We start from the raw sequence: 280,967 nt of genomic DNA on the forward strand, positions 1-280,967 counted from the left end.
GGTGCGAAGCACTGGGCATCTGGCTGGGCTGCATATGGCGGAGGGCTGGGCTGCGTATGGTAGAGCGTTGGACTCCAAGGCTTGAGTTTAAGAGGTAGACACCGGCTGGGCGTGGTGGCTCACGCCTGTAATCCCAACACTTTGGGAGGCCTAGATGACAGCCCAGAAGCTCGAGGCTGCAGTAAGCCGCGATCGCGCCACTGCACTCCAGCCTGGGTGACAGAGCGAAACCCTGTGTCAAAAAAAAAAAAAAAAAGGTAGATGCTGAGCCGCGAGAGACCTTGCGGGCACAGTTGCTAGTTGGGGAGCTGAGGAAGAAGTTGGTTTCCTATCGGGGAGGGCGGGGGGTGGGGGGTGGGGGGTGGGGGTCGAGGCTTTGGTCTGTGGGCGTGGCTTATCGCTGGCGTGGCTTCTAAAGATGACAGGCCCCGCCCCCTGGAGGAGACAGCTACCGACACCGCTTAGGGCTTGGGGGAGGTGTGGGCAGGATCCCCACTTCAAAACTGGAGGGAAGTTTAAGAGATTAACCCCTGGCTGTGTTCACAGTCGAGTATAGAAAAGCCTGAAGTCCCACACTTTTGAGGCCTGGCAGAAAAAAAACAGAACTCCTGGTGTGTGGGAAGAGGGTTGCAAGGTGGGGCTCTGGGTCTGGGCGACTGGAGACATGGTTTCTAATCTTTGCTGCCTCTGTTAGCTCCAAGTCGACTTTGGTCCCCTCACGTCACTGCTCTAGGCCTCAATTTCCTCATCTGTAAAATGTGGATCATAATAATACCTACTTCACTGGGCTGGTGTGAGGATTAAATCAATGTGAAAACACGTGGTAAATTGTGACTCCCTATGCTATAGAAATAATCACTTTCATTTAGTGAATGCTTACTCTTACCTGGGGCTGGCAGAATATTTTCCAAGTGTTATCTTTACATTAGCCTCCTGGAGTAGCTAAGAGCACCCCCAGCTGGGCACAGTGGCTCACACCTGTAATCACAGCTGAGGTGGGAGGATCGCTTGAGCCTTGGAGGTCCAGGCTGCAGTGAGCTGTGATTGCACCATCACACTCCAGCCTTGGTGACAGAGCAAGAAAAAAGAGCACCCCTATTATACAGAAGGGAAAACTTGGATTTAGTCTAATTGGCCTAGGTCACACATTTATGAGTGAGGAAGAGCTGCGATTCAAACCCAGGCCTGTTTGACACCAGTGCCTGGGCACTGAACCACTCTGCTAGACAGCTGACAAATACAGAGGTAAAGCATGATTGTAATCTGACAAATACAGAGGTAAAGCATGATTGTAATCTGAAAAATCCACCACATCACACAGCTCAACTGGCCTTCATACCTGCTCCTTGTCTCTATCCTCCATTCCTAGCTGGGATATGTTGAGCAATAAATAAGTAGGACTACACCAGTGTTTAGCCTCCCTGAACTTTTGGGTAAAATCCTCCACATAAGATACCATCAAGAAAAAAAAGAGGGGGCCAGGTATGGTGGCTCATGCCTGTAATCCCAGCACTTTAGGAGGCCAAGGCAGGTGGATCACGAGGTCAGGAGTTTGAGACTCAGCCTGGCCAACATGGTGAAACCCCATCTCTACTAAAAATATAAAAAAATTAGCCAGGCGTGGTGGCAGACACCTATAATCCCAGCTACTCAGGAGGCTGAGGCAGGAGAATCACTTGAACCCGGGAGGCGGAGATTGCAGCAAGCAGAGATTGCACCACTGCACTCCAGCCTGGGTGATAGGGTGAGACTCCGTCTCAAAAAAAAAAAAAAAAAAAAAAAACGAACAACAAAAAAAAGAAGGAATTGTTTTAAGTTAGAGTGGTAGGTGTCAAAACAGGAGAGACACAGGTTTTAAAAAAAGAACCCAGGGTCTTTTATACATATATATATGGGATGCCAAGGAGGAATGATCACTTGAGGCTAGGAGTTTGAGACCACTTGGGCAATTTCACAAGACTCCATCTCTACAAAATAAAGAAATTAGCCAAGCGTGGTAATGTGCACCTGTACTCCCAGCTACTTAGGAAGCTGCAGCAGGAGGCCTGTTTGAGGCTGCTGCTGTGAGCCACAATCATGCCACTGCACTCCAGCCTGGGTGACAGAGCAAGACCCTGTCTCAAAAATAAATAAAAGAAAGTGAGAGGAAGGAAGGAGAGAAGGGAGGCAGGGAAGGAATATCGCATTGTATATAAGCATTGATATCTTAAATGTATGACTGTGCTTAAAGATTGTAGGACAGCCTGAGGAATTTGGGGTAAGCACTTGTGATAAATAACTACAGCCTACTTGGCTTGTGGAAGCTTCACTCCAATGGTAGAGAAGGGAGGGGAGGACAGACCCGGCAGGAGGCAAGAGACCAGCAGGGAATTGAAGCTCCTTTCCCAAGACCAAAGCCTGGAACCAGATCCTTAAAAGTCCCCCCACGTACTGCCCTGCTTAAAAAAGACTTAATGAGGCTCAGACAAACTTGCTGAGAAAGAGCCCTAAGAGAGGGCTTCTCCTCTGGGGGACAGTTTCCTGTGGATATAACAGGAAGGAAGGAAGTAGGGAAAGGAGTGATGTGTGCAAAGGGGCTAACACAGAAAGAAGATGTAGAGCCAAGGAAACAGTGACGTGTGTATGCATATGTGTACATCTGTATGTGAGTATGGGTGTGTGTGTTTGTGATCACACTTGATAGGCAGTGCCAATCACCTGTAGCTACCCCCAAGAACCCTGTAGCTGCAGGAATGCTCTATCCCTACACTGTGGTCAGCCGATGCCTCTCTGCTGTGGCTCAGAAATTGGCCTCCCAGATAGATACACATAGGCCCGGCTCCCTGCCAAGCCCCAGGCAGAGCTCCCAGAGGAAACCAGTTCACTCCCAAGGGATAGGAGAGGGGGAAGGGGAAAAAAAGGGAGAGAGGGGAGCTGCCCAGCCTACTAAAGTCTCTGCAAGCTCTGGCCAGGCGCGGTGGCTCACACCTGTAATCCCAGCACTTTAGGAGGCCTAGGTGGCTAGATCACCTGAGGTCAGGAGTTCAACAGCAGCCTGGCCAACATGGTAAAACCCCATTCTCTACAAAAATACGAAAATTAGCTGGGCACGGTGGCTCAAGCCTGTAATCCCAGCACTTTGGGAGGCCGAGGTGGGCAGATCACGAGGTCAAGCTATCGAGACCATCCTGACCAACATGGTGAAACCCCGTCTCTACTAAAATACAAAAACTTGGCTGGGCGCGGTGGCTCATGCCTGTAATCCCAGCACTTTGGGAGGCCGAGGCGGGCGGATCACGAGGTCAGGAGATCGAGACCATTCTGGCTAACACAGTGAAACCCCATCTCTACTAAAAATACAAAAAGAAATTAGCAGGGCATGGTGGCAGGCGCCTGTAGTCCCAGCTCCTCAGGAGGCTGAGGCAGGAGAATGGCGTGAACCTGGGAGGCGGAGCAGCTGGGATTACAGGCGCCCACCATCACACCCAGCTAATTTCTGTATTTTTAGTAAAAACAGGGTTTCTGCAGTGAAACCCCATCTCTACTAAAAATACAAAAAATTGGCCAGGCATGTTGGTACGCGCCTGTAGTCCCAGCTTCTTGGAAGGCTGAGGCAGGAGAATCTCTTGAACCCAGGAGGCAGATGTTGCAGTGAGCTGAGATCACACCACTGCACTCCAGCCTGGGTGACAGAGTGAGACTCTGTCTCAAAAAAAAAAAAAAAGGGGGCGTTTCACCACGTTGGCCAGGATGGTCTTGAACTCCTGACCTCAGATGATCCGCCCACCTCGGCCTCCCAAAGTGCTGGAATTACAGGTGTGAGCCATCGCACCCAGCCTCTTTTTATTTAGTTTTTTATTTTATTTTATTTTATTTTGAGACTGAGTCTCACTCTGTCACCCAGGCTGGAGTGCAATGGCACTATCTTAGCTCACTGCAACCTCTGCCTCCCAGGTTCAAGCGATTCTTCCAACTCAGCCTCTAGAGTAGCTGGGATTACAGGCACATGCCACCACGCCCAGCTAATTTTTGTATTTTTGTAGAGACGGAATTTCACCATGTTGGCCAGGCTGGTTTCAAACTCCTGACCTCAGGCGACCTGCCCGCCTCAGCCTCCCAAAGTGCTGGGATTACAGGCATGAGCCACTGCACCCAGCCTGAAGGTGGCAGGCAAAGCTTTCTATCAAAGAAGGCCAAATGCCTCTTGCCCAATCTTTAATTATCTCTTAAATTAGAATATCTTACTCAAATCTCCATGTCTCTTAACTTTCTTTCATATCTTCTCTTTACTTTTTTCCATACTGCATTCTGAGTAATTTCTTCAGTGATATCTTCCAGTTTACTAATTCTTTCTTTAACTAGAACTAATCTACTGTTTATCTTATTCTTTGAATTTAAAATATCGATTGTTACTTTTTTATTTCTAGAAATTCTACTTTTTTTTTTTTTTTTTTTTTTGAGACAGAGTCTCACTCTGTCACCCAGGCTGGAGTGCAGTGGCACAATCTCAGCTCACTGCAACCTCCACCTCCTGGATTCAAGCAATTCTCCTGCCTCAGCCTCCTGAGTAGCTGGGGTTAAAGGCGCATGCCACCACATCCAGCTAGTTTTGGGGTTTTTGTTTGTTTGTTTGTTTGTTTGAGATGGAATCTCACACTGTTGCCCAAGCTGGAGTGCAGTGTCACGATCTCAGCTCACTGCAACCTCTGCCTCCCAGCTTCAAGGGATTCTCCTGCCTCAGCCTCTCAAATAGCTGGGATTACAGGCACCTGCCACCACGCCCAGCTAATTTTTTGTATTTTTAGTAGAGACAGCGTTTCACTATGTTGGCCAGGCTGGTCTCAAACTCCTGATCTCGTGATCCACCCACCTCGGCCTCCCAAAGTGCTGGGATTACAGGTGTGAGCCACCACGCCCTGCCATAATTTTTGTATTTTTAGTAGAGACAGGGTTTCACCATGTTGATCAGGCTAGTCTTGAACTCCTGACCTCATGATCCGTCCGCCTCAGCCTCCCAAAGTGCTGGGATTACAGGCATAAGCCACCATGCCCGGCCCTACTTTTTTTTCATATCTGTCTGATTATGTTTATAGTATCTTTTTTTTTTTTTGAGACAGAGTCTTGCTCTGTCCCCCAGGCTGGAGTGCAATGGCGTGATCTTGGCTCACTGCAACCTCCACCTCCCGGGTTCAAGTGATTCTCCTGCCTCAGCCTCCCAAGTTATCTGGGATTACAAGTGCCCACAACCACCCCCGGCTAATTTTTTGTATTTTTAGTAGAGACGGGGGTTTTGCCATCTTGGCCAGGCTGGTCTCGAACTCCTGACCTCAGGTGATCCACCCGCCTCAGCCTCCCAAAGTGCTGGGATTACAGGCGTGAGCCACCATAACTGGCATAGTCTCTCTATTCTTTACCCATGCTTTTGATACCCTTTTGAAATGTATTTAAACCTATGAATTGTACTTATTTTATATTATCTATATAGTAGTTCTTTTTTGTTTTTATTTTATTTATTTATTTATTTTTGAGGCAGGGTCTCACTCTGACACCCAGGCTGGAGTGCAATGGCGTGATCTCAGCTCACTGCAACCTCCACCTCCCAGGTTGAAGCGATTCTTCTGCCCCAGGCTCCCGAGTAGCTGGGATTACAGACATGTGCCACCACTCGCAACTAATTTTTTGAATTTTTAGTGGAGACGGGGTTTCACCATGTTGGCCAGGCTGGTCTCGAACTCCTGACCTCAAATGATCCACCCGCCTCGGCCTCCCAAAGTGTTGGGATTAAAGGTGTGAGCCACCGCGCCCAGCCTCTTTTTGTTTTTAAAGAGACGGGGCTTGCTTTGTGATGCAGACTGGAGTACAGTGGCATGATCCTAGCTTCCTGCAGCCTCTAACTCCTGGGCTCAAGACAGGCAAGCCCCAAATTGGGCCTTAGCCTGGGAAAGTTCTTGGCTTCTCCCAGGAAATAATTCAAAGGTGAGCCAGTGGTATCAGACAGCAACTTTTATTGAAGCAGCAGCGTACAGCAGCAGCAGAGGGACTGCTCCTTGCAGAGGAGGGTTAACACACAGGCAGTGTGCCCAGAAGAGTTTCATATGGGCTGGGGGCAGCTGTATTTATACCCACTTTTTTTTTTTTTTTTGAGACGGAGTCTGGCCCTGTTGCCCAGGTTGGAGTACAGTGGCATGATCTTGGCTCACTGCAGCCTCCACCCCACTGATTCCAGAGATTCTCCTGCCTCAGCCTCCCAAGTAGCTGGGATTACAGGTGTGTGCCACCACACCTGGTTCATTTTTTTGTATTTTTAGTAGAGATGGAGTTTCACTATGTTGGCCATGAACTCCTGACTTCAGGCGATCTGCCCGCCTCAGCCTCCCAAAGTGCTAGGATTACAGACGTGAGCCACCCCGCCCGGCCTATATCCACTTTTAATTATACACAAATTAAGAGGCAAGTTATTCAGAACGTTCTGGAAAATGGACAGTTTCTGGAACCATATAAGGTAACTTCTGGGCCATTGCCATGGCCATTGCCAGAGCCTTTCTAAACTATCATGGCACCAGTGGGAGTGTCTTTATGCAAATGAGCAGTGAGGGCAACTAGCGGTCACTTTAGTCACCATCTGCTGATTTTGGCTGGCGTCTTCACTGCACCCTGGATTGACCAGTTTCTGCTCTGATCAGCAGGATGGTAACCAGTCATGACCAGTGCTTGGAAAACAAATCTTGCTGATCTACCTCAAAATTCCTGGGTTCAAGCTATCCTCCTGCCTCGGCCTCCCAAAGCACTGGGATTACAGGCATGAGCCTATATAGTAATTCTGATTCTGAAGTGTTGGTGGCTCTTTTTTCTTTTTATTTTTTAAAATTTGTTTTAATTGGCCGGGCGCGGTGGCTCATGCCTGTAATCCCAGCACTTTGGGAGGCCGAGGCAGGCGGATCACAAGGTCAGGAAATCGAAACCATCCTGGCTAACACAGTGAAACCCCATCTCTACTAAAAATACAAAAAATTAGCCAGGCGTGGTGGCAGGCGCCTGTGGTCCCCGCTACTCTGGAGGCTGAGGCAGGAGAATGGTGTGAACCCGGGAGGCAGAGGTTGCAGTGAGCCGAGATTGTACCACTGCACTCCAGCCTGGGCGAAAGAGCGAGACTCCATCTAAAAAAAAAAAAATTTTGTTTTAATTTAATTTAAATAGAAACGGGTTCCCACTATGTTGCCCAGGCTGGTCTGGAACTCCTGGACTCAAGCCATCCTCCCACCTTGGCCTCCCAAAGTCCCAAGATTACAGGCATGAGCCACTGAGCCCAGCCTTTTTCTTAAAGCAATAAAAGAATGGCTACTCCATAGACAGCAGCTGGTGGATCTTTTTTCTTCATTACACATGTGTAATCTTGTCAACTACACAGTTTATATGCATTCTTTGAGGTCTGGTATGAAGTACGTTCTATTCCTTCAGAGAGGATTTGTGGGTACTTCTGTGAGATGCCTGATGGGACAGCCAACCTAAGAGTGCTTTCAGGGCCAGGCGTGGTCGCTCACACCTGTAATCCCAGCACTTTGGGAGGCCAAGGCAGGTGGATCACGAGGTCAGGAGTTTGAGACCAGCCTGACCAACATGGTGAAACACAGTCTTTACTAAAAATATAAAACTTAGCCGGGCATGATGGTGCGTGCCTGTCATCCCAGCTACTCAGGAGGCTGAGACAGGAGAATCACTTGAACCCGGAAGGCGGAGCTTGCACTGACCTGAGATAGCGACACTGCACTCCAGCCTGGGTGACAGAACAAGACTCTGTCTCAAAAAAAGAGTGCTTTCAGTACTTAGCATGAGGCCAGTCACGGTGGCTCACACCTGTAATCTCAGCACTTTAGGAGGCCAAGGCAGGCACATCACCTGAGGTCAGGAGTTTGAGACCAGCCTGGCCAACATGATGAAACCCTGTCTCTACCAAAAATAAAAAATTAGCCGGGCGTGGTGGTGAATGCCTGTAATCCCAGCTACTTGGGAGGTTGAGGCAAAAGAATCGCTCGGACCTGGGAGGCGGAGGTTGCAATGAGCAGAGATCATGCCACTATACTCCAGCCAGGTCATCAAGAGCAAAATGCCATCTCAAAAAATAAAATAAAATAAAATATTTTAGCATGGGATCTTTTTTTTTTTTTTTTTTTTTTTTAATTGATCATTCTTGGGTGTTTCTCACAGGGGGGGATTTGGCAGGGTCACAGGACAATAGTGGAGGGAAGGTCAGCAGATAAACAAGTGAACAAAGTTCTCTGGTTTTCCTAGGCAGAGGACCCTGCGGCCTTCCGCAGTGTTTGTGTCCCTGGGTACTTGAGATTAGGGAGTGGTGATGACTCTTAACGAACATGCTGCCTTCAAGCATCTGTTTAACAAAGCACATCTTGCACCGCCCTTAATCCATTCAACCCTGAGTGGATACAGCACATGTTTCAGAGAGCACAGGGTTGGGGGTAAGGTCACAGATCAACAGGATCCCAAGGCAGAAGAATTTTTCTTAGTACAGAACAAAATGAAAAGTCTCCCATGTCTACCTCTTTCTACACAGACACAGCAACCATCCGATTTCTCAATCTTTTCCCCACCTTTCCCCCCTTTCTATTCCACAAAACCGCCGTTGTCTTCATGGCCCATTCTCAATGAGCTGTTGAGTACACCTCCCAGATGGGGTGGTGGCCGGGCAGAGGAGCTCCTCACTTCCCAGTAGGGGCGGCCGGGCAGAAGCGCCCCTCACCTCCCGGACAGGGCGGCTGGCCGGGCGGGGGGCTGACCCCCCCCACCTCCCTCCCGGACAGGGCGGCTGGCCGGGCAGAGGGGCTCCTCACTTCCCAGTAGGGGCGGCCAGGCAGAGGCGCCCCTCACCTCCCGGACAGGGCGGCTGGCCAGGTGGGGGGCTGACCCCCCCACCTCCCTCCCAGACGGGGCGGCTGGCCGGGCAGAGGGGCTCCTCACTTCCCGGTAGGGGCGGCCGGGCAGAGGCGCCCCTCACCTCCCGGACAGGGCGGCTGGCCGGGCGGGGGTCTGATCCCCCCACCTCCCTCCCGGACGGGGCGGCTGGCCGGGCGGGGGGCTGACCCCCCTACCTCCCTCCCGGATGGGGTGGCTGGCCGGGCGGGGGGCTGACCCCCCCACCTCCCTCCCGGACAGGGCGGCTGGCCGGGCAGAGGGGCTCCTCACTTCCCAGTAGGGGCGGCCGGGCAGAGGCACCCCTCACCTCCCGGACAGGGCGGCTGGCCAGGCGGGGGGCTGACCCCCCCCACCTCCCTCCCGGACGGGGCGGCTGGCCGGGCAGAGGGGCTCCTCACTTCCCGGTAGGGGCAGCCGGGCAGAGGCGCCCCTCACCTCCCGGACGGGGCGGCTGGCCGGGCGGGGGGCTGACCCCCCCCACCTCCCTCCCGGACGGAGCGGCTGGCCGGGCAGAGGGGCTCCTCACTTCCCGGTAGGGGTGGCCGGGCAGAGGCGCCACATGGGATATTTTGATTCACACAAAGAGTAGAAATACAGGTTGCAATCCCATGTGAGGTTACGAATTCTCAGAGATGCTTTCCCCCTCTGCCCACCATGTTCATCATGGAGAAATTTCTTTGCTGGTGCCCTCTGCAAGATTTTTGCAGTCCGCTCTTTCTTTCTTTTTTTTTTTTTTGAGATGAAATCTTGCTCTGTTGCCCAGGCTGGAGTGCAATGGCGTGATCTCGGCTCACTGCAACCTCTGCCTCCTGGGTTCAACTGATTCTCCTGCCTCAGCTTCCTGAGTAGCTGGGATTATAGGCACCCACCACCACGCCCGAGTAATTTTTTACTTTTGGTAGAGGTGGGGTGTCACCATGCTGGCCAGGCTGGTCTCAAACTCCCGACCTCAGGCGATCTGCCTGCCTTGGCCTTCCAAAGTGCTAGGATTACAGGTGTAAGCCACCACACCCGGCCCAGTCCACTCTTTCAATGAGGATGCAGGCTTTCCAGACCCTGGCTTCATGTGGGGGTCACCTAACAGCTTTTTCACCCTGAGTGGGCCCTGGGTTTCTCTCTTGCCCCATAATTCCAAATGTGCATCAAAACTGAAGCTTTGTGGCCGGGCGGAGTGGCTCACACCTATAATCCCAGCACTTTGGGAGGCTGAGGTGGGTGGATCACGAGCTCAGGTAATCAAGACCATCCTGGTCAACATGGTGAAACCCAGTCTCTACTAAAAATACAAAAATTAGCTCGGTATAGTGGTGCCTGCCTGTAATCCCAGCTACTTGGGAGGCTGAGGCATGAGAATCACTTGAACCCAACAGGCAGAGGTTGCAGTGAATCGGGATCACGCCGCTGCACTCCAGCCTGCGTGACAGAACGAGACTCTGTCTCAAAAAAAAAAAGGCCGGGCTCAGTGGCTCACACCTGTAATCCCAGCACTTCGGGAGGCCGAGGCGGGCAGATCATGAGGTCAGGAGATCGAGACCATCCTGGCTAACAAGGTGAAATCCTGTCTCTACTAAAAAATACAAAAAATTAGCCGGGCGTGGTGGCAGGCGCCTGTAGTCCCAGCTACTTGGGAGGCTGAGGCAGGAGAATGGCCTGAAACCAGGAGGCGGAGCTTGCAGTGAGCAGAGATCGTGCCACTGCACTCCAGCCTGGGTGACAGAGCGAGACTCTGTCTCAAAAAAAAAAAAACTGAAGCTTCTTGGCTGGGCACAGTGGCTCGTGCCTGCAATCCCAACACTTTGGGAGACTGAGGCTGGTGGATCACCTGAGGTCAGGAATTCAAGACCCACCTGGCTGATATGGTGAAACCATGTCTCTACTAAAAATAAAAAATTAGCCAGGCATGGGGGCACGCAGCTGTAATTCCAGCTACTCAAGAGGCTGAGGCAGGAGAATCACCTGAACTTAGGAGGCAGTGGTTGCAGTGAGCCAAGATCGAGCCACCACCACACTCCAGCCTGGGCGGCAGAGCAAGACTCTGTCTCAAAAATAAATAAATAAATAATTTTTTTAAATGATAAAACTGTAAAGAAATTGTTTTTAAGAAAAACAAAAAGTTAGCCAGTCATGGTGCTGTGCACCTTGTAGCCCTAGCTATCCAAGAGGCTGAGGCCAATTGATTGAGCTTGAGAATAAAAGAGTTTGAGGCTGCAATGAGCTATGATCACACCGCTGCAGTCTAGACTGGGTGACAGAGTGAGACTGTGTCTCTTAAAAAAAAAAAAAAATTAGGGCTGGGCACGGTGGCTCACGCCTGTAATCCCAGCACTTTGGGAGGCCGAGGCAGGCGGATCACGAGGTCAGGAGATCAAGATCAGCCTGGCTAACACGGCAAAACCCCATCTCTACTAAAAATACAAAAAATTAGCCGGGCGTGGTGGCAGGCGCCTGTAGTCCCAGCTACTCGGGAGGCTGAGGCAGGAGAATGGCATGAACCTGGGAGGCGGAGCTTGCAGTGAGTCAAGATCTCACCACTGTACTCCAGCCTGGGCGACAGAGCGAGACTCCATCTCAAAAAAAAAAAAAAATTAGGCCGGGCACGGTGACTCACGCCTGTAATCCCAGCACTTTGGGAGGCTGAGGCAGGCAGATCACTGAGATCAGGAGTTCGAGACCAGCCTGGCCAACATGCTGAAACCTCATCTCTACTAAAAATACAAAAAGTTAGCTGGGCGTGGTGGCATGCCTATAGTCCCAGCTACTCAGGAGGCTGAGGTAGCAGGATCACTTGAACCCAGGAGGCAGAAGTTGCAGTGAGCCAAGATTGCACCACTGCACTCCAGCCTGGCAACAGAGCAAGACTGTCTCAAAAAAAAAAATGAAGTTGTTCACAGGGCAGGTGGTGGTAACCTGAACTAGAAAGGTGACTGCAGTGGGGATGGAAAGGGCTAAATATAATTAAGAGGTATTAAGGAGGTAAGATTGCTAAGCCTTGCTGATGGCTTGCGTGAAGGAGATTAAGGAGAGTCAATGACATATGGAAGATATTTAAAGTGTGTGACCGTCTAAGATAACCTATAGGAAGAGAGCATAGAGAAAGAAGAAAAATGGGCCATGTGCTGAGCCCTGGAGTAGATACAAAGCTGAAGAGGAGAGAGCAAGCATAGACAAACCAGCTCTGGAAGCAGCACACTCGCTGTAGTGAGGGGTGTATAGGATGGTGATTAACAAGTTTTCCACTTAAACCAGACATGAATCCTGGGCCTGCAATTCTGGCCCCACAGCAAGAAAATCAACCTTGTTGGGTGATAGTGATGCTTCAACCTGGGCTCTGATGATGCTCAATTAGGGAGGAGTAAGACACTTCCAGAGATTAGAAGCACAGGGGCCCGTACGCCATGGCTCACGCCTGTAATCCCAGCACTTTGGGAGGCCAAAGCGGGTGGATCACCTGAGGTTAGGAGTTCGAGACCAGCCTGACCAAAATGGTGAAACCCTGTCTTTACTAAAAATACAAAAATTAGCTGGGCATGGTTGCGGGCAGCTGTAATCCCAGCTACTCAGGAGGCTGAGGCAGGAGAATCGCTTGAACCCAGGAGGTGGAGGTTGCAGTGAGCCCAGATCTTCCCATTGCACTCCACTCCAGCCTGGGCAACAGAGAGACTCCTTCTCAAATAAAAAAGAAGAAGAAGAAGAAGAGGAAACACAGGTGATAGAAACCAGGGCAAAGGGTTTGGCTTTTTCTTTTTTTTTTCACCCCCGAGACAGAGTCTTGCTCTGTCGCCCAGGCTGTAGTGCAGTGGCCCGATCTTGGCTCACTGTAACCTCTGCCTCCTGGGTTCAAGCGATTCTCCTGCTTCAGCCACCCGAGTAGCTGGGATTACAGGTGCGTCCCAGCACGCCAGCTAATTTTTGTATTTTTAGTTAAGACAGGGTTTCACCATGTTGGCCAGGCTGGTCTCAAACTCCTGACCTCATGATCCGCCCACCTTGGCCTCCCAAACTGTTGGGATTATAGGCATGAGCCACCCGGCCGGCTTTTTTTTTTTTTTTTGAGACAGGGTCTCACTCTGTTTCTTTTTTGTTTATTTCTTTGTTTTTGGAGAAGGGGGTCTCAATCCATCACCCAGGCTGGAGTGCAGTGGTGCAATCATGGCTCACTGCAACCTCCACCTCCCAGACTCAAGTGATCCTCCCACCTCAGCCTCCTGACTAGCTGTGATTACCAGTGTGCACCAATTTTTTTTTTCCCGTAGAGACAGGGTTTCACCATGTTGCCCAGGCTAGTTTGGAACTCCTGAGTTCATTTGATCCACCTACCTCAGCCTCCCAAAGTGCTGGGATTACAGGTGTGAGCCACCACACCCTGCAGGGTTTGGCTTTTTGGCTGGAGATGGTGAAAGGCCAGGAAGATGTTATCCTTGGCAGAGAAAGATTCAGAGTCATGGTCTAGGAACTTTTAGTCCCAATCCAGAATTTCATGAGGGAGGAACCAGAAGCCCAAGAGGAGGTATCCCCAGCCATGTCCTTCCCACCCTTGTATTGGTCACTCACAAAAGACACTTGCTGCGCTGAAGACAGGCTGAAGATTTCGCATCCAGTTGCCACCTCTGACAGATGCCAGGAGGGGGCAGCAGAGAGCCAGAGTCGCAAGGTCCTAGCAGGTGCCATGAGCCCTGCAAGTGGGAAGGTGGGAATAGGATGGGAAGCTGGGCTCCTTGAGGTTGTCACTTTTTGTTTGTCGGTTTGGTTTTGGTTTCTGAGGCAGAGTCTCACTCTGTCACCCAGGCTGAAGCATAGTAGCACAGCCACAGCTCACATGCAGCTTCGAACTCCTGGGTTCAAGCGATCCTCCCATCTCAGCCTCCCAGGTAGCCCACCACCAGGCCTGGCTATTTTTCTTTTTTTTTTTTTTTTAAGACGGAGTCTCACTCTTTCACCCAGGCTGGAGTGCAGTGGTGCTATCTTGGCTCACTGCAACCTCCACCTTCCGGGTTCAAACGATTCTCCTGCCTCAGCCTCCCGAGCAACTGGGATTACAGGTGCCTGCCACTAGGCCCAGCTAATTTTTGTATTTTTAGTAGAGACAGGGTTTCACCATGTTGGTCAGGCTGGTCTCCAACTCCTGACCTTAGGATCCGCCCACCTTGGCCTCCCAAAGTGCTGGAATTACAGGCTTGAGCCACCGCACCCAGCCCAGGCCTGGCTATTTTTCTTTAATTTTCCATAGAGATGGAGTCTCGCTGTGTTGCCCAGGCTGAGATTGTCACTTTCAAAGCATGTTTTTCCCTTCTCCATGTGAGGATTACACAACCATTTCACACATAATACAGATAATAATAATTATTATCACCATTATTATATCAGTCACCATTTAATGGGCCCCTCCCATCTCTGCATCCCCACCCTCCAGAGTCACAGACTGAACCAATGGAAAGAGAACCAGTGTGAGGGTGGGCACAGTGGCTCATGCCTGTAATCCCAGCACTTTGGGAGGTCAAGAAGGGTGGATCATTTGAGGTCAGGAGTTCGAGACCAACCTGGCCAACATGATGAAAACATGTCTCGGCTGGGCGCAGTGGCTCAGGCCTATAGTCCCAGCACACTGGGAGCCTGAGGCAGGTGGATCACAAGGTCAAGAGATCGAGACCATCCTGGCCAACGTGGTGAAACCCTGTCTCTGCTAAAAATACAAAAATTAGGCCAGTCGCGGTGGCTCACGCCTGTAATCCCAGAACTTTGGGAGGCCGAGGTGGGCGGATCACGAGGTCAGGAGATCAAGACCATCCTGGCTAACATGGTGAAACCCCATCTCTACTTAAAAAAAATACAAAAAATTAGCCGGGCGTGGTGGCGGGCACCTGCAGTCCCAGCTACTCGGGAGGCTGAGGCAGGAGAATGGCTTGAACCCAGGAGGCAGAGCTTGCAGTGAGCCGAGATCGCGCCACTGCACTCCAGCCTGGGCGACAGAGTGAGACTCCGTCTCAAAAAAAAAAAAAAAAACAAAAATTAGCTGGGCATGGTGGCATGTGACTGTAGTCCCAGCTACTCAGGAGGCTGAGGCAGGAGAATCGCTAGAACCCGGGAGGCGGAGGTTGCAGTAAGCAGAGATCGTGCCACTGCACTCCAGCCTGGCGACAGAGCGAGACTCGTCTCTTTTTTTTTGAGACTGAATGTCGCTGTTTTTGCCAAGGCAGGAGTATAATGGCTCGATCTCGGGTCACTGCAACCTCCGCCTCCCAGGTTCAAGCAATTCTCCTGCCTCAGCCTCCTGAGTAGCTAGGATTACAGGTGCATGCCACCATGCCCGGCTCATTTTTTGTATTTTTAGTAGAGATGGGGTTTCATCATGTTGGCCAGGCTGGTCTCGAACTCCTGACCTCAGGGGATCCACCTGCCTTGGCCTCCCAAAGTGCTGGGATTACAGGCATGAGCCACTGTGCCCGGCTGAGACTTTGTAAAAAAAAAAAAAAAAACAGGGTGTGGGGGTCAGACCAAGGGTATCAAACCCTGATTTTCCCACGGCCTCATCATGTGACCTCAAACAGGTAACAGGTCACTTCCTCGCTGTCTCACTTTTCTCATCTGTAAAATGAGGATAATAAAACAAAAGACTGGAGGGTTCTGGAAGCACTAAATTGGCCTTGTGTAAGCAAAGTACCTGGCACATGAGAGGCTCCATGAACTTCAGTTCCTTCCCCTGGCTTTATTTTAGTTATTTGTTTGTTTGTTTGCTTTTCTACTCCACAATAGAGGTAATGGACTGTTTTTATTTAAACAAATGTTAAAATGTCATTTAACAGATATTCACTGTCACTGTGTCCCTGGTCCTGTCCTTGGTACCGGTAACATAGAGTGGCATCCCAGGTGAGCAGGAAGCAGGGAGGCACCCCCTGTGCAAGGGCGATCCCCACCGAGACTAGGGTCTGCCTATCTGGATTAAGAGCCACGATTCCAAATTCCTGCTGCCTTGCCACTCACTATGTGATAGATAATAATGTTTTGTGATCCTAAACATGTCAAAATGGAGTCACTTATGACAAGTGACTCAGCCTACAGTGAAACTGCTGACCTCTCAAAGTGTACGGTGGACAGAGGGGATAACACCTGCTGTGGTCAGGCACCCCCAAGACCTAACAAGAAAGAGAAGCCACAGGGCAGCTGAGATAATGGCTATGGAGACTCTTGCAGAGGGCCATGAACACCGCAATAAACTGACCATCACGGGGCGTCATGGCTCATGCCTGTAACCCCAACATTTTGGAAGGATGAAGTAAGGAGATTGCTTGAACCCAGCAGTTCAAGATCAGCCTGGCAACATAGGGAGACCTCATCTCTACAAAAACTTTAAAAAGTTGGCCACGCACGGTGGCTCACGCCTGTAATACCAGCACTTTGGGAGGCCAAGGCAGGCGGTCACTTGAGGTCAGGAGTTCGAGACTATCCTGGCCAACATGGTGAAACCCCGTCTCTGCTAAAAATACCAAAAAAAATTAGCCGGGCATGGTGGCACATGCCTGTAGTCCCAGCTACTCGGGAGGGTGAGGCAGGAAAATTGCTTGAACCCAGGAAGCAGAGGTTGCAGTGAGCCAAGATCGTGCCACTGCACTCCAGCCTGGGTGATAGAGCAAGACTCAGTCTCTGAAAAAAAAAAAAAAAAAAAAGCCAGGTGGTGTACGCCGGTAGTCCCAGCTACCCCTGAGGCTGAGGTGGGAGGATCACGTGAGCTAGGGAGGATGAGGCTGCAGTAAGCCGTGATGACGCCTCTGCACTCCAGCCTGGGTAACACAGCGAGACCCTGTCTCAAAAAAGAAAGAAAAGAAAAAGAAACTGGCCATGGCAGAGATGCCTGTGGGAGCTCTACCAGTGAGAACTCTGAGGCCTCCTTTCCATCAGGCAACCCTCCGAAGCTCTGCTGGGAGAAGAGCCTCGGCCCCCCACCCCTTCAGCCCCCCAACCCTTGTTGGCATTCCGAGGGAAAACAGTCAGCACAGTCATCCCAGAGCTACTGGAGCTACTCCCTGTGGCTTGTTCCTCCTCTCTCATTACTGCCTATGTGTTGGTGTGAAAGCCTCTCAATAAACCATGAATTTGTAAACATTTAATTGGCCACTGAGTCATCGCAAAACTTCCCTCCCACCCCCACCTCCCAATCAGAGTTAGCATAACTAGGCTGATTCGCACCTGACACAAACACAAAGACTATGTGATTGCTGGGCGTGGTGGCTCACATTTGTGAGTGAGAAACCATCTCTACAAAAGATCAGAAATTAGCCAAGCGTGGTGGCGTGCACCTGTAGTCCCAGATATTCAGGGGGCCAAGGTGAGAGGATCGCTTGAGCCCGGGAGATCAAGGGTGCAGTGAGCCTTGATGCAGCCCCTGCACTACTCCAGCCTAGGTAACAGAGTGAGACCCTGTGTCCAAAAAAAAAGACTATGTGATCTTGGGCAGACAACTCTCTCTCTCTGAGCCTCAATTAGATTATTTGGAAGATGGAATCATTATAGTACCTAGAGGATCAGTGTGACACTTAAATGTGACAGTAGGCCAGGCCCAGTGGCTCACACCTGTAATCCCAGCACTTTGGGAGGCCTAGGTGGGCAGATCACCTGAGGTCAGGAGTTCAAGACAGCCTGGCCAACATGGCGAAACCCTGTCTCTATTAAAAATACAAAATTAGGGCCGGGCACGGTGGCTCACACCTGTAATCCCAGCACTTTGGGAGGCCGGGACGGGCAGATCACGAGGTCAGGAGATCGAGATCATCCTGGCTAACATGGTGAAACCCCATCTCTACTTAAAAAAAATACAAAAAATTAGCCGGGCGTGGTGGCGGACACCTGCAGTCCCAGCTACTCGGGAGGCTGAGGCAGGAAAATGGCGTGAACCCTGGAGGCGGAGCTTGCCGTGAGCCAAGATCGTGCCACTGCACTCCAGCCTGGGTGACCGAGCGAGACTCCGTCTCCAAAAAAAAAAAAAACAAAACAAAATTAGGCAGGGCGAGGTGGCTCACGCCTATAATCCCAGCACGTTGGGAGGCCGAGGCAGACGGATCACGAGGTCAGGAGTTCAAGACCAGCCTCGCCAACATGGTGAAACCCCCTCTCTACTAAAAATACAAAAACTAGCTGGACATGGTGGCAGGCGCCTGTAATCCCAGCTACTCGGGAGGCTAAGGCAGGAAAATTGCTTGAAGCTGGCAGGCGGAGGTTACAGTGAGCCGAGATCATGCCATTGCACTCCAGCCTGGGTGACAGAGTGAGACTCCATCTCAAAAAATAATAATAATAAATAAATAAATGTGACAGTGCACTAGCAAATGCTTTGCATCATGCCTAGCACATAGTAAGTGTAGTAAGTGCTCAGTAAATTCAAAAACAAAACAGTGTTAGCTTCCCTGGAAGTTACTTCTCCTCTGGCAGCCCTTACTGCTCACTCAGGTCACCAATAACCCTCTTCAGATTACCAAAGCAGCCTGGTATTAGAGAGGAGGCAAAAACCCAGCATCTGAAGACTGAAATTGCATCCCAGCTCCACCAACTACCAGCTGTGTGGCCTTGGGCAGTCAGCCTCTCTGTACTTTAGTTTCCTATGTGAAAAATTGGGATCAGAATAGTAGCTGCCTCTTAGGCTTGTTGTGAGGATTAAATAAGAGCACAGAACGTGCACAATACATATTCAAGTCATTATTACTGTTATTATTATTACTACAACTACTACTGCTGTACTTTCTTCCACACCCACCCTGGTACCAATTCCTACAGATTCAACCTCCTAAAAGCCTCTCAAAGCAGTCTCTGGCCTCCATTTCCCAGGCCTGGCCCTTCCTATCATTTCATGCCTCTATTAGGGGCTCCTTAAAACAGATTGTCAGGTTTGGTGTGGTGGCCTGAGCCTGTAATCCCAGCTGCTCAGGAGGCTGAGACAGGAGAATGGCTTGAACCTGGGAGGTGGAGGTTGAAGTGAGCCGAGATCACGCCACTGCACTCCAGCCTGGGCAATGCAGCGAGGCTCCATCTCAAAAACAACAATGACAACAGGTCACCAGTCCCCACCCCAGAGTTACTGATTCAGTGGCTCTGCAGCAGCCTGAGAATGTGTATTTTTAGCAAGTTCCCAGGAGATGACCATGCTGTCAGTCCAAGAGTCACACTTTGACAACCTCTGCTTCTGAGCTCTGCCCAATTTCTCTCATGAGGAGAGCTCTTTACTCATCTAACCCTTCTCCAGGCTGGTGGCCTCAGGGCTGGGGGGATTCTGTGGGAAGAGATCAGTCAAGGATAGTCAGAGGCTGGGATTGTGAAAAGGGGTTGGCCTCTGGCTCCAGGGTTTGTTCTTCACCCTGGAATCTGCTGCTTTGTACCAGCCAAAGTCAGGGTGCTCCTAGGGCCTGAAAATCCTACACCCTGGTTACACACATACACACACACACACGCAAACACACACACACTCCTCCCCTATTCTTTACTCCAAAAGTCCCATGCACATGCATGACCCTGGGGTGGTCCCCTCCAAGCCCCCCTACCTGCCCCATGCAGGCCAGAGCTCACCCCCCCTCAGGATTCATCGCTGACGGCCCTGCATCCCTTTCCTCACAGATGTTTCACTTACCCTATTCTCTGCTCTGAAATTCCCTCAAAAGCATTCACTAGTAATTTTTCTAAATCACAGTAATTACCTCATTACTTTGATATTAATAGACTTCGCTTGGCAGCAAGGAGCCAATTGAAAGGTGCCCAGGCTCTGCATGTGGGGAGGGATTCCTGGAGGCAGCCCCACGTGAGTGCTGGCCGGGCTGCAGCCCTGTGTCTCACCCTGGCCTGCTTGCCTCCCCAGCCTGCCTGGGCTCTCATGTGCTCTTCCCCAAGTCAGGGAAAATCTTTGAACCACCCACTTCTGAGAAATGGTGAAAGAGAGAAGGAAGGAAGAAACGAAAGACACAGGAAAGGGGCCAGGAGCAGTGGCTCACCCCTGTTAATCCCAGCACTTTGGCAGGCCAAGGTGGGAGGATTGCTTGAGCTCAGGACTTCGAGACCAACCTGGGTAACACAGTGAAACCCTGTCTCTACAAAAAAAATCAAAAATTAGCTGGGCCTGGTGGTGCACACCTGTAGTCTTAGCTACTCAGGAGGCTGAGGTGGGAGGATCTCTTGACCCCAGGAGGCAGAGGCTGCAGTGAGCCGAGATTGCATCACTACACTCCAGAGTGGGTGACAGTAAGAGACCCTGTCTCTTTTTTTTTTTTTTTTTTTGAGAGAGAGTCTCACTCTGTCACCCAGGCTAAAGTGCAGTGGCACCATCTCAGCTCACTGTAAATTCCACCTCCCAGATTCAAGTGATTCTTGAGCCTCAGCCTCCTGAGTAGCTGGGATTACAGGTGCATGCCACTACACCTGGCTAATTATTGTATTTTGAGTAGAGGCACAGTTTCACCATGTTGGCCAGGCTGGTCTTAAACTTCTGACCTCGGGTGATCCACCCACCTCGGCCTCCTAAAATGCTTGGATTACAGGCGTGAGCCACCGCGCCCAGCCCAAGAGACCCTGTCTCAAAAAAAAAAAAAAAAAAAAAAAAGGCTGGGCATGGTTGCTCATACCCGCATACCTGTAATCCCTGCACTTTGGGAGACTGAGGCAGGCAGATCACTTGTGGTCAGGAGTTCAAAACCAGCCTGACCAACATGGCAAAACCCCGTCTCTACCAAAAATACAAAAGTTATCTGGGCATGGTGGCAGGCGTCTGTAATCCCAGTACATGAGAGGCTGAGGCAGGAGAATCACTTGAACCCAGGAGGCGGAGGTTGCAGTGAGCCAAGATCATGCCACTGCACTCCAGCCTGGGCAACAGAGAGACTTCATCTTGAAAGAAAGACGGAAGGAAAGCTGGGCACTATGGCTCATGCCTGTAATCCCAGCACTTTGGGAGGCCGAAGCAGGCAGATCATGAGGTCAGGAGATCGAGACCATCCCGGCTAACACGGTGAAACCCCGTTTCTACTAAAAATACAAAAAATTAGCCAGGTGTGGTGGCAAGTACCTGTAGTCCCAGCTACTTGGGAGGCTGAGGTAGGAGAATCACTTGAACCCGGGAGGCGGAGGTTACAGTGACCTGAGATCGTGCCACTGCACTCCAGCCTCAGCGACAGAGAGTGAGAGAGAGAGAGAGACAGAGAGAAAGAAAGGAAGGAAAGAAAGAGAGAGAGAGGGAGAGAGAGAGAGAGGAAGGAAGGAAGGAAGGAAGGAAGGAAGGAAGGAAGGAAGGAAGGAAGGAAGGAAGGAAGGAAAGAAAGAAAGAAAGAAGGAAGGAGAAAATCAAGGATGATGAGGTTTAGGATGCATGTACTGAGTCCTTACTATCTGCCAGATGCCTTCCTTGCATTATCTTTCCTCATCCTCAGGACTGTTCTCTATGATGAGGCCTCAGGGGGCTGCATTTCAGCTGGGGAAATTGAGAGCTTAGGTGATCTGCCCAAGGACTCACTCTCAGTAGCAGATCTGGATTAACGCAGGTAGGCCTGACTCCCAAGCCTAACCTCCTAACCATGAGGCTCTTCTGCAAGCATCCTCCACTCTAGGCCTCAGTTTCCCCATTCATAGCAGTCAGAGACTCTGTTGATGAGGGCTCACTGAGAGCCAGACACCAGTTTGCCACCTGGCCCATTGCACTTAATCCTATTACTGCATTTGAATCTATGACATGTTATAACCACGGGGCCATGCTGCCTTGGTTTTACCTGCTCACTCTCAAGTTGATGATAAGTGAGTTTCCAAGTCCAAGAGTCTTCAGGAACGTTGCAGACTTCCTCTACAAACAGGATCGGGAAGAGAAGATCTCAGCAGAAAGGCACCCCGGGGTGGGACAGGCCAGGGCTGAGAGTGATTGGGCAGCCACAGACTAGACTAGCCAAGCTGGTCAGGGTCAGGGTGGGGGTGCAGTATAGAGGATCCTTTGTCAGGGCAGAAGCTGCAAGCCGCCCCATCCCCACCATCTGGCTCCAGCTCCAGCCCAGTGATGCATGATGAGGAGAATGTTGGGGGGGTGTTGCTGAGGGCTGCCCACCTGCTCTGCCTCCTGGGATAAGCCAACCCGAGACCTCCCAGGCCCATCTGGCTAACACATCCCTAGGCCCTGACCACCCCTGGGACTCCTTTTGACAGACTGAAATTGGCCGGGAGTGTGGCCAGCCTGTCAGGGTCACAGGTCACCATTAATCTGCCAGAACAAGGGAGGGCAGGCGGGTGGGCAAGCAGCCGGTGTGGGCAAAGCCCTGGCAGTTCCTGCCGTCTGCTGTGGTGGCCGTGGAGAGAGGCTTTCCTCTTCTGGGAGGCAGGGAGATGGATTAGAAAGAATCTAGGACCCTAGGAAAATTGAAGATACTCACGTCTCACTACCCAGCAATTCCACTTCTAGGTGGGGCCCCAGTGAAACTCACCCCTGTGCACAAGGTGTCATTGAAGCATAGCATGTGATAGTGAAATACCAGAAAAAAAGTAAGCGCCCATCAATAGGGAACAGGATAAATATAAAAACTGAGACAATCATATTCAATGATTAAGGCTGAGAACTGAGGTCCTCTATGTCAACAAGATTTGACTGTTTCAAGAAATTCTTACCTGGAAAGATAAGACTGTAAACCAATAAATAGCCTCACTGTTTGTCTCAGGAAACTCTTGCAAACCAATTTTTTTTTTTTTTTGCAAGAAGTTGGTTCACCTTGGCAAATACTTCCCTTTTTCAGACAACACTTTACTCTTCAATGTATCAAGAGCTTCTCCTCAAATGGTGAGCACTCCTAAGCTCTTTTTTTTTTTTTTTTTTTTTTTCAGACAGAGTCTCACTGTCACCCAGGCTGAAATGCAGTGGTGCAATCTCAGCTCACTGCAACCTCCGCCTCTTGGGTTCAAGCCATTCTCCCGGGTTCAAGCCATTCTCCCGTCTCAGCCTCCCAAGTAGCTGGGATTACAGGCGCCCACCACCACGCCTGGCTAATTTTTGTATTTTTAGTAGAGATGGGGTTTCCCCATGTTGGTCAGGCTGGCCTCAAACTCCTGGCCCCAGGTGATCCACCCACCTCGGCCTCCCAAAGTGCTGGGATTACAGGTGTGAGCCACCACACCCGGCCATTTTTTTTTTTTAAGGGACAGCATCTTCCTTTGATGCCCAGGCTGGAGTGCAGTGGCATGGTCATAGCTCCCTGCAGCCTTGAACCCTTGGTCTCAAGCATTCCTCCCACCTCAGCCTCTCAAGTAGCTGGGACTTACAGGTGTGTGCCACCACACCTGGCTAATGTTTAAACTTTTTGTAGAGATGGGGTCTCACTATGTTGACCAGGCTCATGGGCTGTTTTTGTTTTTGTTTTTGTTTTACTCTTGTTGCCCAGGCGGGAGTACAATGGAACGATCTCGGTTCACTGTAAACTCCACCTCCTGGGTTCAAGCGATTCTCCTGCCACAGCCTCCAGAGTAGCTGAGGTTACAGGCATGCGCCACCACCCCCAGCAAATTTTTTAGTAGAGGCAGGGTTTCTCCATGTTGGTCAGGCTGGTCTTGAACTCCCGGCCTCAGGTGATCCGCTCGCCTCAGCCCCCCAAAGTGCTGGGAATCCAGATATGAGCCACTGGCCCCAGCCACAAACAAATGGCATAATTTCTTTTTTTTTCTTTTTATTTTTTGACATGGAGTTTCGCTTTTTTGCCCAGGCTGGAGTGCAGTGCTGCGATCTCGGCTCACTGCAACCTCAGCCTCCTGGGTTCAAGCTATTCTCCCGCCTCAGCCGCCCCCCGAGGAGCTGGGATTACAGGCATGTGCCACCACACCTGGCTAATTTTTGTATTTTTAGTAGAGAGGGGGGTTTCACCGTGTTGGCCAGGCTGGTCTCGAACTCCTGACCTCAGATAATCCACCCATCTTGGCCTCCCAAAGTGCTGGAATTACAGGTGTGAGGCACCGCGCCCGGCCATGGGCTGTTTTTATAATAGCCATCCGATGGCTGTTTAAAGTGGGACTTAAAAAAAATACGGGCCAGATGTGGCTCACACCTTTAATCCCAGCACTTTAGGAGGCTGAGGCAGATGGATTACTTGAGCTCAGGAGTTCGAGACCAGCCTGGCCAACATGGCGAAACCCCATCTCTACTAAAAATACAAAAATTAGCCAGGCGTGGGGCAGGTGCCTGTAATCGCAGCTACTGGAGAGGCTGAGGCAAGAGAATTCCTTGAACCTGGGAGGCGGAGGTTGCAGTGAGCCAAGACTTCGTCTCAAAAAAAAAAAAAATACAGATGGGATGGGCCAGTGCAGTGGCTCACGCCTGTAATCCCAACACTTTGGGAGGCTGAGGTGGGCAGATCACTTGAGGTTAGGAGTTCGAGACCAGCCTGGCCAACATGGTGAAACCCCGTCTCTACTAAAAATACAAAATTAGCTGGGCATGGTAGCGTGCACCTGTAATCTCAGCTACTTGGGAGGTTGAGGTAGGAGAATCGCTTGAACTTGGGAGGCACAGGTTGGAGTGAGCCTAGATCACACCATTGCACTCCAGTCTGGGTGACAGAGCAAGACCATGTCTCAAAAAATAAAAAAATACAGATGGACCATGGCTTACTCCTGTAATCCCAACACTTTAGGAGTCCGAAGCAGGAGGATGACCTGAGATCAGGAATTTGAGACCAGCCTGGGCAACATGGTGAAACCCCGTCTCTACTAAAAAGACAAAAAAGTAGCCTGGCCTAGTGGCGCATGCCTATAATCCCAGCTACTCGGAGGGCTGAGACAGGAGAATTGCTTGAACCCCGGAGGCGGAGGTTGCAGTGAACTGAGATGGTGCATCCCTACATATATATATAGGGATGGATGCGGTGGCTCAACCCTATAATTCCAGCACTTTGGGAGACCGAGGCGGGCGGATCACTTGAGGCCAGGAGTTCAAGACCAACCTGGCCAACATGGGGAAACCCTGTCTCTACTAAAAATATAAAACAGCCGGGCGTGGTGGCAGGCTCCTGTAATCCCCACTACTTGGAAAGCTGAGGCAGGAGAATCACTTGAACCTGGGAGGCAGAGGTTGCAATGAGCCAAGATCACACCATTGCACTTCAACCTGGGCAACAGAGTGAGACTCTGTCTCAAAAAAAAAAAAAAAAAAAAAGGCCAGGCGCAGTGGCTCACGCCTGTAATCCCAGCACTCTGGGAGGCTGAGGCAGGGGGAACACCTGAGGTCACGAGATCAAGACCAGCCTGGCCATGGTGAAACCTCGTCTCCAATAAAAATACAAAAAAGTAGCTGGGCGTGGTGGTGTGCACCTGTAATCCCAGCTACTCGGGAGGCTGAGGCAGGAGAATCGCTTGAACCTGGGAGGCGGAGGCTGCAGTGAGCTGACATAGTGCCATTGCACTTCAGCCTCGGCAACAAGAGCGAAACTCCGTGTCAAATAAAAAAATATATATATATGTGTATATATATATGTATACATCCCCATTGTGCAGAAGAGGAAGAGGAGGAGGCTCAGAGGGTCCAGGGAGCCACCCACAGCCACATATGGCAGAAGTAGGATCTGACCTTAGCACTGAAATTCTTACCCTCTATAATTTGGTGCCTTCCACGGAACCTTATCCTGATCCCAAGAGTTCAGTAGAGGGTCCTACACATCAGGAAGTTTAAGTAACTCAGTGATAGTAATAACTTATATTTAATGAGCACTTGCCAAGCACCAGGCCCCTTGCTAAGCTCTGAATCCTCACAACCCTAGTGAGCAGGTTTTTGTTTTTGTTTTTTTGAGACAGTCTTGCTGTCATCCAGGCTGGGGTGCAGTGCCATAGTCACAGCTCCTCATCCTACCTCAGCCTCCCAGGTAGCTGGGACTACAGTTGTGCACCACCACACCCAGCTAATTTTTGTATTTTTGGTACAGATGGGGTTTCACCATGTTGCCCAGGCTGGTCTCGAACTTCTGGGCTCAAGCAATCCACCTGCCTCGGCCTCCCAAAGTGCTGACATTACAGGCATGAGGCACTGAGCCTGGCCTGAGCCCACATCATTCAGCTCTCTGATGTGGAAATAGAATCTCAAATGGGTCAAGAGATTTGCTGAAAGTCACACAGTAATAGCATCAATCTGTTTGGTTGCAGAACCATAACTGTCCTATTCTTGGGTGCCTCATGGGGGATCCTCAGGGCCATGACTTCCAGACCATTTCTGAGTTTCATCAGTGGTACCTTCCCAGTCTGCAGATGCTATGTGACCTTCACCTTGGTTTCTTGGGCCCCCAAAGCCTCCTCCCAGTACCAGCAAGCTCCAAACCAAATAGGGTCTTATTGAGGCACCAGGAGCCTGGCTGGGACCCAGAAAGAGCCAAGTGTCCCCTGCCACACACAACACCAGGAGGCAGCAAGGGCGATCCCCAGCCCCCAGACTCCCAGCATCTGTGATGCTATAACATTCCAAACAGTAGAATTCTCTGGCTGTGAAATTCTAAGTAATAGAACTCAGAAGGCTTGAAGTTCTAATCAATCAGGAAAACTTCCAGATGAAGGGAAGCTGCTGGGGTGCAAAAATCTCAGAGAGCAGCGGGGCATGGTGGTGCCTGCCTGCAGTCCCAGCTACTTGGAAGGCTGTGGCAGGAGAATCACTAGGAGTTGGAGGCTGCTGTGAGCTGTAATTGTGCCTGTCTCCTGCCCCAGTTCATTACTCCTTTCAGTAATCAGCTCAGACTCCAGGTCCTCAGAGAGGAGAATGGGGGACTGTTTGGGTCTTAAAATCAGGCCTCAGGGCACAGTTTTTTAAGGCAAGGTAAAGAGCCCTGGGCTGGAATATGTATGAATAATTAGGATTATACTGTAGTTAAATAATAATAATCAGAGAACAATCATAATAGCTGGCCTTGAGAGCTTATCAGTGTGCTTAGTACACATTGCCTCAGTTAATCACTTCTCTCGAGAATGCTGGGAGGTAAGAGTCATCTTTTTCCATTTCCAGGAAGTGAAAATCAAGCTCAGAGAGGTTAGTGAACTTGCCCAAGGTCACACAGGTGCCAGATAACTGGCGGAGCCTGAAGAGTGGAGACCTTATCCAGCGGATGCTTCTTGGGGGACTTTGGGAAGTCCCCAAAAGATTTCCCAAAGATTTATCCCCCAAGAGGATAAATCCTCTTGGAGCCTCAGTTTGCCCAGATGTACAAAGTACATCTGGAAAAGGCAGAGGGAAAAAAGCAGGAGCAAAGGCAGAGGGAAAAAAACAGGAGCAAAGAAGCCAGGCGTAATTACAGCTTATGCCTGTAATTCCAGCACTTTGGCAGGCTGAGGATTGCTCCAGCTTGGGAGTTCAAGACTAGCCTGGGCAACACAGCAAGACTCCATCTCTACAAAAAATGTTTTGAAAAATTGGTTGGGCCTGCCGGCATACACCTGCAGTCCCAACTAATTGGAAGGTTGAGATGGGAGGGTCACTGGAGCCCAGGAGGCTGAGAATGCAGTGAGCTGTGATCCTGTCACTGCACTCAAGCCTGGGCAACAGAGTGAGATTCTTTCTCAAAAAAAAAAAAGAAAAGAAAGAAAATGAACAGGAGCAAAGAAGCATGGACCACCACAGTTTGATGGGGACGTGTAATTAGAAAGGATAACCTGGGGGGAGGAAGCTGAAAGTCCCAAGAACTTTGTAAGTGGCGTCTAATTAAGCCCATGAGGCAGGAAAATAGCCTTAGGACTAACACTATCCATGAGCCAATCCTTAAGTAAGCAGAATGTAGAAGGCTTGATTTCATGGCTGACACAGAGCAGAGTCAGTGGCAGCTTTTACTATTATTATTTTTTTTTTTCTTTTTATTTATTTATTTATTTATTTATTTTTGAGACGGAGTCTCGCTCTGTCGCCCAGGCTGGAGTGCAGTGGCGCGATCTCGGTTCACTGCAACCTCCACCTCCCAGGTTCAAGCGATTTTCCTGCCTCAGCCCCTGAGTAACTGGGATTAAAGGCACGCGCCTCCACGTCTGGCTAATTTTTGTATTCTTAGTAGAGACGGGGTTTCACCATATTGGCCGGGCTGGTCTCGAACTCTTGACCTTGTGATCCGCCCCCCCTCAGCCTCCCAAAGTGCTGGGATTACAGGCATAAACCACCGCGCTCAACCCTAATTTTGTTTTTTATTTTCATGGTTTTTTTTTTTTTTGAGACGGAGTCTTGCTCTGTTACCCAGGCCAGGCTGGAGTGCAGTGGTGCGATCTCTGCTCACTGCAACCTCCGCCTCCTGAGTTCAAGCAATTCTCCTGCCTCAGCCTCCCAAGTAGCTGGGACTATAGGCGCCCACCACCACATCTGCCTGATTTTTATATTTTTAGTAGAGACGGGGTTTCACCATGTTAGCCAGGATGGTCTCGATCTCCTGACCTCGTGATCCACCCGCCTCGGCCTCCCAAAGTGGGGATTACAGGCGTGAGCCAATATGCCCGGCTCACACCTCTAATCCCAGCACTTTGGGAGGCCGAGGCGGGTGGATCACCTGAGGTCAAGAGTTCGAGACCAGGCTGGCCAACATGGCAAAACCCCAATCTCTACTAAAAATACAAAAATTAGCCAGGTATGGTGGCGGGCGCCTGTAATTCTAGCTACATGGGAGGCTGAAGCATGAGAATTGCTTGAACCTGGGAGTCAGAGGTTGCAGTGAGCCGAAATTGCACCACTGCACTTCATCCTGGTCAACAGAGCAAGACTTAGTCTCCATTTCAGAGTCATTATAGGCATGAGCCACCATGCCCAGCTCACTAATTTTTTTTTTTAAGAGACTGGGTCTGGGGCAGCCGCGGTGGCTCATGCCTGTAATCCCGGCACTTTGGGAGGCCGAGGTGGGTGGATCACCTGAGGTCAGGAGTTCGTGACCAGCTTGACCAATATGGTGAAATCCTGTCTCTACTAAAAATACAAAAATTAGCCAGGCGTGGTGACATGTGCCTATAGTCCCATCTACCCAGGAGGCTGAGACAGGAGAACTGCTTGAACCTAGGAGGCAGAGGTTGCAGTAAGCTGAGATTGTGCTACTGCCCTCTAGCCTGGGCAACAGAGCAAAATTCCTTCTCAAAAACAAACGGAAAAGAGACTGGGTCTCACTCTGTCACCCAGGCTGGAGTGCAGCAGCTACTCATAGGCACAGTTATAGCTCATTGCAGCCTCAAACTCCTAGTGATCATCCTGCCTCAGCCTCCGTAGTAGCTGGGATTGCAGGCGTGCACCACCGCGCCCCACTGATCACTGAGACTTTTGCACCCCAGAAGCTTTCCTTCATCTAGAAGTTTCCTGATAGATTAGAATTTCAAGGCTTCTGAGTTCTATTAGTTAGAATTTCACAACCAGAGAATTCTATTGATTAGAATTTTATGGCACCACAGAAATATTGATTAGCATTTCATGGCCATAGAATCCTATTACTCAGAATTTCATGACTTGAGAGTGCTATTGATTTGAATTTCATGGCATCTTGATGTTCCAGCAATGCAGGCTTCCCCAGATACCCACATAAATTGCTCAGATCTCTGCTCAAACTGTCGTTTTCCCAGGGAGGCCTTCCCTGACCTCCTTATTGCAAATTGTCTGTCTGCCACCTGCTTTGTTTTTTTCCATGCTGTTTATCACCACTTAACAATATGTCACATACATTACTTACTCCTCCTCGGCTAGAATGTAAGAAGCTCTAACAAGACAGAGATTTTTACATTTTTCTTTTTTTTTTTTGAGACAGGGTCTCACCCTGTCACCCAGGCTAGAGTGCAGTGGCACAACCATAGCTCACTGCAGCCTCCATCTCCTGGGCTCAGGTGATCCTCCCACCTCATCCTCCTGAGTAGCTGGGACTACAGGCATGCAGTCACTATTTTAAAAATAATTATATAAACCAGGCCTGGCACTGTGGCTCACACCGCTACTCCCAGCACTTTGGGAGGCCGAGGCAGGTGGATTACCTGAGGTCAAGAGTTCAAGACCAGCCTGGCCAACATGGCAAAACCCCAATCTCTACTAAAAATACAAAAATTAGCCAGGTGTGGTGGCAGGCACCTGTAATTCTAGCTATGTGGGAGGCTGAGGCATGAGAATTGCTTGAACCTGGGAGTCGGAGGTTGAGGTGAGCTGAGATTGCACCACTGCACTTCATCCTGGTCAACAGAGCAAGACTCAGTCTCAAACAAACAAACAAACAAAAAACAGTAGTGACTGTTAAGTTGTCTACCTGCCTTCTCTAGCATGCTCCACCCCCACTCAATGTTTCAATTCATGGGTGGAGAGGGGAGTCACTGTGCCCGTCTCCCTAAAAAATAGGTCTCACCTGAGATGAGATCTACACTCCTAGGACAGGGAAAGGAATTGAAATGATGCAGACGGATGAGTCCAGAAAGGGATGTCCTAGCACCTGGAACCTACTCATTTTTCAGATCTCAAATGTTACCATCACCTGCTCCAGGAAGCTCTCCCTGACAGCCAGGTTAACTTTGCTTCCCTGTCAACTGCTCTTCAAGCTCCCCACACTCTGTTCACAGGACTCTGTACTGTTTGCATTTAATTATGTATTTATTTGAGGCAAGATTTCTCTCTGTCACCCAGGCTGGAGTGAAGTGGTGCAATCTCATTTCACCACAGCCTCCACCTCCCAGGCCCAAGTGATCCTCCCACTTCAGTCTCTTGAGTAGCTGGGACCACAGGCATTCACCACCATGCCCAGCTATTTTTCTTACCTTTTGTAGAGACAGGGTGCCACCATGTTGCCCAGGCTGGTCTCAAACTCTTGGGCTCAAGCAATTCTCCCACCTCAGCCTCTCAAACTGCAGGAACTACAAGCGTGAGGCACCACACGTGCCCTTTTACTGTTTGTATTTAGAGATGTGCTGGATGACTGATTGATGTCTGCAGACAAGGACCATATCTAGTTTGTAACTCCTACCTAGACCAGTGCCTGGCACACAGTGCATACGTGTAGAATGAATGCATGAATACCACATCACATTCTTGCAAGCAGGATGCAAAAAGACCTGCTGGGCATAAGAGCTGCCAAGGATCAGGGGATGCCAGAGGGAGGAGGACCTTCGGGGAACTGAGAGTTTGGATTCCAGCTGCCCCTCCAGAGCCAGCTCCTGGGTAAGAGGCCAACTAGAGAAGGGGTAGGCAGACCGTGTGCGGTGGTTCAAGCCTGTAATCCCAGCACTTTGGGAGGCTGACATGGGCAGATCACCTGAGGTCAGGAGCTCAAGACCAGCCTGGCCAACATAGTGAAACCCCATCTGTATCAAAAATTTAAAAATGGGGCCAAGCATGGTGATGTGCACCTGTAATCCCAGCTACTCGAGAGGCTGAAGTGGAGAATCGCTTGAAACTGGGAGGCGGAGGTTGTGGTGAGCTGAGATCGTGCCACTGCACTCCAGCCTGGGTGACAGGGCGAGACCGTATCTCAAAAAAAAAAAAAAAGAGAGAAACAGACTAAACCATATACCATACTGGCGCTGAGACCTGTGGCTCCTGATGCTGTCACAGCAATCAGCCATGCACAATTTGAGCAAACAGACAATACATAACGACACGACACGGGTGGCTGTGTTTCAACAAAACTCTCCTAATTACACTAAAGTTTGAATTTCACGTATCTTTATCGGTTGGGGAAAAGTCTCCCAATCCCAGAGATTAAGTGTTCAGTTTAAAGTAAGGGTGAGAGCCTCAGGTGGAAGAGAGACCCTTTTTTTCCCATCCCTGAGATGTTAGACAAGTCCCTTAACTGCTCTGAGCCTGGAGTGCCTGGTTTGGTAAAGGGTCTAATAAAAGTCCTTGGCTCCCATGGCGGTCGTGAGGATTAACTGAGATAACACCTTGAGCTCCAGCCAGGCGGGCTCAGCATGAGCTACCGGATTGCTATTGTTGGTAATAATTATTATTACTATTACCAGGGGGACTTTGAGAGGAGCAAACGGAAGGACACATGCAAATCCTCTTGTGCAATGTCTGGCACCAAGGAGACCTTCCTAACCTCCCCTGTTCTGCAAACCCGTTCCCACCCTAGATCATTCCAGACGGTCCACCCCTTCACTCTCCCCTCAACCCCCTCAATGCTCTCCTCCTCCCCACGATCCCTGGCTCAGACCAGAGAAGGTGGTCATGGCAGCTGGCCAGGGTGCAGAGAGGGCCAGGCACAGAGGGAGGAGGGTTCCAACCAGGCCCCCCCGCCCATTGTCTGAGCCTGCCAGCCCGCCAGCCAGCTGATGTCCTGGGTCTCCGACACCAGCTGGCCAGCCCCACCCCCACCCCAATACCCCCTCCTCCCAGGTCCCTCCCTGTCACTCAGCCTCTGCCCCCATCCGCCCACAGCCCAGAAAGACTCAGGGTGTGACCAGAGGGTCTGAGCTTTTGTCCCCCAAATCGGAGGCAGATTTGCATCTTTTAGCAATTTGCACACCCCATTCATTTGTATAGAGCTAGACTGCCACAAAGCCAACCTGGTCCTTGGGGCTTATTTGAGTGGGGTTATAAAATGTGATTTTGGGTGTTCCCTTTCAGCCTTCAGCACTTCCTCATTCTGGGACTTTGCTTAGTGGCTTCACCACTGTTCCTTATCTGTAAAACGGAGGCAACACTTTCCTATACAGTGGTTGCGAGGAGTGAGATGTGTGTGATGTGCCTGGAATAAAGTGGGTGTTCAACAAACAAGGGCTGTTATTATCTAAACATCCTCCAGAGTTAACTGTTAAAACCTGTGCTGGCCCGGCGCAGTGGCTCATGCTTGTAATCCTAGCACTTTGGGAAGCCGAAGCGGGCGGATCATGGGGTAAGGAGTTCGAGATCAGCCTGGCCAACATAGTGAAATCCCGTCTCTACTAAAAATACAAAAATTTGGCCGGTCACAGTGGCTCACACCTATAATCCCAGCACTTTGGGAGGCTGAGGCAGGCAGATCACGAGGTCAGGAGTTCGAGACCAGCCTGGCTAACATGGTGAAACCCCGTCTCTACTAAAAACACAAAAAATTAGCCGGACGTGGTGGCGGGCGCCTGTAATTCCAGCTACTTGGGAGGTTGAGGCAGGAGAATCGCTTGAACCTGGGAGGCAGAGGTTGCAGTGAGCTGAGATCGTGCCATTGCACTCCAACCTGGGCAACAAGAGTGAAACTCCGTCTCAAAAAAAAAAAAAAGAAAATCAAACAAACAAAGAAAAATTAGCCGGGCATGGTAGCGCGAGCCTGTAGTCCCAGCTACTAGGGAGGCTGAGGCAGAAGAATCGCTTGAACCCGGGAGGTGGAGATTGTGGTGAGCCGAAATCAAGCCACTACACTCCTGCTTGGGCAACAGAGCGAAATAAATAAAATAAAATAAAAGGAAAGGAAACATGTGCTGTCCATTGGGTGGCCACTAGGCTATTTAAATTTCAATTAATTAAAATTAAATAAAATTGGTACTTTAGTTCCTCAGTTGCACCAGCCAAATTTGAAGTGCTCGACAGCCATGTGCGGTGGCTATCATACTGAGCTGCACAGATCACTGCAGAATGTTCTCTGGGATGGTGCTGATTCAAACCCTCTAATTCTCCAGTTTTTCTCCCTTTTCAGAATAGGGCTCTCTTCTCTGCAGCCTTTCTTCCCCTCACCCCCAACAAGGCCCATCAAGGCACAGTAATCTGCCCCACCCCACCCCCACTGTATCCTCTGGGCATAGATTCCAAAACCCCCAGTGGGTGGCTGAAACTGCAAATAGTTCCTAACCCTCCATAGTTTGTACTTGCAATGACCTTGGTGCGAAGGTGTTCTTTTGTTCTCTGCAGGGCCTGCACCTGGGATGGAGGGTGGAGAACAGGTGTGGAGCTGTGCCCTGGGGCACCGAGGGGATAGGCTCAATTGTTGGTGTTGTAAAGCAAACAACTGCACCCAACTCTGTCCCAGGCGCCAGCAGAAGCCTCCACCTGCGGAGGTGGACGAGGGAGGGAAGCCCTGGGGAATTGTGGGCCCTGTCCCCACTATCTCCCAGAGGCAGTTTAAGATCACATAATAAGTCTGGGCCTGGAATGAACAGTTTCCAGCACAGCTGACACCTGGGGCAGGTGCTCCAGATGGGAGGCCCAGAGTGCAGGGGGAGGAAAGGCTTGGCAACCTCACAAAGGCCAAGGCTCATCTGCACTGGAGGCTGTGGAAGGTGCGAACAAGTCACATTCAGATTATTTCAACCTATACACATTCCACATCCACTGTGGCCCCAACACCACCAGCAGAGAAAAGCAGGAGTGGAGAAACCCCAATCCTATCTACACCCTCATGCAGACATCCCAAAGTTAACATCCCCAGACCTGAACTCCTGCTTTCGCCCTTGGCATGTGTTTGTTCATCCCACAGCTGTCACCACCTCAGCCTGTGGCTGCTCCATCCTTTCAGCTGCTCAGCCCAGAACCTTGGAGTCACCCTTCATCCTGCTCTTTTCCATACCCCACAAACAAGCCATCAGCAAACTCCACCATCTCCACCTTCAAACAGAACACACATCCAACCCCTACTCACCATCTCTACTGCCACTACCTTGTTCCAAGCCATCACGGTCTCCCTCCAGAATCACTCAGTGGTTTTCCACTGTTGCCTCCCCTGGCATACCCTTCTCTCTAGAGGGATGATCATGTCGCTCCTTTGCTCAAAACTATCTAGAGGCTCTGAAATTTGTGGAGAACAAATTCAAATTCCTGGCAGAGCACAGTGGCTCAAGCCTATAAACCCAGCACTTTGGGAAGCCAAGATAGAAGGATTGCTTGAGCCCAGGAGCTCTAGACCAGCCTGGGCAACATAAAGAGACCTTGTCCCTACAAAAAATTTTAGCTGGGTGCAGTGGCTCACGCCTGTAATCCCAGCACTTTGAGAAGCCGAGGCGGGCAGATCACAAGGACAGGAGTTCAAGACCAGCCTGGCCAACATAGTGAAACCCCGTCTCTACTAAAAATACAAAAATTAGCTGGACATGGGAGCATGCGCCTGTAGTCCCAGCTACTCGGGAGGCTGAGACAGGAGAATCGCTTGAACCCAGGAGGTGGAGGTTGTGGTGAGCGGAGATCACGCCACTGCACTCCAGCCTGGGCAACAGAGTGAGACTCTGTCTCAAAAAAAAAAAAAAAGAAAAAAAAATTTAAATTAGCCAGGTGTGTCTGTGGTCTCAGCTACTCAGGAGGTTGTGATGGGAGGGTCACTTGAGCCCAGGAGGTCAAAGCTGCAGTGAGCCATGATCGTGCCACTGCATTCCAGCCTGAGTGACAGAGTGAGACCCAGTCTCAAATAAATACATTAAATTAAATTAGAAATAAAAAATAAAGTCAGATTTCTTACTATGGCCTACCAGGCCCCACGTTATCTGGCCACAGTCCCCTTTCTCAGTCTCTGCTGTATCCTGATGTCCTTTCTGTGCAGCCATCTTTCTGCCTCCGGGCCTTCGTTCCTGCTACCCTTACTCAGCCTGGCAGCTCTCTTACCTTCTCCAGGTTTTAGAGTTTAATTAACACCTCCTTAGAGAACACTCTCTCTGCTTCCTTATATAAAGTAGCACTTGGCCGGGTGCGGTGGCTCACACCTGTAATCCCAGCACTTTGGGAGGCCAAGGCGGGCGGATCACTTGAGGTCAGGAATTCGAGACCAGCCTGGCCAACATGGCAAAACCCTGTCTCTACTAAAAATACAAAGTTAGCCGGACGTGGTGGCGCATGCCTGTAATCCCAGCTACTCGGGAGGCTGAGGCAGGAGAATCGCTTGAACCCAGGAGGCCAAGGTTGCAGTCAGTCGAAATCACACCACTGCACTCCAGCGTGGGCGACAGAGCAAGACTCTGTCTCAAAAAAAAAAAAAAAAAAGTTGGGTTGCACCTCTTGCCTTTCTCCTGCCTTGTTTTTCCTTGGAGTACCTAGCATAGTGTATACTGACTATGCTCATTGCCAGTTCATGGTCACTGTCCCCTCACAGAATGCCTCCCCCGTGGGGTGGGAATTTGGTCTGTCTTGTGCACAGTTGTAGCCCTGATGCTCAGGACAGTGCTTGGCACATGGTATGTGTTTGGTGATGGAGGGAAGGATGCACAAGCTCTGTGCTTGGTGCCATGCACAGCACCTAATATGGTTTTCTCACCCACTACCCACAGCCCCTAAGGCAGGTGCTGTTCTCACAGATGGGGAAATGCCACATAGAGACTATGATTTACCCCAGCCTAGTAACAGACCTATTCAAAGTGTGTCTTTTGTACCACTCCCCCATAGACAATCAGACTTGATAGCCAGGTTGCTGTTTGAGACCAAATTCTGAGGGCCCCTAGGGATTCACATGCATCAGCATGAGATCTGGGACCTTCTGCTCTAAGGGTGGGCAGCTCTGAACAGGTAAGTCTTTAACATTCTCAAAGAAGGCTTCAAATCTCTGGATTTCTCCTCTCTTTTAGCCTGTCTAGGGCCATTTGTTTAGAGGAAAAATTTAAAAAGCAAATCACAGTCCTCCAGGGCATTCATGAAACCATGTATATGCCTTCCTTGGCCTCAGGCTTAAACATCCCTTCCCTGGTCTCCAAGATTGCAGCGTGCAGCCCCGCCCACTCTGCCTAGAGGTCTCTCTGTCCCTCCAGCCTGAACAACTGGGACAAGGAGTGGGACGGAGGGAACGAAAAGCTCTGCGGGTGTGGAAGGTAAAGAAGAGGTGATGGGGCCAGGCTCAGTAGCTCATGCTTGTAATCCCAGTACTTTGGGAGGCCGAGGCGGGTGGGTCACCTGAGGCTAGGAGTTTGAGACCAGCCTGGCCAACATGGTGAAACTTTGCCTCTACTAAAAATACAAAACTTAGCTGGGCATGGTGGCGGGCGTCTGTAATCCCAGCTACTCGGGAGGCTGAGGAAGGAGAATCATTTGAACCCAGGAGGTGGAGGTTGCAGCGAGTTGAGATGGTGCCCCATTGCACTCCAGCCTGGGTGACAAGAGTGGAACTCTGTCTCAAAAAAAAAAAAAAGAAGAGGTGAGGGAAGTGATAGGCTGGGTCCAAACAATGTAGAACTTTGTAGATCATGGTGGGCAGTTTGAATTTTATTTTAAGGACATTAGAGTCTTGGAGGTGTCATTTGTTTAACTTTTATTTATTTATTTATTTATTTGAGATGGAGTCTCGCTGTGTTGCCAGGCTGGAGTGCAGTGGCCCAATCTCGGCTCACTGCAACCTCGGCCTCCTGAGTTCAAGCAATCCTCCCGCCTCAGCCTCCCAAGTAGCCGGGATAACAAGCGTGTGCCACCACACTTGGCTAATTTTGTATTTTGAGTGGAGACAGGGTGTCACTGCATTGGCCAGGCTAGTCTCGAGCTCCTGACCCCAAGTGATCTGCCTGCCTCGGCCTCCTAAAGTGCCAGGATTACAGGTGTGAGCCACCGTGGCCAGCCTTTTTTTTGTTTTGTTTTTTTTGTTTTTTGAGACAGAGTCCACTCTGTCACCCAGGCTGGAGTGCAGTGGCACAAACTTGGCTCACTGCAACATCCACCTCCCGGGTTGAAGCGACTCTCCTGCCTCAGTCTCCTGAGTAGCTGAGACTACAGGTGCGTGCCAGCACGCCCGGCTAATTTTTGTATTTTTAGTAGAGATGAGGTTTCACCATGTTGGCCAGTCTGGTCTGAACTCCTGATCTCAAGTGATCTGCCCACCTTGGCCTCCCAAAGTGCCGGGATTACAGGTGCGAGCCACAGCACCAGGCCTAGAATAGTTTTTCAAAAGGCAGGATGCAGGCTGGGCAAAGTGGCTCGCGGCTGTAATCCCAACACTCTGGGAGGCCGAGGCAGGTAGATCACTTGAGGTCAGGAGTTCGAGACCAGCCAGGTCAATATGGTGAAACCCCCATCTCCACTAAAAATATGAAAATTAGCTGGGCGTGCTGGCACGTGCCTGTAATCCCAGGCTGCTCAGGAGGCTGAGGCAGAAAAATCACTTGAACCTGGGAGGCGGAGGTTGCAGTGAGCCGAGATCATGCCGTTGCTTTCCAGCCTGGGCAACAGAGTAAGAGTCTGTCTCAAAATAAATAAATAAATAAATAAATAAATAAATAAATAAAATATTAAAAAAAATAAAAGGCAGGATGCAGAAATGTGCTAATAGTATGATCTCAATTATGTAAATAGGTCCATGAACAGAAAAACGTTGGGAATACTATACAGTAAAATGGTGACAATTTCTTTCTTTTTTCATTTTTTGAGACAGAGTCTTGCTCTATTGTCCAGGCTGAAGTGTAGTGGCATAATCACTGCTCACTGCAGCTGGCCAATGGGGTTTTGCTATGTTGCCCAGGCTGGTCTTAAACTCCTGGCCTCATGGAATCCTCCCACCTTGGCCTCACAAAGTGCTGAGATTCAGGCATGAGCCACCACCTCCCTGGCCTATTCCTCAATGTTAAGAATTAAGATAATCTGTCATGAGATTAGAGTTAAGGAAAAAAAGAATTCACTGTTATTTTTGTCACAATCTTCTTATGTAGTGTACAAATTCTTCACCATGACTATGCTCACATTCCTCTCATAAGCATAAACAATAATAAATTTTAATCATATAACCAGTAGCCAAAGAACTCATTCATCTCTCCCTCTGGGAGTTTTGGGCTCTTCAGCCTTTCTGGGAGAAAAAGCCTTGCTTATTAGAAAAGCCCCAGTTGCTGGGCCTAGTGGCTCACACCTGTAATCCCAGCACTTTGGGAGGCCAAGGCGGGTAGATCACCTGAGGTCCAGAGTTCAAGACCAGCCTGGCCAACATGAAGAAACCCCGTCTCTACTAAAAATACAAAATTAGCTAGGTGTGGTGGCTCATGCCTGTAATCCCAGCTACTCGGGACGGTGAGGCAGGGAAATCGTTTGAACCCGGGAGGCAGAGATGCCATGCATTGCACTCCAGCCTGGGCAACAAGAGTGAAACTGTGTCTCAAAAAAAAAAAAAGAAAAGAAAAGCCCCAGCCCTGTCAAATATTTTTCTGGCACACAAAGAGATTTTTTAAAAGTGCCATGGGTATTTCAGACTCCTGTTTACCCAAGAAGGACCAACACCTCTAAGTCGCTTCCCCTCGCTGACTGTCATCTGGCCTGGCCTTGTGTTTATCCTTCATTAGCGGAACGGGCATGGCCAGGGCAGATGGCAGGCAGCACACACTTCTCCCTAACGCCCATCTTTATCCTTCTCGTCACTAGTTAAAGAAAAACAGTCACTGGACTTGGACAAGAAAGAGCCAGGGCCTCAAGCAATTTCCTTAGGTCTATCTAAGTCTACAAGGCTTCCAGAAGGCTGTGAAAAGAATGTCAGAATTAAGTTCTATCACCTGAGTAACCTTCAGACTCAGGCTGACCTTATAATATCTCTTAACTTCCCTGGCGCTGGAAAATTTAGTTATCGCAAGGTTGAAGTCAAATTCAGTTTATAAGGCACCTAGCCCTGTCCCTTGACTTGTAAATGTTAATGGTTTATGGCTCTGATGTGCTCCCCAAAGGCCTATCCCCCACCCCAAAACATAAACACATTCCACCATGAACTATGCAAGAATAACAAATAAATAGAAAAGGTTGGTGACTTGTGTCAACTAACTTACTGTCTCTATATTTGAAACCACACAGAACTTGAGAAATCTCTATCTTTGAAACCAGGCCTTGTCCAGGCCCTTAGCAACAAAGTTTTATCTTCAGAAACAGTAGAATGAGACCGAGTGTGGTGGCTCACGCCTATAATCTCAGCACTTTGGGAAGCCGAGGCGGGTGGATCACTTGAGTTCGAGACCAGCCTGGCCAACATGGTGAAACTCTGTCTCTACTAAAAATACAAAAAATTAGCCGTGCGTGGTGGCATGTGCCTGTAGTCCCAGGTATTCAGGAGGACAAGGCAGAGGCAGGAGAATTGCTTGAACCAAGGAGGGGAGGTTGCAGTGAAGCAAGATTGTGCCACTGCACTCCAACCTGGGCGACAGAGGGACTCCATCCCCCCCTAAAAAAGTGGCCAGGCATGGTGGCTTATGCCTGTAATCCCAGCACTTTGGGAGGCCATGGTGGGCAGATCACTTGAGGTCGGGAGTTTGAGACCAGCCTGGCCAACATGATGAAACACTGTCTCTACTAAAAAAAAAAAAAAAAGCTGGACATCATGGTGCACACCTGTAATCCCAGCTACTTGGAGGCTGAGGTATGAGAATTGCTTGAACCTGGGAGGCAGAGGTTGCAGTGGGCCAATATCACACCACTGTACTCCACACTCCAGCCTGGTCGACAAAGCGAGACTCCATCTCAAAAAAAAAACAACAAGTTTTTGAATCAGCCTTGTGTTCCCTGGGTAATCCTAATTTGTTCATAATGTATTATCCTTTTTATATATTGTTAGATTCCATTTCCTAATATTTTCTTTCTTTCTTTCTTTCTTTTTTTTTTTTTTTTGAGATGGAGTTTAACTCTTGTTGCCCAGGCTGGAGTGCAATGGCTCGATCTTGGCTCACCACAACCTCCACCTCCCGGGTTCAAGGGATTCTCCTGCCTCAGCCTCCTGAGTAGCTGGGACTATAGGCTCGCGCTACCACGCCCAGCTAATTTTTTTTTTTTTTTTTTTGAGACAAAGTCTCACTCTTGTCTCCCAGGCTGGAGTGCAATGGAACGATCTTGGCTCACTGCAACCTCTGCCTCTGGGTTCAAGTGATTCTCCTGCCTCAGCCTCCCGAGTAACTGGGATTACAGGCGCCTGCCACCATGTCCCCCTAATTTTTTTTGTATCTTTAGTAGAGACGGGGTTTCACCATGTTGGCCAGGCTGGTCTCCAGCTCCTGACCTCAGGTGATCTGCCTGTCTCGACCTCCCAAAGTGCTGGGATTACAGGTGTAAGCCACCATGCCCGGCCAATTTTTGTATTTTTAGTAGAGACGGGGTTTCACCATGTTGGCCAGGATGGTCTCAATCTCCTGACTTCGTGATCCTACCACCTCAGCCTCCCAAGTAGCTAGGACTACAGAGATGCAGCACTATGAATGGCAAATGTTTGTATTTTTTGTAGAGCTGGAGTTTTGCCATGTTACCCAGCCTGGTCTTGAACTCCTGGGCTCAAGCAATCCACCTGCCTAGGCCTCCCAAAATGCTGGGATTACAGGTATGAGCTGCCATGCTTGGCCTAACCATAAATGTAATTTTTTTTTTGAGACAGAGTCTTGCTCTGTTGCCCAGGCTGGAGTGCAGTGATGTGATCTCGGCTCACTGCAGCCTTGACTTCTCAGGTTCAAGTGATCTTTCTACCTCAACCTACTAAGTAGCTAGGACCATGGTCTTGTGCCAGCATGCCAACATTTTAATTTTGGCATTTAAATTTAAATTTAAACATTTAAATTTAAAATTTAGTTTTTGTAGAAACAGGGTCTCATTATTTTGCCCAGTCTGATCTTGAATTCCTAGGTTTAAGGAATCCTCCCACCTTGGCCTCCCAAAGTGCTGGGATTACAGGTGTGAACCACCACACCTGGCCTAATATTCTTAATATATATAGGATATTCATATGATCACCTTATTCAGTAAGCTTTAGTAGTTGGCATCTTTCTTTTTTTTTCTTTTTTTTTTTTTGAGATGGAGTCTCGCTCTGTTGTCCAGGCTGGAGTGCAGTGGCACGATCTTGGCTTACTGCAAGCTCTGCCTCCCAGGTTCACGCCATTCTCCTGCCTCAGCCTCCCGAGTAGCTGGGACTACAGACGCCCGACACCACGCCTGGCTAATTTTTTTTGTATTTTTAGTAGAGACGGGGTTTCACTGTGTTAGCCAGGATGGTCTCGATCTCCTGACCTCGTGATCTGCCCGCCTCGGCCTCCCAAAGTGCTGGGATTACAGGCGTGAGCCACTGTGCCCGGCCAGTAGTTTGTATCTTTCAAGGAAATTATTGATTTTATCTAAAATGTCAAACTTGAGGGCATAAAATTGTTCATAATAGTTCTTTTTTTTTTTTTTGAAATGGAGTCTCACTCTGTCACCCAGGCTGGAGTGCACAATCTCAGCTCACTGCAACCTCCGCCTCCCGGGTTCAAGCGATTCTTGTTCTTTTTTTTTTTTTTTTTTGAGATGGAATTTTGCTGTTGTTGCCCAGGCTGGAGTGCAGTGGCGCGATCTCGGCTCACCGCAACCTCCAACTCCCAGGTTCAAGCGATTCTTCTGCCTCAGCCTCCTGAGTAGCTGGAATTACAGGCATGAGTCACCACGTCCGGCTAATTTTGTATTTTTAGTAGAGACGGGGTTTCTCCATGTTGGTCAGGCTGGTCTCAAACTCCTGAACTCAGGTAATCCACCCACCTCAGCCTCCCAAAGTGCTGGGATTATAGGCGTGAGCCACCATGCCCGGCACGATTCTCATTTTTCAGCCTCCTGAGTAGCTGGGATTACAGGTGCATGCCACCACGCCTGGCTAATTTTTGTATTTTTAGTAGAGACGAGGTTTCATCATGCTGGCCAGGCTGGTCTCAAACTCCTGACCTCACCATCAGCCCGCCTCAGCCTCCCAAAGTGCTGGGATTACAGGCGTGAGCCACTGGGCCTGGTCTCTCTTACTTGAATCTGAAAAAGTTTGAAGGTTGGGTGTGGTAGCGCATGCTTACAATTCTAGCACTTTGAGAGGCCCAGGCTGGAGGATTGCTTGAGCTCTAGGAGTTTAAGACCAGCCTGGGCAACACAAAGAGACACCACCTCTACTACTACTACTACTACTAACAATAATAATTAGCTGGTCGGGGTGGGTGCCATGGTTCACGACTGTAATCCCAGCACTTTGTTTTTGTTGTTGTTGTTGTTGTTGTTGTTTTCTGAGATGGAGTCTCGCTCTGTCGCCCAGGATGGAGTGCGGTGGCGCGATCTCAGCTCACTGCAAGCTCCACCTCCCAGGTTCACGCCATTCTCCTGCCTCAGCCTTCCAAGTAGCTGGGACTACAGGCGCCCGCCACCACACCCAGCTAATTTTTTTTTTTTTTTATTTTTAGTAGAGATGGGGTTTCACCGTGTTAGCCAGGATGGTCTCAATCTCCTGACCTCGTGATCCGCCCGCCTCAGCCTCTCAAAGTGCTGGGATTACAGACGTGAGCCACCACGCCAGGCCTAATCCCAGCACTTTGGGAGGCCAAGGCAGGTGGATCACCTGAGGTCAGGGGTTTGAAACCACCCAGGCCAATGTGGCAAAACCCCGTCTCTACTAAAAATATAAAATTAGGCCAGGTGCAGTGGCTCACACCTGTAATCCCAGCACTTTGGGAGGCCGAAGTGGGCAGATCACTTGAGGTCAGGAGTTCGACACCTGCCTGGCACACCATGGTGAAACCCCATCTCTACTAAAAATATGAAAATTAGCCGGGCATGGTGGCAGTGCCGCCTGTAATCCCAGCTACTCAGGAGGCTGAGGCAGGAGAATCGCTTGAACCCAGGAGGCAAAGGTTGCAGCAAGCCAAGATCATGCCACTGCACTTTAGCCTGGACAACAAGAGTGAAACTACGTCTCAAAAAAAAAAGAAAAAAAAATAGCTGGTGGGGTGCAGTGGCTCACGCCTATAATCCCAGCACTTTGGTAGCCTGAGGGGGGAGGATCACCTGAGGTCAGGAGTTTGAGACCAGCCTGGCCAACGTAGTGAAACCCATCTCTACTAAAAATACAACAATTAGCTGGTGTGGTGGCAGGCGTCTGTAATCCCAGCTACTCGGGAGGCTGAGTCAGGAGAATTTACTGAACCCAGGAGTTCAAGTTTCAAGGAAGCGGAGGTTGCAGTGAGCCGAGATCACTCCATTGTACTCCAGCCTAGCCGACACAGCGAGACTCCGTCTCAAAAAAAAAAAAAAAAAATTAGCAACCGTGGTGGCACTTGCCTGTAGTCCCAGCTATTCAGGAGGCTAAGGTTGGGAGGATTGCTTGAGGCCAGGAATTTGAGGCTGCATTGAGCTGTGATCACTGCACTGCACTCCATTTTTTTTTTTTTTTTTGAGGCAAGGTCTCACTCTGTTGCCCAGTCTGGAGTCCAGTGGCATGATCTCAGCTCACTGTAATCTCTGCCTCCTGGGTTCATGTAATTTTCCCTGCCTCAGCTTCCTGAGTAGCTGGGAGTATAGGCACTTGCCACCATGCCTGGCTAATTTTTGTGTTTTTTAGTACAGACAGGGTTTTGTCACGTTTGCCAGGCTGGTCTTGAACTCCCGACCTCAGATGATCCACCTGCCTTGGCCTCCCAAAGTGCTGGGATTATAGGCACACACCACCATGCCTGGCTAACTTTTTTGTATTTTTTTGTAGAGACAGGATGTCGCCATGTTGTCCAGGCTGGTCTCGAACTCCTGACCTCAGGTGATCCACCCACCTCGGCCTCCTAAAGTGCTGGGATTACAGGCATGAGCACTAGGCCTGGCCAAAAAAAAAGTATTTAACAGATATTTATGGGGTACCAACTCTGTTGCAGACACTGGAGATACAATAATCAACAAACAACAACAACAACAAATTTTACGAAATTTGAGGTTTGTAGAAGCAGATAGACAGCAATCCAAGAATGAGGGAAGTAAATGCAAAATGGCAAATGGGATATATACTATTAAAAGAAAGTACATGATTTTACAGACTGATTATGTAAATCCCCTTCCTCAAATTCTCCTTTGAACCTGTCTTTTCATCTCACTGGTTCCCTTCTTAACTAATAAGGTAAGTAAAATCATTGATATGTGTTTATTCTACTTTGTATAAGAACCTCGTGTTTTTTTAAACTGTTTGAAAAATAATAATAACAATAATAATAACTTTTATTTTTTTTTGAGACGGAGTCTCGCTGTCTCCCAGGCTGGAGTGCAGTGGCGCGACCTCGGCTCACTGCAAGCTCTGCCTCCTGGGTTCATGCCATTCTCCTGCCTCAGCCTCCCGAGTAGCTGGGACTACAGGCGCCCGCCACCACGCCCGGCTAATTTTTTGTATTTTTAGTAGAGACAGGGTTTCACTGTGTTAGCCAGGATGGTCTCGATCTCCTGACTGCATGATCCGCCAGCCTCGGCCTCCCAAAGTGCTGGGATTACAGGCGTGAGCCACCGCACCCGGTCAATAGTAATTATTTTTGAGACAGAGTCTCACTCTATCGCTAGACTGGAGTGCAGTGGCATGATCTCGACTTACCACAACCTCAGTCTCCCGGTTCAAGCGATTCTCCTGCCTCAGCCTCCCGAGTAGCTGGGATTACAGGTGCCCGCCACAATGCGAGCTAATTTTTGTATTTTTAGTAGAGATGGGGTTTCACCATGTTGGCCAGGCTGGTCTCAAACTCCTGACCTCAGGTGATCCACCCGCCTCAGCCTTCCAAAGTGCTGAGATTGCAGGCATGAGCCACCGCATCGGGCCAAATTATTATCACTCTTTTTTTGAGGCACGGTCTTGCTCTGTCACCCATGCTGGAGTGCAGTGGTCGGATCACAGCTCACTGCAGCCTTGACCTCCTGTGCTCAAGCCAATCCTCCTGCCTCAGCCTCCTGAGTAGCTGGGACTACAGGCGTGCACCACCATGCCTTGCTAATTTTTTTATTTTTTGTGGAAAGGAGGTCTCACTTTATTGCCCAGTCTTGAAAATTATTTTTTGATAGGAGCATTGGAGAGATTTTCACAAAGGAAGTGAAATTTCAGCTGGGCTGTTAACCCCATCTGAATTCCTCATAGCCTTTTAGTTGTGGTTTAGAGACCCTTCCTGGGACTCTCTGAGTACATTGGTACCTTTTATTGTGTTTTCCAAAAACGTTCTAGGGAGGGCTTTCTTCATCAGTGCTCATGGCACTTTAAAGAGTATATATATACATGCATGTTCTTTTCTTTTTTTTGAGATGAAGTTTCGCTCTTGTTGCCCAGGCTGGAGTGCAATGGCGCAATCTCAGCTCACTGCAACCTCTGCCTCCCGGGTTTAAGTGATTCTCCTGCCTCAGCCTCCTGAGTAGCTGGTGTTACAGGCATGTGCCCAGCAAATTGTGTATTTTTACTAGAGACAGGGTTCCTCCATGTTGGTCAGGCTGGTCTCGAACTCCCAACCTCAGGTGATCTGTCTGCCTCAGTCTCCCAAAGTGCTGGGATTACAGGCATGAGCCACCATGCCTGGCCACATGTGTTATTTTCTTTTCTTCTCTCTCTTTTTTTTTTTTTTGTTTTGTTTTGAGACAGAGTCTTGCTTTGTGGCCCAGGCTGGAGTGCAGTGGCATGATCTTGGCTCACTGCAACTGCCACCTCTCAAGTTCAAGCCATCCTCCTGCCTCAGCCTCCTGAGTAGCTGAGACTACAGGCACACGCCACCACTCCTGGCTAACTTTTGTATTTTTAGTAGAGACAGGTTTTCACCATGTTGGCCAGGCTGGTCTCAAACTCCTGACCTTTTGTGATCTGCCCGCTTCAGCCTCCCAAAGTGCTAGGATTACAGGTGTGAACCACTATACCCAGCTGGTATATGCACATATGTTCTTATTTCTACATTTTTTTTTTTTTTTTTGAGACAGGGTCTCACTCTGTTACTCACGCCTGATCTGTTAGATCAGGCCAGAGTACATTGGTCTGATCTGGGGTAACTGAAACCTCTGACTCCCTGGCTCATATGATCCTCCCACCTCAGCCTTCTGTGTAGCTGAGACTACAAGCGTGTGTGCACCACCATGTCTGGCTAATTTTTTTATTTTTTGTACAGGCGTGGTTTCCCCGTGTTACCCAGGCTAGTCTTGAACTCCTGGACTCAAGCGATCCACCTGCCCTGGCCTCCCAAAGTGCCGGGATTAGAGGCATAAACCACTGTACCCGGCCGGCCTACATTCTGTCTTTTAAAATTTGTTTTCAATACACAAGTAAAATACAAATGCATTCTATATTCTTGGTGTGAGATATCTGAAATAATACTGAGAAACAAGAGTCTTTATTCTTTTCTTTTCTTTTCAGACGGAGCTTCCCTCTGTTGCCCAGGCTAGAGTGTAGTGGCGCGATTTCGGTTCACTGCAACCTCTGCCTCCCAGGTTCAAGCGATTCTCCTGCCTCAGCCTCCCGAGTAGCTGGGATTATGGACACCCGCCACCGCGCCCAGCTAATTTTTTTGTTTTGTTTTGTTTTGTTTTTTGAGAGGGAGTCTCGCTCTGTCACCCAGGTGGGAGTGCAGTGTCGTGATCTTGGCTCGGTGCAACCTCCGCCTCCGGGGTTCAAGCAATTCTCCTGTCTCAGCCTCCTGATTAGCTGGGATTACAGGCTTGTGAAACCACGTCCGGCTAATTTTCGTATTTTTAGTACAGACGGGGTTTCACCACGTTGGTCAGGCTGGTCTCCAAATCCTGAGCTGTGATCTGCCAGCTTCGGCGTCCCAAAGTGCTGGGATTACAGGGGTGAGCCACAGCTCCTGGCCTTGTTTTGTTTTTTTGATACGGAGTTTTGCTCTTGTTGCTCAGGCTGGAATGCAATGGCTCCGATCTCGGCTCACTGCAACCTCCCCCTCCCGGATTCAAGTGATTCTCCTGCCCCAGCCTCCCGAGTAGCTGGGACTAAAGGCACGCGCCACCGCACCAGGCTAATTTTTGTATTTTTATTTATTTATTTTTTTAGTAGAGATAGGGTTTCACCTTATCGGCCAGACTGGTCTTCAAACTCCTGACCTCGTGATCCTCCCGCCTCGGCCTCCCAAAGTGCTAGGATTACAGGCTTGAGCCACTGCGCCCGGCCCTAAGTTTTGTATTTTTAGTAGAGACAGTGTTTCGCCACATTGGCCAGACTAGTCTCGAAGTTCTGACCTCAGGTAATCCACCCTCCTCGGCCTCCCAAAGTGTTAGGATTATAGGCCTGAGCCACCGTGCCTGGTCTATTTTTTATTTTTATTTATTTATTTTTTAAATAGAGACGCTAGTCTCAAACTCCTGAGCTCAAGTGACTCTCCTTTGGCCTCCCAAAGTACTAGGATTACAGGCGTGGGCCACCACGCCCGGCCAACAGTTATTAAAATTACGATGATGAAATTTTAGGCATTTAGAATACTTCAGGCCAAAAACACTTTGAGCGAGGGGGCTCGCTCAAAGGCATGCGCAAAAGCCATCAGGCCTGTACCTGGAGAACTCAGGTGAGACGTTGCCACTCATTGTAATCCCTCCCCCTAGCACTCGGCCCCCGAGCCTGGGCCACTGCCCTGGCTACACCGGGAAGCCTGGAGCTAGAAAGTGGGCCGTGCGCGTGACGGGCGCGCGTGACGCCGAGGGGGCAGGTCTGAGAAGCAGGCTGCGCCGGGATTCGGCGGTCGGTTCCCGCGGAAGGGGCGGGTCAGGTTAGGGGGCGGTGCTTAATGGGAGCTGGTCTTGGGGCCGGGCTTCCGCGTGCGTTGGCCTGGCGGCGAGAGCGCGCGGCGGGGGCGTGCCCGGCGGGCGGGGCGGGGCCAGCCGGGGGCGGGGCGGCGCGCGGCCTAACGGCGGCGGCGGCGGCGGCGGCGGCGACGGCGGCGGCGACGGCGACAGCAGCGGTGGTGGTGTCTGGTTAGTTCGGCGGCTGCAGATCTCGCGGCGACGCCTGCGAGGGACCCGGGCCGCGGGTCGAGGCGGGCGGCGCCTGCGAGGGACCCGTGTCGCGGGTAGAGGCGGGCGGCGCGCGGCGGCGGCGCTCGGCGATGGTAGGCGTCCCTGGAGCGGCCGCCTTCCAGCGTAAGTGGGGCGTGAATGCGGGCGGCCGAGGGGGGCGTGTGAGGGCCTGCGGCTCCGCAGGCGCGGTGATTCCGAGTGCCCCAGGCGCGAGGCCGGGAGTGGAAACTGAGGCCCGAAGCGGGGCGGCGGATCCAAGGTCACGCAGCGGGGCGGGCCTTCCCGGGCTCCTGAGGCCACCCCGTCGCTTCCTGCGCCGCCCGAAGAGCTCGGGGCTCACGGTGTGAGGGAAATTGTGGGGCCCGCGGCCTCGGATCTTAGGCGGGGCCGGCGTCCATGGGACTTGCCGGCGGGCAAGAATCATTTTGTTCTCCCAGCGCTGGGGCCACGAAGTCCGGCTCCTGGGGAAATACTACAACCGCCCGATGTTGAGGGTTGGAGGAGATGAGAATGGCCCCTCGGAGGGCCTGTTTGAGCGCAGGCTCAGTAGTTGGCTACCTGGGTTCACATCCAGGCTTCCCCATTTAGGTAGTGACCTTGGCTCTCCCGGTGCCTCAGTTCCCCCATCTGCAAAATGGGGATGTGGAGCGGGTTCCCTCCCTCCCCCAGGGTTCTTGGGTTTTGTGAGGCCAGTAAAACGCTTGACACCGACCGTGGCACACACACAATTGTGAAAACTGTCATTATTGTAATCGTCCTTTATTAATCTGATCCAGTGTGCACCGCACTCGGAAAAGTCCGAAATTAGGCTCTAGCCGTGTTAAGATTTTGTTTTGTTGTCTGTTAGTCCTGCTCCATGATCTAATTGTTATTCTTACTTCCATGTAGCCATTCCAGTATTTATCTAGTGTTCCTCCTTGATGTGTGAGATCCTTGGGGGAAGGGTGGCTTCTCTGAATAAGAACAATAAAATTTTAATTGTTTTTCATTATTGTAATTATAATAGCCAACATTTTTTTGAGCACCAGACATTTTGCATTCTATTCACTTAATATTTATTAAATCATATAGTAAGTTTAAAAATACCATTCCAGGCCCTGGGAATACAACAATAAACAAGATAGACAGAACTGGGGTTTTGAGTTTAGTTAGGAGAGGGAGAGACATAGTAAATGAGGAAACAGATAAACATGTTTTGCATGTTTTTTTAATTGTTTAATCTTGATGACATCCTAAGTAAGACATTATTTGAGGATGCCCATTTTGCAGAGGATGAAACTGAGTAACAGAAGGTACTCTGAGTACTAGTCTCAGAGCTGATGTCCTTAAACACGTGAAAGGGAGGCTTTACGCTTCTTTTTTTTTGCACCCATTAAATGTTGGATTGAAGATAGAAAAAGTAGATACACCCAGCTTGCAGTTACTGCTTTTGATGGTTTGATCCATTCCTCATGAAATTTCCAACTGAAGAGGCAGATAGTGATTACTCTTTTAGGCTTGCAAAGGTACAGCATCTCTGTAAAATGAAAGGCTTTTTTTTTTTTTTGAGACGGAATCTTGCTCTGTCGCCCAGACTGGAGTGCAGGGGTGTGATCTTGGCTCACTGCAACCTCCGCCTCCTGGGTTCAAGCTATTCTCCTGTCTCAGCCTCCGGAGTAGCTGGGACTACAGGCATATGCCACCACGCTCGGCCAATTTTTTTATTTTATTTTATTTTATTATTTTTTTTGAGACGGAGTTTTGTTCTTGTTGCCCAGGCTGGAGTGCAGTAGTACAATATCGGCTCACTGCACCCTCCCCCCGCCCCAGGTTCAAGCGATTCTCCTGCCTCAGCCTCCAGAGTAGCTGCGATTACAGGCGCCTGCCACCACACCTGACTAATTTTTTGCATTTTTAGTAGAGACGGTTTTACCATGTTGGCCAGGCTGGTCGTGAACTCCTGACCTCAGGTGATCCATCTGCCTCAGCCTCTCAAAGTGCTGGGATTAGAGGCATGAGCCACTGCGCCCAGCCTTAATTTTTATATTTTTAGTAGAGACAGGGTTTCACCATATTGGTCAGGCTGGTCTCGAACCCCTGACCTCAGGTAATTCACCCACCTCAGCCTCCCAAAGTGCTGGGATTACGAGCGTGAGTCACCGAGCCTGGCCAGAAAGGACTTTTTATTTGAAAAAATTGGGGGGCTCTTCTGCCTATGAAGTAGTCTTCCTTTGTTTCTTTACTTCCATAAATAAACTTGCTTTCACTTAAAAAAAAAAGATTGTGTCCAAATTTCTTTTGTGTAGTATTTAGTTTAAAATATGCCCAAAAGCACAACTTTTGCTTCTGTTATGTAACTACATTTTTGTTTTTTTTCCTTTTTTTGAGACGGTCTCTCTCTGTCACCCAGACTGGAGTGCAGTGGCGTCATCATGGCCCACAGCAGCCTCAACCTCCTGGGTTCAAGTGATTCTCCTGCCTCAGCCACTTGAGTAGCTGGGACTCCAGGCGCCACCACACCCAGCTAATTTTTTTATTTTTTGTAGAGATGGGGTCTTGCTTTGTTGCCCATGCTAGTCTGGAAGTCCTGGGCTTGAGTAATCCTCCTTCCTCAGCCATCCAAATTGCTGGGATTAAAGTCATGAGCCACTTTGCCTGGCCTTTTTTAGTGTTTCTAAGAGAATTCTGTATTACATTCCTAGACAGTACACTTGGTGTAGTACTCAGCCTCCTGAGGAGCTGGGATTACAGGTGCTCACCACCACGCCTGGCTAATTTTTTTTTTTGTATTTTTTGTAGAGACGGGGTTTAACCATGTTTTGGCTGGGCTCCTGACCTCAAGTGATCTGCCCGCCTCAGCCTCCCAAAGTTCTGGGATTACAAGTGTGAGCCTCTGCACCCGCCCTTGATTGAAGTTTTGGGTTTTTTTTGTTTGTTTTTTTTTTTTGAGACGGAGTTTCACTCTTGTTGCTCAGGCTGGCGTGCAATGGCATGATCTTGGCTCACTGCAACCGCCGCCTCCTGGGTTCAAGCAGTTCTCCTGCCTCAGCTTCCCAAGTAGCTGGTATTACAGGTGCGTGCCACCACGTCCGGCTAATTTTTGTATTTATAGTAGAGATGGGGTTTCACTACATTGGCCAGGCTGGTCTCGAACGCCTGACCGCAGGTGATCTGCCCGCCTCGGCTTCCCAAAATGCTGGGATTACAGGCATGAGTAACCGCACCCGGCCTTGATTGAAGTTTTTAACTGGCATGCTGGGAAAGAGAATATAGGAGTTCAGTCTTAAAATCGGTGCTTCAACCCCTGAGCCAGAGTCCTTGGGGAAGTAGTCTAGAACTGTGGCCTCCCATGTTTGTTTTTTCTTTTTTTAAAACTGAGGTGGGGTCTTGCTCTGTTGCCCAGGTTCTGCTGCCCAGTGAGCATAGCTTCTGCAGCCTCTTATCTCTGGGGCTCAAGTCAGCCTCCCACCTCAGCCTCCCTAGTAGCTGTGACTACAGGCATGTATTGCCATGCCTGGCTAATTGTTTAAAAAGTTTTGTAGACATGGGGTTTCACTGTGTTTCTCAGGCTGGTCTTGAACTGCTGGGCTGCAGCGATCCTTCTGCCTCAGCTTCCCGGTGTTGGGAGTAGAGGCATGAGCCACCATACCTGGCCACCTAAAATGTTTTTAGTGTTCATTCCATCAGTAAATAGGGTTGAGTATGCACACACATTCTATGAATGTTTTATTTTTTTGTTTTTTTATGTTTTTTTTTGAGACGAAGTTTTGCTCTTGTTGCCCCAGCTGGAGTGCAGTGGTGCGATCTCGGCTCACTGCATCGTCCATCTCCTGAATTCAAGTGATTGTCCTGCCTCAGCCTCCCAAGTACTGGGATTTCAGGTGTATGGCACCACCCCTGGTAATTTTGTGTTTTCAGCAGTGATAGGGTTTCACCATGTTGGTCAGGCTGGTCTCGAACTCCTGACCTAAAGTGATCCACCCGCCTTGGCATCCCAAAATGTTAGGATTACAGGCGTGAGCTACCGCGCCTGGCCTGAATGTTTGTTTTAAATGGTGATTATAGTGTGACTGTACTCTGTATTAGGCATATATATATATATATATATATTTTTTTTTTTTTTTTTTTTTTTTGAGACAGAGTCTCGCTCTGTTGCCCAGGCTGGAGTGCAGTGGCACGATCTCGGCTCACTGCAAGCTCCACCTCCTGGGTTCACGCCATTCTCCTGCCTCAGCCTCCCAAGTAGCTGGGACTACAGGCGCCCGCCGCCACGCCCAGCTAATTTTTTGTATTTTTAGTAGAGGTGGGGTTTCACCCTGTTAGCCAGGATGGTCTTGATCTGCTGACCTCGTGATCCGCCCGCCTTGGCCTCCCAAAGTGCTGGGATTACAGGCATGAGCCACCGCGCCCGGCCACTGTATTAGGTGTATTGTTTTGTTTTGTTTTGTTTTGAGATGGAGTTTTGCTCTTGTTGCCCAGGCTGGAGTGCAATGGTGATCTTGGCTCACCACAACCTCCGCCTCCCAGGTTCAAGCGATTCTCCTGCCTCAGCCTTCCAAATAGCTGGGATTACAGGCATGCACCACCACACCCAGCTAATTTTGTATTTTTAGTGGAGATGGGGTTTCACCATGTTGGTCAGGCTGGTCTCAAACTCCTGACCTCAGGTGATCTGCCCGTCTCAGCCTCCCAAAGTGTTGGGATTACAGGCGTGAGCCACCACGCCCGTCCTAGGTATGTTTTATAACATACAAAAATAGACATTTTACAGAAGGATAAGGTAAAATAAATGGAAGTAGCAGTTCCAACGTTGTCTTTCCACACCCAGTGGTGAATTTTAACAATACCTCCTGGGGTGGAGATCATTGATCTTGTAGTAGTACCTTCTCAATCCATTAGGTCTATTGCTCTGATGAAATCTAGTTTATTCGGTAGAAGTAAAATGTAATGGCTGAATATGGTGGCTCGCGCCTGTAATCCCACCATTTGGAAGGTCGAGGTGGGCGGATCATCTGAGGTCAGGAGTTTTGAGACCAGCCTGGCCAACATGGTGAAACCCCATCTCTACTAAAAATACAAAAAGAAGCTGGCTGTGGTGGCGGGGGCCTGTAGTACCAGCTGAGGCAGGAGAATTGCTTGAAGCCAGGAGGCAGAGGTGGCCGTGAGCTGAGATCCCACCATTGCACTCCAGCCTGGGCAACAAGAAGGAAACTCTATCTCAAAAAAAAAAAAAAAAAAAAAGGTCGGGCACGATGGTTCATCCCTGTAATCCCAGCACTTTGGGAGGCTGAGGTGGGCGGATCACGAGGTCAGGAGTTCAAGACCAGCCTGGCCAACATTGTGAAACCCCGTCCCTACCAAAAAACGTACAAAAAAATCAGCTGGGCGTGGTGGCGGGTTCCTGTAGTCCCAGCTACTTGGGAGGCTGAGGCAGGAGAATTGCTTGAAAGAAACTGCGGAGGTTGCAGTGTGCTGAGATCGTGCCACTGCACTCCAGCCTGGGCAACACAGCAAGACTCTGTCTCAAAAAAAGAAAAAAATGTAATGGTTAAGATTTAAATTCTAAAGTTTTGAAATTTAATTCTGGAGTTGTGCTGAGGTTAAAGTCCTGGGAACCAGTCCTAACAAGTTTTGAGACTTCAGGCTCATTACTTAACCTTCTTGTGCAGTTCATTTTCCTCATCTGAAAAATGGAGATAAAATTTCTACCCCATTTGCAGGTTTATTATGATGGTTAATATATGTTAATATATGTAAAGTACTTAAAACCGTGCTTGACACATTCTGTTCTGGTGGTTGTTAGTGGCTGAGGGTATACCATCTGACTTAGGGTCTCAGTCTAGGAGGGGCCATGCACAAGTCAACAGGTAATGATAAAGTGTTTTAAGTGCTTTAAGCGTAAGGCTTTTGGGAAGGCAGGGGAGACATAACTAATTATTCCATGAGATTCCAGGTAAGGTCCAGCTAAAGGGGTGACATTAAACCAGGCTTTAAAGGAGAAGGGAGACTTTTCCCAGGAGAAGGAAGGGTGAAGTCTACTGGCTGAAGGTAGTTGAGGGCTTGGTGAGTAGTTTGTCAGATCTGGACCTACAGGGAACCTGATTGAAGCTTATATACCTTGTTAATAGTGAATTCTGGCTGGAGTTGTTCCTGGCAGGGGCCAGATGGCAAAGAAGCCTGTTACAGAACTTTTCACACCACCACAGCCCTTTCCTTCTCTCTCTGGCACATACCTCATTCTGCCTTCTTAGTTATCTAAGAATATAAGCTTCTAAATTATAAACTCCTTGAGGGTTTTGACAATGTTTGCATTTTTGTAATTTTATTTTGCCTAGCAAGGTAAGTAGGAAGTTCATTAGTGTCGAGAAAGGTATATAATCATTGGACCTTCAAGGAAGTCTAAACAGTTAAAAGTGGAATGGTAAATGACCATATTTACTAGTGAAAAACTTGGTTACAAATGTTTTGTAGTAGATAGGACCTGTGCATTACTATTTAAAAGGGGTAAGAATGATCATCTTCAGTATCCCTTTCCTTATCTGGCACTTATCCATTGGGATTACAGAAGAGATCGGAAAGTGCATCAGAAAGGCTTGTCTGACGTTGAATAGGTACCTTTCGTTTGCTCTTCTAGGTCTGCTTTCCATCCTTTTTCACCCTATCCTGTGCCCTGGGAAGCTGACTTACCTATATGGACTACATCAATGAGCTTCCTTCCCCTTTGAGGTTATGAAATTTATTTTCCTACTCCCGTCTCATGGGTTGTGCCCTTAGCTGACTCTGTCCCTTGATTGAAGGTCACTGCTTCTCTAAATGTGGTCCTCTCGGCCGGGTGTGGTGGCTCATGCCTGTAATCCCAGTACTTTGGGAGGCTGAGGCCGGCAGATCACCTGAGGTTGGGAGTTTGAGACCAGCCTGACCAAAATGGAGAAACCATGTCTCTACTAAAAATACAAAATTAGCTGGGCATGGTGGTGCATGCCTGTAGTTCCAGCTACTCAGGAGGCTGAGGCAGGAGAATTGCTTGAACCCGGGAGGCGAAGGTTATGGTGAGCAGAGATCACGCCATTGCACTCCAGCCTGGGTGACAAGAGTGAAACCCTGTCTCCAAAAAAAAAAAAGAATGTGGTCCTTTCTGTATGACACCCTCCATGTAGGTTTGGAAAGTTTTTGTTCCCTTTGGTTGTTGGGCCTAGAGATCTAGAGATGCTCTCATTAGTCCCAGGGTATTACAGCTATCCCTTGTGCCTATCTTGTACCCTGCTCACATATTTCTTTCTAGTTCCATTATTAAACCCTCCTTGAATTAACCTTACTGGAGTATGCCATGTTTCCTGCTGGGACCATGACTGTGTTTGAAGCTTGTATACTTTTTTTTTTTTTTTTTTTTTTTGAGAAGGGGTCTCACTCTGTCGCTAGGCTACAGTGCGGTAGTGTGATCTGGGCTCACTACAGTCTCTGCCTCCCGGGTTCCAGCGATTCTCCTGCCTCAGCCTCCCGAGTAGCAGGGACTACAGGCACACGCCACCACGCCCAGCTAATTTTTGTATTTTTAGTAGAGATGGGGTTTCACCATGTTGGCCAGGCTAGTCTCGATCACTTGACCTCGTGATCTGCCCGCCTTGGCCTCCCAAAGTGCTGGGATTACAGGCGTGAGCCACCACACCCAGCTTATTTTTATTTTTTTTATAGAGACAGGATGTTTCTATGTTTCCCATGCTGGTCTCTAATTACTGGGTTCCAATGATTCTCCTGCCTTGGACTCCCAAAATGCTAGGATTGCAGATGTGAGCCATTGAGTCCAGCCCTTCTTTGACTTTTGAGTAAGTTTATCCTAGTTTGGAACCAGTTAGTTTTCTTTTTATCTTACTGTATTTTTAAAATTTTTGTTTGTTAATTTTGAAACCAGGTTATGAGACCAACTTTTGTATTTTTGGTAGAGACAGGGTTTCTTCATGTTGCCCAGGCTGGTCTAGAACTCCTAGGCTCAAGTGATCCACCTGCCTTGGCCTCCCAACGTGCTGGCATTACAGGCATGAACCACCGTGCCTGGCCCAGTTAATTTTCTTTCTTTTTTTTTTTTTTGAGATGGAGTTTCCCTTTTGTTGCCCAGGCTGGAGTGCAGTGGCACAGTCTCGGCTCACTGCAACCTCCGCCTCCCAGGGTCAAGCCATTGTCCTGCCTCAGCTTCCCAAGTCGCTGGGTTTACAGGCATGCGCCACCACACCTGGCTAATTTTTGTATTTTTAGTGGAGATGGGGGTTTCATCATGTTGGCCAGGCTGGTCTCGAACTCCTGACCTCAGGTCATCTGCCCGCCTCGGCCTCCCAAAGTGCTGGGATTATAGGCGTGAGCCACTGCGCCCAACCCGACCTAGTTTTCTTACATACAGAATCAAAAAATCAGCAGAGAGGTTGGGCGTGATGGTGGTGCCACTCAGCTGTAGTCCCAGTTACTCGGAAGGCTGAGGTAGGAGGATCGCTTGAGCCCAGGTGTTGGAAGCTGCAGTGATAGTGCCACTGCACTCCAGCCTGGGTGACAGAGAGACCCTGTCTCAAAATAATAAAAAATAATAATGGCCAGGCACAGTGGCTCACACCTGTAACCCCAGCACTTTGGGAGGCCGAGGCGGGTGGATCACCTGAGGTCAGGAGTTCGAGACCAGCCTGGCCAACATGGCAAAATCCCGTCTCTTCTAAAAATACAAAAATTAGCCAGGTGTGGTGGTGGGTGCCTATCATCTCAGCTACTCAGGAGGCTGAGGCAGGAGAATTGCTTGAACCCAGGGGGCGGAAGGTTGCAGTGAGCTGAGATCACGCTGCTTCATTCCAGCCTGGGTGAAAGAGTGAAACTCCGTCTAAAAAGAAAAAAAAAAATAAGCAGAGAGATTGAGTTTAAGCTTGTTCTCAAGTGTTAAATGTTGTATAGATTATGTGAATCCAGAGTTTTAGGCAGGAAGAATGGTTTAAATAATAGTGCTTAATGAATGAGTGCAGCCCTGGGATCAAGATGAGTTAATTCACTAAGTTCAGGGTAATGAAAATAGGAGGAAGAGGTGGGGAAGTAAGATTTCTCACCTGCCAATTTTGTTCTCATTTCTTAGTTTTAGAGTATTGTTTTGAATCTCATAGAAAGTGACCATTCTTTTGTAAAGATTTACTTCAAATCCCTGAAAGCTTGGAGGCTAATGAAGAAGAATCACTCTGGTTATTGTTTAGGCTTTGGTAAGATTACCAAGGAAGGGATCTCATAATGCTGTAGTAATAGTTTACATGTGCGACATGAGCTAGTGTTTGTACATGTGACAGACCTTGTTTCTGGATTTTATTAAGGCTGGTTAAGTAGCTTTTTGCCTCTGTCTCTGGTTTCTGTCTCTGGCCCCTTGAGGCTATCTGAAATTTTAGGAGTTGGGGTACCATAACTTGAACTTTTGAAATGAGTCAATAAGCAGATACGTCAGCCGAGTATGACTTTAAGTCTAGTTGAATTCTTTTAAGAAAAAGTCTTGGCTAGATTTTCTGCTGGGCATTTTTTATGTACATCAATCATCTCATTTAATTATAGATCAAACTTGAGAGAGAGTGTCTCTGTTTTACTGATAAAGAAATCCTGGGCGACAGAGTGAGACTCCATCTCAGAAAAAAGAAAAAAAGAAATGAGTTAGAGAATTTAATTGTCCAAGGTCACACAGTTAATAAGTAGTAGATTAACTCTTCCTAACTAGTTTAATCTTGGTGTCAAGTTCATTCATTATACATGGAGTGTCCAAACACCCAGTTTTTTATTTTTTATTTTTTTTAAAGACAGTCTCTGTCGCCCAGGCTGAGTGCAGTGGTGTGATCTTGGCTCACTGCAACCTCCACCACCGAGGTTCAAGCAGTTCTGTGCCTCAGCCTCCTGAGCAACTGGGACTACAGGCGCCCGTCACCACACCCAGCTAATTTTTGTATTTTTAGTAAAGACGGGGTTTCACCATCTTGGCCAGGCTGGTCTTGAACTCCTGACTTGTGATCTACCCGCCTCTGCCTCCCAAAGTGCTGGGATTATAGGCGTGAGCCACTGCGCCCAGCCAAAAACCCACTTTTTTTTAACCCTCTATCGCATGGCTTCTTTTTGCTAGACTAGGGGTTTTTAGACATGTGTTCTACAGGAGCCCAGAGCTTCCTGAAGATAATTGATTTCCCATAATCTTTCTTCAACTTTCTTTCCCTAACAACTCTTCTTATTTAAAAAAAAAAAGTCCAGGCCAGGCGCGGTGGCTCACGTCTGTAATTCAAGCACTTTGGGGAGGCTGAGGCTGGTGGATCAGCTGAGGTTGGGAGCTCAAGACCAGCCTGACCAACATGGAGAAACCCCGTCTCTAATAAAAATACAAAATTATTCAGCCATGGTGGCGCATGCCTGTAATCACAGCTACTTGGGAGGCTGAGGTGGGAGAATCACTTGAACCTGGGAGGCAGAGGTTGTAGTGAGCCAAGATCCTGCCACTACACTCCAGCCTGGGCGACAGAGCAAGACTCTGTCTCAAAAAAATAAATAAAAATTAAAAAATTTTAAAAAGTCCAAATAATTGGGGTATGATTTAAAGATAGCTATATGAGACCTTGTTCAGGGGTAACCTAAGTTGGCCTTAGAGATGAATTAAAAAAATAAAAAGGCAACAGAAACTGTCAGCAGTCTTTAACAATTCATCCCATATGTTTCCTGATCTTAGCAGTGAAGCAGATGATGGCAGTGAACATCAAAAGCCCAAGAAATGTCCATGCTAATTTTGCATGGCTCTATGAGGAGCTGTCAAATATGGATCATCAAATATAGTATATAGACTATGCAATGAAGCTTTACTTTGCAATGTGGCTCTTTAAGATTTGATTTTACCCTTCTATTTTGTGTTGTAATTAAATGCAGAAATCAAAGTATAAATTCAGAATAACCCAGAGCTTGGTATCCTTCTGTCTGAATTTATAGCTTTGGAGTTGGCTAGACCTTTCAGTCAAATTAGCTGATGGTGACAAATATGTAATGTGACCTCTGTAGCAGCTCCAGTGAAATGTTAATATCAGGCATAGCACAGCTCCCTTGATACACTATTTTGGCCTTTTCCTCTCTTACAAATGTTTCCCTTATTTCTTTGTTAATTTAGCCATCTCCATGCAGAGGTCGTGCCTGCTTTTAATTTTTCGAAGCCACATGAGAACAGACATTTGAACAACACAGATTTATTCATTTTGGCCTTATATCCCTAGAGCTACACTAACTTTATGTCTGGGACTAAAGGTAGAAGTAGCTGAGATTAGGGAAATGCAGAATGGTGAGGGAGAAGTGCCGGGAGAGGTGATGGTTTTAGTTCCTGCATTCCCCAGCCAATTGCTTAAATTCAGCTCCCCATTAATTTTCCCTTGATAAGTTGGTCTGGCTAAGTAGTTGAAACTATATTCTTAGCCTTCCTTTTTTTTTTTTTTTTTGAGAGGGAGTCTCACTTTGTTGCCAGGCTGGAGTGCAGTGGTGCGATCTCGGCTCACTGCAACCTCCGACTCCCTGGTTCAAGTGATTCTCCTGCTGCAGCCTCCTGAGTACCTGGGATTACAGGCACATGCCACCACACCCAGCTAGTTTTTGTATTTTTAGTAGAGACGGGGTTTCACCATGTTGGCCTGGATGGTCTGGATCTCCTGACCTCAGGTGATTCGCCTGAGTCAGCGTCACAAAGTGCTGGGATTACAGGCATGAGCCACTGCGCCTGGCCTAATTATAAATTTTTATTTAATTTTTTATTTTGTAGAGATGAGGTCTCACTTTGTTGCCCAGGCTGATCTCAAACTCCTGGGCTCAAGTTATTCTCCCACCTCAAGCTCCGAAAGTACTGGGATCACAGGCGCAAGCCACCTTATGTGGCACTAGCCGGGATTATAGACAAGCGTCAGCTAATTTTTGTTGTTGTTTCTGTCAGTCCTTCCTTGCTTATTAGTTAATATTCTTCTGCAGAGCATTTTCTTATCTTTGTGTATATATATTAATATGGATTTATGGATTCTTATTTTAATAATCTGTTACTGTCATTATTTGTTGTGTTCACATTGTTCCAGATTTGGCCAGGGAGATCCCCTTCAAGCTGGCTTTTGTATCATTTTGACACATTCCCACATTTTTTAACTGCTTTTTTTGACACACCAAAAAGGTGTTGTAGGCTTAGTTTCTGCTCTTCATTTTTTTTTTTCTTTTTGTGTGTGTGTGTGACGGAGTCTCACTCTGTCGCCCAGGCTGGAGTGCAGTGGCCCGATCTCGGCTCACTGCAAGCTCCGTCTCCCGGGTTCACGCCATTCTGCCTCAGCCTTCCGAGTAGCTGGGACCACAGGTGCCCGCCAACACACCCGGCTAATTTTTTGTATTTTTAGTAGAGACAGGGTTTCACCGTGTTAGCCAGGATGGTCTGGATCTCCTGACCTTGTGATCTGCCTGCCTCGACCTCCCAAAGTGCTGGGATTACAGGCGTGAGCCACCGCGCCCGGCCTAGTTTCTGCTATTCTTACCCTCTTCTTGGAATCGGCCATTTCTCCAAACTGTTTCTCTCCTAATTCCTTTCAGTGGAGAAAATTATTTAGAAATCAAGATTTGGAGGCCGGGCGCGGTGGCTCACGCCTGTAATCCCAGCACTTTGGGAGGCCAAGGGGGGCGGATCACGAGGTCAGGAGATCGAGACCATCCTGGCTAACACGGCGAAACCCCATCTCTACTAAAAAATACAAAAAATTAGCCGGGCTTGGTGGTGGGCGTCTGTAGTCCCAGCTACTCGGGAGGCTGAGGCAGGAGAATGGCGTGAACCTGGGAGGCGGAGCTTGCAGTGAGCTGAGATCGCGCCACTGCGCTCCAGCTTGGGTGACAGAGCGAGACTCCGTCTCAAAAAAAAAAAAAAAAAAAGATTTGGATGCTGTGTGTGCTCATTCCTATTGGAATATTGTTTTTTAGAACCTCTTAATGGACAGAGCTAGGAAATATATACACACACATACATATACACATATCAAAAAATATGTATCTAAATTTCTTTCTTTCTTTCTTTCTTTTTTTTTTTTTTTTTTGAGATGGAGTCTCGCCCTGTCGCCCAGGCTGGAATGCAGTGGCGCAATCTCAGCTCACTGCAACCTCTGCCTCCCGGGTTCAAGCGATTCTCCTGCCTCAGCCTCCCGACTAGCTGGGATTACAGGCCCCCGCCATCAGGCCCAGCTAATTTTTGTATTTTTAGTAGAGACGTGGTTTCACCATGTTGACCAGGCTGGTCTCAAACTCCTGACCTCGTGATCCGCCCTCCTCGGCCTCCCAAAGTGCTGGGATTGCAGGCGTGAGCCACTGCACCTGGCCATTTTGTGTGTATTTTTAGGAAAAAATTTATTGTATAAAACTAGATAGCAGTGAAATATATTCATTTTGTATGGTTTATTTATTTATCTTTTTTTCTTGGTGCTTCTGTCTTGGCAGAGTCTCAGAATAACTTGAAATTCTTTTTAAATTTTTTGTTTGTGACAGGGTCTTACTATGTTGCCCAGGCTGGCCTCAAACTCCTGGCCCAAGCGAATCTCCTGCCTCGATCTCGCAAAGTACTGGGATTCAGGCATATGCCACTGTGCGTGGCCAAGATGTAATTTATATACAATCAAATTTACTTTTTTTTTTTGTCAGTGGGTAGAGAAAAAAACTTGCTCTTTTTCATGGCATAGTTCTATTAGTTTTGTATTATTAGTATGCAGTTGTAATCATCAAACCAGATAGAGATAATTTTCATTCTTCCTGTAAGTTTTCTCACACCCCTTTCTTTTCACCTAGCTCTTGAAAGCTACTAGTTTATACTGGTTTTTGTCACTCATAGTTTTATGGGGGTTTTTGTTTGCTTGTTTCTCTACTTTTTCTTTCTATAATGTCATATACATGGAATCATACAGTATGTAACCTTTGTGTCTGATGTGTTTCACTTACCATAATGCTTTTGAGATTCATCCACGTTGTGTCATGTATCTATAGGTTGTTCCTTTTTATTGTTGAGTAACATGTTATGTTCACCAGCTGATGGACATTTGAACTGTTTCCCATTTTGATGATTATGAATAAAGCTTTAAATATTCATATACGGTTCTGCATGTGGACATATGTTTTTCTCTTTCTTGGATAAATACCTAGGCATGGGATTGCTGGGTTCTATGGTAATTTCATATTTAACTTTTTTTTTTTTTTTTTTTTTTTTAAGATGGAGTCTTGCTCTGTCACTTAGGCTGGAATGCAGTGGCATGGCTCACGGCAGCCTCCGCCTCCTGAGTTTAAGCAAATTCTCCTGCCTCAGTCTGCCGAGTAGCTGGGATTACAGGTGTGCACCGCCACGCTTGGCTAATTTTTGTATTTTTAGTAGAGATGGGGTTTCACCATGTTGGCCAGACTGTCTCGAAATCCTGACCTCAGGTGATCCACCCACCTTGGCCTCCAAAAGTGCTGGGATTAAAGGTGTGAGCCACCACGCCCGGCCTATACTTAACTTTTTTGGAAACTGCCAAAATGTTTTCCAAAATGGCTATACCATACCATTTTGCATTTCCACTAGTAATGTATGACAGTTTCACTTGCTTGTTGGTATTTTTGTTTTGTTTTGTTTTAGAATTAATTGTTAAGGAAGCACTATATCTGGGTGAAATCAATTTTGGTCATCTCATTTCTACAATGAAAGGAATACTCTCTGTTACTTGTTTTAGAATGTAGGGTCCCTTGCTATTTATATTCTTTTGGGGTTAGTGCAGTTCTTATTTACACATCATTCGCAGAAATAATGGTAACTACCATTTGTGTATCAGAACAATTTTCACATATCTAATTTTTATAGCAATTAAGGTAGGTAGAAGTGTCTTCATCCTCTTAACTTGTATAAGGAGATTGGTTCGGGTAATCAGGTGATTTACTCACTGTCACACGGCTAGAATGTGAGAGTGTGGCTTTTTGGATTTGGAGCTGTGAGGGGACATTCTGTCTCTCTTTTAAGTAGAGGTGTAATAGAGGAAGATATGGGTGTCATCCCAGTCCTTTCTTTTACCTCAAATTCATAAGCAGTGCAGTCTTGAACAATTCATATTTGAATTTTGAGTTAATTTCATCTTTTCACCTGTCTACCTGAAAAGGTGAGAATCAGTTGAGGGACTGTTAAAGGATGTTTTGAACACTGTATGTTACCTCATGATTAATTTTATAGTACTCTCCATTTGTAGTGGTTTCCATAGTTGTTTATGGGAACAAGTTTGCAGAAAAAAAATGGTTGAATAGAAATAGAAGGGGTCGGCCGGGTGCAGTGGCTCACGCCTGTAATCCTAGCACTTAGGGAGGCCGAGGCGGGTGAATCACTGGAGGTCAGGAGTTCGAGACCAGCCTCAACATGGAGAAACCCCCATCTCTGCTAAAAATACAAAATTAGCCAGGCGTGGTGGTGCACGCCTGTAATCCCAGCTACTCAGGAGGCTGAGGCAGGAGAATTACTTGAACCTGGGAGGCGGAGGTTGCAGTGAGCCGAGATCGCGCCATTGCACTCCAGCCTGGGCAACAAGAGCGAAACTCTTGTTTCAAAAAAAAAAAAGAAAGAAATGGAAGGGGTCAGGTGTGGTGGCTTAGGCTTGTAATCCTAACACTTTGGGAGGCTGAGGCACATGGATCACTTGATATCAGGAGTTCAAGACCAGCCTGGCCAGCATGGGGAAACCCTGTCTCTACTGTAAGTATGAAAATTAGCCAGACTGGTGGCGCACGCCTGTAATCCTAGCTATTAGGGAGGCTGAGGCAGGAGAATTGCTTGAACCCAGAAGGTGGAAGTTGCAGTGAGCTGAAATCGTGCCACTGCACTCCAACCTAGGGGACAGAGTAAGACTGTCTCAAAAAAAATAAAAATAAAAATAAAAATAAAAAAAGAAAAGAAATAGAAGGGGCTGGGGTGTGGTGGCTCAAGCCTATAATCCCAGCATTTTGAGAGGCCACGGTGGGAAAATTGCTTGAGTCCAGGAGTTTGAGACCACACTGGGCCAACACAGACCCTGTCTCTACAAGATAATAATAATAGTCATAATAACATAAATTAATACAAAAAAGAAGAGAAGCAATTTAATACAGGAGCTGAATAGCAAAATGGCCAGTACTACTACAATACACACAGAGACACAGGTCCCCTCTTTTTTCATATTTACTTTGTTTTATGTAATACATAAATACATTGAAAAAAATTAATACAGATAAAATAAAAATCCACTTCCTACACTAAGTGAAACCATTAGCAACTGTATTATGGAGCTGTTAGATGCAGGGATTGCGCTAAGTGCCATAGGGCTGCCAAGGTAGGTAAGATTCAGTCCCGGTCCTCAGTGATTTTCTAGTTTTCCTTGTGTGCCCTAACAGTTTTTGGATAGCTCTTGTAATAAAAACTTTTAAACAGATGTTTTAAGTTTAGATAGTGATTAACCATCTTTTCCTCTTGTAATTGATGCCATCGAGTGAGAGTTCTGTTGGGAAATAGTGAAACAAGGATTCTGGTTCAATCAGTGGAGGCAGGGAATTTCTGAGGAAGGAGATGGGATGCCATCCATGCCCCAGAGCCACTGAGCACTTAGCTGCAGCTGTGGACAGCAACACTTGGCTAGCTATGAGTTTTCTGTAGGTCTCTAAATAGTTCATGCTAATTTTGTGGATGTTGGACTCTGAGGAATGGTGTGTTCAATGGGGAGAATGTCCAAAAAAACTGTAACTAGTAAGTAGCCATTTGGAGTACTGAAATCAATTTCTGATTATGTGAATGTCCCTTTTTTGTAAATTATTTTAGCTTACTTGCCAGTTCAGTTTCTTGGTGTTACCCTGTTAGTTAAATTCAATATGTCATTTATTTAAGGGCCTGATATTTGTATTCTATTAGAAGGACAAACAGCTAATTATACTAGAAGGTGGACTATAATGAATTCTCATTACAGTGACTAAAAGTTATTGATTTTCTAGGATATTCTTGATTTCAGATATTTACTTTGACAAACGTTTATTGAATTCCTTGTATCAGATCCTGGGGGATATAAAGAGTTCTGAGGTCCTGGAGGACTATGTAGTCCAGTAAGGGAGATTGATAGCTTCAGTACCAAATGCTAAGCAGTGTCAATGGCAAGTAACATCCTACCAAGGATGGGCATCTGACCTAATGTGTAAGTATGCATGTGTGGGTGTGTTTCAAAAAAGGCTTCTTAGAGAAAATGATATCTGTTTTGAGCCAATCTGTTTTTCCTTACAACATAAAAAAATAATTTTTGGACTGGCTATGTATTTAGCTAATTTAACATTTGAAACGAACAAAGAATATTTATTGAAGTTTCTCTCACCTCTGCACCAGCCAGTCTTTTCCCCTTCCTGGAAGCAGCTAGCATTACCATTTTTTTCTGGACCCTTTCGATACATTCCTGTAGGCCATATAATGTCAGTAGGTAAAGAACTTCCTCATTTTGCATTGTATTTCATTGTATGACTGCACCATACTTTTTCCCCCCTACTGCTGATGGACATTTACCTTTCAATCCTTTGCTGTTGCAAACAATGCTGCATAACCTTGTAGCAATTGTCTTTTCATAGATCTGTAGAGTAAATTCCTAGAAGTAGAACTGCTGGGGTTAAGGGGTTTGCCTGTTTGTGTAATTTTGATAGATGTTGCCAGAATACCCTCTGGAGAGGTATATCAGCTTTTATACTCCTACCAGCAAAGCATGACCCAAGTGAAGAATGGGTAGGAGATGGGTGAAGTTGAGGCTGGGTCAGGTTTATGAGTGTGAGGGGGACTGAAAGTAGTTATGTATTATTGAAGTGTGAAGTGCTGGGTAAAGAATAGCAGGAGATGAGAGTAGGAAGCAGACAGGGGTCAGGTCCCTTTGCCTTTGTGCTGTTTTTGTTTGTTTGATAGCCTCTCACTCTGGCCCAGGCTAGAGTGCAGTGGCGCAATCTCAGCCCACTGCAACCTCCGCCTCCCGGGTTCAAGTGATTCTCCTGCCTCAGCCTCCCAAGTAGCTGGTATTACAGGTGTGCGCCACCACACCTGGCTAATTTTTGTGTTTTTGGTAGAGATGGAGTTTTGCCATGTTGCTCAGGCTGGTGTCGAACTCCTGGGCTCAAGTGATCTGCCTACCCCGGCCTGCCAAAGTGCTGGGAGAACAGGTGTGAGCTACTGCACCCCGCCTGCCTTTGTTTTTATGCTTGTATTTTTTTGTTTCTTTTTTTAGCTTTTAAGTTGAGGGCTACATGTGCAGATTTGTTACATAGGTAAACTTGTGTCATGGGCGTTTGTTGTACAGATTACTTCCTCACCCAGGTATTAGCCTAGTACCTGTTATTTTTCCTGATCCTCTCCCTCCTCCCACCCTCCACTTTCCCATAGGCTCCAGTGTGTTTTGTTCCCCTCTTATATGTCTATGTGTTCTCATCATTTAGCTCCCACTTGTAAGTGAAAACATGCGGTATTTACTTTTCTTTTCCCATGTTAGTTTGCTAAGGATAATGGCCTCCAGTTCCATCCATGTCCCTGCTGCAAAGGACATGATCTTCTTTTTTATGGCTGCATTTATAAGACAAGAGGGGTTTATTTAACTTCTGCTATCAGAAGTAGGAAATTGGGATCCCATTAGGGCTTAACTTAATTGGTTTGATTTCAGCTTTTTAGCTTGGAGGCTGCTGAAGAGTTAATTTATTGTATGAGAGTTTGGCCGTGTGTGGAGCACAAACTTACTTGTTTTAAAGAAAGGATTTCTTTGTACATTTATTCATTTGCCAGATAGTTGTTTACATGTGAACCCTCTTCACAGTTAGTTATAGGGAAAACAAGCAGATAATTCATGCCAGTTAAATATTACAATATGTCAGACTTGGCTAGGTGTGGTGGCTCACACCTGTAATCCCAGCACTTTGGAAGGCCGAGGTGGGCAGATCATCTGATGTCAGGAGTTTGAGACCAGCCTGGCCAACATGGTGAAATCCCTTATTTACTAAAATTACAAAAATTATCTGGGTGTGGTGGCGCACACCTGTAGTCCTAGCTACTTGGGAGGCTGAGGTAGGAGAATCACTTGAACTCTGGAGGTGGAGGTTGCAATGAGTCAAGATTGCACCACTGCACTCCAGCCTAGGCGACACAGCGAGACTCCCTCTCAAAAAATAAAAAATAAAACATGACAGACTGATTCAGATCCCAAGATTAAGGGGGAAAACAAGGCTTCAGATTTTATTAAACTTATCCTAAATAATGATGTTTTTAAAAGGAAACCTTTGGGGAAATAATCTGTCGGTAACAGATGTCTAAATTTTTCCTTATTTGAAAAGGTCCTGGCTGGGCACGGTGGCTCACACCTGTAATCCCAGCAATTTGGGAGGCCAAGGTGGGTGGATCATTTGAGGTCAGGAGTTTGAGACCAGCCTGGCCCAATGTGATGAAACCTCGTCTCTACCAAAAATACAAAAATTAGCTGAGCATGGTGGTGGGCTCCTGTAATCCCAGCTACTTGGGAGGCTAGGGCAAGAGAATCTCTTGAACGTGGGAGGCGGAGCTTGCAGTGAACTGAGATCACACCACTGCAGTCCAGCCTGGGAGATAGAGTAAAACTCTTTTTTTTTTTTTTTAAATACAAGTTCTAGGGTACATGTGCACAATGTGCAGTTTTGTTACATAGGTATACATGTGCCATGTTGGTTTGCTGCACCCATTAACTCGTCATTTACATTAGGTATTTCTCCGAACGCTATCCTGCCCCCTGCCCCCCACCCCACCACAGGCCTCGGGGTGTGATGTTGCCTGCCCTGTGTCCAAGTGTTCTCATTGTTCAATTCCCACCTGTGAGTGAGAACATGCGGTGTTTGGTTTTCTGTCCTTGTGATAGTTTGCTCAGAATGATGGTTTCCAGCTGCGTCCATGTCCCTGCAAAGGACATGAACTCATTGTTTTTTATGGCTGCATAGTATTCCATGGTGTATATGTGCCACTTTTTCTTTTTTTCTTGTTTTTTTTTTTTGGAGACAGAGTCTCGCTCTGTCGCCCAGACTGGAGTGCAGTGGCGCTATCTTGGCTCACTGCAAGCTCCACCTCCCGGATTCATGCCATTCTCCTGCCTCAGCCTCCCGAGTAGCTGGGACTACAGGTGCCCTCCACCACACGCGGCTAATTTTTTTTGTATTTTTAGTAGAGACGGGGTTTCACTTGTTAACCAGGATGGTCTCAATCTGCTGACCTCGTGATCCGCCCGCCTCGGCCTCTGGAAGTGCTGGGATTACAGGCGTGAGCCACCACACCCGGCCACATTTTCTTAATCTAGTCTATCATTGATGGACATTTGGGTTGGTTCCGAGTCTTTGCTATTGTGAATAGTGCCGCAATAAACATACTTGTGCATATGTCTTTATAGTAGCATGATTTATGATCCTTTGGGTATATGCCCAGTAATGGGATGGCTGGGTCAAATGGTATTTCTAGTTCTAGATCCTTGAGGAATCACCACACTGTCTTCCACAATGGTTGAACTAGTTTACAGTCCCACCCACAGTGTAAAAGCATTCCTATTTCTCCACATCCTCTCCAGCATCTGTTGTTTCCTGACTTTTTAATGATCGCTATTCTAACTGGTGTGAGATGGTATCTCATTGTGGTTTTGATTTGCATTTCTCTGATGACCAGTGTTGATGAGCATTTTTTATGTGTCTGTTGGCTGCATAAATGTCTTCTTTTGAGAAGTGTCTGTTCATATCCTTCACCCACGTTTTGATGGTGTTGTTTGTTTTTTTCTTGTAAATTTGTTTAAGTTCTTTGTAGATTCTGGATATTAGCCCTTTGTCAGATGGATAGATTGCAAAAATTTTCTCCCATTCTGTAGGTTGCCTGTTCACTCTGATGGTAGTTTCTTTTGCTGTGCAGAAGCTCTTTAGTTTAATTAGATCCCATTTGTCAATTTTGGCTTTTGTTGCCATTGCTTTTGGTGTTTTAGTCATGAAGTCCTTGCCTATACCTGTGTCCTGAATGGTATTGCCTAGGTTTTCTTCTAGGGTTTTTATGGTTTTACGTCTAATATTTAAGTAGTTAGTCCATCTTGAATTAATTTTTGTATAAGGTGTAAGAAAGGGATCCGGTATCAGTTTTCTTCATATGGCTAGGCGGTTTTCCCAGCACCATTTATTAAATAGGGAATCCTTTCCGCATTTCTTGTTTTTGTCGGGTTTGTCAAAGATCAGATGGTTGTAGATGTGTGGTGTTATTTCTGAGGCCTCTGTTCTGTTCCATTAGTTTATATATCTGTTTTGGTACCAGTACCATGCTATTTGAGCAAAACTCTTAAAAAAAATGGTTTATGTAAAGAGAAAAGTAACAGAAAAAAGGCTGTCTTCCAAAAGGATTACAGGTGTGAGCCATCATGCCCGGCCATAAACTTTTTATTAAATAGACAAAATGCATAAATCATAAATGTACAGCTCAGTGAATTTTCGCAAAGTGATCATATCTGTGTAGCTACTATGTAGATCAAGAAATAAAGCATTAGGGCATGGTGGTGCATGCCTGTAGTCCCAGCTACTCAGGAGGCTGAGGCAGGAAGATCACTTGAGCCCAGGAGTTCTGAGGATGCAGTGAGCCATGATCATGCCACTGCACTCCAGCTTGGGCTACAGAGCAAGACCCTGTCTCAAGAAGAAGAAGGCTGGGCACAGTGGCTTACACCTGTAATCCCAGCACTTTGGAAGGCCAAGGCAGGCAGATCACTTGAGGTCAGGAGTTTGAGACCAGCCAGGCCAACATGTGAAACCCTGCCTCTACTAAAAATACAAAGATTAGCTGGGCATGGTGGCATGCGCCTGTAGGCCCAGCTACGTGGGAGGCTGAGGCAGGAGAATCGCTTGAACCCGGGAGGGGGAGGTTGCAGTGAGCTGAGATCTACGCCACTGCACTCCAGCCCAGCGACAGAGCGAGACTCTGTCTTCAAAAAACAAAAATTAGCCGGGCATGGCGGTGTGCACCTGTTAATCCCAGCCTCTCGGGAGGCTGAGGCAGGCGAACCACTTGAACCTGGGAGGCAAATGTTGCAGTGAACCAAGATGGGGCTACTGCACTCCAGCCTGGGCGACAGAGCGAGACTCCCTCTCAACAAAAAAAAAGTAAAAGAAAACATTAACAGCAACCACTTCAGAAGCCTACCTCCTTACTTGCCAGTCACCGTCCCTCCTTCTCCAAGGGGTAACCACTATCCTGACCTCTATCACCATTCATTAGTTTTGCTTTATTCTTTTTGAACTTTATATAAAGAGTCATATAATGTGCATTCTTCCATATCTGGCTTCTTTTGCTCAACAGTAATGATACATGATCTTGTGTTAGTAATAATAGTCCATTCTCACATTTCTGTCTAGGGTTTTGCCACAGTAATATACCACAGTCGGTCCATTCTGCTGTTGAGGTATATTCTGATTGTTTCTAGTTTTGGACTATTAGGAATAACGCTGCAGGGAACATTCTTCTGTGTATGTGGGTGCACGTATGTATGTCTTTTTTTTTTTTTTTTGGGAGACGGAGTCTCAACTGTGTTGCCCAGGCTGGAGTGCAGTGGCGCGATCTTGGGCTGACTGCAAGCTCCGCCTCCCGGGTTCAAGCCTTTTTCCTGCCTCAGCCTCCCAAGTAGTTGGGACTACAGGCTCCTGCCACCAAGCCCAGCTAATTTTTTGTATTTTTAGTAGAGACAGGGTTTCACTGCATTAGCCAGGATGGTCTCGATCTCCTGACCTTGTGATCCACCCACCTTGGCCTCCCAAAGTGCTGGGATTACAGGCGTGAGCCACTGCACCCGGCCACATATGTATGTCTTTTTGTTGGGTGTATGCCTAGGAATGGGATTGGAGGGACATACAGTGTGCATATGTTCAGCTTTAGTAGATGCTGCTGCTGTCAAAGTTTTCCAGAGTTGTTCTATCAGCCAATGCTTGCATCAGCAGTCTGTGAGAGTTCCATTTATTACACATCCTCTCCAGATTAACAACTTGCTGTTGTTAGTATTTAACCTTTTTGAAGAGCCTCTGCTTTGTGAGATAGGTAGAGGGCATACAGTCGTGAAGAAAACAGTGCTGCTTTCATAAACCGTAATGGTTTTTTTTTTTTTTTTGGTTTTTTTTTTTTTGAGATAGAGTCTCACTCTGTCTCCCAGGCTGGAGTGCAGTGGCACAGTCTCAGCTCACTGCAACCTTCACCTCTCAGGTTCAAGCGATTCTCCTGCCTCAGCCTCCCAATTACAGCTGGGATTACAGGTGCCCACCATCACGCCCAGCTAATTTTTGTATTTTTCAGTAGAGACGGGGTTTCGCCATGTTGGCCAGGCAGGTCTCGAACTGTTGACCTTGTGATCCGCCTGCCTTGGCCTCCCAACGTGCTGGGATTACAGGCGTGAGCCACCGCACCTGGCCAGATTAGCTGGGGCATGGTGGCGGGTGCCTGTAATCCCAGCTACTTGGGAGGCTGAGGCAGGAGAATCGCTTGAACCCGGGAGGAAGAGATTGCAGTGAGCCAAGATTGCGCCACTGCGCTACTGGCCAGGTGACAGAGCAAGACTCTGTCCCAGGAAAAAAAAAAAAAAAGAATGTTGTACCTGTTTAATATATTTAGGTGTTGATAAGTACTTGCTGTTTTTTGTTTTGTGTTTGTTGTTGTTGTTGTTGTTGTTTTGAGAGGGGGTCTTTTGCCCAGGCTGGAGTGCAGTGGTGCGATCTTGGCTCACTGCAGCCTCTGCCTCCTGGGTTCCAGCAATTCTCCTACCTCAGCCTCCCAAGTAGCTGGGATTGCAGGCACCGGCCACCATGCCTGGCTACTTTTTTTGTATTTTTAGTAAAGACAGGATTTTACCATGTCGGTCAGGCGGGTCTCGAACTCCTGACCTCAGGTGATCCACCTGCTTTGGCCTCCCAAAGTGCTAAGATTACAGGCGTGAGCCACCGTGCCCTGCCTTTGTTTTTTTTTTTTTTTTTTTTTTTGAGACAGAGTCTTACTCTGTCACCCAGGCTGGAGTGCAGTGGTGCGATCTCGGCTCGCTACAACCTCCACCTCTCGGGTTCAAACGATTCTCCTGCCTTTGCCTCCCCAGTAACTGGGATGACAGGTTTGTGCTACCACACCGAGCTAATTTTTGTATTTTTAGTAGAGATGGGGTTTCACCATGTCTGGAGAGGAGCAGTCCAGGCAAAGGTAATAGCGGGTGTTGAGGCCCTGAGGTAGGAACATGCTTGATATGTTTAAAGAGCACCAAGGAGGCTAGCATGGCTGGAGCAGGGGATGGAGCGAAAAGCTGATGTCAGGGAGGTAGATGAGGGCCAGAGCACACAGCGCATTTGGGGTCATGGTAAGGATTTTGGATTTTCTGAATGAAATCAGTTTTGAGCAGGAGGGTGACATTATCCCCTTTACCTTTTAAAGAGATTGCTTTTATTTATTTATTTTTATTTTATTATTTTTTTTTAAAGACAAAGTCTTGCTCTGTCCTACAGGCTGGAGTGCAATGGCGGGATCTTGCTCACTGCAACGTCCGCCTCCTAGGTTCAAGTGATTCTCCTGCCTCGGCCTCCCGAGTAGCTGGGACTACTGGTGCCTGCCATCACACCTGGCTGATTTTTTAATTTTTATTAGAGATGGGGTTTCACTGTGTTGGCCAGGCTGGTCTTGAACTCCTAACCTTGTGATCCGCCTGCCTTGGCCTCCCAAAGTGCTGGGATTACAGGCGTGAGCCACTGCACCGGGTCTAAGAGATTGCTTTTAGAGAAAACACCTAGTGCATCAAGGGAGGAGGTAGGAATGTGAATTAAGAAGTTACTGTTGGCCGGGCTTGGTGACTCACTCCTGTAATCACAGCACTTTGGGAGGCCGAGGCGGGTGGATCACCTGAGGTCAGGAGTTTGAGACTAGCCTAGCAAAAACATGGTGAAATCCTGTCTCTACTAAAAATAGAAAAATTCACTGGGTGTGGTGGCAGGCGCCTGTAGTCCCAGCTACTTGGGAGGCTGAGGCAGGAGAATTGCTTGAAACCTGGAGGTGGAGGTTGCAGTGAGCCAAGATTGTGTCACTGCACTCCAGCCTGGGTGACAAAGCAAGACTCCATCTCAAAAAAAAAAAAAAAAAAAAAAAAGCGTGGCACTGCACACCAGCCTGGGTGACGGAAAACGTGTCCTTGGCCAAATAGTGGTATCCTGCTCAATGAGGGATAATGTTATTTATGCTATAATATCTACCTATTATTTATTCTGTAGTGTTCTGCATTGACACTATAGTTTTTTATTTTTATTTTTTTATTGAGATGGAGTCTCACTCTCATCCAGCGAGGCTGAGGCGGGTGGGTCAGAGACCTCAAGTTTGAGACCAGCCTGACAAACATGGCGAAACCCTGTCTCTACTAAAAATACAAAATTAGTCGGGCATGGTGGCGTATACCTGTAATCCCAGCTAATTGGGAGGCTGAGACAAGAGAATCACTTGAACTCGGGAGGCAGAGGTTGCAGTGAGCCGAGATTGTGCCATTACACTCCATCCTGGGCCACAAGAGGGAGACTCCATCTCAAAAAAAAAAAAGGGGGGGTGGGGCGGGGGGAATATCTTATAATTACTTTCCTAAAAATAGCTTTCCAAAATTACAGTGTCGAGAAGGCTCATACCTGTAATCCCAGCCCTTTGGGAGGACAACACAGAAGAATAGTTTGAGACCATCCTGAGCAAAATAGCAAGAATGCATCTCTACAAAACATAAGAAAAATTAGCCAGTAGCACACCTGTAATCCCAGTTACTCAGGAGGCTGAGGCAGGAGGAGGCTAAGCCCAGGAGGTTGAGGCTGGAGTGACCTGTGATCATGTCACTGCACTGTGCCTGAGAGACAGAGCAAGACCCGGCCTCAAAAATGTAAAAATAAATTCAAAAAATGAACAATAATTTAAAAACTACAGCGTCAGACGGGCATGGTGGCTCACACTTGTAGTCCCAGCACTTTGGGAGTCCGAGGCGGGCAGATCACCTGAGATCAGGAGTTCGAGACCAGTCTGGCCAACATAGTGAAACCCCATCTCTACTAAAAATATAAAAATTAGCTGGGTGTGGTGGTGCATGCCTGTAATTCCAGCTACTCAGGAGGCTGAGGCAGGAGAATCCCTTGAACCTAGCAGGCAGAGGTTGCAGTGAGCTGAGAGCGTGCCACTGCACTCCAGCCTGAGCAACAGAGTGAGACTCCATCTTAAGATATAAAAATAAAAAACTATAGCCAGGTGCAGTGACTCACGCCTATAATCCCAGACTTCGGGAGGCTGAGGTGGGCAGATCACAAGGTCCAGAGTTCGAGACCAGCCTGACCAACATGGTGAAACCCTGTGCTGGGATTACAGGTGTGAACCACCATGCCCAGCCAAGACATTCTTTAAAAATGCCTAGCAAATATAGTAAAAAGTAAAAATTCTCTTTCACCTCATCACTGAAAGTTTCTGTATATTTTCAGGCTTTTTGGTATACCTTTATACACATCTGTAATACTCACGCAGTGTTTTTTCTAAATGGAATGATACTGTACATAATACTTTGCAGTTTTTATAATTTCCAGTCAGATGGGAAGGACACAAAACTATTCTAGAAGACCTTTGCTTTAAACAGTAGTGAAGACATTTATCTCTTCTGTTGTTTTAAGTGCCTTGGAACAGATTTTATGAACAACAGCAACATTCGATATTGATTTGCTCAGTGTTAGTAGTGAGATGCCTTTAGTAGTGAGATCACACCTTTCAGAGAACTTTCTAAATGCTCTGTAAAAAAAAGCAGGTATGTGATGGACTGCTTCATGATGTTGCCAAGCACCATTCACATCCTTTTCCCTTTCTCAGAAAGTGCAGAGTCATCCATTTTGGAGCAGTTAGTTCTTGCAGATCTACCAGTTACCTGTGGTTATAGGAGATGATGTTTCTCTATCTGCCTGAAAGTGGAAAAAGGAATTAATGAACCTGTGAAGTTCAGTTCTGTAACTAGACAGAGCTGTGCTGGAAATGAAAATAAGTCCTTTCTGTTATTCATGACATATGGGAAGAAAAGCTTCAGGTAGATCAAGCTCTGCAGGCCTAAATCCACAGAAGCCTTGCCAATTTTCAGCTCATTATTGCCATCAAGGTATTTTGGTGATTATTTCCACTATTGTAAACTAATTCATAGGACTGGTTTTTTTGTTTTTTTGTTTTTTTGAGACAGAGTCTCGCTCTGTTGTCCAGACTAAAGTGCAGTGGTGTGATCTTGGCTCACTGCAATCTCCGGCTCAATCACTCAAGTGATTCTTCTGCCTCAGCCTCTTGAGTAGCTGGGACTGTAGGTGAATGTCACCATGCACAGCTTTTTTGTATTTTTAGTAGAGATGAGGTTTGGTTTGGTTAGTAGAGCCTAGGTTGGCTAGGCTGCTATATTTTGCCTTTTTTTTTTTTTTTTGAAGACGGAGTCTTGCTTGCAACCTCCGCCTCCCGGTTCAAGCAATTCTCCTGACTCAGCCTCCCGAGTAGCTTGTTCTACAGGTGTGTGCCACCATACCTGGCCAATTTTTTGTATTTCTAGTAGAGATGGAGTTTCACTGTGTGGGCCAGGTTGGTCTCAAACTCCTGACCTTGTGATCCACCCGCCTCGGCCTCCTAAAGTGCTAGGATTACAGGCGTGAGCCACCGTGCCCAGCTTACATTTTGCTTTTATTTTTTTTTTGAGACAGAGTCTCTCTCTGTCACCCAGGCTGGAGTGCAGTGGTGCAATCTCGGCTCACTGCAACCTTCACCTTCCAGGTTCAAGTGATTCTCCTGCTCAGCCTCCCAAGTAGCTGGGACTACAGGCACGTGCAACCATGCCTGGCTAATTTTTTGTATTCTTAGTAGAGACTGGGTTTCATTGTGTTAGCCAGGATGGTCTCGGTCTCCTGACCTCATGATCTGCCTGCCTTGCCTCCTGAAGTGCTGGGATTACAGGCGTGAGTCACTGCATCCGCCTACATTTTGATTTTAATGTCTTACTGTTAATGATCCATGCACCAAATTCCCATGCTGTTAGTATTTTTCTCAGAATGACAAAGGAATTGAAATGCCATTGTGGGATAAAATTAAATATTGTCAAAGGCCTGCTCTAAGCCAGTCTATGGACTAGGTAGATATATTGGGGAGATAATGAAGTAGGCTCTTGTTGGAGACAGAGCAGACCAAACCAAACAGAAAATGAATTTGTCAGACCAGGCACGGTGGCTCACTCCTGTAATCCCCGCACTTTGGTAGACCGAGGCGAGTGGATCACCTGAGGTCGGGAGTTTGAGACCAGCCTGATGAACATGGAGAAACTCCCTCTACTAAAAATACAAAAAAAAAAAAAAATTAGCTGGGCATGGTGGCACATGCCTATAATCCCAGCTACTTGGGAGGCTGAGGCAGGAGAATCTCTTGAACCCGAGTGGCAGAGGTTGCGGTGAGCTGATAACACGCCATTGCAGTCCAGCCTGTGCAACAAGAGCAAAACTCCTTCTCCAAAAAAAAAAAAAGTGAATTTATCTGTGTCTTAGTTTTCTTTTTTTCTTTCTTTTCTTTTTTTTGAGACGGAGTCTGGCTCTGTTGCCCAGGCTGGAATGCACTGGAGCGATCTTGGCTGACTGCAACCTCCGTCTCCCGGGTTCAAGCGATTCTCCTCCCTCAGCCTCCCAAGCAACTGGGACTACAGGCTCACAGCACCATGCCCAGCTAAGTTTTGTAGTTTTAGTAGAGACGGGCTGTCTCAGTTTTCAAATAATGAAGGTGAATTCAACTAGTAAATGTAGGTTTCTATTAAATAATGATTAAGGAAAGAAAAATAATATTTGGCCCTCTGTTTCTGTGGGTTTTGCATCCATGAATTCAGCCAACCATGGATCGAAACTATTCAGGAAAAAAAATATACAGATTGTGGCTGGGCACCATGGTTCATGCTTGTAATCCCAGAACTTTGGGAGGCCAAGATGGGCAGATCACCTGAGATCAGGAGTTCGAGACCAGCCTGGCCAACAAGGTGAAGCCCCATTTCTACTAAAAATGCAAAAATTAGCCCGGTGCAATGGCATATGCCTGTAATTCCAGCTATTCAGGAGGTTGAGGCGGGAGAATCGCTTGAACCCGGGAGGTGGTGGTTGCAATGAGTCGAGATTGCTCAACTGCACTCCAGTCTGGGCAACAGTGCGAGACTCTGTCTCAGAAAATAAATAAATTATTTAAATAAAGAGTATTAGAGGTATGGGTAGGTTATATGCAAATATTATACCATTTTACGTAAGAGACTTGAGCATTGGCGGATTTTGGTATCCACACGGATTCCTTGCACCAACCTACCGTGGATACTCAGGGACAACTCTGTGTATGGTATACACCTTGGTGTGTATTCTAATCATCTGGGAAGCTTGTGAAATGTAGGTTCACCCCCTGGATTTTTAAATCCTGGAAGGTCTGGGGTAGGGTCCAGGAATCTTCATTTTCAGCAGCAGGGTTCCTAAATAATTCTCTTAGAGGTAACCTGAAGACTCCTTTGAGGAGCATTGGTGTCTCAGAGGGTGTCTAAACCTGACAAAGATCATCTAAATCTAGTTGGCTGAGCCGGGCGCAGTGGCTCACGCCTGTAATACCAGCACTTTGGGAGGCCGAGGCAGGCGGATCACCTGAGGTCGGGAGTTTGAGACCAGCCTGACCAATGTGGAAGAAACCTCATCTCTACTAAAAATAAAAAATTAGCCGGGCATGGTGGCTCGTGCCTGTAATCCCAGCTACTTGGGAGGCTGAGGCAGGAGAATCGCTTGAACCTGGGAGGCAGAGGTTGTGGTGAGCCGAGATCATGCCATTGCACTGGAGCCTGGGCAACAGAGCAAAATTCCGTCTCAAAAAACAAACAAAAATCTAGTTGGCTGAAGAGTTATGGGGAGGAAAAACTATTTTGATATAGCACAAAATTTGTGATAAAAGTGATAAACGGAGATAACTGAGAAACTATTAAGGAAAGAGATTAGTTAACGCTCACTGAGGTAGGGAGGAGAGGCAGATGTCTGATTTTATGTTAAACTTGAGGAATATATCTTTCATTTGATTGCCTTGTTTTATATACCTCATAATGCTATATTGTCTTGGTAACCAAGCTCTCATATCTGTATATTACTGCAGTCCTGGGGCATCTCTAACTTCTAACATATACTACTTTTTTGATAAGCTATTGAACTGTCCTAAGTAGGCCGGGTTTGGTGGTTCACACCTGTAATCCCAGCACTTTGGGAGGCCAAGGCAGGTGGATCACTGGAGGTCAGGAGTTCGAAACCAGCCTGGCCAACATAGTGAAACCCAGTCTCTACTAAAAATACAAAAATTAGCTGGGTGTGGTGGCACGCATACTGTATTCCAAGCTACTCGGGAGGTTGAGCCAGAGAATTGCTTGGACCTGGGAGGCAGAGTTTGCAGTGAGCTGAGATCATGCTGCTGCACTCTAGCCTTGGTGACAGAGCAAGACTGTATCTCAAAAATAAAAAAAAGAAATATCTTAAATAACTTTTCAATGTTCAAACTAACTCGTGGACTATGGCATAAAATCATTTGTTACTCATGAGTGTTTTCATTTATTTGTTCAGGAAATAATCACTGTTTTTACACACGCACGCACACACACATTTTCACCTGCCATCACATACACACACACACTTTCACATGCCATCACACACATACACACACACACACACACAATTTTCAGCTGCCATCCCAGATAGTTTACCAATATTGATGAGTCTTTCTTAATGGGGGGACATTTCTCGGAGGATTTAAGTATAGGTTTAAGTATAGGTTAAGTCGATTTAAGGCTCTAGGGGGAGAAGAAAACATTTCTCAATTATAAAGTATACAACTAGGAAGAAATTCTTATTTCTCATATTCTGTTTATTTAGCACTATCCATTCATTTAGCACATTTACTTGTATGGACACTACCATGCTTATGAAGCCGTGATGGCTAGGGAGTAATGAGCTTGTTTTGCTAGTATTATCTTCTATAAATGTTCTAAATTAAGTAGTTGGGGAAGTGGTTAATGACAACCAAATTTGTAATCTAGGATTGTTACCCTCTAATCAATTCTTTATAAATTTATTCCTGGCATTTATCTTGTTATAATAATAACTCTCTGACATTATTATTATAACAAAATTGTTGTATTTGTGTTTTGGGGATAAAAGGCATATTTTAGCATCCTATAGGTTAAAATGGTGTTGGTTTTAATCTGGGTGATAAGATGGAAATGCTGACCTGGGCTTGCCTGATCTACAGCTAACATTGTTCTAATAAACTGCATGGAGTCCAGGTGTTTTACTTTAACTGCAGCTGTACCATCTGTGGGAGCAGGTGGACAGATTCTGTGTCATCAGGAAAATACAGCTGGTGAGACTAAGGAGAAGAGCTAATTGATTGCTTTTCCAGCTCTCTCCAGTCATATATACCTAAGCATAGCATTTACCTTGGCACAGGTGTTGCCTTTGGTCTAGATAGTAACAGCAAAATTGAACAAAAAAAGATGTAAATTTGAGCTGCGTGTGTGTGTGTTTCTTGGTTGGCATTGAGAAAGATAATTTAAGGGTTTTTTGTTTGTTTGTTTGTTTAGGTTTTATTTTTGTTTTTAGTTACTTGAAGATATTTCCAGCTTGTTAACTTCTCTGAGAGAGTTCCTTGTAAGGCTACTTATAAATAGTAGTATATATATATATATATATATATATATATATATATATATATATATATATATATAGTTTATGGCAGGGAAGATTTGGGAAGTAAGCAAAAAGAGCCTTTAGTTAGGCAACATAGAACAAAATAGAGGTCACAGGTTCCATGCACTGAAGAATGGAATTGAAATAGAGACTCCAGAGTCATCGACTCTTGGACGGAAGACTAGAGTGCATTCATGACCCTCACCCTTAATTACTTCACAGGTGAGAAAACCAAGAGCTACAGAAAATAAGTTATTCCTCAGTACCAGGGCCTGGTTCCTTGGAGAATTGGGTTAAAATTCAAAATAACCTTCTAAAAAATTCTTTCAGAAACGAGTAGTGAAAGCCAGTGGATCAAATTCAGTGATAGTTAACAGAGAAACAGCAGCATAGATAAGTAAGCCAATTTAATGTAGGGAGCAACCACTAGTGTACATGATCTCAGCTCATCTGGTACTACCAAGTAAAAATGAACCTGGGCCAGCCACAGTGACTCATGCCTGTACTCTCAGCGCTTTGGGAGGCCAAGGTGGGAGGATTGTTTGAGGCCAGGAATTTGAGACCATCCTGGTCAACATAGCAAGACCCTGTTTGTTTAAAAAAAAAAAAATTAAAAAAATAAAAATTTAGCTGGGCTTGGTGATATGTGCCTGTAGTCCCAACCTACTTGGGAGGCTGAGGTGGGAGGATCATTTGAGCCCAGGAGTTCAAGGCTGCAGTGAGGCATGATTTCACCACTGCACTGCAGCCTAGGCAACTGAGTGAGACCCTGTCTCACAAAACTAATAAATAAGTAAATAAATAAAACAGAACCTGTATTATAGTGTTATTTTAGAAACAATTATACCATTGAGATGCATGAAGAGAGCTAGTAGTTTTGCCTATCATACTTAAGGTTTAACTTCTTCAGCTTAAGAGATATATGAGAGCAGCTTTTGAGAGGATTTAAAAGATCCCTAAAAAAAGAAAATCCAATGGAAAGGTTCAAAAACTTGTGTCTGATGAAGAGAAAATATAGAGGTTTGATAAGCCTTTAAGGATTGTTTTGTAGAAGTTGGCTAGTTGTATACTTCTCCCTTTAGAACTAGACAGGAAGGGGCAAATTTACCTTAGCCATGGGGAATATAGATACGCATTGTAGATTCTGGGTATGAGCAGCAGCATTGCCACCTGGGAGCTTGTTAAAAATGCAGAATCTGGGCTCTGGCCCAGACCTACTGAATTTGCATTTTAGTAAGATTTCCCAGGTGATTCATATGAACATTAAAATTTGAGACATATTGGGATAAATCATAGGCTTTATTTTTTATTTTTATTTTATTTTTTATATTTTGAGACAGTCTTGCTGTGTTGCCCAGGCTGGAGTGCAGTGGTGCAATCTTGGCTCACTGCAACCTCTGCCTCCTGGGTTCAAGCAGTTCTCCTGCCTCAGCCTCCCATATATGTTTGCAGCCTCCCTGAATTATAATTTAATTACAGAGTCTATCTTAATTAAATAATAAAGATCATTCTTATTTTTCAAAAGCATTTAAAAAAATGGGGTTCTTATCTAGATGAGAGAGGTTTTACTCCATAAGGATCACAGTCTAGTGATCCAATAAGCAAACAAACGTGTACTAAAACCCCAGGTGGGGATAAATACTTTGAAGAAAAATAAGCTAAGATTGGAGAGTCTTTCAGTTTAAGACCTAATTTATTCCCTATGTGTTGTGTTTTTTGTTTTGTTTTCTTTTTTTCCCAGGATGGAATTTCACCCTTGTCGCCCAGGCTGGAGTGCAGTGGCATGATCCTCACCGCAACCTCCGCCTCCCGGGTTCAAGCAATTCTCCTGCCTCAGCCTCCCGAGTAGCTGGGATTACAGGCATGCGCCACCACTCCCGGCTAATTTTGTATTTTTAGCAGAGACGGGGTTTCTCCATGTTGGTCAGACTGGTCTCGAACTCCTGACCTGAGGTGATCCGCCCGCCTTGGCCTCCCAAAGTGCTGAGATTATAGGCATGAGCCACCACGCCCGGCCAGTGTGTTGTGCTTTTTTTTTTAGTTTTTGATGGTTATCACTTGTAGGTAGGTTTTAGAGCAGACTTCAGTTTTTTGGGTTTTTTTGTCCCTCTTTTTTTGTTTTCTCGTTTTTTAGACTTCAGTTTTCAGGACAAAAATATGTACAGGTTTTAAAATTATTATTATTAAAAGAATTACCTTAACTCAGTGCCTGGCACATAGTTAACATTTAACTGGGAATGTTTCTTAATAAATCTCAAGTAAGATCTTAAGAAAATCAACACTGATTGTTACCTGTCACAAGTCACGTGGGCTGAGATTTCTGGCTAGGCAGGAAAGAAAGAATTAAAAGTTCAGTCTTTTGTTCTCTTTTTCATATTATTATGATTTTTGGATTCTGTGGATTCGAGAATCAGAGTTTGAACAGAGAAGTGGTTTCCACACTTTGTTGCATACCAGATGGGTATGGTTTTGGAATAATGAAGGGGCTTTCAGACTGTGGGTTCTTGAGTGATTTATGACATTTCTCCCGCTTTGTAGTTGTTTTTCTTGGAACTTGCCTAGATGGGCATGCCATGAACTTGCAAACGTTGTTCTCATTTTCAAATAAAATAATTTTGTTGCAATTTATTTTTAGGATTTAAAAAAAAATCCAGATGCTCACTTACATACGTAAGAAGACAAACCAGGATCAATCTTAATAGGAGAAAGGTATACATGTAGAGGGGAATTAATTTTATGCTTGCTATGCTAGAAATGAGCTGGTTGAGTTGCACTCAGATAATAGTATGGTAAGGTTTTTTTTTGGTTAATTTGAAAAGAAAATGTATATATGTATGACTGCTATATATGTCAGAAAATGTGACAAATAGCTTTTTTTTTTTTTTTTTTGACATGGAGCCTCACTGTGTTGCCCAGGCATGGAGTACAGTGGCACGATCTAGGCTCACTGCAACCCTTGCCTCCCGGGTTCAAGCAATTCTCCTGCCTCAGCCTCCCAAGTAGCTGGGCTTACAGGTGTGTGGCACCACGCCTGGCTAATTTTTGTATTTTTTAGTAGAGAAGAGATTTCACCATGTTGTCCAGGCTGGTCTTGAACTCCTGACCTCAAGTGATCCACCTGCCTTGGCCTCTCAGAGTGCTGGGATTACAGGCGTAAGCCAGTGCACCCGGCCGCTTTTTTTGTAAATGGCTCTGTTGAGATATAATTCACATACCCTACTTCCATTTTTTTTTTTGAGACAGAGTTTGGCTCTTGTTGCCCAGGCTGGAGTGCAATAGCACAATCTCGGCTCACCACAACCTCCGCCTCCTGGGTTCAAGTGATTCTTATGCCTCAGCCTCCCGAGTAGCTGGGATTACCAGGCATGTGCCACCATGCCCGGCTAATTTTGTATTTTTAGTAGAGATGGGGTTTCTCCATGTTGGTCAGGCTGGTCTCGAACTCCCGACCTCAGGTGATCTTCCTGCCTTGGCCTTTCAAAGTGCTGGGATTACAGGTGTGAGTCACTGCACCTGGCCCTACCCTACTTCTTTAAGGTATACAATTTAATAGTTTTTAGTATGTTGACAAGGTTTTATAACCATCACTGCACACAGTGCAGTGAATATTTATATCACTCCGAAAAGAAACCCCATACCCATTAACAATTACTGTCTATTTTTCCTTTCCCCAGTCCCTAATCTACTTTTTTATTTTTCCCTTGAGATGGAGTCTGACTTTGTCACCCAGATTGGAGTGCAGTGGTACAGTCACAGCTCATCGCAGCCTCGACCACCTGGGCTCAAGCAATTCTCCCACTACAGCCTCCCAAGTAGCTGGAACCACTGGCACATGCCACCATGCCTGTGACCAGTTTTTAAATTATTTGTAGAGATGAAGTCTCACTTTGTTGCCCAGGCTGGACTCAAACTCCTGAGCTCAAGCGATCCTTGTGCCTTGGCCTCCCAAAGTGTTGGAATTACAGGTGTGAGCCACTGCACCTGGCCACGTAATCTACTTTCTGTCTATGGATTTGCCTTTGTGTTTTTTATTGGTGATTGGCCTTCAAGTATAATGCTGAAGTGCTGTCTCCTGTTTCCAAGAGCTAGAAAGCTATGCTGTACTTTAGAGGAAAATATATTAAATAAGCTTTGTTCAGGCTGTTTGACATGTTAATGAATCCTCCCGCCTTGGCCTCCCAAAGTGCTGGGATTACAGGCGTGAGCCACCGCGCCTGGCCTTACATATATTTTAAGTAAGGTGTTAACACTATGTAATTCATCTGTGTAACCCAAAACTACTGTATCCCTAAGGCTATTGAAATTTAAAATAAGTAAATAAATAAGGTGTCTTTCATCAGAAACACATAAAAAAGAAGGTGTGTACTGATGATCTATTGACAAAAATGTGACTAGAGGCTCACAGGAACCTAACCGTGTGTTTTCCTCTAGGAGCAAAGGTTCAGGATTTGCTAGTTCAACGTTTGTAGCAATAAAAATAATCTATTATACCACATTTTGTTTATTCGTTCATCAGTTGATGGATTTGTGACCTGTTTTCACTTTTTGGCTATTATAAATAAAGCCACTATAAACATTTGTTTACTGGTTTTTATGTGGACACGTTTTCATTTCTTTCACCGCGCCCAGCAATGAATACATTTATTTTATGGCAAAACTAAAAGTTTGTCAAACACCCAAATTCAGTATGATAAGTTAGCTTTTTATAGGATACTGACAGGTTATTGTGGGTACTCCAGTCTTGTTCAGCAAGGCCAAATTTTCAAAAAAAAATGTAGATTTATTACAATAAGGGAAATATATATCTTAAGCTGTATTTCCATGTGTTCTATGAAGACAACTCTGAGAGGAAGTTAGCAGTTTGTGTGGTTGGAAGCCTCAGAAAGTTCTCCTACTTCTATCTCTTACTCACCTGGCTTGCATTGCAATATTTAGGGTAAGAGTCACAAACATACTCGGGTGCATTTGAATGATGGTCTAAGCAAATCTCTACACCTGTCGTTATCTGGGTTTGTGATCATTCCAGTGTTTCCTAAGTTTATAGGATGAATTGGCAGTAAGTGACTTTTGTTCCAATCCTCAGCTGCATTATAAAGACAATACAAGACTATGCTGAAATAGCCATTTGGTAAAGTTTTGTAAACCCAGAAGCCTTTTTAAAAAGTATTGTTCTTCTTAATCTCTTAATTATAGTTTTTTAAAATCACATATCACTTAATTTTGTGTGTGTATTTTTGTTTGTTTTTTGAGATGGAGTCTCACTACATCACCCAGGCTGGAGTGCAGTGGTGTGGTCCCGGCTCACTGCAACCTCTGCCTCCCAGGTTCAAGTGATTCTCCTGCCTCAGCCTCCTGAGTAGCTGGGATTACAGGGCTGTGCCACCAGGCCCGACTGATTTTTTTTTTTTTTTTTTTTGAGATGAATTCTTGTTCTGTCGCCCGGGTTGGAGTGCAGTGGCGTGATCTTGGCCCACTGCAACCACTGCCTTCCGGGTTCAAGCAGTTCTCCTGCCTCAGCCTCCCAAGTAGCTGGTATCACAGATGGGTGCCACTACGTCCAACTGATTTTTGTACTTTTAGTAGAGACAGGGTTTCACCATGTTGGCCAGGCTGGTCTCAAACTCCTGACCTCAGATGATCTGCATGTCTCAGGCTCCCAAAATGCTGGGATTACGGGAGTGAGCCACCTCACCCGGCCCTAAGTCTTATTGTTTTTTCTTTTCTTTTTTTTTTTTTTTGTATTTTTAGTAGAGACAGGGTTTTGCCTTGTTAACCAGTTTAGTCTCAAATGCCTGACCTCAGGTGATCTGCCTGTGTTGGCCTCCCAAAATGCTAGGATTAGAGGTGTCAGCCTCCATTCCCAGCCTGATTTGTATATATTTTATGTTTGTTTTATTTTCTTTTTTTTCTTTGCTGTATTATTATTATTTTGAGATGGAGTCTTGCTATGTTGTCAAGGCTGGTCTCCAACTTCTGGGCTCAAGCAGTCTTCCCACCTCAGTCAGCTGAACAGTTGGGATTGCAGGCTCATGCCACTATACCTGGCTGAAGTGTTGGTTTTTCTTTTCTTTTTGTAGAGACAAGGCCTCACTCTGTTGTCCAGGCTGGTCTCAAACTCTTGGGTTCAAGCAGTCCTCCCACCTCAGCCTCCCCAGTAACTGGGATTACAGGCTCTCGCCTCTATACCTGGCTCAAGGGTTTGTTTTCTGATTCTTCAAAGTTTACTTCTCTCAGATCTGGAGACTGTGATATGTATAAGACAAGTTTCCCATGTCTTAAGAAACTTGATACCTAGTAAGAGAGGTAAGGCCTGTGAACTCAGGTAACTAAGCAAGACAGAAAGACAGATGAAGATGAGGACATATGAGTAGAATAAAGGAAGTGATCAGTAAAGGTTGCATGTGGAAAATGTTGTCTGAATCAGTCGAAGAATTGCCTTCAACATGACCTAGAGAAGAGCAGATCATGACCGAAATCCAGACCTTTTCACTGGCTTGATTGTTTGGTGGGCTGTTTTTCTCTCTTTTTTGAATCAGAGGATCCCAGATGAGGGCTTTATTATCAGCCTTTGACTCAAGTCTCAGTTATATTCTTGTTCCCAGCCCATGCGTGTGGAATCAAGGATGTGACTTAGATGCCCTTTTAAGCTCCTCTGTACCTTTTTGCCAGTTATATATACATGTAACTATGTTAACCTGCCTTAAATGTCCACTCGTGTGTGTGTGTGTGTGTGTCTGTGTGTGTGTGTCTGTGTCTGTGTGTGTGTGTGTGTGTGTGTGTGTGTGTGGTGTAGTGACGGGATCTCACCATGTTGTCCAGGCTGGTCTTGAACTCCTGGGCTCAAGCAATCTGCCCACTTTGGCCTCCCAAAGTGTTGGGATTACAGGCGTAAGCCACTGCACCCGGCCTAAAATGTCAACTCTTGGTTGAGAATGAAGGCTAATTTGCCTAAGAACCAACTTAATCCATCTGTTCCAGCCAGTACCAAGTTTTGGGCTCGTGATGCCACCAATTGGCTGGTGTGAGGAAGTGTTTAACCTTTTTCTTTTCCTTTTGGGAGTTTGCACTACGCGTGGACCAGTTTTTTTTGTTTTTTTTTTTTTTTTTTTTTTGAGACGGAGTCTTGTTCTGTCGCCCAGGCTGGAGTGCAGTGGCGCAATCTCAGTTCACTGCAAGCTCCGCCTACCGGGTTTATGCCATTCTCCTGCCTCAGCCTCCCGAGTAGCTGGGACTACAGGCGCCTGCCACCATGCCCGGCTAATTTTTTGTATTTTTAGTAGAGATGGGGTTTCACTGTGTTAGCCAGGATGGTCTTGATCTCCTGACCTCGTGATCCGCCCGCCTCGGCCTCCCAAAGTGCTAGGATTACAGGCGTGAGCCACCGCGCCTGGTGCACCAGTTAATTTTACCTTACGACATTTTCTCACAGATTCATGTTCTCCTTTGGTAACCTTCCATCAAGCCTCTTTCAACTCTGGTTTAATTAATGCAGGAGCTCTTTCCATCCCTCTTTCCTTTACTTTGTTCTCTTTGTAAGTTACAAAAAAGACAAGCCAGGCATGGTGGCTCGCGCCTGTAATCCCAGCACTTTGGGAGGCCAAGGCTAAGGCAGGTGAATCTCTTGAGCCCAGGAGTTTGAGACCAGTCTGAGCAACATAGTGAAACCTCGTTGTCTTTAGAAAAAATGCAAAACGTTAGCTGGGCATGGTGATGTGCCACACCTCAGGAGGCTGAGATGGGAGGATTGCTTGAGACCCTGTCTTTAAAAAAACAAACAAAAAGAACTAGGCATAAGATTACTTCTAGTGTCTTGTATCAAGAAAGAAGAAAGCAGTTTTATATATATATATATATATTTCTTTTTTTTTTTAATGAGATGGAGTTTTGCTCTTGTTACACAGGCTGGAGTGCAGTGGTGCAATCTGGGCACACTACAACCTCCCCTTCCTGGGTTCAAGCGATTCTCCTGCCTCAGCCTCCCAAGTAGCTGGGATTATAGGTGTGCGCCATCACACCTGGATAATTTTTTGTATTTTTAGTGGCCACGGTGTTTCACCATGTTGGCCAGGCTGGTCTCAAAGTCCTGCACTCAGGTGATCCACCTGCCTCGGCCTTCCAAAGTGCTGGGATTACAGGCATGAGCCATCTCGCCCGGCCTATTTTATTTTATTTTTTAATAGAGATCAGGTCTCCCTGTGTTGTCCAGGCTGGTCTCGAACTTTTGGACTCAGGTGATCCTCCTGCCATGGCCTCTGAAAGTGCTGGGATTACAGGCACGAGCTATCACACCCAGCCTCTTTGTTTCTCTTTTGTATCTTCAATCTCTGAATCTCCTTAAGGCTGGCTTCACCTCTGGTGGCAAAATGACTAAAGCTACATGTCCTTATACCTCACTGTCATAATGACAGCATGAGAGGCAGTGCTTGGCATTCCACGTAGGAGTCCAGCAAAATAGCCGGATTGAACCAGCTTTTAGGTGTGATGCCCATTGTTTGTTTTTTTTGAAACAGAGTCTCACTTCGTTGCCCAGGCTGGAGTGCAGTGGCACAATCTTGGCTCACTGCAACCTCTGCCTCCCGGGTTCATGCAATTCTCCTGCTTCAGCCCCCCAGGTAGCTGGGATTACAGCCATGCGCAGCCACACCAGCTAATTTTTGTATTTTTTGTAAAGACGGGGTTTCACTATGTTGGCCAGGCTGGTCTCGGATCACCTTAAGTGATCCGCCCACCTCCACCTCCCAAAGTGCTGGGATTACAGGCGTGAGCCACTGCACCGGGCCACATGCCCATTCTTGATCCACTTGTAGGAAGCACTATAAAAGCACATGAACAAAGTGCGGTGCGTGTTCCATGAAAATAAAGATGGCGCCAGGCGCGGTGGCTCACACCTGTAATCCCAGCACTTTGGGAGGCCGAGGCGGGCAGATCATTTGAGGTCAGGAGTTTGAGATCAGCTTCACCTACGTAGTGAAACCCCATCTCTACTAAAATACAAAAATTAGCCAGGTGTGGTGGCAGGTGCCTGTAATCGCAGCTCCTGTAATCCAGGCCGTGGCAGGAGAATTGCTTGAACCTAGGAGGCGGAGGTTGCAGTGAGCCGAGATCACGCCATTGCACTCCAACCTGGGCAACAGAGCAAGACTCCATCTCTAAATAAATAAACAAACAAACAAACAAGGCTTCTAGTTGCAGTAGGAGGGACGAATTGAGAGCAAGGGTTTAAGGACTAAATGCAGGGTGCAGTAGTGTCAGTGTCAGCGTGCAGTGCTCAGGAAATATTTGTTGAAGGGGAAGAGTATGCTTCTTCAGTCCAAGGTGGAAGCATGAAGGAAACTGTAAGCAGATTGATCTAGACCACAGTTTCAGGTACAGAGGGGAGCGTTAACTAAAGCTCAGAGCGGGGAAAGCACAGGGTGCTTACAAAATGGCAAATGCTGTCATTTAGGCCGGAATCCTACTCACACTGCTGCTGTATATCCTCTTCATCTGTGTTTAGGATTTTGAAATGCATTTTTGTTGGATTATTGCCCCACTAGAAAAAACAGTTCAGATCTGTTGCAGTTTCACATTTGAAACTACTTTCATTCTGGAATCCTTATCCTTAGACCTTCCTAATAATTTCTGTGGTCACACTGGGCCTGATCTCTTCCTGTGCTAAACAAAAGCACACAATCACAAAACTGTGTAGGCATAAATGAGAGGCATATGGGAGTGGTGTAAAAGGAACTCGAAGAGTCTTAATATGCCTGGGTGGGCGAGCTAAACTAATAGCTCCCAGCAGTTTTTCTGAATCAGACATTGTGGAGCCAGGAGTCTAGCATTTGGAATTCCACTGCCTGTGCAAAGGGTCTGTCTTTTATCCTCCAAACCACCGTTTGTTAACTGGCTAATGACCCAGTGGACCCGTTGACAACAAAGGAGGGAAAGCTGGTAAAGATCAAGTTAAAAGGAAAAAGAAAAGTTCAAAGGTAGGAAAGTAAGAACAAGAAGGGTTTAATCATATCTTCACCTACTCTTTATTTTTTAACAATTTATTGTGGGGAATTTTGAACATATACAAAGTAGATGGAGTAATGTAGTGACCTCCCATGAACCTATCCTCTCAGCCCCAATAAGCTGCAGTTACCAGACTTAATGAAGGGAAACCAGAACTCTGGTGAGGCTTAGGTTTGGTTTCCAGACCTCTCTAGGCCTTGTCACCTTTGGCCTTATCCCATCAAACACCTCTTTTCCCTATTTTTAGCACCTGGTGTGCACAGAACACTGCGTTTAGGCTAGTGATGAGTATGACAGTACTTAACCTCTAATAGATTAAGGAAATAACTGTTATTGTTCAAGTATGGTTTTGAGAGCAGAAAAGTGTAATTCTGTCAAAGGTACACAATGAAGAGGGAACTTAGGAAGGCATTATTGAGAAGTTGACATTTGAGTTTACAGCAGAAACGTTGGGCAAGGGGTAGGGAATGATCTCTGAGATAGCAGCATACCCGATCTACTAGCTCTTTTTCACCAGGCTATTTAGAGTTTGACATTTATGTTACATTTATAACAAGGTACATTTCAAGTGTAGCTTTCCTTTTTGCTTTAAGCAACTGAGACATGTAAGTCAATTTCAGTTATTTTCTGCTAAACTGTGTGTCTCTTTGAATGTTCACTATCAAGGTGAATTATACAAGGTGTGTTAGATCCTTTTAACATTTCAGAGCAACCAAAACCAAGTTTGAATGTCTCATTTAACACTGTGAGAGGATGTATCTTGTCTGCATCTTGTGTTTCAGTTGTATTTATCGGTAAAATAAGCCAGGGGAGTATTCTGACTTGCAGTTTAAAAGCTGACAGGCCTAGGGGAATGTTCCACAAAATAGTATATTTTGTATATGGCATGGTATTATAGATAAATGAGCTATTGTGCTGCCTGGCACTGTCTTCTCCCTTGTGCTGTCTTCTGCTGTTTCTCAAGGAGTGATTCCTCTCTGTGTTTTGGAGCCGTGTTTCTCACTGCCTACAGATGATGTCCATTTGGCTTATTTCACTGTCATCTCATACACAGCTGTTTCAAACTGCATGGAATCCTCAGAGAACTACACTCCCCTTCCTGAACAAACAGTGCTTCTTCCTGCATTTTCTTCTTAAACTTTTATCACTTTTCTCCCCTTACATATACTTTTGTTTTATTCTTTCACTAAAAAAAAAAATGAGGTTTAATTGACTTACAATAAACTACACATATGTAAAGTGTACAGTTTGCTCAGGTTTGGCAGGTATACCTGTGAAATGATCACTGCAATCAAGATAGTCAACATATCATTCACTCCATAAAGTATCCTTGTGCCCATTGGTAATCTCTCCCTCCCATGCTCCCCCTGCCCTGTCTCCTAGCAAACACTAATCTGCTTTCAGTCACTATAGATTAGTGTGCATTTTATAGAATTTTATGTATATATGTTTTATATAGATGAAATCATACAATATGCACTCCTTTCCTTCCATCCTTTCTTCCTTTTTAGGTCTGGTTTCTTTCATCCAGCATAATTATTTTAAGATGTATGTATCAGTAGTTCATTCCATTTTATTGTTGAGTAGTATAGTCTGTTGTATGGATATATCACATTTGTTTATTTGCCTGTGGATAGATGTTTGAGTTGTTTCCAGTCTTTGGCTATTGCAAATAAAGCTTCTTTGAACATTCATATATAAATGTTTATATGGATATATGCTTGCTTTTGTCTTTTCTTTTTTAAAAATAAAAACACAGATGGGAACGGGGCGTGGTGGCTCATGCCTGTAATCCCAGCACTTTGTGAGGCTGAGGTGGGCGGATCACCTGAATGTTAGGAGTTCAAGACCTGCTTGGCCAACATGGTGAAACTCCGTCTCTACTAAAAATACAACAGTTAGCCTTGCATGGTGGTGTGTGCCTGTAATTCCAGCTACTCAGGAGGGAGGCTGGAAAACCGCTTGAACCCTGGAAGTGGAGGTTGCATTGAGCCGAGGTTTCAGTGAGCCGAGATCACGCCACTGCACTCCAGCCTGGGTGACAGAGCAAGACTGCATCTCAGAAACAACAACAACAGCAACAACAAATAGAGATGGGGTTCGAGCCCAGGCTAGTCTTGAACTCCTGGGCTCTAGTGATACTCCTGCCTTGGCCTCCCAGACAAAGTGTTGGGATTACAGGTGTTAAACCACTGTGCCCAGACTCTTTTTCCTTTGTAAATACATAGGAATGGTGTGGTTGCATCATATGTTTTAACTGTTTAAGAAATTGCCAAACTTTTTCTAAAATATTTTCAAGTACTTACCATCTATCTATATATCTTCTTTGGTGAAATGTCTGTTTAAATCTTTTACCCATTTAAAAAAATTACATTGTTTATTTTCTTGCTGTTGAGGTTTTTGTTTGTTTGTTTGTTTGTTTGTTTGAGACAGTCTCACTCTGTTGCCCAGGCTGGAGTACAGTTGTGCGATCCCAGCTCGCTGCAGCCTCCACCTCCTGGGTTCAAGTGATCCTCAACTTCCTGAGTAGCTGGGACTACAGGCACGCGCCACCACGCCCGGCTAATTTTTGTATTTTTAGTAGAGACGAGGTTTCACCATGTTGGCCAGGCTGGTCTTGAACTCCTGGCCTCAAGTGATCCGTCCACCTCGGCCTCCCAAAGTGCTGAGATTATAGGCATGATCCATTGCCCCCAGCCTGTTGAGGTTTTTTTTTAAATCAGGTATATGCTTTGCAAATATTTTCTCCCAGCATATTACTTGTCTATTTTCTTAACAGTTTCTTTCAAAGAATAGAGTTAAAAAGATTTTTTGTATCTTTTTAGCTTTTGTAGCTTTTGTTGTGTCTAAGGAATCTTTGCCTAACCCGAGTTCACAAAGATTTTCTTGTATGTTTTTTTCTGGAATTTCTGTAGTTTTTAGATTTACATGTAGATCTAATATTTTAATACATGGTATGAGATATTAAGGATCCAAGTTCAGTTTTTTGCATATGAATATCCAGCTGTTTTAGTACCAGTTGTTGAAAGGACTATCATTTCTCTACCGGATTGTCCTTGTACCTTTGTCAAAAATCAGTTGTTTATATATCTGTGGGTCTGTTTCTGGACTCTGTTCCATTGATATGTTTACCTTATCTTTATGCCTGTACCACACTGTTTTACTATAACTTGAAGTGAGGCAGTTTTAGTCCTCTAGCTATATTCGTTTTCAAAGTTGTTTTAGGTAATCTAGGTTCTTTGCATTTCCAAATAAATTCTAGAATTAGCTTCTCAATTTCTTTAAAAAAAAAAAAAGCACGTTGGGATTTTGATTGGGACTACATTGAATCTGTTTGGGGGAAGAACTGACATCTTAACAGTTCAGGAGAGATACAAATTAACAAATTAAATTAGTGATTTTATTTTAATTAATGTTTCTCAGTAGTATTTTTGTGTTTTTCCTGTACAGGTTTTATGTCTTTTGTCAAATTTTTCTCTTAATATTTCACAATTTTTGATACTGTTTTAATTTTTTCAGAATTTCAGTATTTGGTCATTGCTACTCTATAGACATGAAGTTGATTTTTGTGTATCGATCTTGTATCCTGCAACTTGGCTAAATTCACTTATTTTAATAGCTTTTTGGGGAGATTCCATTGGATTTTCTTTCTTCTTTTTCCTTTTTTTTTTGAGATGGAGTCCCGCTTTCTCACCCAGACTGGAGTGCAGTGGCCCAATCTCGGCTCACTGCAACCTCTGCATCCTGGGTTCAAGCAATTCTACTGCCTCAGCTTCCTGAGTAGCTGGGATTGCAGTTGCCTGCCACCAGGCCTGGCTAATTGTATTTTTAGTAGAGACAAGGTTTTACCATGTTGCCTAGGCTAGTCTTGAACTGACCTCAGGTAATCCACCCACCTCGGCCTCCCAAAGTGCTGGGATTACAGGCATGAGCCACCGTCCCCGGCCTCCGCTGGATTTTCTGTACATCATTTGCAAATAAGGACAATTTTACTTCTTTCCAGTTATCACTTGTTTTACTTATTTACTTATTATCAGTATTTTCTGTGTTGTCACTGCTTCAGAGATTCTGTCCTTTTCAATTTTCTTTTGTTATCTTCTTGGTCTTAGATATTATCATATTGTTGTTTGTTTTTTTTTTTAAATTAGTTAATGGCTTTCTATGAGGTATTCTCTCAGTCTATGTTGTCTTCAGAAAACACTGGTTTCATTTTGTTCAGGGCCATATCATAATTCCTAGCTACCAATTACATGAAGTTCCAACTTATTTATTCCTCCACATTGGGATCAAATATTTCTTCCTGTTAATAATTGGCATTTCTGTTTACCATTGCAACTTATTCTAGCCTAGGTCCCACTTAAAATAATAGTTGGGGAGAGAGCATCAGAGTTGAGGTTCGGAAATTTGGTTTGAATTCCCATTTTGCTGCTTAGTGTCTGTATAATCTTGGGCAAGTTTTTTAACTGTTAGGCCTGTTTGCTTATCTGTAGGAAGAGAGTAACACAAGAACTTTACAATATGTCATGTGAATTGAAAGAGAGAACATAGAAATCATAGCCATGTGCCTGCAACACAGTGTGGGTAGTCTGTAAATATTTAGTCTGGCACTAGTGTGAGCACCAAGTGAAGGAATGAATGCTTGTTTGCATATCCTATTTCTGCACTGTTGCTTATGCTGTTCTCCAATCTCTTTTCAGGCCCTCTGCATCTTCCTCATGTTTCGAGGTCAATGAAGCCCATCTTTATTACTCATTTCCTATCATTGTTTACATCCCTGTTGAGTTGATATCTTACTAAACTTAGGGACTGGGAGTATATTTTTGGAAAATATTTGTTTTCCTCAAAATGCCTACCATAAATGTATTATAGGTCCCTAAAATAATTGGTTGATTGTATAGTTAATTTGGAAGCAGTACATCAAAATACTTTGTAGGGTGACAGCGAAGTAAGGTTTTTTTTGTTTTTTGTGTTTTTTTTTTTTTTTGGTAGAAGACAGTCTTTGTCTGTCACTCAGGCTGGAGTGCAATGGCATGATTACAGCTTACTTCAGCCTCAAACTCCTAGGCTCAAGCAATCCTCCCACCTCAGCATCCTGAGTAGCTGGGACTATAGGTGCGTACCACCATGCCTGGATAATTTTTTTTTTTTTTAATTTTTATTTATTGTAGAGATGCAGTCTTGCTGTATTGGCTGGGCTGGTTTCCCAAAGGCCTCCTCAAGTGCTGGGATTATTGGTATGAGCCACCATGTCTGGCCTGTTTGTTTTTTGGTCAGATTTAGGTTTTAGGGGTGAAGTAAGTTGAATTTTACATGCTACAGTGGAAGTGGCAGAAATGTTTTTGTTTGATTAAAAGTAGCTTTAAGAGAACAGTAATTAACTTTTTAATTTTGGCCATCAAACAAGGAGGGTTGCTCATAAAACAGAATGGGAGTTTGGTAACTATAAACCATTTATTAAATGTTTTTTTAAAAATCACATTGTTTCAACATTGAATGTGGTAGAACATTCAGTATTTCCTTTAGGTTTACATGTATAGTCTTATGTCTTTTAACAACAGAAATATGTTCTGAGAAATGCATCATTAGGTGATGTACAAATATTATAGAGTGTACTTACACAAACCTACATAATATAGCCTACTACACACCTAGGATATATGTAAACCTGTAATAGTAGCTAACAGCATGTTACTGTACTGAATGCTGTAGGCAGTTTTAACAATGGTGTTTGTATATCTAAACATAGAAACTGTACAGTGAAAATATAGTAATCTTATGGTACCACCTTTATTGACTGAAACGTCAGCTAAAAATGATAAACCTGATTAATATGCAAAGCAGCCCTTATAACATGCTTTTTCAAAAACAGCTTAAGACTTTTCAGATTTCGTTAAGAAGTTATATGGTAACATGCTGACTAGAGAATGATTTATTGGGCTAGTTAACATTTTAAAGTAAAGGGAATGGAAACCAGAAGATGATGCAAGGGTACTTTTATTCGTTGTGTTAAAAAGCCATAGTAAAAGCCGTAGTAATCATTCTAAGCTGTTGGATGCTTCCTTAGTGCTGCGTATATAAAGTATGTTAATAAATTTGATATCTAGGGTACTTGTTAGAACCCTAACTGGCATAGTCTATAACTCCAGAATCACCATTCTAATTGTATTCTGGAGTTGTGCTCTACAGTGGTGCTATTCACATAGAATATAATGTGAAAGGTAACCCTAGAGTTGTGCAAGTAGAAGGTACTAGCTTAATGAATTTGGCTCTAATAAGTTAATAAAGTAATTTGAACATTCCTTGAGAGGTAAAGTTTAAGATGCACTGTGGGACGCTAGAAAGTAATTTGCAGGCAGCCAGGAAATCTGGGTTCTGGAACCAGTCAACTGGCACCTCACTTTCCCCATAGTACCATGGAAACTTTGATTAGATGTCTCTTCCATTGCTGATATTTTGCATTTAGGTGATGGATTGAAGTCAGGAACTAGATCTAGCATTGAGGACACTGAAAGGTGGTTGTCATGTAGTCCAGAGGTCAAGGGTCAAGTGATTAGAAGCAGTTTGTTCAGAGGTCAAGTGATTAGAAGCAGGTTAAGCCAAAGTTAGACTCATGATTTTAGCAGGGAATGTGAATGGAAATCCATATACCCGCCCATCTCCATTGGTTGGAGACCAGCGGGTCATCTTTCTTAAATTGTATATGGGTGTATGGAAGGGATTTGAAATTGACGAGTCGTATAACTGAGTAAGGACAGAGAAGCCGGACTCTATTTTTCCATTAGGTCTAGGGCTTTCTAGTGCTTAAGATGAGTTCTTGCTCCTGCTCTGTTACTCAGGCAGTGGCTTGATTGTGGTAGACACTTATGACCTACACATTTTAGCCTAGGCTGATGCCTTTCCACAGTTATGTTCCTGGTTTGTTTGTTTGTTTTTAGTTCTTTCTCTGTCAGTTACAGGTACATTTTCCCAAATCATCTGAACTCAAAATTCTCCTAACTTTTCCATGAAGCCTTTATTGTTCTTTGCCTAGCTGGAAGAGACTTTTTCTATAATTTTTGGTACTTTTTACTTGTTACTTTTTATTATATCTTGTGTTATGCATACATTTATCCCCTACTATATTACTGAAAGTAGGGACTTTGTCTTAGTGCTACAGGTTTTTGTTTTTGTTTTTGTTTAATTTGAGACAGGGTCTTACTCTGTCACCCAGGCTGGAGTGCAGTGGCATCATCATAGCTCACTGCAGCCTCCATCTCCTGAACTGAAGTGATCCTCCCGCCTCAGCCTCCCAAAGTGCTGGGATTATAGGCATGAGCCACTACACCTAGCAGTTTTCTCAAACTTTAGTGTATAGAGGAGTCACCTGAAGAACTTATTAAAGTTTGGATTCCTGGACCCCCCATTCTGATTACTTGGTTCTGATTTAGGCCTGGGAACCTACATTTTAACAAGTTCCTCAGATGAGCTTAAGTATGTGGGCTAGAGGAACATGTGGTTTACAGCATCTAGCCTAGTACCTCGTTTTGCTCTTCTGTTGCCTGAGTGGTTAAGTCAGTGATCAGTTAAAACCAATAATCATTGGTAACTCTGCTAGAAGAACCAGTCTTAACACCTGTGAGGAACTAGATCTATTTTGTTCCTGGCTACCTAGTATTTTACAGGTTTTTGTGTTTACATGAACTTTTTGTACCCTCAGTTTAAGATGCCCTTTGATTTTAGTTTTAAATTTTTTTTATTATTTTTTTCATTAAGCCTCTTCCATTTTAGGATGATTTTAATTTTAAAGCTTCTGAATACTCCCTCAATTATCAATGTATATATATTGTGGACATATGCATTTGAGTTTTGTTGTTGTTTTGCCTTTAAACTTATATGTCTTATTAAAATAAACTCTACAGAAATTGCTATATTCAGTCTTTGTAGGAACTAACAGAAGAAGTCTTTCTTACTAAGTCTTTTTTTGGGGGGTTCAGGAACAGGGTCTTGCTCTGCCATGGAGGCTGGAGTGTGGTGGCACGATCTTGACTCATTGCAACCTCCTCCTCCCAGGCTCAAGTGGTCCTCCCACCTCAACCTCCCGGGAAGCTGGGACTACAGGCATACGCGGCCACACCTGACTAATTTTATGTAGTTTTGGTAGAGACAGGGTCTCCCCATGTTGTTCAGGCTGGTCTCCTGGACTCAAGCAATCTGCCTGCCTGGCCTCCCAAAGTGCTGGAATTACAGGCCTGAACCACCATGCCCGGCTATTTCTTACTAATACTTAATTTGTATTAAGTATTAGTAAGACAAATTTTTATTATTATTATTTTTTGAGACAGAGTCTTGCCCTGTCTCCCAGGCTGGAGTGCAGTGGCATGATATTGGATCACTGCAATCTCTGCCTCCCAGGTTCAAGCAGTTCTCCTGCCTCAGCCCCCTGAGTAGCTGGGATTACAGGCGCATGCCACCATCCCCGGCTAACTTTTGTGTTTGTAGTAGAGCAGGGTTTCACCATGTTGGTCAGGCTGGTCTTAACTCCTGACCTTGTGATCTGTCTGCCTCGGCCTCCCAAAGTGCTGGGATTACAGGCGTGAGCCACAGTGCCCGGCGAAAAATTATTATTTTATAGTGATACACTTTTGTATTAGATATTATAGGGAAAACCAGAATAAGTAGATACTTAAAGATTTTCTGGCGCAATGGAGTGCTGAAGACAAACATGTAAAATTGTTAACATTCAAGGCAGTTCGCAACATAGGACCAAATGAATGGTCTGCATCAATAAAAGTAAATAGTTATTAGAGTTCAAAGAAGTGGGGGAGATGAACATGTACTAGAGAACCTGGAAAGCCTCCATGGAGAAGGCAACAGGAGCTGAACTTGAAGGTGTTTTAGATTTCAGTCAGAGGAAAAGAGCGTTCTTAGAGGGAAGAACATACAAAGATTCATTTTACAATTGGAAAAAACGGAAGCTCAGAAAGGTAAAGTGAGTGTGTGCTGAGGTGCCAGTCTCCTGACCACTGCTCTGCTTTGTGCAGCATTTGGAGGTTTTTCATTGTTGCCAAGTAGAAGACAGGCAACGTTATGATAACCATATTTCAAAGCACTGATAACTAAATTAAATTAAATTAATTAATTTATTTATTTATTCATTTTGAGGTGGAGTCTCACTTTGTCTCCCAGGCTAGAGTGCAATCCTGTTTGTTCTACCTTGAGACTATATCCAGAATCCAGAATCCAAGTAACATCTTACCTTTACCCCTTCCATTCTTGTCCATACCACTAGCATCTCTGGCCTGGATTATTGGAGTTGCTTCCTAGTTGTTTTCCCTGTTTCCATTCTTGCCCTACCATCTGTTTTGAACATAGCAGCCAGAGTGGTTCAATTTAGTCAGGTCATGTCAATTCTCTGCTCAGAACCCTGTTAATGACTCCCATTTTACTGAAAGAGACCAAAGTTTTTCCAGTGGCTGGAAGCTATCTGTGATCTGCTTCCCTCTCCCTGCCCACCGCTTGACCTCTCAGCTCATATCCTACTACTTTTCAGCTTCAGCCACACTAACTTCTTGCAGTTCCTTGAAGACTGTAGGCCTAGTCTTGCCTCAGGACCTTTACCTAGACAATTCTTTTTTCACCTGTCCTGCTGCGGCTCATTTCTTCCCTTCTCTGCAAGGTCAACCAGGCTACCTTATTTAAAACTGTGCCCCATCTCACTTTACCAGCTTATTACCTTCTGATATACTGTATATAGTATTTATTAATTTTGTTTGTTCTTTGTCTCCTCTTGCTAGTTTCAGAGAAGACAGGGAATCTTGTCTATTTGATTTATTTTTATTTTTATTTATTTGTTTTTTATTTTTTTGAGATGGAGTCTCGCTCTGTCACCCAGGCTGGAGTGTAGTGGCGTGATCTCGGCTCACCGTAACCTCCACCTCCTGGGTTCAAGCAGTTCCCTGCCTCAGCCTCCTGAGTAGCTGGGATTACAGGCACCTGCCGCCACGCCTGTCTAATTTTTGTATTTTTAGTAGAGATGGGGTTTCACCATATTGGGCAGGCTGGTCATGAACTCCTGACCTCATGATCCCCCCGCCTCAGCCTCCCAAAATGCTGGAATTACAGGCGTGAGCCACTGTGCCTGACCTATTTGGTTTATTGATGTATCTCCATTGCCTCAAACATGGTCAGGCATCTGATAGATGCACAATAAATATTTGTTGCATGCATGAGTGAATAGAATAGAATAGAATAAAATAGAATAGAATAGAACAGAAAAGAATAGAATGCAAGGTAGACAGGCAGTCCCAACTCTCATGAAGCTTACAGTTTGTGGTTTCATTACTCCAAATGACGTTAACCATGTTTTTCACATTTTTTGGTATGTGTAATTCAAAACCTTTGTGAAATAACAAGCATTTAAACTTTAGGAAGCAGTGTTTCTTAAAAAGAATGTGATCTTGGGGTATGTTTTGAATCAACTGAAAACTATAAAACATTAAATAGAAAAGCTGTGTGCCAGGAAAGGTGATTGCTTGATCAGTTTTTGAAAAATGCCACTAGATCATTTTTGATCTTAATTCATTCCTGTGGAACACTTAACTACAAAATTTCCTTCAAATAAAATGCAAGTTATTAGTGGGATTGTTAGTGGGATTCCCAAATGAAATGATTTTTAGCTCTCATTAAGACTCTTTCTTTCTTTCTCTTTCTTTCTTTCTTTCTTTCCTTCTTTCTTTCTTTCTTTCTTTCTTTCTTTCTTTCTTTCTTTCTTTCTTTCTTCTTTCTTTCGTTTGTTTTGCTCTAGGCTGGAGTGCAATGGCACGATCTCGCCTCACTGCAACCTCTGCCTCCGGGTTCAAGGGATTCTCCTGCCTCAGCCTCCTGAGTAGCTGGGATTACAGGCACATGCCGCCATGCCTGGCTAATTTTTTGTATTTCACTAGAGATGGGCTTCCGCCATGTTGGCCAGGCTGGTCTTGAACTCCTGACGTCAGGTTATCTGTCCCCTGTTGGCCTCCCAAAATGCTGGGATTACAGGCATGAGCCAACATACTCAGACTTTTTCTTATCTTTTTGCAGTCTACCATAGAAAAACACAGAATTTCATTTCTGTTCATTTAAAATTCTGTGGTAGAAAATCAAATATGGAAGACTTTTGAACAAATATCCAGTGTTGAAGCAAATGTAAATAGTAGATATTATATTGATGACAACTGAGGAAATATGATTAGACTTAGTCAATAAATAAAGCTGTTAACATAATCTGTCATGTGCCAGTTTAAATAATGAAAGCATTACTGTAGTAGGATGTTTTGTTAAATGTCCTACAAGGCCTGTATCTTTCTGTGCAAGCCTACCATGTGGTAGACACTTAATAATAGTTGATGATAATAATGCTGAATTATCTGCCTCTTAAATTTGTTTATCTGAGGGAAGAGGTGCTTATTTGTATATAAACTGCTAATTTATCTGTTAGTAACTGACATTTTTTCTTTACTTTTTCCTGAAGATTTGCAATTAATTTAATAATAGAATAAACATTTTTGTATTGTTTTTATATAGGATAAATAATGAAGCTTATAAAACCAGGCCTTAGCAGCCACACTGTAAAGACTAAAGAAAAGGACATTTTCAGTTGGTATAAATTTTCTTTTTGTTTATTTGGTGTAAATTTTGAATTTCTTCTTTTTTTTGGTCTGAAAAATTAATTTAGCTCAGCATGGCCTATCTGGATATACTTTATTTTTTTTTTTTCTTGGAGACACACTCTCTCTGTCATCCAGGCTGGAGTGTAGTAGCAGCCAGGATCACGGCTCACTGCAACCTTTACCTGCTCAGCTCTAGCAATCCTCCCACCTCAGCCTCCCAAGTACTCTGCAGGCATATGTTCCACAGGCACCTGCCACCATGCCTGGCTAATTTTTTTTTTAAATTTTTTTGTAGTGGATACAATTTTTATTTTTTGTAGAGATTTATTTTTTGTATTTTTTTATAGAGGTCTCCCTCTGTTTCCCAGGCTGGTCTTGAGCTCCTGGGGTCAAGTAATCTACCTGCCTCAGCTTCCTAAAGTTTTGGGATTACAGGCATGAGCCACTGTGCCTGGCCTGGGTGTTTTCTTTACAATTGAGTTTACCATTTGTAGCAGCAAAAGAAAAGAAAAATAACTCCACATTACCTCTCTGTTTAGTTTCATTTCGGAGCCAGAGTTTGTTAAAAGTGTGAAATACTGTGCCAGGCTCAGTGGCTCACGCCTGTAATCCCAGCATTTTGGGAGGCCGAGGCGGGTGAATCATCTGAGGTCAGGAGTTCGAGACCAGCCTGACCAGCATGGTGAAACCCCAACTCTACTAAAAATACAAAAATTAGCCAGGCATGGGGTGCACATCTGTAGTCCCAGCTACTCAGGAGGCTAAGGCAGGAGAATTGCTTGAACCCAGGAGGCAGAGGTTGCAGTGAGCCGAGATTGTGCAGTTGCACTCTAGCCTGGGTAACAGGGCGAGACTCCATCTCAAAAAGAAAAAAATAAAAAAGACCGGAAATAAAAAGTCTGCTTGGGGCCAGGCATGGAAGATTATGCCTGTAATCCCAGCTATACCTTTGAAGCTGAGTCGGGAGGATGACTTGGACCCAGGAGTTCAAGGCTGCAATGAACTATGATTGGGTCACAGCACTCCAGCCTGGGTAACACGTCTCTGAGAAATAAAAAATTTAAAAATAAAAATATAATAAAATGGCCAGTGCTGTTGCTCATGCCTGTAATCCCAGCACTTTGGGAGGCTTAGGCAGGTGGATAGCTTGAGTCTAGGAGTTTGAGACCCCATCTCTACAAAAAACTGCAAAAAATTAACCAGGCATGGTGACATGCACCTGTAGTCCTGCTACTCAGAAGGCTGAGGTGGGAGGATCACTTGAGGTGAGGAGGTCAAGACTGCAGTGAGCTATGATTGCACCCCTGCACTCCAGCCTGGGCAACAGAGCGAGACCCTGTCTCAAAAAAGTGTGTGTGTGTGTGTGTGTGTGTGTGTGTGTGTGTGTGTGTGTGTGTAAGTAAAATTAAAAGTCTGCCTGGCAGAAAATTAGGTGTATATTATAAAAATCTGTATAGGCACTCCCAGTATTTTGAATGAAGGCATGTCAACAAAACTAGATGTAAAAACCTCTCTGTGAAGTGAACATTATTTCGTTACTAATTTTTATTTATAAAACCAGAAATACTTTACTGAGGGGTAAGGCAGTTACACTTGTTTTTTGTTTTGTTTTGTTTCGTTTTGTTTTTGTGGAGAATGGGGTCTTGCTATATTGCAGGTTTTGAACTCCTGGGCTCAAGCGATCCTTCCACCTCTGCCTCCTTAAGTGCTGGGATTACAGGCATGAGCCACTGGACGATACCTGGCCTGAGGTGTAGGAAGAAGAAATAATTCCAGTATATAAAGTTGGAAATTATACAAAGAAGGCAGGATCTCTAGATTATTCTGCTTGTCTTATAATTGCTGGGCCTCTCATTAATTTTTAGTATTCACCTGTAGGTTTCCTTTTATTTTGAGTACTGGGAGTTTTGATTTATTTTTATTTTTATTTTTTTTTTGAGATGGAGTCTACTCTGTCGCCCAGGCTGGATTGCAGTCACGCAATCGGCTCACTGCAACCTCTGCCTCCCAGGTTCAAGTGATTCTCCTCCCTCAGCCTCCCAGGTAGCTAGGATTACAGGTGCCCACCACCGCACCTGGCTAATTTTTGTAATTTTAGTAGAGATGGGGTTTCACCATGTTGGCCAGGCTGGTCTCGAACTCCTGACCTCAGGTGATCTGCCTGCCTCCACCTCCCAAAGTGCTGGGATTACAAGCATGAGCCACCGTGCCTGGCCTGATTTCTTAATTAGTTGTGTAGTCTTTGGACTTAGTTTCCTGTGGGTTCAGCAATAAGTATAGTTATCTTAATAAAACTCATATTTTAGGCTTTTCAACCTCAGATTTTCTGCATATATCAAAATAAATTCTGGGCTGGGTACAGTGGCTCACATCTGTAATCCCAGCACTTCGGGAGGCCAAAATGGGGAGATTGAGGCCAGAAGTTGAAGACCAGTGTGGGCAACATAGTGAAACCCTGTGTCTACCCTTCCCCCGAAAAAAAGCCAGACATGATGGCATTCTTCTGGAGTTGCCGCTACTCAGGAGGCTGAAGCAGGAAGATCACTTGAGCCCATAAGTTTCAGGTTGCAGTGAGCTATGATTCCCTCCTTTGCACTTCAGCCCCATCCTGGATGATAGAGCAAGACCCTGTCCGTCCGTCCATCCGTCCATCCATCCATCCATCCATCCATCCGTATTCATTCATTGTACTTAAGAATGAGCTATATAAAAGTGAAACCACGGGAGTTCTAGAAGAACATATAGGTGCATATTCTTATAATCTGGCACGAGGAAAATCTTTCTAAACATGATATTAATATTAGTTGACAAACTACTGATGAGAGCATAATGTCAGAATAATCGAAAAATTATTAAAAACTATTTGGTTAGGGCAGAATTTCTGGAATGTTGGATTAAGGTGCTTGGGAAATCCTCCCTCCATAAAGCAGATAAAACTGGACAAATTTATAAAAAAAAAAATCAACCATTTTGAACTTGTGTAGATTGTTCCCAGCAGCATTACTAAATAGCCAAAAATTGGAAACAATCCAAATGCCCATTAATTGGTGAATAGATAAGCATAATGTGTATTCATCAGTAGAATACTACTCAACAGTAAAAAGGAGTGAATCTTGATACATGGTACAGCATGAAGCTCAGAAATATTTTGCTAAATTAAAGAAGCCACAAAAGATGACATATCCTTTCATTTATGTGAAATGTCCAGGAATAGCAAATTTATAGGGACAGTGAAAGCAAGGTTAGTAGTGGTTGTCTAGGGCTGTAAAGGGACATGAGGGATCTTTTAGGGGTGATGAAAATGTTCTAAAATGGAATTGTGTTGATCGTACAACTCTAAATTTACTAAAAATCATTGACTTGTACACTGAAAATAGGCAAATTTTATGGTCTGTATATTATACCTCAATAAAACTTATTTAAAATGTTGGCAGGGGCAGAGGGACAACAGGTTTTTTCCCCTGCTGCAAAGGAGTAGTCCAAGTACAGCACATGTCTGCAGATGGCATTTATGTATAATAGATGGCTGCTGCTTTTTTTTTTTTTTTTTTTTTTTTTTTTCCCCTCTAAATCAGGTGTCCTGAGAGATTGGGACCAAGAGGGAGATAGAACACTGGCAGTTGGGGTTCATGTTAGGGTTTCAGGCACATCAAAGACAGCATCCTTCTTTGTTTTAAGTTTATAAAATAGGGTTCAATAAATACCTGTCTTATAGAATTTGGACAGTTTTTTCCACATAAAGCCTTCCAGAAGATACTAAGAGCTATAGATTTTAATAACTTAACAAATGTAATAACGTTCTACATTGTCTTTGCAAATAGGTGTATACCCCAAGTATGAATGATACCTTATTTTGGATGGGACAGGATGGTGAAAATGGCCACGATGTTTGGAAAAACCAGTTCAGGGGCAATAATTTTTAATACTTATTAGCAAAGTAGTCTTGAAATTATTAATTTTTTGTCAAAATCCTCCCATTAAAAAATTCTTGAAGACAGCATAATTTGATTTGAATACATCACATTTAATAGAAATTTAATTCACCCTTTCAGACTTTAACTCCCCTCCCCCTATTTTAATTAAATGGAGGGATTGGCTTGGATTCTTTCTAAGCTAATGCTTTGTGGTTTGATCCTGTTAAATTTATTTTTTAAACAAACAGCATATTTTAATTTATTTACCCAACAAATAAGCATTAAACATGTTAATCAAGACACACCACCTGTCCTCAGAGAACAGTAATGGGTACATTTGGTCAACAAATAACTCAAAGTCTGAAGTACTAATGTGGTTATTTATTTATTTATTTATTTATTTATGTAGAGATGGAGTTTCGCTGTTTTCTCCCAGGCTGGAGTGAAGTGGTGCGCTGTTAGCTCACTGCAACCTCCGCTCCCGGGTTCAAGCAATTCTCCTGCCTCAGCTTCCCTAGTAGCTGGGATTACAGGTTCGTACCACCACACCTGGCTAATTTTTGTATTTTTATTAGAGACGGGGTTTCACCACGTTGCCCGGGCTGGTCTCCAACTCCTGACCTCAGGTGATCCGTCCCCTCTCAGCTTCCCAAAGTGCTGGGCTCACACGCTTGGCCTTGATGTGGTCTTATCTGCTGTCAAGCTACATGAGTTGGAAGGCTACATGAGTTGGGGTGGAGAGTTGTCAATGCTGTTTCAGGAATCATTGCTCCTAAAGGGGAGCCATAAGTCTTTAAGTATGGATAGTTTTCCAGGTGAAGAGCTCATTCGACGGAAGTGTTCATAGTGAAAGAAGGAAATCAGTTGGTGGTCTCATTTGAGTAGAGTAACTGTATATCCCTTACTTAAAATATAAAATTAACTGTTGGTTTATTCCAGCAAGTGAAATTTTTGACTTCCATTTATTTTCTGTGCTTTTTTTTTTTTTTTTTGAGATGGAGTTTCGCTGTTGTCGCCCAGGCTGGAGTGCAATGGCGTAATCTCGGCTCACTGCAACCTCAGCCTCCTGGGTTCAAGTGATTCTCCTGCCTCAGCCTCCCAAGTAGCTGGAATTACAGGCATGCACCACCACGCCCAGCTAATTTTGTATTTTTAGTAGAGACGGGGTTTCTCCATGTTAGTCAGGCTGGTCTCGAACTCCCGACCTCAGGTGATCTGCCTGCCTTGGCCTCCCAAAGTGCTGGGATTACAGGTGTGAGCCACCGCACCCGGCTCTGTGCTTTTGTTCCATCAATGTTTTGTTGTTGTTGATTGATTCTCTCTCTGTCGCCCAGTCTGGAGTGCAGTGGTGTGATCTCAGCTCATTGCAACCTCCACTTCCTGGGTTAAAGCAATTCTTGTGCCTCAGTCTCCCATCATAGCTGGGATTACAGGCGCGTGTTACCACGCCCGGCTAATTTTTGTATTTTTAGTAGAGACGGGGTTTCACCATATTGGCCAGGCTGGTCTTGAACTCCTGACCTCAAGAAATCCGCCCACCTTGGCTTCCCAAAGTGCTGGGATTACAGGTGTGAGTCACTTCTCCTGGCCTGTTCCATCAACTTTTAAAAATCTTCTATCACTATTAAGTTTCATTCTTGATTTTTTTCTCCTTTTTCTCTTCTTGCCCTCCCTGCCCTTTTTTTTTCTGCTTACGTAAAATTCTTGATTTTAAATGATGGTCCACAGCTGCTGTAGTCTGACTTGTGTCCCATAAGGGCTGATGACTCAAACATCAGAATTGTTGTTCAGTTTTAATTTTCAAGATCACTTTTGAGTTTGATTGCTTCCCTGTTTTTTTTTTTTTAAGTTGACAAAATTTTTTCCAAGCTTTGTAATGCTCAGTGTGTGAAGCAAATACACAACCATTTATGAAGTCTTTAATAACTAATAAAACTGGAATGTACACATTGTCATATAAATTGGAAAATTAGAATATCTTGTTTGTGGAGAGCATTTTCAGGTTATTTGACTTAACAATGATGTTATGAGACTACATGGAAGAATAATTGGATCTTGAGCTGTTTAAACATGTGCTAAATAGAAAGAAACAAAGCTTCAGAGGACCTCAGGTGACACCTGGTCCTGTCTTCTGATTTTTGACAGATGAGAGTTTTAGGGATTTAGATAATTGGCTTAGTAATTGAATCAGTGAAACAGCTACTCCAGGCTCTTTCTGCTGAATTGTAAGGGGAAACCAGTGTCTCTTGAAATGTTTGCTGTAAAAAAAAAAAGGAAGACACTATTTTCTGATCAGTTGTACATTTCAAATTCTAAACATTTTTTTGAGCATTGTTAAACAGTGTCAAGCCGTGTGGATGTGAAGGTGAATAAGACAGAATAGTGAATAAGATAGCCTTTGTTGTCACAGGAGTTTGCAAGATTATCTAACATTTAGGAAGTGAGACAAATGGGCTCATGCTGTCCCCTGCACCCCAGCAAATGTGTGAAATGTCCCCTTGCTTGTCACTGCACTTCATCGTCCTTCTGCAGGTTTAATGCTGTCCATACATGCTGACTTCCTCCTGCTTCTTTCTGCTAGTCATACCTTTTGCCATCTCAGGGTTCCTATATTATTCTGTTCCCTCTGCCTGAAATACTTCTGAATATTCTTCATCTCCACCCCATCCCCCCTTTTAACCTGATCTACTTCTCCTCTGTCAAATTTCATTTCATCAGAGATTATGTCTATATAGCACACCCCTTAACTCTAGTCCCTGCTGTGAAGCTCATAGTTCTGGTTTTTTTCTTTATAGCACTTAGTATATATTATTATGTTTGTTTGTATGATAATTACATTACTTTTCTCAATAGACTGTAAGCTCCCTGAGAGCAGAGACTGTTTTTCTTTACTGTGTCTCCTGCACTTAGTGTAACCTCAGTAGGTGTTTGAGTATTAGAACTTTTTTTTGTAAAGCTACGTTGTTGCTATAAATCAGAGTTTAGTTTATGTTTTTTGTTTTAGAGGGAGTTTCACTCTGTTACCCAGGCGGGAGTGCAATGGTGCACAGTCTTGGCTCACTGCAGCCTCCACCTCCCGGGTTCAAGCAGTTCTCCTGTCTCAGCCTCCCGAGTAGCTGGGACTACAGGTGCATGCCACTACGCCTGGCTAATTTTTTGTGTGTATTTTTAGTAGAGACATGGTTTCACCATATTGGTCAGGCTGGTCTCGAACTCCTGACCTCAAGTAATCTACCAGCCTCAGCCTCCCAAAGTGCTGGGATTACAGGCGTGAGCCACCATGCCCAGCCAGAGTTTAGTTTTTTGTAAAGGGTCATATAGTGACTGTTTTTGGCTTTGTGGGCCACACGATCTCTGTCCCAACCCTGCTAATGCAGCAGGAAAGCAGCCATAGATAGACAATATGTAAAGGAATGGGCATGGTCCTTTTCCAGTGAAACTTTGTTTACTAAAACGCTAAGCAGGCTATAAGTTTGCTGACTTCTACTATAAATCATCATCCCCTGATCTTGTTGGACTTGAAAGCCCTTGTTATGCAATCTTGCAAATCCCCTCTTAGGATTTTTTGAAAAATGATTTTATTTTTGTATGGTAGATGTTAAAGAGGTGATTTTTAAAAAGTCTGATCTTAAAGTAATGTAAAATACAATCTTAAATATATTAATTATATATTTTTAGTTTCTCCAGTTTACTAGTAGGCATATGCTTTTGTTAACTTTACATTTGTATTTAAGTAAAACATGATTCTTGATATTGATTTTAAAATAAAAAGATTGGTTTGGTTTTGGGATAGATTAAAATGTAGATTGAAATTTTACAATGCGTTTCATTTTCAAAAAAGACTATTTTCGCAACCTGATGCTTGAAATACCATATAATATTATTTTGTTCTTAAGTGACAGATGAAGAAACATTCCAGGTTGCTGTTTGCAGAACTTCTGTGCAAGTAAGGAGTTATTACAATGAAAAGCAAATTCACTATAAGCACCAGTGTTTATTTTTCTTACTTTTTTCTTTTTTTTTTTTTTTTTTCAGACAGTGTTGCTCTGTCACCCAAGCTGGAGTGCAGAGGCATGATCTCAGCTCACTGCAACCTTCGCCTCCTGGGTTCAAGTGATTCTCCTGCCTCAGTCTCCTGAGTGGGATTACAGGCTTGTGCCACCTGGCCCAGCTAGGTTTTGTATTTTTAGTAGAGACGGGGTTTCACCATGTTGACCAGGCTGTTCTCGAACTCCTGACCTCAAGTGATCTGCCCACCTCAGCCTCCTAAATTGCTGGGGTTACAGGGGTGAGCCACTGCACCCGGCCTATTTTTCTTTTTTCTTTTCTTTTCTTTCCTTTTTCTTTTTCTTTTCTTTTCTTTTTTTTTTTTTTTTTTGAGATGGAGTTTCACTTTTGTTGTCCAGGTTGGAGTACAGTGGAGTGATCTCAGCCTCCCAAATTGCTGGGGTTACAGGTGTGAGCCACTGCGCCTGGCTGTTTTTCTTTTTTAACGTTGTTTGAAAGTCTAGAATCATTTTTATGTGCTAGATGAGAGATTTGATCTGATAAATCAAACTCAGATGTCTGCATCTCAAGTGTATTTGTAGAATTATTTTTCTGTTTTCTATTAATTTAGATTGAATGTCAGAGTACCCATTATAGGTATTAAAATGAGTATTACATAAGAAAAAACAACAACTTAAAAATGTTCAGAATTGTTTAAATAAAAACTTTAGACAGACATTTAGCAGAATTTAGGTGAGCATTAAAGGATTCAGGCAGCATTCAAAACTGGAAGAAGTTCAGAGAGCTCTGCTTTAGAAGCAGGCTTTTATAGGCTGAACGCTGTAGCAAAGTAAAGGAATTACTTGATTGGCTGTAGCTAGGCACTTGCCTTATTTGGATATGATCCAGTGGAAAGTCCCTAGTTAGAGGTTTGTTTTTGATTGGTTAAGCTTAAGTTTCATTTTATGTTTACATTGGGCTTCAGTTTGCTTACTAGGCACTGGAGCCAGCTGTCTCAGCCTAATGGCTGCCCAATTTTAAAAAAAAACATTAAAATGGCATGTAGTTGTCATCATCAGAGTAAGAAACCAAAGAAGAGACCGTCATGAATGGGATCATTAGATCATGGACTGACACACATGTTCACTTAATACCCACAAGAGTGTCTTCACACTTTTTTTGTCATGGATGGGACTTGTTTTCTGTTTTTTGTTTTGTTTTGTTTTTGATACAGTAAAATACTTAGGAGTTCTTGCAACTTTCTATAAGTTGTTTACATTTTACTCCAATTGCTTTATCATTGTGTGTATTTTGGAGGTACAGTTTTTTTCCTGAACCACTCTGAAAGTGGAAATATGCCCTTTTATCCCTAAATACTTAAATGCATATTTCCTGAAATCAAAGGCATTTTCTTACATAACCACACATAACCACAGTACAATTATCAAAATCAGAAAATGTAATAATGATACCATACTATTAACCTGATTCACAGACTATATTCAGGTTTTATAAATTATTTCAATAATGTCTTTTATAGCTCTTATACCTCAATCCAATTCAGTCTGTCATCACACACTGAATTTAACTGGCATGTCTCTTTCTTCCTTGCCTTTCCCCTTTCCTCTTTCCTTTTTTCTTCTTTCTTAGAGACAGGGTCTCATTCTGGTGCCCAGGCTAGGGTGCAGTGGTGCAATAATGGCTCACTGCAGCCTTGACCTCCTGGGCTCAGGCAATCCCCCAGCCTCAGCCTCCTGAATACTTGGGAATATAGGCGCATGCCATTATGCCTGGCTAATTTTTTTTACTTTTTGTAGAGATGGAGTCTCACTACGTTGCTCCGGCTGGTCTCGAACTCCTTACCTTAAGTAAGCCACCTTCCTTGGCCTCCCAAAGTTTTGGGATTACAAATGTGAGCCACTGTGGCTCTTTAATTTTTCTTATTCTAAAACAGTTCCTCAGCCTGCCTGCCTCCTCTTCTCCCCTCCTGGTACTTTTCTTTTCTTGACCATTCCAATTTTGAATACAGACCAGTTGTTCTGTACTTAGTTTGGGTTTCGTTGCAGTTACCTTATGATTACATTAATGTTACCAATTTCGGGCTGGAATACTATAGAAGGGATGTATTCTCCTTAATGCCTCATTTAAGGAGGCACATAATCAGTGTGTCTCAATATTAGTGATTGGTTAATCATTGTATTAAGGTCATGTCTGCCAGGTTACTCCACTGCAAAAATTACTATCCTCTTTGGGATTAATAAGTAATTTGTTGGGTATATTTAGAGATGATGAAGTTGTCCTGTTTTTCATTAGTTTTCTATTCACTAGTAGTCTCAGCATCTAGTGGTGATTTTCTTTTTTCTAATTTTTAATTTTTTTTTTGTAGAGACAAGGTCTCACTATGTTGCCCAAGCAGATTTTGAACTCCTGGCCTAAAGTGATTGTTCCACCTTGACCTCCCAGAGTGCTGACATTATAAGCATGAGCAGCTGCACCCTACTAGTGGTAATTTTCTAATTCCATCATTGTTTCTGCATTTACATATTGGCATTCTAATGAAGGAATGCTTTCCTTTCTTCCTTGTTGATTGATTAAAAAAATTAAATATGGATTATGCTCTAATCCATTACTATCATTATTTATTTTGATGCTTAAATTGTTGCACAATTCCAGTGGTAGTCCCTTCTAACTGGCTTTAGTGTTCTTTTGACATACCCCTGTCATTTTTGAGCAGTCTCTTACTTTCTTGCCCAAGGTGTTGCATGCTTATCTTTTTTTTTTTTTTTTTTTTTTGAGACAGAGCCTCACTCTGTTGCCCCGGCTGGAGTGCAATGGCATGGTCTTGGCTCACTGCAACCTCCGCCTCCTGGGTTCAAGGGATTCTTCTGCCTCAGCCTCCCAAGTAGCTTGGATTACAGGTGCCTACCACCACGCCTGGCTAATTTTTGTATTTTTAGTAGAGACGGGTTTTCACCATGTTGGCCAGGCTGGTCTCAAACTGCTGACCTTGTGATCCGCCTGCCTTGGCCTCCCAAAGTGCTGGGATTACAGGCATGAGCCACTGCGCCCAGCCGTGTGCTTATCTTTTACTTTCCCTGCCCTACCAGAGATCAGCTATTTCTCCAAGGATCCTTGGTTTTAGTAGAAAATGTAGTTTAGAAATCAAGATCTGGGTGTTCATTTATAGAAGGGGTCATTGCTTCTAGAACCTCTCAGCAAACAGCTAGGAAGTGTATGTATGAAAGTGTGTTTGCGTGTGTATTTCTATGTCTATATATTTTTTGAGAGACAGAGTCTCACTCTGTCACCCAGGCTGAAGTGCAGTGGTGGGATCATAGTTCACTGCAGCCTCAAACTCCTGGTGTCAAGCAATACTCCCACCTCAGCCTCTCAGGTAGCTAGGACTGCGGGCATGCCCCAACACGCCTGGCTAATTTTGTAATTTTTTGTAGAAATGGGATCTTGGTATGTTGCCCAAGCTGGTCTCAAACTCCTGGCCTCAAGTGATCCTTCCACCTTGGCCTCTCAAAGTGTTGGGATTACAGGCATGAACCACTGTGCCCAGCCACATTTAGGTCTTTTATTTCTCTCTCTCTCTTTTTTTTTTTTCTGTTTTGAGACAAAAATCTTGCTCTGTCGCCCAAGCTAAAGTGCAGTGGCGTGATCTCGGCTCACTGCAACCTCCGCCTACTGGGTTCAAGTGATTCTTCTGCCTAAGCCTCCCAAGTAGCTGGGATTTCAGGTGCCAGCCACTACGCCTGGCTAAATTTTTAGTAGAGACGGGGTTTCACCATGTTGGCCAGGCTGGTCTTGAGTTCTTGACCTCGTGATCCACTCGTCTCGGCCTTCCAGAGTGCTGGGATTACAGGTGTGAGCCACTGCGCCTGGGCTCTCTCTCTCTTTTTTTTTTTTGAGACTCTGTCTCACTCTCGCTCAGGCTGGAGTGCAGTGGTGCGATCATGGCTCACTGCAACCTCCGCCTCCCAAATTCAAGCGATTCTCCTGCCTCGGCCACCAGAGTAGCTGGGATTACAGGAGTGCGCCATCTTGCCCAGCTAATTTTTGTGGTTTTAGTAGAGATGAGGTTTCACCATGTTGGCCAGGCTGGTCTCAAAACTCCTGGCCTCAAGTGAGACATCCTCCTCAATCTCCCAAGGCGCTGGGACTATAGGTGTGAGCTGCCGCGCCAGGCCCTTATTTCTCTTTTAATGTATACGTTCTGCTCCTAACTCCCTCCATCTCCCTTTTTTTCCTTAAGAATCTGGATTGCTTGGACTATAAAGTTTTCCACATTCTCGACTTTGCTAATTGCATCATCATCTTGCCATTAACATGTTCCTGTGTCCCCTCAATGTTTTATAAATTTGCTCAATCATATTGTTTTACTTTTTTTTTTGGGTAAAGCATGATTCATTAGGAGGCATATTAATTTCCAGGTGTCTCTCGTTTTATAATAGTGGCAATTGGTGATCATTAGATTCATTTTTTCATTAGGGATTTGCAAAATGATAATATTCCAGATATATTATTTTGTCATTTATTAGTTGGATTATTTCAATAGAGATCAATTTTTCACCAACTGTTTTGTGGGGGGGCGGTTCTTGAATCTTTATTTTAGATTCGGGTACATGTGCAGCTTTGTTACATGGATGTATTGCATAGTGGTGAGGTTTGTGCTCCTAGTTAGCCTATCATCGAAATAATGAACATTGAACCCAACACTTTTCTCCAACTATTTGTTTAACTAGATGTACAGTTCATATAGGAAAGACAGATGAAATGCTTGATTCACCAGATTTTAGAATGAGTTTGGTTCTCTAGTATTCTCTGAAAGATAAGTAATCAATTAGTTTTTTTAATAGGTATTATTATGAACTCATGATTTAAACATTTTGTTGTGTTTCAATCAATTGCAGCTTCTTTTTTTCCTTTCTTTTTTTTTTTTTTTTTTTTTGAGATGGAGTATCACTCTGTCACCCAGGCTGGAGTACAATGGGGCAATCTTGGCTCCAACCTCTGCCTTCCTGGTTCAAGCGATTCTCCTGCCTCAGACTCCTGAGTAGCTGGAACTATAGGCATGTGCCAGCATGCCTGGCTAATTTTTGTATTTTTAGTAGAGAGAGAGTTTCACTATCTTGGCCAGGCTGGTCTGGAACTCCTGACCTGAGGCGATCTGCCCACTTTGGCCTCCCAAGGTGCTGGGATTACAGGTGTGATCCACCACTCCTGGCCCAATTGTGATTTTTGTTGTTGCCGTTGTTGTTGAGACAGGGTCTTCCTCTGTCACCAGCCTGGAGTGCAGTGGCATGATCTTGGCTCACTGTAACCTCCGCGTCCTGGGTTCAAGCCATTCTCCTGGCTCAGCTTCCCAAGTAGCTTGGATTACAGGCGTCCACCACCACACCCAGCTAATTTTTGTATTTTTTAGTAGAGGCGGGGTTTCACCGTGTTGGCCAGGATGGTCTTGATCTCCTGACCTTGTGATCCACCCACCTTGGCCTCCTAAAGTGCTGGGATTACAGGCATGAGCCATTGCGCCTGGCCAATTGTGGTCATTTTTTATTGCTCCTCAAATTACCCCATCTATGTTAGTGGGAGCCTCTTCACATTAACTCTCTCTGAGTCCTTGGGACATAACTCCAGAAGTGATTGATGGCCTGATTGCTTTCTGTTATGACAAGTTTTGTACATTTTCTGCCCTATACCTGGAGTTGACTATTTTCCTGAAGAGCTCTGCTTCCTTTTATTGGAAAATGCTATTTAGGATCCATAATCTGAGTGCTAGAAGTGAAAGACCCACCTTGTTTTCCTTTTTAAATAACAGTATTTATCACCTCACATGGTTTGTATGGGTCATAATTCTGAGGTGCCTTAGTTCGATGGTAGTGGCTTGGTGTCTGCTGTCAAGATGGCTTACTTACATTGTAGGCAATTTGATACCGGCTATTGGCAAGATATCTCAGTCTCTCCCCATGTGGAAGGCTCTTAGGACTGCTTGAGTGTCTTCACAACATGGTAGCTGGCTTCCTTGAGAACAAGTGATCCAAGACAGCCAGCAGCATCTTTGGATTCATTTTCTTGTCAACAGTGGGGTGTAGTGCTCTAGCTGTGAATTCAGACAACCTGATGCTGACACTAGCTATGTGGCATTAACTTGTTTGAACATTACTTTCCTTAGCTATAACTTTGAGACAATAATACCTACCTTATAGGCCCTTTAACATAGGACCTTTGTAGCAATGCAGGGAACTAGAATAGTCTCTGACACTTAGTGAGTACACATGACAAACACTGAACCTGCTGCTGTTACTATTATTACCACCATCACTGGTATGAAATGAAGCCCTAAAACCTAGTAATTAAGTTACCCTTGACAGAAATAGCCTTCCTTCCTATTTGTCAAAAATTGCCATGACAGAAATATTGTTTACAGATTGCAGATATATCCCAAGTATGGTAGAAGGTTAAGGGTTAGAGAATTATAACCACACCTGTTTGACTATATATATATGCAGGGGATCTTTCATGCCGAATCTGTATTCATGTAGATTTTAGTATACGATATGTGTCATGTAATGTGACCCAGGAAGAAGCCAAGACCCCCGCCTTCCCCTGGCCATCTTTTTGTGCTTTTGCTTTTGCTTTTTTTTTTGAGACGGAGTCTCGCTCTGTCACCAGGCTGGAGCGCAGTGGCATGATCTCAGCTCACTGCAACCTCCACCTCCCGGGTTCAAGCAATTCTCCTGCCTCAGCCTCCCGAGTAGCTGGGATTACAGGTGCGTACCAACAGGCCCAGCTAATTTTTGTGTTTTTAGTAGAGACAGGGTTTCACCATGTTGGCCAGGATGGTCTTGATCTCTTGAGCTTGTGATCCGCTTGCCTCGGCCTCCAAAAGTGCTGGGATTACTGGTGTGAGCCACAGTGCCTGGCCTTTCTTTTTCTTTTCTTTTTTAAAGATGGGGTCTCACTGTTTTGCCCAGGCTGATCTCAAACGCCTGAGCTCAAGCGACCTGACCACCTTGGCCTCCCAAAGTGTTGGGATTACAGGTGTGAGTCACTGCACCTGGCTACCACCACCCACAATCTTTTAACTTTTTATTTTAAAATGTAGATTCACAGGAAGTTATAATGAAAAATGTACAGGGAGGTCCGTTGGACCCTTCACTCAATTTGCCCCAGTGGTACCATTTTGTGTAACTATAGTATGGTATCAGTTGTCAACCTTTGATTTTTATTTAGCAGAAATTGACTGAGCAGCTATTATATGCTAGCTCTTTGAGGTATAAAGGATTAAACTCTGACCTTACGGGTTTCTGTCATCTCTCTGGATTTTCATTGTTATTGTTCTTAAAATACTTTTTATTTTGGCGACTCATTGTTGACACTTATATTAGCAGTTATTTTAATGTTAAATATTATGTTATTTCTGACATTTATATTTGCTCTGTTTTAAAACAATTTTGCATTGTGTCCCCATCTTCCATTTATAATCTTTACAGCATCAGAACCATGTTGCCTGCATTGTCTTATTTTAATCACGTGCCAGTTTTGCAGTGCTACCAAGTCTGGATCTGAGAGGCAGCTTGTGTGAATCATTTACATACATTTCTGTTTATATTCCCCAAATTAATTTGCAACTTTATATTTTTCATCCAATTATATGTTCAAAACAGATTTTTAATAATTGATTTTAAGAAGGAATTTGTTATATTAGGATTTAAAAACTGGCTCAAAAAACAGAAGCTATTAAACAATAGCAGAAACCAGACAGTATATAGGACTTTAAATGGTAATTGCTAAACATTTGAATGTTCCCAAAAATGTGAGTCTGTGTGTCTCTGTGTGTCTCTACGTGTTATTCCACTAGGGATTTGCACAGATAGGTTTTGCACAGTATCCTTGCTGTTATTGTCAGCCATGAACAAATTACACGTATTTAACAAGTTAATGTCAGATTGGCCAGGAGCCACTGGGAGGTGTGTACTTAGTGACATCAGCTGGCAAAGAGCCCTGGTAACAGGGAGAGTTGGAAGGGTAGTGGAGAGAGAGGAAGCAGGAGGGAGGGAGAAAAAGAGAGAGACTGACTATATCTGGGGATTCTGGCAAGGTGAAGAGCTGGTCTGTTTGGCAGGACCTTCCCATCTGGGATCCATCTGTGTTTCCCTGGAATGGGACAGGCAGCTCTAGTCAGTGAGAAATCGCAGATGTGAGAGAGCTGACACATGTCCAGCTAATGAAAGGAGGAGGAAGGCTGGTCTCCGATTGAGCTTTGAAGATTAGGAGGAGAAAAAGAGGAGCTTTGGAATATCTATTTCAAATAAATTTGGTGTATTTAAGAATCTGGATTGTTTATAATTTGGGCATTTGGGGTAAGTACATTTTAATATAGTTTTGGGGGTTAAAGTGCACAATTCTCTGCCTTTCAAAGCTTTTTACTTCTTTCAAATTACGATGATATAAATGTTTCTTGATATTTGATACAAGAGTTCAGCCTTTCTACTCGGTTTTATTTTAATGCTTCATTTTATTTATGTTTCTATTTTTCTGTTGCCAACTTTATATTTGAATGTCATGCTTTTTTGAATGCAAGGTTTACTTAATAATTAGATGTAGTATATGAATTCTACAGCTAGAAAAGTAGTCCCACAAATATTTCTGTAAGGTTTTCCATGTTGGATTGTTCTGTGATGTTTAGAGGGAATTTTTTTCCCCTTTAGTATGCATAATACAAATAGGCCATATTAAAAAGATGGCTCATAAAACACTCTTTTCTATTGTCAGATTTTATTTCAGTATATGCAGGCAAATTATAACTAAAAGAGGTTGAAGCAAAACTAACAGCATCTCTTCGTTTTAGATATATCTAACAGTTTTTCATTTACATTTTGCTCCTATGCTGTTTTCTTCTGTTTTCTTGCTACATATAAAATAAATAACATCAATGAATCTGACTTGAATTGTGAGTTTGGGGTAGTTTTGTGATGCAATAAATTCATGTGCATATAACTACGTACTGTGTTCTGTAGTCCTGGTTAGTTTGTGATGCCTATTTTAGATTTTTGCTATTTCTTATATATAAGAAATAGAGATGGGTCTCACTGTGTTGCCCAGACTAGTCTCTAAAACTTCTAGGCTCAAGTGATCCTTCTGCCTCAGCTTCCCAAAGTGTTGGGATTGCAGGCATGAGCCACTGCACCTGGCCACTTTTTACTGTTTCCATACATTGTATTCATGTTTTTGAGGCCTTCGAATCTAGGCTTCCTTTCCATGTTCTATGGAAAGAACATGAGTTTGGGAGTTACACAAACTGTGTAGCCATTATTTACTAGTTCTGTAATCTCAAGCAAGCCACTATTCTCTTTGAATCTCTATTTTGTGTAATTCCTGAGTGATGTTGTTATTGGGGAAATTTGTCTGGCACATAGAAAGCATGCAAGTTAGTTTCAAGAGTTCTAGATGTTCACTTTTTTTGCTGCGATAGATTCCTAAACCCCTTGCATTTTTAACTTCAGCTCCTGGGCAAGAATGGGTCTGGCCTGTAGTTCTAGTTTTCAGGGCGCCCTTCCTCTTGCTGTACTCGTCTCAGATTGTCTGCATCTATTCTAAATGTTCTATGCTATATTTGCCAAACTATACCAGAACAGAAGAACTTTGAAAAAGTCAACAAGCAGGAGTGAGGTATTGAATTGTACTGCTTTGTGACGACACTGTTGAAATTGTTCCCCCCACTCCGCGACCTCCCGCTGGCAAATTGTTTTTCCCCCGTATATTACAAGTCACGCAAAAATTCTACCATTTCTCAAATAGAAACTTTAAAAAATATTTTTATTCCTTAAAATTCTTCAGCCTTTATTTATATTAATTGGGTAATTAAGTGGACAGTATAGTACTCTTCAATTTCTTCCTTCAATTTTATAGTCAGATTTCTTGAGGTGGAGGGGACTTTTTTCTTTTTCTTTGTTTTTTTTTTTTCCCGAGATGGAGTCTCACTCTGTCGCGCAGGTGGAGTGCAGTGGCGCGGTCTCGGCTCACTGCACCCTCCACCTCCCGGGTTCAAGCTATTCTGCCTCAGCCTCCCGAGTAGCTGGGAGTATAGGCGTGCCACCATGCCCGGCTAATTTTTGTATTTTTAGTAGAGACGGGTTTCACTATGTTGGTCAGGCTGGTCTTGAACTCCTGAACTTGTGATCCGCCTGCCTCAGCCTCCCAAAGTGCTGGGATTAAAGGAGTGAGCCACCGTGCCTGGCCCTCTTTTTTTCTTTTCTCTTTTCTTTTCTTTCTTTTTTTGGGGACATGGTCTCAAACTCTGTTGATCAGGCTAGCATGCAGAAGCATGATCATGGCTCACTGCAGCCTTCACTCTTCCGGACTTCAGTGATCCTCCCACCCGGGCCTCCTGAGTAGCTGGGACCACAGGCACGCACCACCACGCCCAGCTAATTTTGGTAGTTTTTATACAGGTGGGGTTTTGCCATGTTGCCCAGGCTTGTCTCAAACTCCTGGCCTCAAGCAATAGAGCCACCTCTATTGTGTCACTAGACACTCATGTCTAGGAGACATGAGTGGGGAGAAAAGGACTTAATGCTTTTCTGTAGGATAGGGCCTACTATAGAGGGCCTGAAAAGGGGATTTCATATGACTGTGTCCATGCTAGGAATACTTTGGATGCTAGAGTTTCAGGAAACAAATAAGAAAAAATATGCATTTTAGGATGTGAAGATTCACTCACTGTAAATAAAGTTGGGTGATTAAAAGTCTTGCTAGGACCAGACATTTCAGGAGAGTATTGCTTGCTACTGAGGTTATAACCAAGATACATTTGAGTTGAATACTGGAGAAAATCATGATTCTTTCTGAAGATTATGGAAGCATCATGAGAATCTTACTACTAGGAGGAAATTCTCCTAAATTGGCTTCCAGTAATGACCCAAGCATATTTTCATAGCGAGGGTCCTTGTTGGACTGGAGGCACATAATGCAATAATGCCAATAAACTGGAGATGAGGATAATGACATTTAAGTGGCTTTGCGGGAACATCAAAAAATACATTTGAGTGAACAAATGTATTTAATACACAACTGGAAAAATTCAGTTGGATCCGAAAGATTGGTTGGGTCATTTCATTGATGGTTATTCTAAGGCTACTCAGTGCTCATAAGTTCCCAGAGATGACCTATGGACAATATTAGGATTGGAAAGGATCCTTTGGATAATCTAGTCAAACACATTATTTTATAGATAAAATAGGAAAGTTGAGGGAAAGATAATGGGATGGCAAATAGTCTCCCCAGCCCAGAGTTCAATATCCTCCTGGTTGCTGGCTGAGCTTAGACTAGAATTATGTTGAGTTTCCAGGACACCCATTTTACGAATGTTATTTTGAATTGCCTGTTGTATGTGATAATATGGTAAGGGATTTTTTTTAAAAGGTGAAATCTCATAGAGGAGATAAAGTGTACAAAAAGTGGCTGGGCGCCAGTAGCTCACACCTGTAATCCCAGCACTTTGGGAGACCAAAGTGAGCGGATTACTTGAAGTCAGGAGTTCGAGACAAGCCTGGCCAACGTGGCGAAACCCCATCTCTACTAAAAATACAAAAATTAGCCGGGCGTGGTGACATGTGCCTGTAATCCCAGCTACTCAGGAGGCTGAGGCAGGAGAATCAATTGAACCTGGGAGGCGGAAGTTGCAGTGAGCTGAGATCATGCCACTGTACTCCAGCTTGGGCGACAGAGCAAGACTCAGTCTCAAAAAAAAAAAAGTACAAAAGTAGTAAGTCCTGAAAATTAGCACCAACTGTAGGAATCAGAGAACCTTCCTAAAGGAGGTCACGTTTGATCAGAATTTAGAAGGACAGGAAGGATTTGGACTTCTCATGTTTGGAAGGAGCATAGTGGCAGGATGGAAAGGTTCCCTTTCTTCTAGAGCCTTAAATTAAACTTTATTAAATGCATAATTACATAGTATTCATTTCTACCATGTTTTGAAGTATGTCTAGCTGTTGCTGTCTTTCCAAATCCAAGATCAGTTGTTTACTTCTGAGATACTTACCTTTATGCATGCATAGCCGTCTTTTATATGTGTCATTTATATACCAGGAAGCTGTGATTTAAAAGATTGCTACCATGATGGACTCTGTGGATTGTTTAATTTTCCCTCCAAGTTCAAGTCAGTAAATAAAGGAATTAGTGGTGGTTGTATCTTGCAGAAAAACAACATATTATAACTGGTGGTTGTATTTTCACTGGCTGATGGACTTTCCAAACAGCATTTGACTTTTGAGAACTATATGATGACACAGATTGATACTGGGGAATTTAAAATGCATATGGATTTAATTTTCCTAAAGCATGCCAAAACCTGAAAAAGCAACTCTTTGTGTTTTGTTTAAAGCAACAGCTCATGGAAATCCTGTTATCGTTCAATCCTCAGCAGTTTGTTATAGATGCCTGGCAAGGTGGGATGCAGTTCTGTATATGTATACGTATTATCTGCAGTTGTCTCTCGTAGCTGGAGCTCTGCAGTAAATGGAGTGTGTACAGTAGTCTCCCCTTAGTCGAAGTTTCGCTTTCCAGGGTTTCAGTTACCTGTGGTACAGTACGCTAAGACATTCTGAGAGAGAGACCACATTCACATAACTTTTATTACAGTTTATTGTTATAATTGTTATAATGTTTTATTCTTGTTAATCTCTTACTGTGCCTACTTTGTAAATTAAACTTTTTTTTTTTTTTTAATTTGAGACGGAGCTTCACTCTTGTTGCCCAGGCTGGAGTGCAGTGGCGTGATCTTGGCTCACTGCAACCTCCGCCTCTCAGGTTCAAGCAATTCTCCTGTCTCAGCCTCCCAAGTAGCTGAGATTACAGGCATGTGCCACCACGCCCAGCTAATTTTTTGTATTTTTAGTAGAGATGGGGTTTCACCATGTTGGCCAGGCAGGTTTCAAACGCCTGACCTCAGGTGATCTACCCGCTTCGGCCTCCCAAAGTGCTGGGATTACAGGCATGAGCCACCACGCCCAGCCTGTAAATTAAACTTTATCGTAGGTATGTATGTATAGGAGAAAACATAGTATATATAGGGTTTGGTACTGTCTGGGGTTTCAGGCATCCACTGGGGGTCTTGGAACGCATCTCCTGCAGACAAGGCGGGGACTATTTTCATTTGATTGTGGTAGTTTGGACAGATGGAGAGAAGACGGTCAAAGATTGTGTGTGGGTTTTGACATGAGGCTGTGTAACCATAAGCTGATTTAACCTTCACCTCTAAGCCTCAGTTTTCTCAACTGTAAAATGGGAATAAAAATGAGTTCTAAGGATTTAATTAGAAAGAAATTAGCATGATACTTCCTGCATCAGCACTCAATAAGATTTCTCTTTCCATGTGATTTTTTCCCAGTCCCCCAAAAACATTGAAGTCACAATAACTAAAAGATTTACTTAAAATGGGAGTCTTGGATATTTTCACTGTCTCACTTGAGACTGACAGGGAACCCAGTTCCCTAACTAATTCTAAGTCATGGGAGAAGGGTGCGTGTAGAGAATGCTGTAGAGAATGCGGCAGTCTTTAAAAACTCAAACCTGTTGCTGTGTGGCAAGCTGTTAACATTTAGGGACCTTGCACCACTTACTCTGCTGGAAGAGCTGGGGGATGGGCTGCTTTGAGGGTGACAGATGTGTCCTCTGCTGCCGGCGGGCGCGTGCCGGCTCTGTCCCTCTGCTCCCAGCACCAGGTGCAGCCATTGTTCTGGCTGGTCTCTCTTCATCCGGCCTCGTCTGTTACTCTGCTCTTTCTAGCTCATTGTTTCTGTAGGAAATTAGCATTAAAAACCCATCTGAAACCCCCATGTCCCTCAACTGCAGGTGACTGTTATTGGCCCCAGCTGCCACCCTTGCGCTTGATTACTTCCATATGGGTCTATGCAAAGAAGTAGTAGCCATTTATTGATTTCCACCACAACCCCAACCTCTATTACTCAAACTATAATACCCTGAAATCTATTAGACCCCCAGTAGGCTGTATAGCTCAGTTGGCGCTACAACTGTGATGAACGTTTTACAAGCAAAACTAATTACACCCTTTTCCCCACCCCCATCGCCTCCTCCCTAAATATTAAATGTAGAAACACCAGAGTGTCATAAGTGGAATAGTAAATCTTTTAAATGTCTGCAAATGAATCTGTTTCTGAGTAGTAAAGCCTTTAGACTTTGGATGGGATTTTATGGAAAATTTTAGTCACTGCTTTAATATTTCATGCCACACCCATAATATTCAAGCAAATCGTGGCCCAGTAGGCCCCTTGGGTGGGGGTAGGGCACACAAAAATTTTCATCACTTGCTTTTTGGTTTGTTAAATTTAATCCAGTGGGCAGTATGTTAGGAAAGGGGCCTAGTTTAAAAGGATAATATGTTTTGTGGGAGAAAACAACATGCAGTCATTGTTAAATGCTTTAATTTTGCATTATTTTGTTGTTTGTTCTCTGTGTTTACACAAATAATTGTTCTAGTTTACTCATTAGAATAAATACCACAATGAGAAGGTCGATGTTTTAGACTTTTTTCTTCCTTCATCAGTAAACAAACTTAAGTGTTCCACTTTGGTTATTGTTCTAAATCAAGATTGTAATCTCAAACAGGTAATAAGTTCTCAGCTTCAAACTCTAGATAGAATTTCAAGGACAATCCAAAGTTGTTATTGACTCCTGATGAATTGTATTGTGACCTTGACAAAGTCACTGCCCCGTCAGTGAAGGGTATTCTGGTAGCCTTTACAAGTCAATAGCCCAGGAAATCAAGGGGGAGGTCATTGACTTTTGCCTGTTGAGAGTTTAGCAGTGTAACCCAGTTTTAAAGTAAAATCTTGAGTTTACAGCATTTTAAATTAAATTATTTAATAATTCGGACAATTTAAAGTAACAATTTCAATGTTTTAAACTTAGCTGCATAGAGCTTTTATCGTAAGGAACATAGGGCCATTTCTGTTGGAAGAAATGTCTTTTTGGCTTGCTTTCTTTATATTCTATTTATTTTGGAGTTTAAAAAGGTACTAAAGCCAGGCCCTATGGTGTGTGCCTCTTGTCTCAGGTACTCAGAAGGCTGAGGCAAGAGGATTACTTGAGCCCAGTCATTCAAGACAAGCCTGGGCAACATGGCCAGACCTGTAATCCCAGCAGTTTGGGAGGCCAAGGCGGGCGATCACCTGAAGTCAGGAGTTGGAGACTAGCCTAGCCAAAATGGTGAAGCCCCATCTTTACTAAAAATACAAAAAAACTAGCCAGGTGTGGTGGCACATGCCTGTAATCCCAGCTACTGGGGAGGCTGAGGCAGGAGAATCGCTTGAACCCAGGAGGCAGAGTTTGCAGGGAGCCGAGATCATGCCACTGCACTCCAGCCTGGGTGACAAGAGCGAGACTCCATCTCAAAAACAAACAAATAAACAAAAAAAGATACTAGAATTTGAAAAGCCCCTGGCAGCCAACATTTTACCTGACAGCTCCTATGAAGGCAAGCCTCTAGGTAGAGCAATGTGATTATATTTAGAATAGGTTAGGAGTTGTAGTATTTGAAGAGTTTTTTTCAGAGCTTTTTAATCTGCTCCTTCGTTTTAAGCAGTGGAGAAATTGAAAGGTAGGGAAGTCAGTAAAGGGGAAGAGTTGAGATTTGAAACAGAGCCGTCTCTGACTCCAAATTAAGTGTACTTTGATTTGAAGTTTGGAGCTAGTACATGTTGGGAATGTTGATCAGTATTGCTATAGATATTGTCGTCTTGAGGTGAGTACATGTGCTGTTAACCCTTCTTTCTGGTACTTAGGAAGAATGGGGGTTTCCTTCTGTGGCCTTACTGATTCTTTCATTCTGTCATTGTACATACTGAGAAACAAAGTTGAATAGTAAAAGGAGTTTGCAGTCTAATGTGAGACTCATTTTCTTTTCATCTGTTTTAATTTTATTAAGTTGTCCTCTCTCATTCCTAGGGCTAATGCCACAATGAAACTGGAAATAAGTTTTCTTGCACTGTGAATGTGAACTGAGGTTTCCACAAGCAAACTGTGCTTCTGTCTCCCCAAGTAGAGAAGCATGGCAAATAACCACAAGTGCTTTGTCGGGGCCCCAGGCTTCTCACTTACCTTTCCCCAGTCCTGGCTCTGTTCTTCATGTCTAAAGTAAGGGAGGACAACAGACTTGGTGTGTGTGTGACTGACCTTCTAGAAATGTTAACTTCCATCTTTATCTTGGAGAATGAATTGAAGTGTTTCCCTGCCTTTCCATCCAAGGGAACCACCTCTAACAACAAATCTTTTTAAGTGGGTCTGGAGGGGGGACAGAGAATTGGTGATTTGTCTTGGGAATTATGTTGTTTTTTGGAGTCAGTTTCAAACACTTCAGTAAAAATGTTTAAGGCTCTTCAACTTTTTTGGTTTGTTTCATTTTAATGTACTACTTTATTCTATTTTTTCACATTTTGTATGCACAAATCAATAGATACTCTTAATTGAATAAGTGAAAATAGTGGGTGACTTTAAAGATAGATGTTTCGTTTTCCTTATTTTGATGATTACTTTTAAAATTTTAATGTGTACTTGACATAAAATCTAAAATGTCAATTCATATATCCATTTTTTTCTTTAAGTACAGAAGTCTTAGAACACTTCAAATTCAGTAACTTTTTCAATATATTACCGCTGTCTAGGATTTTGTTTCCATTTTGTTTGTTACACTCCCAGCCAAAATAATAGTTACCATTATTTTTAAAGCTATTAATTTTGATTTACCAATATATTTATTGAATTATCTGGTCACTTTGCATATTTATCACAATTTTCCTTCTAGGTTAATAATTCCTTCCTGCCAAGTGTATCTGTTAATAATTCTTGGAGAATCTGTAAGTAGTACACTCTTTTTGCTGATCTGAAGATATCTTTATTTCACCTTTACTTGAATGATAGTTAAATGTGGTTAGAGTGTAAAGGTTGACAGTTATTTTCCATTAGCACTTGGGAGTGGTGATTTCTTTTCTTGTGTTTTGTTTGTTTGGTTGGTTTGTTTGGTTTTTGAGATGGAGTCTTGCTCTGTCGCCCAGGCTGGAGTGCAGTGGCACGATCCCGGCTCACCATAACCTCCGCCTCCCAGGTTCAAACGATTCTGCTGCCTCAGCCTCCAGAGTAGCTGGGACTACAGGCGCCTACCACCACGGGCCTGGCTAATTTTTGCATTGTTACTAGAGACGGGGTTTTGCCATGTTGGCCAGGCTGGTCTTGAACTCCTGACTTCAGGTGATCTGCCAACCTTGTTTATATGAGGAAGTCCCTCATAAATTTTAGAATAATATCTGTAAAGATGGTGGTAGGGTATTAATGTTAATAATTTTGGTAATTATACTGGGCTTATAAGTAAACATCCTAACTCTTAGCATTTACACACTGAAATATTTAAGCATAAGGGAGTGTAATGTTTCCAGCTTGCTCTCAAGTGGTTTAGATAAAAATATAGGTAGATAGAGAAAAAGAAAGTGATTTTTATAAATGGATGAATTAATTGGTGAATTTAGCTAAATGATATTAACAGAATTATTTGAATAGTCTTGCAAATAAAAATGTTTCTAAATTTGAATAAAAGAAAGTACTGAGCCCATTAACAAAAAAATATGTATATGAAATTAAGTGTTAATTTAGGACTCTCTGAAGAAGTAAATTGAGCTGTGTGCTGAATAACAATAATGAAGTAGTCGGTAGATGTCAGTGATAAGAATATTCCAGTGCAAAGGCTCAATGATGGGAATGAACTCAATATGTTCAAAGAATAGAAAAATGGCCGATGTAGATATAATGTAGTGGACGAAGAGAAGAGCGTAGAGAGACAGGAGACAGAAGTTCATGTAGAGCTTTTAAAGCCAGCATAAAGCTTTGTAATCCAATGAATTTGGATTTCATTCTGAGTGATGGGTAACCATTGAATAGTTGGGGCAGTAATGTGATCTGATTTACATTTTATAAAGATCATTCTTCCTGTCATATAGAGAAAGAATTTTATAGGGCATGGCTGGAAGCAGCAAGACCAGAAGTGAAAAGTGACAAGTTTGGCCCAGCTTTATGGCAGTGAATATAGTAGAGGACAGATGATTTGTTATATTTTAGAGGAAGTTAAGTTTTCTGAACTTGTTGATAGATTGAATGTTGAGAGGGGGAGGGGTGTTTTCAAATAATTGTCAGATCTGTCTTCCTTATTATTCATCCATTCATTTGAATATTTAGGTGCCTACTGTGTGCCAGGCATTATTCTAGGTATTGGAGTTACATCAATGAGTAAAGCAAAGCCCCTGCCCTCATGGAGATTAAATTCTAGTAGAAGAGACAGGCAGTAAAGATGATTAATAAGTAATATATATGTAGCCTAAAATGTATGTTTATGTATATTTAAGATGTTTTTTAATGTTACAAAAAATGAAAGCGCTAAGGAGAAAGGGAAAGGGTTTAAGGAGATCCAGGTTAGTTTGAGGAGGGTAGTCAAGGAGGATCCTCACTGAAAGGTGATTATTTTAAGAATGCAAAGAGATGATGGATGTAAGTGTTCAGTACTGTATGTGACACATTGCTTCTCAGTTTCTGAGTACTACATCTTCTTCTTCTTCTTTTTTTTTTCTTTTGAGATGGAGTCTCGCTCTGTCGCCCAGGCTGAAGTGCAGTGGCGTGATCTTAGCTCACTGCAACCTCTGCCTCCTGGGTTCAAGCAATTCTACTGCCTCAGCCTCCCAAGTGGCTGGGACTACAGGCGTGCACTACCATGCCTAGCTAATTTTTATATTTTTAATAGAGACAGGGTTTTACCATATTTGCCAGGCTGGCCTCGAACTCCTGACCTCGTGATCCGCCCACCTCAGCCTCCCAAAGTGCTAGGATTACAGGCTTGAGCCACCACACCCGGCCCTATTATTATTATTATTTTGACACAGGGTCTTAACTCTTCACCCAGGCTGGAATGCAGTGGTGCCATCATGGCTCACTGCAGCCTTGACTTCATGGGCTCAGGTAGTTGTCCCACCTCAGCCTCCCGAGTAGCTAGGACTAGAGGCATTTGCCACCATACCTGGCTAATTTTTCTTATTTTTTTTTTTTGTAGAGGTGGGGTGTTGCCATGTTGCCCAGGTGGGTCTCAAACTCCTGGGCTAAAGCGATCTTCCCATGTTGGCTGCCCAAAGTGCTGGGACTACAGGCAAGAGCCACCATACCAGTTCCTGTCTAGATATTATGATGAAGATTGAGGATGGTAGTTTTTGTGGAGCACAATCCTGACTGTACCTGTGATGTTGCATTCATCTTTTGGAACATAAGCAGATCACCAGGTGAATGGCTAAAGAATCTGGAATAAGCTTGAAAGAAATACAGGTCCTGGCAAGGCAATGGAAAGGTATGTGTGAAACATTCATTTCTAATAGAGGACTAATTTAATAACAGAAATATACTCTTCCCTAGAAACAATTTGCTTTAAAGGCCAGGCGTGGTGGCTCACGCCTGTAATCCCAGCACTTTGGGAGGCCAAGGCGGGTGGATCACCTGAGGTTGGGAGTTCCAGACCAGCCTGACCAACATGGAGAAACCCCGTCTCTACTAAAAATACAGAATTAGCCAGGCGTGGTGGCATATGCCTGTAATCCCAGCTACTCGGGTGGCTGAGGCAGGAGAATGGCTTGAACCCGGGAGGCAGAGGTTGCAGTGAGCCGAGATCGTGCCATTGCACTCCAGCCTGGGAAACAAGAGTGAAACTCCATCTCAAAAAAACAAACAAACAAAAACTCTTATAAAAAGTTGTTTTCTTTTTAAGCAGGGAAGCGTGACTTCATTGGCATTTTGAGATGGAGGCTTCTGGGCAAAAGAAGAATTTCATGGGGGTATTTTGAGATGAGTATGATCAATCTAGTCAAGAGATGGGGAATGTCTAAGCTTTGTCTCTTGTAGGTGGAATGGAGAAGGGCAAAGGGTTTGAATTTTGGTTGTGTGGTGTGAAGAATGATTGGTCTTAAAACAGATTTAAAATGAAAAGATTAAACTGATCAATGTTTTTTGTGCTTTTAAAAAATGTGGCTGATAAAGCGTTTTTGTGCTTTTAAAGGGAGCCTGGGTGAATAGGCTTTGGTACTGTATGTATTGTATTAAACATTTGGAGTGGCAAAATAATTTCTAAAATATTTCTAGCAACTTCATTTTCATTTTATCTGCAGGATGAAAAAGTAAATTTGGGGATTGTTGATTAAATTAGCAAACCATATGGTTGTTTGCGCAGACTGACTGCTATGCGAGGTAGCTGTGTTATTTTTCTTTCAGGATATGCTGTTGTATCTGATGCCAGTGTTCTGAAACACTTATTTTCTAGTCAACAGTAGGTGAAGCAATTATTTCTAGTCATTATGTTTTTTCTTGATGCCTTAATTAATGTCACAATTTGTGAATGCTTTACCCTGCTGTTTAAAATTAGTTTAATATTTTAAAAGATTAAATCTTCACATTTATGTAATGCTTCCCAACCTCTTTTCACATCATAGCATACATAGAAAGTATTAAGTTCTGATTGGCTGTCCCAGGCTGAGGAAATCAGTATCTCAGTAAACTGATAATCATTCTTCATAACTCTCTGGCGTTGGTCCCTGGCACACAGCTTGGGAAGTTCTGTCTTAATAGAAAAGATATAGAAACCTTTCTGTACTGTATTGCAGTTAGTTAAGAGGAATTAGGAAAGAGTTATAGAGTCTTTCTTAATAGGGTTTTTTTTTTCCTCTTTCACTAGAAGCCTAAATCTCACCAAATTATCGGGTGTTATACTAGGAGCTATGGTTATAAGAGTGAAGAGCTCAAGGAACTCACAGACAGACAGGCACAGAAACAAATCACCTGTGGCACAATATGACAAATGACACCACAGAGTTGTTTATTTTTATTTTTATTCTTTGAGACGGAGTCTCAGTCTGTCGCCCAGGCTGGAGTGCAGTGGCGTGATCTCAGCTCACTGCAAGCTCCACCTCCCGGGTTCACACCACTCTCCTGCCTCAGCCTCCCGAGTAGCTGGGACTACAGGCGCCAGCCACCAGGCCCGGCTAATTTTTTTTTTTTTAATGTATTTTTAGTAGAGACGGGGTTTCACCATGTTAGCCAGGATGGCCTCGATCTCCTGACCTTGTGATCCACCCACCTTGGCCTCCCAAAGTGTTGGGATTACAGGCGTGAGCCACCACGCCTGGCCTAAGAGGTGTTTATAAGAAGCTGTAAGAGTCCAAATGTGGGAGGATTTATTTCTGTCAAGGTGCACTTGAGTCTATCAGGGAGGACTTGGAGTTAGACCTTAAAGTAGGAGTTTCTAAAGTGCCAGAGACAGGGAAAGCAGGGCATTGCAGGTGGAGAGCACAACCTGTTTTATAGGCTTTCTGCCTGCTTAATGTCTAGCAGAGGTCTCATCTTACTATAAAAGTAGATACTGGAACTTAGGAGTTTGCTCTGATGGCAGACATGGATACTTGCCCTGCCAGAGTGCCCATCTACCTTCCATTTATGTTGTTTGGATTCAGTCTCCACTATACTATAGCCTTATATTTGCATGGTGCTTTTAATTTTCAAAGCTTTTTATCCAAATAACAGCCCCTCAGGGATAGGAAATAAAAGCCAGCTGGTAGTGTTTTTATTTTTATAGAGGAGAAAACTGAGACATCACCATCATATCAGCATTTCATTTCCCAGATAAGAAGGTCTTTTTTTCATCTCTTGATTGCAAAGGGTGCTGCCCAACAGGAATAACCTCTCCCAATTTTCTGGGCACAGCCCAAAGTGCTGACTGAGGCAGCCACCAGGAGGGCGCCAGCAAGGCAGACAGCATGGCTGCTGATCACAGAGCTAACAGCTCGACATCTGCAGGCTGCAGCTGTACATTTTTGCTACAGCACATCCGTATTTCTGCTCACACTTGTGAAGAATCACAGAGTTTGGAAGAATATGAGTTAAACCGTTCCAAGTGTATAAGTGTGCTCCATCTCTGGGAGTTTTATTCTGTACTGGGTGGAGTGGTCTATGAGATCTTATAGCTGCTACTTTTCTCTGTTTATTTATTGCCATATTTAGTCCATCTTCCCTGTCCTAATTTTAGTTCAATGCCAAAAAAAGATGGAGCACTCCATAATAGATGAATTGAGAGGGTGCTGATTGTGTCACTGAAATGTTTGCCAAAGAAATTGTTTTTCTAGCTGATTTTGTTCTGCCTCCATCTTTCAGTCTATTTGGAAAACACAGTAGAGTACCTGGTTATCTTTCAGAGTGTCATTGTTAAATAATCATTTCAGTAAGCAGTGATGGCTGTTGACCATTTTAGACTTGTGCCTATACTATTTATCCATTTTTCTAATATACCTGGATTTTTTAAAATATTGATGGATAAAAACTTTCTGGATTGTTGATTTTGAGGAGGTATACCAAGAAGAGAAGGGTGATCTTGGTGTGGAGCCAACATCTTTGAAATCTTGGCTTACTTGTTCTTACTCCTTAAGGCACCCCATTGCCACTCCTTAAGCCCATGTATTTGACAGTGGGGCTTTTTGTCAGAAGCCTCTCTGATTGTCATTTGGGGACTTAAATGGGCTCCTACATAACAGCTTCTATGCTTCAATTTTCTAACTTGTCCAGGGTGTGCTTCAGCTGTAGACTGTGTATTTACGTTCATATATTTGTGAAGAAAGACAGGAACTATATAGTAGAATGTGAAGTCTCTCTGAACTGTAATCAATGAGTCTTATTAAATTCTTGGTCACAATGTGCAAACTTCATTGAGTCCTACAATAATTAATTCTTTTTGCATTATTTATTTTGCTATAGTATGGTCTCTGGAGCTCAGCAGAGCTGCCATTTCTTAGCCATATGACTTGGGACATAATTTTTGACTTCTCTGAGCCTTAGCTTCTGGTTAAATAAAGTGGTAGTGGAGATGGTACCTTCTACTGTCTTAGTGTCATTTAAATAAGAAAATATTTTAGCACCATTCTTTGCGTGTAATAAATGTTTTGTTATTTCTAAATGAATATATGAAGATGGAGAATAATGGTAGCTATTACTATTATAGTTATTTCCTGACTTGTATTTATCCTTCCCAGCAAGAAAGTCTTGTCCTACTCAAATCTTGGGTAAATATGAAACTTGCTTCATTTTCAGTGTGGATTGAGAAGGTGTGTATGGTGTTCCTGGGCATCTGAAGAAAGGCTTTTAAATCAGCTTTCCTTTGTGGTCAGTTGGTCACAAATAACATCAAAATATCAATTGTTAATATTCATATTTATTTTTTCCTTTACAGCTGACTACTTTAGTATTGGTATACCTAATTAAAATTTTTCCACCTCTAAAATTTTTTCTAGGGCAATTTATATATGATTGAATTAATTTACATTGAGTATTAGTTTCCTTGGTTTTTAAAAATAGATCCCCCCAAAATGGTAAGGAGTTGAGAAGTTAAGGCTGTGAGCAAATAGAGAATTTGGGCCTAAAGTTTAATGTGGAAATGAGAAGATGATTTCAATTGATTTGTAGAAAGAACCATAATGAAGGGAATTTTCTTAAGTAAACTTATGTTTGTACCCATTTGCTACTATTTTGCTCTTAGAGCTTTTAGCACTTTCTCCCTGTCGTAAGGTTGTAGAGTTGCCATACTCTGAGATGTCCCACAAGGCTAACACAACAGCCCTCTGCTTGTGGTGCATACAGCTATCATCCAAAGGGGCCAACCACATGACATGGTAGTGTATTTCCAGATGTCATTCTCTCTGTTTGGATGACTTGGGAGCTTAAGAAGGGTATTTTCTCTTGAATAGGAGAAAAATTGTTACTTTGGCATAAGGCCCACTCTGGCACCGTTCCCACATCTGTTATTGATTAGAAGTGAATGCTGGTCAGTCAGGATGCAAGAGTGCTGGTCCGATTATCAAGCTCAGCCTTCAGGATGAAATACTGCAGGAAATCTGAAGGATGGCATAAACTGGCTCTACACAGTCTTTAAAAAGACCCTTTCATAAGCTATTGTACAAAGACCTGGTGTAAAGAAATAGCCTGAGTGATGTCTACATGTTAAGAAGATGCTGTAACATGTACATGTAGGATCTATTCTTAGAGGGGAGCAGTGGAATGGGTGGTGGAATCCTTATGCAATGATTTTTAAAATATATAATAAACATGCACAGATACTAAGTGTTCAACCCAATGAGTGCGTTTTTGTTTTTTTTGGGTTTTTTTTTTTTTTTTTTTTTAAGGAAAGCGTCTCCTTCTGTCGCCCAGGCTGGAGTGCTGTGATTACAGACATAAACCACCATGCTTGGTCTATTCATGTTTTTAATTTTTAAATTTTTATTCAATTTTTTTTAAAATTTAGCGATGGGGTCTCACTGTATTGCCCAGGCTGGTCTCAAACTTCTGGGCTCAAGCAGTCCTCCCGTCTCAGCCTCCCAAAGCATTGGGAATACATACGTAAGCCACTGCACCCAGCCTGTTCATTTTCTTAATGGTGTCTTTTGATGAGCAGAAAACTTTAATTTTCGTGAAGTCTAACTTAGCAGTCTTAAAAATTTTATGGTTTGTGCTTTTTTGCTTACCACCAGGTCATAAGGATATTCTCCTATTCTTTTTGTAGAAATTTTATGGTCCGGGGTATTATTTTATAACCTGTCACGAATCTTTTTTTTTTTTTTTGTATGGAGTGAGAGAGGATTGAGGTTAATTTGTATCTATTTGGACATCGAGTTCCAGCAATATTTGCTAAATAGACTTTTCTTTCTGCATTGAGTTGAGTTGACACCTTTATTGAAACTCACTTTATGTTTGGTGGTTCGTGCTCCAACCCTGTCCTTCTTTTTTGAGATTGCTTTAGCTCTTTGGTGTCCTGAACATATTATACAGACATCTTGGTACATCTTGGTGTCTCTCTCTCTTTTTTTTTTTTTGAGACGGAGTTTCTCTCTTGTTGCCCAGGCTGGAGTGCAATGGCACGGTCTCGGCTCACCGCAACCTCTGCCTCCCATGTTCAAGCAATTCTCCTGCCTCAGCTTCCTGCATAGCTGGGATTAGAGGCATGCACCACCATGTCTGACTAATTTTGTATTTTTTTAGTAGAGACGGGGTTTCTCCATGTTGGTCAGGCTGGTCTCGAACTCCTGACCTCAGGTGATCCATCCGCCTCGGCCTCCCAAAGTGCTAGGATTATGGGTGTGAGCCACTGCGCCTGGCCTCTTTTTTCTTTTTTTAATCTAATGCAGAGATATTCTTGAATTTTAAAAACTTTTACAAAATTGGGAATATACATTTTAGGCATGTAAATTTTTAAATTTTAAGTCCTAACTGTATTTTAACGTTGGTAGCCTATTATTATCAAAACATAGTCATTCTGTGTAACGCAGTAAGAAATATCTAATAGTTGGTTTTAGTTAATAAACTTTACTAAATAAAGCCAGTATATACTATGTACTATGTTCTGGCCACTGGACTTGGCACTTGGAATATGGTGGTGATCAAGATGAACGTGGCCCCAACTCTCGAGAGGCTTACAACCTAAGAGGCCGAAATTGGCCTCTTCTGAAACAAAAATAGACGAACGATGCATTTCAGGCCTTGTGATGTGAACAGAAATTTTTTTATATTCTTCATTACGCAGCAGCTGATAGCAGCATCACAGTTTGATAGGGGCCAGGCACGGTGGTTCATGCCTATAATTCAGCACTTTGGGAGGCCCAGGTGGGCAGATCACTTGGGTCCAGCAGTTCGAGACCAGCCTGTGCAGTGTGGCAATACCCTGTCTCTACAAAATACACAAAAAATTAGCCAGGTGTGGTGGTATGTGCCTGTAGTCCCAGGCTACCTAGGAGGCCAAGGTGGGAGAATCACCCTGAGCCCAAGAGGTTGAGACTGCAGTGAGCAGAGATCACACCACTGTATTCCAGCCTGGGTAATGGAATGAGCCCCTGTCTTTTATTTATTTATTTATTTTTAAAAAGGCAGACTCCATTTGGGTAGGATGTATGTGCAGTATACAGATAACATTGCTGTTTGTTTTTGAATGAAAATGTTTCCTGAAGCCATAGCATGAGTATTGGAATGAGTATATGTGTCTGCCCTCCCTTCCCCTCCCTTGCCCTCCCCTCCCCGTCCTGTCCATCCATCCCGTCCCTCCTTCTTTCCTTCTTTCTTTCCTGTCTTGAGACAGAGTTTCGCTCTGTCACCCAGGCTGGAGTGCAGTGGCGTGATCTCGGTGCACTGAAACCTCCACCTCCCATGTTCAAGTGATTCTCCTGCCTCAGCCTCCTGCTGGGATTACAGGCACACGCCACCACACTTGGCTAATTTTTGTATTTTTAGTAGAGATGGGGTTTCACCATGTTGATCAGGTGGGTCTCAAACTCATGATCTTGTGATCCACCTGCCTTGGCCTCCCAAAGTGCTGGAATGACAGGCATGAGCCACCAGGCCCAGCCATGTCTGTCATTTTCTTTGTTAACCTAATTTCTAAAGATTACTCATCTTTTAAACTTCTTTGAAACAAGTTGTTTCATACCTGTGATTTGTACTGTAACTCAAGGTTTTTTGTTTTTTGTTCTTTGTGTGTGTGTGTCTGTGTGTTTGTCGTCTTTGTTGTTGTTTTGTTTTGTTTGAATCCTGGGGAACCAGAGGTGTTAGCCTATGTTTTAAAACTCACATTTGGCAATGGTATCAACAGCTGTCACACTGAATAATTGTCATGTCATTATAAGGGTTTCTGTTGCTCACTAATCTGTAGGTATAAATCTGGATTTTAACCACATGTGATTGGTAAAAATTAGTTCTTGTGAGAGATTCTATGCTGTGTAGGCCATCTGTTCCCTATTCTCAAACCCAGAATGAAAAGTTAGCCTTAGAATTTGCAAGTCAGTGAACTAAGAGGTATGTTATAATAGGAAGATGGACTGACTGAAGTCTCTGGAGCTAAGCTGGGACCTGTATGTGGGCACTGCTGGCAGAAACATAAGTGTGTGTGGATAAACTCTTCATTAGTGGAAAGGAATCTTCGTTTTCGGCTGATTTTCAGTGGTGGGCATGACCCCAAACAGAATCTGAGATGATGTAATAATCATCTGTGATTTGATTGTACTTATAAGATTCAGCTAAATCTTCCCTTTTTTGTCCCAGTCTACTTGAGATGTACCTTCCTTGAACCCTTATTGCCCAGCTACATCATGAACTCCTTGAAGGTTGGAATATCAGCTTCAAGTTTGTGTCCCAAACACTTAGTACAGTGCTTGGGTCATGTTAGCCTTTTGATGATGTTGATCAAATGAATCAGCAGCCGGGCGCGGTGGCTCACGCCTGTAATCTCAGCACTTTGGGAGGCTGAGGTGGGTGGATCGTCTGAGGTCAGGCGAGACCAGCCTGGCCAACATGGTGAAACCCCATCTCTACTAAAAATACAAAATTAGCTGGGTGTGGTGGCACATTCCTGTAATCCCAGCTACTTGGGAGGCTGAGGCAGGATAATCACTTGAACCTGGGAGGCAGAGGTTGCAGTGAGCCGAGATCACGCCATTGCACTCCAGCCTGGGCAACAAGAGCGAAACTCTATCTCAAAAAAAAAATGAATCAGCAAGGTAACTTCTTGCATTAGGAATGACAGCACAGGCTGGGCGCGGTGGCGTACACCTGTAATCCCAGCACTTTGGGAGGCTGAGGCAGGAAGATCACTTGAGGCCAGGAGTTCAAGACCAGCTTGGCCAGCATGGCAAAACCCCATCTCTACTATGCCGGGTGCGGTGACTCACGCCTGTAATCCCAGCATTTTGGGAAGCCAAGGCAGGCGGATCACTTGAGGTCAGGAATTCGAGACTAGCCTGGCCAACATGGCAAAACCCCATCTCTACTAAAAATACAAACATTAGCCAGGTGTGGTAGCACGTGCCTGTAATCCCAGCTACTCAGGAGCTTGAGGCAGGAGAATCACTTGAACCCAGGAGGTGGATGTTGCAGTGAACGAAGATCGCACCACTGCACTCCAGCCTGGATGACAGAGCAAGACAGTCTAAAAAAAAAAAAAGAGGAAAGACAGCACTACCTTTTATTAAACAACTTCTTTCTTTCCCCATATTCCCTTCTAGTTTTTTCTTATACATGTGCATACTCTTTCCATTTTATTTTCGTGAGTATACATTATATCCAGCTCTTTCCTTTTACATTACATCAAGACCTTTTCTGTGTTGCTATATATTTATCTGTCATTATTTCAGTAGAGAAGTAGACCCAGAATGTGCATTGTTTTTATTAATATCACATGCCATTGTTTCCATTAGATTGTGTTACCATCTAACTATCCTTTGTACAAGAACACTATTGTATCGATTTGAAAAATCAACTGAAAAATCAGTTGTTTTAGTAGTCATTACTACAAAGTTGTAGGTACATGATAATTGACCTTTTCCCAGGGCCAAAGGCCAAGTCCCAAGCCATAACCTTGCCTGGGTTTCATTTTCTTTATCTGGGTGGACTGAGTATATGACTTTATAGTTTAAAGTTCTTTGACTAATCGTTAACCTTATTTGGGGAGATGAAATGATTTTTATGAACCAGTAATTTGAATATAATGTATGATGAAGTTTTGGGGCTTTTTTTCCCTTTAAATTAAATAATTTAGTAAAATTTTTAAAAATTATCTTGTTTCCAAAAACGGATAATTACATATAATTGAAAATGAATTATTTGTTGAATTGGATATATTTAAGTTCTTAAGTCAACTTGTTTGGATTTAGATGGTGACCCAAGTCTACCAGCACTGCATTTAGTAACCATTTCATTAGACAGATGCTGTCTACAGGGTGTGCTGTTGTATTATGCATTCATCCTCAGTACTTGACTGTCCTCTGGGAGGCCAAGTGTCTCAAAATCCTGTAAGTACTTTCCTGTACCCCTTCTCATACCAACCATGCCACACTGTGAACTTGCTGTGTATTTTTCCTTCTTGGTTGCATACCTTCACCATTGTCATTTGGTTTAAGTGATTTTATTTATTTATTTGTTTGTTTGTTTGTATGTTTGTTTATTTATTTATTTATTTGAGACAGAATCTTGCTTTGTTCCCTAGGCTGGAGTGCGGTGGTATGATCTTGGCTCACTGAGACCTCCGCCTCCCAGGTTCAAGTGATTCTCCTTCCTCAGCCTCCTGAGTAGCTGGGACTACAGGTGCCTGCCACTACCCTCAGCTAACTTTTTGTATTTTTAGTAGAGATGAGGTTTTGCCATGTTGTCCAGGCTGGTCTTGAACTCCTGACCTCAGGTGATCCACTTGCCTCAGCCTCCCAAAGTGCTGGGATTACAGGCGTGAGCCACCATGCTGGCCAGATTAAGTGACTTTTTTTTTCTTTTTTTTTTTTGAGACAGAGTCTCACTCTGTCGCCCAGGCTGGAATGCAGTGATGCGATCTTGGCTCACTGCAAGCTCCACCTCCCAGGTTCACGCCATTCTCCTACCTCAGCCTCCCGAGTAGCTGGGACTACAGGCGCCTGGCTAATTTTTTTGGTATTTTTAGTAGAGACAGGGTTTCACCATGTGTTGGCCAGGATGGTCTCGATCTCCTGACCTCGTGAACTGCCCGTCTTGGCCTCCCAAAGTGCTGAGATTACAGGCGTGAGCCACCGCGCCCGGCCTTAAGTGACATTTTTAAGAGTTTAAGATTTTTCCCTCAGCCCATCAGGTAAGCAAGCTCTAGTCAGATTCTTTAGCTGGCTTCTTAGTAGAAGTAATAGCAATAATAATATAGATGATGATGGTCATGATGGCAATTATAACCATAATATATTTTGTAAAATGGTGTGCAGTTTAGAACAGGATTACTAGCATCATTTCCTGATTACAGAACAGGTTGGAGACAGAGGCAGACTTAATTGCTTATTTTATAGAGCTTGAGCCACTTTTGGTGTGTTTAAGCATTTACTATATACCAAAACATGATATCCTTTAAACTACCAGTGGGATTTTGACAGGGTAACTTAGATGCCTTTTATCATATTACCAAGTTGCTGGGATTGTAACCCAGGGCATTTGGTCTAATTTGGGAGCATGTTTCCATTCATCTCTGCTGCTCAGATGGAGAAGGGCTGGGGTTTAGGGCTTCTGACCTCAAACCTTGTTTTTTTTTCTGTCATGCTTGCAGGGTATTTTAAATACCCTGTCCTGTTGTTCCCTCAACCCAAACTACCTGTTAAAATTTTGGTTTTGAAAATGAGGTCCCTATAGCTAGATCATGCTGCCTGTGTGTGAAGAAAGACTAACATGTTAGGAATGCGTGGCATTCCAGTAGGTGTCTAATAATTCTTCTGGAGAGAAGCAAATTTAGTCAAAAAGCAAATGAAAATATTTTATAAGCAATGTTTCAAAATGATTCAAGGAAATTGGTATTTACCTCTTATCCCCATCGTGTCATCAGTTCCATTGTCATGTTCTTTGAATACCGTGAGCATGTGTCTATTTTTTAATAAGTAATTGTAATGATACTACATATATATAGGAAGGTCCCCCCATACAGCGTTGTATTATATGCATTTCGCCAAGTGTTGAATGAATGATCCTTCATAATTACAATTTTTAATGCCTTCACAGTTCACATTGACATGCTGTTCCACCGTTTAATTAACCATTCCCTTGTGGTATAAATTGCTTTTTCCCTTGAGTTGTTTTCTTAAGGACAGATTTCCAGGAGTGAGGTCACACAGTCAAACATTATGAACATTTTTCTAGCAGAGAAATTATTTTTTAACCTCACTAATTGAATGTTGGTACTTTGAAATACATTTATTTCTGTGCTTTTTGTACCTAGTACATTAGTAATTGGATACTGGAACTAATGGAAGCGAACAAGCATGTAGATAATCTAGAAAGCATTATAGTCTTAACTGGAAATACATAATTATTTTCTCTCAAAATTCACCATCCCATTTTGTTATGCTTTGGCAGAGCAATCTAGAACTGTGGCAGAGTGATGGTTGAGGAAATGTGGGGAAATTTATATTAAAACCTTAGCCGTGGTAAATTGAAAGTTAACTTTTGAAGCAAAGCTTAACTGTAGAAGAAAAATAGTGATTATTTCTCATGTTTGTTGCTGAATTCTAGGTTTTATTCTTCTACCTTCTTTGCATATATCTGTCTCTAAAAAGGTAGCTAATTAATGTGTTATGGTAATTTACAGTATGCAAAAGGACTGCCAGTGCGGATGTGATCTGATCAATATTGTGATTATTATCATTATTATCACTGGGTTTTCTTGTTTGTTTTTTTGTTTGTTTTGTTTTTTGAGACGGAGTCTTCCTCTGTCACCCAGGCTGGAGTGCAGTGGCAGGATATCAGCTCATTGCAACCTCTGCCTCCCAGGTTCAAGTGATTCTTGTGCCTCAGCCTCCTGAGTAGCTGGGACTACAGGGACGGGGTTTCACTGTGTTGTTCAGGCTGGTCTTAACTCCTGACCTCATGATCCGCTCGCCTCAGCCTCCCAAAGTGCTGGGATTACAGGGGTGAGCCACCGCGCCCAGCCTATTATCATTGTTATCTCGGTTATAGACATAGGAAAACTGAGGTTCCTGTTGATATTATTGCCAAAACAATGCTCTTGATCTCATTCTATCTTTCTCTGAGGTTTTAAGCAGAACCTGGATATATGTGAGCCATTTATATTCTATAGCAGATTTTTGCATTGGCTGTGAGTTCAAAATAGATAAAAATTTTAAGATTGCTTCAAAGTCAAGAGATTCTATATAATCAAAAATACTTCTTGGTTAAAGCATAAAGGGCCAAGGTGACGTGTTTGGAAAGTATAGATAGAAGGCTCTGAATTAGGGAAAAGTCCTGTAATTCCACAGAGGTATGTATTTTGACCCTTAATTTCTCTTTTCCTTGAAGGTTCATAATTAAAGCACAGAAATTCAGAATTGTCATAGTTTGGAAGCTATGAACTTGAGTGATAGCTTTCTCAAAATATATTGGAGAGTTTCATAGAATTGTCTCTACCTAACTCTGAACTTCACTATTTATTTTATTTTATCTTATTTAATTTTATTTTTGAGTTAGGGTCTTACTCTGTCACCCAGGCTGGAGTGCAATAGTGTGATCACGGCTCACTGCAGCCACAACCACCCAGGCTCCAGTGATTCTGCAACCTAAATTTCCCGAGTAGCTGGGACTACAGGCACCCCCCACCATGCCTGGCGAATTCGATGGCATCTTTTTTAGAGATGAGGTCTCCCTATGTTGTCCAGGCTGTTCTCAAACTCCTGACCTCAGGCAATCCTCCTGCCTTGGCCTCGCAAAGTGCTGGGATTACAGGTGTGAGCCACGGCACCCAGGTTTGTTTTTTCTTTTTTTGTTTTGTTTTGTTTTGTTTTGTTTTGTTTTGAGATGGAGTCTTGCTCTGTCGCCAGGCTGGAGTGCAGTGGCACGATCTCGGCTCACTGCAACCTCTGCCTCCTGGGTTCAAGTGATTCTCCTGCCTCAGCCTCCCGAGTAGCTGGGACTACAGGCGCCTGCCACAACGCCCGGCTAATTTTTCGTGTTTTTGGTAGAGACAGGCTTTCACTGTGTTAGCCAGGATGGTCTTGATCTTCTGACCTCGTGATCCGCCCCCCTCGGCCTCCCAAAGGGCTGGGATTACAGGCGTGAGCCACCGCGTCTGGCCAATTTTTGTACTTTTAGTAGAGACAGGGTTTCACCATGTTGGCCAGGATGGTCTCAATCTCCTGACCTCATGATCCGCCTGCCTCAGCCTCCCAAAGTGCTGGGATTACAGGCATGAGCCACTGCGTCCAGCCCCATACCCAGTTTTAATTATATTTTCTTAACTGGACCTATGTGGAAAAGAGGTTGTATGCTTCCAAGACAACAATTGAATTATTTCACATGTATTTCCTTTTAACTTGTTATGTCTGGGCTGTTTTGGCATTTAAAGCCATTAATCTCAACTCATGATTTCTGTCCCAAGGAAAATGAGAGTCAGATGTTCACATCTGGACCATTTGTTTCATTCAAGTAGTTGAAATTGCATTAGAAAATTTTGATAGTGATAAAGTCAAGAATTTAGAATGAATCATTGAATCCTTCCATTGAAAGGGAAGATCAAAACCTCCAACTTAATGTAGAACTATAGACTGAGAGAACTATTACTTTTTGTTGATTTTTCTTAAACAACATTACTGAGGTATGATTGACATGTTAAAAAGCTGTACATATTTAACATATACACCTCCATGCATTTGGGAATAAGTACACCCCTGTGAAGCCATCAACACAAAAGTTTCCTCTTGACCCCTTTATTATTTTTTTGTGTGTATGGTATGTAGCTATTTTAAAGTATTGTTAGTCTTTGTTTTAACTTTGTTGAAGTGTTAATTAAAATGATGAACTTGCAGAAGAAAAAGTGAACATTTTAAACTATTTTTTATAAATAGAATAGAAACTTAGGTGCAAATGAAGAAATATATATATAAAAATATATATAGATCAACAAATGAATAATGAACAAATATATATGTTAATGTAACATATATTAATATAATATATATGTTAACCACAAAAGTACCATGGCCATTCAGCTCGTGATATGTATTTCTTTCTTTTACCTTTATTTTTGGCCTGTTTGAAAGATTCATGCTACATTATATTTTCCTTTATTCCTTAGATTACTTTAAAGAACAACACTATAATTAAGAGCAGTACACCCTAACCAAGTAAGGTTGATCACACAATGGCAAGGATAGTTCAACATTAAGAAGCTGAAAAGGGCTGGGCGTGGTGGCTCACGCCTGTAATCCCAGCACTTTGGGAGGCTGAGCCAGGTGTATCACTTGAGGTCAAGAGTTCGAGACCAGCTTGACCAACATGATGAAACCCGTCTCTAGTAAAAATGCAAAAATTAGCCAGGCATGGTGGCAAGTGCCTGTAATGCCAGTTACTCTCTGAGGCAGGAGAATCACTTGAATCCAGGAGGCAGAGGTTGCAGTGAGCCAAGATCGCGCCACTGCACTCCAGCCTGGAGGACAGAGTGAGACTTCCCCTCAAAAAAAAAATAAAAATAAAAACAAGAAGCTGAAAGGAGGAAAAAAAACCCATTTCCATAAATACATCCCTTCCCCTAAAAAAAATGCATGATTAAGCCGAAGACCTATTTCTAATAAAAACAAGTAAAAAGCAAGTTTGTGGTAAGTAGAAACTTCAAGGTTATACATGCAAAACATGTGGCTTAAACTAGAGCTGCAACATAAAAGTGGTGAAGAACAGCAGAGGACAGTTGGAGCTGTGGGAGATGCACAAATGAATGCCTCTGGCATGGAGCTTCAGGGTTGAAAATCAAACACTAGAAGTCCAGCCAGGCACAGAGAGCAGCCAGTTGCTGAGGGGACATCTCCCTTTGTCTTTATCTGTTGTGGAGATGTTTGGTAGTGCCATACCCCCAATGCATTGTAATAAAGCACTCCATTTGTATATGCATCTTAATAGTCCTCAATGATTTAGGCCCCCAAAATGATCAGTTAAGAGAGTTACCTTTATTTTGTTTACTTTCAAAAAAATAAGAATAAACCCAAACTCAATTCTTAATTTCTCAGCCTGAACAGTGTGAGGTCATAGTTGTCCAGATTTCTCTGGAAACGAGTAAAGATGAATTCGTTTCTTTGTCATGGGTCTGTACTATAGGTTGTTCTCTTTTTATTTCATTTGATTGTAAACAGCAACTCTGGCAGCTGGGCAATATTGAATGATTGCTGTAAACAAGGAAACAGACTTTGAGGAGGAAATATCCCCACTATCAGAGAGCTAACAGAGCCTCAATTTCAATCCTGATCTGTCTGAATCCAGCCACTGCCTCATACCCACACCAGAGCTGTTCAATTGAAATATAATGTAAGCAACAAATAGAGGCCACATATGTAATTTTAAATATTCTTTTAACCTTATTTTTTAAAAAAGAAACAGGTGACATTCCATTTGATAATATGTTTAATATACTAAGAAATTTCAATATATAATCATTATAAAATTATTAATGAGCTTGTTTACATTCCTTTCCTTAGTACTGTTTGAACCTTGGGGTCTGGCATGGTGGCTCACGCCTGTAATCTCAGTGCTTTGTGAGGCCAAGGTGGCAGGATCACTTGAGGCCAGGAGTTTGAGACCAGCTAGTGAGACCCTATCTCTAAAAAAAAAAAATAGAAAAATTAGCTGGACATGTTGGCATGCACCTATAGTTCCAGCTACTTGGGAGGCTGAGGTGGGAGGATCTCTTGAACCCAGGAGGTTCAGGCTGCAGTGAGCCTAGGTTATGTGACTGCTCTTCCAGCTTGGACGATGCTGTCTCATCTTTTTTTACCAAAAAAAAATAAAAAAAAATCTGCAATCCTTTTTTCCTGTGCACAAACAGCTTCCAGAAAATAGTTAAAAGAAACCATCAAACCCTAAGGTAATTTTTTTTAAGTACCTGTTGGCCCAAACAGAGGGCTTAATTAGCGGAAACTCTTAGAAACCAGATTGAGTTAAACACATCTAGCTTTGTTTTTTTCTTGGCCCCCCCCAAAGGCTATGCGCATGCCCCAGGAATATACTTCTTTGATTGGGCACAATAAGATTGTTTTCTTCAAATATTTGAGAGTGGTAGGACCCCAGAAGAACTCTTACCAACTGATGGTGAGTGCCAAGATCTTCTCATTTATCTGGCAGTGGCATATTCCATCTCTGCAGCAAGGTGAAGCCCTGGGTGCTAGAAGTTCCTTCACAGAACCTAGGTGTCAGCCAGTCATGGATATTGTCCTGTGGCTTCCCATAATGGAAGAAAGCTAGATCTTTGCTTCGTGCTACTCCTGAGCATGCAATTTTGATTTTTGTGGTTCTCCATCTCAAAACAAAAGCTGATGGGCTGACTGGGCCTTTCTTTGCGCTGGGGGAATATTAAAAACTCGGTTTTTCAAATATTAAGGTACATGGAGCCAGGTGGAACCCAGGCTCTTTTAAAGATTGATGAGGGCAGGTGCAGTGGCTCTCGCTTGTAATCTGAGCACTTTGGGAGGCCGAGGCAGGCAGATCACTTGAGACCAGAAGTTTGAGACCAGCCTGGCCAACATGGTGAAACCCCATCTCTACTAAAAAGAAAATAAAAATTTGCCGGGTGTGGTGGCAGGCATCTGTTAATTCCAGCTACTTGGGAGGCTGAGGCAGGAGAATCACTTGAACCCGGGAGGCAGAAGTTGCAGTGAGCCGAGATCACACCATTGCACTCCAGCCTGGGCAACAAGAGTGAAACTCCCTCTCAAAAAAAAAAAAAAAAAAAGTACTGATGAATAGCTGGGCACGGTGGCTCACACCTATAATTCCAGTGCTTTGGGAGCCCAAGACAGGTGGATCACTTGAGGCCAGGAGTTCGAGACCAGCCTGGCCAACATGGTGAAAACCCATTTCTACTTAAAATAGAAAAAAGTAGTAGTCCCTGCTGTAGTCCCAGCTACTGGGGAGGCTGAGACACGAGAATTGCTTGAACCCGGGAGACCGAGGTTGAAGTGAGCCGAGATCCCACTACTGCACTCCAGCCTGAGCAACAGAGTAAATCTCAAAAAAAAAAAAAAAGAAAAAAATGATGAATAAATATGTACAAAAAGAAAAGAAAAATATTTATCACATCCAAGTTAACTGAGGATGGCAATGTAATTAAAAAGAATGTTTTGAACTCACAATTGGCTTTGTGGTTACCTTACTACTTGAAAGACGGGACTGGGCACATATACCATTTCATTGGACAAACTTATTTTTACTTAATAGAATATAATTAAAATGCAAAAGTTAATAGCACATTAAAGTTTAATAGTTTTCTTTGAGACAGAGACATTCTCTGCTCTCTTTTGCTCCTCAGACTGGTCTTCGTAGTCTTCAGGTTGCTAAAATCTGATACTCTCCCAAGTCCATTCTCATGAACAATTCTACATCCCAATTGTGGCGGGGTGGGAGAGGGGGGCCTCCTGTAAGTCATGGTCATTCTGTGTTCATGCTGTCTCCATTTCCAAAAACGCTCCAGAATCTCTAGATATATTTAAATCTTCCCCAACACACTTGGTCCAACATGTTGCTTCTGTTTTCATTGTCTGTCACCATGCCTAGGGCACAGCAAACAAGAGTAGTGGATTGATAACAAGTGTTAGTTGATGAACATGAAAAAAACAACATAGGCCGGGCCCAGTGGCTCATGCCTGTTATCTCAGCACTTTGGGAGGCTGAGGTGGGCGGATCACGTGATGTCAGGAGTTTGAAACCAGCCTGACCAACATGGTGAAACCCCGTCTCTACTGAAAATACAAAAATTAGCCAGGCATCATGGCACGCGTCTGTAATCACAGCTACTGTGGAGGCTGAGGCAGGACAATTGCTGGAACCTGGGAGGCGGAGGTTGCAGTGAGCCAAGATGACAAGAACAAAACTCTGTCTCAAAAAAAAAAAATATATATATATATATATAATTATGTAAAAATTATATATATAAGTATGTAAAAATTATATATATAATTATGTAAACATTATATATATAAAATTATGCTATGTAGTTCTGTTAATGCATGATATTATAAAAGCACAGTTGTAAAAAGGTTACATTTACTCTAATTCTAGGCCACAGACTATTCAGTTAGTCCTAAAAATTCATGCAACATCGCCAGGCATTGTGGCACATCCCTCTAGTCCCAGTTACTTGGGAGGCTGAGGATCACTTGAGCCCAAGAGTTTGAGGTCAGCCTTGGTAACAAAGCCAGACCTAGTGTCTTCGAGAAAAAAAATACAAAATTCATGCAACATTACTTGACACTAGGGAGACACTAAGTAAGTATGAAGATGGAGTTATATGAATGGGTCACTGCCACTTAAAAAAACCCCTCAAAAATACATGAACTATTAATGAGTTGTCATGCATATAAGGAAGACAGAATAATGTCTTATATATCATGACTCCATTAACCTCTATAAAGAAGCTGAATATCTACATCTTAAAATTGTAGACTAATGGAGACATTATTTAGTTTATATTAACTCTCTACCTAGGCTTTTCCATTGTAAAGAAGCTATATTTATCTAGATCCATCCTCCCCCATACACACAGAGCTGTTTTTCTTTCACATTGAAAAATTATGGCCAGGCACCCTGGCTCATGCCTGTAATCCTAATAGTTGTGGGAGGCCAAGGCAGGCAGATCACTTGAGGCCAGGAGTTGGAGACCAGCCTGGCCAACAAGGTGAAACCCCATCACTACTAAGAATGCAAAAATTAGCTGAGCTTGGTGGCATGTGCCTGTAATCCCAGCTACTCAGGAGGCTGAGGCAGGAGAATTGCTTGAACCCAGGAGGCAAAGGTTGCAGTGAGCCGAGATTGTGCCACTGCACCCCAACCTGGGCGACAGAGTGAGATTCCATCTCAAAAACAAAAAACAAAAAAAACCTGTTACATAATAAACTGATTTGCAAATCTCTTGACTGGATTTTTTTTTTTTTTTTGAGACAGAGTCTCACTGTGTTTCCCAGGCTGTGCAGTGACATGGTCTCAGCTCACTGCAACCTTCGCCTCCTGGGTTCAAGTGATTCTCCAGTGTCAGCCTCCCGAGTAGCTGGGATTACAGGCACCTGCCACCACGCCTGGCTAATTTTTGTATTTTCACTAGAGACGGGGTTTTGCCATGTTGGCCAGGCTGGTCTCGAACTCCTGACATCAGGTGATCTGCCTGCCTCCGCCTCCCAAAGTGCTGGTATTACAGGCATGAGCCAACGCACCCAACCTTCTGACTGGTTTTTAATACAAGATAGCTAGATTTTTATATCTGCTTCTGCATTAATCATGTAATCTCTGTAAAAAGCTACCATTCACTCATGAAAGAGAGTAAAAAGGATAAATGACCTCTTCTTGCTACGATTATGAAAATTGTTTTGACCTTTCCCCTTCTGTCCACACATATCCTAAAGGGTCTCCAGGGCCCCCAATGGTCCCAGGACCATATTTTGAGAACTGCTGAGTAGATCATGGCATTCAAGCCAAGGTAAGTTTATGTTTTATTGTAAGAGCAATAGGAAGCCATTAGAAGAGTTCAGGTCTGTGGGAAGATCTGTTTTAGGTTTTAACTCAGCACTTTGGATACTACGTGATGAATGGACTGAAGGGGTTAAAAGCAGAAGCAGAAAGAATAGTTAGGAGGCAGATGAAGCAGTCCAGGTGAGAGATGACAGTGGCTAAATTCTAGCAATAGAGATGGGAGACATGACATACTGTGACATATTTAAGAGCTGGACTGTCAGAATTTACTGCTATATTTCTTTCTTTTCTTTTTTTTTTTGAGACGGAGTCTCACTCTGTTGCCCAGGCTGGAGTGCAGTGGCACGACCTCGGCTCACTGCAACCTCTGCCTCCTGGGTTGGAGCAATTCTCCTGCCTCAGCCTCCCGAGTAGCTGGGACTACAGGCGTCTGCCACCACACCTGTCTAATTTTTATGTTTTTAGTAGAGACAGGGTTTCACTGTGTTAGCCGGAATGGTCTCGATCTCTTGACCTCGTGATCCTCCTGCCTCGGCCTCCCAAAGTGCTGGGATTACAGGTGTGAGCCACCGAGCCCGGCCTACTGCTAGATTTCCTCTAGAAGGTTCTGTGTTCCGCAGACATTTAGCACAGATGTATCAAATGCTGGAACCCAAGAGACCTGGGTTTTTGAATCGTAGGAAAGCCATTAACTAGCTGTGTGAGAAATTGATAGCGTTTTTCCCTGTCTCCAGAAAAAAAAGTGAGGTTTATTTTTGGCCAAGAAGACTAAAGTTAGCTGATGCTCCATCAGTCTCAGATTCTTTGAGTTCTCTGACTTTGGCTGCATATGTGTGGCCCAGGCAGTAATGTGACACACCTTTAAGTGGTTGGGATTCAGTCGATTTTGATTGTGGTAGGGGTGGCTTCCATACAAAGGCAAGATGCTTATCAAATTTAATTTAAGTCTTTTCTGTTCATGTGAGAAATACTAAGTTGGTGGAGACCTGAAACAGATGGTGTGCAGTTGGAGTAGATAACTATATTATTCTAAATAAATATTTGCTGGAGCTGGGAAGCAACAATCCATATTTCATTTTTTCCCTATTTACATTTTCAGGTCAGCTGTGTTGCTACTGTTTTTAACTTGCATTAAAGTTATCAACAGACTTGGCAATTACAATATATCTTTAAATGTTGAAATAATTAGCATTGGAAGAGACCCTCAGCACGTAGTGCTGTAATGATTCTTAATGCATTTCTGGTGGATAGCTGTCTAATAATATCTTACACTTGATAAATTTTTTTTTTTGAGTCGGAGTCTCACTTTGTCACCCAGGCTGGAGTGCAGTGGCCCAATCCCGGCTCAGTGCGACCTCTGCCTCCTGGGTTCATGTGATTCTCCAGTCTCAGCCTCCTGAGTAGCTGGGACTACAGGCGCACACCACCACGCCCAGCTGATTTTTCTATTTTTAGTAGAGACGGGGTTTCACCACGTTGGCCAGGATGGTCTCGATCTCTTGACCTTGTGATCCGCCCACCTCGGCCTCCCAAAGTGCTGGGATTACAGGCATGAGCCACTGCGCCTAGCTTAAAAATCTTATACAGTACTTGTTTTTCAATTTTCATTTTTTTTTAATTTATTTTTTTTGAGAGCGGGCCTTGCTCTGTCACCCAGGCTGAAGTGCAGTGGCACAATCTCGGCTCACTACAACCTCTGCCTCCCAGGCTCAGGCAATCCTCCCAAGGAGCTGAGACTATAGGTGTATGCCACCACTCCCAGCTAAATTTTTGTATGTTTTGTAGAGATCAGGTTTTGCCATGTTGGCCAGGCTGGTCTTGTACTTCTGAGCTTACTCGATCCACCTGCCTCAGCCTCCCAAAGTGCTGGGATTACAGACGTGAACCACCATGCCTGGCCTACAGCACTTTTTAATCTGTTACTTTATTTGCCTTTTAACACCTCCCTTCCTCTGTTTTACAAATGAAGAAACCAAGGCTCTGGCATGACTTGTCCAGGGTTCCACAGTAGCTGATAAATTGGCAGAAAAATCAGGATTCACAGTCACAGTTTCATGCCCAGTTTTCTTTCTTCCACAATAGCCTACCTTTGACTATTCAAGAATATAAATCTCTAGCTGGTCTGGAATTTGGCTGTTTTGCCAAACTGACCTTTTCATCTCATCTTTTGCTGCATACAGCTTTTTATATTTACTGTATATTCTGTTTCAGCTAAGAGATGGTCTTAAATTGAGGGAGTAATGAAAATTTTATATTAACTCTTTCCTGGCTTAAGGTGCTGTAGCCACTGTATCTGTCTCAGTTAAGTTCTGGGGCGAGATCTGTGTGCAGTCTCTTAAATGTTAATATATTCTTTGTTACACATAATATACTTGTTCTCACCTTCATTGTACCTGTATTCTTAATGATACTTTGATGAAAGCAGGTTTTCAAATAAGTAGGTTTAAAAAGGCATTTTATTAATCACTGTTCTAATCATTATAATAACCTAAACAGCTAGCATGTATTCCTATGCTCTTTGTATATTTATTCTTGAAATTCACAGTGCTTACAGCCCGGTAGATTATACTCTTTACTTGGCTTCTGGTTTTTCCCCTTATTTCCTTGGCTTTTCTTTTTCAGTCTCTTTTTTTAGTTTCTTGTCTTTCATGATCTCTAAGAGTGGAAATACCTGGAGATCTGTACCCACTTCTAGTAAGATACCTGTTCTCAGGCTTTCCGTAGAATCTATATGCCATTAATTGAAAATATTTCATCACAACTTCAGACTTTCCCACCCCAGGCCTCAGCTCCACACTTTTATATCCAGCTGCTTATCCAGCATTTCTATTAGAATATCTACTGAGCATTTTAAAGGTAATCCTGATATTCAGTTGCTCTTCCCCCATTTTCCTTTACCAGTTCCTCCTTCTTAGTAAATGGTAACTTCATCCTTCCAGTTGCTTAGGCTAAAAACCTCAAAATTGTTTCTTGACCTCTGTTTTTTTTTTTTTTTCTTTCTTTTTTTCAGTCTCATCTGTCAACCAGGCTAGAGTACAGTGGCACAATCACAGCTCACTGCAGCCTGAAACTCCAGGGCTGAAGGAATCCTCCTGTCTGAGCCTCCAAAGCAGCGGAATTATAGGCAAGCACTCTCACACCTGGCTAATTTTTTTTTGGTTTTAATTTTGTGGAGCCGGGGTCTTGCCATCTTGTCCAGGCTGGTCTCAAACTCTGGACTCAAGCCATCCTCCCACCCTCAGCCTCACAAAGTGCTGGGATTAGAGATATGAGCCACTGTACCCGGCCTTTTGACCTCTATTTTGTATTTATTTTTTATTTATTTACTGCTGTCACCTCAGTAGTAGAAGACTTAGTAGTTACTCGAATAATTTTGAATAAATAGATGAGAAAATTCTAAGATTCAATTTAGGAAAAGTTACTCAAATTCCTTATTTAGCTGCATTCCACTACCTGGGGGTTATGTTAAGACAGGGGTCTCCAATCCTCAGGCTGCATACCGGTATGGATCTGTGACCTGTTAGGAACCGTGTGGCACAGCAAGTGGTGAGCCAGTGCATTACCGCCTGACCTCTGCCTCCTGCCAGATCAGCCATGGCATTAGATTCTTATTAGGAGGGCAATCCCTGTTGTTAACTGGACATGTGAGGGATCTAGGTTGTGCACTCCTTATGAGAATCTAATGCCTGATGATCTGAGGTGGAACAGTTTCATCCTGAAACCACTCCCTACCCCACCCCCGGTTAGTGGAGTGCAATGGCACGATCTCAGCTCACTGCAACCTCCTTTTGTAGTTCTTCGGTAGGTACATGGCCTCCCAAGTAGCTGGGACCACAGGTGCATGCCACTGTGCCCAGCTAATTCTTTTATTTTTTTAAAAGACAGGGTCTCATATCGGGGAATCTGCCCCAATATTCACGTAGGTTCTTTTCTATTTTCCTTTAGCGTCGACCAGCTTGAGAAATAAAGGGACAGAGTACAAAAGAGAGAAATTTTAAAGCTGGGCGTCCAGGGGAGACATCATATGTCGGTAGGTTCCATGATGCCCCACAAGCCGCAAAAACCAGCAAGTTTTTATTAGGGAGTTTCAAAAGGGGAGGGAGTGTGCGAATACGTGTGGGTCACAGACATCAAGTACTTTACAAGGTAATAGAATATCACAAGGCAAGTGGAGGCAGGGCAAGATCACAGGACCACAGGACCGGGCAAAATTAAAATTGCTAATGAAGTTAGCACCATTGTCATTGATAACATCTTATCAGAAGACAGGGTTTTGAGATAAACCAGTCTGACCAAAATTTATTAGGCGGGAATTTCCTCTTCCTAATAAGCCTGGGAGCACTATGGGAGACTGGGGTCTGTTTCACTCCTGCAGTCTCGACCATAAGAGACAGGCGCACCTAGGGGGGCCGTTTATAAGCCTATACATCCAGGCGCGTATTCTCTTTCCCAGGGATGTTCCATGCTGAGAAAAAGAATTCAGTGATATTTCTCCCATTTGCCTTTGAAAGGAGAGAAATATGGCTCTGTTCTGCCCGGCTCATCAGCGGTCAGAGTTTAAGGTTATCTCTCTTATTCCCTGAACAATTGCTGTTATCCTGTTCTTTTTTCAAGGTGCCCACATTTCGTATTGCTCAAACACACCTGCTGTACAATTTGTGCAGTTAATGCAATTATTACAGAGTCCTGAGGCGATATACATCCTCCTCAGCTGACAGGATTAAGAAATTAAAGTAAAGACAGGCATAGGAAATCACAAGAGTATTGATTGGGGAAGTGATAAGTGTCCATAAAATCTTTACAATTTATGTTTAGAGATTGCAGTAAAGACAGGCATAAGAAATAAAAGTATTAATTTGGGGAACTAATAAATGTCCATGAAATCTTCACAATCCACCTTCTTCTGCCATGGCTTCAGCCGGTCCCTCCATTTGGGGTCCCTGACTTCCCACAGCAGTCTCACTTCATTGCCCAGGCTGGTTTTCCAGCTTTTTAATCAGTTATAGCAGAAGTCAGTAAACTGTGGCCCACTGTCGGCCAGGCATGGTGGCTTACGCCTGTAATCCCAGCACGTTGGGAGGCCGAGGCAGGTGGATTGCCTGAGCTCAGGAGTTCGAGACCAGCCTGGGCAGCAGGGTGAAACTCCATCTCTACTAAAATACAAAAAAATTAGCTGGGCTCAGTGGCATGTGCCTGTAGTCCCAGCTACTTGGGAAGCTGAGGCAGGAGAATTGCTTGAACCCAGGAGGCGGAGGTTGCAGTGAACAGAGATGGCGCCACTGCAATACAGCCTGGGCGACAGTGAGACTCTGTCTCAAAAGAAAAAAAAAACCTGTGGCCCACTGTCCATTTTTGTGAATAAAGATTGATTACAACACAGCCAAGCCCATTTATTTGTATATTGTCTATAGTGTGCTACAATAGAGCAAAAAAATATTTACTGTCTTGCCTTTGGCAGGAAAAGTTTCCTGATTCCTGAGCTATAATAATGATAAATTAATTTTCCAGTATATGTATAAACATGGAATGTAAAAAATTTATTTTTTCTATCAGTGTTAGTACATGTTAAAGTATTAATTTTGTTTTAATTGTGCTCCATCTTCTATCTTCAAAGGTCCTTATAAAATACTTTCTGGTAATTTCCCTTTTTTTTTTTTTTTTTGAGACGGAGCCTTACTGTGTTGCCCAGGCTGTAGTGCAATGAATGGCATGATTTTGGCTCACCGCAACCTCCACCTCCCAGGTTCAAGTGATTCTTCTGCCAGCCATAGCCTCCTGAGTAGCTGGGTTTACAGGTGCCCACCACCATGCCTGGCTAATTTTTTGTATTTTTAGTAGAAACGGGGTTTCACCATGTTGGCCAGGCTGGTCTTGAACTCCTGACCTCAGGTGATCCACCCACCTCAACCTCCCAAAGTGCTGGGATTACAGGCGTGAGCCACTGTGCCCAGCCTCTGGTAATTTCTTTGAGTCCTTATGTCTCCATTTTTGTTGAATGATAAATTGTTTGTCATTATAAACAGTTGTTCCTGGCCATCTCGGCATATGAAGCCTGCGTGTTATTAGGAAGTTGGATGTGTTGTCAGATTTGTGGCAGAGTTACAAAGATGGTAAATGCTCATCCTTAAGCATGTACTATGTCCATAATCAGTTTAGCCACCTTTATAAGGCTATAAATGTAACAGTAATTTTGATGTTTCTTCCTCCATCTTTAGCAAGTTAGAATTATCACTTTTGGAAAGTCTTTTTTTTTTTTTTTTTTTGTGATGGAGTCTTGCTGTTGTCCAGGCTGGAGTGCAGTGGCACCATCTCAACTAACTGCAACCTCCACCTCCTGGGTTCAAGCAGTTCTTCTGCCTCAGCCTCCTGAGCAGCTGGGATTACAGACGCCTGCCACCATGCCCAGCTAATTTTTGTTTAGTAGAGATGGGGTTTCACCATGTTGGCCAGGCTCATCTTGAACTCCTGACCTCAGGTGATCTGCCTGCGTTGGCCTCCCAACGTGCTGGGATTACAGGTATGAGCCACTGCACCCGGCCTGGAAATTCTTACCATAGGACAATTACACATTCAGAACATTTACCTATCCTTGGCAGTGATTGAAGAGAGGCTATGGTCCAGGAAATCTTTTCCCTGATTTTTCCTTCAGCTGTGATACCACCTCTTGGGGCACTATTCAAACTATATCCCATGTGCTACCTGGAGAGCCCATGTAGCCTTTCCAGCAAACACCTTAACATTGTGTTAAGACTTGCCTGGCCGTCGTACATGGTAATGTTTCTATTTCTTTATTTTCCCAGTACTGTATGTCTGTCTTTCCCATAAGTGAGGTCCCTCGCTACCTTCATCTCTGAACTTCCCTAAGGCCTGGCAAATCCAGGACAGTCAAGTAGATTGGGATCTGGATCCTCAAAATTCAGGACCAAATTATTGGAAATAATCCAATTGTTCATTGACAAGGGATTGTTTAAATGAACTATGGTACCTCTTCAAAGTGTATTATCATACTGTTTTTTAAAATTGTGGAATTAAGAATTCCAGGACATATTGTGATATTATAAAACACAATAATAGAACCAAAAAAAAAGGAACATAATTTGTATGTGGTGTAGATTAGTTGTCTATTCCTGCATAACAAACCATGTCAGAACTTCATGGCCTAAAATGATAAGCCTCCCCGCTCCCTTCTGTTAGTCTAATCCGCCCACCTTAGTCTCCCAAAGTCTTGGGATTACAGGCAGGAGCCACCCACGCCCAGCCTGAGAGTCTGATTTTTGGTTTTTTTGTGGGTTTTTTATTGTTGTTGTTGTTTTTTGTTTGTTTGTTTTTAGACAGAGTCTTGCTCTGTCGCCCAGACTGGAGTGCAGTGGTGCGGTCTTGGCTTATTGCAGCCTCTGCCTCTCGTGTTCAAGCGGTTCTCCTGCCTCAGCCTCCTGAGTAGCTGGGATTACAGGTGTGTGCCACCACGCCCAACTCATTTTTGTATTTTTAGTAGAGACAGGGTTTCACCCTGTTGGCCAGGCTGATCTTGAACTCCTGGCCTCAGGTGATCCGCCCGCCTCAGCTTCCCAAAGCGCTGGGATTACAGGCATGAGCCACCGTGCTCAGCCTGGAGTCTGATTTTTTTATAAAGCAATGGATTTAATGGCTTCCTTGGCCAGCTTCTTTGGAATGATCAGTGTTCCTGTCATTATAGGAAAGATCTCTATATGGATCTTTATAGATAGATCTAATATAGAAAGATCTATATTCTGCATATTTTCTCAGTCATGATAAACAGGAACACTTGACCAAATCTTCTACCCCACACAGCATAGATAACATCTCAAACTCGGTAAACTGTTATTCTAATAGATTTTTTTTTTTTTTGAGACAGGGTCTCACCCTGTCACTCAGGCTGGAGCACAGTGGTGTGATCACAGCTCACTGCAGCCTCGACCTCCTGGACTCAGGTGATCCTCCCACCTCAGCCTCATGAGTAGCTGGGACCACAGGCATGCGCCACCACATCCAGCTAATTTTTTTGTTGTTTTTGGAGAGATGAGGTCTCCCTGTGTTGCCCAGCCTGTTCTCAAACTCTGGGCTCATCCTCGTGTCTAGCAATTCTCCCATCTCAAGGTGGTTTGGATTACAGGCATGTGCCATCATGCCCAACCATAATTCTAATATATTTTAAAATATGATTCAAGTAAAACATGTGAGAGTATCTGCTGTATACCCACCATTGTTATGTCCATTATGGTACCCTTCATATAAACCTGTGTTGAAATATCCCCAGGGACAGATAAAGAAAACCACTGTCACACAACTAGTGAGTGATGGAGCATTCTTCACATCAGGCTCACCTTTTGCCTCAACATGCTTTCTCCTTGAGACCTAAATTTTTCTTCTTTCCAATTGCTTGGGAGTAGCCTTTCCCTTCGGATAACCTCATTATTTTCTTATCTTGTATTTACACCTCTGCTCTCTGCCAGTCTCTGATTAAAAAAAAAAAACAAAACTCAAAAGCAATTTATAATGATTTGTAAATGCCCTTGATTGTGGGCAGTTTATCATGGAAGATTCTTCTCAAGTAGCACATTTCTGGGATGTCAGTCAGTAATACAGTGGTTCCCCCTTACCCACGTGGAATATGTTCCAAGACCTCCGGTGGATGCCTGAAACCATGGGAAGTATTGAACCCTACATACATTCCTTTTGGACTGTAACTGAGCCTATGAGATGCAACAGCAAAATGAGCACAAACGTCTTTTTCCTTCTTACAGTAGATGTCAGCAACCTCAGCATAGGAATTTTTTCTTTCCTTACGAAGTCAAGAACTTCTGCCTTTTCACTTAGTACTTTACAGCTTCACTTTGGTGTGTCCGAATTGCCAGCATCACTCCTCTTTTACTTTGGGGCCATTATTAACTAATAATCAGGGTTACTTGACCACAAGCACTGCAAAACCATGACAGTTCATCTGATGGTAACCGAGATGGCTACTAAGTGACTTATGGTCGGGTAGTGTATACTCCGGACAAAGGGATGATTCACATCCCAGTTGGGATGGTGTGAGATTTCATCACACTATTCAGTACGGTGCTCAATTTAAAACTTATGAATTGTTTATTTCTGAAATTTTCCATTTGATATTTTTGGACTTTGGTTGACTGTAGGTAACTGAAACCGTGGAAACTGAAACTTCAGATAAGAGGAAGACTGCTGGGTGTTCAGTGTTACTTTCCTGTGGAGCTACAGAATAGTTCTACTCTTTAGTTTCATCTTTGATTCTTTAAATTCCTATGTAGGAAAAAATATCACTGCTATCACACAGAGAACTGTTTATTACTTTATTCTTTCATCTGTTTTCTGTTTTCAGGATATCCTTAGCAAATTGCACACAGTGAAGAAATTATTCAGACATACTTTTCCATTTTGACTCATCAAGTTCTTTGGCTTCCCATGGTTTAGGTGTTGAACCATAAGTCATTTTGGAAATGCATGCTGTCATATCTGGGTTTTATTTTTTAATATATACATACATATATATGCACACATGCATTTATTTTTAATACACGTATACAAATATATTCAGAATAATCAAAACACAAACTCATAGGGTGACTAAATTGTCAGTTACTTTGAATTTGAAATTGAGTTGGACCCTTATGACAAAACCAAGGGTTATTTTGACTTCCTGGGACTAAATCTTTATGGCTGTTTGATATGCTAAGCAATGGTGTTTATGGACTCAAGCCACAATTGAGGGAAAAGAATTTCTTCTTCAACTCTATTTAAGGTTCTCCAAGATTGAAGAGAGTTCAATATATGGTTGATTCTTTAATGGGATCCAGCTAGAATATAGCACATAACTATCATTTTCATAAAAATTCAAAAAGGAAGTCACCATAACTAGGATGACATAAAGGCATGTCATAGCCTTCTTCCTACAGGGACTTACTATAATCCTGTGACCCCAGGCAGAGGGTTAAAATGCCTACTTTGGAACATACCCTTTCCCATCATCTGAGCAACTGCTGAATTTGTCACCTTGTAAACCACTTGGATAGACCTCACTCCATGAAGGGCATTCATGCCACCCAGCTTCCATCAAAAATGCCACTTTACATTGTGCTTGGTGATTTTGCAGCTATTAATTCTTGAATCATTCCATACATTATCTCTGAGTTTCCATGGATAAATTGTTGATAGTATACCTATTTTCCACAGAAAACAGATGTTAATATTAACTTGGTCAAGGTCACATACCTAGTTAATAGTATGTCCAGAATTTGACACCGGGATTTCTATCTTCTAATCATCATTCCTGTTAATTAAGCAGCTTCTTTATACCTTGCAGTGATTTAGGCATCATCTTTAATCATTACATGTTTCCTGACAGGTAGGTCTTACTGTCACTCATTTTACATATGTTGAAAATGAGGCCTAGAAAGGTGAAATGAATTGGTGATATTCACTTGCATTGTAACAGAATGAGAATTCACATGGAATCTCTCAGTCTTCATACCTGTGCTTTTTCTGCTTCATTCACTTGAAACATGAAGAAACACTAGTGTTGTAGGTTTTGGGTGGTGAAATGAAAAGTATCAATCTGTAAACAGTTCTCTAGTGGCTGGGTTTGGCCCACTATCAAAGCTTTTGGTTGGTAAGAGCACAGAGTTCAGCGTTCTGCATTTGGGCTGCTCTAACTTTTTTATTCTGCCAAGTGCTGACTGTTAAAACTCATCTCACTGCTAAGCCTTCCTCAAGTCTTTGGCACCCTTGCTATAGAGCCAGGTGGTCTGAAGAAAAGCTCCCTCTAGGTTGTTGCACACTGTACACAACACATTACAGTGCGAGACAACTGTCAGTTCCTTCCTTTCCTTCTCCCCTACCGTTCCAGAAAGCTGGGCCCCAGATGGAAGAGCTGGAAATGTGTCAACTTTTCTCTGAAGGGCATTGAGAAAATACTGTCAGGAAGAAAAGGCAAGCGCAACAGCTCATTAGTCCACTAATCAGACAGGACGACCATCAATTTCACAAAGAAAATGTCCTGAACCAGAGAAATGGGAAGGGCTGGCAGAGTGTTGCCCACATGGTTCTGAGAACTGCACATTTTTGTCAGGGGATTTGTAACTTGGGGGCATTGCTTTCTTGATTGACTTTATTATATCCCTTTCCCAAGTGTGGCCACTGCAAACTGAAGTATAAAAATGGTATTTGGAGATACTTTTCTCCAAATACCATTGTGTCCCATCAATGCACAAAAATGTTCCTTGTTGCCAGGATCGTGAACACTCTTGTATGTATTGTCTTTATAGCTGTGCTCTCACAGAAAGAAAACTTGGACTTTACCTTCTTATTTGAGCCTTTGCTCCCCATTTTTTACACTTTAATTTGAATTCAGCAGTTATTGGAGAATGAATGGCCGGTACTTAAGTGAAAAGCTTAGAATTACTGTGAGGAACATAGCTCAATTTAAAGGTGATTATGGTAACCCTGGTCGTATTATTAACTAAGTATGTAACAAGTTCTCTTTGATAGGGAAAAATAACTTGTTAGATATATTAGAATATTACTCATTGGTATCAAGTCTGATTCCTGTTAGCTCAGACCTACCTAATTGTAGCATCATGAAGTTTATCTAATTTATCTTTCTGGAATTTTGTTGCCATTTAGTATTATCAAACAACTGCCTATTATTAATTGTTCCCATAGATGAAGTAGCCTCTGTTTCATGTAGACTCAGCTCTACTTTTCATCTTTTTGAACAATGTATAGCATGAATGACATTTACATGTTTGAGGTCAGAGAGGTTGACTCCCTCTTTTTTCCTACTTGATGTAGTTGATATGTATATATATAATTTAGTACATCATTATTAATGGTGATTTTTTTTTTTTTTTAAGACAGAGTCGCTCTGTCACCCAGGCTAGAGTGCAGTGGCATGATCTTGGCTCACTGCAACCTCCGCCTCTCAGGTTCAAGCGATTCTCTTGCCTCAGCCTCCTGAGTAACTGGGACTACAGGTGCCCACCACCACACCCAGCTAATTTTTATATTTTTAGTAGAGACAGGGTTTCACCATGTTGGCCAGGCTGATCTCAAACTCCTGACCTTAGGTGATCCACCCGCCTCAGCCTCCCAAAGTGCTAGGTTTACAGGCATGAGCCACCATGCCCAGCCTATTAATATTGATTTATATATAACTGATTGATTTTCTTTTCATGTCATGCAGTTGAGGCCTAAGTCTAGATAGTTCCCATGTTAGCTTTTTCGCCCCTAATAATTTGATTCATTTATAAGGAGAAGTTAAAAAAAATGCATTTGAGGTAAGCTATATTTGTAACCTGGTTTCTTCCTTTCTCAGCCACTATCTAGAGACTGCTAACTTTCAGTTCACATCACCTCTTGACCTTGTTTCCTCATTTTAGTTCCTAGGGTTGAAGTAACAAAGTACCACAAACTGAGTGGCTTAAGACAATAGAAATTCATTCTCTCACAGTTCAGAAAGCCAGAGGCCCAAAATTGAGGTATCAGCAAGGTTGATTCCTTCCCGGGGTTTCAGAGGACAAATGTGTCCCCTTCTCCCGCCTGGCTTGCTGGTTGCTGGCACTCCTTGGCACTCCTCGGTGTATAGATGTGTCACTCTAGTCCCTGCCTCTGTCGCCACTTGGCGTGACTGTCCTCTCTTTGGCTTCCCTCTGTGTATGTCTCTGTGTCTGTGTCTCATCCCTTCTTTAAGGACACCATTCAGATTGGATTTAGAGCCCACCCAGACAATCTAGGATGATCTCATCCTCTCAAGATTTTTAACTTAATGATATCTTCAAAGACCCTTTTGCCAAATCAGGTAACATTCACAGTTCCAGATGTTGGGATGTGGACATATCTTTTAGGGGGTCACTATTCAGCCTATTATACCAAGCAGTCCTCTAGGGAAGTATGTTGGTATTTCAAATTGTTGTCTGTTTTTGCAAACTTTTAGAAAACCCTAACCTCCATTTCTCTGATTCTCTGCAGTTGGTCCTGAGAAAAGGGTGCCAGCGATGCCTGGATCGCCTGTGGAAGTGAAGATACAGTCCAGATCCTCACCTCCCACCATGCCACCCCTCCCACCAATAAATCCTGGAGGACCGAGGCCAGTGTCCTTCACTCCTACTGCATGTGAGACCTCTTAGTTACTTATGTTTGTAGTTCAGAGTGACATTTGGATCTAAGTGACTGACTTGTATGAAGCCTTCCACATATATTATTCAGTGTTTTCAAAGTACTATTGAAAATATAGACACAGATATATATTTCTGGTTGTTTCTTTTATAAATTACTTTTACCCTCTGAGAATAATACTTAGCTTATTTGGATATTTAGTTGTTTAAATATTTTGTTTTCATATTCTTTGGCTGGTAACTATTTTTATTTCTTTGACTCTAACAATAATGAATTTAAATTATTATATTGCCTTATGGGATTCCAAGTAAGTTTTCTAAAATTATAGAATTCTAAAAATGTTCCAGTGCTGTCATGGTAAGACTTTTTACAAAAGAGAATATTGTTGTATTTGTTTACTAGGGCTGCCATAATGAAATACCACAGACTGGATGGTTTAAACAATTTATTTTTATTCACTTTTTCACAGTTCTGGAGGCAAGAATGTAAAGATCAAGGTATTGGCAGGTTTGGTTTTACCTGGGCCTTATAGATGGTTGCCTTCTTGCCATATCCTCACATGGTCTTTCCTCCATTTTGCGTCCCTGGTGTCTCTTCCCCTGCCTTTAAGGATAATAATCATATTGGATTAGGGACTACTCGTAATACCTCTTTTAACCTTAATGAACTCTTCAAAGTATCTCCAAATATAGTCATATTCTGAGGTACAAGGGGGTAAGACTTCAATGTATGAATTTGGCCAAGGCTCGGGCAGAATTCAGTCCATAACCATTATGCTAGCTAATAATATATGTAACAATATATTCAACTTCACTAACCATCAAGGAAATGCAAACTAACACCCAATACAGTACCATTATACACCCACCAGGATGTTCAAAATGATACCAAGTTTTGGTGAGGATGTATGGAGCAACTTGAACACTCATACAATGCTGGTTGGAGTGTAATTTAGTACATCTTTTGGAAATTGGCAGTTTGCACTAATGCTGAATTTCCACGTGCCCTGTAACTCAACAATTTCAGTCCTATATATCTATAATCACCAAAAGAACCCCAAATAAACTAGTATATATACATGCACACAAGTGTCTTGATCTTCATTTGAGTTCTACCTTTCCATGCACATGCTGCCGTCCCCAGTTCACTTTGACACTCTGCAGATCTTTTGCCTGTAAACCAAAATGTACTGCTATTTTTGGAATGCCCAAAAAGTGTCAGAGCACTGAGCTAGATGCTGTATGTATTGTTTCATTTAAATGCCATTACACAAGCTTGCACACTGTCCTTGCTCAAAATTTTTTGTTTTGTGTGTTTATTATTTTAAAAGGCAAGAGAAGAGAATGTAAGATGTACAGCTTTAATTGGAAGTTTATTATTTTCCAAAACATTTGAAATTGAGTAGCTGGTAACTGCAGCATTCAGTTTGAGCCAGAGTGAATGAAAAGAAGTGTGATATCCCTTTTCTTAAATTCTAATTTCTATCTCAAAGTTGAACAGCCCTAGACATATATACTGTCTTGAAAAGAAACAGATTTAAACCTCAGCCATCAATCAGATTTCAAGATACACCAATAGGTATATGTATATACAAATTCAGCCCTTTTTACTTCCATATTTGGCTGCTTGGCGGTGGTTGTGTTTCATTTCAGAAAATGTGATCATACATTTTTTTCTAAAGAGACTACGAAAAAGCCTTTCTATACATCAGAGAAGCTAAAAGCATGGTAATGTGTTATTTTTATTGGTTCCTTCAAAATGGAGCAACTTTCGAATGGCAATTGACCTTTCTGTGAAAACAAAGAAATGGCAGACTATTGCAACTAATTTTCTGGATTGCTGAGGTTGAGTGTTCAACTTTCCTTTCATTAGCTTTACTAATTTTCTTTAGTGGAAGACACAAGAAAACTCACCCCTTTTCTCAGCCCGTTAGTCTGTTATGCAGTGAATCATTCAGCAGCATTTTCCTAAACACCCTTTGCTGAACAAAGCAAAAATATACACTGTATACACAACTTATAAAACTTAATTAAAGTATGCACATATGTATTGTGTATTGTATTATTAATAAGTGAACATCTATTAAGGCAACACAAATATAGAAATAAACAAGCATAGGCCAGGCACAGTGGCTCACACCTATAATCCTAACACTTTGGGAGGCCGAGGAGGACAGATCACTTGAGGTCAGGAGTTCGAGACCAGCCTGGCCAACATGGTGAAACCCTGTCTCTACTAAAAATACAAAAAATTAGCTGGATGTGGTGGTGCGTGCCTGTAATCCCAGCTACTCGGGAGGCTGAGGAAGGAGAATTCCTTGAACTCAGGAGACGGAGGTTGCAGTAAGCTGAGATCAAACCACTGCACTCCAGCCTGGGCAACAGAGCAAGACTCGGTCTCTAAAAAAAAAAGTGAAATAGTGGAAGCATGCACATAGGCAGCACAGAGATGTAGTGAATCCACTAAGGTTACCTTCAAGCGGAGCAACAGCAGTATGTGTCAAAGAATGCTCCTTAACAGAGATGATACCTGAACTGTATGGGATGAAGAAGAGCTTGCCAGGTCAAATTTGAGTAAGGTTCAGTGTAAGAAGAGGGAACAGAGATGGTTAACTGACTGTGACTGGCTTAGAGGAAGTAGAAGGGAAGTGGAAGATTTTTTATGATTAATAAGTTTGTTTTTGGCAAAATATGATTAAATGTCTTTTTTCTAAGCTAGGTAAAGATTAAATGATTGGCTCTTTAAACATTGCTTATGTCTTAAATTGTTTCTTATGTTTTTAGATAAAGTTTCACTTTTTTAGTTTTTTAAGGCTGGATATGATTAAGTGAAAACAGAATGATACTTAGGTACTAGATAATTTAGATTTTTACTTGATGCCAACAAGAACGTAGCTCAATGCCAGGCACGGTGGCTCATGCCTGTAATCCCAGCCTTTGGGAGGCCAAGGCAGGAGGATCACTTGAGCCCAGGAGTTTGAGACCAGCCTGGGCAATATAGTGAGACTCCCTGATCTACAAAAAATTTTAAAAAAAGAAATTAGCTGTGCATGGTGGCATGTGCCTGTAGTCCCAGCTACTCAGGAGGCTGAGGTGGGAGGACACCTGAGTCCAGGAGGTCGAGGCTGCACCAGGAGGTCAAGGCTGCAATGAGCCAAGATGGTGCTGCTGCACTCCAGCTTGGATGACAGAATGAGACCCTGCCTCAAAAAAACAAACAAGCAAAACCATAGCTCTAGGGTTGTTTTCGAAATTAAAATTTTCAAGAAATGACTATTAAGAACTAAATAGGAAAACTGTAATTAATCACATGTATTATAATTTGAGCAAAAATGTAGGATGGGAGTGTCCTGCATGGAATCAGGAAGATGCTTTATTGAATGACCAAGGGTTTGGCAGTATTAATTTAGCACTGTTAAGGCAGAGAGTAACTGGCTCTAATGGACATGAGTATTCTGGATGGCCAAAGAGATGGGTACCTTATTGTAGGAATAAGTCATTAAATCAGTAGGCCTAAAAAATATCCCTCATATTATCATAACTCTTTTTTCTGGTGTCTTGCTCACATGCTACCTTCTGATTGACTGCCTAGTGTTTTGGGGACCTTGAAATTGGGAAGGAGATGCGATGTAAAAGATGGGCATGAGTATCCCATCACTGGAAAGATCTATTGGCCCAGACCCATCTCAAGCACTACCTGTTGCAGGAAGTCTTTCTTAAAACTACCCACCCCTGCCCATGGCACCTGTAGAGTTAGATTTCCCTTCTTATTGCTCTGGGAGCACTCTGCTTTCTTTTTAACACTCCAGTGTTACTCTGTTACCATTTTTATCTGACAGCAGTCTCATTGAGGACAGAACCAGTTTTGCATACCTTTATAACATGTGCTTTACAAAATTCAAATGAACAAACGAAAATACAAAAAATGAACAAAGGTTCCCTTGTTTTGCACGTAACCTGAGTGTTTCATTTTGGCTTTCTTTTAGTAAGCAATGGCATCAACCATTCTCCTCCTACCCTGAATGGTGCCCCATCACCGCCACAGAGATTCAGCAATGGTCCTGCCTCCTCCACATCATCTGCACTCACAAATCAGCAATTGCCAGCCACTTGTGGTGCTCGACAACTCAGCAAGTTGAAACGCTTTCTTACCACTCTGCAACAGTTTGGCAATGACATCTCCCCTGAGATTGGGGAGAAGGTGCGGACTCTTGTTCTTGCACTGGTGGTAAGTACAGCCTCACTGTTGTTCTCAGCTGCCTGAGTATGTGGCTCAGGTCCAAAGCAAGCAAAGTTCTAGATATTTCTGCTCATTTTCAAACCCATGGTCATATGGCAAATGCTACAGACTAGACTAGTTATTGAATAACTTGTGTAAAACTGTTTAAATGTAGGTTTCTTTTCTTTTCTTTTCTTCTTTCTTTTTTTGGAGGGTCTTACTGTGTCACCCAGCCTGGAGTACGATGGTGCGAACACAGCTCACTTCAGCCTTGACCTTCCAGGTTTAAGCAGTTCTCTTGCCGCATCCTCCTGAGTAGTTGGGACTACATGTGCATGCCGCCATTCCCAGCTAATTTTTTTATTTTGGTAGAGATGGGATCTCTCTATCTTGTTCAGGCTGCTTTCAAACTCCTAGCCTCAAGCAGTCTGCCTGTCTCGGCTTCCCAAAGTGCTGGGATTATAAGCATGATGTTTAATTGTAGATTTTATGTCAGTGCTTATCAAAGAAACAATCGATAATGTTTACTTGTTATTTACGGTGGTGATTTAATTCCAATAAGCAACTTTGGATTTTTCTTAAAACTGCTCTCAACAGGCCCACTGGTGTCCAACCAAGTTAATGCAAGGTTTTGTAGTTTAATATATTCAGTGCTTAGTGCATTGTTTCCAAACCAAGGAGAGTAGAGAGGTAGCAAGTTTAATTTTCAAAACAATGATTTCTAAAATTACAAGTTACATGGCCTAAATAAATACTATCAAAATAAATAGTATCAAAGGGATTGCATTGTTCAGCTCCTCGTGCATATAAACTTGCTGAAGAATTTGCAAGGTACACATAATTTTTCTTTCTTTCTATACTGCACGTGGTGAACCTGTGGCATAAAGGAGTGATTTTCTGACTTCGACAACTGGGTGGGGTTTTATTCTCAGTGTTTATAAGGGAAGTACTGCCAGTTCCCAGTGTTTCTAATTGAATTTACCTCCAATAAAAGCATTCTGTGCTCCTTTGTGTATGTTAACCCCTTTATATGGGATAAAAAGATGAATCACAGCACTAATCCTTGAAGCTGCAGCTCTCTGAGTGTAAATCTAGGGACCCTGAAGATTCTCCAGGATCCTTTCTGGAGATCCAGAAGGTGAAAACTATTTTCATAATGTAGCAGTAGACTAAATGCAAAAGTAGAGAGAATACAACTGGCTTCTAGTATGCTAGATATTAAAGAGACTTTCTATTATGCTAGATATTAAAGAGACTTGCAAAATGATAAAACAGTGCTGCTCTTCTTACTGCATTTATTTTGGAAAATACAGATTTTAAAAATCACACCTCAGTCTGAACCAATATAGTTATTTTTTATTTTAATTAAATTCTCAGCTTTAATTTCTGATATAGTAATGTCAATAAATGTAATCCATATAAATTAGAGGAATTCTGAGACCAAACAGTTTAAGAATTATTGCCTTAAAAAATTTCTCAGTCTAAGGCCGGGTGTGGTGGCTCACGCCTGTAATTTGGGAAGCCAAGGTGGGAGGATTGCTTGGATGCAGGAGTTCAAGACCAGCCTGGGTACGTAGTGAGACTGTCTCTACAAAACGATTTTTTAAAAGTTAGCTGAGTGTGATGGCACATGCCTGTGGTCCTAGATACTCAGTAGGCTGAGGTGGGAGGATTCCTTGGGCCCAGGAAAGCTATGTTTGCAGCACTGCACTTCCAGCCTAGGTGACAGAGTGAGACCCTATCTCAAAACATAAATTTAAAAAATTTCTCAGTCTATTATGAAAGGAACAACTTTCATACAAGGCAAAATGCAATATATGACTTTTTCATCATTTGTGAGGTTTAGTCCTTGTTACGTATGACTGTAGGTTATTTTCATTGCTATATAGTGTCATATTGTAGGAATATACCACAATTTATACCTTTGGGTTATCTGACATTTAAGTCATTTGTAATTTGGGGCAGTTTTGGGGTCTCCAGCATCTCCCCCATGTTTGGAGATTTGCCAGAAGGAGTCACAGGACTTGACTTACAGTTGTGCTCACAGCTAAGATCTATTACAGAGGCATAGTAAGGAGACATAGTGAGAGAGACACAGTCTGGAGGAACCCATCTGCAGGTTTCCTTATGCTCTCTGCCTCTCCTGAATGGTAACACAGAGCTCCCTTTCCTTAGCAACAAAAATAACAGCAACATATATGCAGTGTTTCTGTCAAGGGAAGCCTATTACAGACTCAATGCCAAGGTTTTTGTTGGGGCCTGGTCACATAGTCAGTCTTTGCCTAGCACCTGCCAAATTTTACCCTCTTAGAAGGAAAACCCGTGTTTAGCATGAACCATACTGTTCGCAGAACCACTCTACACACGGCCACCCTTATCGGTTAGGGAGAAGTTTAGTTCTTTTTTATTTTAAACCTGTTTATTCCTCAAATTTTAGACTACTACAGAAAAATCTTACTGGATCCAGAGTAAGGTTATTGGAGTTAAATGTCAAAATGAGCTTGAACATAATTGGAAACAAAGCAGACATCAAAATGTTATGTTGATTCCAGCAGCAAATTAAGTATTATCTATTCTTAAAAATAATTTCAAGACTAAAAGTAAAAATGTCAAAAATTCATTTGCGGCGGGCGGATCATGAGGTCAGGAGATCGAGAGCATCCTGGCTCACACAGTGAAACCCCATCTCTACTAAAAATACAAAAAATTAGCCGGGCGTGGTGTCGGGCACCTGTAGTCCCAGCTACTCGGGAGGGAGGCTGAGGCAGGAAAATGAACCCAGGAGGTGGAGCTTGCAGTGAGCCAAGATCGTGCCACTGCACTCCAGCCTGGGCAACAGAGCAAGACTCCGTCTCAAAAAAAAAAAAAAATTCATTTGTAAAAAATTTGAATCTTTTTTTAGTTATGAAAAGTATATGTAGGTGTGTCCAATTATTTCTTTTAAATGGCCACATTTGGGTTACCTTTTTTTTCCATAGTAAAATATACATTATAGAATATACCATTTTAACCTCTTTTAAGTAGACAGTTCAGTGGTCTTAAGTACATTCATATTGTTTGTCCTGTTCACCATGTGTCCCTGTTTGCCATTGTGTATTTACAGCCTATGAGCACCACAGGGTTAAGGAATTTATACAATTGCTTTTTTTGAATTGTGATGAAATTTACTATATTAACTATTTTTAGGTTTACAGTTTAGTGACAATAAGTATATTCATATTATCATACAACCATCATCACCATCCATCTCCAAAACTCTTTTCATCTTGCAAAACTGCACCAATTAAACAATAATACCCCATTCCCCCCTCTCCCTAGACCCTGGCAATTACCATTCTACTTTCTGTCCCTATGGATTTAACTACTCTAGGTACCTCATACAAGTAGAATCATACATTATTTGTCTTTTTGTGACTAGCCTATTTCACTTAGCTTAATGTCCTTAGGGTTTATGCATGTTATAGCATATGTCAGACTTTCCTACTTTTTAAGGCTAATATTTCATTTTATGTCTATATCACATTTTATTGATCTGTTAATCCCCCAATGGACACGTGGGTTGCTGCCACCTCTTCAGTTAAGAAAAGTTTTATATCAATGTAGGAAACTGTTTGCCATCCAGGGTCCTAGATGCCAGCCAGTGGCCCAACCTTACAAGCAGGCCTTTCTAAGGCTAGCAGTTTTAGGCCTACTATGTTAACTCTTTTTTGTACAGAACCATTACAAATAATGTTCCTATGAACATTCTTTTACACGTGTGGAAGCACTGCACGCAACAGTGGAATTGTGGTTTCATATGTGTGGTGTGTACCTGTAGTCACAGCTACTCAGGAGACTGAGGCAGGAGGATCACTTCGGCCCAGGAGTTTGAGGCCAGCCTGGGTAACATAGACAGACCCCCATCTCTAAAAATAAAGGCCACATAATTTAGTAGCTGGAGTTATCCATCTGCATTCTGTGTCCATGGTGTATAAGAAGTAAGGTACTGAGAGTCCCTAACTATACCAGAAAGCAAGCATGGGCATTTTGCACTTCAAGGTAATGGTAAATGTTTTGTGCTTCACTTACTTATTATTATTTGGAGAATGTACTTTCTGGAGGATAGTTTGGCAATGTTTCTGGTACCATTCATCCTAAGAAAATAATAAACATTAACAATATACACCAAGATAATCAGTTCAACATTAAGTACCCCCTCCCCCATTGAAGCTAACTGAAAGGTCTGTAAAACCCTGAGGAAAGTACAATTTATCTGTTGTCGTTAAAAATCAAGTCTCATTCTGGTTCAGAGACAAGGTAGAAAGACAGACTTCTCCCTATTCCCCCCAATAAATAGCAAAAAGCTGTGGACTTTACCTATAAAACAAAAATAATTAGAGTCTTCACCAGGTGTGGTGGAGTGTGTCTGTAGTCCCACCTATGTAGTCCCAGCTGAGGCAGGTGGATTGTGAGCCTGGGGGACAGAGCAAGACGCCATCACTTTAAAAAAAAAAGAGAGAGAGACTCTTAAAGGTAGAGAGAAGACAGCAGATTCACTCATGGGACCCAAGGGACTACATAAGCAGTGAGTTCCCTAGGTTTTGTGTTTTTCTGATATATCCCACACCAGGTTATGCAGAAAATGTTGAGTTTAAGAGTAAAAATATAGGTAAGTAAATAAACTTTCCTTAGCTGGCACAGTGGAGTATGCCTATAGTCCCAGATACTCAGGAAGTTGAGGCAGGAGGATCACTTAAGCCCAGGAGTTCGAGGCTGCCATGAGCCATGATCACACCACTGCACTCCTGCCTGGGTGACAAAGCAATACTCTGTAGATAGAGAGAGATAGATAGATAGATAGATAGATAGATAGATAGATAGATAGATAGATAGATAGATAGATGACAGAGCAATACTCTGTAGATAGATATAGATATAGATACATACATACATATACATACATATATATATACATAGGTAACTAGCTAACTAACTTTCCCTCTCCTGAGTTTTCTAAATTATGTTTCTTGTTGGCAGCAAAAATTACTTTGCCTGATATGGTTGTCACTATATGTAGAGGAAATAATTGCCAATTTTTATTATAAACCAGGAGGATAAAGATAGACAAGGTTTCTGTATTTCTGTATTTTGGTCAGTGGTGGTTACATGAAAATACACATATGGCAAAATGGTATAGAACTATAAGTATGTTGTACCAATGTTAGTTTCCTAGTTTTGAGATTGTAACCCTTTGGGAAGCCAAGTTGGAAGGATCACTTGAGGTCAAGAGTTGGAAATCAGCCTGGTCAACATGGCAAAATCCCATCTGTACTAAAAATACAAAAATTAGCCAGGAGTGCCAGTGCACACCTGTAATCCCACCTACTTGGAAGGCTGAGGCACAAGAATCACTTGAACCTGGGAGGCTGAGGTTGCAGTGAGCTGAGATCACACCACTGCACTCCAGCATGGGTGACAAGACAAGACTGTGTCTCAAAAAAAAAAAAAAAAGATGTAAGCATTGGAGAAAGCTGAATAGAGGATACATTGGAGTATAAGTGTTGCCCTTGAAATCCAGAGACCAGATTCCCCCAACATCTTACCTCTCAACGTTCTTCTCTCTGCTCTGACACATCTTTCCCAAAGCTGCATTTCAGTTTCCTCAAGGACAGCACTGCTGTACAGAAATCCTTGTCCCCCTAAGTTTGATTCAAATATATCTTCTCTGGCCAGGTAACACCCATAATCCCAGAATTTGGAAGGCCCAGGCTGACTTGAGGCCAGGAGCTTAAGACCAGCCTGGGGAATGTAGCATGACTCCTTCCTCTACAAAAAAAAAAAATTTAAATTAGCTGGGCATGGCCAGGCACGGTGGCTCACGCCTGTAATCCCACCACTTTGGGAGGCCAAGGTGGGCGGATCACGAGGTCAGGAGTTCAAGGTTGCAGTGAGCTATAATCATGGTACTGCACTCCAGCCTAAGTGACAGAGCTAGACCCTATCTCTGAAAAAAAAAATTTTTAAGCAAATACGTCTTCTCTGTGAGTCAGTAGTGTTCTGTACATGTGTACCTCCATCATACTGTAATGAATAGCTTAGTTGCCTCTTTTCCCACTAGACTATGAGATCTTTGAGGGGAAGAAACAAACAATTATGCTCTTAATATAAAATAAGGTTTTATAAACTAGCTGAAGGAGGAAGGTGTTTATCCCTCTCATACAGGACTGCCCTATATCTACTATGTATGTAAACCTGAGTCCATTTCTCTGGCCTAACTCACTATTTCCCTGTGTCACACAATCCATCCTTTCCCCTTGTCTACCCACAAGTATACTTAAAATCATTCATCTAGCCCTTCCATATATTTAATCTATTTGTGTTTGCTTTTCAAGACCTGATTGTTTCCCTTGCAGTAGATATAAAAGAGTGTCATTCTCTTACACTTAGTTTTTATTCCTGATTACCAGAATTACAGGTTTCTTTTGCTGTATTGTGCAAATGTCATATACTTAAAACAGATATACCGTTAACTTTAAAAGAATTTTTTTGGTATGAAATGTGGGAAAGTGTTCAAACATTTTCCTTTAATATGTTTAAATTGGACATACCCCTTTTCCCTGAAGGAAAATATCTTAATGTTTACCGAATAATAAATATGATATATTTGGAAAATCCAACATAATTGCACACTCAGAAATAACTGTTATTGTGATTATTCTCCCAGGCATTAAATATATGATATAATATGCATGTGTGTTATTTTTGTAAGTGGATTCTTAGAAAATATAATGTTCTGTTTCTGGTTTTTCACTTAACAGTATTGTAGGTACCTTTTCTGCCTTAATGCGTACAAATCTGCTCTACCCCCTCCCTGCATAAGCATTCTGATACATGACTCTTGTAATTTTAATGTAGCTTTCTGTTGGTAGATCTATATATTTTCCTTTTTTTTTTTTTTTTGTTAGGAAAATATATTGTGATAGCGTGGGGGTAAGTTGCATGTTACATACTATGTTTTTGAACACTTACAAAGTTTCTAAAAGTAAATTCCTAGAAATGTTATAGCTCTTTCTGGGGAGCAAGCAGGGATTCAGAATAATCCCCATATTTCATTTTGTTCGTTTGTTTTAATTTGTTATCATACAGTGTTATCGGCAATTGAAATACAAATATTGTGTGAACTTTGAAGAAAATATTTTTATTTGTTCATTCCCCTTAGCAGAGTTGCTGAGTCTCATTCCTAATTTGAGGCCTAGACTTTTGGGGAAACACAGAGGACGTCCACCTTTTAGAGAACAGTGATAACTTACCAATGGGGGTTTGCTGGTTGGGAGTTATTCTGGTATGCATAATGCATACAGGCCACTTGAAGGTAGAAGGCAACTATTCTTTTTTCTTTTGCTTCTGGTGGTTGTTTGTTTGTTTGTTTGTTTGTTTGTTTGTTTTTTTGAAGATTTGGGGGAAGTTATGCCAGGAGGTAGGGGGCAGAACTTGGAAAAAGAAATGAACTTTTGAAAAAATGTGACACTGGGTTACTGAGTCCAAAATGTCTTAGAGTTGACATCCTAGGCCAAGTCATTATCTCTGTAACAGGAAACATTGTAAGCTTGATTGCCTGTTCCTGAAGTGACTTGCAATGAACCCCTCAATATCAGGGACCTGAATGCCTCTCTTCATGGGTAGTGAGAAAGGCAGTGCCCTATTCTGCAGCCTAGGCTGCTGGGCAAAGGGGAGAATTTGGTGGTGGTGAAGGGAATCAAGGAGGGTTTCTGTCGTAAGAAACCAGTGTGGTTTACCTTTGCCAGGCGTCTGAGTTCCTGATGATGTTCCTGCAGTTATCCTTTTCCTTATGATTTAAAAGCCTTTAGCAGCTGAGCACGGTGGCTCACCCCTGTAATCCCAACACTTTGGGAGGCTGAGGCAGGAAGATAGCTTGAGCTCAGGAGTTCAGGACCAGCCTAGACAACATAGCGAGACTGCATCTCTACTAAACATTTAAAAAACAAAATAAAAAGACCGGGCGCGGTGGCTCTCCCTTGTAATCCCACCACTTTAGGAGGCCGAGGCGGGTGGATCACAAAGTCAGGAGTTCACCGTCAGGAGATCACAGGAGGTGGAGGTTACAGTGAGCCGAGACCGCGCCACTGCACTCTGGCCTGGGCAACAGAGCAAGACTCCATCTCAAATAAATAAATAAATAAATAAATAACATTAAAAAAAAAAAAAGAAGAGTTTGGCACTATAAGTTTTGGAAGTCCAGTTTTGGAAGTTGAACAAGGTTATTTATCTTTTCAGAACTCAACAGTGACAATTGAGGAATTCCACTGTAAGCTCCAAGAAGCCACAAACTTTCCCCTTCGTCCTTTTGTGATTCCATTTCTCAAGGTAATTTGATAATTACTGAATATAATTTATCTTGAATATTTCCTCAAATTCTGCTAATCCCTGTTACGTGATTTAAATCAGAGCCGCTTGCCACGTTTTTAGATCTTTATTTTGGGCTGGTAGAGAGGTCTGAGTGCAGTTAACAGATAAACGTCAGGTTTAATGAGATGAGAATTGCAAAAGCCTTAAGTTGTGGTCTGTGTGCAGACACTGCTGCTAACACATAGAAGTAGCTAGCATAGGAGAGAATAGGAGGTGCTTGGGCTGGAAGTGTGAAAGTGGAAGGGAGGCTGAGCTCCTCGCAGAAGAAATAACTGGTCACTAATCCTTTGGGTATAGTCAGAGTGTGAAGAGTGTTGTCTGAGAGGCTGTCAGACAAAAGGCAAGGTCTTTGCAGTTTAGACTTACTCTAAGGTCAGGAGAGGATGTAGGAAGACAGTGTTTGTGTCTCCCCGAACCCCAGATAGTCTAGTTTCTAAAGATGTCTTCTGCAATAATGTTCTCTGGAGCATAACTTTTGGAGAGATTGTTCTGCATTATCATGCTTACATGATAAATGAAATGAGGCCATATTATATATGTTATATTTACATGGAATAAAATCTTCTAAACAGCTTTTGGCCAGTCACGGTGGTTCACACCTATAATCCCAGCACTTTGGGAGGCCAAGGCAGGTGGATTGCATGAGCTCAGGAGTTCAAGACCAGACTGGCCAACATGGCAAAACCCCCGTCTCTGCCAAAAAAAATAGAAAAAAAAAATAGCCAGGCGCTTGTAGTCCCAGCTAGTTGGGAGGCTGAGGCAGGAGAATCACTTGAACCTGGGAGGCAGAGGATGCGGTGAGCTGACATTGTGCCACTGCACCCCAGCCTGGGTGACAGAGTGAGACATTCTCAAAAATAAAATAAAATAAAATAAAGAATAAAAAAAGAAATATTTAAGAGTAAGCCACAAGGCCGGGTGTGGTGGCTCACGCCTATAATCCACGCACGTTGGGAGGCCGAGGCAGGCAGATTACTTGAGGTCAGGAGTTAGAGACCAGCCTGACTAACGTGGTGAAACCCTGTCTTTACTAAAAATGGAAAAAATTAGCACATGCCTGTAGTCCCAGCTACTAACGAGGCTGAGGCAGGAGAATTGCTTGAACCTGGGAGGTGCAGGTTGCAGTGAGCCAAGATTGTGCCACTGCACTCCAGCCTGGGTGACAGAACAAGACTCTGTCTCAAAAAAGAAAAGTAAGCTGCAGACATTATACATCTAAATACTTAAATACAGGTATCAAATCAGGAAAGTAACATTCATACAACACTGTTACCTATAGACCTTATTCATATTTCACCACATGTCCCACTAATGTCTTTTACAACAAAGAAAAACTTGGGAGGGAGCATAGTTCTGGATCTGACTCAGGATCACCCGTTGCATTTTGTTGTCACGTCTCTTTAGTCCACTTTAATCTGGCGCAGTTACTTAGCTCTTTGTGATCTTGACGTTTTTACAGAATACAAGATAGTTATTCTATCTGCACACCTGGATTTGGTTTTCTCTGGTGTTGATTTGATTAGAATCATTTAACAGAAAAACTGTATTCAATTGTTACTGTATTTTGAATTTTGTCAATATTTATGGAAATTTGTTTTCTCTCTTTTATGAGTATCTCTATAATACCTTTAATTTTACCTCCTTTTTTTTTTTTTTTTTTTCTGGGAGACAAAATCTCGCCCTGTTGCCCAGGCTGGAGTGCAGTGGCGCGATCTCGGCTCTACAACCTCTGCCTCCCGAGTTCAAGCGATTCTTCTGCCTCGGCCTCCAGTGTAGCTGGGACTACAGGCACGCGCCACCACACCCGGCTAATTTTTGTATTTATAGTAGAGACTATTAATAGTAGCGACCATATTGGCCAGGCTGGTCTCAAACTCCTGACCTTGTGATCCACCCTCCTTGGCCTCCCAAAGTGCTGGGATTACACGTGTGAGCCACCGCGCCCAGCGTCTAATTTTGCCTCTTAACAAAGCCTAAAATATTTACTGTCTGGTCAAATAAATATGCCCCTTTTACTTTCTTTTACCTTATTTTCATTTCCTAAGAAAATGTAACAGCATCATACAGATGGGTTATCTTACTAAAGTTCTAATACCAGTTTTTTAAAACCTTCTATTGGAGCACAGCAGATACACAGGAAAATGCATCAGTCTAAGGTGCACAGCCTGTATCATGGCTCGGTTCTAATGGCATTGAAGCCTTGGCTGCTCTGAGCAGCCTGTGGTGCCTTTTTGAGCCCTGAAACAGCTGTGCTGGTTCTATCTTGGTCTCCTTTATGTATGTCAGAGCTGGTAGACAATTATTTCCCCGAGACTCTAGAATCAAGAAAGATTTGTGAAATTTGTGTTAATAGGAAATAATTAGCATGTTTTTTATTCATCATGGGACACATGTCAGCAGTGTAAAGATCTGACATGGTGTTTTTTTCAATTAAGTTTTTACAGTTGCAACAAGATTGAGGTTATAGAACAGACTTTAAAAGAGTTTTATATAGTCAAATTCCCTATTCTTAACTCTGTTATTTTGGAAAACAGCATGAGGTAGGTTGTTATGGCAGCTTTTTGGCTAGCATTTGGGGTTTTGTCAATTTATTTCTGCTTTAAAACAGTCACTAATTATGGTGCCTGCTAAATTAACCCTCAGTGAAGGGATGGCTACTTGCATGTATTAAAACTCTCCTTTCACTTGCTCATCTGTCCCTTGGGATTAAGCCTTTGCTTATGAGCCCAGCCTGCATTGCTTTTAAATTTGGTGAGAAAAATATAATTTCTACTTTATGTGTTTTTTTTTATAAAAATGGGAAAAGTAAATTCTGTATATGAAAGAGATCAAGTTCTGAGCTTTTAAAGATGTATAGGGTTTTAAAATGTGATTTGTTCCTATTGCAGGTTTTCTAAGTATGAGAGACAGAAAAATACCTACTTAATGAATTATCTTTTTACATTTTACATCACTCCCAGTGCTCCTTTTCAAACTCCCATGTTTCAGAATAATCACAGTTTCCAGAATTCTGTTGCAGCTTTTATACAGAGCTGGAAGGAAGGTTGAGTAGTGCTATCAGAGATGAGTTGGGGTCCAGAAGAGAGAAACCAGGGCTTGGAATGACTCCCACATAGGCAGTAGTAATTCTCTCACTGACTAAAGTCTTCAGAAGCATATGTTTTAAAATTATTATGTTCAACAACCCTTTATTGAGCTTTGACTGTATACTAGGCTGCAAAGGTAAATAAGGTACAGTCTCTTCCTTAAGCATATTTACATCTGGTTGGGGCAAGAGACAATTGAACCAGTAATTCAAGTGCAGTATAAAAGATATCATTGACTCACAGAAGAAGCATTTGAAAATCAGACTGCCAAGGAGAGAAAGGCTTTTATCTTGTATCATCTGCTTTGTGAAAGCCCTTTGAGGTGCTGAGCCCTCTTGTGTAGGGCCTAACACTGGAAAAACTGCCTCTTCCTTTCAAGGCCAACCTGCCCCTGCTGCAGCGGGAACTGCTGCACTGCGCTCGGGCGGCCAAGCAGACCCCATCCCAGTACCTGGCTCAGCACGAACACCTTCTGCTCAACACAAGCATTGCATCGCCTGCTGACTCGTCAGAGTTGCTCATGGAGGTGCACGGAAATGGGAAGAGGCCCAGTCCAGAGAGGTGAGCAGATGAGCTTTGCTGTCCTTGCCTTCCTGGAACCACACTGGTCCTCCCCTTTGCTTATAAAAGAAAGAGAATTTGATTGCTGTGGTTGTAATGTCTCAAACTTTTTTTGAGACAAGGCCTGGCTCTGTCGCCCAGACTGGAGCGCAGTGGCGCAATCTTTGCTCCCTGCAGCCTCCATCTCCTGGGCTCAAGCGATCCTCTCACCTCAGCCTCCTGAGTATCTGGGATTACAGGCACATGCCACCATGACCAGCTAATGTTTGTTTGTTTGTTTGTTTGTTTGTTTGTTTTTGGAGAGATGAGGTTTTACCATGTTGCCCAGGCTGGTCTCAAACTTGTGAGCTCAAGAGATCTGCCCGCCTCAACCTCCCAAAGTGCTGGGATTATATAGATGTGAGCCACCATGCCCAGCCCAATGTCTCAGACTTTCTGTGGTTATTTTTGCTTTATTCCAATACCTAGCTGCATAATACATCTAAAATCTATGGGAGTAGCTTCCAGACATGAGTATTTTTCGGGAACTCTTCAGATGCCTGCACACCCGGTAAGAAACTCTACTCTAGAGAATTTATGGGTTGACTGTTCCAGAAGCCTCAGGAGTATAGTTCTGCCTTTTCCTTGATGCTGTTTGTAGAAAGAATTGGAAAAAAAAAAAAAAAGAAAAGAAAAGAAAAAAGAAAAAAAAGAAATACAATCTGCCAAATGCCTTTTATGTCAAACCCATTTTTTTCTGATCTGAGAAGTTTTGAAAAAGTATAGCAATTAATTATTAATATTTGCCAATGACTCACCTTTACTGAGATTAAAATTAATATGAATTTATTTTAGAAAACTCCCTATGAGTGGCTATCAAAATATTCTATGGGTTATCAAAGAAGGCAATATCAACAATAGTGGATAGGCTTAATGACATTTTTTTAAAAGTAAAAAAAAAAAAAAAAAAATTTATTACAGTTGAATCTGAGTGACTGAAAACCCTGCCACTACACAATTGGACCCACTGTTAATCTGACTGGCTTTAAAAAAAAAAAAAAAAAAAAAGACACAGTTGGATTTGTTATATGAGCCTTTTTCCTCCCATGTAGTTTCTTTCCAGTAACTCATCTCCACAGTAACAAATTTGACCTTAATACTTTCCTAAGTATGGTTGAACCCGTAACTCAGAAAAACGGTGTCATCTCCTTAGTCTCTCCTTTGCTTTATAAGGGTTAATGTTTCTGTCTGGTTATGGGTGGATTTGACCTCTTTTTTCATGCTGGTATAAGTCAGCAATTTACATGAGGTGCCTGGCCCTTGAAGACAATTCAGCTCATGCCTCATGTCACACCTTTCCTTAGAGGCTTCCTGTTTATGCCAGCATGTAGCAAAATACCTAATACATAGTAGGTTCTCAGGAAATGTCTGCATGAACACTTGTTGACAGGATCAAATATGCACTTCTGCTTCTTCTACAGGAGAGAAGAGAATAGTTTTGATAGAGACACAATTGCTCCTGAGCCTCCTGCCAAGAGAGTATGTACCATCAGCCCTGCTCCTCGGCACAGTCCTGCTCTCACTGTGCCCCTCATGAATCCTGGGGGCCAATTCCATCCTACCCCTCCACCTCTTCAGCATTACACCTTAGAGGATATCGCAACTTCTCACCTGTATCGGGAACCCAACAAGATGCTAGAGCATCGAGAAGTTCGTGATAGACACCACAGTCTTGGTAAGCAACCGAAGCAGCATGGTAAATTCAGACTGGATTCTTGGATTTCTTTCCAACTCAATGATAAAGTCAAATAATATCATGATTGCTTTTTCCCACTGATTGGATAAAACAATATTATACATAGACTATTAGAATCATAGTTGATCTTATTTGATATCAATCTCATTTGATACCTTGTTGCTATGATATGATAGAAGTACAGCTAGGTGTGGTGACTGGTGTCTGTAATCCCAGCTCTTAGAGAGGCTGAGGTGGAAGGATCACTTGAAGCCAGTCTGGGCAACATAGTGAGATCCCATCTCTACAAAAAATTTTAAAAACTAGCCAGGCTTGGTGGCATGCGCCTGTGGTCCCAGCTACTAGGGAGGCTGAGGAGGGAGGATCACTTGAGTCCAGGAAGTCAAAACTACATTGAGCCATGATCTTGCCACTGCATTCAGCCTGGGTGACAGAGTGAGACCTGTCTAAAAAAGAATAAAGGGGTATCGCCTATTCTCAAATGGTTCAGAAGAAGAGAATGAAAAAGCAAAGGAGGTAAAATGTTAACATTTGAGAACTCTGTTTGAAGATATGTGAGAATTCTTTGTGCTCCTTTTGCAGCTCTTCTATAAATCTGAGTTTATTCCAAAATAAAAGTTTTTAAAATTAGGCCAAGCTCAGTGGCTCATGCCTATAATCCCAGCACTTTGGAAGGCCAAGGCAGGAGGATCACTTGAGGCCAGAAGTTTGATACCAGCATGGGCAACATAGGGAGACCTCATCTCTACAACAACAACAACAAAAATTAAAAATGAGGCAGGAGGGGCTGGGCGTGGTGGCTCACGCCTGTAATCCCAGCACTTTGGGAGGCTGAGGTGGGTGGATCACGAGGTCAGGAGATCGAGACCAATCTGGCTAATACAGTGAAACCCTGTCTCTACTAAAAATACAAAAACTTAGCTGGGCGTGGTGGTGGGCGCCTGTAGTCCCAGCTACTCAGGAGGCTGAGGCAGGAGAATGGCGTGAACCCAGAAGGCGGAGCTTGCAGTGAGCCGAGATCACGCCCCAGCACTCCAGCCTGGGCAACAGAGCAAGACTCCGTCTCCAAAAAAAACAAAAACAAACAAAAAACAAACAAAAAAAATGAGGCAGGAGGACTGCTTGAGCCCAAGAGGTCAAGACTGCAATGAGCCATGATGGTGCCACTGCACTCCCCTCCTGGGCAACATAGTGAGACCCTGCCTCAACACAATAAAAAACGTTTTTAAAATTAAGCAGGAAAGATGCAAGATTTCACCTTGGAGGAGAAAGTGCATGGACATTTAGGTCAGGAGGTGAGGCATATCGAAATCTTGGCTCTGCATCCTAACTAGCTGTGTGATCTCAGGCAAGTTGCTTGGGCTCTCTGAGCCTCAGAAGAGTAATTTCTAAATGATTGTAACGCCACCCCCTGTGCTAGGTTGTTGTTCCATTTGGAATGCCTGGTATATAGGTGCTCAGAAACCTTTAAATTTAGGAAGAAACAGAAAAGAAACCTTAACAAACCTCTTCTAGTTTTGGACAGAGCGGTTTGTCATGTACTCTTACACGTTTTCAGCATAAGGTTTTTTGGAGTACAACTGCTGAGCAGAGAACCAAAGGGCTATCAGCTTCCAAGGTTTCCCTAAATTTCCATGTATACCTTGTTGAGTAAAAAATTGCAATACATTTGCCCTCACTTCCTCTTACTTAGGCTCACTAGCATCTTTCAGACGCTTGGCCACAGTGGGGCCCCTGGCATCACGTAGTGGGATAGTAGCTGAATAGGGAAGGCTGTAGCAGCCATGATGTTCTCAGAGCCAACATTTACTGAGTCGTAACTACCACTTAGATTGTGTTGTAAGTACATTGTCTTATTTTATCCTCACAGGAGTCCCAGACAATTGTTATCCCCTTTTTACAGATGAAGGAGCTATGGCCAAAATCACATAGCTAATAATTGGCAGAGACAAAATTCAGACCCCAATTGTCTTATGCCCAAGGTTTAGATGTACTGGCAGTATGTTATGATACCTATCCTAGTGTTCAACCCCTGTTACTCCTATGCCTCTCTTTTATCTATTAAAAACTGCTTGCGGGGGGTCTGCCGTGGTGGTTCATGCCTGTAATCCCAGCACTTTGGGAGGCCTAGGTGGGCAAATCGTGAGGTCAGGAGATCAAGACCATTCTGGCTAACATGGTAAAACCCCGTCTCTACTAAAAATACAAAAAATTAGCTGGGTGTGGTTACAGGCACCTGTAGTCCCAGCTACTTGGGAGGCTGAGGCAGGAGTAGGGCGTGAACCTGGGAGGTGGGGGTTTCAGTGAGCCGAGATCACACCGCTGCACTCCATCCTGGCAACAGAGTGAGACTCCGTCAAGGGAGAAAAAAAAAACTGGCTTGCTTTGATTGGAAATAGCACAGTGGGGGAAAAAACTGGCTTGCTAATGGTTTCTTCTGGACCTTTTTTGCCAGTTTGACTTGAGAAAGAAGTATGCTAAAAACTAGGTATGGGGTCTCACTATATTGCCCAAGCTGGATCCCTGGGCTCAAGTGATCTACCTGTGTCAGCCTCCTGAGTGGCTGGGACTATAGGCCCGCCCCACCACACCTGGCTTTTATTACTACATTTTTTGACAGATTTTACAAATCATGAGGAACTCAATATATACTGAAATAAACAGATTATCACACTAATACATAGTCACTGTGAATATTATGACTATAAATTCAGACTGGTAACAGGGGTGTTGTGTTAATGACTCAAAGACTAAGCACTGTTACTGTATGTGACTTAGGTTTAAAATAGTAGACAATTCTTATTGGTATACCCTTAATTCACACAGTTGTTCCATTCCTGGAAGTTTCAGTATATATCAAAACTATCCCCCCACCAAAAAAAATTTTTTTAAGTTACTGATAATATTAAGCTGTTTCCAAGTGGTTATACCAGTACACACGCTAGTTTTGGTGGTTAATTATTCGCATTGTACCACATCCTTGCCAACACTTAGTATTATCTGACATTTTAGTTTTTTCCAGTATGTTAGATGTGAAATGCTATGTATGACATACCTGTTTATTTCTTTTACCTCTTTTTCTTTAGGGCTATTTCGTGTTTTACAATTGATTTGTTGGAGTTTTTTATATAATGTGAATCGTGATCCTTTGTTGGTTATATTGTCATTTTGTGGGTCCCCCACCCCATTGTGAATCATTGCCTTAGTAGTGTGATCAAAGTTATTATGAATATGTGTGTATTTACTTGGTAGAATTTGCTTCTATTGTGTTTTTCCTGCTATCTTTGAATTTAATCTGTAATTTCTAATAGGTCTAAATGGAGGCTATCAAGATGAGTTGGTAGATCATCGTTTGACAGAAAGGGAATGGGCTGATGAATGGAAACATCTTGACCATGTAAGAATCTTGTAGTGTGTAATGTCCCTAACTCTTTATTACTTTTTTTTGAAACAGGAGTCTCGCTCTGTCACCCAGGATGGAGTGCAGTGGTATGATCTCAGTTCACTGCAACTTCTGCTTCCCAGGTTCAAGCAATTCTCCTGCCTCAGTCTTCAGAGTAGCTGGGATTACAGGTGTACGCCACCGTGCCTGGCTAATTTTTGTATTTTTAGTAGAGACAGGGTTTTGCCATGTTGGCCAGGCTGGTCTCAAACCCCTGACCTCAAGTGATCTCCCCACCTCAGCCTCTCAGAGTGCTGTGATTACAGGTGTGAGCCACCGCACTCAGCCTACTTAATGCTACCAATAATTAATGAAACATGTATGCTTGAAGTGAACATAACCACAGCCATGACATCCTTTGCTTTTAATAAAAGCTGGTTTAGCTACTACTCCCTCAGCTGAGGAATTACAGAGTCACTCCCTAATCTTTGTGATGGGATGATCACTTCAGGTCAGAAACCAAATAAAGTCATGTAGTATAATGGTTAACAACAAAGGTTTGTAGCCAGGCGCAGTGGCACATGCCTGTAGTCCCAGCTACTCGGGAAGCTAAGGCAGGAGGATCTCTTAAGCCCAGGAGCCAAGACTTCAAGTCTAGTCTGGGCAACATAGCAAGACAGAATTCATTTGTATTTGTTAAATTTTTATCAAAAGAAACTTTCTTTTTATTTTTTTCAATTCTGCTCCTTCTGTAGTAAAGAGATTGCTTTTTAGCCCACATACTCATGTTTCGTAGTTTTAGAACACAGGTCAGTAACAAACTTCTAGGTAATTCAACCCCCCAAAATTGTTTATATTCCAAAATTATTTTGCACTCTGAAAGATAGCAACCTTCCTCATCTCATCAAAATTCATAATTTCTGTTAGAAATGTGTGTGTGCCTTATTTTATGGTTCAGCCACAGCAAATTTACAGAGTGCTGCAGACCCTAGGGATACAACAAATGCTGCCGCAACATGAAATAGTAGACTGTTGGACAGAAGGCCATGCATCTGAGGTTTTGTCCAAACACTGGAAGCCCTGGTAGTTATTGTCCTCTTTAGGTATGTCAGCCTCAACACCAGTGTCCTTCCTAGCTGATGGAGAAACAGACAGCAATAAAGGGTTTTAAATGTAAACTTGATATTCCTAAATCTGTACTTTAAGGAACCTGAATTCCTCATATTGCGTTGGCCTGATTTACAGTGTTGGTTGTTTGAATGTTCTTATCTCATCTCTGCCTGGCCCCCTCTGTGACTCAGGCGCTGAATTGCATTATGGAAATGGTAGAGAAAACAAGGCGCTCTATGGCCGTTCTGCGGCGCTGTCAGGAATCAGATCGTGAAGAACTCAACTACTGGAAAAGACGGTACAATGAAAACACAGAGCTGAGGAAAACGGGGACCGAGTTGGTCTCCAGGCAGCACAGCCCTGGGAGTGCAGATTCTCTCAGCAATGGTAAGGGGAGAGTCTACGGGAAACCCAAAATAAATGTCAGCCTTTAGAGCCCACCAATATGTCACAGAAGGCGTTTTCTACTTGACTTTAAAGAAAGGTGGTACTCAATTGTGGATTTAGGGAAACTCAGGTGATTATGAAAAGTAAATGAGAAAATATATGAAGCCCCTGGCATGTTTTGGTGGGTGGCGCGGGAAGGGGTTTTTTTTGTTTTGGATAGACAGGATCTCGCTGTGTTGCCCAGGCTGGCCTTGGACTCCTGGCCTCAAGCAGTCCTCCTGCCTCACCCTCCCAAAGCACCAGGATTACAGGCCTGAGCCACTGTGCCCAGCCTCGTACCTGGCGTGTTCAAAAAATGTTAATTCTTCGTGGAGAATGAGAATATTTGTGATTTTGTTCTGTCTTTAACTCTTTACATATATGTGTGCTAGATGTTGGTCAGAGTGTTTGGTTGTCAAATTCAGCCTGGCTGGATGTATGTACTAGGCACTCTTGTGTCATCACTTTCATTTCTCACAGTAGCCCTGAAAGTGTTTACCTTACCTTCCCTCCTCCTGTCCCCAGCCCACCATTCAGGAAAATACCACTCAATCCACCATGGCCTGGTGGCCTCCTACAAAAGGTTTTACCATACCACGCTGGGTTGTTTCCCTTTGCCTTTCAGAGTCTGAAGCAGCAGCAATCCAGAGTACATCCAGCAAACCTCAGTTATTCCCCTCAAAATGTTCCAGCATATTCACCCAGTAACTGAGAAGGTGCCCTATCCAAAGGCATAGCTGAGTGACAGGCCATCTGTGATAAGACTCTTCCCACGCACTCTGAGTTCCCAAATGTTCACCACGGAGAACAAGTCTCTTACGACAGACCTAGTATGTTCCATTGAAGGCAGCTATTAGTCTCTAAAAGACTGTAAGGAAAACTTGAGGCAAAGCCAGAATTAATACAGTATGTACAGACAGTGGGAGTTAAAGGCTCACCTTTCCCCACCCCACCCATAGCAGCAGCTCTGGAGCCAACCATGGAATTACAACCATTAGGTGGAATATCTAGCACAACAAGGCGTCAACACATATGTAGAGTTATAGTATGATTCCTTTCGTAAAAACTCCAAAAACAGGCCAGGCGTGGTGGCTCATGCCTGTGATCCCAGCACTTTCGGAGGCTGAGGTGGGCAGATCACAGGGTCAGGAGATCGAGACCATCCTGGCTAACACGGTGAAACCCCGTCTCTACTAAAAATACAAAAAATTAGCCAGGCGTGGTGGCGGATGCCTGTACTCCCAGCTACTGGGGAGGTTGAGGCAGGAGAATGGCGTGAACCCCGGAGGCGGAGCTTGCAGTGAGCCGAGATCGCGCCACTGCACTCTAGCCTGGGGGACAGAGCAAGACTCCATCTCAAAAAAACAAACAAAAAACTCCAAAAACAGACAAAGCTAATCTTCTGGTCTCCCTCACTTTCTGAACATTTGCAGATCCCTGTGCGACTTTCGGACAGGGAGAAAGACTTTTGGAGACGTAGCTAAAGTTTACACCCAAGCCATACCTCATTCATCAGTGAGTCCACATGTGTGCAGGTGAGAAGCATAGAGTACAGAGGGAGCTGCAGTCGTGAGCCAGTGGTTGCTGAGCCAAGATACAGCTCTTGCTGGAGTCATTCAGGTCTTGCTGGAGTCATTTAAACATGGCTATGCATGGCCACTACTCACCTTTCTCACCTTTTGCATCAAGGATTAGCTCTGGGGAGCATGTTTTCTGATTTGCCTGAGACGGTCCAGTTTATACCTGTGTCCTGTTATAGTTATTACTAGCATTTCCCTCATTCTCAACAATGAAGGCAATCTGGATGATAAGTTATATTGTCATTCTAGGTTTGGTTTCTGAGAGCACTATCAACCTGATTTAGATAGTATATTTTAGTGTCATTTATATGTTTATCTCATGTTTATTACTTGTCCATTTTAGTATAGTATGACAGTATAATTCATATCCTAAATAACTGTACTATGCAAAATGTGAACCAAATGACTCCAAAAAGTGCCACTGGTCTGATTACATGAGGAGCTTGGGCACGGTTGGCTTCATCAAGAAAGTCTTACTGTGAAATTAGTTCTTTTTGTTTGTTTGTTTGTTCGTTTTTGTTTGTTTGTTTTGAAATGGAGTCTTGCTCTGTTGTCCAGGCTGGAATGCAGTGCACATTCTTGGCTCATTGCAACCTCCTGGGTTCAAGCCATTCTCTTGCCTCATCCTCCTGAGTAGCTGGGATTACAGGCACCTGCCACCATGCCTGGCTACGTTTTGTATTTTTAGTAGAGATGGGGTTTCACCATGTTGGCCAGGCTGGTCTCGAACTCCTGACCTTGTATGATCCACCCACCTTGGCCTCCCAAAGTGCTGGGATTACAGACATAAGCCACCATGCCCAGCCTGAAATGAGTTCTTAGACACATAGTTGTTTTACATTCTGGCATATGTTATACCAATAATCATAGTTTGAGTAGCATTGTCCTATATTGGGCAGTATTCTTAGACATTTCAAAGAATTTCACCAATGACTTTTTTTTTTTTTTAACAGAGTCTAGCTCTGTTGCCCAGGCTGGAGTGCAGTGGCATGATCTCAGCTCACTGCAACCTCTGCGTCCTGGATTCAAGGGATTCTCCTGCCTCAGCTTCCTGAGTAGCTGGGATTACAAGCGCCTGCCACCACACCCAGCTGAGTTTTTTTTTTTTCAGTAGAGACGGCTGGTCTTCAATTCCTAACCTTGTGATCCACCCGCCTCGTCCTCCCGAAGTGCTGGGATTACAAGCATGAGCCACCGTGCCCGGCCTCACCAGTGACTTTTAAATAAGTAATTAGTGTTTTTGTTTGAGACGGAGTCTTGTCTGTCACCCAGGCTGGAATGCAGTGGCATGATCTTGCCTCACTGCTCCCCAGGTTCGAGCAATTCTCCTGCCTTAGCCTCCCGAGTAGCTGAGATTACAGGTGTGCCCTACCACAGCCAGCTAATTTTTGTATTTTTAGTAGAGATGAGGTTTCACCATGTTTGCCAGGCTGGTCTCAAACTCCCAGCCTCAAGTAATCTGCCCACCTTGGCCTCCCAAAGTGCTGGGATTACAGACATAAGCTACCATGCCTGGCCAAGTAATTAGTGTTTTTAAAGTCTTGGGTTAGCTGGGTGCAGTGTCTCACGCCTGTAATCCCCGCACTTTGGGAGGCTGAACGAGGTGGATCACGTGAAGCCAGGAGTTCGAGACCAGCCTGGCCAACATGTCAAAACACTGTCTCTACTAAAAACAAAAAAGTTAGCCAGGCATGGTAGCACATGCCTGTACTCCCACCTACTTGGGAGGCTGAGGCACGAGAATCACTCAAACCTGGGAGGCGGAGGTTGCGGTAAGCCGAGATCACACACTGCACTCCAGCCTGGGCAACACAGTGAGACCCTGTCGCAAAAAAAAAAAAAAAAAAAAAAATTAAATAAATAAAAGTCTTGGGTTATGCAGAAATCCATGGTGTGGATAGTTATTGAAGTAAAGTGGTTTGGTGATTTGGAGAGAAATTGACTAGAGGCTTTAGATGGCATTATTACTTTTCCCATTTAAATTAATGCAATGTAGGTTTCCCTACCTGAAAATTTATGATTCACAATGTTTTCACAAATAGATTTTGTTCAGACAGCAAGCAGTGTATTTAGGTGTTATTAAAGGATGCATAAATAAGTGCAAAAACCATAAGGAAAAGAAGAAAATGCTTATCACAGAGATCAGGAGACTGGTTTCCTCTGGCTGTGTGGGTGGAGGGTGCAGAGTTAGTGAGTTCTAACTACGTCTATTCTTGGGACAGGATTGTCAGTCTGGCTAGCATTATTTAAATACTACTATGGCTTACCATGACTTACCTCTTAGGGATTTGGGGTTGCTGGTACTGTTCTGTTTCCTGAACTCAGGCTTATGATGTTAAATTGTATATTAATATTTTTATTATATTGTATGTTAATATTTTATGAACTGGTCAGCCATGTAATTTTGCAAGTAAAATTTTTTGTTTGTTTGTTTGTTTGTTTTTGTTTGAAACGGTGTCTCGCTCTGTCACCTAGGCTGGAGTACAGTGGTGCAGTCTCGGCTCACTGCAACCTCCGCCTTTTGGCTTCAAGTGATTCTCCTGCCTCAGCCTCCCAAGTAGCTGGAATTACAGGTGCTTGCCACCATGCACAGCTAATTTTTGTATTTTTAGTAAAGACGGGGTTTCACCATGTTAGTCAGGTCGGTCTCGAACTCCTGACCTCGTGATCCGCCCGCCTTGGCCTCCCAAAGTGCTGAGATTACACACATGAGCCACTGCATCTGGCCAAATTTTTAAACAAAGAAAAAAAATACTTAATCAGCTATCAGTTTTTCCTCAGAATGACAGTCAAGCTCACATTCCGGGCCCTTCTGGATGTTATGATTCTGAGACCCAAAAATCTGAATATAGTCCACCTGTGGTGGCTGACGCCAGTAATCCCAGCACTTTGAGAGGCAGAGGCTGGCAAATCGCTTAAACTCAGGAGTTCAAGACCAGCCTGGGCAACATGGTGAAACCCTGTCTCTACAAAAAATATGAAAATTAGCTGATTGTGGTGGTATGTGCCTATAGTCCGGCTACTTGGGAAGCTGAGGTAGGAGGATGGCTTGAGCCCAGGAGGCAGAACTTGCAGTGAGCTGAGTTCGTGCCAATGCACTCCACCTGGGCAATAGAGCAAGACCCTATCTCCAAAAAAAAAAAAAGAATCTGAATATATATGTTTAATGAGTTCAATAAGCAGGCAAGTTTGGGAAAACTGCCTCTAGTTAAGTCCATAGCAGATGGACCTCATTCAGTGTCACAGGGCTTCCAGGCAACTTTTTAGTGACGTGTGCACAATTAAGGGCGACCACTCTCTAGAGGTAAGCCTCTAATATTGGAGACTGAAATAAACAGAAATGGGAATTAATAGTAGCTCTTCAGGGAAAAGAAAACTACCAATAATGTAGCATTGTTAATATCTCTGGTGAGAAAAAGAGAAGAACATTAGAAATCTACCCAACTTATATATCCAAATCATGAATTTCAAAAAGAATGAGCAGAACAAGTAGAGAGGATAGAATAGTTATTGAAATAATTCCAAAAAATTACCAAGACCTGCAAGACAGTTCCAGGTTGAATCAGTCTACCAAGTAGACAACACAGGAAAATAAATAGACTTAGTCATTTAGTATCATTGAAAGTTAGAAGACAATTCTGAAGGAAAATTATTTTAATTTAGAATTCTATACTTAACCAAAACAATTAAGTGTTAGATTAGTAACCTACAATTTTTCAAAAAATGCACCTCCTGCCTACCCTTTCTCCACAGTATCTACTGTAGGATATGCCTCAATATGTGAAAGTAAACCAGAAAATGGGAGACACTGAATTCCTGAAAGAGGATCCAACACAAGAAAGGAAGGAAAGGAATCCCTAGGCTGGTGAAGGAGAGCCCCAAGCATTAGTGGCAAAGCAGGCCTAGAAAGCGCCCATCCACGCTGGAACAGCCCAGAACCTTGCTAGAGATTTCCTTAAGTAAATGAAATTTATAAAAGATTTACACAACAGGAGGAGAATTTGAGATTGAATTGGAAGTAATTACATAGCAGCCTGGCACAATGGCTTACAACTGTAATCCTAGCTCTTTGGGAGACTGAGACAGGAAAATTGCTTGAGGCCAGGAATCCAAGACCTGTCTGGAAACCCTGAGATAGTGAAACCCTGTCTGTGCAAAAAATTTAGAAGGGAAATTAGGCGGTCGTGGTGATACATGCCTAAAGTCCTAGCTACTTGAGAGGCTGAGGCAGGATGACCTGAGCCCAGGAGTTCGAGGGTGCAGTGAGCCAGTGATCAGCTGTGTATCACTGCACTCTAGCCTGGGTGACAGAACAAGACCCTGTCACACACAAAAAAGTATTTTGTAAAAATACTGCCTTTCCTCCCCCTACATTTTTCCATAGGCTCAATGGTTAAAAATTAATGTATTCTTGTAGAATTTTCTATGTACATATTTAAAGATAATGTTTCCTAATGTTTTATTTTGAAATTTCCGAAACACGTAGAAATTTTGAAAGAGACCACCCTGGCCAACATGGTGAAACCCCATCTCTACTAAAAATACAAAAAGAATAGCCAGGCAGGGTGGCGCACACCTATACTCCCAGCTACCTCTCGGGAGGCTGAGGTAGGAGAATCACTTGAACCCGGGAGGCAGAGGTTGCAGTGAGCCAAGATCGCACCACTGCACTCCAGCCTGGGTGACAGAGTGAGACTCCGTCTCAAAAAAAAAAAAAAAAAAATCTGTGTGCATTTATGTTTATACGTTTATATTTTAGGGGGTACTGTACCTTAAAAACCGATGTTTATAGGGGAAAAAATTAGGACATAATAGGTAAGTAAAAAGAAGAAAGTGAAGATCACTTTTAATCTCACTACTTTGAAATACTGTTAATTTGTTCATTTGATGGGGGGGTGTGTTTTAAAACTAAATATTTACTGTACTATTTTATAATCTGGTTTTTAGCCCTTATATGAGAATTTTTTTATACTAAATGAAATATATGTTTGAGTCTAAGTGGTGAATGAGAAATCTGATCAAAAATAAAACTGCTGATCATAGACAGCTTCTGACCCTATGCTTTTTATGTCTCTTCTGCAGATTCTCAGAGAGAGTTCAACAGCAGGCCAGGTACAGGATACGTACCTGTGGAGTTTTGGAAAAAAACAGGTATGTGTCTGACTGCTTGTAGGTCATACATACTCACTAATTTGTGGGAGCAGAGAACAGATAACTGGGCGAATGGTTGGTAACTGGGTCCTTTGGTTGTATAATAACTTGCTCCTCATAGAGCTCTAGGCTCCTGCCTCTCCTGCTCTGGCTTGTCCTGCATGTCTCCTGATACCTGTCTTGTTAATTTGCAGGTCAGGAGTTTGGAATAGCTCCCCTCCAGTCCCTTTCACACTCTTCCACTGGGTCACGCTGAGGCAATAAGTACCTGTTGACATGTCCTGTTTCTGGGCTTGCAACAGAGTTCATTTTGCCTGATCTCTTCACTGGTGGCTACAGTATACTGTGTTCACACTGCTGCCACATTTGTGCCCAAATTCTGCTCTGGGCACAGCTCTGTAATCCCCCTGTGCTTTCTTTCACCTTCTCTGTGCCTACCATAGTGAAGACTGTTCTTGGTAGGCCTCCTCTTTTACAAGAATAAAGGAGGGTGGGGACTGCCTATTTTGTAAGTTCAAGGATGAACCTCACATCACTAATGTCAGCCTTATCCAAATATTGGCATTTTTTCCCTTGTTGCCTCCCCATCCCAGTTTCATTTTTTAAGTCCAATACAACTTTTGGTTTTCTTACTAAGATAAAATTTATTTCTACAAAAATGTAATACCTATATTCATAAAGACTCTTTTAAGAGCATCTAGACAGTAGTAAACAAATAAAAGATATGAACAGACACATTATGCTATGAGAAATACAAATAAACATATTGCAAAATATTTTTCCTTACTAGTAGTCAGGATAATGTAAGATAAAGCATATCTGATAAATTAACCCCTTGTCTTTAACCTTCCGTTATTGACAATTTTAAAAGACCTTGTTGATGACACTCAATAATTGATCAGAGGCTTATATAAGAAATTAAGTGAGTACCTGCATATTCTTGGAATCATTCCTCACTTTTCCTTTTTTTTTTTTTTTTGAGATGGAGTTTCGCGCTTGTTGCCCAGGCTGGAGTGCAATGGTGTGATCTCGGCTCACTGCAACTTCCGCCTCCCCGGTTCAAGCTATTCTCCTGCCTCAGCCTCCCAAGTAGCTGGGATTACAGGCATGCACCACCACGCCTGGCTAATTTTGTATTTGTAGTAGAGATGAGGTTTCTCCATGTTGGTCAGGCTGGTCTCGAACTCCTGATCTCAGGTGATCTGCCTGCCTTGGCCTCCCAAAGTGCTGGGATTACAGACGTGAGCCACTGCACCCGGCCTTTTTTTTTTTTTTTTTTTTTTTTTTTTTTTTTTTTTTTTGAGATGGATTCTTGCTCTGTTGCTCAGGCTGGAGTGCAGTGGCACAATCTCAGCTCACTGCAACCTCCACCTCCCAGGTTCAAGCAACTCTTCTGCCTTAGCCTTCCAAGTACCTGGGATTACAGGCACCCCCGACCATGCCCGGCTAATTTTTGTATTTTTAGTAGAGACGGGGTTTCACCATATTGGCCAGGCTGGTTTCGAACTCCTGACTTCAGGTGATCCACCCGCCTTGGCCTCCCAAAGTGCTAGGATTAGGATTACAGGCATGAGCCTGTAATGTGCCCAGCCACAAGATCTCTTTTAAACTAGTGAGTTTGATTATTTGGGAGATACCTTTGGTTAACTATGGTTAAGAGCCCAACTTTGGTGTTGGGCCAGCTAGGTTTGAGTCCTTGCTCTGCTACAGTGCCATCTGTGACCTTAGACGACCTCCAGTAAGACAGCTAGCCAAACCGAGATGATTATTAATTCATGCTTAAGCTGAGGGGATAAAATGTACCTGAGAGCATTGTTACACTGGCTCAATAAGAGGCATCTGATAAGAGACTTATGAAAGGTTCTTGGCCTCTGGGGTGAAGATTTTCTTAAGACCAGAGTCATAAGATGGAAAGTTGTTTCATGGTAGCCTAGAACTCTGTGTTTGAACCTCCCTTGAGCCTGTGCCATGTGCAAGAGGTAAACCGTGAGGGAGTGTCCTTAGGCTTCTGGATTGTCTGGTCCTGTGGACTTATGTAGGGAGCTACGTATTTTGGGACTTCACATTCACATTCTCATTGGGCTGAGGCTCAAACATATGGAATGTGTTGTTTTGCAGTGTCTACGTTAGGGAAATCAAGCAGGGCATTGGTGATGGGAGGAAGTGAACAGGAACCAGGTAGGATGATGGTAAGTGGACAGGGTTTAAAAACCCAGGGCTTTTGGCAGTCTGCCCAAATCTATGTCTTTAGCCCTTGTTTGTGCACCTAGTCTTACTTATTTAATTGCCTCCTGGCCATTTACACCTGGATGCCCCAGAGGCACCTCCACCTTCTCACTTGCCTCCACACTAGCTTTGTGTGGACTGTCCATTTCATTGCCTAGCTTTAGCATTCTTCTCTTTCACCTCCACTTCCAGGCCCTTCGGTGCTCCCAGCCTTTTTCTGCCTCATCCCTTCCTCAGTGCCACTTATTCCTGCCTAAATTCAGCCTCTTCTATCAGTTCAATCATTGCACCAGCCTCCCGGTTGCTATCTCTGTCTTTAATCTTCCCCTTGCATAGAATCCTTTATGGAGTTTCCTTTGAAAATAAAGTCAAGCCGACTGGGCACGGTGGCTCATGCCTGTAATCCCAGCACTTTGGGAGGCCAAGGCGGGCGGATCACGAGGTCAAGAGATCGAGACCATCCTGGCTAACATGGTGAAACTCTGTCTCTATTAAAAATACAAAAAATTAGCCAGGTGTGGTGGCGGGCACCTGTAGTCCCAGCTACTCAGGAGGCTGAGGCAGGAGAATGGCGTGAACCCAGGAGGCGGAGCTTGCAGTGAGCAGAGATTACGCCACTGCACTCCAGCCTGGGCAACAGAGTGGGACTCCGTTGCAAAAAAAAAAAAAAAAAGAAAATAAGTTCAAGCCGGGGGTGGTGCCTCACCCCTATAACACTTTAACACCAACGCTTTGGGAGGCTGAAGTAGGAGGATCACTTGAGCGCAGGAGTTCGAGACAAGCCTCAGCAACATAGTGAGACATCGTCTCTACAAAAAAAATTTAAAAATTAGCCGAGTATGGTGGGACACGCCTGTAGTCCTAGCTACTCAGAAGGCTGAGGTGGGAGGATCATGATTCAGAGAGGTCAAGTCCGCAGTGTGCTGTGATCGCACCAGTGCACTCCAGCCTGGGCAACAGAGCAAGGCCCTGTCTCAAAAAAAAAGAAAAAGAAGGTCAAATTTCTTAGTTTGGCATGCAAGACTTTTTGCAAAATCTCATTTCCATCTACCATCTCAAGCAAAACACATGTCTTGATTCTCCCCTGCCCACTGAAGAGCTGATCACTTTTCTCCTTGGAACTCTAGTCTCTTACGATGACATACACGATGGCACCTGAAACACTTTCATACTTGGTCACAAGCAGTCAGGAGAGTGTGGCCTGTGTCTAGTCACTTGCGTCCACAGCCCTAGCTCGGTGCCCACCTCCATCTCCGTACCCAGCCAGCACCTACATGGATGGACACATGAGTGTGAAGATCATGTGTTCCTCCCTGTGGAGTTTTAGAAAAGATCACTTTGTGTCAGCTCTCTCCTTACTTAGAATTGCCGTGGGATGGGAGGGAAAAGATTTCTCGGCCAGTTGATTTTACTGTCACTTTCTTCTAGAAGAAGCTGTGAATAAGGTGAAAATTCAGGCCATGTCAGAAGTACAGAAGGCCGTCGCTGAGGCAGAGCAGAAAGCCTTTGAAGTGATTGCAACAGAGAGAGCACGAATGGAGCAAACCATAGCGGATGTCAAGCGGCAGGCCGCAGAGGATGCTTTCCTCGTCATCAACGAGCAAGAGGAGTCCACGGAGGTCAGAGCTCTGCGCCCTGGGGGCTGGGGTGAGCAGCTGGAGTGACCACGCCCGCTGCCTTCCTCTCATACGCTGGGCAGGAAGACACAGGCAGTCCACTCTTGAGCTCAATGAGGATAATTTTTATTCAGTGCCAGGAGAGTTTTGGTTCTCATGCTAAGACTCTTTTACATGCCAAGATAGTGAATTATTACATTGTATTTTTACATACATACACATATATATATAGAGAGAGAGAGAGAGGCTCAGTGTATTGGTGTAAATTTTGAGAATTCACCCTAAATACAGAGTTTGTGTGATTGCACGATGATGATGATGACCAGCATTGACGGAGTGGGCTTACTGTGTGCCAGACACCCAGCAAAGTTGTATATTTTCTTTTTGAGTCTCACAATGGCCCTAATTTGCAGATGAGGAGACTGTGGCTCAGGGAATGCAACTAATATACCCCTTTGGTGCTGAAGTCAGGATACAGGAGTAAGAAAGTGCAGGGTCCTATAGCACCTAGGCTTTTTTTTTTTTTTTTGAGACGGAGTCTCGCTCTGTCCCCCAGGCTGGAGTGCAGTGGTGCAATCTTGGCTCACTGCAAGCTCCACCTCCTGGGTTCACGCCATTCTCCTGCCTCAGCCTCCCGAGCAGCTGGGACTACAGGTGCCTGCCACCACACCCGGCTAATTTTTTGTATTTTTAGTAGAGATGGGGTTTCACCGTGTTAGCCAGGATGGTCTCGATCTCCTGACCAGCACCTAGGCTTTTTACAAATAGGATAGCTGGTTTGTGGACTGAAGTAACAGGTTGGGTGTATCTGCCTGATTGTCCAGGACCCAGGATCCAGGGCCCAGGACTTGGTGATGGTTCTATACAGGACGCTTGGGTACTACAGTGAGGAGAAAAATCAACAGACTGAAAAAGTAAAGAATCTGTGACAACATGAGAACAGCCCTTTTGAATTTAATGCAGTTTTTCTGTAAATTTCATTTTAGTCATTTTTCAGCTTTAAAACAAGAAACCAGTTTCTTTCTGTAAGTAGGTAGATCTCATCTACTGGATGGGAGACCGGCTGTCTTTGGGACATTCTCTTGAAGTTCAGCACCCACTCTGTCACCGAGGCTGGAGTGCAATGGTGCGGTCTCGGCTCACTGCAACCTCTACCTCTGGGTTCAAGCGATTCTCCCACCTCAGCCTCCCAAGTAGCTTGGAGTACAGGTGCACGCCACTGTGCCTGGCTAATTTTCATATTTTTAATAGAGATGGGCTTTCGCCATGTTGGCCAGGCTAATCTTGAACTCCTAGCCTCAAGTGATCCACCCACCTTGGCCTCCCAAAGTGCTGGGATTACAGATGGACTTTTTTTTTTTTTAAACAAACAATAGAAATGTTATTTTCTTGTGTTTAATTTAAATGGTCCATTTCAGTATTGTACTGTCACACATGGCAATGTGCAGATGAAAATGCCTAAATACCACGTGGCTATCACAGAGGATGTGGTGAAATTCCTTATTACAGCTCTTCAATACAGATACTATGGATTGTGAGAAAATAGTTTCTTTAATCCCCCTCCCTTTTCATTCTCTCCTCCTCCTTTGTCTTCTGTGTGTGTGTGTGTGTGTGTGTATAACAGGGTCTCACTATATTGCCCAGGCAGGTCTTGAACTCCTGGGCTCAAGCTATATATACTCTTGCTTCTGCCTCCCTAAGAGCTGGGATTACAGGCGTGAGCCACCACGCCCAGCTTCTCCTCCTCCTTTTTCTTTAGAATTGTTTTTGAGGCTGGGCGCAGTGGCCAATGCTTGTAATCTCAGCACTTTGGGAGGCCAAGGTAGTGTGAACACTTGAGCTCAGGAGTTCAAGACCAGCCTTGGCTAGATGGTGAGACCCCATTTCTGCCAAAAAAAAAAATTTAAAAATTAGCCAGGCATGGTGTCTTGCACCTGTAGTCCAGGTACTTTGGAGGCTGGGGCAGGAGGATCGCTTGAGCCCAGGAGGTACAAGCCTGACCATGATCGTAACACTGCATTCCAGCCTGGGTGGGAGAGCAAGACCCCATCTCTTTAAAAAAAAAAAAGAAAAAAGATAAAAGGTGATGACGATGGCAAGATGAGGGGGAAAGAAAAGAGAATTGTTTTTGAGAGTGAGATATCTGTTTCTCTTCTGTATGTTCAACTGTGTATGTATAGCCATCCATATCAGTATCTGTATTTGTCCTTATTTATCTACTTTTATCTCTGTTTATCTTTAACTATGTCTGTCTCCAAAGAAAGAGTATAGCTTTTGGCTTAGAGCATAGATCCTGGATCTGGACTGCGTAGGTTTAAATCCCAGCTCTCCATTTTGAGAATTATGCTTTTAAGGAATTGTAATTTTAAATAAGCCACAAAGTAGCCTCCAGGTGAGGTGCACACCTGGACCTATCCCTGCAAAATCACTTTCAAAAGCAGGGAAGGGATAGAGGGCCTGTCCTTTGGATGAGTTTGCATTGGACCAAAACGGCTGATTCTCATCCATCAAGAATATTCAGCTAGAATATTCTTGTTGAAATTTAGCAGGTATCCCTGGAGTTTCTTGTTCATCTTGTGAAAGGTGGTTTGGTATGGGGGAGGAAGGAGGCCAGGACTGGAGGTTAGGAGCCCTGACTTCTAGTCCGAGTTCCCTCTCATACTGGTAGTATACCCTTAAAGGAGTCAGTCTCCATCTCTGTTCAATGAGTATAGCAGCTCCTATCCTATTGGTCTGATAGTTATTAGGAAACAGGCACAGTGGCCCATGCCTGTAATTCCAGCTCTTTAGGAGGTCAAGGTGGGAGGGTCCTTTGAGGCCAGGAGTTCAAGACCAGCCTGGGCAATATAAGGAGACTCTGTCTCTACAAAAAATTAAAGAATCAGCCAGGCATGGTGGCACATGCCTGTAGTCCCAGCTACTCAGCAGGCTAAGGTGGGAGTGTGGGAGGATCCCTGGAGCCTAGGAGGTCAAGTACAGCTTGTGCAACATAGCAAGACCCTGTCTCCAAAAGAAAAAACAAAACAGCAGCAGCAGCCTTCGTTGAGTCAGATTATCAGTAAAAACAATGAAGATTATTCTCTAATGAGGGAAGCAATATCAGCTGGGCGCTTATAATCCTGACACTTTGGGAGGCTGAGACAGGCAGATCACTTGAGCCCAGGAGTTCAAGCGTAGCCTGGCCAACATGGCAAAACCTCATCTCTACTATATATATATATATAGTATATAATGTGTGTGTGTGTGTATATATATATAGTATATAATATGTGTGTGTGTGTGTGTATATATATATATATATAAAATGTATAATTACAAAAATTAGCCAGGCATGGTGGCACATGCAGAAAGGAGTAGGATAAATGTTCGTCTTAACACATGTGGTCTTAGGATAGATGGCTCTTGGGGGAGACCCTGGCACAGAGTTTGGTTTGGTTTCTGACTATTAAAATGAGTCAAAAGATGAGTCCATGCCTTAGGCAGGAGAGATGGCCACCTGCCCTAGGCTGGTGCTGTGTGAGGTATTTCCACACACACATCTCATTTCACTGTTCCTGTCATCTTGCAGGGAAGTAGTTTTCTTGTTTTACAGATGAAGGAAACTCAGAAAGGCAGTGTGTATTTCTCATAGTTAAACAGCAGTAGAGGGCGGAGTTGACCACAGGTGTATGTAGTTCCAAAGCTGGGGTTCTCTACATGCAGCCCCTTGCTTTACTGTGCAGGGAATGAATGGCAAGCCTGCCCCTCAATCCCAGCAACCACTAACTGATGCCTGTGTCTTGCAGAACTGCTGGAACTGTGGCCGCAAAGCCAGCGAGACATGCAGTGGCTGCAATATCGCGCGATACTGCGGCTCTTTCTGCCAGCACAAGGACTGGGAGCGGCACCACCGCCTCTGTGGTCAGAACCTGCATGGCCAGAGCCCCCACAGCCAGGGCCGGCCGCTGCTTCCTGTAGGCAGGGGCTCCTCTGCCAGGTCCGCCGACTGCAGCGTGCCCAGCCCAGCCCTCGACAAGACCTCGGCAACCACATCGCGTTCCTCAACACCTGCTTCTGTGACAGCTATCGACACCAACGGACTCTGAGCCCCGGACTCTGCTTACCCTGATGGCTGCTCAGCACCACAGAGTGCTTGGGCTGAGGGACTGGCTGTTGGAACCCGTGCATGTAGCTGCCGGGTCATCAGCAAGAAATGAATTGGAGGCAGGAAGAGTCCAAGCCTGGATAATAACACCCCACAGCCTCTCTGTGCACTTGCTGTCTGCGGAGCCAGTGTGCCATTCTCTGCACATGGGCAGCCAGCCTCAGCTGCCTCCTCCATGGCTTTCCTGGTTTGTTCCTCTCTCCACTGAAGCTGACTTAGCCAGCCCCTTTTCAGTGTAGACCACCAGCTCCCCTCCCCATCTCCTTGAGTCAGCAGACTGTCCAATGTGCTCAGCCAGGCTGGAGGCGGCAGGCAGCAGGCTGTGGAGGAGGCCCCTCGGTCAGGGAGCGGCCTGCCTCACCCCCGAATAGCTCCTTCGGCCCCATCTCCACCCTCAGCAGATGACACTGAATGGCCTCATGGGGACTTGGGTAAGCAACAGGCGGCATTCAGGACTCTTCTCAACCCTGCTGTTCAGACTTGATAAGATCTCAGAGTCCACAGGAAAGAAGTCACTGTTGCAATAAAAGCACCCGTAGTAGCAAAAACATAAACAAATAAAACTTACCCCGCATCACAGATGATTTTGGACAAGATTTTCCAACCTTGCTGGCTACTTTAGTTTGGGACCTGTTTTTTTTCTCATTTGATTTTGCTTGTGCAGAAAATAGTTTCCAGCACATGGATTGATCTGAGAGAGAATGAGGCTCAGTTGTGGATAGTCTGTTTTCTCTGAGCATGTTGGCCAACTAGTATCGTCAAATTATTGAGTGGATCATCTCTTGGAAATGCAGAACTTCTGCCACCACTTGGCTATTTGCACAGTCATCTTGTTCTGTGTCCTTTTATCTCTCAGACCACACACATCTGGAACGCTGTGGGCATCTTCTGCCCATGGGCTCCATTTGGCACCTGCTGAGCCACAGTTGTCCTGCTGGATGTGCTGTGCAGGTTGGTAGGACTTGCCCCCACTGTCAAGGCCTGGTCTCATCTGAAAAGCCCTCCTGGACCTCAAAGAATTCTTCAGACCTCATAGTTACAGGTCATTATATCTACTATGTTGATTTATCATCAGGCACACAACTTCTGTTTCCTTCTCTTGTGTTATCTGATAGCATCCCTCCTTGAGCTCATCAGAAAGGTTTTATGAAATGTGAACCATTTTGGGAAAAGCTGATCAATTTTTCTTCCTAGCTTCCCATTTTCAAATGGGACATCACTTATATCCCTTTCAGAATGTTAGGAACTGCCTCCCACATTCTTCCCTGTCTTTTTGGGTTTTGTTTTTTGTTGTGGTGGTGGTTTTTTAACACAAAGTCTCACTCTGTTGCCCAGGCTGGAGTGCAGTGGCATGATCTTGGCTCACTGCAACCTCTGCCTTCCAGGTTCAAGCAATTCTCCTGCCTCAGCCTCCCGAGTAGCTGAGATTACAGGTGCCCACCACCACGCCCAACTAATTTTTGTATTTTTAGTAGAGACAGGGTTTCACCATGTTGGCCAGGCTGATCTCGAACTCCTGACCTCAGGTGACCTGCCTTGGCCTCCCAAAGTGCAGGGATTACAAGCGTGAGCCACCATGCCCGGCCTGTCTTTTTGGTTTTGATGGGAGTCTGAGGACCCCGACCCCTCCTGCTCTCCATCTTTGAGCCTCTGGCATCCTCTCACACCCAGAAATCAGTTGGAGTAAGTTTAATTGGCCCTGCTCCAGCTGGCCTTTGAAGCACAAGTTTAAATCTCCACCTTCTGTGCACTGACCAGAGTCTAAAATAAAAGCTGTCAGTACCATAAAGGAAAAGGGATCCACACAGGTAGCCTTCTCCTTGGATACAGGTACATCTTACTGTAAGAATTTCAAGTCCTGGCTGGGTGCAGTGGCTCACTCCTGTAATCCCAGCACTTTGAGAGACCGAGGCAGGCAGATCACTTGAGGTCAGGAATTCAAGACCAACCTGGCCAACATGGTGAAACCCTGTCTCTACTAAAAAAAAAATAGAAAAATCAGCCGGGTGTGGTGGCACACACCTGTAATCCTAGCTACTCAGGAGGCTGAGGCAAGAGAATCTCTTGAACCTGTGAGCCAGAGGTTGCAGTGAGCCGAGATTCCACCACTGCACTCCAGCCTGGGCAACAGAGCAAAACTCTGTCTCAAAAAAAAAAAAAAAAGGCAAAATTGAAGAATTTCAAGTCCCTAATTTACTCTAGCCAAGCATTTTCAGTCTTACAAAGAAATCTAGTGCGCGACACCTTTAAAATGCCTAGATTTCCATTGCCTAAAGTAAGGTGTGACCAGTGAAACAACAGCAGAGAATCATGTTCCTTTGCTGTGGAACACATAAGCCCCACAGTTTTCCAGTCAGCCTAATACATGGGTATCCCCCGACCCCATCTGCCTCCTTAAGCCACAGTCCTTGGTGGGGAACTCTAAGGGGGACGGAGTCAGTACCCCGGACAGGGCCACATTTGCATGAGACATGGCTGTCTCACAGGTCACAGAGCCATTACAACAGCTTACTAGTTTTTCATGGATTTGTTGGATTAACACCTTAAGCAGGTTTTTTGTTGTTATTTTGTTTGTTTGTTTGTTTTGAGACCGGAGTTTCTCTCTTGTCTCCCAGGCTGGAGTGCAATGGCGCAATCTCGGCTCACCGTAACCTCTGCCTCCCAGGTTCAAGCGAGTCTCCTGCCTCAGCCTTCTGAGTAGCTGGGATTACAGGCATGCGCCACCACGCCCAACTAATTTTGTATTTTTAGTAGAGACGGGGTTTCTCTTTGTTGGTCAGGCTGGTCTCAAACTCCGGACCTCAGGTGATCCGCCCACCTCGGCCTCCCAAAGTGCCAGGATTACAGGCATGAGCCACTGTGTCCGGTCTTGAGCAGGTTTTTAAAATCTCCAGTGGCCATAAAACTAGCCAGGGTAGCTCATGCTTTTACTGGTTGGAATAAGGAGCCAAAACCAACAAAATAATATTTATTAGGGCTCGATGCCCATTTCTGTGGCTAAGGCTTAGGTTTGGTGTGCAGAGCCTGGCCTGCTCTTGTGGGCTGTGGTTGCTGTGACAGTTTCGTTTTCTGAATCTTTGTAATGCTCTTCCACCCTGCTCGTGCTGCCCAGAGGTTGATCTGCAAACCTGGGCAGTATTCCACACTGAAGCTCAGTTTGCAAACCTTCTGCTGTGTTAATTCTGGTCAGTTTCACACAGAAGTCACGAGGGCCTCTGCCCAGGACCTTCTATTTACATTTCAAGAATCCCTTTCTGAAATTCTCCAACTCTCTGGTCAGGAGGAGGAGCACCATTGGGGCGGGGTAGGCAGCTAGAGGCGCAGGAGCGAATCCAGGTTCCTTGCGTGGTTCCCAGCCTCTGCTGACAGCACCTCAGCTACCAGGTGGGGAGTGGAAATTCAGCCTGCTTAGAGGACTGACCTCTACAGTTAATATTTGCAGTGACATAAAAGGCAAAGAGGAGCTGGCATGGTGGTACAGAAGGTATCAGTCAAGCGCAGGCTCTTCAGAAACCTAGAAACTAAAAAGAGATGCAACATGTGACTGGCCATCAGCCAGACATGTCTAGGGTGAGACCAGTGCTCAGCACCGCCCGCCAAGGAACACTGATGAGTTGTGGGACATTATGGTCGGCCAAGTGAGGAATGATTGCAGGGACCAGAGAAGACCAAAGATGCCAGATGTCCCCAGAGTTTCTTGAGGGCTGGGTTTCACGTCTTTGCTTGTCCTTTTTGTTCCCACTTGCCTGCACCGTGCCTGACTCATCCAGTGGGGAAGGTGACTCAAGAAGTTGTTTAAGCCTAGGCCTAGGCAGTCCACCTCGGGAGGTGGGGGCACTCCACACTGGGGGGCCCTGCAGCTCCAGGGCTGGGGCTCTAGCAGATCCGCTCAGGCACGGTTGGGTGACCGTGGGGTCACCGATTGCGTAGATTATTTCTAGGGCAGTGCTGGGTTAGAAATGTCTGTCTGGAAACAGGACACATCTTGCCACCACAAGTCCACACCTGGCCTTGGCTGCTGCCCGCTCTCTGCAGCGTGGATTTCCTTTGCCCATTTGGGCCAGAAGGTCACCAGGAGTTCATCACTGCTTAGTGTCAACTTGACGTCTTCAGCTTCCAGACAGAAAACCCATGCTTTACTTTGTACAGCCCTGTCCCAGAGTTAGTAAGCCTCGGCTTGTCACCTGCTTGCAAAGGGTATAGACATCATTCTGGGTAGTTCTAGAGGATATCGCAACGAGTGCATTTGAAGGTTCAGCACAGCTGGAATTGTACGGTAGTGAGCTCTTCAAAATGAAAACAGAATGACCGGATGGCCATCTGTCCTGGAAACTGTAGAATTGAATAAATCACTGAAAATAGAACACTTCTTGGAGGCTTTCTTCAGAACTGAACTAGAAACAAGGTTTCCAGGCTCCCAGGTCAGTAGACCAAACCAACTTCCTTAGATTTTTTTTTTTTAAAGCTGTTTGCAGAAAACTGGGTGGTAGCGTGTCTGAACCAAACGGAAGAATAGCCAGCGGAGCATGGACTGTTCCAGCACGGTCCAGATGGCCAGCTGTCGAGAGCAGCCCTGCCCAGACTGCGGTGGGGGCTGTGCCAGCGGCTCCGCAGGGCCCTTCCAACTCTGGAGTGTGTAGTTCTTGTGAAACCAAAACGTTGACTACCTGCCTCTTTCCTCGGGCATCGACGTGCTCATTTCCAAAGATGATGGTGCAGGTGACCTTTTCCATCGTGAGCCAGGAGAAGGTTAGGAGGCCTGAGGGGCGGGCCTTGCGTCCCCTCCTCCCCCTCCACAGCCCCTGAGGTGGAGCTTCCCTCACAGACCCCATCTGGTCGAGCCTACGGCTGCCCAGTGTACACTCAGTGATGCTTATACCAAATAGGGCATGTGCGCTGGTGTCTGTTGGGGATGGCCCCATCCCTACCCTGGAGTCGGCAGAGAAGCAGCAATAAGCATTAGGCGAATGATTGAAAGGGCTGCTGCGCCGAGAGGCCTTCAGTCCCCTTAACGTGGCTTTCCAACTTCCTGACGAGGCTACAAAGGCTCCGCTCACAAAAGAAAGCCAATAATGTAAATAAATAGAAAACGAAGCCTCCACGCGTGGTTTTTAAAGGGGGATGATGAATGTGAGACCACCCACAGAATGCATTAGAATCTGGTTTTTCTGTGCTTTGTCATTTTACTCTGATAGGAATTTTTGTTACCTAACTCTCTGCATAACTTATTTAATGTACTGTATAAATGAGCCAAAACTGTTAAATATGTATTTAGTTTGTTCTACTTAAAGTAGTCAATAAAAAGGCTATATTCCTTTTCTGCCTCAAGCTGTAATGGGACCGGGAGGAAAGGTGGTCCCTACACTAGGAGGTGTCCCCTCACCCTAATTCCCAAATCCTTGAGGAAGAGGGAGAGAGGGGCCTCAACTGGTTCTAGTTGTGGCCTGAAGAGCGTCCAAGGGCATGAAGCAGGGGGTCTCTGCACCCCATGTGCCTGGAACTGGCCTCTCTGGAAAGCCAGCTGCACCAACTGGTCAGTGCCCTGTGGGGACCAGGCCCAACCAGGCTGGCTGCTGGAGCCCACCAGTGGGCCTGCGGTCAAGGGCCAACAACAGCTTCCAGACACTCCCCGTTATTTCTTTTAAGTGGTGTTTTGTTTTGTTTTGTTTTGTTTTGTGGGGAGGGGGCAGGGTCTCTGTTGCCCAGGCTGGAATGCAGTGGCACAATCACAGCTCAGTGCAGCCTCCACCTCCCAGACTCAGGCAATCCTCCCACCTCAGCCCCCTAAGTAACTGGAACTACAGGCATGGGCTACCATGCCTGGCTGATTTTTTGTATTTTCTATAGAGACGGGGTTTCACCATGTTGCCCAGGCTGGCCTCAAACTCCTGGGCTCAAGCGATCTGCCTGCCTCGCCCCCGCCAAAGTCCTGGGACTACAAGCATGAGCCACTGCACCCGGCCAAATTATCTTGTAATAAGGAAAAATGAACCACAGAGAATCTGACCATCTGTCCTGCCTGAACAGGGTGGTGGACTTGTGGATATATTTTCTAGTAACATGTATTTTCTTGTAAAATTTTAACACAAATGTTAACATACCTGGACTTGTCAAATATTCACTTATGTCCTTATGACACTGATGTTAAATCACAGGTAATTTTACTGTTGCCTTCCAGTTTAATTTATTTGCTAAATGGTTGCATCATTTAATTGAGGCCATAATTTTTTTTAACCCTTCACCTTCTGTTGGGCAATTGGATCGCTTTCGCGTTTTCCAGTATGGCATACATCTTCTATGCATACTATTTCTTTGCATTATTTATTTCCCTAGGATAATTTTCCAAAGTGGGGGTTTTTGATACTGAACATTTTTTGGATCCTTGAAATCTGTACAAACTACTCTCCCTAAAAGCCCAACAGCTTGCGTTGCCTCCAGCAGCCCCTGGGTGGTACTTTCCGTGGCCCTAAGGCTGGTGCAGGCACACCTGTGTGTGGAATTTCAGGCTGCCAGTCCGGTTTACCAGCTGGTGAGCTGAGGCCTCACTTCTGTCACTCAAATACCCATCTGTGCTCTCTCCCTGAGACCCGCCTCTCCTGAACAGCCTTGCCCAAGAGGCTCGTTGGGACCACTAGCTTCACAATCCCCTAGAACGCAAGGGGAGAGGGACTGGTTACTAGATCTGGAGACGAGGAGAAGGGCTAGCCTATGGCGTAGGGGTTGGCTGTATGATCTTTGGTGCAGGTGGTGCCAACTGCAAACCTTTCTGGGCTGCACTGCTATCTGCCCACCTAGAACAATGACAAGATCTCAGTCATGGGACTGTCAGCCCTCCACAAGAGCACTATGTTGGTGGAAACGGAATGTGCCATAGAAATGGCAGGCTGAAAATCTTTTCGTGACCACAAAACACCCAGATGCCAGATAAATTATAATGACTGTACTTTTAACTGCATTGCTGAGGTCACAGATAGGACATTTCCAAGAACTCAAGAGTTGGAGGGAGACTGCCTCTAGGCGCAATGTGAGGCTTGGTTTTGAGCATATACAAAGTACGGAAACAAAACCGGGGCCTTTCCACAATGGCAGGTAGCTCAGCACCTTTGGCACCGTGAAAAGGCGGCAGGGAAAATCTGCCCATCTGCAATGGAAACTGAATTGGAAACAGCTCTGTCCCTGCTTGAGAAAAAGAAAGAAAAACTGGGCCGGGCGTGGCGGCTCACACCTGTAATCCCAGCACTTTCGGAGGCTGAGATCACTTGATTCCAGGAGTTTGAGACCAACCTGGGCAACATAGTGAGACGCCCGTCTCAAAAATTAAAAACTTAGCTGTACATGTCAGGTATATACTGAAGGAAGGTCAGGGAATCCTGGTGCTGAGAAATTAAGATAATTAAGGACCTTCAGGGTCAATATTGTGTGTCAACCAATTATAAGCTGTCCGGAAACACTACTGAACCTTCAAGAAAATGAGCCATTGTTAGCAAAGTCAACAGGAACAATAATTGATTTAACCCCTGGGACTTCAGATATTACAATCACCAGATACAGGCCGGGCACAGCAGTTCGCGCCTGTAATCCCAGCACTTTGGGAGGCCGAGGAGGGCAGATCATGAAGTCCGGAGTTTGAGACCAGCCTGAGCAACATGGTGAAACCGTCTCCACTAAAAATACAAAAATTAGCCGAATGTGGTGGCAGGCGCCTGTAATCCCAGCTACTCAGGAGGCTGAGGCAGGAGAATCGCTAGAATCTGGGAGGCAGAGGTTGCAGTGAGCCGAGATCACGCCACTGCACTCCAGCCTGGGCGACAGAGAGACTCATCTCAAAAAAAAAAAAAAAAAAAAAAGCACACCAGATACAGAATACAAAATATGAAACCTCTGAAGATGGCACTGAAAAACAATGAGCAAAAAGAGTCTGAAAATGACTAGGCAGATTTGAAAATAGAATTCTGGAAATGACAATCATTGAAATAATGTGTTATTCACCAATAGATTACATCAACCTGAAAAAGAAAAAATTAGTGGTGCGTTACCTTTGTCAGAAAGAGAGCAAAGAGGCCGGGCGCAGTGGCTCATGCCTGTAATCCCAGCACTTTGGGAGGCTGAGGCAGGTGGATCACGAGGTCAGGAGATCGAGACCATCCTGGCTAACATGGTGAAACCCCACCTCTACTAAAAATACAAATAATTAGCCCGGCGTGGTGGCAGGAGCCTGTAGTCCCAGCTACTCAGGAAAGTGAGGCAGGAGAATCGCTTGAACCCAGGAGGCAGAAGTTGCAGTGGGCCGAGATCATGCCACTGCACTCCAGCACTCCAGCCTGGGTGACAGAGCAAGACCCCATCTCAAAAAAAAAAAGAAAAAAAAGAGACAAATAATTGGGAACTGTGAAAGATCTGTTCCTTTGGAAGGTTAGGAAGGGAAAGCCTTTTCATGTGTTACCAAGGGCAGCATCCAAGAGCCTGCTAACTGGTGTTTCTCAGCAGAAAGGGCACTGTCCTGAGGTGGGGATAGGATCTTGGGAAGCAAACATGTCTCTTGCCCGTCTCTGCTTGTTTCTGACTGCTGGTATTTCAGGGTCAGGGTCACGATTAGGCATGTCTCCTTCTTAGCCTTCCTTCCAAGAGGCTTGGGGGAACCAGCAACAGTCCCCACTCCACTCCTCAGGTGGGCTTCATTGCCTGCTGCCAGGAGCCCTCTTGTGGACAGAGCTGGACTTTCCCCCTGGGTTGCCACCATCCCTAAGCCAGATTCCTTTCCAGAGTACACACCAGCAGCTTTTCCTTCCCCTTCGCATCAGCATTTTCTCAGGCTGCCTTTCCACCCCATGAGTTAATATTTGCTAGGTTCCTCCTACAGAGTTCCAGAAGTGATCGGGGATCAGTCTCCCCACCTTCTGAGGGCTGGCTCACCCAGGCCCTCGCACTGGGCTCGTCCTTGCTGCCCCATCTGCCATTTTGCAGGCCCCGAGGCCTGGCATTGTTCCTTCTTTTGGTGTAGCTGCCTCTACCTCCTCCAGCTGGGGCGGGTTTCTGCTACCAGAGGGTGTCCTCTCCCAGCGCTGTTTACTCCTGATGGCTAGCAGCTGTTGGTGCCAGGGAGTTGATCCCTCCTGCGTGACTCGGAGCAAGGCACTTATTCACTGAGCTTTTTCCTCTGTAAGCTGGGGATGCTAACGATGCCTATACCTCTGGGGTGTTGCGAGGGTAAAATGGAATCAACAACATGGGTATAGCCCCTAGCACAGGGCCTGGCACCCAAGGCACCCCTGTAAACTGGTTGCTGCTATAACCTGTTTCTCTCCCCACCAATCTGTGGTTTCTTTGAGGATTGATCTTTGTGTCCAGCACTCTATGTGGAGCCTGGTGTCCTGCTCAAGTAGTATGTTTCAAGAATAATTTTTTGAAGACCACCTAATTCTCAGTCCCTTTTGGCTCGTAAGAGACTGTGTTAAGGGGACTTGTTAGGAGAGCTGTAGGGCATTGGCCACCATCTAGACTGTTGCTATCTCCAGCCTGGCCTGGCACTGAGCCAATCCCTGGGACAGGTTTGAATAGTTACAGGTGAGTCACAGGTGCAGGTGTGAGGAAGGGGAGAGGACAGGTGCAGGGAGTGGGTGGAAGGGTGGGGGCGGCAGCTGGCCAATGAGCCCGGAGCTCTCCTGACTTCAGGGCTCTGCCTGCCCTTGACCGAGTGCTGTCACCAGCCCAGAACATTTGATCATCCCCAGCACCTGCCACAAAGCAGGTGCCCAGCGCAGGATTGGGAAAGGCGCCCCAGCACAATGGCACTCACCTGCTCCTTACAGTGGGAGCGTTTCTGTGGCGGACGGGTGGCTTGGGACAAAAGCCACAGACAGGGTGACTGGGGTTGTAAATGGCCCAGCCTTGGCTGCCAGGACATGAAATTATGACCTTGATGCTGAAGGCAGTGGGTGCCATTGAAGGGTCTTGGCCAGAGAGGTGCGTTTTTCAAAATGGCAACATTTCGAAAGCCGCCTCTGGCTGTGTCTTTACAGGGAATGGACGGGGTGGGAGCCAGGTAAAGAAGTTGCTGCAGTCTTCCACGCCAGAGAGGACGGTGGCCCTGACTTGGGGGCTGGGGCGAGGCACAATGGTGGGGATGGCAGGCTACAGATGAGGTGGGCTCGTGAGATCGACAGACGAGGCAGAGGCTTGAGGGCTTCCTCCAGGTCCCCACAGCCCCAGCCCAGCTCAGACGTCTGTTCTGTGGCTGCAGCTCCAGCCATGTCTGCGCTCAGCTCCACCCCCACCCACTCCCTGTCTGGGACCCTCCTGTCTCCCTGTCACCTGCAAGACAACATTCCACTCCCATGCACCCGGCCTCCTCAGCTCGCCCCAGCCCTCACACTCCAAGGATCCCTTCTGCCCTCGCACCTGCCCGGAGACCTCTGCTCTACTTCCACAGCTCAAACCAAACACCGTCCTAAGAGGCCCCCTGACCCTGCTGGACATCCCTGCCTGCGTGCCCTCCTCTGCAGCTCCAGCGTTCAGGAGGGAGGACACAGCCTTTCTTATTAAAAATCGTAATAGAGAGGTGTCCACCTTCAGAACTGCACTGCAGGGGGAGGCAGGCAGGGTGCCCAGGGCACAAAAACTAAGGAGACGCCCACCACAGATAAGTCAGCCTGAGGGCTTGGGCATGTCTAAAGATGGCAGTGGGCTGGGCACAGTGGCTCATGCCTGTAATCCTGGCACTTTGGGAGGCCAAGGTGTGCAGATCACTTGGGGACAGCAGTTCAAGACCAGCCTGGCCAACATGGTGAAACCCCATCTCTACTAAAAATACAAAAAAATTAGCCAGGTGTAGTTGTGTGTGCCTGTAATTCCAGCTACTGGGGAGGCTGAGGCAGGAGAATCGCTTGAATTCAGGAGACAGAGGGTGCAGTGAGCCAAGATCACACCACTGCACTCCAGACTGGGCGACAGAGCAACTCCGTCTCAAAAAATAACAATAATAAATAAAGATGGCAGAGGGAAGTTTTTTTAGTTTTGAGGATTTGTTGCTACAGTTTTTGTGGAGGACAAAAGAAGCCTTTACAACACAGGACGTAAAGCAGGGCGACGTCCTCCTCAGCTGTCTTCTCTAACAAGACACACTGCCCAGCCTGGGCAACATGGCGAAACCCCCATCTCTACAAAAATTAGCTGGGCGTGGTAGTGTGCGCCTGTAGTCCTTGGCTCACTGCAACCTCCGCCTCCTGGGCTCAAGCGATTCTCCTGCCTCAGCCTCCCAAGTAGCTGGAATTACAGGCACACACAACTACACCCGAACAAGCCTCAAGCCTGCTCAGAGCCCCATGTGGTTCAGATGGTGGCAGCACTTTCTAGGAGCTCCCAGAGATCTGGGAAGCGGGGTGTCGGGAGGACGGCCTGGCACTGGACTGGCCAGGGTGCCAGCAGGGACCTCTGTGCAGGTGGCCCAGGGAGCCAGGCTGGTGGAAGAAACTGTCTCCCACAGGGGCCGCCAGGGAGAAACCGCAGGGAAGACCCTGCCTGGAGTCCCAGATGGGAATGCCCACCCTGAACTGGTGCCATCTGAGTTGCCTTCTAGCCAGGCCTCAGCCCAGTAAGGACCTGGCAACACCAGGGCGTTCAGGAACATGGAAGGGGCACTCAACCCACCGGCCACCCCCTCACCCCGACTTAAAGCCTCCCATGGCCTCCTTGGGATGTAGCACCTCAGAGGCCCAGCCTTACCCAGCCCTCTCCCCCTGGCACCCCCAGCTCAGCCCCGCTACTGGGTCACCCTTGGTTCAACCAGGCAAGCCCTCCTTCTCCTCAGAGCCCATGTGCCGTCTCCTCTGTCTGGAAAACTGACACCAACACTCCCAGGCCAGGTCAAATGCCATCCTGTGCTTCTGCGGTGCCAGGGGCCTCCTCTTCAGAGCAGCTGCTTAGATGTCCCTCTTGGTCACCTCCCCTCCATGCCCCCAGTAATGGAGGGGGGCAGGAGGACACCCCCAGGGGCTAGTAGGACTGACTCAGCCATTGTCCAACTGGAACCACTCTATGTGGGGTGGCAGTGACAAGTCCAGCTTGGTGAGAAGGACAGGTCTTCCCACAGGAGCGATCTGGGCCCAGAGGAGGCTCTGTGTGGGTGAAGCCAGAACCCCTATAAAACCTGCAGAGACATGTCACCCCCTCCCTCAGGCAGGACCCAGCACCAGGGTGTGTCAGGGCCGGGGACCCTGAAGTGGGAAAACTTGCGTCAGCTCTTGTGAGCATCCACTCTGCGAGCATGAGGGCACAAGGTGGGAACCCGGGGGCTTCCCAAGAGAGGTGCCCTGCCTGGAGCTTCTGGCCTGGGAGGCGCACAGGCCCCACAGCCCAGACCTGCGAGACAGGAGGCAACACTGGAAGGGACCACTGCCTTTATTGCCTCTGTGCTGGGGTCCCAGCCTGGGGTTCAGAGGCCTCTGGGGGCAATAGGTGACCCTGGACCCAAATTATTGCTACTTGGCCAGGTCACCTTGGGGCTTCCCATACTGCCCTGAGAATGGGTGGGGTGAGGGCATGCAAACGATATGCAAATGACATGCAAACCAACCCAGAGGCCTCTGGCACATCCATGGGTGCTGGAAGAGTCAGAGCCTAGTGGCCTGGGAGGGCGACAGGGGCACCCAGGTCAGGCCCAGCCTCGGAGGCAAGGTTTGAGGGGTTGGGGGGTCCCTGAGCATCAGCCCTGCTTCTGCCGCTGGCTGAGGAGGAGCAGAAGCCTGGTCCCAAGACAGCAGGAAGAAAGCAGGACCCTCGCTAGGCGGCCAGATGGCCCGAGGCCCACCCAGACAGGGACGGGACCTGCCCTGGGTCGCTCAGCCAGGCAGGGACAGCAGGGACCAGAATCCAGGTCTCCTGAGCCAGGCAGAAGCCAAAGTAGCTTGGAGGCTGAAGTGACAAACAATAAAATACAGGGATAAATAAATCAATAATAAATAGAAAGCAAGCAGCCCAGTCCCTGATCCCTGGGCTGAGAGCCCTTCCACCAGGCCCAAGTCCAGGAGGAGACAAGCCCTGGTCTTTGCGCTGGGCTGGCCAGTCCAGAAGGCTCCAGAGGGAGGCAGGCAGGGTCCCGGGGCCCTCGGCGTGTGCAGGTCTGGCTCAGTTGTTATTCATTATCCACCAGGAGGCTGGGGGTCAGAGGCGGGGGGTCAGGAGCCCTCAGGAGCCCACTGCCCCTCCAGGGCCACAGTGAATGGGGGTCCGCCGCATACCTGGGAAGAACACAGTGGTGAGGGTGTCCGGGGCCCGCAGGTGGTCGATGAGGACGCGCTGGAAGGCCTTGCTGCCAGGCGACTGCTGGTGCCTGCGGAGAGACCCAGGCTACCGTGACCTCAGTCTCCCCACTCCCGCCCCATCCTGCTGCCAGGATCAGACCCCGGCCCTTCTCACACTGCCTCTGGAGCCTCAGTCCTCTCCCCTGTGACACAGGGATGCTGTGTGGGTGGAATGAAGGGCACTGCACACGGTGCTCGGCATAGGCATTGTCACATACATGGTGACAAGTGTGTATTCACTGAGTGCCTCCTGTGTCCCTGTGCTGTATTCAGCTCTTCCCAGTCACCTCCTTTAGCCCATAGGAGTTGGAACTGTTATCACTTCCATTTTGGAAAGGACTCGGGGGCTCGGGCAGGTGGGGTCACTGATCTGAGGTCACAGAGCCAGTGAGCAGGAGAGCAGGATTAGAACCCTGGCCTGACTCACTCCAGGGCCACATTCCATGGTGTTAGCGGCCAGACTGGCACTCATACCTTCTCCAGGAGGGCTCATCCTGCCAGAACTCATACAGGGTGAAGGAGGCACCATCCGGCATCTTCTGGGCGGACACACTGTAGGGCCAAAGAGATGGGCAGGCCAGGCCAGGGCTGCCACCACCTCTGCCTCCCCGGCCTGGGGCCTCATGGGAACCCTGACCCACCCAGGATGGCCAGCCCCAGCACCCCTCTCTGCTCACCCCCTCCCCACTGGCCATCCCACCTGCCAGCTGGGGACTCACTGCAGACAATGGCTCTGGGCCCCTGTGAAGTCCACGTAGCAGCGCAGGGCTCGGTGGAAGTCCTGCAGGCCTTCCTCTGCCACCTGGACCTGCCTCTGGGCCACGAGGATGTGCTGGTGGGAGAGGCAGCCGGTCAGCTGGTGCGGGGCCGGGCACGGGGAGGGACTGGCTATGGCCTCCAGGAGGTTCTCAGCTGTTTTTCTGTTTGTTTGTTTTTTAAGACAGGGTCTTGCTCTCACCCAGGCTGGAGTGCAGTGGTGTGTGGGATCACGGCTTACTGCAGCTTCTATCTCCCAGGCTCAAGTAATCCTCCCACCTTGGCCTCCCAAGGTGCTGGAATTACAGGCATGAGCCATCACACCTGGCCCCCAGCCTTCTTGACTGATGCCAGATCCAACCTACCCTTTAGCTGGGTTCCTGCCGCCAACCTGCCCCCCAGCCTCCCTGTCTCCATCCTCTTCTCCCTGTCTCCAAGGGTGCTGCTTGATCCAGCCACTGTTACTCCTCCTGCAGTATGCCACCACTTCCTTCCACCCTCCAGCTTCCGTCCACACTGCCCCAGACCTGGCTTTCAGAAATGCTGACGGGGAACCAAAGCCCAGAGAAAGGTGGTGGTTCCTGTAGGTTCTCAGAACCCGGCACCTGCTTGCCAGGCCTGGGGGCGGGGCACATGCACACTGCAGAGGGTGGGTGGGCAGCCGGCCCCATGAATCCCCAATTCATGAGCACCCCCAGACACGGCCATCCAGCCGCTTGCCCCTCTCCTGGGCTCACCAAGTCAGGCCCCTTGGCCAGGTCCTCTTCACGCAGGGGTTCCAGCCGGGGGGCCTGTGAGGGCACAGAGTGTGGGCCGGGCCTCCAGCATGGGCCTGGCTCTGGCGGATACCAGGAGGGTCCTCCCTTGTGGGGCCCTGGCCCCACGGCCCTCACCTTGCACTCGAGCTGGTCGATGAGCTCCTGGAGGCGGTTCACCTGGAGCCGCCACTGCATCTCGGCCTCTGAGCTGCGCCCTGTGTGTGGGGCCCGTGCAGGGTCAGGCAGGGGCCTCTCAGGTCCCGCAGGTGCTCAGAATGAAGTGAGGGGCAGTGAAGGAGCGGGCCCTGGGGGAAGGGGGGATGCGGTGCCTGCCTCGGCCAGGCCTCCCACCCCACCCCAGGCGCACCTGTGTCAGAAGAGCCGGGGGACCAGGTGGATGACCGGCTGACACTCCTCAGGGCTCGGCGTCCTGCCCGCCGGCTGCCGCAGAGCCTGCTCTGCGCCTCCACGCTCTCTGCATCTGACCTAGAGGAAGTGAGGCTCACAGGGCCGAGGACTGGGGCCCCAGGACGGGATAAGCCTGGGTGGGGAAGACAAGCCTCCTGGGACTCCGAGGCCTAGCCCCAAAGCCAGTCTCATTTCACCCCACCATGGCTACCCTGCCATGGCTTCCCCGCCCGAAAATGCAGGCTCCAGGATGCTGGGACTGTGGGGATTTGGAATGGGGGTACAATGGGCGCTTGTGCACTAGCCCCACAGGTTGACAGCACCCTTACATACCGCCAGCCATGGGCCTGGGCCTCCAGGGTATCTGACGCCCCCTCCAGCGAGCTCTGCAGGGCTTGCAGCTGGCTCACCGTCTCCCGCAGCAGGAAGCGTGTCACAAACTGGTCCACTTTGGAGGCCCTCTCATACTCCTGTGGGCCGAGGAGGGACGGTCAGCATCTCCCAGCCCGGGCACTGATCTCTTGAGTGGGTCCCCTGCCTCTTGCCCATCAGAGCAGCGGTGGCAGTGCCAAGAGCAGGGGCACACAAACCTGGCACAGGCAGGAGGGTACTGAGACCTGATGGGCAGGGAGGGTCTGGATCCCTCCTTCTCCGGGACTGGCCTCCCTCCCCGGAGGTGTGAGGCCAACTCACAGGAGGCATCTGCCCAGCGAAGTGCCTGGCCTCTCTGGACCTCACGGCCCCTTCCCTGATGGGGCTACCACCTTCAGCACTGTCATAGCCAGTGAGTCCCAGGCACAGCTAGGCTGGGTGGGGGCTATCACGAGGTATCCAAGGGCCAATGTTGACACAAGGCAAAATAATGGCGTGGTGTGGCCCCAGACTCACAATCTACGTATTCACTCATTCATTCATTCACTCATACACACAACACTGGGTGCTTTTTACTAGGAGCTGCTGATAAAAGACAATCAGGTTGCCATCCTCACTCACTCAGACACACACGCCGGCACTGACCCCAACCGACACTGCCAGCCTCCTCCCAGCCCCTCTCAGGGTGGCAGAGAGGCAGGGAGGCTGCCCACATGCTAGGCCCTGCATGGCCCAGCATGGGATTCTGAGGCTCCTCAACTACCGTCAGTTCCTGGAGCTTCCATTTCCTCATCTATCAAACAGGAAAGATGAAACTCAGCACATGGAGCTGCAAGAACGTCCCAGGAGTTAATTCCTGCATAGGACTCAGCCCAGGGTCTGGCACGTAAGCTCTCGATGCCAGACCTGCCAGCCATCTATCGTCAAGTATAATACAATAAAGGGCCTGCCCACTTGTACACCCAGGAGTCACAGATGTCCTGAGAATTGCCTAACCCCTACCACACACACACATGCATCAGGGTGGGAGTCCTGGGGAGCTGTAGTCCAGGTGCCTGCCCTCTCCGAGGAGACTCCAGAAGCCCCATCCATCAGAGACTTCATCTCCTGCCATGACCTGCCTCAGCTCAGCCATCGGATGGGACCTCCTGGGCCAGGCTTATGAGCTAGGCGACAGGGACAGAGAAGAGGCTGGGTCTTTTCATTCTCAGACAGGCCAGGGTTTCTATCTCCATGAAATCTTTCCAAAAAATTCCTTTTTGGGTATTTGAGATGATTAGTTTCTGTTGCTTTCAACCAGAGAACAGACAGAAGCACCCACTCAGAGCCAGGCACTACTGCAAGAAGAATTTCATTTAGTCTTTTGTTTTTCTGAGAAAGAGTCTCACTGTATCACCCAGGCTGGAGTGAAGCAGCATGATCTTGGCTCACCGCAACCTCTGCCTCCCAGCTTCAAGCAATTCTCCTGCCTCAGCCTCTTGAATAGCTAGGTTTACAGGCCTGTGCCACCACACCTGGCTAATGTTTGTATTTTTAGTAGAGACGGGGTTTCACTATGTTGCCCAGGCTGGACTCGAACTCCTGACCTCAGGTGATCCACCCGCCTCGGCCTCCCAAAGTACTGAGACTACAGGCATTAGCCACCATGCCAGGCCTCATTTAACCTTTGTAACAATTTACAGGAACCATAATTGACCCCATTTTGCAGATGAGAAAACAGGTCCAGAGAGGTTGATTACCTGGGCTAAGGTCACATAGCAAGTTAGTGGCAGGGCCAAAATTCATACCCAAACCACAGAAATCCCCCTCTATTCACCACTAAGCACCTTACATGCATTGCCTCATTTATGATCATTAGCCCAGTTTTACAGCTGAGAAACCAAGGCTAGAAGTGACTGAGTGGAGCCCAGATTCACCTGTGGGCCCTGGAAGGCGGTGCTCAGAGCCTGCAATTGGTGAGGTCAGCCCGTGAGGTCACAATGTTGCCAGGGCCAGGGGGCAGAGGAGACGGAGTGTGGGCCATCGTCCCCAGTAGTGACCAGCCCTGCCATGGGAAACTATAGTTCCCACAAAAGGACCAAAGCACCCAAGCAGGCCCGCAAGGAGAGGCCGGCTGACATGGACAAGGCCTGGTGGAAACCGTTCCTCAACCACCTCACTCGGAAGAAGCCGGCTGTGAGTGCGGGGGATGGGGAGCAGGGCTGGGGAGGCAGCTGGGGGGCAGAGAAAGCTGGACAAGTGGGTGGGAAGGGATGCTGGGAGTCTAGGCCTTGTATGCAGAAGTCCTAGGGGGTGAGGGAGGAATTCGAAAATCTCTCCCAAGGATGAGGATCCCAGGAGCCCATATGGGTGTGGATGGGGCTCCTTTCAAGGTGGCTCACGCCCGTAATCCCAACACGTTGCTAGGCCAAGGTGGGTGGATAACTTCAGCCCAGGAGTTTGAGATTGGCCTGGGCAACATAGGGAGGCCCCATCTCTACAAAAATAAAAACTTAGCTGGTTGTGGTGGTGAATGCCCGCAGTCCCAGCTACTCAGAAGACTGAGGTGGACTACGTGAGCCCAGGAGGTCAGGGATGCAGTGAGCCGTTGACAGCACCACTGCACTCCAGCCTGTAGGACACAGCAAGACCCTGTTTGACTCAGTCTTAAAAAAAAAAAAAAAAAAAGCCCAGAAGGGAGGGCAGAGATTCCAGAACCAGAAAGTGGATGAGACTTGAGAGCCCCGGGGGGTGAGCATGAGTGGGATTCTCTCCCAACCCTGGACGAACGGGTGGAGATCCCAACACGGAGAATCAGTTCTAGTTGGTACTACTGGAGCTAGAGGCAGGGGGAATTCCCTAGTGTCCTCTCTTCAGCTCCTAGGCTCAGAACTTCCCTGTCTCCCTCTCAAATGAGCAGAAGCCCTGGACCAGGCGGGGGTGGGAGGTGCTGAAAGCCCCTGACATAGGGCCTGGAAGGGATCTCATAAACTTAGACGGAGCTGGTCTCAGGAAGTCAGCCTGGGATGGATGAGGGTTTCCAGAAGGGAGGCGGAGTCCGGGGCGCCACGCAGGGAAGGGCGGGCTTCCCCGCGGCCTGAATTGGACAGGGGTCCCCTCCAGCCCTGTGCACGGGAGGATGACAGGACCCGGGTGGACGACAGGACCCGGGTGGACGAGGGTCCCAGGAGAAGCGCGGAGCGGCCCCGGGTCTTGGGCTCGGCCCTAGCGCGCTCTCTCGCCTCACGCCCCTGTTCCACCCCCAGACCAGGATCGTGCTGATTCTCCCCCTGGACAAGCGGCAGCCGCTGGCCAACGCTGGGCGACGGATTGACTACGCGTCCGGCGCCGGGCTAGGCTCCCCGGCGGCACCCAGATTGCGCGGAGCGGGCGAAGGTAGCGAGCGCGAGCCGACGATGCCGGTACTGCTGCTGCTGCGGCGACAAGAGGCGCGGCGGCCGGAAGAGGGCGGGGCCGGCGTAAGGGGCGGGGCCAGGGCAGCTCTGAGCTGGCCGCGGCTGCTCTCGCGCTTCCGGTCCCCGGGGAAGGCTCCCCGCGAAGCCGGCCCCGCCGAGGAGCAGCCGCGCAAACGGTGCCGCTGCCCTCGCCCGCGGCTTTAAACGCTTGGCCCGGACCCCGCCCAATAAAGAGTGCGTGGCAACCCTGGCGCCTGCGAACCCTGTCGGAGGCGTCTGGGCGCGGAGTCGGGGTGGGCAAAGCTCAGCCTAGGAGCCGCAGAGGGGTGAACGGGGCGTAATGAAGGCAGAGCCATCGCCACGGTCTGGAGCCAGGGCTGTCTTTTGCTTTCTCCTTCCTTGTGCCAAGGGTCAGAACAGAACCCCAAACCTTGCTACAGTGGCGGGAGGCAGTTTCCTTCCCCCAACACTCCAAACCCAGGTCACATCCTGCCCAGTCTGCAGGCTCAAGGGAGGTGGGCTTGGGCAAACCCAGGCTTGGCCACGCTAGTGAGAGGGACCTGCTTCCGGTAAAGCCTGACATCCCCCCAGCATCCAGAAATCCCTCTTAGGCATGAGGGAGGGTTCCAGGCCAACAGGCACCATCCTGGGTAAGAACAGCCAGGATGGCAGTCAGCTGGGGCAAGGCCTGAGACGTGGATTCTGCCTGGGGACGCACCCAGGAGAAGCTGGAAGCCCTGGGCCTCTCTCTGGCCCCTCACTCCTACACATTGTGCTTGGTAACCCCAAAGCATTCAGGCCCCCCAGTCTTCCCCAAGGCACCTGTCTCCCAACCTACCCTGTCCCATCTCCTTCCCCACGTGACAAAGACTGATTCCAAACCACTTACCTGTCTAGGGCAGCTCACTCCCCTGCTCATAAGCTTTCAATAGGTCTCCATTACCAACAGGGAAAAAGCCCACAGCCTCGGTCTCACTCCCCAAATCACTTAGAAAAAGCCCTGCCACACTTTCTGTGGGCGGGATCCTGCTGCTGCTTCTCCTCACTCTCCCGGGTCCCAAATCCAGCTCCACACCCAATGCCACCCCTGGCCTGCCGAACCTGCAGCCCGCCTTCCTGCCACACTCTGGTGACCAACCTCAGGATGCCCTCTTTTGGGGCAGATGCAGCAGGACTGAAGTCCCAGCTCACTACAGCCACCAGCCCAGCTTCTGCTGAAGATGCACTTTTGTCACCGTCACCAGGATGAACATCTCCTCCACCTTGCCTGCACCAGGCTGGAGGCTGCAAGAGCTATAACATCACTCCTGCTAATTGTGAGAACTGACTCTTCCCTACCATCCACATGGTTACAATCAGGGTAACCATGTTCTTCCATGGGGCTGCACCTCCTGCCCATACAGTGATTGGTCCAAGCTGGTCCTGTCAGCCCCTCCCCCTAGGACTGTGATTCAGGAGCTGTAAGAGACCATGTTCTCTACTTGAACATGCGCAGGCTAAGCCAGCCTTCAGAATAAAAACACAATGCAGGCCAAGTGCAGTGGATCACGCCTGTAAACCCAGCATTTTGGGAGGCTGAGGCAGGCAGATCACGAGGTCAGGAGATCGAGACCATCCTGGCTAACACGGTGAAACCCCGTCTCTACTAAAAATACAAAAAACTAGCCAGGCATCATGGCGGGCGCCTGTAGTCCCAGCTACTCGGGAGACTAAGGCAGGGGAATTGAACCCAGGAGGCAGAGGTTGCAGTGAGCTGAGATCACGCCACTGCACTCCAGCCTGGGCAAGAGAGCGAGACTCCATCTCAAAAAACAAACAAACAACACAATGCAGTGCACATCCTGGGTTCCCCACAGCCCCGCAGATTCTGTTCCTGAAACCTGATTTCACCCTTGCTCTTGATATCCATAACATGTAAGATCCTTGTAATAAAGTCCTTATTTTGGGTTACATTCACCTGAGTCTTCTACCTGCAACCAAACTGGTCCTCAGGAGGATGAGGCTTTGCAGAGACAAGAAGTGGCCTCTTTCCTGTGTGGGGGGATTATTACTACCTTTTGGAGGAGAAAACCGAACCCAGAGAAAGATCAAGACTTGCTTAGGACTGCACAGTGAGTCAGCTTCAGAACTGAGTCTTGCTGGGTGCGGTGGCTCACACCTGTAATCCTAGCACTTTAGGAGTCCGAGGCAGGTGGATCACCTGAGGTCAGGAGTTCGAGACCAGCCTGGCCAACGTGGCGAAACCCTGTCTCCACTAAAAATACAAAAATTAGCCGCGTATGGTGGTGCATGCCTGTAGTCCCAGCTACTCAGGAGGCTGAGGCAGGAGAATCACTTGAACTCAGAAGGCAGAGGTTGCACTGAGCTGAGATTGCAACGCTGCACGCCCAGCCTGGGTGACCGAGACTCCGTCTCAAAAATAATAATAATAAAAAAAACGAACTGAGTCTCAAACTCAGGCCTACGTGAATCCATCCGTGGAAGCCCATAAAGGTAGGGCCAGAGCCTCTCGGGGGCTCTTCAGGGAAGCTGCAGATCTGTGATGAAAAAGCTTTTTCTTCAGCACTGGGAGGGGTAGGGGGCCACACATCTGGACAGAGTACATCAGATATCTAAGTGGTTTGGGAAAGGAATCAGACTGTGCTGGGCTGCTGAAGCCAGACCCCTGGATGCCAAAATCACTGCCCTTGGCTCTGTCCAGAAGAGAGGATGGGTCCAGGGAGTTGTCATAAGGTAGGGGGCTGCGAAGTGCAGCTGCTGGGGAGTGAGGTCACAATGAGCCCAATCCAAGTTCTTTTCTGCCTTCTGACCAGCCCCTCCCCTCTCCACAACCAGGAACTTCCGTCAAGCCCAGGTGAGAGGTGCCAGGAGGCTGCCTGGGTCCTCAAGGGGGATATATGTCCAAATGGCCTTACCACAAGGCCCCTTTGCCCTCAAAGTTCTGCTCCTCCCGGGGGCTTCTTAGGATCTAAAAGGATCAGTCCTAGCCATCTCGTCAGCCATCTCAGCAAGGGCTGACGGGGCGGAACAGCAAAGCAGAGGCGAGTCCTGAGAGCGTGGAGCCTGAAGCCCGGCGCCAGAGGGAGACCAAGAGGGTGAGATGCGGCTGGAACCCAGCCAGAGCGGAGACTGAAGCCCGAACTAGGGGCCGGGCCTCAGGCCTAGGAACTAGCCACGAGCTGAAACGGAGGCGGACGGCCCGGACAGAAGAGGCGGGGCTTTCAGACCAGAGGGCGGAGCCAAGAGCTGAAAAGGGTGGTGATTTGGTCCAGAAGAGGAAGAACTTAAGCTCCGGAGGCAGAGCCAAGGGCTGAAGGGGACTACTCCCTAGGACAGAGGCCGGGAGGTCTCGCGCCGACTAAGCCGAGTGGCGCGGAGGAGCGGAGCCTTCAGCCCCGCGGCTGGGCCGAGCCCGAAGGTGGCGTCGGGGAGCCGCCGCGTGCACCGGCCGTCCTCCCTGGGCCGCATCGCGGTGGTGGTGGACCAGGGCTCGGGCTTCACCAAGGCGGGCTTCGCGGGTGAGAACCAGCCGCGCATAGTGCTGAAGAGCTCTAGCCTGGTGCCCAGCTGGGACCGGCCGGTGCTGCCCGGAGCGCCGGGCTGCGAGCTGGCGGGCGGCGTGGCGCGGGCGCACCCCATCAAGCACGGCGTGGTGGCGGACTGGGAGGCGCTGGAAGGGCTGTGGGAGCGCCTGCTGGTGGGCGGCCTGCGGGTGTGCCCAGAGCAGTGGCCCGTGCTGGTGAGCGACTCGCCGTCGGCGCCGCCCGTGGGCCGCGAAAGGGTGGCGGAGCTGCTGTTCGAGACCCTGGCAGTGCCCGCGTGCCACATGGCTAGCACTGCGTTGCTGGCGCTCTGCTCCACCGGCGCGTTCAGCGGGCTGGCCGTGGAGGCGGGCGCGGGCGTGTGCCACGCCACGCCCATCTACGCGGGTCACTCGTGGCACCAGGCCACCTTCCGGCTGAACGTGGCAGGCAGCACCCTGTCGCGCTACCTGCGGGATCTGCTGGTGGCGGCGAACCCTGACCTCTTGCAGCAGGCCCTGCCCCGCAAGGCCATCACACATCTCAAGAAGCGCAGCTGCTACGTGTCCCTGGACTTCGAGGGCGACCTCCGCGACCCCGCCCGCCACCATCCGGCCAGTTTCAGCGTGGGTAACGGGTGCTGCGTCTGCCTCAGCAGTGAGCGCTTCCGCTGCCCCGAACCCATCTTCCAGCCGGGCCTGCTGGGCCAGGCTGAGCAGGGGCTGCCCGCGCTGGCCTTCCGGGCGCTGCAGAAGATGCCCAAAACGCTGCGGACACGGCTGGCAGACACCGTGGTGCTAGCCGGCGGCTCCACACTGTTTCCTGGCTTCGCCGAGCGCCTGGACAAGGAGCTGGAGGCGCAGTGCCGGCGGCACGGCTACGCGGCCCTGCGGCCCCACCTGGTGGCCAAGCATGGGCGTGGCATGGCTGTGTGGACCGGCGGCTCCATGGTGGCCTCCCTGCACTCCTTCCAGCGCCGCTGGATAACTCGGGCCATGTACCAGGAGTGTGGCTCCAGGCTGCTGTACGATGTGTTCAACTGAGTCAGGCTGGACTGGGGGGGTGGCACTGCGGTGGGGGACAGCTCTCTATCTAAAGAGTCAAGTGTTTGGAGCTGGCAGGGTCCTCCTGGAGGTTGGAGCTGACTGGATGGGTCACCCCCATACCCTTTCTGGGCCAGGAGGAGGTATTTGGGACCCATGGGACCCTCATTTTGAACTGCAGTTTGAATCTCCCCAACCACTGCCAGTTCAGAGAATGCCAGTCCAGCTGCCTACCCACAGGGCCCTACTTTATGGCAATAAAGGTGATTCCCCACTTGTGTCCATGCCACAGATATGGGAGTTCCTCCAAACCCTCGTCATGTACCATTTGGACATACATCTGATGCCAGGCCCCAAGGGGCGATCCCTTGAAAAACTACTAAATCTCATGTGAAAGTCACCAGGAGGAGGAGCCCTGTGCCTAGCCATGTGCTCAGGTCATTGTTGACTATGAGTGCCTCAGTTTCCCCTTCTGTAAAAAGTGGGGTCAGGCACAATCCCGGGCCTGCTCACTGCTCCCTCCCCCTTACAAGAGCTATGGAGCAAAGGGAGGTGGAGATATTTCTTGAACACACAAAGGGAAGGGCAGCTTATTTTTTGGAAGTCACCACTCAAGGGCCTCAAGCCCTGGCTATCAGCACTGTTCGAGCTTGTGCATACACGTGTCCACGTGTGCACACAAACGCGTGGGTGTTCACGTACCTGCCTACTCACGTATGTCCTCGGGCCAGGCCCTGCCCTGTGAACCTGTGAGCACAGCCTTCCACGCCTAGCCCAGCCCTGAATGATATCCCACCACAGTTGTGATGGGCCAGCAACTAAAGCAACAGCAGCCCCTAGTATGAAGCACCCAGTGTATGGCAGACATTATTCTGGGTGCTGGAAACAGAACAAAACAGACAAAAATCCCTGCCTTCGTTCTCACTCGTCACAGTGATGTATGAAGGGCGGCTCTATTGTTATGATGGTTTACAGATGAGGAAACAGGCCCAGAGAGGTCAAGGGGCACAGCTACAAAGTGGGAGCCAGGATTTGAACCCAAGCCCCTAGCTCTATAACCCTGAGTCAAGACTGTGGAGGATCCCACAGCACAGCAGATGCCCACTGCCTCACAGTGGATCCCCCACCATCAGCCACTCCACTCACCAGCTTGGTGGCATCCATGGCAGCGAGCACTGCACGGTTCAGCGATTCCAATGCAGCCAGCACCGGCCGGTAGACACCCAGGTGCTCTGAGAAGTAGTCTGCAGGCAGAAGAGGTGCTCAAGGGTTCCTGGACCCCCACCCATCTACCCACCCTGGGATTCTGGCCCCCTGGAATTCCTCAGCAGCCAAGCAGGCCTTATATCCTGAGCCCAGCCCAACCTGTCCCATCAGGAGACCAGCAACAGTCCCTTGCCACACGTACCCTGGGGCCCAGGGGCCCCAGGAGGAAAGAGCTCCCATGGGCCTACTCACCACACAGTTTTTCTGTTTCTAAATTGCTGCAGGGAAAAGAGAAGGCGCCCTTCAGACCTGGGCCTGGTAAACTGGGACTAATGGGGCCAATGCCCCACATCCCACCCCACCAACTCCCAGCTCAGCCTAACAAGGCCACTTCTGCTCCACCCCAGATTAAGTTGCTCCTGTTGACAGAGTCCTTGCAGGGTTGGAGAATGGGTTGTACTGCCCCCACCAATCACTCTAAGGGCAAAGATTCAGACCCATTCTTGGCTACCAAGAGGATCTCAGGCCAGGGGAAGATGGATGTGGACACAGGCCAGTGAGAAGTGTTCAGAGCTGCGAAGGGGAAGCCAGGCGCAAGGCAATGAAGTCCAGGGATGGCATGGGGTATTTAGCTGTAGGTTAGGGAGGGTTTCCTAGAGGAAGAGCTGCCTAAGTGAGGCCCTGAAGGACAAGGAACTGGCTGGGGAGTCTGGCCAGGAGGGGAGGGGGAGCACTGCAGATGAAGGTTTCAGCCCAAGTCTCAGGAGCCTGAGACTGACCCTCAGGAAAGGGGAGAAGGGAAGTAGAGGGAGTAACAGCAGTTCATGCGTGTGCACCCCTGGGAGCAGGCACGGGGAGGAGCATGCACACTCCTGCCAAGACGTGTAGATGTGGGAGCACACAAGGGGTAGATGGTTGCGTGTTTATGCACTGCATTCTCCGGTGGAAGCAGGCGGGGCCCAGCTGTCCCCAGGCATCCTCTGGTCCCTGTGGGAAGCGGGAATGGGGAGCTGAGCCATGGGTGGTGACTCAGACTTGGCTATTTTGGGGTCCCAGCTGGAAGCAGTGTAGTGGGCAAGGCTGTAGCTGGAGAGGGGGTAGGCAGGCGAGTAAAGTTGGAACTGAGCCCTGGTACCTTTCTCCCTGCCCCCTCTTCCTCATCCTACAAAAGGAACCAAGGCAGCAGGGGACACAGTGGGGTAAAGACAACCTGGCCTCGCATCTACCCATGGCCCCCTCTCATACTCACTCAGTGAGATGCCCATCAACGCCGCTGAACAGTTCCTGCAGCTCCCCCGGGCTGAGAACCCCATCGGCAAAGTAATTCTGGAATTCCTCAAATGAGAGCTTCCCATCATCTGGTGGCAGGGGGAGGACAGGGAGGAGAGGAGGTATCTCTGACCCTGACTGCACCCCTGCCACCAGGTCCAGGGTCCCAAAGGCCTCATAGCATCTGACAACCATCTAGCTAGGTGAGATGGGAGTCTGAGGTCAGTGGGGGGCCTGACTGTTGGGGACAAAAGGACTGGGGTCCTTGAAGGTGTCCAGTGAAGGCAACAGAACCTACTTTGCAGGCACCAAAGGGACAGGGCAGTATGTACATAGCATTGGGTAGGAACTCAGTAAATGTTTGCCAAGTGAAAAAACAAGCAACAGGCTGGGACACGGCCACAGTGTGGCAGGGCCTAGATGTCACCTGGAAGGACTTGGGGACCAGCCTCACTGCAGGGCACAAGGAACCTCCATTCTCTGGACCCAGGACCTTCACAGAGAAGCCACAGGAAGGCAGATGGAATCCTCCTACTAGTTGGAGCCTCTGTAGGCAGCAGCAGGCTGGCTCAGAAGGGAATGAGCTCCCCATCACAGGGGCATGTGAGCAGAGGCTGGGAGTACTTATGTGGGACAAAGACATGGGATTTGGCCTGAATGATGTGTGAGGTCTCTGAGCAGATGGGTGCGGGGAGCTGACCCGGGGGAGGATCTGAACCTCCCCAGACAGAACTCCCTGGTCCAAGTGAGAGCATGTGTCCTGATCAATGGGTTGGGACAAACAATCCCCATCAATTTGAAGAGACCCAAGGAGAAGGGGCAAAGAGTGGGGACAGGACCCCGTCTCTAGGAAGATGAAACACACGAGGGCGTGAAGACCCAGATGAAAGGAGCCCCAGGCTGACTGCGAAGCTCAGACCCTCCACGGGCCACACAGGGCACAGTGGGCTGCTTCAAGTCATCTAGGGGGAGCAGCCTGTTGCTGGATGGCTCCCCTAGGGCTCCTGCTTTAGCTTCCAAGGTTCTCCCAGACCAGGGTCTGAGACTGCCCAGGACCCAAGGCAGGAGGAGCCGACTCCTTTGGCACTGGACCCAGCTTTATCCTTGCCCAAGGCGTGGGTTTAGTTGTGTCCTCCAAGACCTCCCTGGTCCAGATGGTTGGTCACATGACAAGTTACTGAGCCCTCTAAAAACCTGAGTAAAATCTCCAAAAAGGCCTCATCTCCATTACCTCACTCTTCCAAGTGCCTCACACAAGGAGCCTGGGACTAAATGCTGCAAAGACCCAAGTTCGAGCCTATCAATTAAAGGCTGTGTGACCTTAGGCAACTTGCTTCACCTCTCTGGGCCTCTGCTCCTTTATGAAATAGGGTGAATTCCAATCTAGCTGGTGGTTGTGAGGACAACAGAGGGCCACGTACAGGAAGTGCCCATCACCATGCCAGGGTGCTGTGTGAAAGTCAGCCCCTATCTCCAGTCCGTGGCCAAACCACACTCTCTCCACTCTCCATCCTGCCAAACTTGGCTGAGAACAGCACTTCCTCTGGGAAGTGCCTTGATTGATTCTCCTGTTTTGGGCCCCCAAGATTTGTCTCAACTCTTGACTTCCCACCCAACCTCCCAACTCTCCCTGGGCCTCCTGGATGCCTCCCACCCTGCCCCACTGTGGGACCCAGGGGAAGCCACACTCACCATTCTTGTCTGCTCTGCGGAAAACCTAGAGGACAAAGGGACATAGAGAACTGTGAGTGCCACCCGGGAAGCCAGAGGCCCCCACTCAACCCGACAGGGTCCCAGCTGGCCGACCTACCCCCTGCCTCGCCTTTCCTCCCGCCCAGCCTGGTCCCAAACCACCTGCCCAGCTCAGCCCTGCAGGAGCTTTTCCTGCAAGCGGGGCACAGGAAGAGCACGCAGCGGGTGCCACCTCTGCTCACTTCTCCTGCAGGGCCTGGCCTCGTGGGGGGTGCTCCTGGCCAGTCCCCTGCGTCCCCACCTCCCACACCCAGAGTGCAGCCCAAGTTCTATCTGATACATCAGCCCCTGGCACAGTTCCAGCTTGAGGAAGGTTGAGGAGATGGGCCGGGTTGCGGCCCAGGAATCTTGCACAGCCGTCCTAGACCTGAGCCCCGAGCTCTGCTGTGTGGCCATGGTCTACCCCAGCTGCCCTCTCTGAGCTGTTTCCTTGCATGCTGTTGAAGACCAACAGCAGGCAGTGGCTACTCTGTCTCTGCAGGCGCCTGAGTTACCCACTAGCAAATAGATCAGGAGCAGCTGGGGTTAACTCTTTCAGGGCTGGGGCTTCCTATGGGGCTGACTCTGAGGACCTTCGGCAGGCGTGTGTGTACACACATACGTCCAAGGGGGAGTGGGGGTGGCAGAAGGCAAGTTCGGCAGATTTCATTTATGGAGAAGTGGAGATGAAGAGCAACAGAGGCAGAGAGGAGCAGAGTCAAGACAGGTCCCTGTCTCTCTTAGTGACCTGCTCCCAGGTCACCCAAAGCAGCCCAGCAAAGGGGAGACTGGCAGGCCTGGCAAGCAGGGGTGGGCCAAGCCTGGGCCGAGAGCCCCCATGAACTCCAGGTCCTGAACGCCAGCCCCCTCCAGGGTCCTGTTTTGTCAGGGTCAGTGGGGCTCAGGAAAGACTCTAACCTCTAGCCTAACTCAGAGAAGGTCTGCCACTGGCTGAGGGGCACGCAGCAAGCCAGGGAGGCCCAGGTAGGGTAGATGGAGATCTTGGGAGTGGGCAGGGGTGCTAAGCTGGGAATGGGGACATCTGGGGTCACCCTATTGTATCCCTGCCTCCATGACTGACCTGAGACATATCCCCTCAGGCCTTGGTTTTCCTACTTGGGAAGAGGAAGGGTCAGGTCCCTTCCAGCCAGGGCTGTGGTCAAGGTGCTGAGTCACTAGGGGCAGTGGGGAGTGGGTGGGAGACAGCTTTGCCTCCCTCTGGAGTTGGGGCATGAGGGGGCCAGGACAGAGCCGAGCACAGCGGTGAACGGTGGAGAAAGGGCTCAGGGCCGTGGCTGGTGCCCATGGGGGCCGCAGGGCCACCCATGGCCCCATGGGAGGGTGACTCTGAGCAGCCCTTACCAACTGTAGGACTCTGCTGCCCTGGAGTGGGGCCTGAAGGACTCTGGGGGCGGCACTAGAGTCAGGAGTGAGGGGCCCTTGTGCTTCCAGGCTCCCCTTCCCCAGTCAGCCCAGCCTGGAGCTGCCAGAGTGGGGTGACCGCTGCTGTGATTGTCGCCAGCCCCCCGCCAACACCAGACACACAAATGGGGTGGGCTGAGGGGTGGGAGGCAGCAGGGGCAGTGACACTGGAGCAGGGACAAGAGGAGACATGGAGAGACAGAACAGGTGACACAAAGGCAGAAAGGTCAAGAGGAAACAGCAGGGCCAGAGAGAGGGGAAGAGACCCAGAAACAGCGGCGGGGCCCGAACAACCCCGGAGGGTGAGACTAACAGAGACTCGGGCAGGGAGACACCGCGAGCAGAGCCCGCGCCCACTCACGTCCTGGAAGAGCGTGTGTCCGGCGGGCCCCGGGTCGGGCGCGAGCTGGGGGTGCCGCGGGGTCTGGGGCTGGGGCTGGGGCTGGGGCGCGGGCGGCCGGAGCAGGCACACGGTGAGCAGCCCCGCGCACGCCATGGCGCCGCCACCCGCTCGGGCTCGGCTGCGGTCGCTGCCGACCCTGGACGCCGCCGCGGACTCGGTGTGGCTAGAGGCCGCCCCTTGGCGCCGGCGCCGACGCGCGGGCTCAGGCCCCGCCCCCGCCCCGCCCCCGCGGACGGCGGGTTCCCTCGCCTCAAGGTCCAACTCCAGCGCCGCGGGCCTCCGCGCTTCCGCGGCCACGGCGGAGGGGGAGGCGCCCGAGGGCTCCGGTCCCGCGACGGCCTGTCGGGAGCAGAACCTAGGGGCTGCGGGCCTACCCAGAGGGACAGGATGACCAAGCCAGTGCCGAGGTCAGGGTGACACAAGTGGGTAAAACCCACCAGGACTTCACCTTTTGGGGCGTCTGTATCCTCATCTACAAAAATGGTACTTGGCAGACACCCTATGCGATTGTTGGGACTCATTCAATGTCAGGTGCTTACAACGGGGGCTGGCGCAGAGGAAGCCCACAGGTCCGTGCGGCCGACTCCCAGGCATCCCGACGCCCGCCCTCTCTGGCACTAAGCGCAGCCCTTTCCCCTCCCCTCGGTGACTGGCCCTCCCTTCAACCCGTTCTCCACACAGCAGCCGGGGGGGGGGGGAGCTTTTAAGATGCGAAAGAGGAGGTGTCACTTCGTCTCCAGTGACTCCTTGGCCCCTGAATAAAGCTTAAGACTGAACGCCCCACTCCAGGAGCACCACTCTGACCCTCACCTCAGGACCGCAGCCACACTGCTTTCTCTCCGGTCCTCTATCCCGCTCCCTCCTGCCCAAGGCCTTTGCCCATCGTGTCCTCTGCTTGGTGTTTTCTTCCTCTGGTTAACTCCTACTTATTTTACAGCGCTCAGCTTAAGCACCACCCATTCCAGAACGCCTTTCCCGATTTTCTCATTTATGATCTCCTCTTTCAGACCCTGAGAGCACCATGAAAGGAGGTAACACCCGTGTCCCCAGAACTGTTAAATGCCTGACACAGAACCAGCCCACTGTATTTGTTACATGTTTACTAATGTCCAGAAACGTCTGGAAGGAAGACAGCAAACTGAGCAGAGTGGCCTCTGGGGCTGGGGAAAGGAGAGGCCACTCATTACTCTGCACTTCGGGCAGCACTGAATAGCATTCTTGGCTTTCTACAACAAAAACCTTTACTGGATCTGCTTTTGAGTTAGGACCAAAACAGCGAGGAAGCTGACCTTTCTTCGAGTTATGAGGCTCAAATCAAATCGGGCACGGACAGGGAGAAGGGAAGTGGAGAATGGGCATTTCCCCAGCAACCTTGGCCTCTCCCGCCCCGAAATGTTCCCAACAGAGTCCCAAAACCCGGCCCAAACGTCATCAAAATATTTATTAAAACCAAAGCAGGAGGGAACAGAGCTGTTAGGAAGCAAATCAAAGTGCAGATTGGAGGGTGGGGCAGAGCAGTGGGGAGGCAGGCGCTTCAGACACTGCAGGAGGGACCACAGGGTCTGGGCTGGGGGAGGCCTTCACCACCCCTCCTGCCCACATCAGTGAAGGTCCCCCACTCACCTCTCCCATCTCATATCCATCCTGGGGGGCAGCTGGGGCCCTGAACTGGCCCCCTGGAGAGGGCCCACCCCACCATCCGACCACCCATGGCTGTCAGTCAGTCTGTCTCCCTCCCTCACTTTCCCAATAAATAAATCACCCAGGCCTCAGTTCCTTCAGTATGGGGCAGAAGAACAGCTCAGGGACCCCTGCCCTTGCTCAAGGTTAGAGGGAGTTGGGGTATCAACCCCACACCCCTCCTCCCCTTTGCTGATTCCCCAGGCTCACCAAAGAGGCCTCGATAAATAAATAACGCTCCATTAAAGCTTCAATCAGAAAAAACCTTTAAGACAGAAGTGCTCTCACCGTCCTACACGCCCAGCCAGCCAAAGCCTCCCCACCTGGCCTGGTCAGAGCACCAGATTCTGGGAGCAGGCACTGCCCTGGGCCTTGTGGGACCCCCAGAGCAAAAGGGCCGAAAGTGCAGTTAGAGCCCCCCCACGCGCACACATGGACTCATGCACACACATGTGGACACACTGGGGCGTGTCTGCAGTGCACACACAGAGGTGTATGTTCACCTTCATTCCCCGGTACATGCACACACACATGCTCACACACATTCACCCCCGGTACACACGTGTGGGTGTAGGCTGCATGCACATACACACCACACAGACTCCTTCCCTTCCTGGCTTGCTCAGCCTCCTAGCGGTAGCCAGACCCCAGAGCTAGAAGCTTCTGGAGACAGAGGAGAGGGGTATAAATTAAATGTTTCCAAACAGGCTGGGAGGACGGCCAGGGACAGGGGGCTCCAGGGCTGCAGAGACAAGGTGAGCATCTCTGGAAACCCTGGTCCCTCCAAGCCCTGTCAGAAATCCAGGGGGGTGAGGTCCCCAAAGTCACAGTCGAAGAGGTCTCTGATGCCCTCGCCCTCCTCGAGGCCGAAGTGGTAGTCGAGGGCCTCGTGGGGTGGGGAAAGGCTGATGAACTCCTCAGGGAGGAGGCCGGAGAAGTCCTCCCGCACATGCTCCAGGAGCGAGTCGGCCGCCACCAGCGGGGACAGGCGGTCCTCGTCCACGGGAGCCCGCAGGCTGCCCATCCGGGACAACAGCGGTTCTGGGGAGACGGGGAGCATCACAGGCCGGGGATGCCCCAGCAGGGAGGAAGGCAGGGGCTGTCGTGCCTGCCCACCCCCCAGAAGAGGGGCCCTGCCCCACCCCACCCACCTACCCATCACCCACCTTGCTCCAGGCTGAGTAGAGACTGGCTGGGATCTGTGGTGAGGGATGAGGGGAGAGATGATGGTGGTGGTGACACTATGGTGGCAGAGTCAGTGGCCCTGTTCTCCTCCTCAGAAGTGGCCTCCTGGGATGGGGTCTTCCCAGGGCTGATCCCACCTACGGTCTCCTCAGGGCACAGGAAAACATCGATCGGGCCTTGTTTGCTCTTAAGGGAGATCTGAAAGGTCTGGGTGGAAGCAGCAGGCAGGGTAAACTGAGGCCCAGGTGACCACCAGCACAGCCCAGCCCAACCCAGTTGGGCCCAGAGTTCCCAGATCTCACCTCCGAAGAGTCCACGGCTTGGAGCTGGGTCTCAGGAGGGGCTTTGATCACCATAACCATCTGCTCTGCAGGGTCTGCAATGCTACGAAGGTCCTGACACGTCACGTAGGCCAGGGTTGGCAGAGTCAAGGACCACATGACCTTTGACTTCTAGGGGGTCACTCACTCCAACAGCTCACAAGGCAGGGCTCACACCTGCCTAGTCACTCCTGTCCTCCCAACCTCCTACCCACTCAAAACCTACCTCACTCCTGAGTTTCAAGTTCCACATCTGTATAATGGAATCACTCTACCCATTGAATCCCAAGGTAATAATGGCTACCGGGAACGATTCCACGTAAAGTGTTCAACACAACTCCAGGCCTGGTGCTGGGAATTTATTTTTTAGAGGCAGGGTCTCGCTATGTCACCCAGGCTGGAGTGATGTGGCTCAACCAGAGCTCACTGCAGCCTCAAACTCCTGGGCTCAAGTGATCCTCCCACCTCAGCCTATTGAAGCACTAGGATTACAGGCATGAGCCACCGCACCTAGCCACTTTTCTTTTTTAATCTGTACAATTTCAGAATTGGATATTATTATTCCCCTTTTATAGATAAAACTGAGGCCGAGAGGTTAAGCAATTTATCCAGTGTCACAACAGTGAGAAAATGCTGAGCCAGGACTTGCAACCAAAATCAGAGCTCTCTCTTAAATCCAAGCCTCTCTAGTCCCACTTGGGTGGAGCCCCTGCCTGCTAAGCCTGCCTTCCACACCCTACGGCCAATCCAAGGATATCGCTGGCTGTCAGTGTCCTCGGAGAGCAGGCGCAGCTGCGCAGTACAGATATTCATCAGGTGGTCCAGCTGCTGCTCGCTCTCCTGCAGCTGTCGGAGGTCCTGGGTCAACCCCTCAAGCCGTCCGCCGACGCCCACTGTGGTGTGGCTGCCCCTGTGGGGAGGCACCAGGGAGGGTACGGTTAACAGCGATTGGCCCCTCTGGCCAGGAGCCCTGGGCCTCAGGACAGAGTCTGCTGTTGCCTCTGTTCTGTGAGGCCTAGGCAAGCCCTTGCTTCTCTCTGGGTCTGGCTCCTCAGCTGGGCTCCAAATCAGAGTGTCATGGGCTTGAAGTCTGGCCCGAATATAAACACCTACATGTCCCTCAACCAGGGCGGGATAAACAAATGATGGGACTGACATGCCACGAAATATTACACACGCACACACACATGCATTTCCAAGACATGCTGTCAAATGAAAAAAAAAAAAAAAAAAAAAAAAAAAAAAAAGGCTGGGCTTGATGGCTTATACCTATAATCCCAGCACTTTGGGGGGCTGAGGCCAGAGGATTGCTTGAGCCTCAGGAGTTTGAGACCAGCCTGGGCAACACAGTGAGACTCCGCCTCTACACAAAATCAAAGACATTAGCCAGACATGGTGGCATGTACTTGTAGTCCTAGCTACAGGTACAGAGCTTGAGCCCAGGAGGTTGAGGCTGCAGTGAGCTGTATTTGTGCCTCCATACTCCAGCCTGGGCGACAGAGCAACACCCTGTCTCAAACCACCCCCCTCCACCCAAAAAACCACAAAAGATGCAGAATGGAATGATCTACCAAAAAATGAAACAGCAGGTGTATCAAAGAAAGGGTAGTAGCAGGATGACTGGGGCGAAGGCGAGAGGGGGAAAATAAAACAAGAATAAAATATCTATGCCAGACAGATCTCACCGAGGGCATGAGAAGCCAGGATAGTGGTGACCTGGCGGTGTGAGGGGTTGGCAATGACTGGAAAGGGGCACAAGAGAACCTTCTAGGGTGTTGAAAATGCTCTTATCTTGATCTGAATGGTGGCAACCCAGATGAATAAATATATAAACCTGCGCGGGGCGCAGTGGCTCACGCCTGTAATCCCAGCACTTTGGGAGGCTGAGGCAGGCAGATCACCTGAGATCAGGAGTTCGAGACCAGACTGGCCAACATGGTGAAACCCCGTTTCTACTACAAATACAAAAAGTAGCTGGGCATGGTGGCAGGCACCTGTATCCCCAGCTATTCAGGAGGCTGAGGCAGGAGAAGCACCTGAACCTGGGAGGTAGAGGTTACAGTGAGCTGAGATTGCACCACTGCACTCCAGCCTGGGTGACAGAGTGAAACTCCATCTAAAAAAGAAAAAAGTAAAGCTGCAACTGAGGTGGATATGTAAGATTTGTGTGCTTTTTACCATCTATCATCTCAGGGAAGCTACCTCTCCTCTCTGAGCCCGTTTCCCCAGCTATAAGATGGGGATGCAGGCAGCCACAGTGGGTATTACTACCAGCTCCTCCAGGCTGGCATGGGCAGGTGTGCCTGCCCTCCTGTGTGGCCGGTACCTACAGCCACTGGATGTGGTTCTTGGACTTCTTGGCAATGAGCTGGATGCCCTCAAGGACGTTGGTGATGTCATAGATGCGCCGCTTCTGCACCTTCAGCACCTCGGCAGCCCAGTTCAGGTCGACGACACCGTCAGCCGAGTGGCTCAGCAGCTCCAGGAAGCGCTTGGTGGTCAGATTCAGTGAGGTCTCATAGCGTGACTTCTCCCCCGGGGATTTCACACCTGCGGGGGTGTGGTCAGGCAAGACAGGGCCCTTCAGCATCCACCCCCACCTCCAGCCAGGCCTGCCACTCTGGCAGTGCAGGGCAGCAGGATGATGGGGGCCGGGGGACAGCCAGCTCCTTCCCCTTGGCGAGGCCAACCACAGCATTCTTCTTCTGGCTGGGGAACTCCTCACCCCTCAGGGCCTGGAGAAACCAAGCCAGGTGGCCACTCCAACTGCCCATCAGGGTCCTCAGAGGCCTGGCTCAAGCCCGACAAGCCAGACGTTAGCTTGCAAGCATGTTTGTCTGTTCACATCCCTAACCTGGGCCTGGTCACAGGGGGTCTGCCCAGCCCAAGCTCCATAGGTACCTTTTCCTGGATGGCGGCCTCTGCCCCGAGCTGGCCCACTGCTCTCGGCCAGGTACTGATGGTCAGTTTCCAGGTCCAGCCTCCGCTTCACCTGTGGCGAAAACGGGAGGATGCCCAGTAACCAGGAGTGAGGCCAGAAGAGACCTGGCTTAAGGCTGGGTGCCTCTGGGCTACCCTCGCCTCAGTTTCTCTAGCAGGATGCCTGAGTGTGTGACTGAGGGAGATCAGAGGGGACACAGCCTGAGAGTCACAGTCCTACCACACAGGACATTCCATTTTCACCACTTCTCTGGGGTCTAGCGGTGGATTTAAAACACATCCGCAAACTTTCTGATCCTTCTTCAAAAGATGAAGCCTAATTCTCCTCCCCTTATGAGCCAGATCTGGTAACTTGCTTCTGGGGATGAATGAATGGAATGTGGTGGAAGGGATGGCCTGTCACTTTTGAGACTGGGTCAGAGGCGCTGGAGCTTCCTCCTTGCTCTGTATTGGGTCACTTACTCTGCCATGTCATATGGGCACTCAAGTAGCCCTAATGATGGGCAAGAAACCATGGCCTCCTCCCAACAGCAACACTTAGTCACAACTTCTGTTAGCAGCCAGAACCCAAACACTGGCTGAATCTCCAGAGACCCCAAGCCAGAGCTGGATAAGTCTTCCCTGAATTCCTGACCCACAAAAACTATATAATAAATGTTTGTTGTTTTAAGGCACTATTTTTTTTTCTTTTTTAGACAGGGTATCGCTCTGTTGACTATGCTGGAGTGCAGTGGTATGATCACAACTCCCTGCAGCCTAGACTTCCTGGGCTCAAGCAATCCTCCCACCTCGGCCTTCCAAACAGCTGGGACCACAGGTGCATCCCTCCAAGACCAGCTAACTTTTCTATTTCTCGTAGAGATGGGGTCTCCCTATGTTGCCCAGACTGGTCTCAAACTCCTAGGCTCAAGCAATTCTCCTATCTCAGCCTTCACTGTAGTCGTGCTGGAACTAGTCAGCCACCATGCCCAGCGAAGCCACTGATTACATAGGTCCCTCGGCTAAATCACCTTCTCTCTGGTTTTTGACTAATCTATACGCATGGTAGCAGCTGGTGCTCATCAAGTTCCTTGCATCCATTAGTTCATTCCATTCAACGGACTGGCTGTATAAAAATGGCCCCATTTTCCAGATAAGGCAACTAAAGCCCAGGGAGGCCCAGGAAGTGGTAGAGTCAGGATTTGTACCCAAGACGGTCTGAGGAAGAACCCAAGCTCTAACCACTCTGGCTTAGTTCAGACACTCCAGGATTGGGACTGTCCTGGAGGTCTCACAGGCTGCTCAAAAGTACCCGGACCAAAACCAGACTGATCTTCCCCTCCACCATCCACAGGGTTTCCTGAGCTAGAGTTTCTGACCTGTCACCCTCCTCACATGCAGCTACCAAGAACTGCTCATCACCACGGTGATCACCACCTTCCCAGTGGGCTGCTGAGCAGACTCCACACTGGTCTCCCTGCCTCTGCTGCAGCCAGTCCTCCTACAAACCTTACCATGCTGCCGCCCCTGCTTAAGGCCTTCCTCCAGCTCCCCATTGCCTTCGTACTCTCATCTGCCACTGCTTCTCTAGAGGAACCCGAGTCACATTTTCCCAGAAATCTAGACTGCCCTTGCATCCCTCCCACCCTCCCCACTTCACGCCTGCTCCCTCTACCTCTGTGGGCAGAAACCTTACCCATCAGCTAGGAGATGTCACCTCTTCTCCCTCTGAACTGCCTCAAACCCAACCTTTTGCCACATTCTGTCTCTCCCTACACATTTCTGCAGATGTATCTATCTCACCCTCAGAGGTGTCTGAATCACTTGAGAATCTATAGTGTCTGCCATGGAGCCTGGCATCAACAAATGTTTGCTGAATGAACCCCCCCCATGCTGATGAACCACTCCCTCTTGTGCACATTCACTGACTTTTGAAGGCACCCAGGGGAAAGAAGAGCTGCTGTGCTCTAAGCACTGTGTACTCAACTGCTTCCCCTGCAACCCTCCGGCCACCTTTTGGCAGGTGCTATGATGGCCTCCACCTGAGAGGCCACACAGTGAGAGGTGGACCCAGGACTTGCACCCTAGGGGGCTGGTACAGAGCCCACACTCATACCCGCCACGTGCCCCACCTCCCCAGAACCCAGCCAGAATGTATCCCCCTCCATACTCGCCCCTGGGGCCCAAACCCTAGCATGCTTCTGCCATCTGCACCCCTTGCCTTCTCCCTGGGATCCCCACCCTTGTCCACCCCTGAAGACAGGTCAGTGCCACGCCCTAAAACAAAGGCTTGAGTGGATGCCATTTCTGCCACTTCTCCCTAGATAAACACTGGCAGAGGGGCCCCGAAACGCAGGGGTGAAGACATTCACTGCTGAAAAAATCTGGATGACTCGAACACCCATCCATGAAGGGGGTCACGAAAGCTGTGGTTTGTTTAGCCCCTTGAATACCACGCAGCTGTCAAGGACCGAGGCAGGTTGACAAGAATCCCCTCACACATACAGACAAGCAAAACACTGTCACGGGGCGATATATTTATATGATCCCTTTTGGATTAAAAAGCTCATGAAACTTTTCTCTGGTTCAGTTTCTATTATTATAGAATACATTTCAGGGCAGCCTCTGGGAGGACTGTGGGAGACCAGTGCCATATCTGAATGGTGTGAATGATACAGGAAAAACTACAATTTTTAAAACTTTAAAAAACAAAAACTGTCACAACCACCACAAACAAAAATAGCCTTAGGGAAAAAAAGGAAAAAAATGAATAGGGCTGGGATCCTGCCGTCAACTTTCTAGTATCTTAAGAGTTAAGTTTTTGGCCAGGCGCAGTGGCTCACGCCTGTAATCCTGGCACTTTGGGAGGCCGAGGCGGGCAGATCACTTGAGGTCAGGAGTTCAAGACCAGCCTGACCAATATGGTGAAACCCCATCTCTACCAAAAATACAAAAATTAGCCGGGTATGGTGGTGCACGCCTGTAGTCCCAGCTACTCGGGAGGCTGAGGCAGAAGAATCGCTTGAACCCAGGAGGCAGAGGTTGCGGTGAGCCGAGATGGCGCCACTGTACTCCAACCTAGGTGACAGAGCGAGACTTCATCTCAAAAAAAAAAAAAAGAGTTAAGAGTTAAGTTTTCAGCTGGGCATGGTGACTCACACCTGTAATCCCAGCACTTTGAGAGGCTGAGACAGTCAGATTGTCTGAACTCAGGAGTTCAAGACTAGCCTAGGCAACATGGCAAGACCCTCTCTCTACTAAAAATACAAAAATTGGCTGGGCATGGTGGTACACGCCTGTAATCCCAGCTACTCGGGAGGCTGAGGCACAGAATAGCTTGAACCTGGGAGGCAGAGGTTGCAGTGAGCCGCAATCACGCCACTGCACTCCAGCCTGGGTAACAGAATGAGACCCTGTCTCCAAAAAAAATAAATAAATAAATAAAAAAGTTAAGTTTTCTACAATAAACATGTATTATAGTTATAATACTTGAGTTTGTGGAAGTGGACAGGCAGGGCCAAGAGGAATGGCTGAATTGCACAGAGCCTCGTATACAGAATGCCTGCTGGTATAGAAGCTAAGCCTGTAGCTTATTTCAAGGACTGTGCCAGACAAATGCCAGTGCAGAGAGGCCAAAAGCCAAACCTGTGGACTTTCTGGACTTCAGTTCCAGAATGGTGCCAGCCTCCTGGCCCTTAAGTACACTGGGGGCCAGGGCTCCTTGTCTCTGGGCCTAGTGCCTCCTGGGCATTCACTAACTCAACAACTGTTGAATGAACGGAATGCCCAGGCCAATGAGCCTGCCCCTGACAGGTGGAGTGGAGGGCATTTTTCTTTGCCCCTGTCCCTCCCTTTGATCCTAGAACCCATAATCCTGTTCAGATCTTTGAGGACAAGACCCTCAGGTTGTTAGGTTTCCGCAGACCTGAGCCTTCTATAATGCTTGTCACACAGCTGAATGGAAGATGCTTGCCCAGGTCCCAAGTGGTACCCGCAGGAACAGGCCCCTGGAGTACAGGAGACAGGCCACCTGGCCCACCCCTGGTACAACCCCCTCCCACCCACTCATTAAGAGGGAGGGCCCCTAAAAGCCCTTCTTGCCCTTTCTTCAACCTGTATCAGCATCCCCAGGAAGCAAGGCATCCCAGAGGTCAACCTCAGAGGAAACGCAGACTGCTCTCCCCACTCAAGAGCAGAATGACATGGGAAGAGTCTAACATCTCTAGGCCTCAGCTTCCCAATCTGTAAAAAGGGACTGCTGCTGATGGGGTTAAATGAGTTAATTAAGTAAAGTGCTTGGCACAGAGCCTGGCACACAAGACATCCTCAAAACAATGGTGGCTGCTATTGTTATTATTATTAGTATTGTGGTGATTCCGGAAGGCAGCACTGGGCATGGGGCCAAGGGGGTTGGGGGAGCCTCCTCAGGATGCCTCAGGGACCAGCTGCCACCCACACCCCCATCAGCAGTTAGGCAGCTTCTACCTCCTTGTCCTGAGTCCTGCCTCACCCCTCCCACTTGCTCCAAGTTCCCTGCTGAGACCCCATCCTGCCTGGCCAGACCCCGCCTGCACACCAGAGCCCCACCTTCACCCATAGGCTGCGCCAGTCAAACTGGTCTCCACACCCTGCCCTGTGCCCCACAGTTCCCAGCTCCAGGCTTCTACGCCTCCAATCCCTTCTCCCACTGGAATTCAGCCGCCTCTTCTGGGCCCTCCAGTCTGAATTCGTCTTGAGCTCAGCGATCAGGGAGGGCTTTATTAAAGGATCTCCCTGAGACATTTTCTCTCCTGGCACTGGGGGCCTCCTCTCCAGCTCCCAGAGGCCCAGCCCACCTAGTCCTTCTACAGAGACTCAGGGGTCGGCCTGCCTGATTAATGAGGTTCCATGGCAACCAGGGCCCGGGAGGGTGGAGGGTGGCAGATGGAAGGACAGGCAGAGGGAGGGGATCAGCAGCTGGTCCAGCTGCCCCGCCCCTGCAGAGAAGGCCTCCCAGCCAGGAGGGCTGTCCCCAGAGGCCTGGCCGGCCAGGCCTGCACCTGGCAGTCAGCATCGAGGCAGGAAGGAGGGTCTCCTCAATGGCTCACCAACGGTTAGGCCCCAGGACTTTCCTCCGCCCCGCCTTCACTTCCCCTAGCAGCTGTGCTCACTACCGAGATGCAAATTCTGAGCTGAAGCCAGCAGGCCTCAGTTCAAATCCCAGCCCCACCACCTGCAGCCGTGTGACCAGGGGCAAGTCACTTTCCCTCTCTGGGCCTCAGTTCCTCCTCCGTCAGATGGGCACAGTGACAACACAGCTCACAGCGGGGTTGTGAGCTTTAGCTGGCTTGAAGTCGCCCAAAGGCCTGGCATGCAGTAAACGCCAGTTGAATACACGTGGGCTATTATTATCACTGAGTCCGACGCTGGGGAGGATCCGGTGAGGAAGCTGAGGCGCAGAGCACAGAGCAGCAAACAGGGACCGGCCCGAGGTCACCCCGCACCCCAGGGCGGGGCCCGGAGGCCCAACCCCGGCTCTGCACCGCCCAGCCTGGGCGCCTCAGTCAACCCCTCCCCCGCCCCCTGCCGCCTCCAGGCCAAACACGGCGCCCTCCCGGGTCTGCGCGGGGGGCACAGGCGGCGCTGTCGGCGCGGCGTCCCTGGGGTCCGTACCGGCGGGCGGCCGAGCGCGGGGCGCGGCGCACTGGGTGTGGGCCGGGGCGCCTGCGGTGTGGCGAAGAGCAGCAGGTCAGGGTCGCAGGGGCCGGCAGCGGGCGCCGCGGGGCCGGTGGGAGCCGGCGGGGCGCTGGCGTCCTGCGCGGCGGAGATGATGACGATCTGCGAGGAGTCGAGCAGCCGCAGCGCGCCGGCCCCGAGCAGGGCCTCCAGCGCCGGCGCGCATGGGCCGCCCGCAGGGGCCCCGGCCAAGGCCATGACGCTCACGGCCCGCGCGGCCCGGGTGACAGGCGGCGACGGCGGCGCGGGCCCATGGCGGCAGGCCTCGGCGAGGGCTCGATCCCGCTCCGCCCCCGGCCGCCGCTGCCTGCAAAGTCCCGGCCACTTTTACGCGCCAAATCCTTTTTGCCGCGAAAGAGCCACGAGCCGCCGAGCGCCGCCACAATTGGCTGCCCCGGCCGTGACGAGAACAACGGCGGCGGTTCCTATTGGCTTTAACGCGCCGGACCCGGCGGCGAGGGGCGGGATGGGGCGGCGGCGCGGGGCGGTGCGGCCAATGGCGGGGCGGGGCGCGCGCAGGCTTTGTCCGGATGGTACCAGGCGCGGTCTGACTCCCCGCCCCCAGCCCGGGCGTCCCCTGCTGGAGGCGTGGGGACACGGGAACACAGGCCCCGCCCCGCCCCGCCCCGACGCTCCCGCATCCCACTGACCTTTCTATAGTGCAGGTTCAGAACAGAGCCTCTCTTCTGCACGTGACCCTCAACCTGTAGCCCCCAACAGCCTCAGCTTAGATTTCCAGAGACTGTCCCCTCTTCTTTTCAGGATCATCAGTTCCACAGCCCAGCCATCAGCCACCTCTTCCATCCTCAACTTGCCTCACCCATGACATTATCCTAATCCTGCACCCAGCCCTATCCCGCTCACCCAGAGCCCAAGCTGAAGAGCGGTGCCTGGAAATGGCGAGGGGGACGTCGGGCTTTCCTGCAAGTCCCATTTTAGCCAAAATCTCCAACAGCCAACGTATAGCATCTGCTTGAACTCATTCATTCCCTCACTCATTCAACAAACGTTTGGAGAGCTTGCTCTGTGCCCCATCCTTAATTCGTGGCCCTAAGGAGCTCACAGTCCAGTAGACAGGGGAACAGAAAGGTAACAGATGTTTACAATACGATGAAGCGGCGTCTGGGCGCGGTGGCTCACCCCCGGAATCCCTGTAATCAGCTGGCGGGGTGGATCGCATGAGCCCAGGAGTTCGAGACCAGCCTGATCAACATGGTGAAGACCCATCTCTACAAAAAATACAAAAATTAGCCAGGCATGGTGGCGTGTGCCCGTAGTCCCAGCTACTTGGGAGGCTGAGGTGGGAGGATTGCTTGAGCCCGAGAAGTCGAGGCTGCAGTGAGCTATGATCATGCCACTGCACACCAGCCTGGGCGACAGAGCAAGATCCTGTCTCTAAAACAAAAAAAGAAAACACATCACTTCTAGGGAGCCCTCCCAAGGATTTACTCACTTCCTCTATTGCCCACTGCTGCCTCTGCTCCAATGCTGACCACACACACTCCTTTTCTCCATCTGCCTCCCCTGCCAATCTAGGAGCTCAGTAGCGACTCCTCCCAACACTGGTCTGGCCCAGAGCAGGCGCTGAGAAACGTTATGAAAGAAACAGAGGCTAAGCCAGAGGCTGCCTAGACTGTGACAAGGAGACCACGGTTCTGCAAGGGTGGTCCTTAGGCCACTGGCTTCAGAACCACGTGGTCACTTGCTAATTTTGGGCCCACCCTGGCCTTGCCAATTTAAAATCTCTAGGTGCCCAGGAATCTGCATTTTAACAATGCCATGTCCCCTTTCCAGGTGATATTTGTTATTCTTTTTCTTTTTTCTTTTTTTTTTTTTTTTTTTTTTGACACTTAGGGAATTAGAAAAGCCAGTATCTTATTTTTTTTTTTTCCTATTTATTTTATATAGACGAGGTCTCACTATGTTGCCCAGGGTAGTCTCAAACCCCTGGGCTCAAGAGATCCTCCCGCCTCAGCCTCCAGCATAGCTGGTACTCCAGGTGACTGCCACCTCACCAAGCTTCCAGGTTATTTTTATGCATACTCACATTTGAAAGCAAACTGGTGTACCAGCATAATCAAAATGAGTGGTGCAGCCTCAAATCACAGCTCCTGAGGATGCTTCTCACCCTTAGTTTCAAATGGGCACACAGACCTTGCCCTGGCCCCTTCCAGGGTTGCCAGGAGAATGAAAAGCATAAGGAAGTGTTTTACAAACTATGAGGTGGTTTAGGAAATCAGGAGTTGTTTTCCCCTCCAATGAGTAGTTTCTGAAATTACTCATTGCAAATCCTAGAATGTATCATAGCTAGAAGGGACCACAGAGACCACATAAGCCTCTTGCTGTATGGATAGGAAAACTGAGGCCCTTTCAGGAGAAAGTAACTGTGAAGCCAACCAGTGACCAAATTGGGCCTACACTGCATTCCCAGCCCTGAGGTCTGCCTGTCCTGTCCCCCTTCCCCATCCCCTCTCCATAAAGAAGCTGAGGGGTAGGTCCCATTCTAAACAACCAACACAGGTGCTGGCAGAGAGCAAGAGAAACCAGCACATTCCCATTCCAGATGGAAAGAGTGTCCTTTCCCTGCACCTTCCCACAGGGTCCCAGTAACACTAACATTCATTTGTGTAAAGCCCTCTCAAACCCAAGTCATTCAACAAACACTTATTAAGCACCTATTATATACCAAGCATTGTGCTGGTTTAACTGTGGTGGCTGGCAAAGAGAGATGTCTATTATTATTGCTCCATTTTATGATGAGGAAATTTGAGGCCAAAAGGGCCTGAGTTTACCAAGTAGATGAAAAGGTTATTTTTCAGGCTTGATGAGGCTGAGGTTGGGGGTTTTCCAAAGTCCTGCCCGCCCCAGAGTATTCAAGTACACATCCAGGTAGAAGTAGGCGCCCTCCTTCCCACAATCCTTCAGGTCCTGCTGAAGCAGAAAGGAGTGAAGACCAGCATTCCTAGCATGAAACTGAGGAAGAGATAAGGGCCTTCTGTACCTATTAATACCTACTTGAAAGCAGAAAAGCCTGATAGATGAGGCCCCTTGGCCCTAAGCCTGGCAGCTCCCGATAACGCTGTTCTCAATGTCAACAGTTTTCAAAAAACAGTTTCCAAAAAATCCACAGTCACTGGGCAGCCACTTCCATTGATGATCTCCTTTCAACCCCATAATCCCGTAAGTAAGCTTGTTTATCCACATGGTGCAGGAAGGAGGAGGCTCAGAGAGGGGCATTCATAGCTCAAGGTCACACAGCAGAACTGAGATGAGAACTTCACTTGTCCCACTGCAAAACCCAGGACCTGCCCTTGCCACCCTCTGTAAATACCCCAAAAGCCAGGCTCAGGGCTGTCAAGATTATAAAGTGTAGTTTCTAAAGGGTATTATGGTGGATAGTGGCTTGGTTCATAGGTGCTTATTTCCATCACCACCTTCACCAACCAAACTAGAGGAGTTCGAGGGGATGCAATCTCTTGGGCCCACAATCCTGTGCCTGGAGACCTCTTTCCCTTGGTTCTTTCCAAGAAGCAGAGTGGTGTAGAGGTGATAGCATGGGCTTCTAAATCAGGTGGGTGTAATCAGAAATCTTGGTCAACATGACCTTGGACAAGTCAATTCACTTCATTCAATCCACAGATATTTACTGAGCAGGTACCTATTATGTGTCAGACATTGTGCTAGGTGCTGGGGACACAGTTATAAGTAAAACAGACCCCTGGAACTCACAGTCCAGTGGGAAAGTTAGGAATTATTTCTCTGTCACTGCACAGTATGCTTGTTAAGAAGTTTGACAAGTGACACAAATAATTTAAACCTATTTATTCCACAAACAGCACCTCCCCTAAGCATACATTCTTAGCTTACAAAAAAACAAAAAGTCACCAAACATGAATATCCAATCATGATAAGGAATGCATAATTGGGAGAAAAGATTCTGTGATGACTTAATTTTATGAAGGGCACAGAGATGTCCATTGTTGAGTTCTGGCAGAGGGAGGTGGGGGGTTTTGCATCTGCAACAATCCCTCAATGCTACCCTGACTGACAGTTTACTGTCCCTGGAGATATTCTGTCACTGTGCCAGTTCTGGCTGTATCTGAACAGACCTCTTGCCCATCCAAAAGGCGGTCTAACATAGAAACAAGCCTTTGGAGTCGGGTGGCCCCCAACCCTGTGGCTTCCCGCCTCTGTGATCTTGGGGAAGTGATTCACCCTCTTGAAGAGCTTTGCTTGCCTCATCTGCAGAACAACAGATAACAGCTTCTTTACACGATGCGTGTCAAAGTTTAAGAAAACAAAACAAGCAGAGTTTGCAAACTGGCCCCCAGATATAACTCAATTTGCCCATAGAAGATTTTTCTTGAATTATGAATTTGTTTTAAGATTTGAGGAAATTGGAAAATACCATATAAAAATTAACATGTCTGGCTTTTCTTTCTCTTTTCTTTTTTTTTTTGAGACGGAGTTTCACTATTGTTGCCCAGGCTGGAGTGCAGTGGTGTGATCTCGGCTCACCACAACCTCCGCCTCCCGGGTTCAAGTGATTCTCCTGCCTCAGCCTCCCCAGTAACTGGGATTACAGGCGCCTGCCACCAAGCCTGGCTAATTTTGTATTTTTAGTAAAGACGGGGTTTCTCCATGTTGGTCAGGCTGTTCTTGAACTCCTGACCTCAGGTGATCCGCCCGCCTCGGGTTCCCAAAGTGCTGGGATTATAGGCGTGTGCCACCATACCAGGCTAATTTTTGTATTTTTAGTAGAGACGGGGTTTCACCATGTTGGCCAGGCTGGTCTGGAACTCCTGACCTCAGATGATCCACCCGCCTCAGCCTCCCAAAGTGCTGGGATTACAGGCGTGAGCCACCACGCTCGGCCTCTGGCTTTCTTTTCAAACAGCAGTATCTGGCTATACTGGCCAGGCCATCACGGTGCTAAACAGTTGTTGTCCCCCAGCTAGCCAGGGCCTTACCCTCCAGGCCACCAGAGTCCTTCCCTGGCATGCCTCACTCAGTTCTTGCCCTGCCATTCCAGGGATGAACAGCCACCCCTCATGTACAGTGCCTGGCACAGAGTGAGCACCCAAAAAATGTGAGCTACTGTTAGTCTTATTACCGCCAAGGAACTGACTGGTACCAGCACAGCTTCTCTGCCTTGCAAGTAACCAAAGATAACATATGGACAGGCCGGGTGTCGTGGCCCATGCCTGTAATTCCAGCACTTTGGGAGGCCGAGGCAGGTGGATCATCTGAGGTCAGGAGTTCGAGACCAGCCTGGCCAACATGGTGAAACCCCGTCTCTACTAAAAATACAAAAATTAGCTGGGCGTGGTGGTGTGCACCTGTAATCCCAGCTACACAGGTGGCTGAGGCAGGAGAATTGCTTGAACCTGGGAGGCAGAGGTTGCAGTGAGCCAAGACTACACCATTGCACTCCAGTCTGGGCAACAAGAGTGAAACTCCATCTAAAAACAAACAAACAAACAAACAACAACAACAAAAACATGGACATAGAAGAGAGGGAAAAGTGGATATTCGTGGCTGGGCGCGGTGGCTCACGCCTGTAATTCCAGCACTTTGGGAAGCCGAGGTGGGTGGATCACCTGAGGTCAGGAGTTCGAGAGCAGCCTGACCAACATGGTGAAACCCCATCTCTATTAAAAATACAAAAATTAGCTGGGTGTGGTGGCGGGCGACTGTAATCCCAGCAACTCAGGAGGCTGAGGCAGAAGAATCACTTGAACCGGGGAGGTGGAGGTTGTAGTGAGCCAAGATCAAGCCATTGCACTCCAGCCTGGGTGACAGAGTGAGACTCCATCTCAAAAAAAAAAAAAAAAAAAAAAAGGCAGATATTTGTGATCAAACAGCAGACAGGGGGTTTGGTGCCAGCCAACAGCCTGGCTGTGTGGCCTTGGCCAAGTCCTTCACCATCAGTCGGCCCATATGTTCCATGGGTTCAGGCCAGAGGGTCTGAGGTCCAAGGTAACTGCATAGGTCTCAGTCGATTCTCAAGTCTCCCCCCAGCCCTGGTCACTCCCTGAGTGCAGGCTCTGGGGACCTCCCTTCTCTCCAAGCCTCACCCATGGCAACTTCCTTTCTCTGCGTCACCCAAGCCTCTCAGGAGGGGTCATGCTTTTCCAAGGAGTGGGGCGAAACCGGACATATGACTATGCCTCCCCTGACCAGGGCCACAGCAAAGGTGGGAGTAGGAGGCCTTTACAGTTGAGGGGCTCAGTTTTTTCATCTGTAAAATAGTGATGATAATAATCATAGTGTTTACCTGATGGAGTTGTTGGGACATTGAGTTATTAACATGCCTGGCATATAGGGAGAGCTCAATGAATGTCGGCTGTTGTGAAGAGTGCAGAATGACTCCCTGAAGTGGCTTGCCTACATTCCCCTCTCGATTTTTCCTCTGAAGAAATGCTTCTTGCTGGGCGCAATGGCTCACGCCTGTAATCCCAGCACTTTGGGAGGCCAAGGCGGGTGGATCACCTGAGGTCAGGAGTTCGAGACTAGCCTGGCCAACATGGCGAAACCCCATCTCTACTAAAAGTACAAAAATTAGCCGGGCGTGGTGGCAGACGCCTGTAATCCCAGCTACTCAGGAGGCTGAGGCAGGAGAATCGCTTGAGCCTGGGAGGAGGAGGTTGCAGTGAGCCAAGATCACGCCAATTGCACTCCAGTCTGGGCGAAAGAGCAAAATTCTGTCTCATAAAAAAACAAAACAATCAAAAAATTAGCTGGGTGTGGTGGCACACACCTGTAATCCCAGCTACTTGGGAGGCTGAAGCAGGAGAGTTGCTTGAACCCAGCAAGTGGAGATTGCAGTGAGCTGAGATCGCGCCACTGCACTCCAGCCTAGGTGACAGAATGAGACTCTGTCTCAAAAAAAAAAAAAAAAAAACACAGAAAAAAACGAAAAACTTGTTAGGCTGCAGAATAGCAGAATTTTCATGAAGCAATTCCTGCACTGCCTCCCACATTCTATTAGCCACAAGGAGGAAAAAAAAAAACTATGTTTGGAGGGCAACGAAGCGTGTAAAATGAAATAATACCATATTCCATTGATTCTGACACCTTTTCTTTCATATTTTAACCTCTCTGAAATTGAGGTGCATCCTAGGATCAGTGGAATATCCATTTGTAGTCAGTAACTATTTTTCTTAGGGGCTCAAAACGGCATATCTCATATTGGATGGCATCTTAGAAGTGACAAGCTGTGGTGTACAAAAAGTGCCAGGCTCAGGGCCCGCCACGTCACAGGCCCTCAGGTTGTCCTCATGACCTTCAGCATCCCCAGCACATTCGAGGCTGGTCATGGTGGAGTGATCAGCTTTTCTTTCTTTTTGTCATTTTCTCACTGACACCTGCTGACCTGCATTTGGTCCCCAGCTTGACAGGCACATGGCAAATGCAGTCAGGGAGGCGTATGGGGAGGGCTCAGGATGGGAAGAGAAAGACTTTTTTTTTTTTTTTTTTTTTTTTTTTTCATAACATCATCAATTCCCTTCTTTTTTTTTTTTTTTTTTTTTTTTTTCTTTTTTTCTTTTTTATTGATCATTCTTGGGTGTTTCTCGCAGAGGGGGATTTGGCAGGGTCACAGGACAATAGTGGAGGGAAGGTCAGCAGATAAACAAGTGAACAAAGGTCTCTGGTTTTCCTAGGCAGAGGACCCTGCGGCCTTCCGCAGTGTTTGTGTCCCTGGGTACTTGAGATTAAGGAGTGGTGATGACTCTTAACGAACATGCTGCCTTCAAGCATCTGTTTAACAAAGCACATCTTGCACCGCCCTTAATCCATTCAACCCTGAGTGGATACAGCACATGTTTCAGAGAGCACAGGGTTGGGGGTAAGGTCACAGATCAACAGGATCCCAAGGCAGAAGAATTTTTCTTAGTACAGAACAAAATGAAAAGTCTCCCATGTCTACCTCTTTCTACACAGACACAGCAACCATCCGATTTCTCAATCTTTTCCCCACCTTTCCCCCCTTTCTATTCCACAAAACCGCCATTGTCTTCATGGCCTGTTCTCAATGAGCTGTTGAGTACACCTCCCAGATGGGGTGGTGGCCGGGCAGAGGAGCTCCTCACTTCCCAGTAGGGGCGGCCGGGCAGAAGCGCCCCTCACCTCCCGGACGGGGCGGCTGGCCGGGCGGGGGGCTGACCCCCCACCTCCCTCCCGGACAGGGCGGCTGGCCGGGCAGAGGGGCTCCTCACTTCCCAGTAGGGGCGGCCGGGCAGAGGCGCCCCTCACTTCCCCGACGGGGCGGCTGGCCCGGCGGGGGGCTGACTCCCCCACCTCCCTCCTGGAGGGGGCGGCTGGCCGGGCAGAGGGGCTCCTCACTTCCCGGTAGGGGCGGCCGGGCAGAGGCGCCCCTCACCTCCCGGACAGGGCGGCTGGCCGGGCGGAGGGCTGATCCCCACACCTCCCTCCCGGACGGGGCGGCTGGCCGGGCGGGGGGCTGACCCCCCCACCTCCCTCCCGGACGGGGCGGCTGGCTGGGCAGAGGCGCCCCTCACCTCCCGGATGGGGCGGCTGGCCAGGTGGGGGGCTAACCCCCCCACCTCCCTCCCGGACGGGGCGGCTGGCCGGGCCGGGGGCTGACCCCCCCACCTCCCTCCCAGACAGAGCGGCTGGCCGGGCCGGGGGCTGACCCCCCCACCTCCCTCCCAGACAGAGCGGCTGGCCGGGCAGAGGGGCTCCCCACCTCCCAGTAGGGGCGGCCGGGCAGAGGCGCCCCCCCCACCTCCTGGACAGGGCGGCTGGCCGGGCAGGGGGCTGATCCCCCCACCTCCCTCCCGGACGGGGCGGCTGGCCAGGCGGGGGGCTGATCCCCCCACCTCCCTCCCGGACGGGGCGGCTGGCCGGGCGGGGGGCTGACCCCCCCACCTCCCTCCCGGATGGGGCGGCTGGCCGGGAGGGGGGCTGACCCCCCCACCTCCCTCCCGGATGGGGCGGCTGGCCGGGCAGAGGGGCTCCTCACTTCCCAGTAGGGGCGGCCGGGCAGAGGCACCCCTCGCCTCCCGGACGGGGCGGCTGGCCAGGCGGGGGGCTGACCCCCCCACCTCCCTCCCGGACGAGGCGGCTGGCCGGGCAGAGGGGCTCCTCACTTCCCGGTAGGGGCGGCCGGGCAGAGGTGCCCCTCACCTCCCGGACGGGGCGGCTGGCCGGGCGGGGGGCCGACCCCCCCCGCCTCCCTCCCAGACGAGGAGGGAGGACGCTCCCCACTTCTCAGATGGGGTGGCTGCCGGGCGGAGGGGCCCCCCACCTCTCAGACGGGGCGGCTGCCAGGCAGAGGGCCTCCTCACCCCTCAGACAGGGCGGCCGGGCAGAGACACTCCTCACATCCCGGACGGGGCGGCAGGGCAGAGGTGCTCCCCACATCTCAGACGATGGGCGGCCGGGCAGAGACGCTCCTCACTTCCCAGATGTGATGGCGGCCGGGAAGAGGCGCTCCTCACTTCCTAGATGGGATGGCGGCCGGGCAGAGACGCTCCTCACTTTCCAGACTGGGCAGCCAGGCAGAGGGGCTCCTCACATCCCAGACGATGGGCAGTCAGGCAGAGACGCTCCTCACTTCCCAGACGGGGTGGCTGCCAGGCAGAGGCTGCAATCTCGGCACTTAGGGAGGCCAAGGCAGGCGGCTGGGAGGTGGTTGTAGCGAGCCGAGATCACGCCACTGCACTCCAGCCTGGGCGCCATTGAGCACTGAGTTAACGAGACTCCGTCTGCAATCCCGGCACCTCGGGAGGCCGAGGCTGGCGGATCACTCGCGGTCAGGAGCTGGAGACCAGCCCAGCCGACACATCGAAACCCCGTCTCCACCAAAAAAACACGAAAACCAGTCAGGCGTGGCGGCGCACGCCTGCAATCGCAGGCACTCGGCAGGCTGAGGCAGGAGAATCGGGCAGGGAGGTTGCAGTGAGCTGAGATGGCAGCAGTACCGTCCAGCTTCGGCTCGGCATCAGAGGGAGACCGTGGAAAGAGGGGAGAGGGGAGAGGGGAGAGGGGGGAGGGGGGAGGGGAGAGGGGGGAGGGGGGAGGGGAGGGGGGGAGGGGGGAGGGGAGAGGGGAGAGGGGAGAGGGGAGAGGGGAGAGGGGAGAGGGGAGAGGGAGCTCTATCTACCACACAGTCCTTCTCTTCAATTCCCTTCTTTAAAAGACAAGGAGATCGAGAAAGACTTTTTATAATATATTAAGATATTCAAAGAGGAGGAGCCAGAGATTCTTTTTTTAAAAAACAAACAAACAAACAAAAAAATCCCCGCTGGAAGCCAGAGTTATATATATGCCACACAGGCCAGGAAACCCAGCAGGCCTCCTGGAGCTGGCAGCAAACCGAAACAGGGGTATTGTGTCCAGGCCACTGGCTGGCTGAGGGACATTGTTAGGGCCTTGCCCTGTCTGGGAAAAGGGGGGTGGCAGGGGCAGGGGGAGTGTGTTCCCATGACTCCCTAGGGAGTAACAACAATCGGGCCAGCTGGGAAGCCGGGGATGCCAGGGGCCCAGTGGGCAGGAGGTAGGCCCCCGAGGGGCCATGGAGGGCACTGCGGAGGCTGAGGAGGTGGGGTGCGGGGGAAGGAAGGTCAGGGTCTGTTTCTTAGCTGGGAGGCAAGGCCTAGGAGGGGAAACATGGGCGTCCTTCACTACACCCCCTCCCTCACCCCCTCCAAAGCCCTGGGCCACTGTGTCTCTCTCCAAAGTGCACCCCAGATGTGCCCACTCTTCTCTACCTCTGTCGTCATCCACCCTGGTCTCCCTCCAGGACCACCACGTTGCTTCCTCACTGGGATGTATGCCGCCGGCCTGGCTCCTACACTCTGTTCTATACATGAACTAGAAGGATCTTCCCCCAACATAACCCACATCACGTCACTCTCGTCTATACCTGCCACAGGCTGCCCGCCACACTTAGAAGAAAAGCCAGACCCCTTGCCCTGGCCCATGAAGCCTGCCTGGTGGATCCAGCTGGCCTCTGGCTTCATCTCCAGTGAGCCCCACCCCTGCACTCAGTCAGCCAGGCTGGCCCCTTCCCAGCCTTGGAATGCCTTGGGCTGCTCCCTCCTCAAAGCCTGTGCACTTGCAGAACTCTTGATTGGAACGCTCTTCCTCCAGGCTTGCAGAGCTCCCCCCTTGGTATTCAGGGCTCACAGCAAACATCACCTCCTCAGAGAGGCCTTCCTCGGAAAACAGCCTCCCATTCTCTCCTCCCAAGCCCCCTCTATCACACTGCCCTGTATGACTTCATGGCACCCCCCACCCTCCAAAGTTCTGGAATGTGGTCATCATTGGTCAGTCTTCCCTCCTTAGGCTATGAGCCCCACGTGGGAACTGCTTTCTTTTGTCACTGAATCCTGGCCTTCACCACCACCTGGCACTTTCTAAGAACTCAGCCAACATTAGCTAGTATTTGTATGATTCCTGTGCTCAGGGCTTGGTAAACCATGCCAGCTGCGGCTGGGCACGGTGGCTCATGTCTGTAATCCCAGCACTTTGGGAGGCCAAGGCGGGTGGATCACTTGAGGCCGGCAGTTCAAGACCAGTCTGGCCGACATGGTGAAAACCTGTCTGTACTACAAATACAAAAATTAGCTGGGCGTGGTGGCACTCGCCTGTAATCCCAGCTACACAGGAGGCTGAGGCAGGAGGATCACTTGAATGCAGGAGACAAAGGTTGCACTGAGCTGAGATCACACCACGGCACTCCAGCCTGGGAAAGAGAATGAGACCCCTTCTCAAAAAAAAAAAAAAAAAAAAACCCAAAAAAGGCACAATGCCCGCTGCTATGTGGTCAGGTGGGGAAGGCTACTCTTTTTTTTTTTTTTGAGACAGAGTTTCACTCTTGTTGCCCAGGCTGGAGTGCAGTGGTGCGATCTCAGCTCACTGCAACCTCCGCCTACCAGGTTCAAACGATTCTCCTGCCTCAGCCTCCCTGGTAGCTGCGATTACAGGCATGTGCCACCACACCCGGCTAATTTTGTATTTTTAGTAGAGACGGGGTTTCTCCATGTTGGTCAGGCTGATCTCAAACTCCTGACCTCAGGTGATCCGCCTGCCTCGGCCTCCCAAAGTGCTGGGATTACAGGCGTGAGCCACCGTGCCCGGCCGGGGAAGGCTACTCTTGAGCAGGGAGTCAGAATCTGGGACCCATGGACCCCAAGTTCCATGAACTTAGACAGAAAAAAAATTACATTTTTATTTTCACTAGACTCTAACTGAAATGGAACGTTTCGTTCCATTTTGAATGTAGGCAACAAACCAGATGACTGTTGGCAGCACGTGGGACTTTGTCCCCAATAGAAATCACAGCTGTTTCCATCTCCCCTCCCAGTGCTGTGGGTACCCTGGGATATGCTCATGCTTATCCTACCTCTGAAATCATGGCCATTTTGAACCTGATGCTACATCTTTTTATTTTATTTATTTATTTATTTTGAGACGAAGTCTCGCTCTTGTCCCCAGGCTGGGGTGCAATTTCGCGATCTTGACTCACTGCAACCTCCACCTCCCAGATTCAAGCAATTATCCTGCCTCAGCCTCCCGAGTAGCTGAGACTACAGGCATGTGCCACCACGTCCAGCTAATTTTTGTATTTTTAGTAGAGATGGGGTTTCACCATGTTGGCCAATCTGGTCTCGAACTCCTGACCTCAGGTGATCTACCTGCCTCAGCCTCCCAAAGTGCTGGGATTACAGGCGTGAGCCACTGTGCCTGGCCAGATGTTGTTATTTAATGTGTTAAAGAAAGAACATGGCCGGGCACGGTGGCTCATGCCTGTAATCCCAGCACTTTGGGAGGCTGAGGCAGCGAATCAAGAGGTCAAGAAATCAAGACCAGCCTGGCCAACATGGTGAAACCCCATCTCTACTAAAAATACAAAAATTAGCTGGGCATGGTGGCACACGCCTGTAGTCCCAGCTAGTAGGGAGGCTGAGGCAGGAGAATCGCTTGAACCTGGGAGGCGAAGGTTGCAGTGAGCCTCAATCGCACCACTCCACTCCAGCCTGGCAACAGAGTAAGACTCCATCTCAAAAATAAATAAATAAAAATAAAAAGGAGTGTCCTAAAGGAGCTGATGTGGTCTGGCCCTGATCCTTCTCCCAGCTGACATCCAGCCCACAAGGAGAAGCTGGAGGGAGAGGCCAGAAGAGCAATGAGAATGAGGTTTCTGTCGCAGACACTGGGACCCACACTTGCATTCCGCCTGGCTTCTGTCTTGTTTATTAAATTATGACATCTGCAGCAGCTTTGAGCACAGAGTCCCAGCACAGAAAACAGGTCCCCTCCGTTCAGAAGCCCTTTCTCAGAACAACACTCAGAAGAGAGCTCAGCTGTCCCTCTGTCTTCTTTATTTTTAAATTAATTTCATTTTTATTTTTTATCTAAAGGATTACATGATCATCATCTCCCTCTGTCTTCTATCTGGGCGGCACGAGAGTGGGTCCCACTCTACAGGGCACCCTCTGCTGAAAATCGAAACTTGCTCACCCCAAATGCCCTTCAAGGCTGAACTAAGACAAACTCTCCCCCTGTGAATCTGGAACGAGATAAGCGGAGGAAAAAAAATTTATTTTTATAAAGATCCTCAAATTTGTCATAGAAAGCAACCCATCTGAAGTCACAAATTGTGGTGACGTGGGCTTCGTTTTGAGAGGTTGAGTACAGCATGGTGTTCTGGTTTAGGAGAGAGCCACGTTCAAAGTCTGATTCTTATACACCCCAAATGCACTCATGGAGAGGTAAAAGTGAACAATGTGGAAGGAAACACTGTCACTAGAATCCCTTCTGGAGCTTCAGTGTGGAAGGCTGCAGCGGCGAGCATCAAACAAGGCAGCTTCTTGGCGTCTGGGCCTGTGAGTCACTGCGCTCACATGGGTTCACTTAGCATCTCTAATTTGGGAGCAGAGCAGCAGAAGAGGCCCAAATTAACTTGAGTTTTGTCCTTCCCCTTTTACTTGGAGTTCCGTGGGCCTGAATGCTTGGTGTCATCTACTGTAAGGCTCAGGACACCTGGGGCCATCATCTTCACACTGATCACGGCAAGGATCTGCCCAAGATATTTGGGAGAGGAAGCTGTCAGGGGCGTAGGGGGAAAACAGGCTCAAAGAAAGGACTCACTTTTATATTGGATTATTGATCAAAGAAATCTCCGAACACACAGAGGACAAGGAAGAAATGCCAAAGAGTTGAGATGACATTGCAATGTAAAAGTTTCTTTTAAGATAAAAATAGGTGGCTGTGCATAGAATATTCCAGGAAGGCTGTATGAGAAAGTGCTAACAGTGGGTGCCCCAGCAAAGGAAGGGCCTAGGGATGCAGCACAGGTGTAGGAAGGAACCTGACTTTTCCTGTTACACACTTTTTTTTTTTTTCAGACAAAGTCTCGCTCTGTCACCCAGGCTGGAGTGCAGGGGTGTGGTCTCGGCTCACTGCAACCTCCGCCTCCCAGGTTCAAGCGATCCTCCCACCTCAGCCTCCCAAGTAGCTGGGATTACAGGCGCACACCACCATACCTAGCTAATCTTTGTATTTTTAGTAGAGACAGGGTTTCACCATGTTGGCCAGCTGGTGTTGAACTCCTGACCTAAAGTGATCCGCCTGCCTCTGCCTCCCAAAGTGCTGGGATTACAGGTGAGAGCCATCATGCCCGGCCCTTTTTTTTGCAGGGGGCGGGGAAAGGGTCTCACTCTGTCACCCAGACTGGAGTGCAATGGCATGATCACAGCTCACTGCAGCCTCAACCTCCCGGGTTCCGGTGATCCTCCCACCTCAGCCTCCCCATGGTGTACATGCCACCACACCAGGCTAATTGTAATTTTTATAGAGACAGGTTCTCCCTCTTGCCCAGGCTGGTCTTGAACTCCTGGGCTCCAGCAATGAGCCTGCTTCAGGCTCCCAAAGTGTTAGGATTATAGCGTGAGCCACTATGCTGGCTATCAACTTTTTATAACTTTGAGTTTTTTACTATGTGTAGTATTGATTTAAAAATATTTTTTCCGCTCTCGCTCTCGCTCTCGCTCTCGCTCTCCCTCTCCCCACGGTCTCCCTCTCCCTCTCTTTCCACGGTCTCCCTCTGATGCCGAGCGGAAGCTGGACTGTACTGCTGCCATCTAGGCTCACTGCAACCTCCCTGCCTGATTCTCCTGCCTCAGCCTGCCGAGTGCCTGCAATTGCAGGCGCGTGCCGCCACGCCTGACTGGTTTTCGTATTTTTTTGGTGGAGACGGGGTTTCGCTGTGTTGGCTGGGCTGGTCTCCATCTCCTAACCACGAGTGATCCCCCAGCCTCGGCCTCCGGAGGTGCCGGGATTGCAGGCGGTGTCTGGTTCACTCAGTGCTCAATGGTGCCCAGGCTGGAGTGCAGTGGTGTGATCTCGGCTCGCTACAACCTCCACCTCCCAGCCGCCTGCCTTGGCCTCCCAAAGTGCCGAGATTGCAGCCTCTGCCCGGCCGCCACCCCGTCTGGGAGGTGGGGAGCGTCTCTGCCTGGCCACCCATCGTCTGGGATGTGAGGAGCCCCTCTGCCTGGCTGCCCAGTCTGGAAAGTGGGGAGCGTCTCTGCCCGGCTGCCATCCCATCTAGGAAGTGAGGAGCGTCTCTGCCCTCCCGCCCATCGTCTGAGCTGTGGGGAGCGCCTCTGCCCCGCCGCCCCGTCTGGGATGTGAGGAGCGCCTCTGCCCGGCCGCGACCCGTCTGGGAGGTGAGGAGTGTCTCTGCCCAGCCGCCCCATCTGAGAAGTGAGGAGACCCTACGCCCGGCAGCCGCCCCGTCTGGGAAGTGAGGAGCCCCTCCGCCCGGCAGCTGCCCCGTCTGAGAAGTGAGGAGCCCCTCCGCCGGGCAGCCACCCCATCTGGGAAGTGAGGAGCGTCTCCGCCCAGCAGCCACCCCGTCCGGGAGGGAGGTGGGGGGGTCAGCCCCCGCCTGGCCGGCCGCCCCATCTGGGAGGGAGGTGGGGGGGTCAGCACCCCGCCCGGCCGGCCACCCCGTCCGGGAGGTGAGGGTCGCCTCTGCCTGGCCGCCCCTACTGGGAAGTGAGGAGCCCCTCTGCCCGGCCGCCACCCCGTCTGGGAGGTGTGCCCAGCGGCTCATTGGGAACGGGCCATGATGACAATGGTGGTTTTGTGGAGTAGAGGAGGGGGAAGGGTGGGGAGAAGATTGAGAAGTCGGATGGTTGCTGTGTCTGTGTGGAGGGGGGTGGACATGGGAGACTTTTCACTTTGTTCTGTGGTAGGAAAGGTTCTTCTGCCTTGGGATCCTGTTGAGCTATGACCTTGCCCCCAGCCCTGTGCTCTCTGGAACATGTGCTGTGTCCACTCAGGGTTGGGTGGATTGAGGGCGGTGCAGGATGTGCTTTGTTGGGCAGATGCTTGAGGGCAGCATGCTCGTTGAGAGTCATCGCCACTCCCTAGTCTCGGGTGCCCAGGGACACAGACACTGCGGAGGGCCGCAGGGTCCTCTGCCTGGGAAGACCAGAGACCTTTGTTCACTTGTTTGTCTGCTGACCTTCCCTTCACTGTTGTCCTATGACCCTGCCGAATCCCCCTCTGCAAGAAACACCCAAGAGTGATCAATGGAAAAAAAAAAAAAAAAAAAACAAAGAAAAAAGGAACAGAAGCAAATGTGGCAACATCTTGATAACTGTTGGAACTGGACGTTGGGTACATGGGGTTCATTAAACTCTTTTCTCTAAAAAAAAAAAAGAAAAAAAATATTTTTTTAGGCTGGGCGTGGTGGCTCACGCCTGTAATCTCAGCACTTTGGGAGGCTGAGGCGGGCGGATCATGAGGTCAGGAGATCGAGACCATCCTGGCTACCATGACGAAACCCCATCGCTACTAAAAAAAAAATGCAAAAAATTAGCTGGGCATGGTGACAGGCGCCTGTAGTCCCAGCTACCCGGGAGGCTGAGGCAGGAGAATGGCATGAACCTGGGAGGAGGAGCTTGCCATGAGCCGAGATCGCGCCACTGCACTCCAGCCTGGGCGACAGTGCGAGACTCCATCTCAAAATATATACACATATATATATTTATTTATTTATTTATTTTAGTCTTACATGTCAAAAGAATTAACAGGATTGTAGCAGGTGTTTAGTAAGTAGAGGTTAAACCATTCTATTTCAGGAACTAGCATTTAGGAAGCATAGCACTTACTGTGCAACAAGAGCCCTCTGGCCATCCCTGTTTTACAGGTCTTAGAGAATGGAGGGCAGCTAGGAAGGAGCCAAATGGGACTCCTCTCAGATCTGCTGGAAGGCAGAGCCCTGCTCCCCGGCACAGACCACACCGCCTTCCTCCCTGGAGTGTGCAGTTGGAAGCACCAGATGCTCTAGCAGCATCCAGAGAGATGCCATCTGTGAGGGAAACCTATTCTTAGAGAGCAGAGACAGTTGGTAGCGGAGTTGGCCAACCCCCAGCAGCAGTGGCGGGACTTCAGGAGGGCAGGCGGCCAAGGTTTCACCTTCAGCTGGGGGCAGGACAGGCTAAAAGCAGGGTGTGCTCAGTCCTCAGGGGCACACTTCCTCTACATTTGGATGCTCTTAGAAATAACAGCATTTATTGGGGACTCACTTTAACTGTGTCATAACCCTCCACACCACTCGATGAGGTGTGTGCTACGACAATGCCTACTTTATCAATGAGGAAATAGAGGCACAGAATGGCTCAGTCACTTGCCCAAGGAAACTGTGGGGCCAGGGCTTGAGCCCAGGCACTCTGGCTCCAAAGCCTATGTCCCTGACCACCATGCTATATTGCCTCTCAACCTGCTGTACAGAGGCCAGTTTTAGTTTGGGTTCCCCCAATAGCAGACTCTAAGACAAGGGTTTGAGTGCAAGTGGTTCATATGGGAAGTGGTCCCAGGAAGCACTGGTAGGGGCATGAGGAAGGAAGATGGGGAGGGTGTTTGAGGCTCAGCCCTGCTGAGCGGCCCTGGGAGTCAGTGTAGAGCACGCACCTCTGATTTATCCCACCCGAGGGGTGAGGGATGCGGGCTGTGGGAGTGGGGGTATTTATCAGTCATTGGTTGAAGGTTGCTCCAAGGATGTGTTCATTCCCCAGCCCTTCAGGCCTGCCAGAGGCTGGCAAAGGAGGCACCAGTGACAAGCTAGAGTCCTCAGGCAGAAAGACAGAGGGGCGGCCACTGGCAAAGCTGGCTAGTGTGCACCAGAGTCGTCAGTTAGAGGAGCTATAGGCAGGGCACCCCCACCATCTGCTATAAAACCTGCCTGGTGATGGCCCAAGCCCTCTGCCCTCCCCAACCCCTAGAGCAGCAGTCCCCAACCTTTTTGGCACCAGGGACCAGTTTTGGGGAAGATAATTTTTCCACGGACCACTGGGGAGGGGACGTGGTTTCAGGATGATTCAAGCACATTGCATTTACTGTGGATTTTATTTCTATTATTATTACCTTGTAATATATAATGAAATAATTATACAACACACCATAATGTAGAATCAGTGGGAGCCCTGAGTTTGTTTTCCAGCAACTAGACGGTCCCATCCAGGCGTGACGGGAGACAGTGACAGATCATCAGGCATTAGATTCTCATAAGGAGCATGCAACCTAGATCCCTCGCATGTGCAGTTCACAATAGGGTTTGCATTCCTACGAGCATCTAATGCCACCACTGATCTGACAGAAGGCAGAGCTCAGGTGGTAATGTGAGTAGTGGGGAGTGGCTGTACATACAGAAGAAGCTTCGCTAGCTCGCCCACCTTTCAACTCCTGCTGTGCGGCCTGGTTCCGAACAGGCCATGGACCGGTACCGGGGTTGCGGACCCCTTGCTCTAGAGCTCATTCAACCTCCACAGCAAGTTAAAGGAACTTCATAATTACCTACTCCAAGTTTGCAGTAAATGTTGTGGCTGAAAACACAGCTTACAGAATCAGACTGATCCCACCTCAATTACCTAAGGGCTCTGTGACTCATTTGTCAGATGGGATAATAATGGACAGCTCCATATCATTCCCCACCCCCTTGTTACTCAGAGCAGCACCACTGGCAGCACCAGGGAGCCTGGGAGAAATGCAGACTCTCAGGCCCCACCCCAGCTCACTGAATCAGAAGCTGCATTTTAATAAGGTCTCCAGTGACTCCTGCATACATTTCTACTAGTAACTTCTAAAATATAGAAAGAGTGATGGAGTAAGTATATTAATGAAAGTGTATCTACCAGACCAATGGTCTCAAATTGGTAGCCCATGGACCAAATTTTCCTGGAGACTTGTTTGATTTGTCCAGGATTGTGTTTTTTTTTTTTTTTTTTTTTTTTTGAGACAGAGTCTTACTCTGTCACCCAGGCTGAAGTGTAATGGAACTATCTTGGCTCACAGCAGCCCCCCAGGTTCAACAGATTCTCCCACCTCAGCCTCCCAAGTAGCTGGGATTACAGGTGCCTGCCACCATGTCCAGCTAATTTTTGTATTTTCAGTAGAGACAGGATTTCGCCATGTTGGCCAGGCTGGTCTCGAACTCCTGACCTCAGGTGATCCACCCGCCTCGGCCTCCCAAAGTGCTGGGATTACAGGTGCAAGCCACCGTGCCTGGTCCAGGATCGTGGTTTTGAAAAAATCGGACTTGGCCAGGCATGGTGGCTCACACCTGTAATCCCAGCATTTTGGGAGGCCAAGGTGGGTGGATCATGAGGTCAGGAGATTGAGACCATCCTGGCTAACACGGTGAAACCCCATCTCTACTAAAAATACAAAAAATTAGCCGGGTGTGGTGGCGGGCACCTGTAGGCCCAGCTACTCCAGAGGCTGAGGCAGGAGAATGGTGTAAGTAAACCTGGGAGGCAGAGCTTGCAGTGAGCCAAGATCGCACCACTGCACTCCAGCCTGGGCGAGAGAGCAAGACTCTGTCTCAAAAAAAAAAAAAAGAAAAAATCAGACTGGTACACAAGTCTCCAGTTCCCCATGTCCCCATCACTCCTCATCGCATAGCACTATGTCATTGTAGGCCCCTGTGGGCATTTGAATGTGTACCCCTTTCTGGCCCATATCCTATAATGAGCTAACATTTGCATAGCATGGCTTAGGTTTCTAAATTTGAAACAAGGCACTGGAAAAAACGTGGGCTTTGAAATCAGACGAATCTGAGTTCAAATCTTGATTTGGCTGTTATACTAGCTGTATTACCTTGGGCAAGTTACTCTCCTCTCTGATTCTCAGTTTCTTTTCTTTTCTTTTTTTATTTTTTTTTTAGACACAGTCTCGCTCTGTGGCCCAGGCTGGAGTGCAGTCGTGCGATCTCAGCTCACTGCAGCCTCTGCCTCCCAGGTTCAAGTGATTCTCCCGCCTCAGCCTCCCGAGTAGCTGGGATTACAGGGACGTGCCACCATGCCTGGCTAATTTTTGTATTTTTAGTAGAGATGGGGTTTTACCATGTTGGCCAGGCTGGTCAAGAACTCCTGATCTCAGGTTATCTTCCTGCCTCAGCCTCCCAAAGTGCTGGGATTACAGGCGTGAGCCACTGCACCTGGCCTGACCCTCACTTTCTATATCTGTAAAATGGGGACGAAAACACACATTTGCAAGGCCACTGTATGGTTTAAAAATAATATGTGCAGGCTAGGGGCAGTGGCTCATGCCTGTAATCACAGCACTTTGGGAGACTGAGGCAGGAAGATTGCTTGAGGCTAGGAGGTCGAGACTAGCCCTAGTGACAGAGCGAGACCCTGTCGCTACTTAAAAAAAAAAATAATAATAATATGTGGAAAACACCCAAGTGGGAGTATGAATGCACTAAATGAAAGTAATTAGTAGCACATCAGTGGTAGTTGCACAAGTCCAGTGAGGACCACGGCATTATGATTATCCTCATTTTATGAAAATTGAGGCTCTGAGAGGTCCAGAACCTTCCCCAAGGTTACACAGTGGGGGAGTGGGGACTCAAACCCATGTCCTCTAGCTCTAGATCTGCACTGTCCACTAGAATAATCTGTGAGGATACAAGTGTTCCATATCTGTGTTGCCCGTCACAGCAGCCACTAGCCACATGTGGCTACTGGGTCCTGAAAATGTGGGTGGCAAAACATACACCCAATTTTGAATACGTAATACAAAAAAGAGTACAAAATATCTAATGATGTTAATTATATGTTGAAATAACTTTTAGAAATTTGTGTTAAAATATATAGTGAAGATTAATCTCACCTTTTTTTTTTCTTTGGTGAGACAGGGTCTCACTGTCGCCCAGGCTGGAGTGCAGTGGCGTGATCTTTGCTCACTGTAGCCTCGACCTCACAGGCTCAAGTGATCCTCCCACCTCAGCTGGAACCACAGGTGATGGAACCCGGCTAATTTTTTGTATTTTTTGTAGAAACTGGGTTTCACCATGTTGTCCAGGCTGGTCTCAAGCTCCTGAGTTCAAGTGATCCACCTGCCTCAGCCTCCCAAAGTTCTGAGATTACAGGAGTGAGCCACAGTGCCCAGGCTTCTTTTTTGTAATGCAGCTACTAGAAACATTTTAATTACATATATGGCTCACGTGTTTCTATTGGACAGTGGGAATCTAGAACTTCTCCAGTAGAACAGCATCTGAGATAAGGAACTTAGTGTTTTTTAAAAAGTATTTACAACCCACTGCCCACCAGCAAGGAGCCCTCTGTGACATAAGAACAGTTGAAGAATGAACATACCCACCGGAAAGAGACCTCAGGGCCCTCCTCTGAGCTCCATGACCCCTGAGGCCTAGAGAGTAGCGTGGCTGGCCCCAGTCTCACAGAAGTCAGCTGCACAGCTGGAACCAAGCCCTAGATTCCTCAGCCTGATTCGGCCACTTGTGCCACCATACAAAGGTACCCACTGGGATCTTAAAATCAGTGTTTTTACTTCAGCAAACGGAACCCTGGGATAACACCAGTTGGAGTCTGAGGCCTATGATCTTGAGAAGGCAGTATCCTTTGGGAGGGTCTGCATGGGGCCAAATCTTGAGCCACAGCCAGACACCTCAGGGCTGCATTAATTGGAGGGACGGCTCTTGTTATAGACGAGGAAGTCTGAGATGTCGTGCCATACATTGCTGTCCTCATAGAGGTAGGTCATGGAGGACTGCAGCGAGGGCTGCAGGGTGGATCGGTGATACTCAAAGAGCCACAGCACCAGCCCCCACACCACCGCAGTGAGCAGCGGGAACGGGTCCCACCTGGGTTCAGGGATGTAGCCCTTCTCTACAGCCAGGCGGCTCAGGGCAAACAGGACGCGTGACAACAGGTACATGTTGATCTGCAAAGAGGGAATGATGGGAATTACTGGTGATCAATAGTGATGTTCCTCTTTTGTTTTTGATATTAATAATTTGTTTCATTTCTCTTTTTTTCTTAGAGAGCCTGGCTAGGGGTTTATTTATTTTAATTATCTCTTCAAAGAATCAACTTTTGGTTTAGGTCCTTTTCTCTATTGATTTCCTGTTTGCAATTTCATTGATTTCTGTACTAATTTTTTTTTTTTTTTCTGAGACAGAATCTGGCTCTGTCGGCCAGGCTAGAGTGGGCTTACTGGATCTCGGCTCACTGCAACCTCCACCTCCTGGGTTCAAGTGATTCTCCTGCCTCAGCCTCCGGAGTAGCTGGGATTATAGCTGGCGCCCACCACGCCCAGCTAGTTTTTATATTTTTAGTAGAGATAGGGTTTCAGTGTGTTGGCCAGGATGGTCCTGAACTCCTGACTTCAGATGATCTGCCCACCTTGGCCTCCCAAAGTGCTGGGATTACAGGTGGGAGCCACAGCACTGGCCCGATTTCTGCACTTATTTTTATTGCTTCTTTTCTTCAGCTTACTTTGGATGTAGTTAAAAAAAAAAAAAAAAACTTTAGAGATAGGGTCTTGGTCTGTTGCCCTGGCTGTCTCAAACTCCTGGCCTCAAGCAATCCTCCTCAGCCTACCAAAGTGCTGGGATTATATGTGACAGCCAATAAAAATTATGGCTAAAAAATGGTAAAATTTTTTTTTTCTTTTTTTTTGAGACAGAGTCTTGCTCTGTCACCCTGGCTGGAGTGCAGTGGCACGATCTTGGCTTACTGCAACCTCTGCCTCCCTGGTTCAAGCGATTCTCCTGCCTCAGCCTCCCAAGCAGCTGAGACTACAGGTGTGCGCCACCATGCCTAATTTTTTTGCATTTTTAATGGAGATGGGATTACCGGCATGAGCCACCATGCCTGGCCTAAAAATTATTTTTACAATTTAAAAATATTTAAGAAATTTGAGGGAGGCAAGTAGAGAGAGGCTGCCAACTTTTCAGGTTGCCAAAGAACATTAAAAAACAACTAGCATTCTGCCAGGTGTGGTGGCTCACGCTGCACTTTGGGAGACCAAGAGGGGGTGCATCATCTGAGGTCAGGAGTTTCAGACCCAGCCTGACCAATATGGTGAAACCCCATCTCTACTAAAAATACAAAAATTAGCTGGTATGGTGGCAGGCGCTTGTAGTCCCAGCTACTCGGGAGGCTGAGATAGGAGAAATGCTTGAACCTGGGAAGTGGAGGTTGTTGCAATGAGCCTAGATCGTGCCACTGCACTCCAGCCTGGGCAACAGAGTAAGACTGTCTCAACAAAAACAAAACAGAACAAAAACCCAACGACTAGCTTTTAGTCTCTTATTCATCATCATTTCATAACAAAAGCGAAGTTTAACCCAGAAAAAGGACAAGTCACAGAATGAGAGTTTTTAGAGTGTATTAAGTTTTCTTTTATGAAAACCTTACTTCAGGGTCATTTTTTTCCTCATTTCACTACAGAGTGATTTTTAAAAACAATCTTTGCCCCAGAGAGCAGCACATGCATTGATTTTTGGGAACCATGAAATTACAGATGGAAAAACTGAGAGGAAAGTGACCTTCCCAAGGTCACAGAGGGACTGGTGAGTCACAGAATTCAGACATGCAAAAGAGCCAAGAGCTTATCATCTTAATCACCTCCACCCCAACCTCTATACAGAACCAGGGCCCCCTCCCCTAGCCCCACCTCTATACAGAACCACGCCCCTCCACCCACCCCTACCTCTAGAATAAACCATGCCCCTCCCCACCCCCACCTCTACACTGAACCACGCCTTCTCCCACCCCCACCTCTACACTGAACCACGCCCCTTCACCCACCCATACTTCTACACTGAACCACGTCCCCTTCCCCCACCCCCACCTCTACACGGAACCAGGCCCCTTCCCCCATTCCCACCTCCACACTGAACCACGCCCTTTCCCCCACTCCTAACTCTACACTGAACAACGCCCTTTCTCCCACTCCTACCTCTATACAGAACCACGCCCTTCTCCCACTCAAAACTCTACACTGAACCACACCCCTTCCCCCACTCCTACCTCTACACTGAGCCACGCCCTTGTCCCCACTCATAACTCTACAATGAACCACATCCCTCTCCCCACTCATAACTCTACACTGAACCACACCCCTTCCCCGACTCCCACCTCTATCCAGAACCACGCCCTTCCCCCACTCCCACCTCTATCCGGAACCACGCCCTTTCCCCACTCCTACCTCTATACAGAACCACACCCCTTCCCCCACTCCCACCTCTACAATGAACCACGCCCTTCCCCCCACTCCCACCTCTATCCAGAACCACGCCCTTTCCCCCACTCCTACCTCCATACAGAACCACACCTCTTCCCCCACTCCTACCTCTACACTGAATCACGCCCCTTCCCCCACTCCTACCTCTATACTGAAACAAGCCCTCTTCCCCAACCCCCACCTCTACACTGAACCACGCCCCCTTCCGTCACCACCTCTGTACTGAACCACGCCCCCTTCCATCACCCCCACCTCTGTACTGAACCACGCCCCCTTCTGTCACCCCCACCTCTGTGCTGAACCACGCCCCCTTCACTACCCCCATCTCGGGAGGATCTTTACCTGGCTGTTGATGTTATTGTTTTCTCCAAACACCAGGATACCCCCGAGGAAGGCCGCCAGGAATGCGTGTGCTGGGTAGGTCTTGCCTTGTATGTAGGACTGCAGGGCACGGAGACCCTTGTAGGTGAACACAAACCGTGCCAGGTTCCAGGAGTGGATATATGTGGCCTGCAGTATGGCCCACAGCTTCTCCTGGAGGCTGCACAAACACAGGTGCCCCTGCCATGAGTGCAGGCTCAGCAGCCCCAAAGGGCTTTTACGCACTGGGCATGCCTAACAACCAGCCAAGGAGCTCGGAGTAATGCTCATTCAGTCACCGGCCTCTACCCTTCATGTTCTCTCCCTTGATTCAGGCCTTGACTCAGTGCCACCTCCCCAAGGAGACCCTCCCTGATCACCCTACAGAACAGAATACCCATCACATCCTGTCCTGACCCTAATTTTCTTTTCCTTCCTAGCCATGGTCACCAACCGACATTTATGTGCTTGTTTATTATCTTCCCTCACCCCAGTAGCAGCTATAGGAGGGTGGTGTCTGGATCTGGCTTGTTCATCTGCAGGGCTTGGCACATAGTAGGTGCTTAATAAATGTTTTTTTGAGTAAACATGTGAAGGAGTGAGTGTCTGCCATGTGCTGGATGTGGGGGTACGATTCTGAGAAGAAACAGATCTGTTCACCACCCTCAGGGGCTTATGATCTACTGGGAGAGGAAAATGTTAAATAAATAATCACAAAAAGAACTTTGACCTTGACAAGAGATGGCGCTGGGATCTTCCTGATGAGGAGGTCAAGAGGGGAGGAGAGCCGCATCCCAGGCAGAGGGCTCAGCACGTGCCACGCCCGGAGAAGGGTCAGGGAGTATGAGGAAAGGAGCATAGAGAAGCCACCGTGGCCATGGGCAGAGAACCAGAGAGTTTGTGGGGAGGGTGCAGGGCAAAGACAGTGGGGCCATGCTGAGTTTGGTCTTTATCCTGAGAAGTGAACATTTAAATAGAGGAGGCTATTCTTTTTATCTCTTAAAAATCACTAGAGGCCAGGTGCAGTGGCTCACACCTATAACCCCAACACTTTGGGAGGCTGAGCTGAGATGGTGCCACTGCATTCCAGCCTGGACGACAGAGACTCTACCTTAAAAAAAGAAAAAATTACTAGGAGGCCAGACACAGTGGCTCACACCTGTCATCCCAGCACTTCGAGAGGTCAACACGGGCAGATCCCTTGAGCCCAGGAGTTCCAGACCAGCCTGGGCAACATAATGAGACCTCGTCTCTATAAAAAATAGAAAAAATTAGCCAGGTGTGGTGGCACACGCGTGTAGTTCCTGCTACTAAAGGGAGGCTGAAGGAGGAGGTTTGCTTGAGTCTGCAGTGAACTGTGATTGTGCCACAGCACTCCAGTCTGGGTGACAGAGACCCTGTCTCTAAAAATTAAAAAAAAAAAAAAAAAATCACTAGGGGGCAGGAAGGATAACACAGAGAAGGAGCAGAGTCTACTCCTCCCAATTCAGGAATGGCAAACTCAGGTGCTCTTTAAGGCTAGACAAAGACCCTAAATGAGTGAGAGGGTCCACGGGGAAATCTTCCAGGTGACTGGGGACAGCCGGGAGCAGCTGGCTCTCACCCCACGCAAACACAGGCCCCAGTGTTGCCAGTTCTAAGGCAGGAAAGCTGGATTTCCATGTGGAATCTACCAGTTTTTAAATGTTGGCACTAACCCTGCCTTCAAAATGTGTCTAGAGACTGACCACTCTTCTTACCTGCACCAGCACCACTGAGGTCCAAGCCCGACATTCGCTCACTTGCATCACTGCCACAGCCTCCTGGAGGGAACCTGCTTCTGCCCTTGGGTGGCCCTGCTCCCCTCCCCCCACACCAATCTGTTCTTAACCTGGCAGCAATTTTTTTTTTTTTCCTCTGAGATGGAGTCTAGCTCTGTTGCCCAGGCTGGAGTCCAGTGGCATGATCTGGGCTCACTGCAACCTCTTCCTCCTGGGTTTGAGCGATTCTCCTGCCTCAGCCTCCCGAGTAGCTGGGACTACAGGTGTGCAACATCACATCTGACTAATCTTTGTTTGTTCATTTATTTATTTATTTTGAGACGGAGTCTCACTCTGTGTGGCCCAGGCTGGAGCGCAGTAGCGCAATCTCGGCTCACTGCAATCTCCGCCTCTCAGGTTCAAGCAATTCTCCTGCCTCAGCCTCCCGAGTAGCTGGGACCACAGGTGTGTGCCGCCACGCCCAGCTAATTTTTGTATTTTTAGTAGAGACGGGGTTTCACCATGTTGGCCAGGATGGTCTTGATCTCCTGACCCCGTGATCTGCCTGCCTCGGCTTCCCAAAGTGCTGGGATTACAGGCATGAGCCACTGTGCCCAACCTAATCTTTGTATTTTTTAGTAGAGACAGGGTTTTGCCATGTTGGCCAGACTGGTCTCGAACTCCTGACCTCAAGTGTACCACCTCGGCCTCCCAAAATGTTGGGATTATAGGCGTGAGCCACTGCACCTGGCCTAGCAGCAAATTCTTAACTCTCACGCTGTTAACACATAAGTCAAATAATGATGCAGCCCTGATCAAAATCTTACAACAATTTCCCATTGCACTTAAAGGAAAAGCCAAATTCCTCTCTATGACCCAAAGCTGGAAAGGACCAACCCAGGTCAAGCTGTGACCCGCCTCTCTGTCCTCTCTCCCCTTCAGCCCCTCTGCTCCAGCCTCCTCACACTTATCAAGCAGGATCCTATCTCAAGGTCTTTGCACTGGCTATGCCCGTGGCCTGGAACACTCACTCTTTCCCCTCATATCCACCTGGACAACTCTGTCTCCTTCAAGTCTTTACTCCAATGTCACTTTCTCATAGAGGCCTTCCCTATTTAATTCTGCAACCTGTCCCCTCAGCACTTCTGATGCCCTTTCCCTTTTTCCCTGCTCTAATTTCGCTTTTCCATAACCATAGCACCTTCTAACATACCACAGACTCTCCTTACTATGTTTATTTTCTGCCACCCCCTGCTAGAATGTCAGCAGGAGTCACTGTCCGTTTTGTTCACTGCTGTATCCCCAGTACCTAGAACAGTGTCTGGCACATAGCAGATGCTCAATAAATATCTGCTGAATGAACACATGAGTTCAGTTTTTCAAAAAATGACTTGGAGGACAACAAAAACAAAACAGAAAAAAATAAATAAGATAAAAATACAAAATGAGCACATCTTGCAAGTTGGATTTGGCCTGGAGGCTGCCAGTGCATGATTCCTGTATGTTCCACATGAGCCTATATGCATTAAACACTAGACCGCAACCTGTTTTCTGAGAAGTGCCTTGAGGGAAGAGCTACGGGAGATGACAGGAAGGTGAAGATGCTTCAGCGAGAGACAAGAGATCAGGGAGCTTTGAGGAGGAAGTGATCCTCAGAGAACTGGTCTGGATTGCCAGGAGGGAAGTAAAGGTGGAGTGCGAGCCAAAGGCACTCCTGGCGGGGGTGCTGCGTGAGCAGATGTGTGCAGGTGGAGCTATACACATGGCATGTGCATGGAATGGCAGCGAGTTCTGTGTGCCAAAGGCACGCCAGGGTGGACACAACGGGGGTCAGCTGAGGCCAGACTGCAGAAGGCCCTGAAGGCCAGGCCTGGAAGCTGGGCTTCCTTGGAGGGCACAGGGAGTTTTCAAGCAGGGATAATGGGATCAGAGTTGGACTTTAGGGCCGGGCACGGTGACTCACACCTGTAATCCCAGCACTGTGGAAGGCCCCTGAAGTCAGGAGTTCAAGACCAGCCTGGCCAATATGGTGAAACTCCATCTCTACTAAAAATACAAAAATTAGCCAGGTGTGGTGGTGGGTGCCTATAGTCCCAGCTACTCAGGAGACTGAAGCAGGAGAATCGCTTGAACCCCAGAGGCGGAGGTTGCAGTGAACCGAGATCATCACCGCACTCTGACCTGGGCGACAGAGAGAGACTCCATCTCAACAACAACAACAACAACAACAACAAAACACAACAAAAAAAGAGTTGAACTTTAGAAGGCGTGATGGGGGGACAGGGTAGACCCAGCTAAGAAGCTATTACGACTGTCCTGGCACTGAGGGCTGACCACATTCTCTCCCAGTTTAAGGGATGTGTACCTGCCATTCCGGAAGAGAAAGGTCATGACCAGCGCGTGAGGGGCCCGGATTTTGGCTCCATAGCTGTAGAAACAGAAGAAAACAGTTACTATAATGTCACTGTGTCGCACTTTCTTTTTGGGCTGTCCTTTTGACCCCTTGTTCTCTCCCCCCATCCCAAATTCTAACACCACTTTGGGAGGGGAAATCATGCTGGATGCAAATCCTGGCTCTGATACTTCCTGGTAGTATGGTCTCAGGCGTGTCCTTTAACTTCTCTCAGACTCAGTTTCCGCACCATAAAAAGGGATGTTTATTTTTAATTATTTAGCGACAGAGCCTCACTTTGTCTCCCAGGCTGGTGTGCAGTGGTACGATCATAGCTCACTGCAGCCCTGAACTCCTGGAATCCAGCGATCCTCCAGCCTCACCTCCTTGAGTAGCTGAGACTACAGGTGTGTGCCATCATGCTCAGCATAAAAAGGGATGTTTTTTGTTTGTTTTTTGAGATGGAGTCTCACTCTGTCGCCCAGGCTGGAGTACAGTGGTGCAATCTTGGCTCACTGCAGCCTCGGCCTCCCGGGTTCAAGCAATTCTCCTGTCTCAGCCTCCCAAGTAGCTGGGATTACAGGCGCCAGCCACCATGCCAGGCTAATTTTTGTATTTTTAGTAGAGATGGAGTTTCACCATGTTGCCCAGGCTGGTCTGGAACTCCTGATCTCAGCTGATCCACTCACCTCAAAAAGGGATGTTAAACTTCAGAGGACTGGTTGTAATTTTTTTCTTTTCTGAGACAGAGTCTCTCTCTGTAGCCCAGGCTTGGAGTGCAGTGGTATGATCTTAGCTTACTGCAACCTCCACCTCCCGGGTTCAAGCAATTCTCCTGGTTCACCCTCCCAAGTAGCTGGGATTACAGGCACGTGCCACCACGCCTGGCTAATTTTTGTATTTTTAGTATGAGACAAGGTTTCTCCATGTTAGCCAGGCTGGTCTCAAACTCCTGAGCTCAGGTGATCTGCCCGCCTTGGCCTCCCAAAGTGCTGGGATTACAGGCGTGAGCCACTGTGCCCCGCCCCATAATTTTGATGGAAGGAGATGGTACATGTAAAAGGTCCACCATCCTTGCTCAACTGGCTTTGTGGAATTGCTCCCTCTGCTCCATCCTGACGTTCTCACTGCAGCCAGTCTCTTTTTTTTTTTTTTTTTTGAGACGAAGTTTTGTTCTTGTTGCCCAGCCTGGAGTGCAATGGCGTGATCTCGGCTCACTGCAACCTCCGCCTCCCGGGTTCAAGCGATTCTCCTGCCTCAGCCTCCCGAGTAGCTGGGATTACAGGCATGTGCCACCATGCCTGGCTAACTTTGTATTTTTAGTAGAGACGAGGTTTCTCCCTGTTGGTCAGGCTGGTCTCGAACTCCCGACCTCAGGTGATCCGCCCACCTCGGCCTCCCAAAGTGCTGGGATTACAGGTGTGAGCCATCCTGCACGGGCAGTCTCATCTTTTAAAAACATCAATCTCATCACATCACTCCCAGCTTAAAATCCTCTAACATCTTTCCACTACTCACAGAACAAATTCCAAGCTCTTCCCTGCAGCCTTGAAAGTGCTACAGCCTTGGCCCCTGCTCACTGCTCCTATCTCACCCCAGGGCCCTCCTCTGCTGCTCCAGCCACACTGTCCTTCCTGGACTGCATCTGACACATCAGGTTCTTCTCTGCTCCTGGCTTTGGCCTGGCAGTTCTTACTACCTGGCGTGCTCCTCCCCAGCCACCTTCCCTCAGCCTTCCGGTCTCAGCTGGGCCCTCTGCAAAGGCCTCCTGATGCTCCAGCCTAGGTTTGAGCAATTTTTCATTGCCACAGATCCCAAAACTTCTCTCCAGCACTTCATCTTCCCAATTTAATGACTCGGTTATTCAGTATTTATTCTATTATAATGATCTCTTTCCTGTGCTAGACTGTGGGCTCTGTGAAGACAGGGAGTGTGTCTGGCTTGTCATCTGCATAGTCCCTAGCACCCCACATGGTACCTGACATATAACATGTGCTTGATAAATAACTGTTGACTGACCGATGCCAGAACACCCCTTACCCATGACAATGTCATTTCTAGAAGGTTCTGTCTTCAGCTTAGCTCATCTTAAAGTTAACAGATTCCCTAAAACAGCTGTTAGGTAACACTGTACCTATTCAAAATGTACCTCTTTCTAACTATTATACAAAGAAGGACCTCAACTTTGTAAAAATGCATTTATAAAAAGGCTGGCACTTTGGGAAGCTGAAGTGGGCAGATCATTTGAGGTCAGGAGTTCGAGACCAACCTGGACAACATGGTGAAACCCTGTCTCTACTAAAAATACTACAAAAATTAGCTGGGTGTGGTGGCAGGCACCTGTAATCCCAGCTACTCGGGAGGCTGAGGCAGGAGAATCTCTTGAACCCAGGAGGCAGAGGCTGCAGCGAGTTAAGATCATGCCACTGTACTCCAGCCTGGGCAGCAGACTAAGACTCTGTCTCAAAAACAAAAATAAAATAAAATAAAAAACTGGAAGGAAATATGCTACTGTTATTAGCAATGCCCACTGCACTGGAGGAATATATAATAGATATAATTTATTTTTGCTTGCTTTTTAAACTTTTCTAGACTTCCAGAATTATCTATGATTAAGTACTGCTTTTAAAATTATTAAATATTTTAAATGTTACATAATTGTTACATAATTGCCTCTTTTTAAGATTCAAACCTCTTCCCCCACCCCTCCTTTCCCCTCCTCATTTAGGGATCTAGGAATGACGTGAACAAGACCATGTTTACTTTCATTGTTTTAACTATACTCAGATGAATAGTAGAAAGACAGTGGTATTTGGTGCCAAAGCCCTGCCATGTTTTGCTATGTGAACTTGGATAAATTAGTTAACCTCTCTGAACCTCCCTTTTCCCATCAACAAAAGGTATTCTCCATTTTACAGAATGGCTTTTGGCAGTTACGCACATATAAAAGTTCCTAGGTCAATCAATATTAGTGTCTCTTCTTTTCTTACTCTTCTTTATTGGACACCTCCACCCCTACCCCTATCCCTGACTAAGTTCTCCAGGTACCCAACCCTGGTCTTACCAGGCTACAAGGTCTAAAAATCCTGACAGCCTCCTTGAGACAATGGTCATGAGCCACATACTATTGTCTCCCCAAATATACATGAATGTTCACTGCAGGCTTGTTTGAAAAAACAAAAGACTGGAATCAAACCTGTGTCCAAGGCTGGGTGTGGTGGCTCACAGCACACTGGGAGGCCGAGACAGGCGGATCACGAGGTCAGGAGATCGAGCCCATCCTGGCTAACACGGTGAAACCCTGTCTCTACTAAAAATACAAAAAAATTATCCGGGCGTCGTGGTGGGCGCCTGTAGTCCCAGCTACTCGGGAGGCTGAGGCAGGAGAATGGTGTGAACCTGGGAGACGGAGCTTGCAGTGAGCCGAGATTGCGCCACTGCACTCCAGCCTGGGCAACAGAGCGACACTCCATCTCAAAAAAAAAAAAAAAAAAACAAAAAAACTTGGCAAAAGGGTTACTGATGTTATCTCAGGGCACATCAAGGATATGCCCTTGGCCAGACCCAGTGGGAACCAGTTCTACCTGACTCTTGAGTGTCCATGGGAGCCAAGAGCCTGGCACTGGTGCCAGGCATCCTTGGGTTTGAATCCCGGCTCCAACCGTGACCAAGTGCTGTGGCCATGAGCAATGGGTCTACCTCTGAGCTACAGCCTTTTCATCTGGAAAATGGGGACAATGGCAATTCTGATCTTGCACACTTATTCATTCATTCAATAAATATTTCAGAAACTACTAAATACCAGGTGCTAGTAATACACCAAGGAACAAAATAGATAAAGTTATGGCCTCATGAAACTTTCTTTTTTTCCTTTTGAGATGGAGTTTCACTCTGTCACCCAGGCTGGAGTGCAGTGGCACAATCTCAGCTCACTGCAACCTCCACCTCCTGGGATCAAGCAGTTCTCCTGCCTCAGCCTCCCATGTAGCTGGGACTACAGGCATGTGACACTACACCCGGCTAATTTTTGTATTTTTGGTAGAAATGGGGTTTTGCCATGTTGGCCAGGCTAGTCTCGAACTCCTGACCTCAGATAATCCGCCTGCCTCAGCCTCCCAAAGTGCTAGGATTACAGGTGTGAGCCACCGTGGCCAGCCTGTGCTAAGCATTTCACACATATTGACTCAATCCTGATAGTATAAGTACTAGTACCATGCCCATTTTACAGATATTGAGGCTTAGAGAGGCTAAATGACTTCCTCCAGATCACATGGGTAGGTGGGGCCAGGGTTCAAGCCAAGGCATCCACATCCTTCCCACCATCCCACGTTGCCACTAGGATGCCAATTCTGGGGGACACAAACCACTTTCTCTGGTTTGTTCTCTGCTTTGTCCCCGGTTCTGGCACTATAGGCCCTCAATAAATGGTGGCTGTTATGCACTAGGTTTAAAGGAGACTGAGCTCCCCTCTAGGCACCAGCCAGGGCAATGACCCCAAGACCTCTCTTGCAGGTAAGATGCCAGGATAGTTGCAGCTTCTTTTACATTCATTGTCACGTCCCAGGAGCCCCCTGAGCCGAATGGGACTTAGCGCTGGAGTCCTACAGGTGAGGAGTGAGAAGCAGGATGCAAGCCCATGGGCAAGCTTCATGGGGACAGAATAGACAGGAGGCATCCGCCTGCCAGCTAGAGGCCAGAGTCCAGTTCCCCATTGTGCAGATGAGGCCGTTGAGGCCCAAAGGCACACAGAGAGGCGAGGTGAACTGAACCCAAATGAGGGGATACAGAAGCTGGCATGGGAGGAGTCAAAGCAAGAGGGCCAGGCTGCAAAGGTTGGAAGACCCAGAAAATGTGCAGTGGGAGCCCCAGTTCAGAGCTGGGAAGGCGCGCAACCCAAAATCCAGCTCCCATTGCACAGATGGTGACCTCCGAGACTTAGAGACACACGAGGACTGCTCCAGGGCAAACAGCACCGCGGCATCGGACTTCGAACTCGCGCCTCTGACCCCAGGCAGGACATCCCTCAGCCCCAGCCCGGCCCGACGGCCCCACTCACACAGCCCCGTTCCGGAAGCCCTTAAGCACGGCCAACGCAGCGTGGTAGCGGCGCTTGCGCAGCAGTGCGTTGACGACTACGAGCAGAGCCCTTAGCTGCGGCGGGGCTGCCATAGTGCGGGCTGCGCGCAGGGTCGGGGTGAGGAACTGTAAGCGCACTGACAGCCGGAGGTTCCAGCTGCGCGCCCACAGCCCCTCGGTAGCGCCGCCGACTCGTGGCGTCTATAGGCTGTTTCTGCGTCACTCATGCATGGAAGACCAATCAGAGAGCTTACTTGTCTCATGGGACAATAGCACTCATCGAAATAGTTGTCTGACTGGAAGAGAAAGGAAAGCTTGTAGCCAATCACAGTGGGCTCCGCCCAAGGTCACACACACACACACGATTTGTCCAATCAGAAGGCACTTTCCCTTGGGCCATGTTGGATTCACGAGTGGGTTTGGAAGGAGGCGTGTACTTGGAAGGAGGGCTCCTGAATGAGGAGTGGCCCTGCTTAGAGATGGGATGGGCGACAGGTGATGATACAGGGAGGAGCAGGGCCCCATCTTTACGCGAGATAGTTCTGACTGGGATATCCTTTACCATAGCAATCTTCCCAGAGTGTCAGTCACATGGCCCCTCAATGGCTTCCATGTACGTATGTATGTTTTGAGATACAGCCTAGCTCTGTCACCCAGGCTGGAGTGCAGTGGCGCGATCTCGGCTCACTGCAACCTCCACCCTCCAGGGTTCAAGCAGTTCTCCTGCCTCAGCCTCCTGAGTAGCTGGGACTACAGGCACCCACCACCATGCCTGGCAAATTTTTTTGTATTTTTAGTAGAGATGGGGTTTCACCATGTTGGCCAGGCTGCTCTCCTGACCTCAGGTGATCCACCTGCCTCGGCCTTCCAAAGTGCTGGGATTACAGGCGTGAGCCCAGCCGGCGTCCACTTATTCTTAGAATCCAAACTCCTCCCCAAGGCCCAAGAGAGAAGACCTCCTGTGATCTGGTCCCTGCCTCTCCCTCTGACCCCACGTTCCAGCACTTGCCACCTCACTGCTTCCCAGCCAAACAGCCTCCTTTCTGTTCCTTGGGCCAAGAACCCTTCTACCTCAGGGCCTTTGCACTTGCTGGTTCCCTGCTTGATATTCGCCATCCTGGGCTCTTCCCATGACGGGCTTCTTCTCATCCTTCAGGTTTCAGCTCAAATGCCACCTCATCAGAGAGACTTTCTGAGACATCCAATTTGAAGTAGCACTGTCCACTCTGATTCATTACCCTGGCTCTTTTTTTTTTTTTTTTTTTTAAACTGAGTCTCGGATCTATCGCCCAGGCTGGAGCGCAGTAGTGTGATCTCAGCTCACTTCAACTTCTGCCTCCCAGGTTCAAGGGATTCTTCTGCCTCAGCCTCCTGAGGAGCTAGGACTACAGGTGCATGCCACCACGCCCGGCTAATTTTTGTATTTTTAGTAAAGACGGGGTTTCACCATATTGGCCAGGCTAGTCCAAACTCCCGACCTTGTGATCCGCCCGCCTCGGCCTCCCAAAGTGCTGGAATTACAGATGTGAGCCATCGTGCCCGGCCACCCTGGTTCTTATGTGTTTTTTTTTTTTTTCATAGAACTTTTGACACTTTAGACTTGTTTACTATGTGTTCATTGTCCATTGCCCTTATCAAACTGTAAATTCTATGAAGGAAGAAATCTTATTTGTCTTGTTTTCTGCTGTAACCCCAACACTGGGCACATGGTGGGTACTCAACACTTGCTTGTTGAAGCAACACATAGTTTTGGGTTGTCATCTCCGAGAGCATTGATGGGTGACATTAACATATGATGTCACTATGTGGAGTTGTCACTGAATAACAGCTACACACTGAGTGGTGGCTGTGACTTGTGAGGGTGTCCCCTGGTACTTGGGCCATATGGTATTTACCAGTGATGTTATTTGCTCAGTGTCAGGGGACAATTTCAGAGGTCAGTGAAGGAGGGAGTTGTGCTGGGCCTATTTTGTCACTGAAACTGGGTTTTCCGGGATTTTTCTTTTGTGATGGTAGGCTACTTTATTCAGTTCATCCTTCCTCTGAAGATAATGACTATGTTAGATAATATATTAAAATATCCTCTTAAAAACACTGAAGTTCCTTGGCTGGGCACAGTGGCTCATGCCTGTAATCCCAGCACTTTGGGAAGCTGAGGCGGGCGGATCACTTGAAGCCAGGAGTTCGAGACCACCCCTGACCAACATGGTGAAACCCCGTCTCTAAAAAATTAAAAAACAAAAACAAAAAAACACTGAAGCTCTGCCAGGTGCGGTAGGTAGCTCACGCCTGTAATCCCGGCACTTTGGGAAGCCAAGGTGGGTGGATCTCTTGAGCCCAGGAGTTCAAGACCAGCCTGGGCAACATGGCGGAAACCCATCTCTACTAAAAATACAAAAATTAGCCAGGCCTGGTGGCACACACCTGTAGTCCCAACTACAGGTGTGGGAGGATCACCTGAGCCTGGAGAGGTCAACGCTGCGGTGAGCGGTGATCACGCCACTGGACTCCAGCCTGGGTGACTGAGACCCTGTGTCAAACTGAAGTGCTTAAAAGTATGAGGAATGTGGCCGGGCACGGTGGCTCACGCCTTTAATTCCAGCACTTTGGGAGGGTGAGGCGGGTGGGTCACCTGGGGTCGGAGTTCAAGACGAGCCTGACCAACACAGAGAAATCCTGTCTCTACTAAAAATACAAAATTAGCCGGGCATGGTGGCACGTGCCTGTAATCCCAGCTACTCAGGAGGCTGAAGCAGGAGAATCGCTTGAACCCGGGAGGCAGAGGTTGCAGTAAGCTGAGATCGCGCCGCTGCACTCCAGCCTGGGCAATCAGAGCGAAAGTCCATCTTTTTTTTTTTTTTTTTTTGAGACGGAGTCTCGCTCTGTCGCCCAAGCTGGAATGCAGTGGTGCGATCTTGGCTCACTGCAAGCTCCACCTCCCGGGTTCACGCCATTCTCCTGCCTCAGCCTCCCGAGCAGCTGGGACTACAGGTGCCCACCACCATGCCGGGCTAATTTTTTGTATTTTTAGTAGAGATGGGGTTTCATCATGTTAGCCAGGATGGTCTCGATCTCCTGACCTCGTGATCCGCCCGCCTCCGCCTCCCAAAGTGCTGGGATTATAGGCGTGAGCCACCGCGCCCGGCCCGAAAGTCCATCTTAAAAAAAAAAAAAAAAGTATGAGGAATGCTCAGGCCAATTATGGAGTGAAAGCTGGTAACCAGATGCTTAACAGGAAGATTGGGATATTGGAGCACCAAGGCTACTTATGACATGAGGGCATTTACCAATATTAAACCTGCAAGTTTCAGCTTCTCAACCACACAGGGCAAGAGGGACACAGGTGAAAATCTAGGGCCTCCCCAGGTGGGGAGCCATATAGCAGATCTCCTCACATTAAGCTGAGCCCCAAAGGGTGTTGCCCTCAAGTCTAATGTGAAATGAATCCACTGCACAACCCACACCACCAGCCCCTAGGAACTACAGAAAAGGCTGCCTTGGTGCTCAGCAGAACAGCTGAAGGAGAAGGAAAGAGGAATTTTTTTTTTTAAAGCTCTTCCTTAGGGAGTTGTGATCATTGATGAGTTTTTTTGTACCCCAGGGAGTAGAGCCTGATATAATAGATCAAGAAAGCTCAAGCTATGAACTGGGAACCTGGTTTGAGATGATAACCGAGTAGATGTGCTTTCCAAACCCTTGGCAAAAAGGAAATACAGGCCGGGCACAGTGGCTCGCGCCTGTAATCCCAGCACTTTGGGAGGCTGAGGCAGGTGGATCACCTGAGGTCGGGAGTTCGAGACCAGCTTGGCCAACATGGTGAAACCTCATCTCTACTAAAAATACAAAAATTAGCTGGGCACGGTGGTGCGCGCCTGTAGTCCCAGTCACACAGGAGGCTGAGGCAGGAGAATCGCTTGAACCCGGGAGGCAGAGGTTGCAGTGAGCCGAGATCATGCCACTGCACTCCAGCCTGCCAACAGAGCAAGACTTCGTCTCAAAAAGAAAAAAAAGAAAAAAAAAAAAAGCAAAAATTAGCCCGGCATGGTGGCAGGCACCTGTAGTCCCAGCTACTCGGGAGGCTGAGGCATGAGAATCACTTGAACTCAGAAGACGGAGGGTGCAGTGAGCCAAGATGGCACCACTGCACTCCAGCGTGGGCGACAGAGCAAGAATCCATCTCAAAAAAAAAAAAAAAAAATTGTTCTCACGAAATTTAAAACTTAAAAAAATCAATATTGGGAGCAAAAAACTATTTATTTCATGGCAGATTTGAAAAGGAGCCAAACAGAATTTCTAGAAATCTACTTCTACTGCTCCCATGAGGAGTCAGTCACAAAGTCCTGACACACGGCCCAGCATCAGAAGGTGTTTCGAAACTATTTGGTTTGGCAAGTTCTTCCTGGGTGCTCTCTTTTGCTAAGTACTTTCTCACATAGTTGAATAAGTTTCTGCCCTCAAGGGGCCCTGCAGGGTGCTAAGGATAGAGTTGCAATAATGGGGACGCTTATTATCTGGTGACCTTTTTAATTTTACGTAACTCTGAGTTCCTCAGTGCAGGGCCTGTTTGTTCACCTTTGCCCAGTAAGCACTTACAGAGAGTACAGTACTGAGTACTGCCTGTGGGCCAGGGATTGTTTCCTGAGTGCTTTCTTTTCTTTCTTTCTTTTTTTTTTTTTGAGACACAGTCTTGCTCTGTCACGCAGGCTGGAGTGCAGTGTGGCGTGATCTTGGCTCACTGCAACCTCCGCCTCCCAGGTTCAAGCCATTCTGCTGCCTCAGCCTCCTGAGTAGCTGCGATTAAAGGCACCCACCACCATGCCCAGCTAATTTTTGTATTTTTAGTAGAAATGAGGTTTCACCATGTTGATCAGGCCGGTCTTGAACTCCTGACCTCAAGTGATCCTCCCGCCTGGACCTTCTAAAGTCACCGCGCCTGGCCCTAATCTTTTTTTTTTTTGAGACAAGAGTCTTGCTCTGTCGCGCCCAGGCTGGAGTGCAGTGGCGCAATCTCGGCTCACCGCAACCTCTGCCTCTCAGGTTCAAGTGATTCTCCTGCCTCAGCCTCCCTAGTAGCTGGGATTACAGGTGCCCGTCATCATGTCCAGCTAATTTTTTTTTTTTTTGTATTTTTAGTAGAGATAGGGTTTCACTGTGTTGGCTTGGCTGGTCTTGAACTCCTGACCTTGCCAAACTCCAAGGCCCACCTCAGCCTCTCAAAGTGCTGGGATTACAAGCCTGAGCCACTGTGCCCGGCCGGACCTCGTTTAACCTTAATTAGCTCTTTATTTATTTATTTATTATTATTTGAGACAGAATCTTGCTCTGTCACCCAGGCTGGACTGCAGTGGCGCATCTGCCTCCCGGGTTCAAGTGATTCTCTTGCCTCAACCTCCCGAGTAACTGCGATTACAGGTGTGCGCCACCATGCCCAGCTAATTTTTGTACTTTTAGTAGAAACAGGGTTTCACCATGTTGGCCAGGCTGGTCTTGAACTCCCGACCTCAGCTAATCCACCCACCTCAGCCTCCCAAAGTGCTGGGATTACAAGCATGAGCCATCACACCCGGCCCCTTAATTAGCTCTTTAAAGACTCAGGTTACAGTTACATTCTGAGGTACTAGGGGCTAGGACATCAACGTATGAATTTTGCGGGGAAGACACAATTCAATCCATAACAGCCACATGCTTTGCTGCTTACTACCAACACCAACCAACCTAACAAGATGTCAGGACCCAGCATTGCCTTGTGTGTCGGCACATTCTTCCCCTTGTAGCTGGGAGTCTGATTTAAGCATGAGATTCTTCCCTCCCCACAGAGAAGTTAATTTTTCTGGGGTGGCTGGAGCACTTACTGTGGAGTGGGACACTGGACATTTCCCACTCTCCCTCCTCCCTGCTTGACCCCTTGCCTG

The 280,967-nt window shown here is 46.7% G+C and overlaps 6 protein-coding genes across 22 annotated transcripts; 3 read left to right on the forward strand and 3 right to left on the reverse strand.

Moving 5' to 3' along the window:
- The first annotated feature begins 48,290 nt into the window (after positions 1-48,290).
- CBFA2T2 (CBFA2/RUNX1 partner transcriptional co-repressor 2) lies at positions 48,291-204,870 on the forward strand. 11 transcript variants are annotated; one of them, XM_055104791.2, is made up of 12 exons: positions 126,540-126,586; positions 128,821-129,108; positions 161,766-161,909; positions 165,898-166,139; positions 174,405-174,494; positions 178,002-178,183; positions 179,644-179,897; positions 183,230-183,315; positions 184,602-184,797; positions 191,499-191,567; positions 195,225-195,412; positions 199,195-204,870. In XM_055104791.2, exons 2-12 carry the CDS (start codon positions 129,048-129,050, stop codon positions 199,492-199,494), a joined length of 1,812 nt encoding a protein of 603 aa, XP_054960766.1. In that variant the 5' UTR covers positions 126,540-126,586; positions 128,821-129,047; the 3' UTR covers positions 199,495-204,870. The 11 variants fall into 11 exon arrangements, with proteins under 11 accessions (XP_034803365.1, XP_054960768.1, XP_063456862.1 ...); XM_034947474.3 differs by lacking the exons at positions 126,540-126,586; positions 128,821-129,108 and adding an exon at positions 48,291-48,535 and having other exon boundaries at positions 195,222-195,412; XM_055104793.2 differs by lacking the exons at positions 126,540-126,586; positions 128,821-129,108 and adding an exon at positions 48,291-48,535.
- A 7,061-nt stretch (positions 204,871-211,931) lies between these two features.
- On the reverse strand, positions 211,932-230,042 carry NECAB3 (N-terminal EF-hand calcium binding protein 3). 5 transcript variants are annotated; one of them, XM_034947682.3, is made up of 13 exons: positions 229,094-229,338; positions 227,272-227,296; positions 225,560-225,668; positions 224,563-224,588; positions 224,251-224,348; positions 215,107-215,243; positions 214,733-214,851; positions 214,501-214,580; positions 214,345-214,398; positions 213,571-213,683; positions 213,326-213,403; positions 212,789-212,880; positions 211,932-212,704 (listed from the first exon to the last, which is right to left on the reverse strand). In XM_034947682.3, the coding sequence occupies exons 1-13, from the start codon at positions 229,226-229,228 to the stop codon at positions 212,676-212,678; spliced, it is 1,095 nt and encodes a 364-aa protein (XP_034803573.2). In that variant the 5' UTR covers positions 229,229-229,338; the 3' UTR covers positions 211,932-212,675. The 5 variants fall into 5 exon arrangements, with proteins under 5 accessions (XP_034803573.2, XP_014198519.1, XP_034803572.2 ...); XM_014343033.2 differs by lacking the exon at positions 229,094-229,338 and adding an exon at positions 229,946-230,042 and having other exon boundaries at positions 214,345-214,580; XM_034947681.4 differs by having other exon boundaries at positions 214,345-214,580; positions 229,094-229,318.
- Positions 217,062-218,899, forward strand: C21H20orf144 (chromosome 21 C20orf144 homolog). Its single transcript, XM_003831812.5, has 2 exons — positions 217,062-217,320; positions 218,391-218,899. Exons 1-2 carry the CDS (start codon positions 217,195-217,197, stop codon positions 218,742-218,744), a joined length of 480 nt encoding a protein of 159 aa, XP_003831860.1. The 5' UTR covers positions 217,062-217,194; the 3' UTR covers positions 218,745-218,899.
- ACTL10 (actin like 10) lies at positions 220,482-223,389 on the forward strand. Its single transcript, XM_008957186.4, has one exon. The coding sequence runs from the start codon at positions 222,367-222,369 to the stop codon at positions 223,102-223,104; it is 738 nt and encodes a 245-aa protein (XP_008955434.1). The 5' UTR covers positions 220,482-222,366; the 3' UTR covers positions 223,105-223,389.
- A 517-nt stretch (positions 230,043-230,559) lies between the features above and the next one.
- On the reverse strand, positions 230,560-246,159 carry E2F1 (E2F transcription factor 1). 2 transcript variants are annotated; one of them, XM_063600795.1, is made up of 7 exons: positions 242,095-246,159; positions 235,222-235,312; positions 234,651-234,870; positions 233,078-233,230; positions 232,303-232,417; positions 231,982-232,207; positions 230,560-231,856 (listed from the first exon to the last, which is right to left on the reverse strand). In XM_063600795.1, the coding sequence occupies exons 1-7, from the start codon at positions 242,305-242,307 to the stop codon at positions 231,609-231,611; spliced, it is 1,266 nt and encodes a 421-aa protein (XP_063456865.1). In that variant the 5' UTR covers positions 242,308-246,159; the 3' UTR covers positions 230,560-231,608. The 2 variants fall into 2 exon arrangements, with proteins under 2 accessions (XP_063456865.1, XP_034803571.1); XM_034947680.3 differs by lacking the exon at positions 242,095-246,159 and adding an exon at positions 240,892-241,353.
- A 14,640-nt stretch (positions 246,160-260,799) lies between these two features.
- Positions 260,800-275,438, reverse strand: PXMP4 (peroxisomal membrane protein 4). Of its 2 annotated transcripts, XM_003831811.5 has the most exons (4): positions 275,036-275,369; positions 269,953-270,015; positions 265,831-266,029; positions 260,800-263,181 (listed from the first exon to the last, which is right to left on the reverse strand). In XM_003831811.5, exons 1-4 carry the CDS (start codon positions 275,146-275,148, stop codon positions 262,918-262,920), a joined length of 639 nt encoding a protein of 212 aa, XP_003831859.1. In that variant the 5' UTR covers positions 275,149-275,369; the 3' UTR covers positions 260,800-262,917. The 2 variants fall into 2 exon arrangements, with proteins under 2 accessions (XP_003831859.1, XP_008955437.1); XM_008957189.5 differs by lacking the exon at positions 265,831-266,029 and having other exon boundaries at positions 275,036-275,438.
- Between the last annotated feature and the right edge of the window lie 5,529 nt (positions 275,439-280,967).

Source organism: Pan paniscus, chromosome 21, assembly GCF_029289425.2.
Source record: "Pan paniscus chromosome 21, NHGRI_mPanPan1-v2.0_pri, whole genome shotgun sequence".
Taxonomy (NCBI): Eukaryota; Metazoa; Chordata; class Mammalia; order Primates; family Hominidae; genus Pan; species Pan paniscus.

Bases quoted from the DNA above. Each gene is read 5' to 3' on its own strand.
- CBFA2T2 (XM_055104790.2), top strand. From the start codon at position 129,048: ATGGCTAAAGAATCTGGAATAAGCTTGAAAGAAATACAGGTCCTGGCA. The intron at 129,109-161,765 runs GTATGTGTGAAA...GATTCTCTGCAG, and splicing joins CCTGGCAAGGCAATGGAAAG to TTGGTCCTGAGAAAAGGGTG. The intron at 191,568-195,221 runs GTATGTGTCTGA...ACTTTCTTCTAG, and splicing joins GGAGTTTTGGAAAAAAACAG to AAGAAGCTGTGAATAAGGTG.
- C21H20orf144 (XM_003831812.5), top strand. From the start codon at position 217,195: ATGGGAAACTATAGTTCCCACAAAAGGACCAAAGCACCCAAGCAGGCC. The intron at 217,321-218,390 runs GTGAGTGCGGGG...TTCCACCCCCAG, and splicing joins TCACTCGGAAGAAGCCGGCT to ACCAGGATCGTGCTGATTCT.
- ACTL10 (XM_008957186.4), top strand. From the start codon at position 222,367: ATGGCTAGCACTGCGTTGCTGGCGCTCTGCTCCACCGGCGCGTTCAGC.
- NECAB3 (XM_034947681.4), bottom strand. From the start codon at position 229,228: ATGGCGTGCGCGGGGCTGCTCACCGTGTGCCTGCTCCGGCCGCCCGCG. The intron at 214,852-215,106 runs GTATGTAAGGGT...CACTTCCTCTAG, and splicing joins GCCCAGGCCCATGGCTGGCG to GTCAGATGCAGAGAGCGTGG. The intron at 213,684-214,344 runs GTGAGCCCAGGA...CTCTCCCACCAG, and splicing joins TGGCCAAGGGGCCTGACTTG to CACATCCTCGTGGCCCAGAG.
- E2F1 (XM_034947680.3), bottom strand. From the start codon at position 241,152: ATGGCCTTGGCCGGGGCCCCTGCGGGCGGCCCATGCGCGCCGGCGCTG. The intron at 233,231-234,650 runs GTAGGTACCGGC...GCCTCCCCACAG, and splicing joins AAGAACCACATCCAGTGGCT to GGGCAGCCACACCACAGTGG. The intron at 231,857-231,981 runs GTGGGTGATGGG...CCGTCTCCCCAG, and splicing joins TCTACTCAGCCTGGAGCAAG to AACCGCTGTTGTCCCGGATG.
- PXMP4 (XM_003831811.5), bottom strand. From the start codon at position 275,148: ATGGCAGCCCCGCCGCAGCTAAGGGCTCTGCTCGTAGTCGTCAACGCA. The intron at 266,030-269,952 runs GTACACATCCCT...GTGTTTGTGCAG, and splicing joins TTTCTCTTCCGGAATGGCAG to CCTCCAGGAGAAGCTGTGGG. The intron at 263,182-265,830 runs GTAAAGATCCTC...CCCTCTTTGCAG, and splicing joins ACAATAACATCAACAGCCAG to ATCAACATGTACCTGTTGTC.